Below are 288358 nucleotides of genomic sequence, written 5' to 3'. Positions count from 1 at the left end.
GAGGGACATCACAGAGTTATTTCATATAATTTTGACTTGCCCCTTCTTTTCTTTAAAAAAAAGCTAAAATCTGGGTTACAGTGCAGCACTAACAATGGAAGTAAATGGGGTTGAGGGATTGATCTTAACTTTATATAATATTTCTTTAACACTTTCAACTCGGATTGGCCCGCAAGAAAAATATTATCATAAAAATATGAATAAATACAGTCTTGTCCAACACAAAATATGTAACGTAAAGCTTAGAAAACCTATGTTACAATGAATGATGACCAAAACTGAAGTGTTCCGTTTTAATAATTTATAAAAATAAATTACACTGTACATATTATTGTAATCAGAAAAACATCAAACTGATCAATTAGCCATGTGTCATATGTTGGTGGAAAGCTCCCAAAGAGTAGAATATAACCAGCCTATTTTACTCTAAAATCTAAATCTAGCTAGTAGTAGCTAAGTATAGATCTTTGAAAATTATGTTAGTGCCACATTTTCACTTATAACTTCACATAAAATAAACAGAACATTAAATATCACATACATTAGAGGAGGTGATTATCTTTCAAACGAGGCCACACACAAAGCAATCGGATGCTCAGATCATTAGATAACCAACACGAAGCTCAATGGAGGAGATGGCGCCAAGTAAATAACACAAACTCAATTATGCAGACTCATTGAGTCAAAAGGCTCTCATTCTGTGAAATCTCATTACTAAAATCATGTCTCCATGCTATGCAAACCTTTAGTCATTGTTGTGTTTGCATGTGTAATTAGTTCTTATATACTATATATTTTTTAATTATTATGTTATATTTCTTTGGAGAGGCTTTTGGACGGTTGGTGACATTTTTGGACACTATGATCAATAATTTTTGTAATGTATAACTTTTGTTGGCTTTGTCGTATAAACACACTGGGTTTCGGCACCAGTGTAACTGGTAAAGATGGAAAAGCAGGAGCCGGTAATCGGCAGAACAGTCAACATAACATTAATGACATAAAAGAACTGAACATAGACGCATGGTTAATGTAGGTTGTGTTGAGGAATTAATTCTTGGGACCAAATTCTATGGGGCCACTACTGTTACACATTTAATATGCTCACGAGTCACTAAAGCGCTTAGTGTGTATACTAGTGTGTTGGGAGGAGGGTGTTTATTATGAGTTACAAAACTGATTAAAGAACAGTCCAGAATTCCATTTTAATTAAAGCGGTTTTGCTCGCCTGCTTCCAAAAACAGCACATCTACACATTCCTGTCGCGAGCTTCATCCTCGAAATCAAAGTGCCACCGCCAACCATGTGGCCTATTAGCATATGCTCTGAAATCAACCACTCACCTGCTTAACCACCCAAAATGAGGCCGTATTCATCCACCAGACTCTAGAGCACTTGTGGCGAGTGTATTCACCTATATAGAGATTGAGTGTTTGCCAAAAGCCCTCATTTTCTTTGAGCACTTTATTAATAGCTACATAAATTATTAGTTAAGGCACAACAATAAAGAGCTTCAAGCGCATATTTGTCCAAAGTTAAACTTGTGATGTTTAAGTAGGATCAGAACACATGGCACGTGTTTTGCTGGGGAGATTTTAGCTTTTACAAAACCTAGTGAACTGCCTACAAAGGCTGCATTTTAAGGCATCGTATAGGCGTGTTTCTGTTTCTGTTAGGATGCTGCCTTTGAAGGCAGCTACCTATAGACAGCTCATTAGGTTTGAGAGCAGCCATTTGTCTTGTTTCAAGCAGCTGTTGACCATGTGTCCTTGTGAACTGTTTGGTCCTGGGATCAAAGGTCACTGTGACCCTGAGAGAGGGAATGCAGTGACGGATGACTAGGCATGTGCTTTATACCCGCTCCACTGCTTTCTCCCAGAGAACATACACAGGTCATTGACCAGTCAGTAATGAGGACCCAATTCAAAACGAACTACTTATTGACCTCTATTAAACATTGTTGTGATTATGAATGGCATTAATTGAGGGGAACTCAAAGCTGAGTGCTTGTATTTTGAGACTACATTACAGCAGGCGTTTTGCTGTTTTTGCTAGTTGTAGCATTCTAGAACCGACTGGTCTTGCCAGAAATGTTTGGACCATCAGTGAGCCCTTTCAGAGGCCAGAGAGCACATTTTTGGGTCAAATGAAATCTAGTGTACCACAATTTTCAAGTCAAGCCCTGGTCTCTACGCAACAGTTAAACTTAACAGATTCAGTACGATGCCACAATGTGGTTCATGGTGTGAAACTTAAGCGAAGTTTGTCTTTAAGTAGCCAGACTTTTGAGGATTGGCCCGGTTTACAGCATATTATGGCCAAGAACCACCCATTTTGACATGTCTGACTGACATTAAAAGTTACCAATCTTAGTTGGTTTTGTTTTTATGTACCGTTTAGGGGCAGGTTTATTTGAAATAGTAGATACAATAATAAACTGTCGATTTTAAGCCATTTTTGTGTGCAATATGCGTCAGACAGTCAGTGGGCACCTGCAGGATTTCATCTGAGATACTGAGATTTCTGTGATATGCACAGAAATCTGACCAGCTAGCTTTATTTGTGGGGGATCAGAGGGCATGCTTCCCCAGGAGATTTTTTTGCTTTGAGAGAAGCATTTATGAATGTTGTGTTTCACTAGCTAAAGCTTTAAACACATTAACCATTCAAAACAAAAGCATGATGCAGTGCAAAAACCAGAGCAGAACAGAGGTGTCACAAGACGCATTTTTAACAATTGAAATACTTTTTTTTTATTTTCTCCCCAATTCACAACGTGCTCTAAGTCCTCATTGTGGCATAGTGACTCTGTGTCTGAGACCTTAAATCCACCCATCTTATCATGTGGCTTGTTGAGCGCATTACCACGGAGACATAACGCATGTTGGTTTACCGCGGCATCCACGCACAACTCCCCACGCGCCCCACCAAGAGTGAGAACCACATTATAACGACCACAAGGAGGTTACTCCATGTGACTCCACCCTCCCCAGCAACAGAGCCAATTTGGTTGCTTAGGTGACCTGGATGGAGTCACTCTGCATGCCCTGGATACAAACTCGTGACTCCAGGGGTGGTAGGCAGCATCTTTACTGGATGAGCTACCCAGGTCCCCTACAGTTGAAGTTCTTTTTAAATTGGCATGCGTCAAAACAACGCTCCTGTGAGAGATGCTAAAAACATATTAAACATAGTAAAAGTGACGTAGCGGTCAAAATCATCCATCTAACGAATGTCTATGGAAAACGATTGAAAAACAAGTCGAGTGGATGCCAAAACAAAACTCATTTGGTGTGAACAGCCTGTTATTCTCATGACACAGCACTAGCTTAAGTTTTTCAATGGGTCTGTCTGTGTCCTGCAAGACTACTACAAGACACGCCCACTACAAGGCACGCCCACTACACATTACGCGCCCAAGTTGGATGCCACATTCATACATTTTTGTGTTTATTTGGAGTGCCGCAGCAACCATACACCTTCATCTACCTATAACTCTAAACCTAACCATAACCACTAAGATTTTAAAAATCTTGAACATTTTGTACCACAAATTAAAAGTTATTTTGTATTCAATCTTACCACCGTATCACTAGGTGGCAACAGTGAGGTGAAATTTTATGAACGTGAAGAGGAGAAGAAACTAGCAGTATGCTAAGTTAATAAGCTAACCGATTAGCTTGTAAGCTACCTGGAGAAAACAGAATTGATAAATGTTTATCTTACCGTTTTTTATTATTGAACTAGCAGAAATTGTACAAACCCCTTCAAGAATTTACTAAGAATTTACCCCTACTATTTATATCATCCGTTTAATAATATGATATGTGACATATAATTTAAAAGTTATTCTTTGTCATATTTAAGGAATTAAGAGAAAAGGAATCCAAAAGGACCACTTGAATATCCAAGGGGGTGGGGTGTTATGTGTAGTGGGAGTGTCTTACTGGATGCTGACAGATACACTTTATAGAGTTTATTGAAGTTAAAAATAAACTTTTTCCAGCGCTGTTTGTTCTGTGTTCGCAAATATGCCGAAACTGTTTTGCTGAGTGAGAAACTGTTCCAAATTTTTCAGTGAGAGGGCAGTCAGAACAAATTGTACTGAATCACAAATCAATTCAGACTGTTTTACAAGCCCATTTGGCCAATTCACTGAGAAGAACCGACTCAAAAGAATGATTCATTCATGAACCGTGCATTGCTAGTTAAAACATAATACGGGATACACTTCACAATTGCTGAAATATTCTCAGTTAAATTGTTTCTCAGGTCAGCCGGAGTGCTCATGGTACGCACAGTGCATGCGGTCATACAGCCGCAGGCACCACTGAGTGGGTGTGCTGTTCGAAACTAGTCTTACTTTTTTACTGCTGTCAAGCCCATGGTATTGAGAAGGAGGGTTTTGTGGTATGTGGAATCTAGGTTAGATTAGGGTTAGGGTTAGAGCACTACAAGTCCATCTTTTTTTTTAATGGATGCTATTAAAATGTTCATAGTGTGTTTCACAATGGGTCAAGGCATATTTTGAAGCATATAGATCCACAGCAAGGCATGTTAATAGATCCTTATTAAGTCAACATGAAATGGCATTCATAACACATTCTACTTGCGTAATGTGATGCATTTCCGTGTGAAACCGAATGTCCGGCGGAAAAAAAAAGTAGAGCGAGACTTGAATTGATCAACCTGGTCTCATAGAATCACGTAACTTTACCTACATCTTTGCAAAATCATTTTTCTTTGATCTACCGGTCAATTTTTGTTCCTACCCTCACCTATGGTCATGAAGGCTGGGTCATGACCGAAAGAACTAGGTCGCGAGTTCAAGCGGCTGAAATGGGCTTCCTCAGAAGGGTGGTGGGCTTCTCCCTTAGAGATAGGGTGAGGAGCTCAGTCATCCGTGAGGAGCTCGGAATAGAGCCGCTGCTCCTTTGCGTCGAAAGGAGTCAGTTGAGGTGGTTTGGGCATCTGGTAAGGATGCCTCCTGGCCGACTCCCTAGGGAGGTGTTTCAGGCACATCCTGCTGGGAGGAGGCCTCTGGGAAGACCCAGGATTAGGTGGAGAGATTACATCTCCAAACTGGCCTGGGAACGCCTCGGGGTCCCACAGTCAGAGCTGGTTAATGTGGCTCGGGATAGGGAAGTTTGGGGCCCCCTGCTGGAGCAGCTGCCCCCGCGACCCGACTTCGGATAAGCGGTTGAAGATGGATGGATGGATCTTATCACCGCATTTTCCTGGTAAAATGAACACTTGAGGCGCTACAGCAGAGACTTTTATTCACTTTCACACAAATCCCCGCCCCCCTCCGCTCCACAATTGGACATTGAAAAGTGATATCAACCAAAGTCAGAGCATTTTTGCAAAGCTTCTGAAGACTTTTTTGGGTGGAATAACGTGCACCAATCAATTCTACACAATAAGACTAGGAATTTGTATTAAGAAAGTAATAGAGGGTACATTTTATTTTACGTCGACTCTAAGCCCGCCTTAAATGTGCTCAGAAATGAATCTCCTGTCTTGTCATGGACGACAGGGACTGGAAATCGTTTTTTTTTAGCTGATTGGCAGATCTTTAGACCAAGGGATGGCCATGATGTCTGACCCTGCATGTACTTCCTCTTTCAATTGAACATTAAACAAGCATGACTATTGGATTAACAGCGTACTCACATCGCTAATCTTATATGTATTTTAAATAACTTATGTAAGTGTTCAGGTGGATCGTAAAAATCCTTGAGTCGGCCTGCGTGAGGTGACAGTATCCTGCAATTCCTTAGCGCATCCAAGCGGGCCCCGAGGACAACTCTGCATAAAGAACAGTCTCCATTCTGTTTGTAACCGCAGGAGTGTGCCTGGAGAACAGCGTGGAGCGAGCAGGGGTGGAGGTGAAATTATGCATATATACTCCTCTTCTTGTGCCAATCTGGTGTTTATGCGAAAGCTGATCTACTAGAAGGGGAAAACTGAATCTTCTCCCATATTTAATCCTCAGTCACTTCACCTATAATGCATTTTGCGAGGGCGGGGTTATATTTTTAGATTTCTTGATGACAAGCCGTGTACCCAGTCCGTCTGATCATTTCTTACTAGACAGGTGAAATGTTTCAGACAGGCAATGCAAAGTTTTTAAATGCTTTGAGAGTTTCGGTGTAAACACTTCAATGTTGGGTCAATAGCTGCATACAATTATTCTCTGCTCTTGTATAACTTTTGCTTGAATGTTTCTGTGTCTCTCTCTGATGGAACTAAATGTACAAGAGCTGCAAATAGCCTTTATTATTATTATTATTAATAATAATGCATTATCAGAAATCAGTCTGGATTCATTATGAAGGTGAGTACAAAACCTTAAGATGTTTACAGGGACACAAATGTTAAATATTTGATCATAGTATATTTGATCATAGGATGGAAAGAGTAGTGCCCTTTAGTGGCTGACCTGAGAATAGCATTTTGGACACCATTTAGAGTGGGCACACTTTGGCACAGCATACGTACTGACATATTCACACACTACAAACTGAGAATACTTTGAGGTATGCAGATTAAACGATGTGTTCTTTTATGATTGCGGTCTCTTAAGCTATTGTATAGATTCAGAAGACGCACAAGTCATGTGGACTAGTTTTATGGTGTTATTTTGTCCATTTTGGAGCTTTACAGACGTTGTCTGGAAAAGAGCTGCGTCAAGATGCTTCAAAATTTCTCCTTTTCTGTTGTTTAATACAAGTTCAGTTTAATCGACAGCATTTGAGGCATAATGTTGATTACCACAAAAATTAGATTCCACTTTCTTTACAAAAAGGCAAAAATATGGATAACAGTGAAGCATTTACAATGGAAGTGAATGGAGCCAATCCGTAAGCGTTAAAATACTCTCTGTTTCAAAAGTTCATTTAAACATCTTTACATCTCAAATACACAGGATTTTAACAAGAACTATTGTAAGTGCTTTTATAAAATTATAAGCTTCACATTTCTGCCTTTAAACCGCTCCAAAAATGGGTCCCATTCACTTCCATTGTGAGTGCATCACTGTTTTTTCTTTTGAGGGCCGAGTTGAATTTATTACTTTCGGTTATGAACATAATGCCAGAAATGCTGTTGATTGAGCTTAACTTGAATTAAACCCGGAATATTCCTTTAATGCTAACAGAAATGTCATATTTGGGTGAACTATTCCTTTAAGACCACTTAAGCTCCTTTAGCCATATATAAAATCCATAATGCCATAATACTTTTCCATTCTGACACTTATTGCATTAACCTATACTGACCTAACATAATAATACAGGATTTAGGCATTTATTTTGACAGGGGTGTTTTCTGCGGTTCCTCCCTGAAGTTTTATGTTCCCCCGCCTGCTCCCTTATGCACAGAAACGGTTCTGCTGTGTTCCCTCATTCCGCTTAAGGACAAATTTATCCTTATCTTTATTTTGCTGGTTGGAGGCCGTGATGCAAGGATTTAATATTAGTTGGCCCTCGGCTGACCCAGGAACCGAGACCGGAAGAGACCGCTGCCCCTGCAGCTTTCCAAACAAGCACTCCCACATTCCCTGTAGCTGCTCCGAGCCAGGGGAGAGACAGGAGTCATGGGATATGGACACAGTGATGGACATCCATCAGACTGTTGATATGCCTCGACTGCCAGTAGCAGTGCAGCCAGATATGCCAATTCTGCCTGCACTGCTGTGTGGCTTTATGAATGGTAACCAGGTAGTGACCGACAACATAAATAGGATTTTTGTTTGATCTTAATCATGCAACTACAAGGAATCGTGTTTACCAGCGAATGCTAACTAACTATAAAATATTACAGTTAGAGGAAATCAGTCAGCAATAACTAATCGCAGAGAAAATAAGAAAACCAAACAGGGACTTTGAATGCCCATATGACTTGTGTTTGATCTTAATCATGCCAGTGAATGTTAACAAATGATACAATTTTACAAGGAAACTCAGTCAGCAGAAACAAACACCCAAGAAAATGTGAAGATGGAATCAAATAAACAAATACAATTTATATTTGAAGCAATAGTTCTCATATTTTGGAGTAATAGATGACATTTTACAAAGGGATGGAGTAATAGGCTAACAAAGTCTCAATTCAATATTCTAAAATATTACATTTGAAAGAAACAACAATCAGCGAGAACTAATATCCAAACGGTGACATTTATGGGACATGTGTTTGATCTCATGTTTACCAGCGAATGTTAACAAACTATTACATTTTACTATAAAAGGAAAGTCAGTCGGCAAGAACAAATATTAAGCTACACAGTAAAAAAAAATTATTATGTTTTAGTCATTACCCTTAATTAATTGAATGGAAGAAATATTTTAAAATAAATTAAATATCTTTAATTCTGATTAAGGTGGTTTTATTGAGCCAACATAATTGAGGTCAAACTCATCTATTATTGTAGCTTTAACTCAATTGAATTAGGTTCATCAAACTCATTTTAACAGGTTTATTTAATGCATTTTCTTATGTTGGTTCAACATAATTTATTTTATTTTTAATCATTAGTATATGCCCAATCAGCAAGTGTAAGGACAGTGAAACTGTTGCATTATTAATTTAACAGAAACTGCTTATAGAGGAAAGCAGTACTCGAAATCAAGAATCACTTGAAAATGAAAGTCCATCCTCAAACTAAGCACAAGCACCAATCTTCACCACAATGGCAACCCCCAAAACTCTTTTTAAATACCAATATAACAGAACATTAACCATTAACAAATCTGCTCATATTCCCATAAATGCTTAAAATAACTTCATTTCAACCTTTGTTCTTTCTATCCAGTCCTAGTAAAGCAAATTCCCTTGCCCAGTTTCATTAATGCTACATTAACACCGCTAAAAGTATTCATGTTGTCCCAACTCAAATGGATTAAGTAAACTTCCATTTTACAAATTTAAATGGATAAACAGAATAAAATCATATTGTGACAAGATGTTCTAGAATTGTGTTGCTTTAATTTAATTAAGTAACTTGAACAAGCAGCAACAATTCTTTTTTTCTTTCTTTTTTGCTGTTGTTGTTGTTTTTGAGTGTAACCTAAAATAAAGGACGTGTTTTATGTAATTATATCTCAAATGAACTGGTCTTATTCAAGTCAAAAATATTATTTCATATGAATGCATCAACCTAACTACATGTTACATAAATGAAAGTCAGATTAATTAGAGAAATTGGCAGATACACACATGCAACTAAAATGACATTTCATAAATGTGGGTTACTAACTTTAAAATGTTACCAAATCAGGCTGAAATAAATAGCACTGCAACCTGTATTACGCGTCTGGATGACGTAGATGTTGGTGAGTTGTAAAAATGAAATATTCAAGAAAACACATGGACACGCTGACATCAGCAGAGCTTTGTGCTGTGAATGGGGCAACACTGCTCGAGGCTCCGCATCTGAAACCAGTGATCAATAAATGAGATTGATCAATGCATTGAATTGAGTCCGATCACGATCAGTCACCATATTTGACCGTTAATATGCTTATAGACCGCAGCTCGCGCTGAGTGTGTGTGAGCATGAGTGTGTGTTGTGTTACGGACCGCCTCGACACCAACGGGACATTGCCCAGTATGATCCAGTGTGAGTAAACCCACGGAAATATTCCACCTGGGAGATTTTCCACGCGTCAAAACGATCCAAGAGTGAATGGAGATCGGGAAAGAAGGGAAATCCAGAGGTTTGCGCGAGAAACCCGGATAGTAACAAAGAAAGAAAGCTACAGGGAGGGAGGAAGGGTTGCTTATGATGATGATGATGATGATGATGACGAAGATGGCCTAGAAACATCAGGAGTTATCCTTCCTTCTGCTTGACTGGATCATGAGTTGATGGGGTATTTTACGCATGGAAAACAAAAGGCGTTTGCGCACACTTTTGTTTTTGCGCAAGGATGTTTTTGGTGAAAATAACACACTCGCTACTGTCTAACATTCATTCTGCTGGTCTTAAGTCACACAGATGAGAGGGAATAGCTATTCTGCGCTTTACTTATGTGTGTGCGCGCGCGTGTTCCCCCTTGACTGATGGCAGTGGAATCCGAGCGCAACGGTTATGTGCGCACATGTGTCTCTCCCGTGGAGCAGGACCCCTGTCACTCCTGGCTGGCACTGATATGGAGCGCGTGGAGCTCTAGGAGTCTCGTGTGCGTCGGCTCGCTCTCTGTGTTCCTCGCGCTACTCGTTCAATCCGCGGACTGGGATGCGGAGCGCACGCACGCACACTCGGGTTCTCCCGCGCTGTATGTGGTGACGCTCGTGGAACTCGTGTGGCAGCTGCTCTCGCCCGCGCTCACCCTCGTGTGTGCCTTCTTCTGGGTGGGTGTGTATCTGCTCCGCTGCGGGGTACTCGTCCGGACGGCTGTGTTCTTTCTCACTGTGTGCCACCTGGGCGAAGCAGCGGCGCAGTCGCTGTTGGATGCACAGCAGCTCTACTCGTTCGCGGCCACCGCGCTGGTGCTGCTCGCCTGCCTGGCCAGCGGGGCGCTCATGGTGGTGCGGCTGGGTCAAGGCGTCTCCGTGCTCATCTTCATCAGCATCGTTAGGACCGTGTCGCTGGTCTCGCTGCAGAAGGTGCGCGCCAGCTGGAGACCCTACCTGGCGTACCTACTCGGGGTGCTGGGGGTCCTGCTGGCGAGGTATGCGGACAGACTGCTGCCGGACCAGGGGGCATCACACCGCGAGGGATCGAGCGCGGATATTCCGGTATTTAAGAGGCGCAGGAGGTCCAGCTCTGTAGTTTCGTCGGACATGGCACAGCACGGACAGTCCAGGGGCAAATCCCACCGGAGAACATCACTGCCCTGCCTGCCGAGAGAGCAGGTACAATAAACAACTGCACTATTAGACGAAAAGTATTTGATCATGCTGCTACTATTGAGCAAAACAATAATAGTAATGCAGTTTAAAATAACAGTTCATTATCACTGACACACATTACAGTGGTACTAATGAAGTATATGCACTAATTATGTCTTCATGTGTGGAGCTGTTTGGGAATTAGGGCATTAAGAGATTATCATTTCAACCACATTGGATTCAGATTGCTTTTATTGCTGTTTCTGCTGCAGCTACTATTGATTACAAGACATTTGAATAACAATCATGATTTGTGAGATAATATGAACTACATGCAATTAATGAGTGATTATTTTGCAAAGCTGCATGATAATTATGGCATTTAAGAGATTATCATTTATTATGGCTGCTGCTGTTGCTGCTACTGTTGATGATAATACTGTAGCTTATAATCATAATACATTAATGGTCAAATTTTACAGTGTTTAGTTTACTTTGTATTTACATAAGTATCCTATTATGAAATGTAACACTAAAGAACAACATGTACTTAATGTGTAATCATGGTGTGAAGTTGCTTTTACTAGACAAACATTAAGTACTTACAAGTACAGCTTTACATCTAATAATGTAATATTTGTGTTACCTACTGTATTGTCATGATTAGACATATTATTTTTATTCTTATGTAAACATGAAGAAAAAATGCTTTTTTTTCTTCATGATTCCGAAAAGATTCCGCCTTTTCATTTTGTGAGGAATATTGCATTTGGCTGTCCTTTTCCAGTTGGGGTTTGTGTTTGTTCAGGCGTAGTGTGCTTGCCATTAGATACCTTGTATTTAGATACTTGGAATGGACTCACTCAAGCATGCATTCTTAGTTTTCAAGTGTGACATAATTTCTGCCCTACCTAGTACAGGAAAAGCTCATGGCTAAGGTAGTGAACTTTGACCTCTTGTACTATATAGGTGTGGTGTTGTGATTTTTTTCTTGTCGGTTTATAGCTGTTTTGACGAGCATTGCACTTTATTTTACCAGACACATTTGACGCTGGCGGAAATATGAAATGCACATGGAGAGATTTCTGTGTTCTGCAAAACCACTCGGAGTATGTTCAAATGAAAAAAAGTTTCAGTTAACTTAAGTTAAGATGTGGTTAAGAGGAATATGCATTTATGCCTGTGTTTTTTGTGCATATATGTGATATTTTGTGCTACAAACACACTGGTAGAGTAGAACTTGAATTTGTTTGCACATAAAGCATTGTTTTAAAGAAATGTTTTGGCCTACTGAATCTCAGCTATGCTTATCATATTTATAATAACAAAATAGTTTTAAAATTATTATGTGTTGTGTTTTCATGTGATTGCATATCGGCTTTATCATCTTTCCCCTCTTTTATTTAGTGTACTGCACTGTTAGAACAAAGCCTACTAGTAATATTTTCAGACAGATTGTGAACTGCACTTAAAGTGCTGCTAAATTCTGAAAGAATATGCAGTTATTTCTCTAACAATAACAATGCAATTTAAAAGTCAAAATGAATAGCTAATGTTATTGATGGTGTCGAACTAAAATGTATTTTTAATGAGGGAATTAATGCATGCTGTATGACGCATCAGAATTGCTGTAAATATGGCAGTTCCACTTGAATGTCTATGTGTCATGTTTACAGATTTCGACATGTGTATTTATGCAGAAACACGTAATATGATAATATTCCATTTAAAGGTTTGCCTTAAATTTTCTTGTTCATGTAAATGAAGTGTGATGCATTTGCAGCACTGAAAAACACTTTAGCCGATGACTTATGAATTTTGCATGAATTTCATCTTCATGCTGTGCAATTTTATGGTCCTCTCTAGCCATCCAGAATTTAACTTAGAATTTGGCATTTATTTGCTGCCTTTGTGAGCCAGTATTTATTTTGCGCCCTCTAGTGACTGCATTATTAATGTTGTAATCTGGTATGGAAACTGTAAAAGGATATACCAAACTTGTTATCGAATCTATATGTTGTCAGTGGTTTTGCATGTTTGCTTTGACTATAGAATGGAAAAGGAATGCAGAGCCCTTGGAGTTCTGTCTATACATGCATACACACCTGGAGCACATATGTGATGTCTGGAATGATATTAGTTCCTATAGCGATTTATGTGTAGTTGTTTTATCTGTGTGGTCTGGCTGTATAAACATACCACCATGTGACCTCTGAACTGTTTTATCCTTCCTGGCTGTCTGCTACTACAATAACCTGTGTGTTAATGGGCTGAACAGAAAACAAGCTCACATATATGTAGATATCGCCTGGAGATAACAGACTGAATGGGTTCTTAAGTGCGTTTTCACACTAGAGCTTCGTTGAGGACCCAAGTTTGACGTCACAGTTTGGTTCATTGTGGTTGGTGTGAAAACAGTTTTCCCAACCACACAGTTAACAGGTTTGGAACAATACAAGGATAAATAAACAGTGACTGTGCCAAGCGGTCACACCAAGCCTTAGTAAAAGTTTACCTTTTGTGCAGTTCATAAATTCTGCTGCCCAGTGCAGTGAACAGGATGTGATCTAAGAGTTGCTGTGGACATTATCTGTCAGCCACTTTGCAAGGCTCAAGCCCTGGGCACTTTCAGTGACGGACATAAAATCATTCACATTATGAACATGGCTGCATGAAGTGAGTTACGTAACATTCTACAAATGGACCTTGCGAATGTGAATGGGCCGAAAAAGCAGGAGTCTCACTGGCTCTCTCTTTCTCCTTCTGCGAAGGCCTGTGAATATCTTGCATTGTTCTCCCTTTAGCATGGCCTTATGTAGAGTTGAGCCTTCAATAAACATGTAGAAGTTATGACATGAGCCCGAGCTCCTTACACAGTTGAAGAGAGACTTGACATGCCAGAAACAGTTTTGGACTCAAGGCCGGCCATACAGGATGTTCAAGACATTAGTTCATAAGCTAACTAGTGTCCTAGACTGAAACCCATAATAAGTTGACTCTACTCAATTGATTGAGTAAACTCATTCCCTCAATTGAATTAAGTAATGGCTCCAAAACTTGTGTAATTAAGTTCACTTAACTTGGTGTTCACAGAGAATAAACTATTTAAGTTAAGGTAACTAGATGCAAGTAGACCTTACTCAGATTTGTGATTGAAATAATAATTTAAGTTAAATGGACTCAAATTTAGGTCATACAATAACACAGTTTAAATAAAGAAGATTATTACTTCTAAGTCAATCATGGAATAAACATATATTGCCACAGAAATGCAGACACATGTACTTTTGCACATGTGCAAGGAGAACTGAGATAGTGTTAACATGATCCAAAGGGGACTCCGATCACTCGAATGATGACATCACAGGAAACCACTATTTACGACAAAATAACATAATACTACAAAAGAGCTACAACCTCGTTTGCCCTAATATGTTCCCTTTGATCATAGAAACACAATTTAATAAATCAGCCACAATGTATTGTGGGTATTCCCCATAGCATACATTTTGTACTCAATAGTTTGAGTCTCTGGATTTTTAAGAAACTTAGAAATTAAAGACTAATTGATTTTTCCAGTAATGACAACATTAGGGTTTACAGTGTAGATTACTTGCTTGAATATTCATGATAAATTCACAAAGAGTTTGATGTTGATATAAAATTAAGCAACGTTGTGAATATCACAATGACTTTGATGTGCTAAAAATAAAAATGAGCAGCACTGCATTATTATATAATGTAATAATGTTTATTAATGTTCATATGTTTTATCTATGGTTTACAGTGAAGATATATATGTAGGTTCTTTCTGAACTATCGACAAAACCAGTTTTAACTAACAATAGGCAGGTATGATTTTGTTGGAAATGTGTCAGGATGATTAATTCATATCCTTGCATGTTTCACACATTTTTAAAGCATAAAAGTAATGAAAAATAGCACGCAGACAGGCAATAAACATCTTTAGCGCTTTAATTATTGGTCAACATACAGTACATAATAGGGGTTGCATGACAACTGATTTTTAGCTGAGTCTAGTTGAGTTGGATTCGACTAGTCACGTCATCACCCACTAGCATGTGATGGGGTACATTCCATCATGTCAGCATCAAGGGGTGAGGCCAGACATCTCCAAATGAGTGGATCTTGGTGAAATCTTTACAACAATTTTTTACAGTCAGATGGTTCACTTTTAATTGACTATATCACAATTCCAGTGGGTCAGAAGTTTACATACACTAAGCTAACTGTGCATTTAAGCAGCTCGGAAAATTTCAGAAAATTTTGTCAAGCCTTTAGACAATTAGCTTCTGATTGGAGGTGTACTGAATTGGAGGATGTATTTTAAGGCCTACCTTCAAACTCAGTGCCTCTTTGCTAGACATCATGGGAAAATCTAAATAAATCAGCCAAGACCTCAGAAAAAAGAATTGTGGACCTCCACAAGTCTGGTTCATCCTTGGGAGCAACTTCCAAAGACCTGAAGGTACCACGTTCATTATTCACTATGTACAAACAATAGTACACAAGTATAAACACCATGGGACCACACAGCCATCAGGACGGAGACACATTCTGTATCCAAGAGATGAATGTAGTTTGGTGCAAAAAGTGTAAATCAATTCCAGAACAACAGCAAAGGACCTTGTGAAGATACTGGAGGAAACAGGTAGACAAGTATCTATATCCACAGTGAAACAAATCATTTATCGACATAACCTGAAAGGCTGTTCAGCAAGGAAGAAGCCGCTGCTCCAAAACCGCCATAAAAAAGCCAGACTACAGTTTGCAAGTGCACATGGGGACAGAGATCTTACTTTCTGGAGAATTTTCCTCTGGTCTGATGAAACAAAAATGTAACTTTTTGACCATAATGTCCATCGTTATGTTTGGAGGAAAAAGGATGAGGTTTGCAAGCCGAAGAACACCATCCCAACTGTGAAGCATGGGGGTGGCAGTATCATGTTGTGGGGGTGCTTTACTGCAGGAGGGACTGGTGCACTTCACAAAATAGATGACATCATGAGGAAGGAAATTGTTGTGGGTATATTGAAGCAACATCTCAAGACATCAGACATGAAGTTAAAGCTCGGTCACAAATGGGTCTTCCAAATGGACAATGACCCCAAGCATAACTCCAAAGTTGTGGCAAAATGGCTTAAGGACAACAAAGTCAAGTATTGGAGTGGCCATCACAAAGCCCTGAACTCAATCTGATTCATGGGCAGAACTGAAAAGCGTGTGTGAGCAAGGAGGTCTACAAACCTGACTCAGTTACACCAGTTCTGTCTGGAGCAATGGGACAAAATTCCAGCAACTTATTGTGAGAAGCTTGTGGAAGACAGCCCAAAATGTTTGACCCAAGTTAAACAATTCAAAGGCAATGCTACCAAATACTAACAAAGTGTATGTAAATTTCTGACCCACTGGGAATGTGATGAAAGAAATAAAAGCTGAAATAAATAATTCTCTCAACTATTATTCTGACATTTCACATTCTTAAAATAAAGTAGTGATCCAAACTGACCAAAGACAGGGAATGTTTTCTACAATTAAATGGCAGGAATGGTCATATATGTCCTGGTGGTCATATTGCAATAAACATTATTATTAGACACTTTTCAGTCCTCCTGCTTTTCACAGATGTTGGCTGGGTTTCCCAAAGCACTAAGAAGAATGTTAGTAGCACTTAAGTAGTACTTAATCTCTGCGGTGCATTTCCCAAAAGCTTCGTTATCAAAGTAAAAATGTTTGTAAATTAACGAGAGCTTTGAACCACTCTAAGTCCGTTAAGTGCAACTTAAATGCATCTTTCACAGTTATCACAGTCACAAAGGGACATTGAATAAATTATAAATAGGAAAAAAAAAATCCTGTGTTTGTCCTGTTTCACCAATTCTTATAGAAATGGAAATGTCCAAGTTTTTAGTAATCTTTCCAAAGCGAACAGCACAAACCACACTTTTTTTTTAGCTTAATTTGTATGAAGCGCCCATTGAAAGCAATTCTTTTAGGTGCCAGAATAACAAGGAAGTGCCGGAGCCATGCATTTGTTTGCAAACATTAACTAATCTATTCAGTTGGTCATTATGTTTCTTTAAAGACCATGTCATAATACTGGTATTGTGATACTTCCTTGTTTCACGGTTCACAAATCTGAGAACGTACCAAGATAGTTTAATTCAAGACTGAACTCCGACAAAAGGCAAAAAAATACAAATAAATAAAGATACAGAAATATTTAAATATATACTAAAATACTTAATATTGCCCAGTCCTAACGTGCACCCAATTAAAGAGAGGCTGTGTGGGGTAAACTTAACTATAGTTAATTTGATATATTTCTGCATTTAAGCACTGGTCTCCAGAGAATGGTATTCACAGAAAACCCCTGTTTAATGACATGAGTCGTCGTTTCATGTCAAACCCCTCACTGCATGGAGCCTTTAGTAGCCTTTAGCGGGTCAGTTAATCGAGGTTAGCCCAGGGCTGCCTGGAAAAGCTATTCGTCATGAGCTAAAGCCTCTGAGCAGAACAGGCAAATGTATTTAAATCATTCCTTAAAGGTAAAGTGTGTCATTTTTTTCTACGTTAAAAAAAAACTTTATTCTGTCCCAGTTTAATGTGCAGAAATGACTATTAGTAATGACAAAGCAAACTCGTTTTCATTGTATGAAAAGAAAAGTGCGCCACATTCTTCAGAATTCCCGTTGTGTTGCACTGAAGAAAGACTTCCATGTCACATCTATTCACCAAATGATTAAATGGGGGGCCCTCCCTTGTTGTCGATCGTCCCTAGAATTAGAAAAACAGTGGCATTTTAATGGCCTGAGAATTTAGGAGATTTCTGTTTCTTTTGTGATGGAGGGAAGGAAAATGTATTTGATTTGTGAAGGAGAGAAAAGGGTGTGCAAGAAGCTATTTAAGAGGTGACGCCACTGGAGATCCAAAGAGACCAGGAGTACACACACACTTTTTTAAGGGCCCCTTTTCCCAGCCTGCTGGAGATACCAGGTTAGTTGGTGGGCCTTTTACTGCCAGGGTTGATAATAAACCACTTAAAGCAAGCCAGCTCTATGAGATTTGAAAATAAAGAAAAACACCTTCACTTATAGCAGACGATGTTCCCAAGGTAATGGTTTCCTGTCTGAAGTGGACAGCGTATTCCATTCCTCACGGTACCTGCAGTAGCTTTACGCTCAGGGCCGCTTGTTTTTCATCTACACCAGAGCACTCGACATGCTGAGGGTTGTTTTCCTTCCCGCTTCCTTGTGTCTACGGTTCTTTGCTCCCTCGCACTCTCCTTGGTCTTGTCTGTAACACTGCTGCGGCAGACAGAGAGATTCTTTGATGTCGGTCGGGGCCAGAACACTGTATTTTGGTTGTAAGAGGCCTCGCGTCAAGCCCGACCGTGCCAGGCCTGGAATGTATAGCCTCAGCTGTTTTGCCAGAGAGGCGACTGCCAAAAACCTCATCTATTTTCAAAATGCTAGCAGTTCGACTTTTTCCAAACAACCAAGAAGGAACGGCAAGCACAGGCCTGCTCACAGAGAGGGCCTGATTCTTTGTGAACCAGGTGCACAGCTGGTGCAAACAGATGCAACGAAAAAAACAAAATGACATTAACTGCTCTACATATGTCAATCCAAACAAACCACAGCCTGGGCTCACGTGAAAACTAAAGTTGCTGTAAAAGCATGTCTTGAGAATAACGGCTGTTCAAAAGCGCCTGGAAATGAACTGTTTTTGCAAAATATAGTCTCTCTAGAAGATACCCAAAAGCAACGTCACTACAAAAAGTGATCGTTCAACATCACTTGTGTTGGTATGCGTATTTGCGATGGTTTTGCAAGTGCATATGACAATGATTTTTATGTACTTTAAATCTTGCTAATAATTTGACTTAAGACTGTGTCAGTGAACACATTTACATACACCGCAATATGCTGATAACTAACAAAAAAATTAGCTTATTAAAAAACAGACAAAGCTAGAAAACATGTTTGCATGCTGCTTGAAATTATCGGGTTACTTTCCGATGTTGACATCAAAACATAAACATTTGTGGGCATTAGATAAGCTGGCAAGAATGCCGGTAAATGTATTTCCACCAGTGGTTGACCGAGATATTGCAGAGGTCGATAAATCGGACGATATTCTGGATTTTATTATTATCGGCATCGGCCCATAAATGTTCCCGTTTGGCCGAATGGTTTCTCAAGCAGATACCGGACCATATGAACTGAAAGATTTCAGGAGATTGCTGCTCTCGCTGTATCTGCACGAGTGTGCGAGAGCAACTTCAATGTAAAAGCGCTTCACGTGCGCTATAAGTGAGAGTCATATTCACTGTGCACTGTACGTATGGTTAGTTAGTTTGATTCAGACTTTTGAGAGAAAATGCTATGTGTGCACTGATGTTCTTTCCTTCTTCTTAATACATAAAAAATGTCAATTGCTAAAAATGAATGACTAATTAGAAACCAGAAGAAACAGCCTATTCCAAATCTACTGTTTAATTCATTTATGTGTGTAATATGAGCCAGTTGGTGACGTAAAGTGAATCCGTTAGTCATTGTTTACGTAGAACAGCGCGCCATGATCGCTCGTATTACCACTACATTACTTAAGCTAGGACATTGTTTTAAACGGCTTTAAATGAACAATTTCAGGATTAAGGCTCATGAGAGAAACAACAGACTGTTTGATTACAGAACTCGAGGTGCTTACTGAGTTTCCACATTAGATACACACTGTTTAAAATGGCAGAGGACATCGCTGTTTCTATAGTGATCGACTCTTGCATGGCTACCATGAAATAGGGAGAAATACCCCCGCTTGAATGCTATTTTTCCACTGAGAAAGCTGACCTTCAGAAAGCTGACAGCATCTCTGATTTGGTGTGGCACCAGGTGATCGCACATGCTCAGTCTCTCTCTCTCTCTCTCTCTCTCTCCTTGTTTATCAAATAACTTGTTAGAAACAAGCCTTGATACTATTTCTGAATTACTAACGGAGGCTTGAACACATCATTTGTTTTGAACCAGCAATGGCAGATTCTGATCCATTGCGTAATAAAGTTGTTCCATGCACAAATGCCTTTTTATGTCCGTACTCGGTTTTTCCTATTTTTTTTGTTATTTACTTGTTAATTGAACTGTTGTATATAAGCAATATCACACTCACAATTGGGCTATATGGCCCTACATCAGCACTGCTGTAATTACCAACGGCACTCATCCTGCGGCCAAATAACAGCAGTGCTGATGTAGGGCCATATCGCACTCTTGCTCATGTGATATTACTTATATATATATATAAATTAGCAATTTGATGTATATGTTATTTACTATTTTAAATTGTGTGAAACACATTTACCGGCTTATTCAATGTGCGCAAGTGCACACACCTGTCTACGTTTTGAAGTCAAAAGCAGAGAATAATCAGATGATTTTAAATCACATGCCAAGTTTGGGTTTCTCACATAGTCGTTTTCTTGAATAAGCTTGTTTGTTGCAGCTATCAGTGTATTGCTGTGCATGTATATGTGCTCATTGTGAAAAAAATGCAGCAATTATTTTTAACTGTAATAAGTTTTAGTTATTACATTTAAAGCTTTAAATCAACTTGACATCACTGGCTTTTTGAAAATAAATCACTTTTTACACCATTATCGTAGCATAAATATCAAAATCATCAACAGGCTGAAATGTTTTTCAATTATTTTGCCGTATAGCCCAACCCTAGTGCACACTCACTTATGTTCTCTGTTGGTGTGTGTTTGCCACATGTATTTCAGCTCCACTGCTGAGAGGGTTCTTGTTATTTTAACCTGGGCTGGCTGCGACCCAGCGCACCTCTCTGAGAGGAGCTCCCCCACTAGTGCCCATATGAGCGGCCGGCCTCAGACAAGGCCTGTCTTGTTAACTCGCTCAATGGCGTGTTTTAGTTTCGAAAATATGGATGGCATATGGAGTAGCGATGGGGGAAGGTTTAGAGTCAAGTCAATGTCAAAAACGACATCTGTCTGTTTGTCAGAGCGCCTCTCTCACTCGTTTTTGCGTTGATGTTAAAAAAGGGTTTACGAACTTGAGGGAAAGTTTGCTTTTTCCAAATATGTTTGTATTAGTGGGAAGCAAAGTCGCTCTGGGCAGCTAAGAGAACATTTGCTCACAAAAACAATATGTGAACAAACAAGGTGCAAAGAAATTGATCCTAAATTTCGATTGCACTAATCATCCTAAGACTTTTCAATTCATTTTAAATATAACTTATTAATTAAATTCATGAAACACATGCAGAATGAAACCAAATTTGAAACATTTGATTAAAAAAACGTAAACTGTTAATTCAATTCAATCCTTTAATTAAAAAATGGTTTTACGAATGTTTACACTAAGGCCACGTCCACACTATCAGTTTGTATGAAAGCTTTGTTTTCAGTTTCCTACCGCCATCGTTTTCCAAGTATGCCGTTAGAGAGAGCCTTTTCGTAGGTGTCCGTTTGTATTGTGAAAGCGCCGTTCCAGTGTGAATGAAAGGCATAATGTAGAAAAATCTAAAGGCTCTTAAATATCGCACACTTTGGAATACAATGACATTAGGAAACTGAAAATGGAAAAGTGTGGATGTGGCATTAAGATTGTTCTGCTCGTTTTTCTTGAAAATGTGCATTTGCACAAAAATGGATTAGAATGATTGTGGCCAAAAATTTTCTTTTTAATTGATGACGTTAGGAAACTGAAACTGAACCTAAAAGGTTTTGAGGACACAACATAATATTTGTCGCACTTGTTTTTCATGAATACATGCATTGGGCATTATTCATTCAAACATAAGAAGAACAAAGTAAAAAAAAATCAAGTAAATTCTCACATTGAATTGAATGTAATCATTTAAGTAAGAATGCTTTTATGGACAGGTTACACTAAGGCCATGTCTACACTAATCCGTTTAAGTTTTCAAACGCATAGATTTTGCTATGCTTGTGCCTCTTATCCACACTAGGGCGTCATTTTCCACCACCAAAAATGGGGCGTTTCGAAAATTCTCTCCATTAATGTTGCAGAAAATGCTCTTTTAAAAACAATGACGTTAGGAAACTGAAACTGGAGTAGTGAGAACATGGCATAACATTTGTTCGCTTGTTTTTTCATGAATACGTGCATTTGCCGTAAAAGTCGTTTGTTTTTTCCCCAATTTGGAATGCCCAGTTCCCACTACTTAGTAGGTCCTCGTGGTGACACGGTTACTCACCTCAATCCGGGTAGCGGAGGACAAGTTTCAGTTGCCTCCGCTTCCGAGATGTCAATCCACGCATCTTATCACGTGACACCGTGGAGACTCACAGCATGTGGAGGCTCATGCTACTCTCCGCAATCCACACACAACTCACCGCATGCCCCATAGAGGGCAAGAACCACTAATCACGACCACGAGGAGGTTACACCATGTGACTCTACCCTCCCTAGCAACCGGGCCAATTTGGTTGCTTAGGAGACCTGGCTAGAGTCACTCAGCACACCCTGGATTCAAACTAATGCACTACATGCATTAGGCCTTATTCTTGAAACATGAGCTGAACGAATTTCTGTGTAAATCATTTGTTAAAAAATTATACATTTTTCAATGTAGTTGAAGTTTTATGTTTTTAAGAATGATTTACATTACAATTCGTTCTGCTGGTTTTTAAAGAAAGAGGCCCATTGTTTGTAGCTCTACTGAATTCTAGTAAAGACACTTATACAGTATATCAGTGTGAATTTACCTCATTAACTATGCCTAACATTGCCACAGGTCCCATGTTAATGCTGATCTGATCAATTTGATCAAGCCGGCCTTGTGACAACGATGCAGTTTTGTGCTTTGGAGAATCAGCCTAGAAACATAGAGTGTTTGTTTGTGACTCACGTACATTATCAGTAAGGGAAAGGAGAACCCAGGGTGGCAATCACAATTCTTCAGTTCCCTGTTATCCACATTAGAACATCCCTCATGTATCCTGAAGGGACTAATGATGCAAAGCCTTTTGTAAAGCTTTGATAACAGCTGGTGCTGCGTTTTACAACCAGCGCTTCTCAGAGGAAACAATGAAACTGCTGGAAGATTTTAACATCAGCCAAGAAACACATGAAGTTGCTTAGTTGACGTTTTCTGCAGAATGCACCTCAGCTGCCAGTGCACAGCTCCTAATCTTGATGGCTCTGTCTGTGTGCGTGTTTTGCCTATCAGATAATTTGCATGTAATCGCGGGCATTGCAGCTGGAAGTGTTTTTTGGCCGCTTGTTAGCCGAAAAGCTTGCGTTAAATTCGTAACTCAACTAATCACGCGAAGCCGCGCATATCCCTGAATCAATGTGCTGGTTTGGCGGAGCTTGCGTGATAATTTTTTCCCTACTTTGTCTCAGAAGCTGACAGGAACTGTGAGAACCACAGCTGTGTTATGCCCACTGTCTGCTAGATACCATTGACTGGTAAAAGACAACACTGTATGGTGATCTGTTGAATACCAGTGTTGAGAAAGCTACTTTATAACTTTCCTAGCTTCAAGCAACTCATAATTTAAAAACACAATGAAATCAGAATTGAAGTTTTGTGGCTATGACTGTTAGCTTTGAGGTTATGTATATGTTAATGTGCTAAAAACGTATCTTTTGGCCAACCTTGTCTCACAGGATGTAAACATCCTATTCATTTTCTTCATATGTGAAATTGCGAATTGATTTTCAACAATAAGTTATGCACCTTTAAAGACAGACTTACAGTGAGTTTTGAGGTTGCTAATCGATGGTATATGCTTCTGTTGCAACCATAAAGTCTGTGTTATTTCAACTTCATTCATAAAAGAAAACAGTAACGTGTAATAGCAGAATTTGTGGTGAAGAACTACACTACCCATGATCCTGCAAAGAAAGATCAACCAATCAGAGAATCGCGGCAAACAAACCAGAGCAAACGAGTCCTGCAGCAACCGCGACTCCCATGATGCACCGTGAAGGATACAATTGAGTCGGTCTCACTACACTTTCAAACTACTTATATATTTGTATGGAGTGACTAATTGGACTAGGTGTAAATACAGTGGGTAAGCAACCAGATTGTGCCTTAGTACCTTGGGGAGTACCGCCTTCTCACATGTGAGACACGTTCGCAAAATCACTGCCAGGAGGCGCAAAGGGACACTTTTTGTCACAGTGTGAAGAAAGTGAGAGTTATTATGATTAAATTGATAATATTATTATTTGTATTATATTTTTTACATTTTGATGTGTAGAAGGTGATCTAACAATGCTAAATGAATGTCAGCATTAAAGTAATAGCTTAGTTAGCTCATGAATTGATAAACAGAAAAAATGCTCATATGTGTGTGCTTATTTTGTTGTTTTTAAGTCAAATTATTTAAAGTTAGAGTAGTTAAAAACTTAAGTTCTTTGTAAGTCTAATGGGAGCCAGCTGATGTATAGCTGTTGTGCAGTGTTTATTAGGGATGCACCGATACCACTTTTTCTCTTCCGATCCGATTCCGATATCGGAAATCTCAGTATCGGCCGATACCGATCCGAATCCGATACCAGCGTTGGTTCTTTTCCATAATCAGTTTAGAATATCTTTACATTATTGTGTGGAACTAATTGGGAGTACTCATTAATATGTAAAGAAACACAAACCTCTAACTACATATTATTTCATATAAATGTATAGCTCATATAAATGTATAGCTTACTAATTATTATTAACTAGTATACTGGATAATGTAGCAGCTAAATTTTTGGAAAAACTTCAGATCTCTTTTTTGTTCAAGATATCGGTCCACTTTTCATTCACACATTTATTTTTTGGAACCCATTCAACTTAAATATTATTATCATTTGTAAACAAATAATAATATATTATAATAGTAATATATAGTAATATATCTCAATCGTGCACCTTTACCTTTTAAACCCTCATGCTTTTATTTTGAAATTCTGAACTCTCCAGGAGGTCCTGTAAGTGTCTGTTTGTAGGCAAGTTCACAGTCGCTTCTTATTCAAATTCTGGTCAAATGCTCCTCCGGCGCCGTTCTAAATGCATATTATAAGTGAACTGAACTATTGAGCATCCACATATGAGATGTTGTTCGTGAGTAGAGCTCTAATATTGCACACCGCGTGAAGGCTAAAAATAGCCGTGTGTGTGTGTGAACAGAGCAGCGGCATTCACTGAAACACTGGAGCTGCGCGTGCATTTTATATATTTATTTATTAAACAGTCTTTTGTGATTCACAGAGATATCGCATGTCTTCAAGTGGATTTGAATAAAATGCACGAGTCATATGAACTGCTTTAATTGTGTTTTTATGGTTCTTTTATATCATTTGTTTTAGCTTGACAGTAACGAACATGACTAACACATAGTATCGGGTTTGGATCGGGTTGGTTGGTCCGATACCCGATCCGTTTAAAAACTTCAATATCGGAGATGATACTGATCCAGGTATCGGATCGGTGCATCCCCAATGTGTATAAACCTCGCTCTCCTCAAGAGGTGCACTAGCAACTGACTCTAGAGGCTGTATCCTTTAGCCTACTTGTTAGCGCACCGGCTTCCCATGCCGGAGACGCCGGTCCGAGTCCCGTATGGAGTGGGTAGAACAGGAGCGTCACAATGGTGCTGTGGCCATTTTGTCATCTGATACTGTCTTTTCCTGCATATCGTGGGTTCGAGACCAGGTTTACTTATCTTATTGTCTGTTTGGATCACCTGCCACACAGCACAGCTATTTGCACTCCACAACTTGAAGACAAACTGCGCCCCCCAGTGTCGCTGAAGTGGCAAGGGGTGCATTAACGGTGTGGATGTGCTTTTTCGGTGTGGATGACCCGGGTTCGATTTTGCCTTTTGTCCCACTTTTTCCCATCCTGTTTGCTGTCTCCACTCTTAATATTAACTTTAATTCTAAAAATGAATAGAAACGTTGATTTCTTCTCAGTTTTTTGGTCACAGTGAAGGTCAGGAAGGCTTGATCCAGGTCCATTTTTTGGCGGAAGCATTTTCATTTTAATGCAATTAACCACAGTGTTAGTACAGTTATGTTGTGTTAATATACTGTTGTAACCTTGTTTAACTGTGTAGTTATTGTGATTTTACCACAAAATACCATGGTGATACTATGGTTAAATACCATGGTGATATATGGTTAATGTAGTAAATCCATGGTTAATGCTTGTAAGGGAAGCTTTGGGTTAGGCTTAGGGGTAGGGGTTGGTTTAAGGTGTCTGTGGGACTCTAAATGTACAATAAACAAGCTGGGATCTATTTATGGGATTGTAGTTCATTCCCTCATTGAAGATGGTTTTTATGAAATCCTTATGGAAAAAATGTATGGGATAAATATGGTTGCTCTGTATTTTTTCATAATGTTTATGTATTTTCTGTGGCAGATCGCCACAGCATCATACAAATTATTCTGTTTGTTTAATGTTATTCCTAACGTTCCTCTCTATTTGACATTTACCAGACACTAAAGACACTTCTACTAAACACTAAAGACATTTTAGTAGAAACAAAGACAATTGTTTTAATTTGAATAAGAGCCATGCTTATCAGATTTATAGCACACTCAACTAATAGGCTGTTGTTGTGTGTGTTGCAGATATGCTCTGTTGCAATGCACTGCATTATTTCACAGACTCACATGGATGAAGCCGTTTATGTGTTTGCTTAGTTTGCTGTCTTGCTGCTATAACAGTTTCATTGGAAGCAATTAAATCAATTATAGGGATTTTTATGCCACATCTCCTCCTGTTCTTCTCACAGGGAGTGAAAAAAGAAAATAACAGGAGAGAGAGAGAGAGAGAGAGAGAGAGAGAGAGAGTGAGTGAGTGATCAATAGTGTCCTTTGGATTACAGGAAGGCAAAGTTCTGTTGTCTGTTCCCAGAAGAGGTAAAAATGGGGTTCTTTTGGGTTCTTTCTTTGTTAGTGGATTGAATGGTTTTTGTGTGTATATACTGTACATTTGTTGAAGTTTTTATATGTAATGATGGTCTCAGGTGGTGTATGTCTGGAGAGCTTGTCCAGACCCTAAAACAGACCGGAGGTGTGCACTAGTTTGTGTGTCTGTGCTTTCAAGGACTGTGACAAATGATGCTATTGTTTAATCTGAGTCTAGTGTCATCTGGACCTGAGCTGGTTACTAAAAGTTTGTAGGTTTAGACCTTCAAGCATCGAACACCACCTTCATGTCTTGGTAATATCTGTATTGTAAGACACGTTGGGAAAAAAATTGATTGCCAAATGATTACATTTGTTACCAGATTTTTACAGGACATTGCTCATTCTCATTTGCTATGAGTGGTGCTTGACTGTGGAAAAGTTGCCAGCACTAGAGTGTTTTGAAAGATTGTTAGTCCATTGTTATGTGTTTGCAAGGGTATTCTGGGTGGTTGCTAGTCAAACAAGCCCACCTCCAAGTCTCTATAATATTCTGGGGCCGTTTGCACCAGCCATACGTAACTTAGACTAGTTAAAGCGTAAATGGGCACTTAGTTACATTTAAGGCATTACTAAATATTTGAGTGGTGCACCATTAAACGTTTTTTTAAATATATATAAACATTAAAAAATAGAATAAAAAGCAAATTAACGCTTAAAAAAATATAAAGGATATTAAAATAAATGTGCATTTTTCCAGTCTGTTGTATTTGTGTTTATTATTGCCCCCTATTAATTTTAGAGACAGTTCCTAAATATTATTATTCATATATTTAATTACGCAATTTATTCTGTTGATTTCTATGTATCGTATTTCAATTAATTTATTCAAAAATACATACAAAATGCAATTTACACAAAACAATTATTTGAATACACCTCTTATTTGAAAAATGTCATGTGGTATAACTGTCCACAGATAGTAAAAAAAAAAATTTGTATGAAAAAAAAATATTTCTTTTTTTTTGGGATGAGTAGCGCAGAACAATCTTTTATTAAAAAAGCAGTAAAACATAATTTCTTTTTTGTTTTTATTATTTTATCCTATTTTTCTCTCAATTTGGAATGCCCAATTCCCACTAATTACTAGGTCCTCATGGTGGCGTGGTTACTCACTTCAATTCGAGTGATGGAGGACAAGTCCCAGTTGTCTCCGCTTTTAAAACCTTCAATCTGCGCATTTTATCACGTGGCTCATTGTACACTGACACCATTGGGACTCCTTGCATGTGGAGGCTCATGCTACTCTCCGCGATCCACGCACAACTCACCACACGCCCCTTGAGAGCGAGAACCACTAATCGTGACCATGAGGAGGTTACCCCATGTGACTCAACCGGGCCAATTTTGGTAGCTTAGGAGACCTGGCTGGAGTCACTCAGCACACCCTGGATTCAAAATCACGACTCCAGGGGTGGTAGTCAGCATCTGTACTCACTGAGCTAAGCAGACCCCCAGTAAAAAAAAAAAATATTTTACAAATATTCTTAATATTTTAAAGAAAGTTTGTCCATCAAATCAAAGTCATGTGGTGTAACCAAGATATAGCCTACATTTGTTGTTTATGGTGACAAAAACCATAAAACAGAGAGGACCCCTTTAGACCCTTTAGAGTGTGTGAAGTTTAAAACAAGTTAGGTATTTTGACATTTTTACAAAGGCACATTTTGTTTTGGTCATGTGGTGTAACCCTGTGGTGAAAACGTCTTGAAATTCTTGACTCTTGAAATTTGTAAAAAAACAATTACCCTAAAAAGTGTGTTCAAAAACATATTTGAAATGAAAGATTAGCCAAATTGGACACAAAGATTACATTTCTGCAAACATGAAACGTGTGTTTTAAACTAGACTTTTAAAAGATGTATCATTTTTATCACCTCGGACAACCTTATTTGTCCATGACCCAGTTATGTGAAACAAAAAAGGCTTGAACATTAACCGTAAAACTGAAATGAAGCCTATTCAACACTTATGAATCACACATTTAAAGGCTGCTTATTGGATTAATAAAGGGTAAATGTCAGATTATGTGACTGCACATTGTTTTATAGAGAGCTTATGACCTACTAGCTATTGCATTAAAAACTGTTGTTATTATGAAATAAAGCTTTGACTTAGTTACAAACTATCAAGTAGTTTCTAGCTAGTGCAACCCTACCATGGCCTCTAGATACAAGTACATCTTTGGGATTTTTTTGCATCTGTTTTATTGTTTGCAAAATGAAAATTACTTTGAGGTGCATTTAACGCAGATGGTGGGGAACAGGTTAGCCTTAGCAAACATCACTAATTATTAGTAATTCAGCCTTTCATCCTCTTGTTTGATTCGATCATGAGCCCCTCATGACTCATGTAGCCTACCAGACAGGGACCCAGTTCGTTTGCTGTTACGTGATGGTAAAAACAGACCAGATGAGGAGACCTGAATGAGTTTTATCCCGATCGCGATGCCCGCTTGGCGCTCATGTGGCAGCTGGCACCTCGACTGGCAGCAGTAAAAGTGACCTCAGCTGGCGTTCCGGTCTTATGTCTTGCCGTTACGTAATAGGCGAGTCTGACTCAATTCTAAAGTTTGTATCTAACAAACAGACCTCGTGTGTCCTGGATGAAATGACCTGTGCACTTTAATCATGCGTATTCAAATAACGTTCGCCATATCATTAATTTCTTTCTCTGATGACATTTGAGATCTTGGGTTGATTGTATCAAGAATGGTTTTATAAATGTATGATCCGTCTCAATCCAATCCCAAAACAAATGATGCAAAGCTAGCTGGATCCGTGTTCATTTAATTTGGTCACAGTGACCCCGTTTTTGTTTTAAATGGAAATAAAAGGAAGCTTTATTATGCTACAAAATACTGCCCTGCAATGCCAGAATGCAGTAACTACGTCAACATGCTCAAACGGAAACATCTTGAACATTGTTGTGAATTCTGCTGATTTGATTGTATCACCATGGGAACGATATCTAGCTGATTAATATAGATTGACTTTATAGTCTTGGAAGCATCCTGTAAATCAGTAACGTTTTGCATCATATGCCATTATTTTCCTGCAAAAGTGTATGTATGGATTCATTGTTCATTCATTGCTTTTATAAAGAAAACCTAACATTAAATTAGGAATATTTTAATATTTTTTCTAATGCATATTTGTGCAAAAAATAAAATGCGGCGTTGTTGTGGGGCCAGTGAAGATGTTCCAGGGCAAGTAAAAATCTGAACTTAATCCTGCCAAAAACATAAATGTGCAACACCACACAAGTACAACATAATGATTGCGAGTGTGATGTATACATAAGAATTAACTGACATTTTAGAAACAATATGGTGATTTATTTTGTTGGTTCTTGCTCCATCAAATATAAAAAATAAGTTTCAAAAGAAGCCTCAGGACTGTCTCACACTCAGTCACCAATCTATTAGTTTTTGGCATCTCAGAGGGTTAAACCCATATGTCTTCCCTCACCACCCCCCCTTAACCATGAAACAGCACATCTGACATTTTAAACAAACCAGGCAGCCCGTACGCAGACTGCTTTTTCAAATAAACAGAGCAGAGCCTGCTCACGCTGGTTCATGTCAGTGTCTGGAAGGTTCTCTCAGGTTCTGGGCTGTTGATTAGTACATGTGTCCAGGTGTTCGCCGCTAATGGCTGTCATAGGACTTTGTGCAACGATTGTCCCTGTTCACAAGGGCTAATGGACTGTTCTCTGGTGTGTGCCAGGAAATGATGTGTATACTTGCATGTGGCTTTGCTCTATTGCACAAATGACCATTGCTTTTACGTGGCGTTATAGGGTCTTTTCAGGTAGCATACTATTATTATTATTATTACCACATTATATAGTATTTATACTCTGCATAGTTTGCAAATTTTCACTATGCATAAAAGTGCTGTAAGTGACTTTTTCATGGAAAGGTATGCAAAAAATTGTCCTACTCCCTGAGAGATATTACTGAAATAAGTCTTGTAAGATATGTTGCATTTTCAATACAAGTTAAGCTCAATCGACAGTATTTGTGGCAAAAAATATTTTGACGTGTCCCTCCTTTTCTTAAAAAAAAAAAGCCTTTAAAGCCATTTCAGCCTTTAAACTCTCCATAAATTGGCCCTATTCAATTCCATTGTAAGTGCCTCACCGTAGCCCAGAGTTTAGCTTTTTTTTAAAGAAAAGGAGGAACAAGTCTAATTTTTTTTTTGTGGTAATCAACATTATGCCACAAATGCTGTGGATTGTGGGACCTGGTAGCTCAGCCAGTATTGACGCTAACTATCACACCTGGAGTCGCAAGTTTGAATCCAGTGCGTGCTGAATGACTCCAGCCAGGTCTCCTAAGCAACCAAATTGGCCCGGTTGCTAGGGAGGGTAGAGTCACATGGGGTACCCTCCTCGTGGTCACTATAATGTGGTTCTTGCTCTCGGTGCGGTGCGTGGTGAGTTGTGCGTGGATGCCGCGGAGAATAGCATGAAGCATCCACACGCGCTATGTCTCCACAGTAATGCGCTCATCAAGCCACGTGATAATATGCACGGATTGACGGTCTCAGACGAGCAGGCAACTGAGATTCGTCCTCCGCCACCCGGATTGAGGTGAGTCTCTACGCCACCACGAGGACTGAAGAGTGCACTGGGAATTGGGCATTCCAAATTGGGGAGAAAAACAGGAGAAAACAACAACAAAAAACAAAAAAACAAATGCTGTTGGTTGTGCTCAACTTGTATTGAACCCAGAATATTCCTTCAACATTCTGAGATGATCAGATGCAACTCGCTGAACTCAACATGCAAGGTAGTGAGGTCATGTCATAATAGTTTAGCAAACGGTTCAAAATATATATCATTGCATACTAATAATCCATACTATTTGCTATTTTTAAATATCTCGAAATATCAGAATCAACGGGTCAGGTGTGTCTGATTATCATGGTCCAGTTCGTCTCCGCTGGTAGATGCCGTAACTACACCGTTTGTTTCCAAAAGACATCTTTCTCCATCGGTGGCCGTTAAACATTAGTTCTGAACTCGGACAAAATACACTTGAAAGGTTTTCCATGGTCATAGAAAACCTGGAAGTATAATGTTTGTGATTTCCAGGCCTGGAAATTGCTAAAATCTCAGAAGTCATGGAGTAGTCATGGAAATTTCTGTAGTGAATGCACAATTTTTGTAATTTTCAAACATCTCATAGGCTAGATATTGCTCTTGTGTAGAGCACAGCGAATTATTTGTGAGCCAGTTGTTCTTTTGCGTCAATGAATAGGTCAGAATGGTTCACAAATCCTTTGCTAATTGGTCTGAAGCAAAATAATATTTAAAAATCTGTAACCAGCAAACACAAATGACTGGAAATGTCATGGAATTTCATTGGTCAAAAAGGGTGGGAACTCTAATTTTAGCTAATGAAGGGATTTGGACTGTGTGCGTACTTGTGGTGTCATCAGCCAAACAGCTGGTGATGCTATTTTCCTTCAGCTTTATAGTGATTGATCACATTGCCTTGGTTCCCATAGAGTATAATAAAGTCCTCCCACTTTTTCAGCTGTTTGGATATATTTTTCCCATTTCATTTTTTTTTTCCCAGTAGGGATATTATAAAATCCTTTATAAAAAAGTTCAAATCCATGAACCAAACTATCCAGATTGGAGGTGAATCACAACATTACAAACTTTGATTTGAGGCAAAAAGTATTTGAAAATGTGTATAAGACTGTGTATTCAATTCGAAATTGAAAAAAAAAAACAAAATGATTTGATTGCATCATTCACAGTGTGTCGTTGGAGTGGACGATCGCTGTAGAGCTCGTTAGGCACGATTTGTTCACCGCAGTTCACGATTGGTGGATCGTTTCCCTTCAGGATCATGGATAGTGTCGTTTTTCACCAGAAATGGCGCTATTAAACCCACCATTTCTCATGCCATAAATCATCTTTTAAAAATGCATGAAATATGTTAGGTTGATGCCTTCAACAGAAGCTAAAACCATCGATTAACAACCTCAGAGCTCACAGTATGTCTGTCTTCACTGGTTTGTAAGTAATCGTAAAAAATCAGTTCTCTTATGGAAGAAATAAATGGGATTTTTACTTTCAGAACCAAACTGTTATTTAAGTTAACCGATTTCAAATGGTCTTTTTTTCCTCTTTCTTCCTTTCAATGTTTGTTAGTTCCGACACTTTAATAGGGTAATTGTGTATAAACGTATACATTGGAAAATGGATTTCTGTGGAAGTGCTCATCTGTGTCTCAAATAAGGGGGTGCAGAGTGTGTGTGATGCTGGTTGAGGCTAGATATCGTAGGGTATCGTAATTTCCACACTGTTATATAACCGATATTACCGCTGGTTGATGCTAGGTGAATCTGTGGAGTCATTTTCATTAAGCAATAGCCTACACAATAACGCAAGGCAGCTTGATTTCAAACTTTGAACTTTATTTTTTATTTACTTTAACTTCTAATTCAAATGAAAATGAAAAAAATGAAGTGCAATTAAAATGTGTGTTGTGCAACTTTTTGAAAGATGGCTTTACGACAGTTGCGAAGGACAACATCTCTTTGGCAATGAACCAACTTCATCTGTGCATTTTGTTCATCATGGGCCACCGGTATGGTATTTCGTTGCCCAGGCGAATACATCACTTATTGTGGATTTAATGTTGGTGTTTTACTAACTTTCATCCCAGGATAAAAGTTTAGCTGCTTCAGAAGAGTAATGACTTTGAATGTGTTAATACATTTGTTTTGTTCCCTCCTAGGGCTGGGCAATGTGCAATAAATATGTTCACAATATTTTTATTCAAGAAAATATATATATCACAATTTGCAATTACATCCTCAACCCCCCCGGCTGAGGGATTGGTGAAAATACTTGCTTTAGTGATTTTGCATTGAAAATATAATTAATGTATTTAAAAAATTAAAAACTTTAATCAAACACATTTCTAAATTAAAATTGCACTTCAAACAAAATGAGATTTGTGGTAAATATAATATATTAACATATATGACCAACTTTCCATTTACCATCAGGCAAGTATCCGTCTATGACAACGGGGGAAAATTACTAATACATATTAAGATCTAAAAACAATTCTAAATGTAAACAATAATTATAATAGTGATAATAATCACTGAAATATAATTCATCGTTCTTTTTTTATATCATTTTATGATTTAATCCCAGATTTATAGCTATGTATAAAGTGACCCTGCAGAGTTGCGTTCACAATGAACTGCTCTGTGAAAATAAATTGAACTCAACTCAAAGCATCTCCTGAGCTGAGATATCTGAGGTCATTTACAGCATTCTTATAGATGAAAATTCCAGAAGACTGAAACGAAGAAAGAGTGAGAACATTTTACATGCACATGTTCCACGAGACTGCACGCCTCCGCACAAACAGCGCGTCAGACATGCACATAGACGGCTTTTCTGTCATCTGTTCTTAATAATATAATAAAGTGTGTTACTTCAAGCACGTATCTGTGTGTCTATCAGCATTTCGTGTGTCATTCAGAATCCGAGACATCTTACAGTTGCCCACCTTGCGCATTATATTCGCTACCGACAATTAAACGTCTTCAGTCAATGTGCATACTTTGCTGCCTGTGTCATTTGATACATTGGTAAAAACATCTGGCTTTCAATGCGTTATTTAGGTTCATTTTTCATGGGTCACATACCCTTCATTAGGCAACTATTCTTTATTTAATGCTATTCTATTCGTTAGGCTATTGATATTGGAAGTTCCATTCATAATGTTACCACCGGTATATCATTTCACATCGGTGTTTTCCCTTATACAGTGTAAAACCGGTAACACCGTACACCATGGCAACCCTATTTGGGGCCATTATAGCGAGGTAAACACACCACACACACACACACACACACACACACACACACACACACACACACACACACACACACACACACAAACACATACCTCTCTGAGAGCCCAAGTGGTTGTATTGGCAGGACTGGGATTGTTTCATTAACCGGGCACTCAGGGTACATAAGGGCCTATTTTAATGTCACAATGGGCCGCTGGGCACGATATCCCCATTCACTCTCACCACTGTCCACTCAGCACTAAGCACATACACATCTCTCTCTCTCTCTCATCCCCACAAAGTCTTCTCTTATTGGATTAAGTTGTTGTGGTGAGTAACACTGGGTGTGTATTGACGTTTCCCTTCGCTCAAGGAATTTTCCTGTTTTCTTTTTTTTTTTTTAAACCGCTTTATTTTTGAAAGCAGCTTACACCATTCAGGGACAGTGTGCATGGCATACTTTTGCCATATTTACAGTGTTTGCAAGCCAGCATTGTATTGAATTTCCCTGAAATATTCTGGTTAGGGTTTATTCGAAACCCCAAGCCTTAAGTGTTAAACTGCAGTTAATTTAGCTTAAGCATACACTTCTTTCAATTTGTAAAAGTGTTGTAGATATTTTAAGATTAATGAATGACAATAACAAAATGTCTTTGTACGTAATTGGTTTTGCACAAATTCCTCCAAATATAATGGTGATCTTTTTTTTTTTTTTTTTTTATCAAAACATGACATTTTCTGATTCATATGGATTTATGTGATTGTCTTAGGCTGGATACTCATGTTCAAAACTGGGGCCAAAAGAAATATGACCCCTGGCGATAAATCTGCATTTTGTACCCATTTGTTTTCTCCCGTACAAGCACATGCGGAGTACAGATGTATGTACATTGTCAGAGTGATGACTACAAGAGCGCTAGTCACTCAGAACAAGCCTCACGTGGACTGCGCTGCAGTTACGTTGCCTGTTTTTCCCATGAGAGCCGCACAGAAGCTGCAATCAGGGGTTGTCTTCTGTACCAGACAGAGAATACGCCACTCGCAGCAACTCCAGCGCCCAAAACAACACACAACCTCCATTAACCTCCATCAGGTCCATCCGACTCGTGGTCTGTGGTTATGCCTGCCTTGGTTCCTGGAAAGCTGCCTGTTTGCTAGCATCCGTACGATTTCGCCAGGTTTGACCGAGGATTAGTTCATTTGTTCGTGTTGCCATGGCAGAGCCGCGCTATGTCCGGGCCAAGAAGCTCTGCTCTGTCCGATTCTAAGTACATGCTAATGCTAAATGCACGCTGTGCTAAAAACATATGGTAATGTAAGAGGTAGATTGGTCATGCCAATTGTTGGGGCAACCCCAAAGCTGTGGTCAGAGACTGGCTGCCTTGACCAAATGAAAACATTGACGTTAACCTTGAGGTCACAATATGAAACTAAACTGGTAATTAATCCAATGAAATCCAATCCTGAGCTGGATCTCTGCTGGGAAACTATCTTAAACAAGTCTAAATTGGTTTCCTGGTCTTAACTGGTCTCCCAAACTGACAATGCTGGTGTGTTGGCGGGTTTTAAAGAGGGTTTTGTAAGGCTGTGATGGAAGACCATCTAAGACCAGAAAACCATTGGATGAAATTGAGAAACATTTATGATGTCACACTTTATTGCTGATTTGATACAGTATATCGTATTAAAACGTAATCTTGACAAATAGCCTTTATTTTTGTCTTTGTCCGTTCAAGTAGACAGGAGCTGTACTTGTAAGCCTATTGGCTACATAGGAAATAGCAGCCTAGGTCTGTGAAAAAGATGGCCGTCTAGTGAACTGACTTTGCTGAGGGGCTCACAGCTGGCTGTCATCATTACCACATCTCTGTGCTTGCGTCACAGCTCACTAACTTCACGAGGCTTTAAGTGAACAAGCTACTCCTTGGATATCATCTGGAACTGAACTTTAGTTAAATAGTAAAGGCCTTCCGATGTTCCATTGTGACCTATCGTGCCTCCAGTGAAATTCTTGTACAAATACCATGTTTGGGTTTTAATAATGACTGCTTATTTGACAAAACAACTGTCAAATAAGCAGAATGGAAATCCAGACAGCTCAGAATGTATGTCCATAAAAGAATGTGTAGTGTTGGAAAGGATGACCGTTTAAACCAGTGCAACACAAATAGAGAGCTGGGCATGGCTCAAGCAAGTTGAGACAAGGAAACACTTGTTATTAAGGAGTTAAACAATGCAAAAGAGGATGAGATTTTAATTAAAATACAATATAAAGACGTTTGCTTTCAACATCATGTGAATTTATATTAGGACTGGTAAAATGAATGCGTTCATTTCTGCTATAAATGTATTAAATTAATGCATGTGTGTTTTTTTTAATGCATGTGCAATTTTTCACTTCCTAAAACTTCCCACAATTCCTGTGGCTAAAATTGGCAAATATAAAGTCCTGGGCATAATAAACACAGGAGCAGATTTATTGTACGGAGAATGGAGACTTCACCCGCAAGTGGTGAGCCAGGTGTGGGAGAGATACGGGCAAGCTGCGTCTCTCTTCGCATCATTTGAAAACACTCACTCGCTTTCATCTGAACCAGGGTCTAAAATAAAACCCAGCATGTACACGGCAGAAAGAGAAAAATAGTTTTGAGATTTTAAACTTTTTCAAATTAAACTTCAGCATTCAATTTCGTTTGTATCTGTATGTATAGTATCTAATAATGCATTAGCAATGTACCCTGTAGTTTATTTTGCCAATGAAAGTTTGATATGAAATGAATCTGCCCATTTGATCCTATTATTAGGGATTTTTGCCAAAATTGTCCTCTAATTTTATGGCTTGTATACCTATACAGTACTAGTACTTTATCAAATATTTATGTCTGTAAAAGTGTGTCTAAAAACCGAACATTTAAACATGAATATATTTAAATAGTTAAAATAAATGATGATATTTGCAAGTTCTTTGAGACAAAGTATAAAGTAAATATAGTTATGATTATATTTATATATAATTCATATTTAACAGCCTTTATATATATATATATATATATATTCAGTGCAATCAGAAAGTATTTCAGTTTTTTCTTTTTTCATTTTTCAAAGTTATCATAAATCAGTTTTTTGCTTTATCATTATGGGATATGGAGTTTTGATTTATGTGGAAAAAAATAATAATTTAAAGCATTTTAGCATAAGGCTGCAACATAATAAAATGTGAAAAAAATGAAGGGGTCTGAATACTTTCTGAATGCACTGTATGTACTACAGTGAAGATTTGTGCCACTCTTGAATTGTTTTATTTATTTCATATAAAATGTCTTTTTAAGTACTTTAATAACAGCATTTGTGGCATAATGTTGATTTCCACAATGAATTATTTCAACTCGTCCCTCATTTATTCAAAAAAAAGAAGCAAAAATTGCTGTTTAAGTGATGCACTTACAATGGAAGTGAATGGGGCCAATTCATAATCACATACTAACCATTTCTGTGTAAAGTTATATCAAATATCACGACTCTGTTGCCATGACAATGCAACCCTATAATCCTATTGGATATAACTTGACAAAGATAAGGTTAGTAAGCAATTTTGTCACACTAAAATCATATTAAAATGTATAATGTTTACATCATGTGGCGATACTTTTGAAACATGTATTTTAACGTTCATGGACCGGCCAAAGTCACTTCCATTGTGTGCCTCACAGTAACCACTTTTTTTTTTTGTTGTTTTTTTTTATAAACATGGGACAAGTCGAAATATTTGTTTTTGTGGTAATATACACTATGCAACAAATACTGTTGATTGAGCTTAAAGTATTCACAATGTAAATAAGAACAGTAAAACTGTGGAATATAAATGGTGAAAACTGTAGCTTTGTATTCATCTTTTTCCACAACACAGATGAAGAATGCTTCTCTCAGTCACAATTATAAATCATTCATGTGTCCCAGATGTATGACCGCAAGGCTGCAGATTAGAATGCTTAGATGCATCGCACGCATGTTTAATAATCGATATCACCTCGTGAAATTCACTTCCTGTGTCTTGATACCAGTTTGCCATAGTCGGTCGCTCTCTGCGGTGTCGGCACGCACGCTCACTTCAATCACAGGGCTGAACGTGTCTGCTCATACAGGGTGTGTACACGCGGACGACGTGATTCAATATGACATTAATGGAAGCGAGAGCCATGTGTGTAACTTAGCAGCATACTGTTAGTGCGGTGAAACACTCCACTTATCACATTGGCCTAGAAGAGAAAGCAAGAGAGAAAGAGAGAGGCCGCAGGAATGCTCGCTCAATGCGGCCTGTGCAAAAACCACACTATTCTGGTTTCGGCTCATCACGCTGACCCGAGACATGTGAAATGAAAGGGATAGTTCACCCATAAATTAAAATGATGTCATCATATACTTACCCTCATGCCTTCCTAAACTCATCTAAACACTACATTTTTAAATAATTTCCTGGTTGCTGTTTTTGCATCTATTGAAAGTGAAGAGGCTGTCGATTTTAAAATGACCAAAAAGCACCATGACAGCTTCATATAAATAATACAGACACACTATATTCCTAATCTTCTGAAGTCATACAACAGCTTTGTGTAAGAAACAGACTGAAATGGAAGTGTTCTCATTTGGAACTTCCTGCGTTGTGATTGGTCACATGACGAGCAATAGTCAATGATGATTGGTCACATTGCATTGACATTATTGACATCACTGACCTCAAATTTGACATGTTACAAAGGTGCCATATTGAAAATGGACACGGACAAGATTTCCAGCGAATAACAACTTCTATTTGAGTCTGGTCCTCATAATAAGCTATTGTATTACTTCAGACGACTTGGAAAATAGCCCATGAGTCATACAGACTACTTTTATGATGCTTTATTAGTCCTTTTAAAGCTTGACAGTCCAAGCCTCCATCCGCTTTCATCAAATGAATAAGATTGCCTTGTATATTCTTCAAAACTTCACCTTTTATTGTAAATGGAATGAAATAAGTCACACAGGTCTAGAATGACACAAGGGTGAGGACATGATGACGAAGTTTCAATTTTGGGTAAATTATTCCTTTCAGTCCGACTAAATTACTGAGTCACACCGCTCAGAAAACTATGGAAGTTTGCTTCTCATCTTCTCCAGAAGTTCTTGAAGATCTAAAAGGGTGAGAAAGTGATTGAAAGATCCACCCTGTCCCAGTTTCCCCAATTATCTCTTGTCTCGTGGCAGATACTGTATGAGGCATAAAAGCAGCGCATCTTCGTTATGCTCTTAATGGTTCCGTCTGTTTGATGGAGTCTCATTTTTAAGTGTTAGGACAGAGCGGAGCAGTCTGCCTCAGGCGTCAAGTGCGCTGCTATACAAGAGGGATTCCTGGTCACATGGAATTGGGCTTCAGGAAAAGGACAATTATGAGAGGAAAAAATGAACAGAATTTAGAGAGCAGTTTTAAAAGAAATATCAAAAACATTGAGTGAGGATGGAGGGTAGCAGGCATGTTGTCTGTTTTACCTAAATAAGAGCCCTATTTACTGTATTGGAATGTTTGCGGCATACTGTTTCACATTTGTTTTTCATTATTTTTTGTTCTTTTGGTTGTTGTTGTTTCTGGGCAATATGCTGTGATGTGATATTCCTAAATGCTCTGGATGACTTTTTTATCCATGTTTTAATTTGCTTTATTTTTTCATTATTAATGCACTCTTAGAATGTAACTAAATAGTTTCTATTTCTATTTGGACATGCACAGACATTAACCTTTAAGCTCGGATTGAAAATAATTGCAAATAAGACAGCTGAGAAAAAAATGATGATCAAAATATGAATAACTTCAGTCTTGATCAACACAAAATAGGTATAGTTTTAATGCTGAGAAGCACTTTGAAATTAGCAGACAAAGCAGAAGAGTTCCGTTTTGATAATTTATTAATAATTTTTTAACTGCACATATTAGTATAATTGGTAAAAACATCAAACAGATCAAATAGCCATGTGTCATATGTCGTTGGAAAGCTCTCAAAGAGGAGAATATAACCAGCATATTTGTTTTACTTACAGTCAAAAATATATCAAGTAATAGCTAAGTATATGTCTTTGTCATACATGTTACATTTAAATAGGTGCAGAATAGGCTTATAAATTCACAAAAAATAAACAGAACATAAAATATCACATACCATTATTTAGAAGATGGAATTCCTCTTAAAACAATTGCCCACACAAATATCGGATCGGATGCATAGATCATTCGATAAACCACACGAAATATAATGTGCACACAGCACAGAATGTGCTATCTTGCTAAAACAAGATGACATCATCAGGAGCGATGTAATATGTTGTCCAGCTTCATGTAACGCTAAACCAATCATATTAGGATTTAGATCGCTACAACCAGAGGTGGAAGTCATCCAAATATGGGCAGAGAGGATTGTTCACTCTAATTACATATGGCCACAAGGAGATGATACAGACTCAATGATGACTCAAATGACACTCATTTTTAGGGTGGGTTGCACCAATAAGGATTAAATTAAGGAGAGATTAGAGCTAATCCAGGGTTTGCTTATCCAAATAAATTTTAATTTGAGTTGCACCACTTAATTTTAAATACTGTTTTACAAATCAGCGATGAAAATTTTAACCTCTGATTAAAACCTTCACCTGAAATAAATTTTGTCTGCCATGATGGATTCTGAATCTAGCGGTAGATCGTTGGTGCACAGTTGATCAGGTAGGTTGAGAAAATGTCTCAGCAGTGTGTACAGTATCACAAGCCTTAAAATATGGCTGCATATTTTAAGAAAATAGGACAGATAATATGAAACAAGACACAAGTGTCACGGGTCTCGGATTGACCTCCTCCCCTCGTGTCAGCACCACTATTGTGGCCAGAAATTAAGAGCCCAGTCTGCCTACTGTAGAGGGCATGAGAAAGAGAGGAGGGGAACAAAAATGGTCACCTGTTGCTTGTAACCGCTCTCGATAATGCCGAATGAATGCTCTCCTCTCGCTTCTCTTTGAGAGAGCTGTCTCTGTCCCGTGTCACCACACAGAGAAGCGGTTAATTGAGCCGCCACCGAGATATCAGTCATTGTACTTGCACCCAGGATTTGAAAGCATGCATCACGGCTGATGGCACAAGATTTCAGACCAAATGATAAACATCTCGTATATATAATGCATAATAATTATTTGTTTGAGATATCAAATTTCTGTCAATTAAACATACCAAGTGATGAGGTCATCATGCAACAATGTAGCATATTGAGGTTTGAAATGTTTACGGCATACTGTTTGTAAACAGTATACCATGTGCCATTCAGAAGTGTTGCTCCTTAAGCTGCATAAGTTGCTTAAACACGGCCAAAACATTATAACATTACGCATCTGCTTGAACAGTTGAGATGGGATATTTGCCATATCTCAAAGACACCTGCAAATGGACTTTGCCCTGTGAGTTCTCTGGATGGTGTCTGTTCAGTCATGCACGGCTCGATTGAGCACCATTCTCTCTCTGATTCATTAAACATCAGCTTCAGCGATATGCTCCTGGAAACTTCTGAGAAATTCACCGGCCATAAATACAACATGGCGATCCCTTCAGCAGACATTGAAGCTTGTGTCCTAAGTAATTCTTGGAAAAGAGACTTTGTGGTGTCATGTTAGCTATTTTAAAAGGCACCAAAAAGGTGTTTGTGTTTCCAAAGACAAGGTTTGGAAATTGGGATGGTGGTTTTCATGGTGATTTAAGGTCTTTTATAGCACAATGATAGTTCTGCAATGAAAATTTTTATGATGTCTCCTTAATCTAACACACCTGATTTAAGTTATCAGCTTGTTAGAAGAGGCTCCATGACCTGAATTGGGTGCATCAAATAAGGAAGACATCCAAAATCTGCAGTTATGTGAATACTTCAGGATTAAGCTTGGGAAACAGTGCTTTAAAACAAAGGTAATTATTGATTTTCTGGGAAGAATTAAACTCTGTGGGCCAATATCTTTTAAATGTATAGGTCTTTCAGTTTTACAGCACTAAAACACAGTAAAACAATCATATCCTTAATGAGTGTCTTGTTTTCTAGTAAAAAATAAATAAAAAATTAAACATCCTAAACATCCTTAATGCAAGATATATTTACCTAAGAAACAAAACTGGATAAGGTATCTTGGAGTATAAATATATTTAATATAATTATATTCAAAATAGATTTTTAGAGGCAAGTCTTACAATATTACACACACAATCTAAATTGTTAATAAGAAACATCAAAGACTCGCAGACTTGAGTGAAATTTAAGATGACATTTATTTACATTTATGCGTTTGGCAGACGCTTTTATCCAAAGCGACTTACAGTGCAATTATTACAGGGACAACCCCCAACCCCCCCCGGAGCAACCTGGAGTTAAGTGTCTTGCTCAAGGGCACAATGGTTGTGGCCAAGGGGTTCGAACCAGCAACCTTCTGATTAACAGCCCTGTGCTTTAGCCACTACGCCACCACCACCACTCCTGCTGGAGATATGAGGCAGGGGTGAGGAGCCTACCCCCGTGCAGGACGGAGCTCAACTGGTGGTGGTGGGGTGGTGGAGGTTGACATGTTAGCACACTGAAACAGCACTGTGATAGATTGTGAGCAGACTTATAAAGCAACGGCTTACATGTGATTGGCTGGGAGTTACTTAGCTAATGGTGCGATGATGTACAGCTGCTAGTGTTCCCGTTAGAACTACGCTGCGCTTACATTTAAATGAACTGAAATTAAATCATATCGAATCAAAAGCTTGTGAATCTGAAATAAATAGAATCGAATCGGGTATTGAGAATCATAAAACTGCTTTCTTATGTAAAATGGACATTTATAACAGAAATATACCCAAATAAACTGAAATTGAATCGAATTAATTTTAGAGCTTTTGAATTGGAATCGAATCGTGTATTTATAAAAAAAGTATTTGATGTATGTAAAATTAACATTTATTACTGAAATAAACCCAAATTAATTCAAATCAAATTGAATCTAGGGCTTGTGAATCGGAATCAGATTGAATCAGGTGTTGAGAATTATTCAATTTCTGTTGTATGAAAGCAAAATTGACAATTTAACTGAAATATACCCAAAAAAACTGATATCGAATCGAAAGCTTGTGAATCGGAATCAGATAAAATCGGGAACTGAGAATAATCAAATTGCTTTTGTATGCAAGCAACATGTACATTTGAACTGAAATACTGTATACCCAAATTAACTCAAATCAAATTGAATCTAGAGCTTGTGAATTGGAATCAAATAGAATCAAATCAGGTATTGAGAATTTTAAAATTACTTTCATATGTTATCAAAGTGGCCATTATATCTGAAATATACTTTTTTTACTGAAATCAAATAAAATGTAATAAACCCGAGAGCTTGGGAATCGGAATCAGACTGAATCGGGTATCGTCAAATTACAAATCGCAAAATTGACATTATTACTGAAATATGGTCAAATTAACTGGAATAGAAATCGAATGGAAAGCTTGTTGAACAGAATCAAATAGAGTCGGGTTTCGAGAATCTTAAAATTGCTTTCATATGTAAACAAAATGGACATTATAACTGAAATATACACAAATGATCTGAAATCGAATCAAGAGCTTGTGTATCTGTATCGAATTGTGAAATTAATCTTGTTTTATCAAAGTTTTTTAGATATTTGTACTAAAAAAATGACAAAGACACACGTAAGAATGTGATTTTTAGCAGTGATTTATTTTTTTGGTTTATTATTTTTAATAATCTCACTAACCATAATAAAACAATACTGTATGTAAAACATCTTTTGACTATACACTCCACGTTAGGATTATTTCACTGTGACTAACTTTCAAAGGTTTCAGCCAGGATTATGAAGATATAAAGTAAATTGTGCTCAATTATATCAATTGGATCATATTACAGATGGACAATAGGAGGTTCGTGTGAGTGTGTTGAACACATCTCTCTCGGGTTTCTGGTAGGCTCTATTACTCTGATTTGGGACACCAGACGCATCCTCATTAGTATTATGAATGTAATCAGTAGTGTGGCTGTGTGTGAGGTTAATGCAGTCCCTCTCTAGACCGAGCCATTAGAGCCTGCTAACCCAATCACACCGCGGCCAGAGCCCCCTCGCTGCCCTGCGCTGATGTCACTCGTGCTAAAGTGAGTGGAAACAACAGAACATCACCTTATTGGGAAGCTCAAAAAAGCCTCAAAGGACAGATGAGATGTCAAATTTCCACCTTGATCACAACGCTTTCAAGTTTCATTTGTGCATAATTTGTGCTCTATTTTGCTGTTATCTGTCATTCCCACGAGAGGTCTATAACTACAACAAGCATTGCTCAATTTATGATGGAGTGAGGCATGTGTAATTTAGATGCTATTATTCTAAAAATGCTCCTGAATGTAATGAATTGATACTGTACTGGGTTAAGGAGAGGTAAATCGAGGTAAATTTTAGCCCACATCTTGGCATGAGTGAAAAATGCAAACTTGGCTGTCCCGAAACAACTGTTCCGATCAGAACGGCCCTTTTCAAATGGGCCTGGGTGTGGGTTGGCATTTTGCAGAGTAGTAGTCTGTGTCTTATCTGGTTCGTATTAGACTAATGCGCAATTTGTAATGAAAAGTGCAAATTTCCCATATGGAGTAGAAACAGTCTTGACCAGGTGCCCAGATTTGTATGCTTCGGGGTGGCTTCTGACTTTACGGTGCAAGTGTGGCCCAGTTTTCTGTTTTCACTGTAGTAGACATACTGTATTCCAGCTTGCATTTATGCTAGCTTGGGCCAAACCTGCATTTCTTAATCTTTCTCTGGATTTAATTTTACTGTATTGTAGTGAAAAATATATTTGTACTATGATTTTCTGAATTAAAACCAGCTAAAATGAAAGGCTTTACCAATGGTGTACTACTAATATGTGTAAATATTTAACAAATTAAATAATATACACACTGGTGGCCAAACGTTTGGAATAATGTACAGATTTTGCTGTTTCGGAAGGAAATTGGTACTTTAATTCACCAAAGTGGCCTTCAACTGATCACAAAGTATAGTCAGGACTAGGGATGTCACGATGTGAATTTTGGTAGTACGAATATTGCCTGCTAAAATAAATCACAATTTCACGATATTTATGATTATCTGCAAATTTGCCTATTATGCAACAATAAAAACCTCCACAAACACATCACAACATAAGTTTTATCGCAGCATTCATTAGGACATGCAGTTTACATATATATTCCTACTTCTAACCCTTTAGAATTTGTATACGCTTTCAATAAATACAAATAAAATTAAATAGAAGTTAAAAATAACTAACCAAAAACCAAAAACAACTATAACTTAAACCATATGTTTAACATAAAATGGTGTCAGGCTAGGAGAACCTTCTTTCTTTATTCAGTAATTGAATGACCAGCCGGATAATCACAGCACTTTAATGTGCACTGAAATCTTATTCAAGTAGGAAAAACTATTTGGAAGCATCGCATTCACAATATAAAGCTGAACCCCTCCTCTTTTAAACTTAAATTATACAACTCTTCAGATTTAAAGTTTCAATTCAGTGTTTGACTTTACCAAAAGGTAAGTGGTATACTACATATAATATTTATTGTGTTTGTAAAATCATTACCTTCATTCGGGCATGAATCTCTGGATGGTGATCCCTCAGGTGCTCGAACATATTAGATGTGTTCACCGCTTTTGCTGACACTTTTCGTCTGCACATTTTGCATAACTGAATACCCATCTTCAACAACTCCTATGTCATTTTTTAATGTTAAATCAGCTATTTTTCCCAAATATTCACCTGATACAACTCCGGGAGATCACGTTGTTCCGCCATGTTTTCATTTTGAGAGTTTCACGTGCCCTAATAGTTCACTTTCTGCACGTGCCCCACCTTACCTAGACAATCACCTTGTGAACTCCGTTACCATAGTAACAGCCTCACCAGCCAGGCAGAGGGCAGGACACACATGCAAGTAGTTAAACCCACACCAAAAGACTCCTTTTCAGTAATTAAAAAAAAAAATGAAAACGTGATTGTTTTTTGCGCTTTTTAACCGTAGCTTAATCCAAATTCTTATTTGAATCACGGTTAATTGTGAAATCCCTAGTCAGGACATTACTGATGCAAAAAGGCCCCATTTCCAGCAGCCATCACTCCAACAACTTATCCTTGAGTAATCATGCTAAATTGCTAATTTGGTACTAGAAAATCACTTGCCATTATATCAAACACATTTGAAAGCTATTTGGTTCATTAAATGAAGCTTAACGTTGTCATTGTGTTTGTTTTTGAGTTGCCACAGTATGCAACAGACTGGTATGTCTTAAGGTCCATATTAGGACAAAAATAGCAAAAAAGAAATGTCTTTCTCTAGAAACTCATCAGTCAATCATTGTTTTGAGGAATAAAGGCTAAACAATGCTTCAAAAGATTTCATACAAAGGTGTACACTACAGTTTTCAAAGAGGATAACTGGCTTTAACAAGGACAGAAAGAGATGTGGAAGACCAGATGTACAACTAAACAAGAGGATAAATACATCAGAGTCTCTAGTTTGAGAAATAGACACCTCACATGTCCTCCGCTGACAGCTTCATTGAATTCTACCCGCTCAACACCAGTTTCATGCACAACAGTGAAGAGAAGATTCAGGAGTCCTTATGGGAAGAATTGCAAAGAAAAAGCCACTTTTGAAACAGAAAAACAAAAAGAAAAGGTTTGAGTGGGCAAAGAAACACAGACATTGGACAACAGATAATTGGAAAAGAGTGTTACGGATCTTAACCCCATTGAGCTTTTGTGGGATCAGCTAGACTGTAAGGTGCGTGAGAAGTACCCGACAAGACAGACACATCTATGGCAAGTGCTACAGGAAGTGTGGGGTGAAAGGTCACCTGAGTATCTGGACAAACTGACAGCTAGAATGACAAGGATCTGCAAAGCTGTCATTGCTGCACATGGAGGATTTTTTTAATGAGAACTTTTTTAAGTATTTTAAGAAGTTCTGAAAAAAAAAAAATTATAATTTTAATACTAATTTTTCACGCTTTTGGCCACCAGTGTATGTTTTTTTTGTATGTTGTGGTAATGAAGATATCATAATATCTTTTTTCGCATGACAGTAATGAGAATTGGGGGGTAAAATGTTCGAACTGTCATGAAAATAATGTAACAATTTAAAAAAAATCTTAATGGCCCTAAAAATAGGCTTCATTTTTTATATGCAAAACATAATTTCTTACTTCTTTCTTTTGGTTTTGGAGTAAGCAAATAGCCCCTTGACTTTCTATTGCAAGCAACACTTTCTAAAGCATAATTTCTGGCACCTTCTTCTGGCACTATTCTTCAGAATTCCTATTTTTGTGTTCAAAGGAATAAAAAAGTCAGTTTGTAATGGGTGAGTAATTGATACCAAATTTGTCATTTTTTTGGGGCTAACCATTTCTTTAACCATGTGAGGGTACTCCTGTCAGTGCCCACAATCCGGATGTTCATATTTACAGGAAGTTATGAAGTTAGCCTCATGAATAATTAGATGTGGCCAGTTTACAAGGCAAATCCCTCACTAATGAGCTAAGAGACCTCTCTCTCCTCTCCAGCTGGCCTTGTTTTTTGTTTGTTTCTGTAATAATGAGCCAATTCTCTAATGTTCTTTGCCATGGTCCCCATCACCTGTCCCTCACCAGATCTATGAGTCGCCACTTGTCTGTGGGGGCCGCCGTGACGTAAGAAGTAAATCAAATCAATAAGCAATCAGATACTGAGTGCTGTGCAGATCGACAGGCCTCCTGCCTGGCCGATTTGGGCCTAATTAGCATTGATGAGCATCACTGATGGGATCTGCGGCATTGATGAGTGGCGTGAGTCATCGCTCCCCCATCTGACGAGGCCTTTTGACACAGGCAACAAGACCAACTCTCATCAACCTGATGATAACGGCTTGATGTGTATTAGCTCAGCGGGGGCTTGTCCGGGATGGGAGGGATTCCCCGGATCAGAATGGTCTAAGGGTAGGCGTGGAGATTCACGGCAATATGAGAGGCTAGGCTAGAGATTGAAGAGTGATGTACATTTCCAAGGCAGTGAAAACAAATCTAAGAGGGATTAGCAAACATAAAAAGTGGAATTATTGTGCTATGTGATGTGTGTTGTGGTCAGCATGTGCAAACTAAGACATAGATGGTTGATGCGTGATGACGTAAAGCTGTTTGCTATTCAATATTTACATGCTTTTTAGGGGTGGGAATAAAAAGACACCTATGTGTATTAGCTCAGCAGGGGCTTGTCCAGGATAGGAGAGATTCCCTGAATCAGAGCAGTCTGAGGGTAGGCATGGAGATTCACGCCAATATGAGAGGATGGGCTAGAGGGTGAAGAGTGAAGTACATTTCCAAGGCAGCGAAAACAAATCCGAGAGGGATTAGCAAACATTAAAGGTGGATTTATTGTGCTTTGTGATGTGTGTTGTAGTCAGCATGTGCAAACTAAGACATGGATGGTTGATGCGTGATGACGTGAAGCTGTTTGATATCAATATTTACATGCTTTTTAGAGGTGGGGATAAAAAGGCACCTAGTTAAACGATATTATTCCGATAGTTGGGCCACAATACAGGCTGTTGGTATAAATAGCTAGCTGGCTTTTTTTCTTACTGTAATGTCTGTAACCATCAAACTTAAAACTTTAAATACTTCTTTAAACTTTCTGACAAGGTTTTGGCAACCAACCAAAACACTTCTGTTAGCCCTTTTCCACCAACATGTTTCAAGGGTGGGTTTCTGCATCTATTCCGTGTGTTTCCACCGCACAAAAGGCCGTTCCAGGGCCAAAAATCGGGTTCCGCACTGGCCCCAAAAGCTTGCTGGTCTCTACGTATGTCAGGGGGTGTGATTATGTTTCGTAAACAGGTAAAATTTACCGAACAACAACAACAACAGTAGCTACCGTCTGCAGCAAGGTGTACTTCATCACACTTTAACAAAAATAAAAACCCCACAAAAAAAACCCACATTGAGGAAATGCTGACGAAACAAGCACTCTTGCAAAAAAGTCTTCTCTTCGCAAAGAAAAAAAGAGTCTACGAGGAGAAATTATGCACAGTGTTTAGTGTCCACCATTTTAGCACTTGTTCTACATATCAATGAAAATAGTACAAATAATGCATACAGTAAACAATAAACATGTAACAATATAAATGCAATTTCAACACATCATACAGTATTTATTGATGGAATACATGGAATTTGTAAATTTTCAAAGCTAAAATGTGACCAAAATGATAAAAAAACGAAATATAAAATTTGTAAAATTAATGTTTTCATAATGTACCATGTAAAGCAGTCCCCTGTATAATTGATTATACATTAGCCGAGAGAGAATTTCTTTCATCTGTAAACAAAATCAGATTAAGAGCTTTTGAATTGGAATCTAATCGAATCTGGAGATCAATATCAGTACCCTGCCTTAATGCCAAAGTACATTTTGTCTTGTCAGTTTTTTCTCCAGAAATATTCATGTGAAAATTGTAAATTCTTTGCTTTAGAGTGTTGATACAGTATAGTGATGTAAAATATTGCAATACTTTGAAATATGGATCTCCCCACCCCACACTTTTAGTGCTTTGTGAAAAAAGGAAAAGTTCTAAACACATTTGTTCTTTAGCTCTGTTTGTCGTTCACTAATGCATTTTCCTGGTGCACTTGAAGGGTTCTGTCTTCAGTGCCCTAGCAGAGTCCACTGTAATCTTATCTCATTTTGACGTAAGTACCTCTATATCGCACTTGACATTTAGAGCTGCAGTGACTTGCTGCGTGTCAGCTTTTTATTTGAGCCATGCATGAAGGGAAAAACAGTGTGCTAGCTCCACATGCTCACGAACGCTACCAGTAAGTTCAGCTGGGCTTTGCGAGGAGCTGCCAGTGTCCTCCTCTCCCCCGGGAATACAGAAGGATTCCCTTAGTGGCACGTATTATGCCAGGGCCCCGTTGACAGCGCCAAACCAAATATTTACCCTCCAGTCAAATGAATAGGTATACACACACACACACAGGACCAGATAAGGAGAAACACACACCCTAAAGGGTCGCTCTTTTTCAAATGAGATGTGACTTCTTGGTGTGAATGGCGTGAACCACATTTGTTTGTTGCAAAGCTGTCAGGGTTTGTTGACAGTCTAAACATTTGTGAAACTCCTGCGGCACATTAAACTCAAAGAGCGACTCAAAACAGATGCTTCGATGTGCATCTCCCGTTATGCTAATGAGGTCAGGACCTTCTGAGGCACTGGAGTGGCGCTATCGTGAGCAGAGCGCACCATGCTCGCCGTGTGCCCATGCCACTTAGGAAGCTAGGACTCTTGAGTTCACCGTCTGTTCATCCCAGGCCATTGTGCGACTGGCAGCCTCCTTTCCAGGCGGCTTTTATTCCATACAAGGCCATGCCAGAGGCAACGTTCACACAGCATGAGATCTCTGCCTACGTCACTCTCACTCACTACCCCAAAGCAACCTGGAGAGCAGCAGGCAGTGTTGAGAACGGCAAAGAGGGAGTTTTTTAATTGGCCAGAAGCACTTTGACTGTACAAGATGTTCTCACTGGCTTTCAGAAGGCCTGTTGTCAAGCAAAGAACAGATTTGTCACTTCATTCCCTCGGTCACCTTTTAAACTCTGCCCATAGCTAAAACGTGAAGGTTACATGTGATTCTGTCTTAGATGTTTTAACAGAGAGCAGGTTGGAGAGGAGACTGCGGTTGTTTAGATTAAGGAGCCATACACGAGCACATGTGGAGACGGTGAGAGTCAAGGCGCCGGCCGTTACCTTTTGAAGAGCAGGAGGCCGGTTTGTCACTGACGTCGGATGTCGTATTTATGTGCTGTAACTCACGGTGGTGAGTGTATACAATTCTGGGTGGTCCTGTGTGAGTTTGTTGGAGCAGCATCTTGAGCAGGAATCTTTACGATTATGTGTTTGCTGCACAGTGTGTGTTTTTTGCAAGCGAACGGCCCCTGAATGTGTGTCAATATACGAGACTGGTTCCTCACCTGCAAGTTTTAACCACTGTATTTAATAACTACTGCATTTTTATGTCTAAAGCAGACAGACAATATTGCTTCAATGCAGTTTGCAAGCACTTAAAGAATATTCCGGGTTCAAAACAAGTTAAGCTCAATCAACAACTTGGTAGCATAATGTCGGTTGCATAACGACAGAAATCCACAAACACTAAAATACACATTGTTTCAAAAGTATAACCACAAGACATAAACTTTATACATTTTAACATAGTTTTAGTGTGTACTAAACTTATCTGAGTAAAATTATATCTGATACTGAAATTTCAGGGTTTTGTTGTCATGACAACAAATTGTGGTATTGGATATAACTTTACAAAGATTAGGCTTTGATGTGATTTTATCACACAAAAATCATGTTAATTTATATAATGTTTACATATTGTGGCCATACTTATGAAACAGTGTGTATATTAATGTGCATGGACTGGCCCCATTCACTTCCATTGTAAGTGCCTCACTTACGCTATGACGGAGAGGAAGTTCATCAGTGAATGAATCAAATACAGTTTTTTAATCTCTAGGTGAACTTTGTCTTGGACTTATGGTGCGTACACATACACGAAGACTTGCCGTTCCCCTTCAAATCATTACATAAATAAAAACGAGAAATAATAGAACAATTAAAGCACCTAAACCTTATAAGACAATGGAATCGTAGAACAATAAAAATAGTAATAAAAAACAAATAGATCATGTGCACAGAAATAGAGTAAGCGTGCATCTTAACACTGTCTATATGAACTGATTGCAATGACCAAGAACAGTGTCATTACGCAAACTTTAAATTAAAGTGAAACCAGAGAGCTGTGCGTTCACTCTAAATCCTTGCTTATATTTTTGGAGTTTGGCACAAAAGTTCACATGTTTGAACATTAAAATGTGATTGAAATGTGAAGTGCACATTATCGGAAATAATCACGATCAGGCAATTATGTTGTAATCACAACAGCTCAGGTTAATGCATCAACAATGGCAGCTCTAAAATACTAAATATACTGAAAAATGTAAATGAAACAACTGAAAGGACAAATTGAAAATAAAAATAAAACCTAAATTATATTCAAAACTATAACACCCTGCTACACTGTGTTCTAGAGGGACACGTTGCACTGACCAAATGCAATTTAGTTAACTTGCTGTTGCTAATATATACTCGGCCTGTGAGAGCTGTCAAGAAGAGCCTATTAGCGGTCACTTGCAGTGACCAAATGAAGGACTTTCGTTCATTGACATGTAATTGACTGTATATGGGATGAAATGATCATGAGCAGTACTTTGGTTTAGTTTGCGGTTGCTGCTGACTGCTTGACTGGAAATGTCAAGTTTATAATGGATGAAGTGCAGTGCCAGTTCTAGACAGAGATGCTTGAAATAAGGTTGATGAACCTTTTGTAGTCAAAGACACACACACAGACATGCCCATATAACATCGTAATTCTGCACTCCTAAATGAAATCAATTGTGAGTGACTGTAGATGTGTGCCCGCATGGCATCAACACCCTGGGAAGTAAGCTGGTGTGTGTGTGTGAGTGTGTGTTGAAGAGAGAATATGTGTGTCAACATTATATTAGCATTGGTTAGTGAGGCAGTAGAGGATAACAGGGATTGAAAATTGCTATTCTTCATTTCATTCAAGTGTCATCGCTTTGTTAAATGTCAAACTCTGAGCAGAATGCAAAATCTTGGTATGACACTGAAACAGCTCAATATAAGTAAAAGAAACTGATACGGACTTTTGTTTCATAGTTGCATATTATGGTGTATATATATATATATATATATATATATATATGTATTGTCATTCTATGCATGTGCAATATTTTTAAAACATATTAAAGCATTAAAGAATAATCATATATCCCTATTTTATTATATGAATTCAAGTTAAATATGAATACATTACTTTTTAATGTCTATCCATATACCTGAAGTATGACCATTTGTATGACAATTAATTGTAGCCCTAAAAAACTATTTGGATATTTGGCTGAAAATGTACATTTCATAATCATGACAGCGCTAGTGTAAACTAATATCATTTAAATGTTTAACGCTGTTACATTTCTCAGGGTCATCTAGTGTTGTCGCTATCTAGTGGCATTTTTATGCTTCATGAAGGCAAGTTGTAAAGGTAACAAATTGTAGAATATCCTTCGTATTAACTCAAATATATTTGTGGTCATTCTACTTATTTAAGTAAGTTTTGTAGTTATGAAAATTTATTTTGGTGTAGTTTCAAATGTAGTTTAGATTTTCCAATTTAGTTTTTATTTTCGTTTCAATTATTGGAAATGTTTTTATTTAGTTTTAGTGTTCCTGTTCCGTTAACAATAACACTACAATGTAGTATTCAACCGAAAGCCTCATTGTTCGCTAAAAGGTCCTGAAGCTGCCAAACAAACTTGTGTGTGAACGTGTGTGTTTGTGTGACTGCCGTGTGTTTTTTCCGAGGTTTTATGGCTCAGTGCATGTGGTCCGGTTAGGCCGGGTCATTCCATTGCTCATGCTGTGTAACATGTAATGATATGGTGTTAATGCTGTTGTGGCACTGTGCTGTTCCGAGCTACTAAAATACTGAAAATGGAGTCTCGGGGAGCAATTTGTTCCTCTCCGCCGGTTTGCCTGAAGCACAGAGGGTTACAGTGTGGAGCTGTCCAATGGGTTTAAACGGTGGCTCTTGTGGCACTGAATGATACATTTCAACAGTCAGTCTCCTGGCATCATTAAAAGTTTTACACTGCTGCCTAATCGCACCAGGGTATTTTGTACGAGGCTGCATGCAAACTGTAAATGGATTGGAATGTGCTGACTTTCGCAATGAAGATTTGCAGTAATCTAATCTAATGGACTTCTTCACCAATAGTCTGGTTAAAGAGAACTTTCTAATGGCCATTAGCAGTAGCCTTCAGTGTTAAAAGACTTCAAGCTGATGTTTTCACAAGGACTGGTGTTGCCTTTCAAGAAAAGGGGTTTTCCTCTGTGCTAAGCAGTTGGCAAACTCTTGATGCATATTGACACGAACAGTAAATTTTGCTTTCCTGGAGAGTGACGCAAGTGTGACATGGAGAAATTTGGACAGAGTTGTTGCTTAGTGCAGTCAAATAGCAAATACAGTACTGTGATTTACACGTGGAAATGAATATGACGCTCACTATGATTAACACGGTAAATAATCACCTGAAATGACTTTTATCATGAACTTGAAAGGTTACAAGTTTGATCTATCTATCTATCTGTCTATCTGTCTGTCTGTCTGTCTGTCTTTGTTCTATCTATCTATCTATCTATCTATCTATCTATCTATCTATCTATCTATCTATCTATCTATCTATCTATCTATCTATCTATCTATCTATCTATCTATCTATCTATCTATCTATCTGCCTGCCTGCCTGCCTGCCTGCCTGCCTGCCTGCCTGCCTGCCTGTCTAATGTTCTGTCCATTGTTCTATCTATCCATATTTCTATTGTTCTGTTTATCATTCTATCTATCTTTCTAGTGTTCTATCTTTCTATTGTTCATTCTATTGTTCTATATGTCTATTGTTCTGTTTATCGTTCTATCTTTCTATTGTTCTATCTGTCTATGTTTCGATTTATCGTTCTATCTATCTAAAAGTCAATTTTAATGTGACCTTCATATGAAAAAAAAGGAAAAATTATGTTTGTTTTAATGAAGATCAAGCCCTTAGACATGAACGTGCACAGAGTTAAAGGAACACATCTATATATTGCTTTCCTTACTCTGTGCTCTTTTTCAAAGAGTAATGTTTTTCTCTCTTATGTTCCACAGTACTGTAACTCCTCTCATAGTACAGCTGGTGTACAATCCGCATCCATTCACTGCGCCACCTGCAGGCCATCTGCAGAACTGCACTTGATTCATGAAAAAGAGGATTAGTCAACAAAATCCATTAAACAAGAAGGGCGAGGGAAATAAAGAGTGAGAAAAGGGAAACAAAACAAGCGCTGTTGACAAAAAATCCACCGTAATAAGATTGAGCATGATCTGTACTGAATCTAGCCTCAAAGAGCATCCAAAGTGAGAATGGTTGAAGACTGTTATTCATTTTTCATTGCAAGTACGAGACTTTTCCCTTGACAGTCCCTGCACACAGGCATTTCTTAGTGTGCAAATGCACAAATAAAGACCTTATTTATGGTGTTTACCCTCTTATATTCTTTCTCATCAACAATTGAACAGTTCTTGAAAAATAGCCTGTTTGGATAAATTTAAATTAATAAGAAGTGATTGGGCAAAACCTTGTAAAATCTGTAGAACAACATTATGTTTGCCATAATCAAAGATTTTTCAAACGAAGCAATGCGTAAGTGTGTGTGAAGTATGTAGCGAGCATGTACGTTGCTGGATATGAACGAATGGTTGTGAAATAAGCGTGCAGTAATCTAGTGCAGGACTGCAGCAGGCCTGTGTGATTTCAGCTCACCCACAGTCTCTACATTATTAAAAGCGCATTAGTGGCGTAATGGCTGAGTGCTGCGTCTCAAGCCCATCTTACGGGTGCAACTGCCGCAACTGAGGGGAGATCACATGACTTGCTTTTGCTCTGACACAGGGGACACAGAATAAAAAAGGGGCTGAATGTTTAGAATGGATCACTGGCATACTGAATGATGCACAGAATATAGTATTCTACGCTGTTGTCACATGACCTCACGACATTGTATGTTTAATTTCAGTAAAGTGTTAGTTGATGTATAACATGTCCATGAGCTTTGTTATATCAATTTAAAGATTTCAATTAAACATTTAGATCAATGTATAAGGGAAAGTCCGTTTTTACAGTTTAAAAAAAATGTAATCATATTTTAGCCTGCTCTAGTTCATTTTAAAAAGTCATGTGACATTTTTTTTTTTTGTCTCAATGAGGTCATTCATAAAAGAGTTTTAGATGGAGTAGCAAATCACACCTCAGGACAGGTCTGCTTCCTAATAATATTTCATGTGAACTACCCAAATACAGTTATTTTTGCTATTTAAATCCAAATTGAGTTAAAATGACAAATATTGCAGGTCACCCAGGTATTCCATAGCATGTTATGCACATACTGTATAGTACTGAAGTAGTTCGAGAAGAATAGAGTGTTAGTTTGCATTTCCAAGCATTGCCAGGGAGAGAGATAGAAATAGAGAAAGTGGGGAGACCCGAGTTTTTGCTGTGAGCAAGGCTGCCGGCTGCAGTGGGTTCATGCAATATTAAAGCGATGCTGCATCATGCACCTTATTATGAGGATTGCTTCATCTGTCACTTAGACCTGCGAGGGCTGTGCCGTTCTGTCACGACTAGTATTCCTCCATTCACCCCTTTTGCTCAGAGAGAGCTCAGTTATTAACGACAGATTATTGTTTGTCCTCGCTGTGATGACGTCTGAATAAAGAGCAATCTCATTAATGGCCCATTAAGGGTCCCTTGAGGAAAAGTGTGGCTTTTGGGTTGGGGTTGGTAAATATTTGTGAAGATGCTAGTAAATCAATTTTTCAGTGCCTTGTTGTGTTTGAACATATATTTGTCCCCCCTCCCCCCTTCATTATTGAATCATCTTCATGTTGTTCCAAAACCTTCTGCAGTTTTTTTCTGTGTAACACAAAAGGAGATGTTTTTGAAGAATCTTCACACAGCTTTTTATACACATAAGCCTACAGTGGACATGATCTGGCAAGCTCCAAAAAATAGTAATAAATTACTTTCATTTTGAAATGTATTGGCATATATATTAATTGCACTTTAATTTGGAGCCCCCTAGAGGACAGGGCGGGATTTTAAAAATAAAATAGCTTGCATTCCCTTGCAATAGTTTGTGTTCCCTTGCAATAAGTTTGGCATTCCCTCGCAATAGTTTTTTGTTCCCTCGCAATAGTTTTTTGTTCCCTCGCAATCGTTTTTTTGTTCCCTCGCAATAGTTTTTTGTTCCCTCGCAATCGTTTTTTGTTCCCTCGCAATCGTTTTTTTGTTCCCTCGCAATCGTTTTTTGTTCCCTCGCAATAGTTTTTTGTTCCCTCGCAATCGTTTTTTTGTTCCCTCGCAATCGTTTTTTGTTCCCTCGCAATAGTTTTTGTTCCCTCGCAATAGTTTTTTGTTCCCTCGCAATAGTTTTTTGTTCCCTCGCAATAGTTTTTTTCCCCTCGCAATAGTTTTTTGTTCCCTCACAATAGTTTTGTTCCCTTGCAATCGTTTTGTTTTCCCTCGCAATCGTTTTTTTGTCCCCTCGCAATAGTTTTTTGTTCCCTTGCAATCGTTTTGTTTTCCCTCGCAATAATTTTTTGTTCCCTCGCAATTGTTTTTTTGTTCCCTCGCAATCGTTTTTTGTTCCCTCGCAATAGTTTTTTTGTTCCCTCGCAATAGTTTTGTGTGCCCTCAAAATAAGTTCCCTATCGAGAGGCCTCTCCTATTGCGTAAGTAGCTTACGCTATGGGAAAACTCAGTTTCTCGAGAAATATTGAAGTCTTTATGTAAAACGCATTGCAGCTGCACAGCAGACAGCAATGAGCGAGGCAGCTCGGTCATTGGCTGTGCTGCAGCAACTTGCTCGAACCAATGACGGGGCGACTCTGAACGCGTGACCAATGGGCGCATGCTTCGCGCTCGCGCGCTCAGAGCCCGCCAAGATGGGCGTGGCTTAGGGCTATATATTAGGCGCCCCGTCATGAGAGTTCTTTAGATTTAATCTCCTTCAGCAAAGACCTTCTCTTCGCTGGATTCTCCGGATTGTTGGAGTCTTTCGCCCGCCGTCGAAAAGCCTACAGCAGGACCGCTAAGAGGACGCCGGCATCTTCAGCCGCCTTCGAAGCCTTCTGCTACGCCATCCGGCGCGCAACGCTATATCCTTTACTGCAAGCGCTCGCCCCTGCGACGCTTTTGATTAGTAAAAGAGCAATTTTTTCAAGGCGTTGTTGCAAATGCCTTCAGCCTGCGCCTCGTGCAGAGGCCCTCTTCCTGATGGGGATCGTCACATCATTTGCACTCGCTGCCTGGGACCGGACCACGCAGAAGCTGCTCTCATTCAGGGCGGATGCCCCGAATGTGACTCCCTGGGCTCGAGTTTCGACCCCGCGCCATCGACATCAGCTGGAGTATGTATACGCTGAGCATTATCTCCTCCCTTATAAGGTCTGTCTCTGACCGACTCAGAGGATTTTTTATGCATGCCAGTACATAGAAAAATGCATTCCAACATTCTATCAGCCTGACTGTAGAATGGACTGGAGTATGTATATGCTGAGCATTATCTCCTCCCTTACAAGGTCCGTCTCTGACTGACTTAAAGGATTTTTTATGCATATCAGTACATAAAAAACTCAGTACATAAGATATGTGCTTGTGTTTGTACTATGAGCACCCCACCATGGACCACCTTGGAAGGCGCTCTATACTATCCCATTATGTAGCTCGCTGTTGGCCGGCTCGTGGAATAATCACTTTGCTTTAAGGCTCAGGCATCTGCCTCTGGCTTTATAGAGCGAAGTCAGCACGCACGGCGTTTTGCATGGTGTTCCCATAGCGTAAGCTACTTACGCAATAGGAGAGACCTCTCGATAGGGAACGACTCGGTTACTAACGTAACCTCGGTTCCCTGAGAGGAGGGAACGAGTATTGCGTAAGCTGCCGTGCTAGTGCTTGGTCAGTTCGCTTCAGTCGATTGAACCTAAAGACCTCTCATGACGGGGCGCCTAATATATAGCCCTAAGCCATGCCCATCTTGGCGGGCTCTGAGCGCACGAGCGCGAAGCACGCGCCCATTGGTCGCGCGTTCAGAGTCGCCCCGTCATTGGTTCGAGCAAGTTGCTGCAGCACAGCCAATGACCGAGCTGCCTCGCTCATTACTGTCTGCTGTGCAGCTGCAATGCGTTTTACATAAAGACTTCAATATTTCTCGAGAAACAGAGTTTTCCCATAGCGTAAGCTACTTACGCAATACTCGTTCCCTCCTCTCAGGGAACCGAGGTTACGTTAGTAACCGAGTCGTTTTGTGTGCCCTCTAAAAGAGTTTGCATTCCCTCGCAATAGTATTTGTTCCCTCGTAATAAGTTTTGCATTCCCTTGAAAATAGTTTGCGTTCCCTTGCAATAAGTTTTGCATTCCATCACAAAGGTTTTTTGTTTCCTTGCAATAATATTTGTTCCTTCGCAATATAAAAAAAATAGTTTGCGTTCCCTTGCAATAGTTTTTTTCCCTAACAAAAAGATTTGCGATCCCTCGCAATAGTCTGTTTTTCGCTTACAATAAGTTCTGCATGCCCTCGCAAATGGAACCGGTTCCATTCTTTAAAATATACTGGAATTGTATGATCTTCATGACTTTAGGTTCCGTTAATGGTCCTCCTGCGTGCAATTTTCTGCATGTAGTTTTTCATGTTCTCGCAATAAGTTTTGCATGCCCTTGCAATACGTTTACCATGGCTTTACTACAGTAACCATATTTTAACCATGTTATTTGTTGTGAAACCATTGTGATAAAAAAGGAAAATTAAACTAAAAGAAAAATAATAATTTTGCATTCCCTCACAATACGTTTTGCATGCCTTCACAAATAGTTTGCGTTCCTAAATTTTTAGTTTTTGTTTTGCTCTATTATTACTATGGTTTTACTATGAATATAAAAATTTAAATATGGTTACTGTAGTAAAACCATGGTAAATGTATTGCGAGAAAACCCCTCAAAGGGGCTCCATACTATTAAGTCTTCTGAAGCCATACAATAACTTTGAGCTTGACAAATATGTTCAGTATGAATTGTTATTATGCGACAAGAGCTGCATAAAGATTCTTCCTCTTTAAAAATATTTGTGACATGGAAAAAACAGCATGTGGGTTTGTAATGAAATCAGGATGAGCAAATAATGACAGAATATAATTTTTATCTATTCCTTTAAAATGTCCCTAGACCAGGTAAAATAATGCTACTAAAGTGTGATTTGATTGATTGACTGACATCGTTGGCTTTGGTGTTCAGGAAATACTTTTGAACTACCTTGAAAAATCTCTCCAGTGCTCATTCTCCTGTGTTTTATGAAGATTTTAATGATTTTAACAGTGCGGTGGATGAGGGTGGATCTACGTCAGGCCGTGTTATTAATATAGCAGCTAAATGTCACACTGCCTTTTCAGTGAAATAAACCCCCGCCCGGAATGCCTGGCAGGGTTGGTAAAACCTGGAGGCCTTGTCTGTGAGATGTAGACTCTCCTGAAGTCAGCTGAAAATGTGTTTTGTTCTAGTGGAACCTTTTTCCTGGTAAAGATGTATTGTTGTGACAGGGGAAATCTTTGATTGTGGACAGCACAGTCTTATGACAACTTGTACGAAAAGGTACAGCTTATTCCTATTTTACATCAGTACAGTACAGGCATTCATTTTAGCTAGCCTCCCATCTAACACTATATTTTAAGAACGGAAATGTCTGTGAACAAATACTGTTACTCATTCCATATTTATTTGTGCAATACAAATGATTGATGTCAGTTAACTGCAATACGATTCCCTCATCTCAGTCCTAACACAAATGTATTTTTCTTCCGTCGTACACAAGTTATTTTTACTTTAGATTTATGGTTACGTTTAGTTTTGAAGTTCAGGTATAAACTTTGGGAAAATCATAAGAAAGCTTGTTCCTTCTGTGGTACATAACAGTGATTTAAAAAAAAAAAAATCACAATTGCATCGTTCATTGGTTCATTTTGTACGCGTATAAATAGTTTTTACAATTTCATCATCTCGTGCAGTTATTATTACATCTTGTCGTGAGACTGGCTTGTTCCTGGACCTGAGTGATGCTCTTTTAGTGTTTCTTATGTAAAAGCAATTCAGTGCTAGCTAAAGAAAAATGGTTTGTTATAATATATATATTTCTTTCAGGAAGACTTGAGTGTAATTGAAGATGACATTTATTTGATGAATATAAAACCGAAAAGTAATGTCTCTCTTTGGCATAGGCCCTGTCTGGCGGTCCAAAGTTGTAGTACTCGGAACCGTCATATCCTGCCAGAGATAGGAGGCAGGGGCGAGGAGCCTACCCCCATGCAGGACGGGACTCAACAGGTGGTGGTGGGGTGGTGGAGGTTGCCACGTTAGCGCACTGAAACAGCAATGTGATAGATTGTGAGCAGACTTATAAAGCAATGGCTTACACGTGATTGGCTGGGAATTACCCAGCTAATGATGTGATGATGTACAGATGCTAGTCTTCCCGCTAGAAGTACGCTGCACTTACATATATATATATTATATAATTTTGTTATCTTAACTATGCGTGCAGCTGCATAGTAGAGCTGCACGATTATGACAAAAAATCCTAACTGTTGATTATTTCCTTTTGATTTTGTCATTTTGGTTATAAATTTTGATTTATAGAATTTACATTATAACACAAATTTTGTAACAATTTTGTGTGGGGTTGTTAGTTTTTTTCATTATTATTGTTTTTTGCATGAAAACAAAACAGTTAATCAATTTGTAATTAAATTATACATGGAAAGTGACTATTAAAACCATAATAACCAAAAATAATTATTTTTAATAACAGTTTTAAATTTTCTGTAATATTATTATGGATTTACTATGAATATCAAGGTTAAAATATAGTTACTTAGTAAAGTCCTTCATGCATTCATGCACACAATGGGCCACAAAATATGTAAACAGAAAATTTGTAAAATGTTCTTATTTACACTTTTCTCGATTAGTTAATTGTGGCAGCTGTAATTGTAATCTCGATAATTGTGTAATGTTTTTTTAAGTGTGCACGGTTAAACTGTTTATGCAAGAATTAATTTATGAGATTCACTTTAGGGACTTGGTTTGTTCGCAGGATTCGCTTGGATGAACTGGTTAAAAAAATGTATTCATCGCTCACCGTTAGTGTTTCCAGAAGCACTTGTGTGACATTTTTTGACTTTTTTATTACAAAATAAATTCTTAAATAGTCACTTTTTTAAAAGATATACAAATTGTGTCGGATCATCAGAAAATAACTGGCTCAAAGAACAATTATTGAAAAGACATCACTGAATGACCATTGTGGTTTAGGTGATTGAATGAATAACTAATAGCAGAGTACTGAATGATTGGCATTGGTTGTGGTTTCCTAAAGGCTCATTTGGAGACGTAGTCTGACCTGCGGCCAAAGAGCCTTTACTTAACATTACGTAACTCAACCAGAGAGTTCTCTGATGCCAACTCAGCGACCATGTTATTGATTTTTAGAAAGAACAAAAAAACCTTAAAAATAAGTACTTTGGACGTACCAGTAATGGTAGGAAAATACAATGCCTTAAATGATTACTGTATCTTACATGGTATTTATAAGGTACTTCAAAGAATACCGTAATACTTCCACTGTACTTTACTACATTACATTACTATGATGTTGTGTTCAAAACCGAGTGGACCAAAGTATTACTGTGGTATTTTCTGGCACTGAAAGCACCAACATTTGGAAAGATATGTTGGAAAGAACTGAATGATTGCCATATTTATGTACCATGGCACTACCATTAAGCAATGTTAAAAAAAAACATGGTATTTCCATAGAATAATGTCTCCAAAAACATGAAATTACCATGGTACTTTATGGAGCCTTTTTCATAGAGAAAGAAAGACTTCTTGCTAGATATAATTTTTTTTCCTCCGCTGGTCTGTTGACAGATTATTCATGTTTCAAATCAACGACTGTAAACAATTTTTTTTCGTCTTTTTCCATGACTGTTCCCCACGACCTGGGAAAATATATTTATGGTTAATAAGACAAGCTCCACATGTGAATAATCTAATGTTGTGCAGTGTCCCGTGAGTACCACTTCTTACAGTGGCATTTGGACATGGTGTTTACATGTAGTGCCAGTTCACATAGTGTACCAGCGAGTTGACAGGTGGACGGCTGATGTGGAAGCAAGCGCCCTGATTTACTGCCTGTCCCGCTGTAAACAATAAACTCAGCCAGAATGCTATTTGTTTGACTTCCTCTCCCTTCAAACCAAATAAAATATTAATCTAGCTGCATATGATTAGCATTTTGTTCTTTATAAATATCCAGTTTCCCAGGCTTGAGTCTTGATGCTGTTTCAGAGGGGTTGAAAGGGCGAAACCGTCTTTTGTCCTCTTGGTGTTTTTTGGACAAGGCGCTATTCAAGTATATGCAACATGTTTTTATCTCTGTATGTTGGATATATTTTGTATATTCCATTTTCTAGTCCTATCTAGTGTCTGGTTTAGTGTTTCTGCAGATACTGTAATGACCTGCAGCTGCCAGATATCTGTATTCACTGCATCAAAGGCAATTGTTGTTGAATGTGGTGCTAATATGAATCTTTAAGAAATAATTCAACAAAAATCATCTCTTGAACACTAGATTTGAAGAAAACATTCCCAAAAGCATAAACAAATCTTAATATGGTGGTTTTCAACTGATTTAATTTAGTGGCGACCCACCACAGATATTTGCTTTTTTTTTTTTTTTTTTTTTACATATTTTTTTTATGATGCTCCCCTTCCTGGGAACAATAATAATAAAAAACAACAAAAAAAAAGACTATGTTTGCAATCTTATGATGAATAGAATAAGAAAGATGGTTGTTGTCTTAATTCTGGGTCTGTTCACACCATCTCCCTCCGAGTAGTCTTATTTTATTCCACTAGACTGCAGAAAAAAATATTTTTCCTCTATCAACTTCCGTCACAAAATGCCGATCTAAAATGTAGGTGGCACTCTAATGCATTTTAGCCTAGGCAGATGTGCTCTTCCATAGACATTCAGTCTAATTTTCAGTTCATGCACCACCCCCAATGTTTCATAGAATATCTTGGCCTCTGAGTGGACTACAAGCTCAATCTAGGTGTCATTAGAAAGTGGAGATCCTCTTCTTTGCGATGATGTATAACGTTTGATCATTTATAGTCGGTAACATATATTTCTGATGATTTGTTTAGCATGCTTTTCCTGCAGGACTGCCGATTTTGTTCTGCAGCTTACAACAGCAGTTATCGGAGCATAAGTGAGATGTTTGTATTTGATTACAAATATCATATTTCACTTTAATTATTTTGAAAATCTTTTAAACTGTTATTAGTGAAACACCGTTCAGTTAGCTTTCATTTGATTTATGATTTGTCTATTTAAGTGCTATTTTAAAGACTTTTGTGTTCATATTAATATTTATATCACATAACCACTAGGTGTCACTTAATTGCAATGCAGATATTTTTAGGCCTTATTTTCTTTTTTACGTAAAGCAAAATAGTTACGTAAATGCAGTAGTGATGGTTATCTTTGAAAAGTTCAGATTCCAAGCTTTCCAATGATACCACACATGCTTGACCTATGTATACATGGACTTGAGAATTTTAAGTGTAAACCTTTTTTGCGATTTAGCACCCACTTTGGTCCCACCAGCAGATCCACAGAGTTGAAGAGGTTACTATGAAATGGTAATAATGTCAAATACAGTAAAATACACATGTTAAACATCTAATATTATAGAAAAATTATTTCAATAATTAAATTGAAATAATGATTTATTATTATTATTTTGCAGGCTGCAGCATCATATGAAAAATAATGCAAATGAATAACATTATACACATAGGCTCAATAGAACAAATTCTATTTGGGCTTAATAATGTATTAGTATTGGCCATATTACCAAGTGACAGATGAGTTTGATTGGTTGCATGACCTTTGACATCAACAACAAAATATAGGTGAAGCTTTCTCTCCCTTATGAAAGTTGATAAGCCTATTTATTTTGCTATCCTAACTATGCACGATTATATGGTTGGTTGCATTTTATTATTTGTATTTATCATGGTTTTGTCCCAGCTGTCTGCGACCTTATCAGAAAAGACAAAACCCATTTTGGGTCACGACCCACCAATTGAAGACCACTGATCTAAGGGACCAGCCAATTATTTAGAATTCCTAAATTGAAGTATTTGACATAAACAACCAAAATGCCCCTGAAAATCAATTCCAAGGGTTAAATATTAAATAAAAATTGTGACACTACACTTGAGCCAAGAAGGCCTGCATTTCGCCGCCTGCAGGCACCTCCTACTGTCTGTTAATTAGAGCGCGTAAAGTTTACAGCCTTTGCGAAGCCGTTAAGCGGCGAGGAGCATTGAGTAAAGGCCGCCTGACTGTGAAATTGAATTATGAGCGTGTGTCACTGAACAAAATGGCAAGTGTGCGAGAGGGAGAAGGGAAAACCTGCATCCCTGAATCAACAATGCTTTCTCTCTCTCTCTCTCTCTCTCTCTCTGTGTCTCTCTCTGTGCTGTGTTTTTAGAGAGTGAGGTAGAGCGTGTTGGCTCATTAGATGTTTTATAGTGAATAGAGTGTGTGATGAAGTGTTCTGTGTGTGAAACATGATCCTGTGTGTCTCTGTTTACAGATGCTCCCACAGCAAGAATGGGACCACAAGAGAGGCACCCGGGGATCTCAGGTGATTTTAAGTGTGTGTGTGTGTGTGTGTGTGTGTTTGTGTGTGTATGTTTAGAAAGTTATTCAGAAGAGCTAGTGAATCAGAGTTTGTTTTGGTGTTAGGCTGAATCTACATTTCTGTCAAGAAAAGGTCATAATTTATCCCAAAATCAAAAGAAAGAAATAAGATACTATATTTTTCTTAAAGAAAATGAAGCCTATTTTAGGACCAATAAGATTTATTGCAATTAAGCATATTAAGCATTTATTCGAATAGCACACAGAATGGAAAAATCTGTTAATTTACATGTTTGTAGACATCAAGTCTTTGGAGGGTGGGGTTTGTGAGAAAGGGCGTGTCATTGAAGTTAGCAAGGTGGCTTAAGTTAGCAAAACTTAGAAAAAAAAAAGCTAGAAATTGCATACAGCACCTTCAGGCACATTTATTCCCAATTCACATTATACTGTAATGCACAAAAAGCATTATTTGTGAATAATACTTTCTATAATTTATGCTGATTTAATAATAAAAAAACACATTGTATTACATCTTTGTTTTTTTTTATGTTATAAACACTATTGAGAATAATGAGAATTACAGAAAACACACAAAACGCATTACGGTAATGAGAATTAGGGGGATATTTGTCATGAAAATAATTACACAAAAATTTTTTTGTGGGCTAAAAATATGCTTTTTTTATGCAAATTATAAATAATAATTTTTATAACATTTTTATGATACTTTTTTATTTTTTCATTTGATTTTGGGGTGGAATTTTGTCATTTTTTGCATAACTTTTTGCCTCGTGAATACGGGACGCCTGAGCATTTTGAACGCTTAATGGGCTAAAAGAGGAGACAGTATGTGTCCCGTATGGGATGTCTTCATTTGTACCAAAATACAGGACGTCCCTGCTAATATAGCACAATTGGCAACCCTATGTTTTTGTGATATTCCACCCTGCCTTGTTTGTTTTGCTGGTAGTAGGTCATTTCATTAATCATTACAACTAGTGTATATGTGTATGTGAATTAGTGTCCCGTATCAGACCCTGTGGATGTAACCGGGATTTGAGCTTGTCTGATCTTTTTTTAAACATCCTAACAGTGGTGTAGTAGTGACTGTAGTGGTGTGCATACAGTAAAACAGGCTTTATACTTGCTCTAATTTATAAACTAATACATACATAACCTTATACATAATAAACTGTTGAACAGGTATGAGTATAGTAATGTTCACATTAACACGTTATCTTATACTATGATATACAGTACATAAGAGTTAATGATCGGGCTATTTGTTTTATTTGTGTATAAAAATGTACTTTTCTGTGTATATTGAAATAGCTTTCCTATTAAGAAATATAAATTAAGATGATTTGATATCACGAGGAAAAAAAGGCACCACTGGCAGCAGTAAAAGACATTAAATGTCATTTGATAGAATTACGGGTCAATTTGTCATCTGCGAAGAGCATAAAAAAACAAGCTCGGCTGCAACAACACTCATATTTTCCCAAAGTTTTTATTTAAATGCATTCATATTTTCACTTTTAACCACAATGTAAATATACAGAGCAAATAATTATGGTGACTCCAGCGCAAATGTCAAAATGACAAATGTCCCGACCCTTACTGAAACAGAAAATATGATTGGTTAGAAAATATCCAAAACGAACATCTAAAACGAATGTTCTGATTGGTACCTCAGCTAAGTCGAACTGTCTTATTACACCTGTGCCTTCAGTTGCGGTCCCGCCTCCAGCTGTCTGTGAAGAGAATCTCTGTACACTAATAAATAAAAAGTAATCACAATTCACTCAAAGGTGCTGCAGCATCACCTCAGTATAATTAAAAGTTATGGGTCAAAAGCCCCCTCACTGTCCTGGCGGCCATACACATCATAACTCATTTTAGGTGGGCGTACGCAAAATCCTTTGAAAGATAGGTGTTGGTTTGCATCATTAAAAGTGTGAATTTAATATTTTCATTTAATATTTTATTGTGCATGAAAAGACACTAAATAAGTATTTTAATGTGTGTTGAGGGTAGATGGACTGTGAGTATTTGTGCCCTAACTTTTTTATTCTGGAAGTCCCTCGTGTGTGAATGTGTGTTCGCACATTTTATCTAGTTCTCTCTCCATGGCTGTGTGAGAACAGGAATTAGCTGTGATGTCTTTACTGATGAGTTTCTCGTTTGTCCCTCGCTGTTTCATTCATTCCCAGCAGTCTTACCTCTACCTATTTAATGCATGAACACTGAGGGAATACGCTAAGAATGAACCGTGCCCCTGAGAGCATGGTTTATTTGCACCTGATTCACTGAAGGAATGATCTTAATAAGGTAAATCGTGTAGGTACAAATATGCCAAAAAATATAAGGCTGAATGCAATTTGCATGGCACAATTCCTGATCTTGTGGATTGCGTTTGAGTTAAACCGCCTGGTTAAACCGTATTTGGGTTGCTTTGTGAAAAATTTAGTTTGTCTCTTTGCTTTTGCTTCCAATAGAAAAGAAACTCTTAAATCTTTCTGTTTTGCCCTCTTTATTGTGCCAAAGACTTTGGCATCATGGCCTTGTGGCACAGCCCATCATTTGGCAATGAAGGATGGAGATTTCATTCATAGAGGAAGGGTTGCGTGTTAACGGCCGGCCACCGCTGCAGGAGATTTGTATCAAAAGCCGCCAGGGCAAACCGAGACAGCCGGTGGTGAGTTAAGGCTTTTACAACACTGATAGAGACATCATTTAAAGCGGAATACACATCAGGGCTTACACGAGCAAACCCCACATGGGTGAACGTGACTTTAGAAAACAGCTGTCAGTCACCGTGTCTTACAATAGAGCTGTAAGAGCGTGCCAGACCAGCAAGGGCATGTTTCATAATGCATTGGGCCTTAGGAGAACCAGGAGGCCATAAGCTGATAACAGGAACAATTTCACTCGAGGAAACAAAGTTGGGGTGTGTGTATCTCTGAGGGAGAGAGAGTAAGGCAATACTGCACAGTCTTGTTGTATATACTCTGTGCTAGTATGTGAATGGAAATGTCTCTTGCATTTTAAAATGTATTAGAAAGTAATTCATAACACAATATATATATTCTATACTATATGTCCACCCAATTTTTAAACCATCTTGGTTACGGAAGTATTTTTCCCATACATTTTTTCCAAAGGAATTTGATAAAATCCTTCATAATAGCGTTCTGAGTGATGAACCAAACCATTAAGGTGAATAACTATATTAGAACCTTTGATTTGAAGCAAAAAATTATTTAACGAAATAATAGTACTTAAAAAGGACAAAAAGTACTTAACGTCTTTAATGAGGGAAAGAACTACAATACCATGAAGCATTGTGAATTACATAATCAAATTAAAAACCATGGAAAAAATATGAAACTATTGATGTAAAGTTGTTGATTATAAGTATGGACACAATATATTTAAAATGTTATTGTAAAATATTTGTATATATGCAATTATATATAAGTAGTTTATGAGTTTAGAGAGATGCTTTGCTGGATCATGGGTAGTGTAGTTCTTCACCAGAAATTGCACTATTAAACATGATTGTTAAAAATTGAAATAATGTGTACTGATGGTTTCAACAGAAGCATATACCTTTGATTAACTACCTCATAATTCACGGTAGGTCTGTCTTTAAAGGTTTATAAGTTAGGGTGAAAATGTATTTGACCATGGAGAAAATTATGACATTTTTAAGTCTGGAACTAGACCGTTGTGCTTTATAGAGGATGTTATATAAATACGACTTCGGTCAATTACCATTGTGCTTGCTGTTTTTAACGCAAGAGTTCCTATTAGTTGGTACCATTGTGCCATTAAACCAGATCAGTCAGGTAGCTAGTTATAAAGATGTCGACAGTTTAAGTAACTTTAAAGGGGTCATGACATGAGAAACCAAATTTGCCTTGATCTTTTGGTATATAAGAGGTCTTTGTATCATTAAAACGTCCTGCAAGTTTAATATTTTAAGACGTCCTCCCCATTCTAAACGAATCATTTATTTAATCAAGCTCAAAATACAGCTCGTTCTGGATTCATGGTTAGAAGTGACGTACCAGCGTTTGCATATGACCGCCTCCAGCACAAGATAACTACGCTTTAAGCGCAAGACAACTACGCTCATTTCAGTATCGCCGTCGCCTCACAAGTGTTCAGTCGATGGACAGCGAGCTCTGACAGAGACTACTTGTGCACAGAAAAATTACGATGCCACACAGATGTGCTGTTCCTGGCTGTGGTCAAACAAAACCTCTGAATAAGCTGCCGAAAGATCCAGGCGTCAGGGAAAAATGGATGCAGTTTATTTTTTGCGGACGTCCCAGTCACGGCAGTGTTAACTTAAGCGTTTGTTCTGTACATTTTAAGGATGACTGTTTTGAGAACAAATCTCAATATGATGCTGGCTTTGCCAGAAAACTGTTGCTGAAAGATAAGTCCGTGCCGACTATTCTGGGAACAACGACGACGCAAACTGTAAGTAATCTATTTTAAACTTTAAACTACTTTTTAAAGCACAATTTCATTCATTATGAATAATCACAGTGTTTTTACTTAGTTTACTTGCATATTGTTCTGGCTGGAGGCGTCAATAATTGATACATAGGCACTGACGTTAGCCAATCATAACAGTGGGCGTTAACACTGAAGTCTTAAATGGAAAACGCCCCCAAAACAGACTGTTTGAATCAGAGGATGAGAAACAGGGTGGGAAAAGGTCATAAATCACTAGATTTTAAAAGTTTTTCTTAAAAAAAAAATATATTAATACTATAATTGCACCTAAGGGAACATAATAATACAATAAAAAAACCCATGTCATGACCCCTTTAACTAACTTGCTCAGCAAGACTATCGGTGTGTTTAAGTCCTCCTGGGATATTCATATGTTCAAGGTCGGAAATCGTAAATACGGTGATGTGATGTGCGTTCAAGTGATTATTGTTGGAAAGATCAGACCCTGTTTTCAAATACACATTTCTTCCTCTATTTTTTACATACTAATGATGGCAGGAAGCCTTTTGAAGCTTCCTGCCAACAAAATGAAGAGCAAAGCCACGCATTAGGTGTGTAATAAATGCTTTATCTATATGTTGTATCATTCTGGTGTTGCCACAAATGATGATGGGAAATTTATTTTTGTTGCAAACGCTTGTCACTGCGTAAACCAGCTAAATTAAGTCAAGTCAAATCATTTTATTTGTATAGCGCCTTTCACAACACACATCGTTTCAAAGCAGCTTTACAGAAAATCTTGCATTAACAGAAGATAAAACTGTAATATCTATAATGTCTTAGAATCAGCATTGTGAAGTTTGATTACATATGATTGTAAACTGTGTATAAAAATAAATAATTAAATAACACTTGTATCAATAACCCCAGTGAGCAAGCTGAAAGCGACTGTGGCAAGGAACACAAAACTCATAAATATGTTGGTTAATGGAGAAAAATAATCTTGGGAGAAACCAGACTCACTGTGGGGGCCAGTTCCCCTCTGGCTAACATCATGAATATAATGCCAACATTAATTATTTATGTGCAGTGCAAGTCATGGTTTGAAATGATTAAACTAAGTAAGTGTTAAGGGTCAGTGTTTAAACAAAGATTTTGTATGAAATGCAAGATTAATGACTAATTTTTTTAAGGTTCAGCCTGGATTTACTGCAGAAGTTCACATAGATGCAATTGTCCTTTGTTAGCTGGCTGATGAAGGCTTTTGTTGGCAATTCATTTATAGTCTATGTATTCCATTATAAGAGTGTAGTCCACCATTAGACCAAGGTGATGCAGGCAGAGTTCAGTGATGTGCATCACAGTTCAACCGGTAGGTCATTTCGATGAAGTCTGTCCTAAATCCAAGGTTCAGGCAATGTTATATGAATTATACCATGTCTAATGGTTGGAGTTTGCCATCAGTTCATCCTCTGAAGTCCATCGTAATAGACTGAAGTTATGTCTGGCTGGCACCAGTTGCAATTAGTCACAATCACTCAGAGACTCTTTACAGTGGAGTCCAACACAAAGCAGGAATGGAGCTGGATCTGGCCGACTTTGGTAACCTCAGGATATGAATCCTGAGATTGAGACAGTGAAACAAATAGAATAATATTAGCGAAGATGCCATTACATTTTTAGGAGTTACAGATCATGATAAATGTTTCAAGTTCCAACAGACCCAACTAAAGCAGCCTAATTGTGAATTGATGGATAAAATGGGTGTATGCCCTGCTAAATAGATGAGTCTTTAGTCTAGACTTAGACTGAGTGAGTGTGTCGGCATCCTGAACAGTGCGAGGAGTTAATAATATTAAAAAGAGGTTCTGAGATTACAGAGAATACCTCTTTTAAGAGCTTAGTTGGTATTGGATCTAACATACATGTTGTGGCTTTTGATATCTCTATGTTTTGTAGCTCTTCATGACCTATGACAGTGAAGGATTGGTGTTGCTCGTGAGGAAAATTATGACACTGTTTTCTGAGGTACTGTTAAAGATGATTGCATAATTCCAATTTTATTTCTGATTATTTACATTTTATCAGAAAATAAATTAATGAAGTCATTACTATTGTGCTGCGACGGAATATCTGATTCAGTTCAGGAATTTAGTTAGGAATACATTTATTGTTGTGGTTATTTTCTATGAGTTTGCTAAAATATGCTGACCTGGCAGCTTTTAGTGCCTGTCTGTAGCTACAGACACTATCCTTCCATGCACCACAAAATATACTTCTAATTTTGTATTATTTCACTTGCACTTAATTTTCCATGCTGCTTTCTTGAGAGCATGAGAGTGATCAGTGTACCATGGTGTGGGGCTTTTTCTTTAATTTTCTTTAATTGAAGGGTGCGACACTATCAAGAGTGTTAGAGAAGACTATTTACATTTTCTATTATTACATCAAGTTATTCTAGAATTTTTGGCTTACTGAGTATATGAGATAAATCTGGAAGATTAAGCTATCTTTTGTGGTCAAAAGAATAGTTCTACTTGAACTATAGTGTGGTATGGATTGAGTCGCATTAGCTTATCACAGCATACAAGAGACGAGATAATGATCTGAGATGTCATCGCTCTGTGGCAGAATTTCTATTGTATCAAGGGCAAAAGACGACAAATATTTTTTTATTTGTATCTGACAGTGTCACATTAAGCATTATCAATTCAAAAGAATTAATCTTTGGGGGGCCTGGGTAGCTCAGCAAGTATTGATGCTGACTACCACCCCTGGAGTTGTGAGTTCAAATCCAGGGTGTGCTGAGTGACTCCAGCCAGGTCTCCTAAGCAACCAAATTGGCTCGGTTGCTAGGGAGGGTAGTCAAATGGGGTAACCTCCTCGTCTTCATGATTAGTGGTTCTCAGTCTCAATGGAGTGCATGGTAAGTTGTGTGTGGATCATGGTGAGTAGCATGAGCCCCCACATAATGGGAGACTCCGCGGTGTCATGCACAACAAGCCATGTGACAAGATGCATGGATTGACTGTCTCAGAAATGGAGGCAACTGAGTCTTGGTGAGATGAGTAACCTTGCCACCACGAGGACCTACTAAGTAGTGGGAATTGGGCATTCCAAATAGGGGAGAAAATATATATATTTTTTTAAAGTAAAAGACTTAAACTTATATCCTTCTCTCTGAGTAACACCAAAAACTTCACTGTAAATTACAGCAACACCTCCTCCCCGATCCTTACATCCATCTCTCTTTAGCAGGTCAGGTCTACCCCAAAAACTCTTCCAATTGTCTATAAATCCAATGCTGTTCTCTGGACACCACTCAGACATCCAGCCATTCAGTGACACTAATCTACTATAAACCTGGCCACCACAATGAGAAGGGAGAGGGCCAGAGCCTATTAAAGTGTCTGATATCATTTCTGAAAGCTCACACACCTCTTTAACATTATCTCTAGTGATCTCCGACAAGCGAAGTTGGACATCGTTAGTGCTGACATGAATAACAATTTTAGTAAATCTACGTTTAGCATTAGCCAGAACTTGTAAATTTGATCTGATGTCAGACGCCCGAGCCCCCATAATTCATTTAACAATTGTGGCTGGAGTCTCTATTTCCAAGTTCCTTACAATAGAATCTCCTGTAACAAGGGCTCTTTCAACATTCTCAGGGTGCAACAATGAGTGTGGAGAATCGATTGGAAACCCTAACAGGAACGGGAGAGTGGTATCACTTTGCTAAGTGAGTATGCCTCAGAGACGTCACTCAATTGCCCTGCTGTGGTGGCTTTATTAGTCTTTTTTTGGTCTTATTTTCTGTCAAGTTTTAGCGTTATTCTTCATTAAGAGTATAAAAACTCATACAAACATAACTGTTCAGTCAAAATCCTCAAGTAAAACTGAATTATTACCAATAACTATTTGTATCCACCATGATTCTTAAATCGACACACCCCCAGCTCTGAAAGTCAAGGACTCAAAGAAAATCCAGTTTCCACTCGTAATTACGACTTTGCAGTGGTGTTCATGTGCGCTTTACTTGTAAATACGATCATTCCGACATGACTTGAATGCACCATGTCTTCAAAATGTTGATTTGTCGTGACAGTAGTCAACCTGAAAGACAAAACTGACCATAGAAGAAGACTTTTACACTAAAGTTCACTATAGTACCCCCTGTGGCAAGGCTGAGAATGCAACACAGATTTGCGTTATGAATGGTACTTTGACACATTTGGAACATAACAACACATGAATGTTTCATAGTGTCTGTTATAGGCCTTAGTGTAAAATAAACCGAGGGAGACATTTTGAAGAGATCTAGTGTGTGTGTGTGTGTGTGTGTGTGTGTGTGTGTGTGTGTCTAAACCCCCTTATCAGAAGGATATCCTCCTTGAGGATCAATGGTGTTCTTCTGGTTCAAAGTCATATTGAGACACACAAGACATTCAGTCATATTTGTGTGTGCACTAGCGACGCTACAGCTAACAGAGCAAACTGTTTTCTAATTACTTAGAAAGTTGTTTTATAATTTGTTAATTAAAGAACGTGTTTTTTTCTCATCTGTGTCGTATCTGCTGCATGAAAAGCTGATTAACACTTCAAAGTCCCTCTTCACTACTCGATTTCAAATGTCAGCCATTAGGCTGTACCGAGCGTGATTTTTTTATTGATTGGTGGAAAATAACCATCTCCAGGTTTCTATACCTGATAAAGGTGTGTAGTACAAACATGACTGACATTTGAACCTGAGACTTTCAGAGAGGGGAGAGAAAATGAGGGTCAGTGTTTGTGTGAACTGTGAGGCCCCAGGAGACCTTCCCATTCCTCATACCCCTAGGGTGCACTGGGACTACAGAATGTTTTGCATGTGTTAAAAAGTTTTCTTGACCAATCAGTCAGAACAATAATGCGATAAAGTAACAAGCCAGCTCTTCCATGTAAATCTGACTTTCTTTCCAAACCAGACACAACATTGGCTGCAGGCAAATATGCATACCTCCATAATACTGTATAGTTTGCCAAAAACAGTGTGGAGTAGGGTGTCCGAATCCTTAGTACTCATAAGACAGTAGGTTAAAAATACCAGGATGACCTACTACATTTGGTGAGATTATGAAGTGTACATCCACTAGACATTTTACTATCTCATAACCCCTCTGGAGCTGAAGATACATCAAATTCAAAAAGCTGAAGTTGACAGTACGTGCAGCCTTTTTCACACCAGAGTTGAAGCAATGGTGCAAAATGAATTGCAGACGAATGACTCTTTCACATTAAAAGCGATGTGAATGTTTGCTGTTAACACATTCATGCCTTTAAAATATGTGGCTCTAATTGACAAGCAATTTGATCCTGGTACAATGGACAATATGGACAATTTGACAGTCCATATGATCATTTATTTTTTCTTCAGTTTTTCAGGCATTTGATGCAAATGATAAACACTTCCTCACTCCTGGTTCAGGATTTCTTGCTTGAGTTACTTCAGCATTCAAAGGAATATTTAACCCAAAAATGTAAATTCTCTAATCATTCACTAACCCTGATGCCATCCCAGATGTGGATGACTGTCTTTCTTCAGTAAACACAAATGTAGAGTTTTAGAAGAAGTTACAGCTCTGTCAGGTCCTTATAATGGATGTACATGGGTGTCAGCACTTTGACGGTCTAAAACTAAAATTTAGGCATCATAAAAGTAATCCATGTGACTTCAGTCGATCAGTGAATGTTTTCTGTGAATTTATGTAAGAAACAAGTCGATAATTAAAACATTTTTTAACTTTACATCAGCACTTCCATTCCATTCCATTCTGTTGTCAATAATTGCCGCTTCCAAATTCTCACATGAACTTGCCGACCTGACTTCTTCTAAAAATCTTGTATTTCCGTCAAAGTGCTGGCACCTGTGTACTTCCAGTATAAGGACCTGGCAGAACTCTATCTTCTTCTAAAATCTTCATTTGTGTTCTGCTGAAGAAAGACAGTCATGCACATCTGGGATGGCATCAGGGTAAGTGAATAATGAGAGAATTTACATTTTTGGGTGAACTATTCCTTTAACGTTGGTGGACAAAACAGCTTTCTGCACTTTATCTCCACCAGATACTCTAGTTTTGGTAACTGCAGCGGCTCCTAACACATGATCCAAAGCTCATATTTTATTGGTCAGGGCATTTCATTCGTGGGCAAAGAAAAAATATCAACACACTTTGTGTGAATTGGCTTCATAGTAATCCTCAAAAATTGCATTAGGTGTGCAAAGGCATTTGCGTTGTAATTTTTTACCGTTTAGATTGGCTGTGATTGTGTCACGTATGGCAGTTTCACGTTCAGTGTGAATAGACAAATTGTTGGTCACCTTGAAACTTGTTGCATTGCGCCTGGTTAGGAGTGAAAACTCTCTCAGTGTCATAAAGTTTGAAGGAGGGGGAGGCATTTTTGTTGAGACCAATTTAGCCCAAACAACTATTTATTGTGTGGGCCTTGAGGTAACGCTCTTTACCCTACTGTCACTTAGCAACAGGCTATTTTCAATATAAATGCTTCCTGCACTGTGTGGAGCACCTATGTGCCTCACGTTTACCGGCCTGGAGGGGGGCAGTGGCTCAGTTGATGGTTGTTTTGCATGAGGTGCAGGCTTTGCACATAGATTATCCAGTAAAGAAACTAGAAAGGACCCATCGGGACTGTTCTTGGATTTTGCCCAATTCTGCATGATGAGGAACAGGCGTGGCACCACCGAGCACTGTCTGCTTTGCCATTATCCTGGGCAGCAGGTGGGAGATACACTGTATTTCTTTTTTTAATTGTTCCTTGAATATTTATGTATTGAATACATTATCAGTCAAATATTTTGACATACTTGACTGAATTTATGTTTCCAGTGATCTTAAAAAACGAATCTAAAGGTGTATGCTTAAATGCTTGAAACGATTTCAGTAGACAATTTGTGCCAGCGTATTCTTTTCTTTACTTTTTAAAATGGATGAGTTGCCAGCAATTGTTCAGCATACATGGGAATGCCTTCAATACTTTTAAAAAAGCATCTCAAGTTGGTTGAGAGTGTGGTGACTTTGAAGAATCTCAAAATAAGTTTTTATTTAACCTTTTTGTTCACTGCATAATTCCCAGATTTCCATTTGTGTTATTTCATAGTTTGTATTATTTTTAATGAACTATTATTCTAAAATGTGGGGAATGGTACTGCTAAAGAATGAGTAGGGGTGTCCAAACCTTTCATTCCTTTCTTTGCATTTGTAGTGAATCACTTTTAGAGAACTCTTGCATTTCCCCAATTCTTTAAAACAATTTAACAATTAAAACCAAGAGATTTGAAATTTGTGCTTCAAACTTTTATAGTCTTAGAATGTGCGTTTAACATTTGAACTTTTGGTTTTTGGATCTGGAAATCGTTGCGTAGATGTTTTTAAGTCTTATTGTTCATAGCAGGAACCATTGTAGAGATTTGTGATATGTTTGAGAATTTCATGGGTTGTATTAATCAGTAGTCCCCTTTCCCAGCTAGTTTGACCTCACACAATGACGATTACAATGACAGAAGTGATGTTTTTAAAGACCCCATGACATGGCATCTATATACTGCAGAAATATTATGAGTAGTATGGTAGTATGCTATTCCAAACATAACCATTTTTCATGTAGAGCTCAACAGTGTACGCCTACTTTTTCAGCCGTCTTGGTTCCGGAAGTATTTTTTTCCATTGGCTTTCAATAAAATCCTTCATAAAAAAACAAAACAGCCAGCTCCGAGGAGAATCACAACATTACAAACTTTGATTTGAAGCAAAAAAGGCAAAAAAAAACGGACCAAAATACATTGGCACAAGACTGTGTGCATACCGTCTTTAATGGGGGAATGAACTACAATCCCATGAAGCATTGCGACGGATGTAATAGAATTATCGAATATAAAAATGTAAAACTATCTATTTAAAGTTGTTTGTTATAAGTATAGAAAAAATATACAAATTTAGTTTCAAAATATTCAGATATTTAAGTAGTTTGAGACTGTAGGAAGGCTAATTCGATTGTGTTTTGTTCGCCGTGATTCTGTGAATGGTTGAGCGTTTCTTCTTTGGATTATGGTTAGTGAAGTTTTTACCAGGGATTCTGGTATTAAACATGATTTCTTAAAAGTAAGCTTGAAATATGGAGGATTGACAGCTTTAATAGAAGCATATACCATTGATTAACAACCTCTGAGCTCACAGTCGGTCTTAAAGCTTTATAAGTTATTGTTAATAATTTGATCCCCTGTGGAAAAAAATGAATGCATTGATCTGCTAAAGGTGCATGTAGTCAACGTTTAGGAGTATGCTAGAGTATAGATAGCCTCAGGGCTAACACACTTGGATTAAAAGTCACAAACCTCTAATTGTGATTTCATGGGGTCCGTTTCAAGTTCTAAACAGAGAAAAATTAAAAAGTGGAACAAAATCAACCACAATATTTTAGTTTAATACTGGAAACTCATCCTCATTCAACATCCAATTACCTTCAGTTGAGGTCAGAAATAAAGACGTCTCCAACATCACCACAACCAAACGTGAGAGAACGGGAGTTGAGCTCTTGGAATTTCTGGAATACCGCACTGAGAACCTCAAATAGCCCCCCATAGAAAAACCACCTTGTTTTTCAACAGCACACAATATTAATGGAGGCTGTTAGTCCAGTTAGGCTAGTCTACACACTAAGCAGACACTATAGAAGTTTAAAAACACTTGGATTTTGACAGAAACGGGTCTCTTGGACCATGATTTGTCCTTTGACAGATGGGGCTAACTCAACCATGCTCCGATTCAGAGAAAAAAAAAAGAGTAGTAACTACAAAATCCACATTAAAACCAAGCAACGTTGTAGCCATTTTTATCAACTTCTGTTTCCTTTTTTGCCTTTGTATGGTTGAATGTGTCAAAATGATATGTGGCATAAACAAATTACTGAATCCTTCTGTCCACTTCAGTATTATGGAAGAAGGCAAGAGGCACTGCTTCTGAGAGCTTTCCACAAACAGCGATTAACATTCTTGTGTTTTAAAGACCTCTGCAGCTCAGTTCATTCACACTCTAAAGTTGTGCTGTAATGTTTATTGTGCCTTTGTGACCCACTGGCTGTTAAACTGCCACCATAGCGCATACAGCAAAGGCAATGCAATATCAGTGGAGTGCTGAAGTGCATTGTCAGGTTTTTTTTTAATGCTTGTTTTGAGTGGTTCTTATATTAAAACATCTCTTTATTTGCAAAACACAAGTTTGGCTTGTATGGTTTCCATCACAGTGTTGTTGGCCACAACTGCATTGTTAGTGGTGCCAAGGGTTGGTTAAAGTGGTTAAATATCTGCGCTGGTAACTGAAAGGTTGCGGGTTCAAACATACAAGGGATTATCCATGAACTATTACTAATTAACCTTTGGCTATTCAAGTAGGACTGTTGTTATAAATCACTTTTAGTGATGTCAATGTTCAGGAATCATCATAGATGGTAACATTACAACTAATTGACAAATTAACCCATTAATTATTAACATTAACAATGGACTCCAAATGTGCATAGAGGTTGTTTTTTTTTTCAGTACTATTTAAATTACATAACTTAAAGGAATAGTTCACCCAAAAAGGAAAATTCTCTCATTATTCACTAACCCTGATGCCATCCCTGATGTGCATGACTGTCTTTCTTCATCAAACACAAATGAAGAGTTTTAAAAGAAGAGCTCTGTCAGGTCCTTATAAGTGGATTACTTTTATGCTGCATAAATATGACTTTTGGACCGTCAAAGTGCTCCGCCCCTCTCATGACCTGGGAGGGAGACAAGGGGAGAGGGAAACAGCGAGGTGGAGTGATGGATGAGAGAAAGAGAGGAGATACATTGCTTGTCGGTTACCAGCCATGACGTTGCCTGGTCCTTGACCACTCCTCCACCTTCTGGCGGACAACAGCCGCACTTCCCCAGGCGGAGAGCAGCGAGTCCTCCGACCCTTGGCGGATGGAACGCCCCTCCACGTTCTGGCGGCCGGTAGCGAGCACCTCCACCCCTGGCAGCAGCTCCATCCCTCCAGGTGGCCGGCAGTGAGCCCCCCCCCGCTGATGGCGGCCATTCCTCCGCATTCAGGTGGCCGGCAGTGAATACTCGGTCAATGAATTGCACTAATAATGATCATTTATTTGTTTTTAATACTTTGATACATTTATTTAAAGTATTTTCAGTTACACTGGCTAGTCACTGTTTTAGGTAAACAGATCTAGTTAGTGTCTGATTTGAACATTTTAATAAACAACAGAAAAGGACGACTTTAACTGTGGGGTCAGTATTCGGACGGGACAGCCGTGGTGTGGCATGTACTGTAAGTCAGTGAAGAGTAAAGGAAACATCTCAGCTGGTGCAGCGTGCAGGGTTCTTCCTCTCTCATGCCTGGCTGCACTTGTTATGCCCGTGGATGTAGAGTACCATCTGCACAGCTGCCCTCCGGTTCCACGTGATGTGGTCTTGTGTGCGTGTTCCTCTGAAGAGCTGAGCAGAGTACTAAAACAAGTGCCTGCGCAGCGGATCAGCTAAAAATGAATGCTGTGTTTCTGAATCAAAGCTCTTGATCTCTTTTATGCTAAAGCACATTCACATCCCATTGGGCACTGTGTTTTGAATGCATACGCACTTAGATAACATGACTCAGCACTATCTGTGTTAGTGTTCTTGTCTAGGATATAAGCACTAGCCCGCTGCAATCAATGACATGCTATTAGCCGGCTTTTCCCTTTCGGTGCTCCTGTATGTGTGTACTGTTGTTTACAATGGCCCTGATCGGCCCGGACAGATCAATACTGTTTCTACCAGCAACCTCCGTTTTGTTCCCTGGATATGTTGTTGATATCACCTAAAGCCAATATGCACACACACATATACACATACACTCCCAATGCACACACACAGACACAATGACACTAATTCAAGGACATTAGCCATTGAGAGAGTTCATTTCAGTCAGGTAATGGTTGAATTTCTCTATCACAGGATGTCATAAAGGGTGCACTGGAGAGGAGGATAATGTGTTGTTTTAAGGCAGGGCTCCATGGTTTCCATCCAGGGTGGGAAATTCACTTTTTTGCCTTTCAGCCATAGTGGCTTGTGACTGCTCACGTTTATCAGCCACTTTGATTTTTCCAATTCAAATATATAAAACGTCACTATATATAAGAAACTGAACAAGTGCACAAAAAGCTCTTTAAGTGAACCACAAAAGAACCCAGTTCACTTTGCATTTACTCTGTCTCAGGCCTTAAATAAATGATTCACCATTAGATTTAGCATTGGTGAGTCCAGTTCATTTGAGTAAATCAGATTGTTCAGTTTAAAGAAACGATTCATTCAATTAAAATCACTTGAGCCTGCACTGCACTCCCCAACACTGTCTCTGTAAAAAAAAAAAAAAACATTATTTATGGTTTTGGGGAGTAGTAAACTAAACATTGTGAAACTTGTTACTTGACTAAATTTTTAGTAGCATGAAAGTAGCTCAGCTGTTTTACAATACCTAGCTTACTCAGTAAAGGACTACATTTTCCAATGAGTAGCGCTGTAGTCACAAAACGCTACATTTGTCACATTGTATTGTGGACGCAGCAATAGAGCCGAGGGAGAAACACGCTCAACTAAACATTTAGCACTGGGGAAACCAAACCATTTAACCTTTGTGTTGTGTTCGTTTGTGCTAACACCTTTTGTGATCCTGGTCAAAATTGACCGGCCGACTAAGATTGTAAATCTCTTATTTTGCATATATTATTCCAAGATATTGCATTAGATCTTTTTTGTCAACTTCTCTGTTTTTTAGTAATTATGACAGGCTTTGAACATCTTTTTTGAACATATTTTAAAACAATTCTTCTTGTACAGTATGCATGAGAATTAACATGAATGATAATTCTTTCTAAAGAACTGTGAATATTTAAATGTAAGCAAGCTAGCCTCCAATGCGTGGGTATTCAGTGCTGTTGTGGCATTGTTTACGTACAACTTTGAGGTGTTTAGCTTTCGCCTATTGAAATTCTATGGTTATAGTGCCACTTAGCGGTTTATAAATGCCAATGCATGGGGTCCTCGGTAGCTCAGTGAGTATTGACGCTGACTATCACTTCTGGAGTAGCGAGTTTGAATCCAGGGTGTGCTGAGTGACTCCAGCCAGGTCTTTTAAGCAACCAATTTGGCCCAGTTGCTAGGGAGGGTAGAGTCACATGGGGTAACCTCCTCACGATATAGTGATTCTCGCTCTCAGTGGGACGTGTGGTAAGTTGTGTGTGGATCGCGGAGAGTAGCATGAGCCTCCACATGCTGTGAGTCTCAGCGGTGTCATGCACAACGAGCCACGTGATAAGATGCATGGATTAACGGCCTCTGAAGCGGAGGAAACTGAGACTTGTCCTCCGCCACCTGGATTGAGGTGAGTAACTGCGCCACCATGAGGACCTACTAACTGCTCCACCACGAGGACTTACTAAGTAGTGGTAATTGGGCATTCCAAACTGGGAGAAAGGGGAATACATTTTTAAATGCAAATCCATAATTGCTGTGGTGTATTTGTATTTCTTTTAGGTATTTATGAAAATACCTAAATCAATCAAATGTGCATCCAAGCAACAACATTTCTTGTCAAATGTCAAAATGACCCGCCACTGTGCAAAAAGTAAGCAAAATGCGGGTGTTAATGTCACCCCTGCTTCCATCAGAAAGAGCTGGCAACTGTAGAAACAACACCAAAAAAAACAACAACTTTCCCTTAAACTTCTCTCCTGTTTTAGTTAGTGATAAAACACAAACCCACATGTGCTAAAGTTTGACTGAGCCAAAGTTTGATTTTAAGACACTGTTCCATCATTGTTTGGACAGAACATCTTGTCAGAGAACACTTGTTTGACAAACTTGTCTGTGACTCATATCTCATGATGGTCATTATAGCGGACACTGTTTTGATAATGGATCGAGAGAGGAGGAGTGGGAGAGAGAGATGGCAATGCTAGGAGTAGTCTTGTCTCAGTCCTCTTAACCTTTCTTTCCGCGAGTTCTATATTTACTCATCTTGTTGCGCTTCACAGCAGTCTGTGTGAGTCCCTAGTGGCTGGTCATGGTAACACATGGTAGAAAAAAGATTCAATTTCTGCAGAGCTGTAAGAAGTGGTTTCAGTCTGCAAACATAAACACACATACATGAATCTCCTGAAACCTGTCAAGAACATTTTCCAGGTCACATTTAACCCCAATATTCAAAACAAAGAAATAATACTTTACAATAAAGTTAATATTAATACATGTTAACATTATGCATTATGCTTATTGGACAATAATGTTATCTAGCATTTATTAATATTGGTTAATGTTAAGTTATATGAACAAATAATATTGTTCTTTGTTAGTTCATGCTAGTTCATAACACATTAACTAATGAACATTCTAGAACTTTCCAGTAATATAAATTGTAGTATAAATACAGGGGCCTTAAGCCCATCAGTTCAGTTTAGTTCCAGCTGCCATATCTGAATTTTCTGAGATGGCATCAAGAGGCTGCAATCATCCGGCAGACGTATTTTGCCATGTCTGCGGCCAATTTATCAAGACAAGATTGGAAAAATAGACCGTGGAAGCATATGCTAAGATGTGTGAGGCCTACAAGGCATATTTCGGCATGCCTGTCGGGGATCAAGGCAATACCTGGGCACCTCATCTCACCTGTGAGCACTGCAAAAAAAACACTGGAAGGTAAAATGGCCAATTGTTGCTCAGAATTTTATGTTATAAAATGTGTTAATTTTTTAAATGGTAGACATTCAAAATTTTAAAAATATTTTTGGGAAGCCTTTGGAACAGCAGGGACACCAAGGTGCACTACCACAGGCAGGACTGGTCCTAGCGGACCGAGTTCACTGTGGGGAGGAACAACGTCAAGTGTGAGCCACTGTTGGACCCCCGGAAGGTGCTGATGCCACCACTGGACATCAAATTGGGCCTTATGAAAGAATTTGTCAGAGCTCTAGATAAGGAGTCGGCAGCCTTCACGTACCTTCGAGACTTCTACCCTAAGCTGTCTGAGCCAAAGATGAAAGCCGGTGTCTTTGTCGGACCACAGATAAAGAAGATCCTGGAGTGCAATGAATTCCCTGAGAAGCTCACTAGTAAGGAGAAAGCGGCTTGGAACAGCTTTATCGGAGTGGTTCGGAGCTTCCTGGGCAATCACAAGGCTGAAAACTACGTAGAGCTGGTTGAGACTCTTGTGAAGAACAATGGCACAATGGGGTGTAGGATGTCCCTCAATGTCCATATCCTTGATGCTCATCTTGATAAATTAAAGGAGAACATGGGAGCGCATTCAGTGGAGCAAGGCAAGCATTTCCATCAGGATATACTGGACTCTGAACGCCGTTACCAAGGACAGTATAATGAGAACATGATGGGAGACTACATTTGGGGTTCAGTGTCTTGCCAAAGTTCAGTGTCTTGCCCAAGGACACTTGGCATGTGGAGTCATCCCGGCCCACACGACTCCACATGCCAAAGTGTCATTGGGCAAGACACTGAACCCCAAGTTGCTCCCAATGTCAGGCTAGCACCTTGCATGTCAGCTCATACACCAATGGCATCTGAAACTGAAAACTACTGATTTTAAATGATGCTGCATCCAATGTGTCAGTGTAAGTCCAAGATGGCACGAAGATAAAAGTTACCGAGTGGACCTTTAAAGCCGAAGTATGTAATTTCTACACCACTAGCGCCACCAAACAGAATTGCAAAAACATTGTTTCAAACCACTTTCTGAATACACACTTCATCTGTCATCGGTCAAACTAACAAATAGTCAAGCCCCAAACTCACGCATTGAGCCAGTGTTGTTGTGTCATGTTGATTGTGCTGCAGTGTTTACATTTTCGGGGAAATCAACCTATGAATGGGTTCATTCTTTGACAAATTTGAGACATTCTGCTGTTTCTCTGTTTCCACATGAGGTCACCTGCATGTCCCCCGCTGTTGGTCAAGAGGTCACGACCTGCCATTGCAGGAGGAGAAGGAGAGATTACAGGTCATGGGGTCGCTATACTCTCCATTTCATCACCTTCAGCAGTTGTTAATAGTTCACCACGTCGTATTCATAACTTTTAACCTGTGCTAACATTTCACGGCCGACGAACCAATAAGCTATTCTGTGTTTGACTGTTAAAACTAAATCCAACAACTCATTCCCCATATCATCACATTGGCGGACAGTTGCTGTGCTTACATAGTTTTACAACTGACGTAACGCAATTTTGCTCCCTTAAATACTGGACGATTCCGTATACGGGATGGTTGGCAACCCTACTCAGAGCACGTTGACGGATATCAACAGAATCCTGGACTGCTTTTTCTGCCACACTTGAACTCCCCATGTGTGTGCTTGAATTTGTCATTCCAGGCGTGCTCTCACTTTGCCCCGAGCACCACGGCTAATTACCGCAGCTCACTCCAGGGCGGGTTAGTCAGAGGGAAAGTGAGCTATGCTGCGTTGAATCACTGCTGCACTGTGATATGAACTTACATTAGTGATGAATTGACCTCAAATGCTTTGCCTCTTGCTGATCACTGCGTGTATCTTTAAGATGAGATGCTTACAGTTGTTTTAGATAAGACCATTGACAAGCCCTTTATTATATTATATGGCAGTGAAATGTTTTTGTGTTTTGTGTGTTTAAAGAATTATCAAAATAATAACTAGATTTTAACATTTTCAGGAGAGCATGTGGGTGGTACCAGGGCTGGACTGGGAAGAGAAATTCCTGGGATTGTACATAGCAACTGGCCCAAAAGTTGTTGAGCGCGGGGGGTCGCTGTCCTTTATTCAGGCCGCCATTTGGTGGTCTGTTCTGCATACATTTACATTTACATTTATGCATTTGGCAGACGCTTTTATGCAAAGCGACTTACAAATGGGACACTTACTACAGGGAAAATCCCCCGGAGCAACCTGGAGTAAAGTGCCTTGCTCAAGGACACAATAGTGTGTGGCTGTGGGGATCGAACCAACAACCTTCTGCTTAGCAGTGCAGTGCTTTAGCCCACTACGCCACCACAACTCCGCATAACGCAGCTGTTCATTTTTCCTATTCGTGGCCACCAGGCCGCTCGGTTCGTCTGATGGCCAGTCCGCCCCTGATCGGCCCACTGGGAAAATGCCCAGTATGCCAGATTACCAGTCCAGCCCTGGGTGTTACATATATATATATATATATATATATATATATATGTGTGTGTAATAGTTTGTGAAATAGTACACAGTATGCAAGGATAAATGTTTCAAACGGTAGTATACTACATGGTTGTCACAACCTCCCTTTGTTACTTGTTAATTTTATCGTGAGTGTCAGTGATGTATTGCTAATTAAAAAAAATTTCCAGATCTATTTAAATATTCAAAAAAAAACACTTAATAATGCAATTCATTCAACACAATTACTTCTAATCTACTGTGATAAAAATGTTTTCAATTTCTGTGTTCAAAGTCACTTTGATATTTTTTTCTGGGGGTTAAAGTAAAAAAGGTCTAAGTGGTGCAACCATCTGGAGAAAGTCTACATGTAAACATGCAGGCTACCTATTTGTTGTCATGTGACAACACAAAACATAAAACAGAGAAAATACCTATTTAGACCCTTTCGAAGTAAAGAAAAAAAAAAAGAAAAGAAGTAAAAAAATATATATATATACATATACTGTTTAAAAAGCATCCCAGGGTGATACCTCAAGAAGTTGCTTGAAAAAATGTCAAGAGTATATGTCTGCAAATTCTAGGCAAAGGGTGACTACTTTGAAGATGCTAAAATATCACACAGATTTTATTTTTATTACAACATAATTCCCATATTTCCATTTCTATTATTCCATAGTTGTGATGACTTTACTCTTATTCTAAAATATGAAAAAACTTACAAAATAAATAAAGAATGATTAAATGACCCTAAACTTTTGAACGGTAGTGTGTGTGTGTGTATATATATATATATATATATATATATATAAATATAAATATATATATATAAATATAAATATAAATATATATACATATAAATTAGATATTTTGACATTTTCACGAAAAGGCACATTTTGTTCAGATCAAATGAGTAACCATAAGAAAACTTCACGATATTTGTGATTCAAAAATTCAATGTGTACACTCTCGTGGATTCAAGGTCCAAATAAAGTATTTTAAGTGAGGGATAATTTACAGTCAGCCAGTTGTTATTGCAAAATAAACCCTGACAGGACCACAACACGAAGCGGAGGGGTCATGTATCACCCTGAAGGGGTTTATTTTGTGATAACAGCCGGCTGACTGTACATAATCCCACTTATTACATGACTACTAACAAAATATATAAGTAAATGGAAATAAAATATTGATTTGCGCTGAAATTGTGTAATTATGCGAGAAGAAATAAATCGCTGGACAGCTGAAATCCACGTCCAGTTTGCATTGTAGTTCTGGTGTTTTTTGTGTGAAAATGACCGTCTGACTGCTCATTATCCAGATTATTACAAGATTACTTGCCAAATAAATATATAAATGGACATGAAACATTGATTTGAGTTGAAATTATTTTATTAGCTCACTTGTAGAGATTGCATAGTGATCCCTTGATGTGCGGTTGTTACTCAGAAATATCAGACCACTAGATGGCGCCATTGACCAGTGAGAATTAAGTATTCCAGAGACTCATGTAATAATGTGATGCTTACACCACTTGACATAAATTAATTTAATGCTATATTTTTCACAAATGTATGAAACTGAAAGGAACACAAATATTACATTTCTACAAAATTCATGCTTACGTTTTAAACTAGATTTTTAAAATATTTATTTTATGATTTTTATGATAACATTATTTGTCAACATCCCATGTGCGGCCATTTCAGAAATCGTCTCGAACATAAATGCAGTTGCTCTATTTTGCATTTTGTTTTATCCCATTTTATTTAAACATGCTTTATCTTTTGCAGTATGATCAAATTATAAGTCAAGATAAGTGTCATGGTTGATATTACTTCTGGTTTATTAGTTAAACTGGAATGGGAGGTCAAGTCAACTGCATTGCATTGTGGCATCCAGTACCCAGCGCAGTGTACATACTAAACACTGCAGAAATTGTCCCAGTAGGATGGTAATATCTCATTCTAAACATACCCAATGTGTCAAAATCAAACTATTAGAGAAAGTAAGACTGATTGATAGTGTGATTGTTAGATTTGACCACGATAGACTTGAATCAAAATGTAATATGCTTTATTTTGCCAAAGCCCACATGAGTTTAATAATTCAAACCTGGATGAAAGATTAGAATACGAGAATACTTCGGCTATTTGTATTCATTTTCCCCAGCATGACAGCAGTAATTTTCTTTTTTGGAGTGCAGGTTTGAATTATTACTCATCTAGCCCCCATGTCCCATTTCTTCAGGCAGCTCCCTTCCAATATTTCTTTTATGTAACTCAAGTGAGTGATTTTGCATTATTAACTGAGGGTAGTTTCCTGTGTGAATTGTCAATGCAGGGGTCTGTGACCTCACTTGGAAGAGTGAAATAGTTCTAGCGGGAAGACTAGCAGCTGTACATCATCGCAACATTAGCTGAGTAACTCCTTGACAATCACATTTAAGCCATTGCTTTATAAGTCTGCTCACAATCTATCACATTGCTGATTCAGTGTGCTAACACGGCACCCTCCACCACCCCATCACCACCTGTTGAGTCCCGTCATGCACGGGGGTAGGCTCCTCGCCCCTGCCTTCTATCTTTGGCAGGACATGACGTTTCCGAGTACAACTTCTTCGCCAATGAGAGATATTACTTTTCTGTTTTATATTCATCAAATAATTGTCATCTTAAGTTTCACTCAAGTCTGCGAGTCTTCCTGATTGAACATCAGACAGAGTAAGATAAGACCAAGCAGTTAATATACAATTGTTTTGTACTTTAGCACAGACAATGTGCAAACCTGACCCTTTGATGCCAACTAGTTATAGTAACTACTTATCCATAAACCTCATGTACACGGTGCTGTCAATGGCACATGGACTTGCAGAATGATTGAATGATTCAGGTGAGATTTAGGTGAGGAAAGCAGTTTCGTTGTTGCCCACAACAGTCAATATTTGAGTAGTTTTTGTACTAGTCGGATATTTTAAGCTGAATGAGTACTTGATTAATTGATTACTCGTGCACATCCCTAATATAAATTACTTGGACTAAGTTGCGCTCGATAGAGACTCAGGAGGCTGCGTGGGAGACAATTTTTGCTCACTGCTCGTTTTTTGCTGGAGGAAGACACATCTTTTCGGCATACTGGTGTGTACCAGCCGGCCCGTTTTGATCGAAAACTGGAAAGAACCACCACTTAAAATATTCCACTAGTTAAAAAAAATGTTTACAACATTGAAAATGACTTCATTTGGAGAGTTGTGTGTTTATAAGTTGTGTATGTTCATGTTATTAGTTATGATTTCAAGTTCTAAAATAGCAGAATGTTTTTTTTTTTAGGAGAAATCGTTTAATATCACATTAATGTGTGTCATCGATGGATGTTTTATTTATTCTTCATCCTCAAAGTCTTTTTGCCACAAATAACAGCATGATGCACAGCGCAAATCAGATTAATACCTGTTTCAGTTCAGTTTCTGAAATGACTTTCAGACTTTGCGGGTGTAATTTGTGTAATTTATTTCATATATTTAGTGCATTTGGAGGCACATCTCTAAACTGCATATTTATATTGAGGAAACACAAAAATTGCCAAGAAGTGCTATTTTGGGCATTTGAAAAACGCAATCTATTACGTTTGTTTTTACACATGCAAACCTTTGGTAAATCAGGGCCGTAGTGCACTATATAGGGAAAAATGAGCGATATCAGACACTTGTGTGTGGGAAACAGAGAGTGACAGAGAGTAAGATGAAACTGTGAACGCTTCATTCTATTCTCATCTCCTCTTTCTGTCTATGGGCTTGTTTCTCCTGTACTTCTAGTGACCTCCTTCTCTCTTGCCCTCAAAATCTCTCTCTGTCTCTCGTTCCCTTGTGTAGCAGTGCCGCGTCACTCTTTGCGTCAGTGTGCCGTTACGTCAGTGCTGCATCGCATCACCGTTGAGGTGCAGATGAGCTAACGTTGCTTTTTTTCTCTCTCCCTCTCTTTTGTCTTTCTCTCTCTTTCTTTCTTTCTTTCTTTCTTTCTTTCTTTCTTTCTTTCTTTCTTTCTCTCTTTCTTTCTTTCTCTCTTTCTCTCTCTCTCTTCTCAGTCTTCTGGCACCAGTGTGAATGTGGACATTGCTGTGATGGGTGAGGCCCACGGTCTGATCTCAGACCTGCTAGCAGACCCTCCCTCCCACCCAACACCTGCAGCACGTTGCGGGCCGTCAGTAACCTGCTCAGCACACAGCTCACCTTCCAACCGCTGCACCACCGGCCGCGCCTGAGCCCCCTGCTGGCCTTCAGCGACGGACACACTTGCTCCGACTCAGAGGAGGTGCCGGAAAAGGGAGAGAGGCTGGCCATCCCCAAGGTAAGGTGACACCCTCGCTCAGGTACCAGGATGAGGAATGACTGCCATGTTTTTGGAACAACAGTTGTGTGTTTGTGGCTGTATCGACCACCATAACTGTTGCCAAGCTCAACAGTGACTTCCCGTTTCTCAATGCATTGGTTCTGGAATAGTTTTTCCAATTTATTTTCTTCATAGGGATTTCAGGTAATTATTCAGTCAAGTTCTAAGCCATGATCCAAATCACCCAGATGATTCACAGCATTACAACTTTTTTTTTTTAATTGGGGAAAAGAGGTACATGTACTGTGAGTGTATAAACTACTCATCCCATGAAGTATTGCAAATTACATAATCAAACAATTTAATGAAAACCTAGTCTCAAAGAATCATGTCACTATACCTACATTTTTGCAAGATGATTTTTACATGGCTCGATGTACGTAACATGGCAGTTTCCTGGTGGAATGAACACTAGGGGCGCTTTTATTCACTTTAACACAAATCACGAGTAAAACGGTGGATTATCAGTTTATAAACACGTACTCTTCACTCTGTTTCTCACACAATACTAACGTATAACTTATGACATCTAAACACTTTTACTATAGTGCATGATGATACATTTTAACATTCGCTTGGTCGGACCAGGGTACGAGTCCTGAAGAGCATACGAGTCGACACGTGAGCCAAAGTTTAACAGAAGCACTATAACACTATCAGTTAGGTTTAAGGTTTAGTGTAGGGAGGGATGCTTTGTTGATTTAAAACTAGATAGAACATTAACTTAAAACAAATGAATCTGTTTGGAGAATATTTAATTAGCTTTTAGCAGCACACAATGGACATTTCACCTTGAAACTGCTTGGCCATGAACAAATACAAACGCGTTCGAAGCATGCCCACTACAACTGCTTTGTGATCAGGGCTTAACAAAACTTTTGGCTCACTGGCCACTGTGGCTTGGGGTGTTCCAAAGTCACTAGCCCCTCAGCATTTTAACTAGCCAAAATCCCCACCCCACAAAAAGTAATAAAACAAACTGAGCTCTAACTATGAAAAATGATTTTAACAAGAATGTATGAGTTCAGCAGGACACAAGCCTAATGATATATGTTACCTTTAGAATATCTGAAGGTAAACACAACCAGTTAGAACAGGACTAGTATAGAACAGGTAGAAATGTTGTCAATAATTTGTCCATTTGTCCATTCAAGTCCAGATTTTAACACCTTTTAACGCCTGTAACCATTATAAAATGTATTTGCCTATATGAAAGTTTACAATTGTTTTATTTTTTTAAAGTGGTATTTGTAATGATAAGGCAATAAGCACAGGTCAGACCATGGATGGCTTTGGTTAGGTCAATGAAGATTTGTAATGAAAAACGATTATTAAGCAACTTTCACAGTTAATACTTCCATTCCTTGGAGTACAAAAGGAGATGGTTAAACTCAGTCACCATTTACTTTCATTGCACCTTTTTCCATGAAATGGAAACATTTATTAATCTTTTTTACAATCACGGAAGAGAGAAAGTCTTTGGGTTTGGATCAAGATAAAGATGAGTGAATGATGACCTAATAAAGGCCCTGATATATCTCCAGAGTATATACCTTCTGCATTCTTCCTTCAGGGGTAAAAAGAAGTTCGAAAGAGCCAAGCAACGGTATACTGTTTGCAAACATTCAGACACCCGCCACACCACTGTGGGAGGCATTTAGAGGTACATTTAATTATGAGGACGCTCAAGGCGTTAATGTGAAAACAAAATGTGTGGACAATGACTTTATGCCTCATTCTATGAGAAGATTTCCCATGAGGTTATTAAAAGAAGCTGATTTAACCACTCGATGATGATTCAAAGAAATATACTGTATATATACATCAGATCATTTTTCATTTGACTTGTTTACATTCTGAATTCATGACGCTAATGCGCTAACATGCTATATGTGCCGATTACACATGATTATACTGCAAAAATGGGTGTATAAAAGAGTGTTAATGGGCAAAATACAGGCAACAAAACAATTATAAGAGGCATATCTTACTTTGGGCAGATGTGTGAATGGCTTTCGCTGCAGATGGCATGAGTGAATGGGCACTTGAATAGATTTGATTCCTTTTGTAGACCAATTAAACAAAAACTTTAAAAAAATTGCATGACATGGTCTTGGGATATGTCTCTATGTGAACAATCGTACAGATATAGGTATCAGCTCCAGCTCAATGCTAACAGCGTTAATCTCTAAACAACGACAACAGAATTATCTGTCAGCCTCAAGGTAGGTGGAGCTGCAGGTGACACCTACCAATTACATTGACCAATGGCAGTGAGAAGGTGTTTAGTTCCCAGTAAGCTGTTTCAAACCACCGAAACGAATGCCAAAACGCCTTCCTTTTGGCTATATTTTGTTCTAAATTACATCAAACCCATTTGTTCTTCGATTTTGTATGAAGCATATCGGGGCCTTAATTACTAAGTCTTATAGATACGCCTAAATTGAATTAATATGCATCTATACCAGTTACTAGTTAGTGCTACTTCAGTAAAAATTATTTAGTTTGGATGATGAGATGTATTTTAAAAACATTGTTATCGATGTTGATGTGTGGCATACTGTTGTCTCTTTACCTCGATATTTTGAGAGGTTCGGCTTCCTCAATATAGCATGTTAAAGTAGAATATTCTCAGGAGAATTGAAAGGGTCACATAAGTTTTGTGGTCTCCGCTGGCCACGCAATATCAAGTGAAGCCCAACTGAGAAAACTCATGCAAGTGAGGCTGCGCCGACTGTGCCGGTGGAGAGAGTCAGCAGCTTCAAGTTCCTCGTTGTCCACATCACAGAGGAACTCACATGGTCCGTCCACACTGAGGCCGTTGTGAAGAAGGCTCACCAGCGCCTCTTCTTCCTGAGACGACTGAGGAAGTTTGGAATGAGCCACCACATCCTCACACGGTTCAACACAAGCACTGTAGAGAGCATCCTGACTGGCTGCATCGCTGCCTGGTACGGCAATAGCACCGCCCACAACTGCAAAACCCTGCAAAGGGTGGTGCGAACTGCCAGACACATCAATGGAGGTGAGCTTCCCTCACTCCAGGACATCCAGGATGGAGGATCATTAGAGACTCCAGCCACCCGAGCCGAGCTGGTCTCACTACTACAATCAGGCAGGCGGTATCGCAGCATCAGGACCCGCAACAGCCGACTACAGGACAGCTTCTTCCCCCAAGCAATCAGACTTTTGAACACTTGATCTCTCACGATCAATATACACCAGCACTGCACTTTATTAATCTTACACTGGACTGTCATAAATTATATTCTCTCTTAACAACACACTGCCAACTGACTATCAACTGACAGCCTGAATGTCAATACAACACAATACAACCTACTGTATATTTTATATATACATTGGCATCGCTTCTGCATTGATTCTGATTCGCAAGCACTGCCATTTAAAATAATGTTCTCAAAAAGGTTCCCCTACGATTTAAACTACTAATGTCTTACACATATAGTGTTCTCTTTAACTGGTAACGAGAAAGTACTTTAACATTGGGGGTAAAAAGACAAATCACTTTTAAAAGTAAAACGGCAAATTTCACACTTCACTCCAGCCCACAAAGAATTAATATCCATTCAAATTTGACCATTTAATCTGCACATTTGACTGAAAATCACCCTGTTTGCGCAAATCTCCAATTCGTTCCAATTGGACGTTTCCGTTTGTGAAAATGAATTGTTTTCCTCAGCTATGGTGTTTTTACATAATTGTCTTCTTTATTTCCTAAATGGCTCATGTTATCTTGGTGGAACCAGTCAAGACTTTGAGACAAAGGAAAAGGACTCAATTGTGTTTAATGGTTTACTGCCATGGCCAATGTTCTCCATCTCTCATCACAACACACACACACACACACACACACACACACACACACACACACACACGTTCCTGCCTCATTCACGCCAGCATGGCTGGTCTCTAATGTAGCGGACAATGACGCACATTCTCACAGAAGCCTTTTAATGTTTAACTAGCACTGCAGTTAAAAATGCATGCCAGCACTTAAGGATTAGGTGAGGCAAAAGTCACTATCGGTACCGACATCATCCCTGCACAACTCCTTTCCCATGCTGCAGTGCTTAGCAAACAGCATTAAGAGATGTTTATTAAACCCCATTCATTACGGCTAGCCCATATGTAGGTCACATAAAGCTGCGCTATGAGTTCTGCCAGCCATCCGGACGCCATTTTATTCTGCAGCATATATAATGTGATATTTTGGCAGTCGGCATGAAGAAAAACATAAGCAAGGCTGGTTCTTTGCACTCTGTTTTATCTGTCAGTCTTGCAGCTGTGTCAACAGTGAAAATACTGGAATACAAACGGCATGAAACGCAAGCAACGATTCGGGTTACAGGGATGGTGACATGATTCGTAGAAGGTCACGGCGAGCGGCAGCTCTCTTTTCCCTCTCAGAGGAAATACTTGTGGCCTGTCTGGGTGTCCAATTTGGCAGTGGTGCATTAGCTTTGCCCTTGACAGGAAAGAGGGCTTTTTCACATAAATCCCAAATCACTTTTCCTGGATATTTTAGTTCAGAAAAATAAAAACACTTTTCCAAAAGGTGTAACATTCCTGGTTACCTAGATATTGCGGTACAGGTGATTGTGTTTCCATTTCTGTTCGGTGCTCTTAGAGCTGGTTAAAAAGTTGAACATTTTTAACCTTTATTTATTTTTTATGCATGAACATCCCATTTAGGAAGTACTGTTAAGTCTTAAAGACTGATTCCTCCAGTATTTTCCTACTTTAGGGTGCACAGCGAGTGCATACATTTGTCGAAGAAGGTTAAATGTTAATGGAGTCCTAATTGGAAAGTTTCTGTATTGAGTGGCTCACTGCACTCTCCGGGGCTGGAATATTCATATGCCCTGTTGCTTTTGGTTTAACATTAAATTTTGTACTAGTGTTGGACAATATAGCTAAAAAACCTCATTATATATTTTTCAGTCTTTCAATTATATTACATATATTGATACATAGCTGGGATAGGCTCCAGCCCCCCGCGACCCTGTACACAGGATAAGCGGTTGACGATGGATGGATGGATGGATGGATATTGATACATATCATGCAGTATATATATATATATATATATATATATATATATATATATAAAACAAATTGCCACAAAATTAAAACCACCTGCCTGATTTTGTGCAATCCCCCTTGTGCCGCCAAAACAGCGCCAACCCGCATCTCAGAATAGTATTCAGAGATGATATTCTTCTCACCACAATTGTACAGAGCGGTTATCTGAGTTACCGTGTCAGTTCTAATCAATCTTGCCATTCTCTGTTGACCTTTCTCATCAACAAGGCATTTCATCCACAGAACAGCTACTCATTGGATGTATTTTTTTTGTTTCGGCACCATTCGGAGTAAATGCTAGAGACGGTTGTGTGTGAAAATCCCAGAAATACTCAAATCAGCCCGTCTGGCACCAACAATCATCCATGTGATTATCTAATCATCCAATCACGTGGCAGCAGTGCATAAAATCATGCAGATACAGGTCATGAGCTTCAGTTTATGTTCACATCAAACATCAGAATGGGAAAAAGTTTGATCTCAGTCATTTGGAGCGTGGCATGATTGTTGGTGCCAGACAGGCTGGTTTGAGTATTTCTGGGATTTTCACACACAACAGTCTCTAGAATTTACTCCGAATGGTGCCAAAAACATCCAGTGAGCGGCAGTTCTGTGGATGGAAATGTCATGTTGATGAGAGAGGTCAACAGAGAATGATCAGACTGGTTCAAACTGACAAAGTCTACAGTAACTCAGATAACCGCTCTGTACAATTATGGTGAGAAGAATATAATCTCAGTATGCTGTTCTGAGACGCGGGTTGGTGCTATTTTGGCGGCATGAGGGGGACCTACAAAATATTAGGCAGGTGGTTTTAATGTTGTGGATGATCGGCGTATATATGTGTATTTTCTCTGAAATGGCTTAATAGAGTAATTTTTAATTCTTTTAAAAAAATATTATCAGGGGAACTATGATTCTACCCAAACAGCCATTGTTGCCAAATAGACCAAAAAATGTTCACTAAACACATTCAAAGTAAAAAATCTAAGCAAACATATTTTCCTCATGTTTTCCACTAAATAAGCACAAGGAAGAATTATAGTTACATTTATAAAACAGTAATATAGCATAATGGAATTTATTATATGAAAAAAAAAAAAAAGCCACAAGGGGACTCGTGTAAAGATTATTTAGTGATGACGAACAGCAAATCGAGCAAAATAGAATACTGAGTGTAGAATTCAATGAAATGAGTTCAGGGAATTAATAGAACTTGTTAACCATGGCAACATGCTGAAGTTTAAATCAGATGCACTGTATTAATATTTCTGTCTTAGTGCTGTGAGACTTACAAGTCGTGAGACAAGGAGGGATTTCAAAATCAGTATGATACACGCTTTAGGGAAACTAATAATTAATTAATTCAAATTATTGTGTATTAAAATCATTGCTACAAACATCACAGTGTTGCTTAATTGTATATTGGTAGTAAAATCTTTGTGATGATATCAAAAATCAGCTCAGCCTTTGTTTGTGCCATTGGTGCAGTGCACAGCTGCTTTGCCAGTGAGTTATTAACCATATCTTTAAAACCGTATTTAATGTTTCAATTCATAAAATTAGGCAATATGGTTATTCTTTTGCATAAGATCAACAATGACATCAACATAAAGTTGCATTCGAAGTCTAGGACAAGAATGTATTTGATGTAAAGCATAGTTCCTTGGAAGTTGTTGTTTTTGAATGTACAAAAAACAAATGCTATTAACATTACTGGAGCAATTTCACATCTCTTGAGATTTTTATATACCTGTAATCACTGTTATTTTGCTTTAAAATGACAAAATTATTACCATTGATAACTTTCATGCTATTGCCCATACTTGAGGGTGTGTTGTTAGCTCCCTGTATGAGGCTTGTTTAGACAAAAATGCCTTCTTAAATTGTGGCTGGAAAATTTGACGTGCACATCCTCATTCAATGTTTTTTATTTTGGCTTTTGCTCACTGCTATCCATATGAAATCAGAAAGTGACCACATGGCATTTTAAGAAGCGTGTACAGTTCTTTAGGTAATACTTGATTAGTAATTATAGTTCAGCAGGTAATAATTAAACAAATATATCATCTTTTATTATGCATCAGTAAAGAAGATATGTTTTTTTGTGTTACATTAATGATAAATAAAATCACAATAATGATAATAATTAATATGAATTTTATTGAATTCATCCATCTGCTCAAAAGCAAGGTTTAATAGCAGACCTCAGAAAACTATTTACAAAACCAACAACATTACTAGCTTTCTTCAAAGCTATACAAAAAGCATATGCAACACTTTATCTGTTGAGCTATCGTGCAATTTGATCACACTTAAAGAAGCTTGTAAATGTAGTTTATGTGATGCAAATGTTAAAATGAGTCATGCGCTATAGTAAAAGTGTTTAGATGTCATAAGATAGCATTGTGCGAGGAACAGGACAAAAAATAAGTGTTCATGAACTGATAATCTGCCATTTACTAATCAATTAAGTGAAAGGGGATTAAAGTCATTGTTGTTTTAGTGTCTCTTGTGTTCATCCACCTGTAGTAAATGGAGTTATTGTAACATGATTCTATGACCAGGTTTCAAATGCCACTGGGTGAGAAATATGACAGAGACAGTAAAAAGGTGTCTTAACAAACCAATCGAATTCTCACACTATCTCTTCTCTTCATTTCATTCTAGCTAGGAAAAAATTATTTTATTAATACTTGAGTACAATTTAATTCGAATACTTTTTACTCTCACTCAAGTATGTTTTTTTGGCTAGACTTTTTACACCCCTGTTCATAATATTATGCAACATTTTTATTATTTTGTATAAGATAATCTATAACATCAACATGGGGTTGTATTTTTTTGAAGTCTAGGGCAAGAATAATTAGAAAAATATATCATAATTTATTATTGCATTACTGTAATTAGAAGGTTTTTGTTTGCGTTGCCTAATGAGCAAAATTACATATTTGTCATGCAAAATAATATTATAAAGCATTTTCCCCACTAAAAATAGCCTAATTTTCTTTAAGAAATATATTTAAATATATTATTATTTATTTTTATTGTTTTTATTATTATTTAGGAGTGAAATATGTCCTTCCTTAGGTACTTTGGTGAATAATAGTAATAATAATAATAATAATAATAATAATTGTCCATTAGGTAATAATAAAAAAATCTAAATTTGTTATGCATTAGATTAATGAGAATAAGTTTTATTTCACAGTGTGTTCATGAGGATAATGCTCTTAATTGTCATGACAATAAGCACAATAAATCAATACATTTGATTATATATAAATAATCATAAATAATCTCAATGCAAACAAAATTGTCCGAAATAGCCAAATTTTCTTTGAGCCAACAGCCTAATATTTTTACAACAGTATTTCATGTTTTATGTCATAAAATTACCCAATGAGATCAACATGGGCTTGTATTTTTTAAGTCTAGGACAAAATTATGCATTAAAGTAATTAGAGGTTTTTTTCTCATTATGTTAAAGAGAAAAATGTACTTAATTGGCATGCAAAATATTACAAAGCAATATCTATCCTAAAAATAATACAGTGAATACGGTGAAATACAGTAACTTACAACCGTTTTAGGCATTTGTGGAGAATATTCTTTATTGAGAATGTTTTAGAAATGAATGTACAGTTAATACAAAAACAAAAATACGAAATCAGCATTTGGTGTAATCACTCTGTGCCTTTAAAACAGCTCCAGTTCTCCTACAGTAGGTATAGTTGCGCACAGTTTTTCAAGGTTGTTGGCAGGTGGGTTGTTCCAAGCATCTTGGAGAATTCACCACAGTTCTGTGTATTTAGTCTCAATTGCTTCTGTTTCTTCATGTAATCCCAAACTGTCTCAATGATGTTGAGATACGGGCTATTTTGGGGTCATGCCATCTGACTCTGTTCTTCTTGTGTTCTTCTGCTTTAGTGTGTTCTATTGGCACACTAAAGCAGAAGCTATTAAATAGCCATCTTAAGACAAATGTTTTTTTGTGAAGCATCTAATATGCCAAACATGTTAATGGGTTTCGTGAGATTCAGCATACAGTAGGTTAACGCAGAATGTAGGAATGTTTTGCCTATGATGGGAAACAAAACTCCAAGCTGTCACACCAGAAAAGAGAATGGTTCTATCAGACAGTGCAGAACCCTGATCGGACCTGACTCGGCTCACAGCAGACTGAGCCTTGAACCGCTCTTGCACTGACAGTCTGTCTGAATGAGAGAACGAAAGACAGAGAAAGCGCACTACAGCAAGAGAGAGCAGACTCACGTCCCGAGCACCTTTCCAGACATGTGGCCCTGTTATATCCACTCAAACGTGTTCCTTCCAACATCTGCTGACAGCCATTCTGGCTGAATTAATATCAGAAGCCTGTATCCGATGATGTTATGGGAAGAGATTGATGAATGGGAATTTCCGGGAACTGAAAATTGAATCTATCTTTCCCCTTTGACCCCAGTGGTCACCCCATCTGTCTCCGTTAATGTGATGGTGGGGGTGCCGTTGTCACAGAACTCCCGGGGCATGTACTGATGAGAGCGCAGCACTGGCGGTGGCAGGGAGATTGGGTGGGGGGCATGCGGATTTGCCTTCTGGTTCTCAATGTGGGCCGAAGCCCTGCAAAGTGTCTGAAATATTCATGGGCTGTCAAGAGCGTTTCTTCGCTGGCTTGACTCTCAGGGTAATGCATTTTTGAAACTTATCATACACCGTGGTGCAATTATCTAAGGCCAAAAATGTACTTAACGCATGTATGCAACTGCATGCCAAGGTTTTTGATTTTGATTGGTTTACAGCTTGTGATGTAAGTAGGGAGAGCAGAGACACATTTCTCCAGGGTCTTCCATATGTTCTCTTCCCAGCTTCCACTGTGGGATGTCTCAATATTCCCAGATGGACCGCCATCGTCTGCCGTCCTCAGATGTTTGGCTTAACGCACAGACTCACTCTCTAAATATAAACTCGCAGCACATTTTTAAATGCTTTACATCATTTACATAACAGGATGTCCTAATTTAATGTAAACTACCACTTTGTTTAACAAATGCAATGCCAAAAAGTGTTCATTCTGGTTTGTTATACACTCCTGGTCTTATTCTGTCTGGGTCGGTGTTGGATTATAACTGGTGAATTGACTTTTGACAAGTTTCAAAACTGACCTTAGAAGAGAATTTGTGACTCAAACTGTTAGGCTACACTGTCATCACTGTTTTACACTAAAGTTGACATATGGTTCTCTTTGAATAACAGCGTTTAAGGAGGAGTTTGCCTCCAGGGCTTTTGAGACGAATCTCTTCCACGTGGACCACCACCACTTCAGCCACAGGCCTACCGACCCTCGAACCCGGGCCGGTCAGACGAGACCGCGGTGCCAGCATCAAAGCACCTCACGATGGCCCTTCCAGCAGGTAACACAATCCCTCGACAGCATATTGTTGATCAATACAAAAAATTATTTCAACTCCTCCTTCGTTTATTGAAGCAAAACCCGTTGTTACAGTAAAGCATTTAAATATGTGAACAGCGAGACTACATTGTGAAATTTTAAATAACTTTTAGCTATATATATATATATATATATATATATATATATATATATATATATATATATATATAAAGCTATATAAATTATTTTTTTTTACATAAAATTTTTATGTTTTCAGGAGTGTTGGTTATTCATGTTTTTGAGACATTACAGCTGGTTTTCTATAAAGCTGAATAAATTATTCTGATTCAAAGTAATGTCCCGCATCATCCAATCACTGCCAACCATGCTAAAATAAAATGTAGCATTATACAATTCTGAATCTATGTATTGATTGTCATTGTCTCATGTCTGCCAAACATGTTGAGTGATCCAAACATCATCTGCAGCCTGAAACGAAACCTTTGGATGGATTTTTGGATTGAATGCACTTGACTGCATAGAAAGCTATATGATGCTCCCTTGCTCCTTAATAAGTGAATAACTTAACCTCCAATGCACTGTGTGTCTGCACTGGTGCACTGGAACAGTTTGAAATGCACCTTTTTGTCATCCTAGCACCGTATAAAGCCTCTGAAAGCAACATATTTCAGCTTTTGGATGAACCCATTTATTCTCAATGTGAAATTGCGCTATAAATATACATAGGATTAACTAATGTTAATGAATAGAATCATATTGCACAGTGATAACAAAATTAAACTTAACAAAATGTATATTAAAATGAAGCGAAATGACCCACAGATGTGTTAGAGTTGAAAGTTATTCAAAATAACATGTTTTTTTACTTTTGAGGAAATGCGGTGCTAGTGTCCACGTATGTGGACATCATGTTTATCAGGGCGCTGACGTGCGAAAAATGAACAGATTTTTTAAAGAGGCATATCAAACGAAACTAAAGACTCTACTCTTTACAATCAAACAGGCTTCAATGATAAAACATAAAGAGATTTCTTACCAGAGGCACTTTTGTTACCGCTGCATCCGTAGGAGCTCTTCAAGGAAATCAACGGCATGCTGTTGTCATGTGACTCGTTGCGGCAAAAGTTAAACCCTTTAAATGACAGTCTAGAGTCTTGTGAACATTATTCAGTTGGTTTTTATTCATTTAAGTTATGCGTTCCATAAAGAGAAGCCAAAATACAACATCCACACATGTGGACGCGGCATCGCACAAGGTTAAAATGATTTTAGTGTGATAAAATCAGGGATTTACCTGATTTAATAGATTGCAGGATTTTCCAGTGCTACGTCATTATGATATGAAGTTGTAATATTGGATATAACGGTTTTATCACACTAAAATCGTGTAAAAGCATGTAAAATGTACGCGTCTCTTTAAATAATGTGTATTTTTAGCGTTTATGAACTGGCACGATTTATTTCCATTGTAAATTCCTTACAGTAACCGCAATGTGTTTTTATTTATTTTTTACATAAACAAGGAAAGAGGATTATGTTGTGATGCCACAAGCGCTGTCATTTGAGCGTAACTTGTATTGAACCTGGAATATTCCTTTAATCTCATATTACTCCATAAGGATTAAAATAAACATAAAATCAAAATTGACCCCATTTATTTTCTGAATGCATGTTCATGATCGTTCATCGGTGCACGTTATTCCAAAGCAAAAAAATAGTTTGGCTTTCATCCAAATGTAATAACTTACTCAGTCTCTCAAATTAATTTCCCTCTCAACTGACCATTGTGGATCCATTGTGGTATGTAGCATGCACTATTTTTCAAAATCCAAAGATAAAATCAGTGTGAATAAAATGTGTTGCGAATGCTATTTCATGCTGACTTTTGGTGGTGACAAAATATATGATTTTTTTATCATGTAAAATATATGATAATTTCACAATATAAATAAGCAAAACTGAGTTGCTCAGAATTCATGTGTTACCACTTTTATCCGTTTGCCCTCGGTTTTATTTTTTTTTGTCATCATTGTCTTGTGTTTTATAGTGTTGCCTGTGAGAACAGCTGTTGTATGTCTTATTTGAGCACTTGAACTTTCAAGAGTCTTACTCACTACGTCTCAATGTTTGATAAAAATTTTAGAATGTCCATCTTTGGGCATTTCTCCACCTCTATATCTCTTATTTCAGTTTGAGTTATAGAGCACAACTAAAGTTCAGCCCATTAATACCGATGTCCAGATAGCCATCTGCACTGTGTAGACAGCGAGTTTAAGGAGACACTAGAGCCTTGTGTTTAGATTCGGGGCCTGTTGAAATAGAGGGTCACATGGTGGAGGAGTTTGACTGCATGACCATGTTGAGACTGGTTTGTAAAGTGGAAGTTTTCCTGCGCTGCGTCCTAATGGATATTGGTGGAGTGTTCCCACAGCAGGGGTCCTGCCTTGCCATGTTCGTTATAGTTGATAGGAAATAATTTAAGTTTGAACGCTTCTCCCAAAATAAGCCTCTTGGACTTTTTTATATGCGCGGAAAGTGCATTGTGTCCCCTAGGGCAGAAAGGGGTAGGAAATGCTATGTTACGTAAGTGAAGGTGTATTCAGGCTAAAAAAGTGTCTTAGCATGCACGGTCTAGACTAGTAAGGACTGTCTTAAATAACTGGCTATGCATTTGCTAAAAATACGTTGGTGCTTTAAATGGAAAGTATCAAAATATTGATACTTGTCAATTTTTCTTGCAAATTTTGTTAAGGATCTCCTGGTGGAAGGGGGTAGGATCTGCCATATTGTGTCAGTTAAGTGGAAGTGTTTTCCTCATGGACACAGTTACAGTGGTAAAAGTTGTAGAAATATATCAAATATATCAATATATTCAAAATGTAAAAAAATAAAAAAATTGCAGTTACAATAAGGCACTTACAATGGAAGTGAATGGGGCCAGACCATAAACTCTAAAATATCAGCATTACATTGGATATAACTTTACACCAATAAGGTTAGTAACCAATTTTATCGCATAAAAATTATCTTAACGTGTATAATGTTTACATCTTGTATCTATACTTTTGAAATAGTGAGTATGTGAGCATTTATGGACTGGCCCCATTCACTTCCATTGTAAGTGCCTCACTGTAACTGTTAATCGCCATTATTCCACAAATGCTGTTAATTGAGCTTCACTTGTATTAAACCCATGACATTCCTTAAAGTGGCCTAGTTGATGTCAACAAGTTAATACATTTTGTTCTTAGACATTTTAGACATACACAGATCAGCCAAAACATTATGCAGACCCATTATGCTGTTAGTCCTTCGGTTGCCACCAAAACAGCACTGACCCGCCGAGGCATGGACTCGTCAAGACCCCTTAAAGCAGGGGTGGGGAACCTTTTTTCCATTATGGGCTATTTGAGTATTTACAAAATTATTTGTGGGCCATACAATTGCTTGCAATTTCTGATTGTAGGTTGAAATTAATGTATGCATTCCGTTATGTGCTCGCACACCAAAAACACAAAAGGTCTGTCTATTATACAATATTTTGTGTCATTTAAAATTATTTTAAAACATTGTTTAAAAGGATTTTTTTTTTTCGGGTTAATTGAATCAAGGCCAATTTATGCTTTTCAAATAATTTCTCAAATGGCCTCACGGGCCGGGTATAATAGTCTCACGGGCCTTATACGGCCCTGAGGCCTGACGTTCCCCACCCCTGCCTTAAAGTGCCCTGTGGTATCTGGCACCAAGACATTAGCAGCAGATCCTTCAAGTCCTGTAAGTTGCGAGGTGGAGCCGTCGTGGATCAGACTTGTTGGTCCAGCACATCCCACAGATCCTCAATCGGATTGAGAGCTTGGGAATTTCGAGGCCAGGGCAACATCGTGTTCCTCAAATCATTCCCGAACAATGTGTGCAGTGTGGCAGGACGCATTATCCTGCTCAAAGAGACCGTTGCCATGAAGGGGTGTACCTGGTCTGCAGTGATGTTTAGGTAGGTGGCACGTGTCAAATTGACGTCCACATGAATGGCCGGACCCAGGGTTTCCCAGCAGTCGGTTCAGGCCAGACGGGATAGTCTTCATTGCCCTCACACATCGATGAGCCTTGGGTGGCCAACACACAGTTGCTGGTTTGTGGTTTGTCCCTCCTTGGACCACTGTCGATAGGTACTCACCGCTGCTGACCGGGAGCACCCCACAAGCCTTGCCATTTCAGAGATGCTCTGACACAGTCGTCTGGCCACAAAAATGTGGTCTTTGTCAAAGTCACTCAGGTCTTTACTCCTGCCCATTTATCCTGCATTCAACTCTTGACTACGAGAACTGATTGTTTGCTTACCATCTAATCTTCCCAGACCTTGAAATGTGGCCTTTTGGGAGATGAGCAATGTTATTCACCTCACCTATGTCATAACGTCTTGGCTCATCAGTGTATATTTTTATTTAGAACTGATCAGTTGTGCACAATAAGACCAGGAATGTGTATTAAGAACGTAAATAGGGTCAATTTTGATTTCATGTTGACATTAACCACATGCTTCTTCATGTTTTTCAGTTTGGGGAACAATGATTCATGGAACAACACCGTGATGCTCACAATTTCCAAGAGCAGGTCCATGTCTGCTTCATACGCTGCCTCAGCCACCAACCATATCTATAGTAAGAGCAGAAGAGGTAAAGTACCTTGTTTGTGTGTGTTAAGTGAAAGAAGATCAATTGTCTTTGGAAGTGCCTATGTGATTCATCTGCTTTCTGACAGGTTACCCTTCCAACATCTCACCTCTCGCCTCACCTTGCCACTCCCCCCCAGTCCAGGGAACACCGTTGAACAGCCCCACCACCAAAACCCCTTTAGTGGAGCTGCTTGACCCAGAACTTCCGCAGGGGGACGGACCCCCACCAAGGAGCCCCCACAAAGCCTTAACGCACAGTCAGAGCGCGCCCAGCCCCGGTACGACACAATGGGCGCCAGCTCCCCTCTGTAGCAGGTAGGAAGAGTTCAGTTCAGTACAATTGCTCAGACTTTGGGCTAAGGATTTGAACAGGCCCCTAAACTTAAGGATTAAACTTTGGCATATGACTCATTCCACATTGTTTATGCTACAAACATGAATAACACCTCAACTTGTGCAGCTTATTGAGGAGAGATGTGCTTTTACATTTCCAAATCATATTTGTATGGCAAACTATTAAATGGAAAGAAATTTATTTTTTTTTTGAATTTTGTGAATGATGACCATTCAAATTTTTGCATAGCTGCAGAGCTATTTTGCAGAATTTTGCCTACTAAGGAGTATTTTTAAGAGTTAATATTCATTTGATGCACAGTTCCTTAAAGCTAAACCCACATGTTTGCTGTTTCCAAAAGCTGTTCTACAACAGCAGCCTGAAGCTTCAGGCCATTACGTGGTTACTGAACAACCACTGATCATTAACTGTAAAAAATCACCTGCATTGTGTCTAAATATTAACAGATCGACGTGCATGCCCACATCCCTATCTGTCCTCCCTCACTCGGTCGATGTCTCTTTGTTTTACTCGCTGTGATCAGTAATGCCCAGCCGCTGAGACAAGGTCACGTCCCCTTTGCCTGTAATAAATGCTGGGCATAAAGGATCGGCATGATTAGGTTCTGTCTGCCCTGCTAATTCACACAGCTAAACTAAACAACAGTGACAATGCCTGCTCCAGAGCTCAAGCAAACACACACACAAGATATGATCAGGGGCTAATCACCCGGAGAGGACATCTCTCAAATTCAATGCAAACTATTAAAATATGCATTAGATTAATACATATGCATCAGCTGATTCTTTGCCATTCTTTGTGAAACTCATAAGGTGTAATGATTGTTTACAGTTATACTGTAGATGTGTCTTTTTATTCTTAAAGGAATGTTTTGGGTTAACATCAACACAAAAGTACGCTTTTAATGTGCCATTTTTGAGTGAAGAATATTCAACGAGGAAAGTGGTTGGAGGGAACTTGATGTCGTTGTTTCGGAAGCTGAGAAAGTTATTACATTTAGCAAGTTTATGGGGCAATTATTGTAAGATTTCCATTTCGGCGCAGTTTGTATTATTTATTTCATTTTTATTTCATTATTATTTAAATGCAGTCTTTGGTTCTCAAGAGTTAGTGTTTTTATTTTCATTATTTATTTTATAAATTTTATTTAATTGATTATTATTATTTAAATGCACTCTGGTTATCATGAGTCAGCGTTTGTTTTTATTTTTTTATATTTTATTAATTTGATTTAATTGATTATTATTATTTAAATGCACTCTGGTTGTCAAGAGTCAGAGTGTTTTTTCTCATGTTATTTATTGTAGATTTTTTATTTTGTTTATTATTATTATTATTATTATTATTATTTAATATTACTAAGGATTATTACGTATTATTATTATTAATATTTAAATGTACTTTTTGGTTGTCAAAAGTCAAAGCATTTTTTTAATGATTTATTTTAGAGTTTATTTTATTTATTTTTTTTATCATTATTATTATATTATGCACTTTTTGTTTGTCAAGCGTCAGATTGTTTTTTATTATTATTGTTGAATTATTATTTGTATTCTTTTTTATTATTATTTATTTTTTGTATAGCACATATTGGTGAAAACTATTTTGAAATACAATTTTTATTTCATTATTATATATATATATATATATATATATATATATATATATATATATATATATATATATATATATATTAGTAGTAGAAGTCATTTTTTTTAAATGCGCTATTTGGTTGTCATGTATGGAGGGCCAAATTACTAAAAATTAAATCATTAAATAATAATATAAATATTTAAATAAATCATTAGATACATAATGAAATTGTTCAAAATATAAGTAATACTATGACATTAATATAATAATAAAATGAAATATAAGGGACATTTATTGATTCATTTAAAATGTTATCGTTTTGTAATGATTGTATTATGCATTGAAATATTTATTTTAATATTTAAGTCATTTTACTTCCATAGTAAAGACTGATTCATTAAAAGTATAACAAATCACATCATGAAAACGCACCATGGTATACAGATGAGAAAATGCACATAATAACAGGCAACAATGACAAACAAATCATCACGCTGAAATCCAAGAATATGAATTGTGTTTCCTTCATGTGTTTGTTCCAGCTGTGGTCGGCCTTACAGTAAACTGAGACATGGCGATGGATCTATAGACACGGGGGACAGAACCCAACAGTCAGGTACAGCTGCCCTCATGTCACGTCTGAGCACGGACATCGCTGAATTGGCATTTAGATGCATTTTATTATTATCCATTTTGCCGTTCAGATCTATGATATTACTGCTCAATTCTGCATTGAATGTATAAATTAATACGTAATTGGTGTCTATATGATATGCAGAGTCAAAGATACACAATCACAATCACATTTATTTGCAATGTTTTTTCCTCAGAGGAGCCGGTTATAGTGTCGACAGACTATGACAGTACCTGTGAGACCAACCACAGGGACAGCAGCGACTTTGCACAGAACGAGGAGGACGGGGAGGGTCACAGAAAACTCTTCAACACCACGGGCCCCTGCAGGACTTACCAGCCTCAGGCACTAGCACTGGCCACACTTATACCACCAGAGGTAAACAACAGTTCTGTCAGACAGATTGGTTTATTTAACTGTAAAACAACAAATTGTCATCAAAACAATCATTTTTTTGTCAACATTTGCTAGTTTGATGTTGCAATTAACATGTTAAAACACTGAAAATGAAACTAGCAGTTTAATTTTTCCCATTTGATTCTTCAGTAAGTGATTCAACACTTTAAAGTGCATAGTTCTTGATCAGTAATCTCTATGTCTGCAGGATAAGCCCATCCTGGCCCCGGAGCCGCTGGTAATGGAGGGACTCGAGCCTCTCATGAGTCAAATCAACAACTGGAACTTCCCTATCTTCAGTCTGATGGAGAAAACCAACGGCAGATGTGGCTGCATTCTCAGTCAGGTGAGACGCTGACATCTAGTGGAGAGGAAGAGTATAGACAGGGGACTGACTGAACTGTACTGAAAGAGAAAAGCAAGGAAGGTGTGGGGGGGAGGGGGTACAGTATGATTAATTTACATGTTTCCATTGATCATGGTATGAATATTGGAGGGGTTGTACTTGTGTGTTTTGATTTTTGGGGTGGGTTACCTCCCCCTACCCCATCCCCCTTGGAATCTACGCCCCTGGATTTGACACTTGGTGATGCATGGTAAATCAGCCAGGCCGATGAATCTACAGATATTTGGCACTTTTTAGAGATTATCTGCATTGATTTATAACTGTACCCCACTGGCTGTTTAACAGAAGAGGTCTTTCCATCAAGTGTCATTTAAAATATCTGCTGCCTTGTCTGTGGATAATGCACATTTCCTTTATTATTTACACTTTCTTTTTGAATTTTAAATAAATACATGTTTAAAATGTGTGTTTGTTTAAAAACAGCAAATTTGTGTAAAACTTATTTTCTGTCATTATATTGTGTTATACACAGAGAGAGAGAGAGAAAGAGTATATTAGTATTATATCGGCCACTCTGCTCTAAATCAGTATTGTCATTGACCATTTAAAGAGTGACAAATCTGCAAGTATAAATGCAAATGTTTCTTTTTGAAAAATCATTAGAGCTCTTTAGAATGGTGCGTTCTTTTGTCTGGTTTAATCTGGAGAATGTTAGATCTTTAAGGACCTTTTCTCTGTGTTTCAGGTGTCCCACCAGCTGTTTGTTGATACAGGACTTTTTGAGACATTCAAGATTCCGGTGAGGGAGTTCATGAATTATTTCCATGCTCTGGAGAATGGATACAGAGACATACCATGTGAGTGAGGCGACAAACAAAAAGAGAAATTGTTTGTAATTTTTCTATTTTCTCTTCTCAAAGTTACAAGTACATGTAAAGGGATTTCGATGGGCAAGGAGGAAGTCGAAAACCGGCTTGACAATATAATTAATAGTTTAATGAGAAATGTAAACAAAAGACACAAACACACACATGACGGACATGTCCGTAAACTATCTCTCTCTCCACAATCCTCCGCAGTCAGCCTTTATCCCTCTCGGAGGCTTGATTAGCCTGATTAGGGACCGGGTGTGTAGAATCACAACCTCCGCCCTCCGCCCTGTCACAGTACGGTAACATGTTACCATAATCCGTGTATCCTCCGTTCACTCCATATCTGTTTTGAAATAAAAAAATGGAAAATGAAATAAAACTTTTGTTTTCATTTAGCAGTTATTTGCGTTGGTGAATTATTAGCTAAAACAGGGTTTTTAATATATTCATTTTGTGATCAGAATATGATGATTTAGAAAAATACAGATTTTGTAACTTAGAATTTCCAATTATTAGTAACTCATCTGTGTTATTTCCTGAAAGGTCCCCAAAAGTTCTCATGAAGCAGGATTCGTTTTATAGACAGGACATACAGCATGTTTGTAAAGTACATTTTCTGTCATTTTTACCCCGATTCAAGCGGGATAAACGAACCTTGAAGGTGTGTGCATGTAATAATATTTAGTAATAATATTTTAAAATATCTAATATTTAGATTTCAAGCATTTCTCTCAATATGAAAGCTTTGAGGAATAGGTAAGACAATGGAGGCGCTGTGTATGATGCTGCTAAATGCAAGCATTCGTTTAATATTACGAGGTTCACCGTGTTATTACGCAGTGCAAAATAAGGAGACGTTTAGAAGATGTGCATTAGGGACATTCACCAATAAAGCGGAGGTCTGCTCTTTACTCTTTACATTTGGGTGTCAGATAGGAAGCGGAGACAAGGATGATGAGTCAAAACATACAGACGATTTTCATGCAGTTATTTGCATTTTTCTTATCTCTCTGATTTTAAATGATACAGTTGTCTACATCAATCAATCTGTAGCTCAAGACCGGTTGCCCACTGAAGCTAAGCAGGGTTGAGCCTGGTCAGTACCTGAATGGGAAACCTCCTGGGGAAAACTAAGGTTGCTGCCAGAAGAGGTATTAGGGAGGCCAACAGGGGGTGTTCACCCTGGGCTCTGTGTGGGTCCTGGGGACACTATGCTGTAAAAAAGGCACTGTCTTTCGGATGAGATGTTAAACCGAGGTTCTGACTCTCTGTGGTCATTAAACATCCTATAGCACTTCTCGTAAAGAGTAGGGGTGTAACTCTGCTGTCCTGGCCAAATTCCCCCCATTGGCATTTCTCAATCATGACTTCTAATAATCCCCATCCATTAATTGGCTCTATTACTCTAGTTAAACTCTCTCCTCTCCACCAATAGCTGGTGTGTGGTGAGTGTACTGGGACACTATGGCTGCCGTTGCATCATTCAGGTGGATGCTGCACACTGATGGTGGATGAGGAGAGTCCCGTTCACTGTGTAAAGCGCTTTGAGTGTAGTGTCAGAAAAAGTGCTATATAAATGTAACATTCATTCATCATGCCACCTCTTTGTTGTTACCATCTAGTCCACACAAATAACTTAATTTGTTTACTAATTAATCTATTCATCTGTATGCATGTCATTATTATTATTATTATTATTAGACTCATCTTTTAAAATTAAAATAAATAAAACATATCCTGATATACAATTTTTAGCATAAAGTGTAGATATTGAAAGTGTAGCGATGGGTGTTTCAATTTCATCAGGTGTAATTTAGCATTTGTCCTGCAGGTGTCTGCATAAGTTGATAAAATGTTGGTCAGTGAGAAGAAACCAAAAGCTGTTGTTTAACCATGACAAAGAAACATGCATGTTTTCTCTTAGCTATGAAAATTATAAAAGTACACAAACACGTCATATATATATATATTAAATAAGTGTGTCGTCAATTACTTGTCTTGATAGATCGGTTCTATTTATGAGCAACATGAATCTAAATGAACTGAAATAATAACAATAATAATAATAATAATTATTATTATTATTATTATTGATATATTAGCTACATATCTCTATGGTTAAGCCATGCAGTGGGTCACAAGAATCCTGAAATTTTATTCCATTTCTGTTCTGAAATTATGAGATTTTAACATACCAAGAACATTGACGGTGAAAGATAATGAACAAATAAAATGTCAAACGATGAATTATGTTCAATTAATTAAGTGAAATGATAATAGAGAACAGTAAGTTCTATTGATCCCCATGGAAGAGAGAACTTCATGTAACAGTGTAACTGTGTAAAATGTTAATAAAATATACAATGTACACTTTCCACACATAGAGAAAATTCCAATAACTTACCAAAAAATAAATACTAATATCATAGCAAATACTTCCTTTCCTTCGTATTTACTCCCCCTGCTGGTGACTTTAAGTGTTGATGAGACGAGTTACGCAAATAAAAAATATTTAGTTTTTTCTTTTCTTTTAGATTTTCATTGTTTTCTCTCCAGTTTTAGTTTTGAGAAGGGAGAACGGGAAACCAAAAATAGAAAAAAGCTGAGAATTCTATTTTTTAAAAAAAGGAATCCATTTGTTTTTTATTTTTAATGCAAAATTAAAAAGACCTGTTTTTTTTTTTTTTTTTTTCCAAAATGGATACGGAATGAACGGAAGATACACAGATTTACCATAAAGAAATAAACCATGTATGTGGTACAAAAATATTATGTGCACAGTCAACATATGCTGTTTTACCTCCAGGAAAATAAATTGGTTTATTTTTTGAAGTATTCTTAACTATACCCAGTCGTATCCTGCCATGTAATACATCTCCCCCTAGTGGTTGTTTACAGTAATAAACATTATCATCTTTTCTAGATCACAATCGAATTCATGCAACAGATGTCCTCCATGCGGTTTGGTACCTCACCACTCAACCTGTGCCTGGTTTACCTACACTAGCCCATGTCAAGGGATCACTCAGTGACTCGGGTAAGAATTACACCAAATAATTTGGATGTTTTTCTTGCTCTTCTGAAATAAAAGAGGTTTATGTACTGTGTAAACGTACTATAATGTTAACAAAAAAAATTATCTATCTATCTGTCTGTCTGTCTTTAGACTTTGATAGTGGGCTAGCTTATGGGCGCACAAAGCACCTGATATCGAGGATGTATCCTGAAGAAGAGGAGGGTTACGGCTGTTTGTCCGGTCTCATTCCTGCTCTAGAGCTGATGGCTCTTTACGTAGCAGCTGCAATGCATGATTATGATCATCCTGGCAGAACCAATGCGTTCCTGGTGGCCACCAGCGCTCCACAGGTAACACAATCACACAAACTCGAGAAACAAGGGTTAAGCTTGTTTCCTATTCCTTAAAAGTGTTAACAGATGTATTTGTGTAACACTAATTTCCTTGTATTTTAATGTGAAGCACACTTTGCTCTATGTAAGAAATCAAAGTGGCTAATTATACTAATACAAAGGAAGAAGAAATAAAGGTGGTGTAAGCGATTTTAGCCATTCTGGAACTTCAACAAGACTAAGCCATTGAATTAGACACGCCTCCTCTTTCCAAAACCAACATACTGTTGTACCATTGAGACCGTCATCAAGCAGAAGAGTAGCAATGTGTCTTCTTTCAGTTGTCAAACACAAAAGTAGCAAAATAGCGCACTCAACTGATAACTGTTATCAATCTCACTATGGCGTTAAACCTGAATGAACTATGAAAACGTGCAAGATGATTGACAGGCAGAAAGAACATCAAAGTCTTCTGATTGGCTGATAAAACAATGTGCACCATTAATAATAACAGTTCCAAATATATGATTAAACCAGATCAAAATCTGGACAACATTTCTATTTATCTCATATTTTAAAAGATCAGCATGGCAGTTAAGGTGGAGTTTGAGCAGGTCTATATAAGTTTGCATGCTACTATATATATATATATATATATATATATATATATATATATATATGTGTTCATTATTGATGTTTGCTAAGGCATGCATCACTGTTATTATTACTGCTCATCCTTAAAGGAATAGTTCACCCAAAAATGTTAATTCTCTCATTATTTACTCACCCTAATGCCATCCCAGATGTGTATGACTTTCATTCTTCTGCAGAGCACACACAAAGCTTTTTAGAAGAATATTTCAGCTCTGTTGGTCCATACAATGCAAGTGAATGATGGCCAGAACTTTGAAGGTCCAAAAAGCACATAAAGGCAGCATAACATTTATCCATATGACTCCAGTGGTTAAATCAAAGTCTTCAGAAGTGATATGATAAGTGTAGATGAGAAACAGATAAATATTTGAGTCCTTTTTTTTTTTTTTTACATAAATCTTCACTTTCACTTTCAGATGTGAAATTGAAACCAAACAGTCACCACATGAAAGTGGAAGGGGAGATTTAGGGTAAAAAAGGACTTGGATATGGATTTATCCACTGGAGACATATGGATTACTTTTAAGTTGTCCTTGTGATTTTTGGAACTACAAAGGTCTGATCACCATTCACTTGCATTTTAAGGACCTACAGAGCTGAAATATTCTTCTATAGCTCAAAACACTCTGCGACCATTGTATTCAGAATTCCGAACAAATGACTCTAATGGGCCAGTTCTTTTGAATCTATAGTGCGAAATGCACAGTGTGACCAGTGCAATCTGATTCCTGAACATTTGACTCTTATGAGCTGGTTCTTTTGAATCTATAGCTCAAAACACACCGCAACCAGTGTAGTCAGAATTCCGGACAAATGACTCTTATGAACCGGTCTTTTTGAATCTACAGCGTGAGACACAACAAACCAGTGTAGTCCGAAATCCGAACAAATGACTCTAATGAGCCAGTTGTTTTGAATCTATAGCACGAAACGCACAGCGCAAACAGTGTATTCAGATTCCCAAACGTATGACTCTTATGAGCCAGTTCTTTTGAATCTATAACACGAAAAACAGCGCAAACAGTGTATTCCGATTCCTGAAGAAATGACTCTAATGGGCCAGTTCTTTTAAATCTATAGCGTGAAACACACAGTGCGACCAGTGCAATCTGATTCCTGAACATTTGACTCTTATTAACTACTATGTACTATTATTAAATACATGTTGTTCTGCAAAATTCTTACAAGATTCACATTTGCTGCTACTTGGGTTGAGGGACGGGTCAGTTAAGGAGTAGGGGTAAGGTTTGGGTTTGGATTTAGGGTAAGGGTTAGGGGTAAGGTTAACAGTGTAACTACAGATGTAATTAAATGCAGATACTTTAAATGTAATTACAATTCAATAACACATATGCATATAATATGTACATTGTAGCAAATAATTAATTGCATAGTAATTAACAACACCTAATAAAAAGTGGGTTTGTATTCATTATATTATAAGTAGTAATATTTGTACTGAATGGTTGGATTGAATAAAAGCATCTGATTTAATAACAATGCTCCTGGGCCTAAAAGCTCCATTAAAGTATAACCATTTGTTTGTCTTTCAAGGCCGTGCTTTATAATGACCGCTCAGTGTTAGAGAACCATCATGCAGCATCCGCGTGGAACCTCTTCATGTCGCGGCCCGAGTACAACTTCCTGGCCAGCCTGGACCACATGGACTTCAAACGCTTTCGCTTCCTGGTCATTGAGGCAATTCTCGCCACTGACCTTAAGAAACACTTTGACTTCCTGACTGAATTTAACACCAAGGTGAGGACATCTTATATAAGATACATCACAGGGTTGGAGGTGGAAATTACTGGTTAAACCACAATTGGACAATATTTTATGTACCACAATTGTGCTCTTAATAAAGAGGCAGTTCACACAGGACACATTCTTGCATTCTGAAACAATATGAACGGAATAGAACAGAATACAGGGGTCTCAAGACACGTTTTTCGAAGCTGCTTTTAATTTTATAACTAACACAGCATCTTAAAAATGTAGCAAGGTGCAACACAATAGTCAAAGATCACCTATATGTTCCAAAAATATATATAGACCAAAAATTAAACAATAGCACAGACAGAATGAAGGAATATTCTGTGTGAACAAAAGACACTTAAAAGCTAAATATCAGCTAAATCAGTGGTTCTCAACTGCTGAGATGTGTCAGAAAAATAGGTCGCAGGTCTATTCAGATATATTAAATACATGCTATATTAATATAGGTTGCAAGATAAACATGGTTTGTGCCAACCACAATGCGTTTAGTGCTGTCTATTGTCGAAATTCAGTTGTCCTTTAGAAACCATACACTCAAATCTTAAACCTGCTGTTTAGTCCATTTACAAAAATTGTCAGTGCCATGTGTTTAAGGACATTTTTCTTTATTTTTGTATGATAAATTGATTCTTTAGATTTTTATTTTTTATTTTGAAATACTGTTTGATTTTCATGACTTGTGACTTGTAGCTGTTCTTCAATGTGAATGTTTCTGCAGATGCAAACAGAACACCTTACTAAAATACTCTTGACAGTGTTTTCTGCAGCGGCATTCTGCTGCAACGCGGCCCCTTACTGAATCTTATGAGCCGGTTCTTTTGAATCTGTAGCTTGAAACACAGAATGCAACCAGTGTTGTCCGATTCCCGAACAAATGACTCTAATGAGCCAGTTCTTTTGAAATTTGTGGCACGAAACTCCGTGTGACCAGTGTAGTCTGATTCCCAAACAAATTACTCTAATGAGCCAGTTCTTTTGAAATTTGTGGCACGAAACTCAGTGCGGCCAGTGTAGTCCGATTCCCGAACAAATTACTCTAATAAGCCAGTTCTTTTGAATCTGTGGCACGTAACACAGTGTGACCAGTGTAGTCTGATTCCCGAACAAAGGACTCTTATGAGCCAGTTCTTTTGAATGTTTAGCACGAGACACAGCACAAACCAGTGTAGTCTGATTCCCAAATGAATAACACTTATGAGCCGGTTCTTTTGATTGTAAAGCACAAAACAAAGTGTGATCAGTGTAGTCCGATTCCCAAACGAAAGACTCTTATGAGCTGATTTTATTTTATTTTTTGTATCTATAACACAATACACAGTGTGAACAGTGTAGTCTGATTCGAGAACGATTTACTTTATGAGCTGGTTCTTTTAAATCTATAGCACAAAACACACCGCAATCAGTGTAGTCCGATTCCTGAACAAAAGACTCTTATGGTCCGGTTCTTTTGAATCTATAGCGTGAAAAACAGCACAAACCAGTGTATTCCGATTCCCGAACAAATGGCTCTAATGGGCCAGTTCTTTTGAATCTATAGCGCAAAATGCACAGTGCGACAAGTGCATTGTGATTCCTGAACCTTTGACTCTAATGAGCCTGTTCTTTTGATACTATAGCTCAAAACACACAGTGCGACCAGTGCATTCTGATTCCCAAACGTATTACTCTTATGAGCCAGTTCTTTTGAATCTATAGCATGAAAAACAGCTTAAACAGTGTATTCCGATTCCTGAACTTATGAATCTTATGAGCCGGTTCTTTGGAATCTATAGCTCGAAAAACAGCGCAAACCAGTGTATTCCGATTCCCAAACAAATGACTCTTATGAGCCAGTTCTTTTGAATCTACAGCACAAAACACAGCATGACCAGTGTAGTCCAATGATGGAACTGCTAAGGATTCTGATTAATTAAGAGGAATCAGAGCAGGAGATGGAATCATTAAATTCCTTACAATTCCTATCCCAATTAAATTAACAACTTTGGCACTGTATTGTGTTGCTATTTGGTGTCTAATCTAAAAGCTGGGCACTAAAGCAAAAGTAGTGGAAAAACACTGAGCTAAATTACAAATTAGTGTCACATCTATTGCAAAATCCAAATGTTAAGAGTGCATTACATTGTAGTCTTTTTGTTGGTTTGGCAGGTGGGGGATGATGGTTGCTCGGGCATTGATTGGACAAATGAAAACGACCGACTACTGGTGTGTCAGATGTGTATTAAATTAGCGGACATTAATGGGCCCTTGAAAAGCAAAGAACTTCATTTGCAGTGGACAGAAGGCATCGTCAATGAGTTCTATGAGCAGGTCAGTCCATAGATGAGCATCTGCTTTTATCTGTTTACATTGATGTTTGCTTTTGAAGCCTGTCAGAGTTCATTTCAACAAGATCATTTACATCGTTACTGCCTGAGACAACCAGGAAGCTTTTATCGAGAGCAACTTCACCTTCAGAATGCAGTAAGAGGCTCTGTGATAGCCCTGACAATATGGATAAGGAACCTTGTAGCAACTACCTGGCATCTCAGTATCATTCACGTTGAGTGGCTGGATGGTGGCAGGGATGCGCTGTTGCCTAGCAACCATCTACATCTTCCTCGAGCTGTGCTAATGTAACACGCTCACAGCTGTTTTGGGAATGTAGGGCAGTAACCAGTCAAAACATTGTCCTGCTAGAAGTCGTGGAAATTTTAACCAAATGTTTAATGTCAGTCAGTCGTACTGGAAATAATTTGTTAAAATGTAATGTGCAGGGAATATTTTCCTGGATGAATAGCAGGTATAGTGATTAATAAACCAATATTTGGCTATTTAATTTTTTCAAAATAAACATGAAGTCTAAATTGACCTTATTTATGTTCTTGTACAGTACATGAATGCACATTATTCCAAATAAAAAATATCTTTGTAATCTTTCATTAAACTTGCTCCGCCTCTGAAATGACTTTACTTTTGGTCTCACAAAGCCCTCTGTGATTACTAATACTTTCAAACCCTGCCTTACAACCACCTGGCTCAGTTCTGGTACTGTTTTTAACCACAGTTTTTCTTAATCCCATCAATTCATGATTGATAAAAGTCTCGCTGTGTATTATATATCATTATCCTGTTCATATCCTGTTATACTCAAAAATATGTTTGATTACTGAAGGAAAATAAATGAAAAGGTTGCAATTGTGAACAGCTTTTGACATTAACTTTGAATTGTTTTTTATTGCTTTAAAGGGGTTTTAAAGGGACATTTCATTAAAAAGAAAATAAAAATTCCCTCATGATTTACTCACCCTCATGACATCCCAGATGTGTATGACTTCTGCTGAACACAAACAAAGATTTTTAGAAGAATATCTCAGCTCTGTAGATCCATACAATGAAAGTGAATGGTGACCAGACCTTCAAAGGTCCAAAAAGCACATAAAGGCATCAAAAAAATCATTAATATGACTCCAGTGGTTAAATCCATGTCTGCAGAATGATATGATATGTGCAGGTGAGAAACAGATCAATATTCATGTCCTTTTTTACTATAAATTCTCCTCCATGCACAGTAAATGCGATATGCACGAAGAATGTGAATTGTCAAAAACAAAAAATTAAGAATGTGGACGTGAAAGTGGAGATATAGTGTAAAAAAAGGACTTAAATATTGATATTTTTCTCCCCCACACCTATCCTTTCACTTCTGAAGACATGGATTAAACCACTGGAGTCTTATTCATTCGTTTTATGCTGCCTTTCTATGCTTTTTGGACCTTCAAAGTTCTGTCCACCATTCACTTGCATTGTATGGATCTACAGAGCTGAAATATTCCTCTAAAAATCTTCGTTTGTGTTTTGATGAAGGAAGAAAGTCATACACATCTGGGATGGCATGAGGGTGAGTAAATAATGAGATAATTTTCATTTTGGGGTGAATTATCCTTTTAATCACTAGGTTCCAAAATCTGCTTGTCAATGTATAATGCATATTTTTTTGTAAATATTGTGTCAGTTTTGTGTATGTCTCATTTGTCATCATTAAGTTTTATTGCAAATCAGCCTAAATCAGTGAGCCACTCCAGTGATTGTTCACAGTACATTGTGTGCATGTTCAATCTGTCAGGATTTCATGTCATTCTGGTAGCCTCTCTTAGAGGGTTAAGGGCTTGTTTTGGATGCCAGCGATGAGTAATAAAACAGTGTGTCTATTATTGTGAGGAACACAGAGTGAGGGTGACCCAGTTGTGTCAGGACCCTGTCACAGTGCTACAAAACGTCATATGACCACCCTTGGCCATATTCAGAGCATTTCTAAAGAGACCAGAAATGATATGCTTCAAAGGAGCCTGTTTCCCCCCCTCTGCCGGTTTCGTTTCTTGAATGATTCATTTCACCTGCACTTCTGAGAAGCACCTGACAGCACACATACATTACTGCCCTCTGATGACAGAATGGTTGCCATGGCAACGTGAGACCTTGCCTATTGTTATTCCACTATCATTGTTTATTTCCAAGCACTTCGAAACATATGTTTCTTGAAGCCTTATAAGATGGTCGTACAATTACTGATTAATTCTGAATTTAGGATTGTAATCTGAAATACTGTAATAAAAAAACAGGCCTTGTGTGGCTGGTCCGGAGGAAGGTTGACCTAGTTTTATTGCGGTAGAATGTCTGTGAAGTATGTTTCTCTCCTGAACTGGAAAAATCCAATTAAGTGTGTGACTATGCTTCAGTGATGATAGCATATTTATTTAAAGTCAAAATGAGATCAAAATTGACCCAATTTATTTGCGTTATGCAATTTTCAGGTCTTGGTATGAAAGTTTTGTTGGTGCACATTATTCCAATGACAAAAATAGTTTCTCTTTGTAATCTTTAATCTAAGTGTGATATCAAAACGACTTTGCTTTTCCACTGATGTCACTCAGGCCACACGGGCTCGGATAATGTTAAAGGGATAGTTCACCCAAAAATGTCAGTTAAATCATTGTTTACTCACCCCTGTGTTGTTATAACACTATATGATATTCTTTCTTTTTCTTAACACAGAGAACTTGTGGGAAAATGTTGTGCTCAGTGATGTCATACAATAGTAGTGTATGGTGACCACCTCTTCAAGCTTCAAAAGGACACAAAAGTATAATTCAGAAGTGTAATAAATTATTCCATGAGATTCATGATTGTTATAAAAGCATACGATAAGGTTCGGTGAGAAACAAACTGAAATCTAATGTATCATGAAGTGAAAATATTCACTGACCGTTGATCTCCTGTGCCCATTCATGATAGCGACATTTTACGCAGCGCCCTCGCGGCATTGGGGCGTTCAAGGGAAGACACGTTTATCTAAAAACAGGTCCTCCACAGCGATAGTGACAACAGGATACAAAACAACTGCACACAAAACAGAAAACTTAATAAACATGTCTGAAGAATTTGTAGTCGAAGAATTTATGCATTTCTATGCCCAGCCTTGGACAGATGCCAGTTCTCGGCGGACAGTTAACCGTGCGATGCCGAAAAAAGAAAACAAGCCATTGATAGAATGTACCATAGCTCGTCACTGTTGGTTAGGACAATCACTCTCATTACCATTGAAAATATACCTTTATCGAGTGTCATTTGCCATCAGGTTTAGGACTATGTGTGACTGCGGCTGCCTGTGGCCTCCTCTAGGGTTCTGTTTGATTTTCCGAAATAAGGCTGGATATAGAAATGCATCAATTCTTCGACTACAAACTCTTCAGACATGTTTAGTAAGTTTTCTGTTTTGTGTGCAGTTGTTTTGTATCCTGTTGTCACTATCGCTGTGGAGGACCTGTTTTTAGATAAACAAAACAAGTTTTTTGCTTGAACACCCCAATGTCGCGAGGTCGCTTCGTGAACTGTTGCTCTTGTGCCCTATCATGAATACACACAGGTGATCAACTGTCAGTGATCATTTTCACTAAATAATACATTTGATTTCAGTTTGTTTCTCACCGAAACTTATCGTATATATCATTAAAATCATGGAATAATTTATTACACTCCTGAATGATACTTTTGTGTCCTTTTGAAGCTTGAAGAGCTGGTCACCATAAACTGGTATTCTATGACATCACTGAGAACAAATATATTTATTATTTTAACAAAATTTCTTCCATTGTGTTAAGAAAATGAAAGAAAGTCATATAGGGTTATAACAACACAGGAGTGAGTTAACAATGACAGAATTAATATATTTGAGTGAACTGAAAAAACATGCACTTTTCACCATCAAATCAATTCCTGATGGTTAAAATCAAATGCTACCCTACATTTTTCCACCCTACTCTAAGTAGATAGGGATGAGTATGAAATGCATCTGGCCAGAATTTTTAAATTTTTTTTAAATGTCTAAAGAAAATGCTTTAGATTGTTGGGGCAATTCAACAAATTGAATTGTGGCACTCGTGGGAGTCACGGGTTCGAGATCCCATCCCCTGAAGTGTCATACTTCATCTACTGTGCATTTAATTGTGGAAATGTCAGTACTATTTTGAGATTTTCAATGTCAAAATGACATCATATCAGACATTTAAAATCCCCTGTATTCACTGCATGTTTTTCAGCATGGGTTTTAGAGATGTGTTAGCTTTTAAATTGTGAAATGTCAACACTGCTCATGTTGACTAAGTGACTATTTTCTTATGCAGCTTTTGTATGCTTTCTAATAAGAGGTGTAGATTACAGACTTGTAAACACTGACATGTGACATTTTCTGTGAAACAAAAGATACAATTTTGAAGGATTTTAGGCTGCTGTTTGCCATTCAGTAAAAGAATACAGAGACCAGGGACTGTCTAGCAAAACTTTCATATGACTAAAAAAATTTAATTTACAATGTTGACATTAAACACTGCACTGCAAAGTGTTTTAATGTCAATAAAATTGTGTTTCAGGGTGATGAAGAGTCGAGTCTGGGCCTTCCAATCAGCCCCTTCATGGACCGCTCGGCACCGCAGCTGGCCAAACTACAAGAGTCCTTCATCACACACATCGTAGGGCCTCTCTGCAGCTCATATGACTCTGCCGCCCTTATGCCTGGGTACTGGGTCGACCCTCTGCCCAAAGAGGGTGAGGATGGTGAGGAAGAGACAGACGAAGAGGATGAGGAAGACACGCCCGAGGAAGACGCCTCCACGAGCTCAGAACTGTCCCGTGAGTTACACTTTTTTCACTCAAACAATGTGCTTTCCAAATGAAGTACTATGTCTAATCCAAATAATGTCTAGCACTGCATTAGACTATTCAGGGCCATACTAGCAATGGCTACATGATAGATTGTAATGATTAGATGTGCTAAAGCTATATTTAAGCAATTAGGAATGAGAGGATGTTCAATATTGTGAATGTATTTGCAATGAAAAGCATTTAGGCAACAACACAGTCTAACTGTTTTAAAGGAATAGTCTGGATTCAATACAAGTTAAGCTCAATAGTCTGCACTTGTGGCATAATCTTGATTTAAAAAAAACATTTTCAACTTCACCTTTTCTTTAAATAAAAAAAAGGTAAAATCTTGATTGTAGTGTGGCACTTACAATGGAAGTGAATGGAGCCAATCTGTAAAAAAAGTATAGCCAATAGACATAAATGATATGTGTGTTAACATGATTTTAGTGCAAAAAAAAAAAAACTTACTGACATTTTACCTTTTCTGTGTAAAGCTATATCCAATTTACAACTTCGTTTCCATGATGATGACATAGCGTTGCAAACACTAAAATGTACATCTTAACTAATACAGTAAATAATACAGAAGAATTCATGTAAGTGCATTTATAAAATGTCTTCAAACGCTCCAAAAATCGGCCCCATTCACTGTAAGTGCCTCACTGGAACCTTGATTTTTGCTTTTTGTAAAGAAAAGGAGGGATGAATCGAAAATATTTTTATGGTAAACAACATTGACACAAATGCTGTCACTTAAGCTTTACTTGTATCCCGAAATATTCTTTTTAGCACAGTTAATACATGATAATTTTTAAGCACACAAGTGTTATCAAAAGAATAGCTCATTCAAATGTGAAAAATGCTGTTATCAATTATGTTTAACAAACGTGTATGACATTTTTTCTTACATAGAACACAAAAATATTTTTTTAGGAACAAAGTTAGCCTCAGTCACCATTAACTTTCAATGTGTAGAAAACACGAAATGCAAGTAAATGTGTCTGAGGCCTTCATTCTACCATGCATCTAATATGTCATTATAACAACATGTGGGTCAATAGAATGATGACCACTGCTGATCTAACCTTAACCATTTTATCTTCATTAACTGGGTTTATTACAGAGAAACCAGCGCCCAAGAAACGACGGAAAGTTTTCTGCCAGATCACCCACCACCTGCTCGAGAACCACGAGATGTGGAAAAAGGTCATTGCAGAAGAGACTCAAAACCAAACAGAAGGGGACGAGTTCACATGCCTCAGTAACTCCCCCGAGCCAATCCTGGCCATCGATGAAGAAGAGGAGGAGCTGGGGAGTAAGGAGGAACCAATAGAAGACCAGGAGGAGGAGGTGGAGAGTCCTCTACCTGAACAGACAGAGGAAACAGATGTTGAGATAGTTGAGGAAGTAGAGGAGACTGTGTATCGAGACACAGCAACTGTAGAAGAAGACGTGGAGCAAACAGGAAAAGGCGAGGAAACGGAAGACAAAGAGAGAAAGGAGGATCCAAAATGAATGACTTGCCATTTTTAGACGAGAACATTTTCTGAATGCTTTTTATTGGCAAGCAAGACTCTTAAAATATGGTTGCCAGCACATCACTTAGACACAACACTGTAGATGCTTGGGGAACATGTGCCTAATGGAAACAGAGTGGGGTGGGTCGGATTGGAGGGTTGCGAGTAACAATGAGCAGGGATTTTTTGTTGGCGCCAATGGGATCATAGACACCTCCAAAAGAATGGGGTTTGATGTTGCTGGGACATAAAGTTCTGGTGGGTCAGGTTTCCTATATTTTCTAGACGTTACGTTGGTCAGTTTTGGTTTCCGAATGCAAGTCCTTCTGGCGACGCCTTCAGCTGCACCTTAACAAAGACTGCCAACCCCCAAAGTATAACAGGGGTCCCAGTGACCTGCAACTACACAAGCTTTGCAGGCTTGTTCGATCTTATAGTGTCAAAGTCAGGAACGAGAAATCCAATCCATCGTGACTCTGGCGAAGTGTCTCCTTAAAGGCATTTCGCCTCACTCACGTACTCCATAATCCGCAATGCACGAAAGCAAACGTTCAAGAAATAGCATGCATTTGTGGTTTAGAGATTCCAAATGTGTAACAACGTTGCCATGTCTTGTTCATGTCTTGTTCTTTTCCTTTCAAAAGGCCCATTGCACACCTTCACAAGCTCACGGGCCACACATTATCACTATAGCAAACACTTGCGCAATGTCCTGAAGGCGTCAAGCCAAATACCCGTCGTTCTCATCCCTCACCAGAACGTTTGTCTTTCCTCCGACGGCATTCCAGTAATCCATGGACTGAGATTTGTCTCTCAGGATCAGACTGTTTTCTGACAACTGTACTTGGGGGTCATTGGTTTTTATGGACTTTCTTGCAACTTTATAATCTTTTGAACCTTAATTTGTGACATAACAAAAAAGGAAATCTTTAGTTGTTTTCTAACGTGTGATTTCTTTAAAACATCAAAGACCGTTTTTAACCAAGTAGCCCAATCATTGTTTTACAAGGTAATTTGATATATATTTATGTAAACGTATATACCGTACCCAGCTCTGTTTTAATGAGGCATGCAATAGTACATCATTTTATCCCTCTTGACATATTCTCATATCAGACGCCAGCATTTTCCTGTACCGTCCAAAACTCAATAGAGCTTCTTAAGACAGCTCTTGCATGGGCCCTCTCTCTTGGTCTGTTCCTACATTTAATTTTAAGCTTCTTAGTAAACTGTTACGGCGAGTTTTGTTAGTTGAGTAAACTGCTCTGGCAAGTTTCAATGATCAAAGGCACAGACTGGAGCGCGTGGCCGAGGGGGGCTGCCGCATTCCCGGCAACTGCATGTTCTCCCTCTAAACAAGGCCCTAGTTATGCTTCCCTGCTGTGTCGCAGAGCCGCTGCAGGCATGCAGGCAGGTGTGTGAGTGACTGCAAGCAAGCTCCTCATACCCTGAGCCCAAGGGAGGAGACGCAAAGCGGCACCCCTCTCATATGAGCGGACCCAAAGACCATGTGCCGCGCAGATACGAGCACCGGCCGACACGGCTGTCCACGCTCTCCTTTGATGTGCTGAAAGAGGCAGATTGTTTACGACAGCCATTCAAGACCAGATGAAACAACCTATGCGGGCTTAATCACCTCGAGTCAGATTTGTAATCAGCCTGAGTTCGATGTCTTCGGTCTCTGTAGCATCACTTTGAAGGAAAGCCAGTTAAAATAGCCTAGGTAGGAGGTGACGGTCATGTGGTTCAAACCTGTTCAGCATTCATCTTCTGAAACTTTCCCCTCCAATCACAATGCGGTCTAAGCCTTAATAGTATCAGGCAATGTGGTGCAATGTAGTTCAGCGAATTTAAGCAATACCAACCCTATCTGTAGATTGGTAGCGTTTTCCAGTTGCACTTTCTTTGTTTTGGTGCTGTGTATTCTCACACAGCTCAAGTGTGTGTGCCAAAAATAACTTTAAAATTATTCTTGATCTTTCCCTAAAGTACAGACATGACCTCGCTGTAGCCGGTGAGCAGGTTTTCACAGTGGCTGGATAAGCATGTAAAAGTCAATTGTGTTTGGGAGTGTGAATGCTGTATGAATGCTTTATTTAGTATATATATATATATATATATATATATATATATTATATTCCTGCATAAGGCCAGAGATATGTATCCATAGTTCTGAGATATTTTTTAACTGTTAATACATGAATTGTTATACCACAAAGGGAAGTTTTTTGTGAAATTCTGAATATACAGCTCTGGAAACAAATTAAGAGACCACTGAAAAATTATCAGTTTTTCTGGATAAACTATTTTCAGGTATGTGTTTGAGTACAATTAACATTTTTGTTTTATTCTGACAACATTTCTCCCAAATTCCAAATAAAAATATTGTCATTTAGAGCATTTATTTGCAGAAAATGAAAACTGGTCAAAATAACAAAAAAGATGGCGTGTTTTCAGACCTCGAATAATGCAAAGACAACAAATTATTATTCATTTATTAAACAACACAATAATAATCTTTTAATTTAGGAAGAGTTCAGAAATCAATATTTGGTGGAATAATCCTGATTTTCAATCACAGCTTTCATGAGTCTTGGCATGTTCTCTACCAGTCTTTCACATTGCTGCTTTCACACAGCTTGATTGACCTGGTTGTGTGGCATGGATCAATGTCCTGCTGGAACAACCAATCCAACAGTTGGGGAACATTGTCAGAGCAGAAGGATGCAAGTTTTCCTCCAGAATAACATTATATGTGGCTTGATTCATGCCTCCTTCACAAAGACGAATCTGCCCAACTCCAGCCTTGCTGAATCACCCCCAGATCATCACCAATCCTCCACCTGGTCGTCTAATGGTTAGACAGAGACCTGGAGAGGCCTACAAGCCACAGTGTCTAGCACCAATCGTGAAATTTGGTGGAGGATCAGTGATGATCTGGGGGTGCTTCAGTATGAATCAAGCCACGTACAAGGTTATCCTGGAAGAAAACTTGCTTCCTTCTGCTTTGACAATGTTTGACGACAACAATTTTGAGGATTGTTTTTTCAGCAGGACAATGCTCCATTCCACACAGCTGTTCAATCAAGTTGTGGATGGAGAACCACCGGATCAAGACCCTGTAATGGCCAGCCCAATCTCGAGACCTGAAACCCATTGAAAACCTCTGAAATGTGATCAGGAGGATGTCAAGCTGCTTGAATGTTTGCTCCAGCAGTGGCATAAAGTCACCCAACAGCAATGTGAAAGACTGGTAGAGAACATGCCAAGAACATGAAAGCTGTGATTGAAAATCAGGATTATTCCAGCAAATATTGATTTCTGAACTTAAGTTAAAACATTAGTATTGTGTTGTTTAAAAATGAATATGAACTTGTTCTCTTTGCATTATTTGAGGTCTGAAAACACGCCATCTTTTTTGTTATTTTGACCAGTTGTTATTTTCTGCAAATAAATGCTCTAAATGACAATGATAATTTTGCAGTGGTCTCTTAATTTTTTCCAGATCTGTATATATACATATAGATCTGGAAAAAATTAAGAGACCATACACACACATATATAGATATACACACAAATACACACAAACATTGTACCGTCCAAAACTCAACAGAGAACGTGCTACTTAAGGAAGCACTTGCATGGACCCTCTCTCTCTCTCTCTCTCTCTCTCTCTCTCTCTCTCTCTTTCTGTTCCTACATGTACTTTATATACAGTATATATATATATATATATACACGCACACAGTGCTATGCAAAAGTCTTGGGCACATAAGATGTTTCACAAAAATATTTGTCTTAAGATGGTTATTTATATCTTCAGCTTTAGTGTGTCACTAGTAAATATAAATGTTAGACTCCCAAACATTACTTCTGCAAATAGAAAAGATTAGAAAAGAAGAACAGAGATCCCTGCAACAGGTGGCATTGCCCCCACAGTGCCCCCCACTGAACATCGTGTCAGTCTGAGATTACATGAAGAGACAATTGAGACAGCCGAAATAGATAGACAGAACATCCTATCTGACAACAACCAAGAAAAACTGTGTCCAGGTGTATCTAGGAGAATTGGTGCTGTTTTGAAGGCAAAGTTGGTCACGCCAAATATTGATGTAGCTTTTTATGTTTACTGGACTTTGGATGATGTTAATTGAAAAATGAAAATTAATAATGGCACTACTTTTGAAGAAATCCTCACTATGCAACATTTTTCACAAGTGCCTAAAACTTTTGCACAGTACTGTGTGTGTGTGTGTGTGTGTGTGTGTGTGTGTGTGTGTGTGTGTGTGTGTGTGTGTGTGTGTGTGTGTGTGTGTGTGTGTGTTACTGTGTATATACTGTATATGTATCCATACTCTCCTTAAAAAATAAATAATATAATTAATTAATTGAATTAAATATATTAATATAATATTATAATTGTATATATATATATATATTTTTTTTTTTCATGTAAAGAGGACAGTCAATAATTATTATGGGTTACGTTATGCAACAAATAGTTGAATAAACTATACACTATGTCTACGTTCAAATTCCCCAAAATAATATAATATTGTGAATGTTGTATTGTTGTTGTTTGGCAACAGTTGTTAGATCAGCATTTAGTGTCTATTGGCCCTGCCCACTTTCATCTTACAGCACCATATTACTTCCTACAGTAGCTCTGAAATGTGTCGGTACTTCCTGATTAGCATATGGGCAGTGGAGACATGTGTGGATGAGGTCTGGGAATTACTGTACCTTACTTTGAGTCTTTGACCATCAAAGGTCATTGACCTGTGATGTCTTGAAGTTCAGTTCTGTAGCCCTTTTGATTTGTACATCAAACCCCAGACTCAGCAAAGACATCCAAACTCACCTTTATCTCCTTAACAGAGGCGCTGTATTTCAGGATTACTTACTTCTAGACTTTTTATCCAAATATTTCACCTAGCGTATTGAAGTATTCATAAAAACTGTAGAATTATGCCCCGTTCACACACTGTAGGTCACTGTCCGAAAAGGGTCTGTCTGCGTTCTGCAAGACTATTACATGGCACACACACACTACAAGTTAAGCCCCTTTCAAATAAACGGTGAAATGCTGAAGTTTTACTAAAGTTGGATGTCACATTCATACATTTACACTGTGTTTGTTAAATAATGAAATGTTTGTAAAATTATTAAATATACAACAACTTAAAAGTTATATTGAATACCGCCATAACACCGTATCACTAGGTGGCGACAGTGAGGAGAAGGTGCTGTACCTCTATAGTAAGCAGGCTAATCGGCTAGCGATATACTAAGCTATTTAGCTTACTGGTTAGCTTGTGAGCTTACTGGAGAAAACAGAAGAGATCAATTTCTTTGGTTTAATAGTGTTATATGTGACATGTCATTTAAAAAGTTATTCTTTGTTATATTTATAGTTCAATAGTAGATAAGTTCACCCAAAAATGAAAATTCAGTCATTGTTTACTCACCCTTGTGTTGTTATAACACTATATGACTTTCTTTCTTTTTCGTAACACAAAGGGAGAAATTGTGAAAAAAAACTCTCAGTGATGTCATACAATGGCAGTGTATGGTGACCACATCTTCAAATTTCAAAAGAATGCAAAAGTATAATTCAGAAGTCTAATACATTATTCCTTGATACTCATGATTGTTATGAAAGCATACGATAAGTATAAGATAGCCTACTGTTATGTAGATCGTTTTTGGACCATTGCCAGTTTTCAGCAGCTGGAGTTACCCGGCACGATTCCGAAAATAAAAAACAAACGATCAAAAGAATGTACCGTCACTCGTCGCTACTGGTTAGAACAGAAACTCAGATTAACATAGGATACCTTTATTCGCATGTCATTTTTCATCAGGTTAGGACATAGTGTGACTGTGGCTGCCTGTGGCCTCCTCTATGTTTCTGTTTGATTTCTGAGTACTCTGTTAAAACAAAACAAGGCTGGGCATAGAAATGCATAAATTCTTCGACTACAAACTCTTCAGACATGTTTAGTAAGTTCTGTTCTCTGATTTGTGTTCAGCTGTGCTGTGTTCTGTTGTCACTCTCGCTGTGAAGGACCTGTTTTTAGATAAACAAAACGAGTTTTCGCTTGAATGCCCCAATGTCGCGAGGTCGCTGCTTGAACTGTTGCTCTCATCCAACTGTAAGTGTACACATTTCGGTTTGTTTCTCACCGAACCTTATCATACATTTAATTAAAATAATGGAATAATTTATTAGACATCTGAATTATATTTTGCATCCTTTTGAAGCTTGAAGAGGTGGTCACCATACACTGCCATTGTATGACATCACTGAGCACACATTTTTTTCACAATTTCTCCCTTTGTATTAAAAAATAAAGTCATACATATTTAAAGTCATATAGGGTTCTGACAACACAGGGGTGATGAACAATGACTGAATTAAAATTTTTGGGTGAACTATCCCTTTGAGACGATATGAATCATACAGAGATTGCATAGGATTTTAAAAGCTTTTTTTAGCCAATAGAATTGCTTTGTGATCCAAGGGGGGTGTTACTTGGAGTGGGTGTTTCATGTCATCTTCCAGGATGCAGACAGATAATCTCAGACTGCCCTGTTGGTCACTAGTAGGTGTTTCTAACTAATGGTCACTCACTTTTGAAAATCTCATCACAAATATGTTATATTGCGGGTAATAATTAGATGATCTAATTAGACAATAAATCTTGCTGGTAACATTAACATTCTGGAGATTTACGCTTTCACTCATGTCGCTGGACATCTGCAGCTCTCATTGGAAATAAATGAGTTCTAGTCACATTGTCTCGGCAAGTTGCTGTGAGTGTGAACGCAACTTTAGCCAGCTATTCTTCATTTTATAGGCTGATTATAGAGCAGTATATGTTTTACTTCTGGTTTAACATGACTATATTGTGTGCTTGTGTTTGTGGGTGTGTGTGTATGTATGTTGGCATGGCAGCATGCTTCTCTGTCCTCCACTGTGCCTATCATCGGTTGGTCTTTGACTCTGTTTGCGTTTGCTTTTTATCAGCTTCTGTACATAATGGCTAAATCTTCTATCAGAATGAGCAACAGAAACCTGTGGAACCATTCTGGACATGTTCAAGAGGAACGTATTTTCGCAGAGTCATTATTATTTCTAAAACCATCTTCTTTTCACTACATCTGTATGTTCCTTACACATCAGATGCCCATGGAGGTCAAATAGATTACAGTCTGTACATTACAACTGAAGGTTTTTTGGAAATGCACCATGACTTATGTGGTCATGTGCAAAGTTCAATTCATCCCCTCACAAATGCCAGTTTGACTGTTTTGTCAATTTCATGGGAGTGTGGAGAATTCAAACATAAGGTTGTTAAGAAGCTGATCATTTTTTATATTGCTTTGAATTTCCTGTTCAAACCAATTTTTTTTCTTTTCATCTTAGACCATACGCATCTGATAACTGTATTCACTGGGCACACGTTTTATTAAGCTTTAAACCTCTCTGATGAAGAGAAATGAGACTTGTATGTTTTTATATAGTCCGCACTTAACTGACAAAATAATTATTTTTCTTCTCACTTATATCTTGCACTTAACACCTGTAGCAATACCTATAGGAAGGGGAACTGTGTAAATCACCAGTATTCGTGAAGTTAAATATTCATATTATTGCTGATTGTTGTTCCAATTTGTACAAAAACTATATTGTGTACAGGTTAAAAACTGAAACAAAACAAAAACAAAGCCAAAAAAAGGGATGAAATAGATGAGAATGACAACCGAAGTCTTTTAGATAAACAAACATTATTTATTTTTACTGTTTTGTAATTTAGACACTATACTGTAGCTCCTCTATTGCCAGACTTACTGGAAGTGCCTCTTGGTATAATGTAACATACAGAAAATATATATTGAGATTATTAGAACCTGTCACAAGCTGAACATTGTGTATGTTGTAATGTGAATACAGTTTAATAATACAAGTGAAATACTGTGGTATTGAATGTGTCTGTGGTTTTCATTTATTATTTATTTCTTGCCTCATCTATTGTGATGCATTTGATTTCTTTTCTTTTTTTACCTCTAATTAAAATCAAGAGTAAAGAATGTGAAGGTTTTTCCAACTAAACAATTCAAGACAAAGCATTATTGGGATATAAAATGGCATTTTTCATACCATTTGCAGCATTATAAAATTGTACATATTTTTGTCTTGATTACAGATGACGTCTCATCGAAAGTTAAGGTAAGATCCCCACGCCATCTTTATGACAAATTCCTCTTATATCAAGCAGATATATGAACAGACTTTATGAGAAAAAACTTAAAAGCTCATTTAAATAAATACCTTCAAAACTTGGCTTCAGTTTTGTGATCTACAAGCCTGGACATCGTGTATTATACTGTGTTTAGGGTCAACTAGCGCTATAAAGAATAGAGTGAAACATCTTTTTGTTTGTGTTCCCAAAAATAATGTGGCTACTTGGCACGTTGTTTGGTTATATTCTACAAGAACGCAGAAAAGGGACACTTACATAAGTGGATTATGAGCACGGCTTATGGGACGTGTTGCTTTGAACTCATTAGTAGAGGATTTGTCTAAAACCATATATTTTAATACTGACAGCCACAGTGTTCTGAATCAGCCTTCTAAACATCAGCTTTTTAGATGTAGAATGAGATTAGTGCTGTCCCTGGCATCCGCGTGCATTTCCTAAAGCTTGTGGTATGTGTAATTCATACTTGCTGCATATCGCAGAAGCAGAGGACCAAAAGTCAAAAAGGGTCAAAAGTCTTGACATTGCCCTGCCACTGCTTTATTCTGTGTACACTTGTCACAGTTTTCCTTTGTGATCTGTGGAAAATCTATCTTGTAGCAGCAATGAACAGTGGATTCTTAGTGGCTTATGTAATGGTAGCCAGCTGGTAGGTAGCTGTGCATTGTGTAAACCTCACTCTCCTGGCATTAAGAGGCGCACTAGCGACTGACACTAGAGGCTGTAGCCTTTAGCCTCCTTGTTAGAGCGTCCACCTCCCTCGCCAGTTCAAAACCCTCTCGGAGTGGGTCAAGTTCGACCGGTTGCAGTGGTGCCGTGACCTGGATGGGAGTGAGGTTTAGGGGGATGAGTGTAATGGTAGTCAGCTGGTAGGTAGCTGTGCAGTTTCACTCCCCTGGCCTTAAGAGGCACACTAACGATTGGCACTAGATGCTGTATCCTTTAGCCTCCTCATGAGAGCGGCCGCCTCACATGGTTCAAAGTAGAAGGACCGGTTGGCCCTTTTATCCAAAGCAACTTACAGTGCACTTATTACAGGGACAATCCCCCCAGAGCAACCTGGAGTTAAGGGCCTTGCTCAAGGAGGTGGTGGCTGTTGGGACCGGCCACCTTCTGCTTACCAGTTCTGTGCTTTAGCCCACTATGCCACCATAACTACATTTTTTAATTAAGTTATGACTATTCACATGTTCTGCTCTGATGAAAGTGTGGTGCGACCCCGTTGCCAAATCTCAATCATGTTCGCATGCACTCGAAATGTAAAAATGAAAAAAAAATGGTTCCATCTCCACAATGTGCATCGTCACGTTTTTGAACCATGATGTATCATGCCACAATAAACCGTTTCTTCCCTAATAGTGAGTGACGTTCACACTGACAGTGTCATTCCTCATACAAAATCGTTTAATTGTCTTTTTTCCATACAAAAGTTGTTCGACTTTTCTTCAGCTACAATCAGTCTGTGCTTACCGAAATGCGAAACACTGCCTCAACTGGCCAAAGCTGTAAGTGTTGTTGCACGTATGGGCACATGTGAGCTCCCTTTTCCGAGTGAAATGTCCACAGAGGGGCGCCAAAAGCGAGTTTTTTTTCAGCTGTACTGGTTGTAATACAGTGAAGAGTAATGCATATTTTAAAAATGTAAGGTTAGAGGTGAAAATGCAACCTCTGAATCACGCTCGTCACTGATTATGCAAATGCAATTACTTTATGGTTTCAACAATGGATCAGAACCCGGGTCTTCCACACTGCTGACACAATGTGCTTCTGGTTGCACTACGAGGAAAGGTAAACATATTGCAGCCGATACAAAAATATCTGATCAAAGTTTTCAAACAAATACGGATTTGTGTAGATGTGGCCTTAATTTTGCAAACAGGGCATCACAATAGAAAGATTCATAGAATTCAAAATGAGCAACTGAGACGTACTATTCAAGTCCAGAATAACTGGATGCAAGATGACAAGCCATCCTTGCTCACTTTTCCCTAACTTTTCCTGATCAAGTTTTAAGCATTTCTGATCCTCGGATCCTAACTGAAAGTCTTGGAGGTTAATTGGAGTGGGAGCTGAGCTGAGCATGTCTGGTCGGGAGCACCTACCACATCCTCTGACCAGTGTAAGATGTCTTAAGCACTTTAATCAATAAAGGAGTCAATCCACATCATAAAGCATGTAGCAGTGACAGTGTTCATCATTAATTAGCATCACAACTGTGGGAACAACCCTAGATGACTTTAGTGCATGTTCAATTTTTAGTCATGTGCTATTGCATACGTCAGTTTAGGGGTTTGAACAAACCCTGGCATATAATTCATCACGCACTGTTTGGGTTACAGACATGAGCGATACATCAACTCATGTGGCTTGTATAGGAGAGATGTTTTATTACTTTTGTAAGTGATCAGACGTTCAGATTTCCCCTTGTGGGATAAAAAAAAAGGTGGAAAAAATCCCATAGACTTACATAGAAGGAGGGACCCGAGCTATATCTAGGAACAGAATATTAAAGAGACTTAGCGTGGCCAGTTATTCCAGAATCTTGGTCAAAAACATTTTTAAACATAAGATTTTCTTTTTTACATTTCAAATGATTAATTAATTACATGTAAATACATTTATAAGAACCTGAAACCTTTCTGCATTTCTGCATCAATAGCCCCTAAAACGGATTTATACCACACACAAAAAAAGAAGAATATTTAGCAAACCACAAACATTTGACCGAACTTTATCTTTACAAATTAAAGGATAAGCTGTCAAGGTCAAAGGTGAAACTTATTCTAGAATGGGCATATCTGGAGTCAGTTTGTTGTTGGAGATGTTGGAGCTCCAGTAATCGAAACTGGAAAAGTAATCTAAAAGGATTCGCTAAACCCGTAGGCTTTTATTAGACCATAGTCAGTCAGATTTACAAATGACAGAAATTCTGCACCGTAGCTGCTCTCTTTAGATTGTAGGAGCATGCAGTCCAATTTTTGCTTTAAACGGTAGTGTTCTTGAATTGGTTATGTAATTGTTTGGAGATTAAAAAAGATTTTACATTCATAACATCAGTATTTTGGTTCTATATTGGTTCTATTGTACTTTACAAAAGTGTAGATTTATGTGCACTAAGAAGTACTTGGGAGAATCCAGAGTGGCACGTGGCCAAGAGTCCAGTCAAAGACATAACTCAGTTCAAATAATTAAATAAAAACAACAATGATACTTTAATCAGAGACGAGATAAATGTAAGCATGATTAGCATGCAAACTGATTGTCTTTAAGTAAGGTCAACTATGATGTACAGCAACAGTTGATCAGTAACAGTTTTAAGGTGAGTCTTAGCAAAAGGTCGGTTTAGGACCTCACATCCTTCATAATAACATTTGTGTATGATGTCACGCATTAGTACAATTCAAAAAGCAGATTTGATTAAGAATAAACATTATATCACACACTGGATCTTCCAATCTCTTGTCAGGGAGAGAGAGAAGAGCTTGTGCTTATTACAAATAAAGAGTCATGGCCTTATCGCGGTACACCCTCTCCATCAAGGTCATTAAGGGCGGAGCTGATGCATAAAACATTCCCTTGAGTATATAATGCAGGTAACCCAAGAGGAGACGTTTACATATAGAGTGGAAAGACCACAGTACAACTCTTCCTCCGTGGACACATTAACCACAGACAAAGACAAAACGAGGAGGGGGGAACATGAAAAGATTGTGCTGGGACTTCCAGGATTTTGGGACAATCTGTGTTTATGTATACAGCCGCATCAGACAAGTGGCGGATGTTGAGATTAAACTAGCACACAAAGAGACTTCCAGCATGTCTGGTTATGACGTTGTATGTGGCTGTCAAGTGCAAATATTAGTAGAGTGTGTCTCGGTAGTTTGAGGAACATAATCAGTACAAGGACTTTTTGAATGAAGACAAGACTAGAGCGTGTATTATTTATCTCCTCTGAGCTTTTTTGTTGTTGTTGTTGTTGTTCAGATTACACATACATGCCTTCAGATTGCACTGTCATGGTAACCTTGCATTTATACCTCAAAAGAGCCCATTCATTTTCCTCTGATGTAAGAGTTAAACCCGTAGTCACAATAATTAGCACATTGTCCATTTATACAGCTGTAATTATTATTCTAATGTCACAGATTATCCTGTACTTGTTTCATCATGTAGAATTGATTCTGTAAATGGGTTAACCTAGTTATAACGGACCATGACAAGAATATAGAGTTGAAGTAGTCGTTTATTCGCCAGACTAGTGCAAGGAGCAGTAATGGATTAGCAAAATCCTATTACAAATAGCAGGCCACAAATTCTGCCATATACTCTCAAAACACAAACAGCACATGATTACTAATGCTGGAAACTAATTTGGAGCATAGTGTCTACTTAAAAATCAAAAACCGTGTGGAAAACTGCTAAAACATTTCCTGTCACCAGTTTGTATTCGAGGAGAATACAGAATTGGGCGTTGACGTGATTTGTGTGATTTTTAGCCCATTCGCTAGACATCTATATTAAACAGTGCATACATCCATTACACCATATGAGTCACCATATTCCAAGATTGCTTACGAATGCTGGATGCTTATTTGTTTATAAATTGTTATAAGCATCCAGAATGGGCTCAGAAGTGATCTGAGGATTTATTTTGCCAAAATGTAATTATGCAATACATTTAAATTTTCTGTTTGCAGCAAAGTGATCAATTATATATTTTAAGCAGGAAGGGTGGTACAACTAATTGCATACTGCTTCATGCGAATGCATTCAGCTTGGTCTCTAATCTTAAATCAGAAATATAGGCCATTTTATGCATTAACAGCTTTATCCTTTGGGTACCTTTCAAGTCTACATGGACAAAGCCACATGTCCGTAAGAATAGGATGTGTATAATCCACAGTCAGAAGGTTATTACAACTGTCATATTATGGCTTGGTCATTTCCATGGAAACTAGGGAAAGTGCATTGTCTCTCCTCTTGTCACCCTTCCCTGAAACATGTTATATGAGGACTCCATATTGGCTCTTAGACTGAATAAATAACATCCTATTAAAATGACTATATTTTTAAACATCTAAGAAATATAGTTGTAAATATTATGTAGCTGAAACAAAACCATCCGTTGTTGGATGAATATGATCCTTTTGAGTGCATGTTTTTATGTAAAGGCCACCCATTTCTTCAAAAATGTTTATCTTTGGAAGTCAAGAGTCTGTATAATGTAGCTTGTGCTGTGGACAGTAGGATGGACACAGGGGTAGATACATGCAGGACTTCAAGAAGGACTTTGCACCAATAGTTTGACATTTGTCTTACACGCTAACGTCAGCTTTGATTTGCAGTCACAGTTTTCCTTTCAGGCGCTTGGAAACTCAAGTAAGTTCTTCTGTCTGTAAACAAATGATGCTTTAATGGTGATTATGTCCATTTTTTTTTTCATTTATCTTTTTCCAACAGAGACTGACCTTGCAAACAAGAATTATAATTAGTGGTAACACAGTGTCAATATATAGACACTAATAGGAATTATTGTAGCCATTTGATATAGTGGGGCATGTTGACACCAGTGCCAGAAAATAACTTTTAAATCAAGGGGCAAAATTTCCCCTTGTAAATTATTTTCTACCTTGATGAGGGCATATGTTTACTAAACAATTAAATGCTTTATCTGAGTAATTACACCATGTGTTTTATGCAATAACCTGTATATACATCTGTACAAGAGATAACCCTTGTGACAACTTGCCCCGGTCACTTCTTTCTGAACTAATGATCTGTAACGAATTATCTAATGTTTGTTAGACACATTACAGAAAGTTGTAATAAAGTGTTACCGTATCATTAAAATTACAGAGCCTAAAATGACCAGCGCGCGTATTTACGCAAGATCGGATCACTAGCGGCTCCATCCAGGGACCCTTCAGCTCGGCGTGCTCATCACGTGCTTCAGCTCAATCCATCCAACAGCTTCAAGCAGAAGAAACTGTTTTCCACAGTTCAGGAAAAGGCTTGTGAAAAACCGACAATATTGACGTAAAAAAAAAGAAAAAAAAAAAAAATTTAACTACTCGGAAACATCGAGCCGAAAGCGCAAAAGATCGGATGTGAGTGGCGGTGTTGGCAAAACCTCCAGGACCAAGTGCCTTTCCGCGTCTCTAGCAAGCCGTGGGAAGTTTCTTTCCCCCTGAAAACCATCTGACACACATGATCTGCTTCATACACACTGAAACTGGACCACTAGGGATACTTATCCATAGATTGTATAACAGCCAAGAGAAGACGAGGCAAGGAAGTGGATCGTGTATAAACTGAAGGGTTTGGTGAGTATATCACAGCTGTTCTTCTATGACAACACACAGACAGGCATTAGACATTTTGACCTAATTCATCTCGTGCTTACATATTATGGATATGCATTGCGTGCGCACAAGACATGATTTAATTTGATCTGACGGAGCGCGAAGCTCTATATAGAAGACGAACAAAAATCAACATCTTCTCGTTAAAAGTAGGTCTGCATGAGATGTGCGGTGTGTTAGTGCTGTTTACTGGATTAGTTGTGATGATTGTGACTTATTGCGCGTCATAATTATAATCATAATCATAATTTTATTATGCATGCTCAACCAGAGCTTTGATGCGTTTTAATGGTGTGATACAGAGGAGTTACAAATGCGATAGTCTCAGTCTTTTTTTCTTTGGATTTGTCACTCGTGGTTTCGGTGTGGATTCATATATGCGCTGCTGGTTAATTAGACGCACTTGCGCATGAGCTCTGGTTGTCATGACCACTAATCCACATCTATTCACCAAACCGTAGACTGTTTGCCTTAATGTCAACGGTGTAGTATAGGTGAGAGTGTACTAGTTGTGATTAAAGCAATGCATTCATTCGAAATAAGGTTATGAGTTTGGTATAGTCCTGTGGTGCAGTGGTTAAGGATCTAGGCTGGTAGTTAAAAGGTTGTGGGTTCAACCCCTAGAAGGGATGATGCGCATCACATTTGTGTCATTGAGCAATACACTAAACCTCAAGTTATTCCAGAGGAAGCTAATCTGTAATATAGTGACTTTGTATCAAATGCATCTGCTTAATGACTAATTAGTACATGATGTAGATGCAAGCTGTGATGAAGACTGCAATATTTCAAAATAAACTTGCATGCTTGATGTAGCGGTGTCCAGAAGTCTTTTTGCATTTAAACCTGGAATTTAAATGAGAAAGAAATATTTAAGATTCTCCACTATTGTTGTGACCACGTTAACCCCCTTGTTCAAAAGGTCAGATGCTCTTTGGCCCACTCTCAGATCTGATGAATAACATGTATGCAATTAGAAAAAAGTTTTTTAGTGGTCTGAGACTTTAGGACGCTACTGATGTCCAATGACTGATGAATTTGTGGCAGGCTCTAAGATTTATAGTTCGGTTGATGTGTCAGGCACTGCTCAAGGACTCATCGCAGCGGTGGTGGTGTAGTGGGCTAAAGCACATAACTGTAAATCAGAAGGTCGCTGGTTCGATCTCCACAGCCACCACCATTGTGTCCTTGAGCAAGGCACTTAACTCCAGGTTGTTCCGGGGTGATTGTCCCTGTAATAAGTGCACTGTAAGTCACTTTGGATAAAAGTGTCTGCCAAATGCATAAATGAGAATGTAAGTTCAATCAGACTGTACAATCAGAGCTGGAATAGCGAAATTAACAGCCTATAAAGGTCAAGAGAACTTGGAGTCTCTAATAGATGTCGCTTATAGAAGTTTCTTACATATGCAAGGTGTTGCATATGTGTATAAAGCAGCTGTTCTTAACTGATGGGCTGGGGGGAGGGGGGAGTAAAATGCAAATAAAATGTATCTCCTCAGTAAGGCACATGACCTAAGATAGCACAAATGGTCCAGGACAAATTATGTGATCAAGTTTTATACTTGGCAGTAGGGGTTTGTTCAAATCCCCAAGTATGAGCTATGGTAATAGTGATGTAATATAGTAATTAATAGTTTGGTGAAAATGATACTAATGGTTCAGTGAGTGGCAAAGTACAGGCAAAATTCTTATTAGTTAAATGACAACAGCTATTTTAAATCTGGAAAACTACATTTCTTTTAAACCGCAAATGTATTGCTTTTGGTATTGCTCTTTAATCGCAAAGTGGTTGTTGAGATTAAATTGGCCTAAAGCAATGTACATGCTAGTGTACAGAAGCACTGAGTGAATGCTTGTACTATTAGATATGATGAGGATAGGGCATGCCATTATTTACACAGTAGCAAAGAACATTTTGCACATTTCTTCAAATTAATGCCACAATTGTTTGCCTTTATTTCATTCTTTGTGTTCGGTTTTTAGAAAGAAAATGGTATCACTGTAAAATCTAATTAGTTGACCATACTTAGCTTTTTTAAGGCATTCAGTTTGCATGCTTTTTTTTAAGTAAACACTTATTTGGCTCAAGTAAACAAAACAGAATTTGTTAAGTAGCATAAACTACTTATAAGTAAATTTAACTCATCAACTGTGGTTAAAGTTTCATTGTGTTTATTTAACTATTTAAATTGAGTTATATCTTATACAGTATAATTATGACTGGAATCTCGGTTAGACATGTGGCACACTAGATTCTCCTCAGTACTTCTTAGTGCACATAAATCTGCACTTTCGTAATGCACAGTAGAATTTATTCAAGGGCTTATCGGTATTCCACACGGCCGCAATTGTGTTCTTGATCATTTTGAGTTAGTAATACTCGAAGCCAAAGTTTAATGAATGTAAATATTTGAGTTATGATTCCACAATGTGACATTTCAAGTACTGTTTAATTAGGACCACTTATATGTTTTTATTAATGACAGCTTTAGGGTTTAGAGAGTAACTTCATTAAAATGAGTAAGACTAGTAAAAATTAAGATAAGTTGAGTAAACAATTTTTTTATAATTTGAGATAACTATTAGTATTTACAGTGCTTTCACCGCACAGTATGGCTGGGATTTCTTATTCACAACCGGTTCCATTTTTATTACTAGAACTGCTACATTTACTGGAAATGAAAGATTTGTATGACGTGTCTGTTAACGGGTCTTGAACATCTTTGTTTATTGACAATGCTGACGAAACACTAAATCGGCTCACAAACGAGTGACTCTTATAAGTCGGTTCTTTTTATAAATCAGTCAAAAAGACTCACGTGAGTTATTGATTTGAATCGTTTACATTGAACTGGTACATGAGGTTCTTCCCTCAACCGTTAGACATTACTTACATTAAGAACCGAGAATTGTTTGTTTGTTGTTTTTTAAGACTATTGAAGGGGGGAATGCTTCCTCAAAAGTACTATAAATATATATTTTTATTAGAATCGTTAAGTGGAAGTGATTCAAAACCAGAATCATTACAGTCACACACAATCAGGTTTCATTCCTAGTTTTTATTTTAATGGACCAGATCAATTATTCAAACGGCAACAATTTTGGAATCATTTTATTTTTGTGAGACATTGAGCCCGTTTACATGCAAAGTCAGAGTAATGGGCAAAAATCAACCCGTGTCGATCGAAGCCATTTATTTCCGTTACGGCGATAAAGGAACACGGTTTATTACGTTTACATGACTGCACACGTTGTCGGCTTATTAAGCATAATCGGTGTCAGAAAAGTGCATGTAAATGCTCTCATTGTTTTTCCAAGATTTATACAATTCAAACATGTGATTCCTACTTTTGAATCTTGTTCTTAGAATGTTATATATGAGATGAGGAAATGCTTTGCACAGACCGTTGCATGTTTCTCCTGGGAGAGAATCTTTCTGCTGCTATTTTTTTAGTGTTGTCGCTTCACCTAGTCTATGAGAATTAATTTTTTTCCAATGTTATATTTAGACAGTGTCAAATGTATGTTCTTGTTGAAAACACATTATGGAAAGAGAAATGAATTGTCTTTCTTGCAGGGGTGCATGCATAAATGCCAAGAAATTGCATTAGAGAGACGTCACCCAAGGAAAACAAAATTAGTTTATGGAGGATGGACCTGCCAAACAAGGAGATACGGTCACCGGAGATTGGCCCAAACTCGGCAAGGGGCTGTTGCTCAAGCCTAAAGGTACTTTTTTTTTTTTTACTCTAACACCTATTGGACCTTTATTCTCTGGTGGTTTCAACTGTCATATTATAAATGCCACCAACAGCCTGTCGATTCCTGAAGAGGAACTGGTGTGTTCGGGAGCTCCCAGGACCGTTGGTTAATGGGTAACAGGCGCTGTGACGTCATTAGGTCAAAACAAGATTTAGCTTCAGTTTGTGGTGGAATCTTCTTCTAAAGAGCCGAGTGCAGGGAACAGAGAGGGGTTTGAGTCGCTACTTCTGATGAGATGATTATGGCTAACGATGTAAATAATGAGAGAGACATGCTTAGCAGTCCTTTTGTCATGAACACAACTTTTGTTTTATGACAGCGACCACAGAAGATCCATTCAGCTATGTAAACTCTCTTTATAACACACACAGTCATGTGCATCATTGAAGGCATTATGAGGTTAAAATTTAAAGGATTACTCAAGCAAAATCTGAAAACACAAAGCGCTAATCACACACGCTAAGAGTTAACAAATGAATTGTAAACAGACTAATGGGGGTATTTAGTTATTTATTTGTATACATCTTTCCTGGCATTATGTTGCATAAAAGACTTTTAGATGGACATCTAAATGTTCCCTGTAGACTTACCTTATTTTTTGTTATTTATTTTTTGTTATTTAAAACCCCATAAAATGGTTAGACAAACACTTGCTTGATAAGGACAAAAAACACTCTTAAAAAAAAAACTAAAACATAAACAAATCTAAGAATGTTAAAATCCCTTAAATCCCACAGATTTAAGATCAAGTCACACTAGGCTTTGAGCATGCAATATTATTTCGGACATCAAAATGGACCAGGATATGATGTCACCTGTGAGGGCTTCTGGTTTTAATAAATACAAAATCACAAATAATTAGGGCTGTCAATCGATATTTTTTTTTAAATCGAATTAATTACATGGTGTCCCGATTAATTAATCGCAATTAATCACATTGAATCACATTTACAAAGCCCCTCATATAACAATAATTCAATATATAATGATGAAATAATTATACATAGTTATCTTTAAATATAAATATCTATATATCTATATCTATATCTATATATCAATAAATAAGTAAAAATATTCAGATAATTAAAATGCATTACATTCTTGTAGCAGAAGAGTTCATCATTGATAAGACAATATAAATTGGCTTTAGAATACAATGTATTGTTTAATACCATATTATTGATCATAAGTCAATCATTGATCAACAGTTCACAGCAATCCATTACACAAGTGAATTTGTCAATCAGTTGGAGATTTATTATGAGGGCTTGTTTAAGGACCCGTCAATCTACACCTGCATCAGACATGCTTGTGTAGCGTCTCGGGTGCGTTGCGTCATAAACATAAAACTTTTAGGTCACCATGTCAAGTTAAATATAGTTTAATACTTAGAACACATCTTGAGATCCCTTAGTTCAAATTTGCGCTCTATCAAGTGTTTTAAACGCAATGTGCTGAGATGTGCTGTCTGCTGGAGGTTGTATTGTTCACTGATTAAACTGCGTGTTGCTCACACAGCTGAAGTTTCACTTACTGCCCTCTGGAGTAAACAGGTTGTACTACAAGCTTGCATTTCTCAGGAATCTTTCTTATTACGGTCCGGGGCATTGCGATTAATTGCATACCTTCTTTTAACCCGTTATTTTTAATAAAATGAATCACACTGAATTAACGTGTTAAATCGAAAGCCCTACAAATAATATATATTCAAAATGTTCGAATATATAGTCTACTCACTCAGCTACAATAAAAACAAGTGGAAATATGTATTTTTTGAACTGAGTCGACAGGTCGGTGTATGACGTTTCATTCTTCTATTGGTCACACGTCTTCTTGTCATCCATATTCGCAGTTCAGAGTTCACCAAACTTGAACTTCCCTCTGCCGTGTAGTGTGATATTTGGATTTCATGGGATCTTAAAGAATATGGAGCTAACTAAAAGAAGCTAAAACATAGCTAAATCAGGACAGTTGTTTGGATTATAGTTGTTTGCACTAGCTACAGGATGGATATTTGGTTTTACTTTAATTACTTACACAAACAACATGCAGCAAAATACAAGCATCAGACAATAGGCACCGCAAGGACAAGGATCTTTATATAGTCCTATACATTAAACCAAAAGAGCATGCACACAGTCACAGAGAGGGGTTAGGATGGGGTTTCACTCATTCTATTCCCCCATTAGAGCAACTAGGGGTTAAATGCCTTTTTAAAGAGCATAACAGCAATAGCAGAAGACGTTATCAGCTGACTTGTGCTTGAAATCAAACTGCCGACCCTCCGGGCTCTATAGTGTGAAGGACTAGAGAGTGTTCGGACGGGTGTTTTGAGTTCTCAGACTAGCCGTATAAAAGTCTTCTAAAGACTCTGCACTTAATTAGTGACATAAAATTTATTTCTACACAGATTTGGCACAAGAGATCTGAATTAAAAGCTTGTTTTTGCTTGGGATTAAATTTGCATGAGACAACAGTGCAAAAGCCTCTTAGAAAAATATTATTTTGTTCAGCAAGCAAAGGGGAAACGGAGCACAATGAAAGGGCCATTTCTAAGAAAAGAGACAATGCAGGCGTGCTGTAAATTACTCTTAGATGTATCATGATCATAATTCTCCAATACATTTTATTAGAGGAATAAATTATTTTCAAATTCTTTGCTTTTGCCTGAAGTTTGATCTTTGAAATGATCTGCATGCTTCAGGAACACAGAACAATCTGATGAAAGAAGGTATTGTAATTGCACGCATACAAACCCTTATAGCAAAACCAAAGCCGATTAGAATGGTTTCCAACGGTGTGCTAGCTGTTCAGGATACCCCCCCACACACACACACACACACTGTATCATGGTACCCTCATTGTACCATGATTCTGCCGCATTACTGCTGTAAAGTCCTAAATATATCACAGCAATTGTAAAATAACATTAATATGAAAGGAAATGAAGAAAAAGTACTATAAGGAGTGTCAGTTCTATCAGGAAGACTCGCAGACTTTAAGATTACATTTATTTGCTGAATATAAAACAGAAAAGTAATGTCTCTCTTTGGCGTAGGCCCCGTCCGAAGAAGTTGTACTCGGAACCGTCATATCCTGCCAGAGATTGGAGGCAGGGGCGAGGAGCTTATCCCCATGCAGGATGGGACTCAACTGGTGGTGGTGGGGTGGTGGAGGTTGACATGTTATCACACTGAAACAGCAATTTGATAGATTGTGGACTTATAAAGCAATGGCTTACATGTGATTGGCTAGGAATCACCCAGCTAATGGTGCGATGATGTACAGCTGCTAGTCTTCCCGCTAGAACTACGCTGCACTTACATTTCTATAGAGGGGATGATGAGGTCAGAGAGAAAGCAGCAGAGATGACTGGATGAAGCAGGGGCGGACTGGGCACTGTCCTTTTCTGCATATCGTGGTGCCATTTTGCTGCCCTCTTCATCAGTAGTGGCACGTTTGGCATAATGCGGCAGCCCGTTTCAGCCCTGTTTCGTGGCCGGCCCACCGGGAAAAGTCCCGGTTCTTCATATGGCCAGTCCGCCCCTTGATATGAATTCAAGAATTCATATTATTTTAAAGGAACATTGGAGGTATGTACTAATTTGTACTGCCAGAAGGAAATCTAAAAATATACCTCTTTTATAATGTTTCACAGCTGTGTTCCTAATTTTTGTCAACACTTTTGAATATTTATTGAAATCAGGTACAATTTGCCAACTCTTGTCGCTCAGGTTGTAAAGAAATTGAGTGATAAGCAAGGAAAAACACACATTTTGTTTGCACTCCAACATTGTAGAATACCTCCAAACATGTATAACAGATTAATTCAAAGTAATTCCTTGATGCATAAACGTTTGTTTTTATTTTTTGCAGCCTGTTTCTCCCTTGTAATTCATATTCTTCTGACAGATTTGACAGGAAACACCAATTTATTTGTATTTTTTGTATAAATAATAGCATCAATTGGCAACATACTGTATGCTCTTTAGAAATACAATCTCCTATAGCCTGATGTTGTCAAACTACAAAGTCAGTTTCTCTTCTATCACAAAGCTAAGGCATAAACTAAATACACTGCTTCAGTGCTGATGGGCAGTCGGCCGCATGCTTGGGAAATCCATGAGGGCGTGAAGAGACCTTGAATCTCTGGAAGCCAAAAATTAGCCCTGAGGCCATCGCAAGCACGTGTTGCTGTTGGCAGCTGCTCAGATTACTGTGCCCACGTGTAATGCAATCTAAGTTGTGGATGTACCACTACACTGACAGTGCAGACATACATTTATGAAGATTTTAAGTTGGTGACCCAACACTCCCCCTTCATGATGGAGAGATTTGTTTGTGTAGTTGCTGATACCTTCAAACCCTCATTTACTCAGTAATTTGTGGTTATATTCTGTGCTTGTCTTATCATGGGAGAACTCTTCTGGCATGCCAAAATTACCTGGTGGCATGAGTGTGCTTAAGATTAATTTATACACACTCTTTAACACTCTTTGTCTCATGCTTTTACTTTTCCTGTATTGGAATGTGACTACTACATAGTATTGAGCTGTCATCTGTTTACATTTTCTAAAATAATTCCCTAATGAATGCCGCTCAGCATAAGATATGTCCCACGCACGCTTTGCTGTATCCCCCGTGGCCAACAATGGCCATAAATCTTTCAGAAATACGAGTGCTCCCGTCCCAGCCCAAAAACACAATCCATTATGACTGGCCATGACGCAGGGTTTGCTAGACCCAGAATAGAGTTGCCTGGTTGTGTGATAACTTGATTAAGAGAGCGGTATAGATGGTAGACTTAATACCATGAAGAAACATTAATGAAGAAAACATCCTGAGCTAATTGACTGATTGATTTAGGGGTTGGAAAAGACATCTTTAGATCTTTGATAGTGCTGTCTGCTGCACATGGACAATACTAGACATGTAAATTTGCTGATAAATTGTGATTGTCTGGGTTTGTTGTTTATGGAGGTGAATTCTGTTCCATACCATTCAAATGATGTGCTCATTTGGTATGCTGGAAAGCCAGTAATAAAACCAGATCAAAAAGAGCTTGATTAGATAAAACAAGTGGTTTCAGAGGTCAATATATTGTTTATATCATGCCCATATCATTAAACATAAGTCTACAGTCAACAGCAATCCATTTGAGACTTACTGAAAGTCTCTAAAGAACAAAAATGGGCATTTTAAAACCATTGAGATTCCCTTCTTTCATTGGATAGTTTAGAAATGCCAATTTTCTTTGGTTTGAAATGACCACAGACTTGAAAACACCAATTGTTGTTCTGAAGAGACCTATACTTGATCCATTTTGGAGAATTTGTCAGTCTTGTCAATCAGCATGCGTTTTTGCGTTCAGTCTGCGCTATATTTAATTGTCATCTATGTGTGTCAGAAATGTAAGCACAGTGTAATAAAAGAGATTTCATGAAGGATTTTATGAAATCTCTATGGAGACAATTTACTTCCGGAACCAAGACGCTGAATAATTGGATGGGCACTGTTGCACTATTTAAAATAATAACAGTTTTAAAAGGGCTTTTATGTTGCCAAGGGATACCACAGAGTGGCCATTCACTTTTTTATTTTTTTATTTTTGTATCAGATGCTTTATTCAGATGCTTATAAAGAAAGTGATTCAGCTGTGATTCAGTCTTTGTGCTGGAAAAATTCACACAGTGTATTGAAAGACGACTGTATATCTAGAGATCAAATCATCTTCTCTTCTCTCATTTTCCTTGCTGTTCCACCCTCCTCTCCTCTCCTCTAGCTTTCCGTTGATAATTAATGCGGATGCAGTGGGTGAGGATGTGTGAGTGGGAAACCCCACAAGAGTTCAGATCCACCGTGGTGCTGAAGAAAAAGCACTACGAATGCTGATGATTTTGGACTGGAAACCTCAGCAACAGCAACAAAACGATAAAATTGTCACTAGTATTTCATCATCAAAACCAACAACAACCTATTTGTCCTGTTGTCCTGATCAAATGGAGGCTTAAGTCAGTGTGGTTGCACGCAGCAGCAGCAGCATCACTCAAGAGCGTAACATAAGCTCCCCTAATCCGCTTTTTGTCCCTACTACCCATAATGCAATGCAGTTTGAGAAATGCAGCCACCCCCCACCTAACCCTCCATCTCTCATCAACTATGATTTAAATGCATATTTATGAAGACATGCTTCCATAGCCAAAAATAGGTTAATGAGGGAGAGAGTGCAAGTTGTGCATGCTGTATCTGACAAAGTGCTGGTGAATAAAATCTTTCTCTGTGTCTCTCTCATTACAGATGTTCCTCGTGGCCTTGTCCTTTACCTATTTTGCTAAGTCATTATCCGGGAGTTATATGAAAAGCACAATAACCCAGCTGGAAAGACGCTTCGACATCCCCAGTTACTTAATAGGTGTCATTGATGGCAGCTTTGAAATAGGTAAGAACCGGATCTTCATGCGTCAACAAACCCTCAGCATCATTTCTCTGTGATTCAGTCCCGTCACCTCAGCCAACCAGTTGCTAAGGCTCTCGTCTAATAGAGACGGCATAATACTGTGTGCTGCAATTTACTGCTGTCTTCTTCTACGCAGAGTAGTAGTCCAACAGACTGTGTAATACAGCGGGAAAATGAAGCACAAACTTGTTTTAACAGGAAAAGCAGAACTGCAATGTGACTTCACAACAAATATGAATCCATTTTTTATTTTTATTTTTTCTGTACAATAGCGGTCCTGTGCTCTGTGCTAAAGTAGTGTGTATAGTTGTTTGTAAATGTTTTTCGTATTATTTTTAACATATAATATATAATATCTATTTCTTTAAAATAATGTTTTAATATTATTCAAATGGTAATTTATTCTTATTAATTTATTATTAATAATTGTAATATTTTATTTGTATTATTATTATATGTTATTGTTTAATACTTATTTTCTATTCATATTTATTACATTATTTAATATTAATATTTATTTTAGAGTTTTATTTTATATGTTTGTTTAAAATGGTTTTTATTTATACGAAAGTACTTTAAAACAAAATACCATGTTAATACCATCATGGTAGTGTCCAAATCAATTCATGGCCAGGTACAGAAAAGGTTAAAGATCACTATTATTATCTAGAGTAGTGGAAGCAGGGCTAAACCCTTGTTAACGCTGCTGCAGCCACCTTTCACGGGGCCCTAGCAACCAGTGTATCCATAGGAGCGTTGCCATGGGAATGGGACGTGGAGCGCAGCCGAAACGTTTAGCAGCCTCACAGAGATCATGTGTCAGTGTTAGCATCTTGCTCTCTGCTGTCTTCTGTCCCTGTTATCAACAAGTGCTCAAAAACTTCTGTCTCAGACTGCTGGAACAAAAGCTACTCTGTGTGTTTGCAAACGGTGTGTAAAAGTTTGGTCGACTTGCTTCTCTTTGGTTAGTCTGAGCTCCTCATGTGCTAACCCTGGACTAAACTTCAGAGAATTCCTCTCTCATTAAATCTATGAAATGTCCTCTTTTCTGTGTGGAGAATTTAATGTTCAGAGCTTTGATATAATCATCCACACAAAGATCTCTCTATATAGACTGGTGAAGCTCAGATTAGGCTCAGAAACCACCAAATTGTGCCAATAACTGTTCCTCAAATGACAAAGGAGTCAATCACGTATACATTAGTTGCTTGTTGGGAAACACAGTGTTTAGGAAGTTGGTGGATCGGATACTTGCATTTAAGGGTGAATTTAAGTGTTGGCTGTAATCTGATTACAAAGTAATTAGTTGATGTAATCTCATTACATTTTAAGTAAAAAAGTATCGTAATGCATTGCATTTAAAAAAAAAATTGTAATCAGATTATATTTACTGATTTCCGTAAGAGTAAAATTAAATTCTTTGAATTTGTTAAACGGACAAATAAAACGTTTCAGTGAAATTTGTTTACTTTTAATATAAAATTGAAGCTATTAGTAGTGCTATCAGTCGATTAAAATTTGTATTCAATTTAATTACATGGTAATTAATCGAATTAATCGCATGCAAAAATATTTGCTGAGAAAGCCCCTTAAATAACAATAATTAAATATACTTTATATGATTTAATAATTATAAAGTTATTTTTAAATAATTCTAATTAAATTATATATATATATATATATATATATATATATATATATATATATATATATATATATATAAAAATAATAATAAAAGAGAAAATGTAAATGCATTACATTATTTTGGCACACAAATGAAGCATTAAAAAAGACAATACAAAAAGTGGCTTTAGAATCCCGTATAATGTTTGTTTCCATATTATTGAACATAAACCAACAATTGTCCTGCGGTTCACAGCAATCCATTTTGTAATTGTAATCGTCAATCAGTCTAAGATTTATTATAAGGGCTTATATGGACATGTCTAAGGACACGTCAATGTTCACCTGTGTCAGACAGATGCTTTTGGAGCATCTCGATTGCATCATAAACATACCGTTTCTAGGTTGCTGTGTCAAGTTAAATTAAGTTTGAAACGTAGAAAAACACGTCTTGAAATCCTGTGTTCGGATTTGCGCTCAAGCTGTGTTTGTATGCAAGAACGTGTTCTCATCTTGTGTTGTCTGCTCTTGGAGTGTGGTTCGTGTAAGATGCACGTTGCCTATACAGTGAGTTACGCTTACTGCCCCCTGGAGAAAACAGGTGGGACTCCATGCTTGAATAGCTCAGATGGAAGGAATATTCCTTATAACGGTCCGAGGACTTGATTAATTGCATTGAATTAAGGCGTTAAATCGACAGCCCTAGTTATTAGTAATGCGATTACTTTTTCGATTAAGTATTCAGTAAAGCAATCTGATTGCTATTTTAGAAAAGTAAAAAGTTATTTGTAGTTGATTACTTTTTTGAGTAATCGCAAACTGTCAACTATTGCCAATACAAGTTCAAGAGATCAGGGTGTCCGATAGTTGATATAATTCCTATATGTAATGTATGTCTTAAATGTATCATTTTTAATTGAAATGTTTTTAATTAAAAATGTCATCCTATGTTTTAACCTCTAAAGAAATGATTGATATACCCGAATGACTTTCTTCTGTGTCACACCTAAAAGAAGATTTTAGGTAGAATGTTAGCATCTCCTTTTGTGTTCTACAGAAGAAAGTAAGTCATACAGGTTTGGGACAACACAAGGGTAACTAAATTATGCCAGAATATTCCTGTTTATGTGAACTATCCCTTTAAGAAGAGTGGACGCTCTTAAATAATTTCTCTTAAATAGCCAAAACAGACCTAAAAAATATTTCTGCATTGAAGTTAAAACCTGAAAAGTGTCGTCCTCTTAGTAACCTAATAATCCACGCATTCTTGCAGTGAAGTCAGTTCCTTACTTTAGTTCATGCATATTGTTTGTATTTTCTATGACCACAGTTTTCCACTTAAAATGTTTATCTTAACGGTTCCTCCCTGTCTCTGCTCATAGGTAACTTGTTGGTGATCGCCTTTGTGAGTTACTTTGGTGCCAAACTTCACCGTCCGAAGATCATCGCCATTGGCTGCCTGCTGATGTCATTAGGGACTTTTCTAATTGCCTTGCCTCATTTTATAATCGGACGGTAAGCTGAAAGTTTCAGCAGTTACAGAGATAGAGCGAGTCCTTGAAAATCAGAGAAACAGCATTGCCTCAAACTGTTGTTCTGTTAACAGGCTGAGCTGTTTTGAGGGTCACATGGATTCAGTTTGATCTTGTTAGAGCCCCTGACCAGAAATGTCATTCAGTCATATTTAGTGGGCAAATGACACAGTGGCATAGTACCATTGCACTCTAACTCTTTCTACTATTAATAGGCTTTTTTAAAGGAATGTAAAGGTCATTTTCGACAGACAACCTGTTAAGCTGTTAAAGTTTGTTTCGCACAAAGCAAATGGTCAATTGCCGCCACTAGCACAAGTAGCTAAACATTGACATCTAAAAGAATGTTTAAACAAAATACTGCAGTTTTTATTGATATATTACAATACATTTGTATCATTAGTGAACAAACTTTTTACTTTGTTACTAAATAACAGATTCAGTTGTAGGTCACCTAGATTACCTCAAATGGTCAGTGCAGCAACATTTGTAGGTTCATTTGTAACATGCTTTATGAACACGAAGTGCTGAAATCGCAAAAATATCCAGAGGCATTGTAATTTTTATCCTGATGTTGCAATATAAGTACAACTGAAGTCAACTGGTGATAGACAGGTTGCCACCCTTTTTGACCAATGATTTTACATAACTTTCCAATCATTTCTGATTTTTGGAGAAAAAACTAATAATTAAAGTAAAATAGCTTTGAGTCAGACAGATTTGCTAATGAATCATTCAGACCGATTTGTGAACAATTTGACCAATTAAAGGAATAGTTCACCCAAAAATGTAAATTCTCTCATGATTGACCTCACATTTAAGCTGTCCCAGATGTGCATGTCTTATTGTTTTTATACAACAATTAGTTCCGTTCATCGAATCCGGTCTCCCTTCGTGCGTGAGCGCTCGTATTACTACTACATGACTACAGCTAGAAAATAACTTTAAACAAACAACTTCAGCATTATGGCTCATCACAGCTTAGAGACCCAACAGACTGATTAATTACACAACTCAAGGTGCTTACCTCTTACTGGAGTCTCCACATTAGAGAAAAAGTACTGTTCAAAATGGCGGAGGACATTGCGGTTTCTATAGTGAAAGACTCTTGCGACCGGCTACTGTGAAATAGGTAGAATTACCTCCGCTTGGACGGCTATTTTTCCACTCAGAAAGCTGATCTTCAGAAAGCTGACAGCATCTCTGCTTGGGTGTGATCACACATGCTCAATGTCTCTCTCTCTCTCTCTCTCCCTCTCACACACAAACACACACACACACACACACTCGTTTATCCAATAACTTGGTAGAAAAAACACAAGCCGTGATACTATTTCTGAATTAAAATGTTTGAATTACTAACGGATGCTTGAATGCATCATTTGTTTTGAACCAGTAACGGCAGATTCTGATTCGTCGCGTAAGAAAGTAGTTCCATGCACAAATGTGTTTTTATGACCATACTAAATTTTTTAAAATGTACTTGTTCATTGAACTGTTGTATTTAAGCAATACCACACTCACAATTGTGCAATATGGCCCTACATCAGCACTGCTGTGATTACATATGGCACTCGTCCTATGGCCGAATCACAGCAGTGTTGATGTAGGGCCATATCGTGCTCTTGCTCGTGTGGTATTGCTTAAATAAGCACATTTCAGCTCTGTGCATACATGCAAGTGAATAGGAGCCATTGGGCTGCTGGCTGATTGACGGTCCACGAGACATATTTAGGTAGCATAAATGTAATCTACATGAATCCAGTCGATCAATTAATGTCTTCTGAAACAAACCGATTGGTTGGTGTAAGAAATAAATCGATAATTAAAAATTTTTTTAACCTTAAATCCTTGCTTCTGCCCAGCGCTGGACTGCTGTTTGAAATGACCTAACTCTTAGGTGACATTCATTCCTCTCTTGTAAATAAAGCACGGCTTCTCGTTACATTACTAATGTGTCGACAGCAAGTAGGAAGTGAGTTTTTAATGTTATCGACAATTTGATTTTTACACAAGCCTATGGATTTGCTTCAGAATACATTCATTGATCGACTTGAGTCGTGTGGATTACTTTTATGCTGCCTAAATTTGCCTTTTGGACCATCAAACAGCCAGCAGTCTAATGGCACCTGTTTACTTGCATTTATGGACAAATACATTTTATGTGATTATAAAAGTCTTTACTTAATTTCTGCTGAAGAAGGAAAGTCATACACATCTGGAATGGCTTAAAGGTAAGAAACTCATGATAGGATTTTTATTTTTGGGTGATCTAACCCTTTAACTGAAAAGACTAGTTAACTTGTTGAGTCTGAGGTCAGAAGCAGTATATAACACCTCTTTATCAGATGCAAATTTTGGCATCATAAAGCCTCTGCATCAAAGAGATGTTTCTAGTTTAATAATGGAACAAACCGAATTTTAAATGACCTTGCTCATTTGCTCCTTTAAATTTGATGTGTTCCTTGTGGAAAGACTTTTTTGTAAATCAACAAGCACTGTCGACCTTGAAAATTTGCCATTGCATGCTGCTTTTCTGTGTTTTTAAACAGACTCGAGTGCAATCTTGCAGTACCGTGTTTTATACGTTAATGTGCTAGTTCATAAATATACAACAATGACAAGCCGTGTTGTGCTACATATTGTTTTGATGTATGCAATTTCTGGAAAGGGTGCATGCTGATGCCAAACATGCCTTGCATGTCTCACACATCTCATCACTCTGAATACATTTGTTCTATTCTCATTTGATGTTGTCTTCTGTGCTGAATAGTTGCATTGGTCTTTTGTATGCAGCTACAAGTTTGAAACATCGATAAGATCATCAGTGAACTCAACCAGTAACCTCTCTCCGTGTCCAGCGGTGTCTGCTAGCATTCTGTCCACAGGTCCCAGCACCTCTTCGATACCTAGCCTAGGTATGAAACCTACTTCTATAATTAAATGGGAAATAGGAAAATACTGCTTCAGAGGTCAGTCAAGTATATATAGGTAGTCTCACATAGCCAGACTTTTGACTTGCGACGCACAGTCTGGTCCATATTGCAGCTTATTCTGGCCAAGAAACACCCACTTAGACAGGAAGGGTCCATGAACCACAGGTTGGCTTGTTTTATGTGTGGGTTAATCTGAAATAGATGGTCCTAAAATAAAAGATTGTAATAGGATTAATCATAAGACTACAGATAAGACTATATTAAAACAAATAAATGAGTTACTGTAATCTAATTACTTTTTATTAAAAACAAATGTAGTGTAATGCATTACATTTTAAATTTGTTCTTTTTTTTATCCCCCTTTCTCCCAATTTGGAATGCCCAATTCCCACCACTTAGTAGGTCCTCGTGGTGGTGCGGTTACTCGCCTCAATCGGGGTGGTGGAGGACAAGTCTCAGTTGCCTCCACTTCTGAGACCGTCAATCCGTGCATCTTATCACGTGGCTCGTTGTGCATGACACCGCAGAGACTCACAGCATGTGGAGACTCATGCTACTCTCCGCGATCCACGCACAACTTACCACACGCCCCATTGAGAGCGAGAACCACTAATCGCGACCATGAGGAGGTTACCCCATGTGACTCTACCCTCCCTAGCAACCGGGCCAATTTGGTTGCTTAGCAGACCTGGCTGGAGTCACTCAGCACACCCTGGATTCAAACTAGCTACTCCAGGGGTGGTATTCAGCGTCGATACTCGCTGAGATACCCAGGCCTCCCTTACATTTTAAATTCTTGTAATCAGATTACAGTTACAGTACATTATAGTGTTATGCTTATTTCTAATATATTATTTATGTAGAATTCTTGAATTATGGCAATGTAACAAGTCATTGTGAAGGAGAAATGTGAGATGCTGTGTGTTTAACTTGTGTTTAACAGTGAACAAGGAAGAAATAGAATTTGTTGGGTGGAAAAGGGTTTTAGAAAGTAACTTAAAAGTAAAGTCAAATTTGGTATCTGGTATCTTTCTTTGAAATGCCTCTCACCATTTGCAAAAACCTTCTCAGCTTCTCTTCCTACAAACCCCCTTTTCTCAGGTTGCGAACAAGAGTCCAGATTGTCCATGTGGATCTATGTTTTCCTTGGAAATATCTTGCGTGGAATTGGCGAGACCCCGGTGCAACCTCTAGGAATCTCATACATAGATGACCATGCTTTGGAGGAAAATGCTGCATTCTATATTGGTACATCAAAATCTTTGCTTATGTATATGCAAGATGGGTACACAGTGAATAATCTCCCATTAAAGCAAAAAATATTGTAGAATTGTATCATCAGCGTCTAATATGTTTTTTATGTGTTATTTAATTTACTGCTTTATCAATTAGCATAAATTATGTGGAAGAATTTCAGATTGTTCAGTTATTTATAGCCCTTTTTGCAATGATCATTTGTCCAAGATAGCATTTTCTGTCTTGGTAGATGGCCCAGACTAGAGCTGCAACTAATCAATTCATGTATCGTCTGTGTCAGGATGTGTCCAGACAATATCGGTCATTGGTCCCGTGTTTGGGTACCTGCTGGGATCCATCTGTGCCAAGATATACGTGGACATTGGATTTGTCAACATGGGTAAGTGGAGTAAAACAGTGCTGCTGTATGATTAGCGACTTTGCATCATAACACAAGTGGGTGAGGTTGCTCTCTGCTTAAAGAGTCATTCAGTTCATTTGCAACTCAGACTTAAAATATTACACTTCTGGGTATTGCAAATGGTGTGGGGTAGTGGTTATAGTATATTGTAAGTGTACTGTAATTTGCTTTGGATAGAAGCATCTGCTAAATTACTTCTTTCTGCTTCCTGTGGATGGTTTGAGGGTGTTCAAACCATCCAGGGACCTCTAGAAATGTTTTTTCAATAATGTATATTTTTCAATAATGTATATCTCTCAATAATTTTTAACATTTGTCTGCTAACAATGTCCAATGGTTTATGTTCATGCAACACTGGAGATTTTTCACACCACAGGTGGTATGGTAAATTATGCAACAACTGTGGGATAGTTGTAATTCAAAAATAAATATCCTTGTGTGACTCCACGTACACATGCATGGATGTTGTATTTTGGCTTCGCTATGCATCATTTAAATTAACGTAATAATTTAAACCAACTGATCTCAGTTCAGTCAGTCAGTCAATAAAGGGTTCAACTTTCGGCATCCGGAGTCATGTTCAAAACAACATGGCGCCAACCACAGCGGAGGTCGTTGTGGAGAAACGCAAACAAAACTGCATCTGGTACGAAACCTAATTACGTTTTTACTTTGAAACCTGTTTGAGTACAAAAAGAATGAATGAATGTTAGATTTATATAGCGATTTTCTGACACTACACTCAAAGCGCTTTACACAGTGAACGGGACTCTCCTCAGCCACGACCAGTGTGCAGCATCCACCTGGATGATGCAATGGCAGCCATAGTGCGCACACCACACACTGGTGGCGAGATAGAGCCATTAATGGATGCAGATTATTAAGAAGTCATGATTGAGACAGGCCAATGGAGGAATTTGGCCAGGACATCAGGGTTATACCCCTAATCTTTGCGAAAAGTGCCCTAATGACCACAGAGAGTCAGGACCTCGGTTTAACCTCTGATCTGATGGACGCTGCCTTTTTAGAGTATAGTGCCTCCGTCACTATCCTGGGGCATTAGGACCCACACAGACTGCAGTGTGAGCACCCTTTAGCAACCTTAGTTTTCCCCAGGAGGTCTCCCATCCAGGTACTGGCCAGGCTCAATCTTGCTTAGCTTCAGTGGGCAACATGTTTTGAGCTACAGGGTGATATAGCTGTTGGGTTCAGTGCACACGGCATCTTATATTAACACAAATAAGCAGTGTTGGGTAAGTTACTTAAAAAAGATTAGTCTCTAGTTTCATCCGATTTGACATTGTTAAAATGTGAGTGATTTATCACAAAATGCCACAAGGCTAAACATAATGTACACTAATGTGCACTTCCATGCATATTTTCCTTAGACATCCTATATTCACTGTGCATTTTCACATTGAGAATCAATGGGTTCAACCACAAGCTGATAAATGTTGCTTTCAGAGGCTTTAAATGGAGTCAGGATGAAAATAGGTGCATTTAGGACTGTTCTGAGACCAGTGCAGACACGCAGCACACAGGAGGTTAAGTCATTCTCTAAGTAGGGAGAAAGGGAGCATCTTATAGCTCTTTATGCAGTTAAATGTATTCAATCCAAACTTCCTATCTAAAGTTCAGTTTCAGGCTGCAGATGATGTTTGGATCACTCAACATGTTTAGCAGACATGTAGAAAAGACATGTGAAAATTAAAAATTGTTAAAATATGAATAGCTAGGCCTATATGGTAATGCATATGTTTGGATTTTCCAGTGAATTAAATATGCATAGTATATACTGTACCGTCATACCACCAGCCCTGCATACAAGTGTAGTAAAAATATTAGAAAATATCTACATCTGTAAAATTGAACTACACATGACTTCTGCAGCAGTGAAAGTAGTGTTGAGGTGTATTTGAATGTGTAATTTCAATTCTGGGGTGATGACCTGAAATTGAGATGCTAACAGTATGACACAGATGGCACGAACTCTGAACTTGACTTTAGACCGCTGGAATAATGTGGCGTGTACTCTCTCTCTCTTTCTCTTGGCTTGGACAAGAGAGAATAAATAATGTTACCCATCGACTCTATTCTGTATATTTAAATGGGTTCGGACTCATTTGACAAGACTAGTGATTCATAAACTACTAAAAGGTTTTTAAAAATTATTCACTGTGAAATCGAGTGTTCTGAATCTTTTTTTCCCCCTCCAAGAGCTCCGACCTGGAGGAAATCCAGCTTATTCACATTAGTCTTATTTTTTTAGCATTTTACACATAGCTAGATGAAACAAGAAACTTTGATGTTTTTTGTTTGTAAACCATATAGGCTGATGTTGGATGTTATGTTGGAGCTGAGTGTTTTGGGCTTTAGAACACACTTCTATTTTACTAGAGACGATGTAAAGCTTCATGTTAAGTTGTGATTTAGCCAACAGCTTTTTGGATGAGATGTACAGCGGTACTGCCCATGAAATGGGACTGAAAGGTTAAAGAGGACGTTTGCTGATATGTGTCATATCCTTAAATTGCATCACATTAATATTAGATTTGTGTGCATAGATATCTGTTCGGAAAGTTGAGAAATCAACGTTCACTCTCAGATCGGTACATTATGATGTGTTAAATTGATTCATTCTGGAAATGTTTTGGCATTGGTGAATGTGTATGTGTAATAACAGAGCCAATTCCTGTATAGATAATATAGTGTTATGTTACACCCCAAAGTCAAAACATTTGGCAGTACTCCATATTTTACAGCACAAAAGGAATAATGGCATGAATTATACATATACAGGATATATTCAGCCAATAAAAACTAGATCACTTACCTCAATACATCATGATAAAATTAAATGTTTCAACATGAAATATAATTAAATAAGACAATAAGACACGGCATAGTCGAAAATATTTTAGCACACAAATAAATCATTGGAAGTTTGCCAATAAAGATCTAATCTCTCTGTTATATTATACTATATAATACTTTATAAGTATTACATAAACACATGCACTTTTGTTGCTCACTGTATGGCTGTTTTACAGAAGATCTCAGTTTAAATGTAGCGTTTTTATTCTTAGAACATGAATTCTACTTGAAATGTGTGAATTGAGTTTACAATAGCTGTACTATAGAGATTTTTTAAATAGGTTTATGGTTCAAGAAATAGTTAAAAACATTTTTGTCATATTTTACTCACCCTTGTGTCATTCCCACCCTGTATTACTTTCTTTCTTCTGTGAAAACATTAAAGGAAATGTTTAGCAGAATGTTCAAGCTCCTCTTTTCCATACAATGAAAGTGGATAGTGTTTTACACTGTGAGAAATCTCATTTATACTTTGCTTCTATTAAAAAATGATGCCAAATCTTTGATGGCAAACGTCACTGGTTCATGCTCGGGCTGTCAATCGATGCCAATTAATTCATAGAATTAATCCCAATTAATTGCGTGTATAAATATTGGTTTTGAAAGGCCCTCAAATAAAAACAATACTGGATATGATGATGCAATGATTATAAATGTATTTAAATAATTATAAATATAATAATTCAGATCATTCAAATGCATTACATTGTTGTGGCAGACAAGTAAAGCATTGAGAAGACGATAAATAAAGTGACTATTTATTTCTGTGTTATTGAACATACGCCATCATTAGCCTGAAGTCCATGGCAATCGATTTTGCAATTTAATTTGTCAGTCTGTCCAAGATAGATTATAAGTGGTTTTCTAAGGATGGGTCAATATACACCTGCATCAGATGGATGCTTTTGGAGCATCTCACTTTATTTGCATCACGTCATAAACACAGCATTTTTAGGTCACTAAAAAAACACATCTCAAAATCCCTGCATTCATAATTGAGCTCCATCCAGCTGTGGATGAATTAATGCACACTTTTGAAGACACTTTCTCATCTTGTGCTGTTGCTAGTGTCAGGCAAGCCTGAGTTTGGTTTGTTCTCCGTATAAGCTGCGCATTGCCTATAAAGCCGGAGTTTCGCTTACTGCCCCCTGGAGAAAACAGGTGGTATTTCAAGCTTGAATTGCTCTTATGGAAGGAAGGTTATTACAGTCATGGGGCATCATTAATTTCGTAATTTTTTTAACGTGTTATTTTTATATAATTAATTTCGCTGAATTAATATCACGTGACCGATGATGTGGCACATTTAAATATATTTAGAAATTGCCAAATTCGATTTTAGAGCTACGAAACAATGGAAGATTATCAGTGAGCAACAGCTTAAAATTCCAGTCTGTTTCTCATACAAAGCTAATGTATTAGTTCAGAAGACTTGGGATATAAAACATGAGTTAGATGGACTTGTTTTATGTTTATTTATTTATTTTTATGGAGCTTGGCAGTATAAATCACTTTCGTTGTTTTCGAAAACCGACGCTTAGACATAGAGATGTTATTTTTTATTTCACCAAAGAAAGAAAATAAAGTGACAGTCAGAGTGAGCAAATGATGACAAAATGGAATAGTAAAAACATTTTGAGTGAACTATTTATTTTCATCCATGAACATTCATCATGTGAAATGACACAAACATACATTTAAACCATGACGTGAAGGCTGGCCGAGCGTATGTGCTGAGCTGAGAGCATGGATTACATCTGAGAGTGAGAGTAATAGAGACATCTAAGACTGTCTGTGTCTGTTCTCACTGTCTGCCTCGGCTGTCTGCTTGGCCCAAATATTCTGAACATGTGACAAGCTGCAGTGAGCATTGTTACATCTGCATTCTTGCTGTTGACATGTGTGTGTGTTCTCACAGAGAGCATTAGCATCACCCCAGGAGATGCTCGCTGGGTCGGCGCCTGGTGGCTGGGGTACCTCATTGCAGGGCTCATAACCCTTCTGTCTGCTGTGCCATTCTGGTTTTTGCCCAAGTCTTTGCCGCTGCCAGATAGACGGCTTGCCAAGTATTCTCCTGAGCGAACCAGCTTCATCAAAGACTCGCCCCTCCTGGAGCACAAGTACCAAGCAGATGAGCCAACAAACTTCGTAGAAATGGCCAAAGGTAAACTTGGATCAACTAGAATTCACAGAAATACCATAAAGGCTCTACACTGTAAGATTAAAAAGCTTCTTAAACCATGTCTAGGCTTTCCATGTCACAAAAACACCATGGTAATCACTTGTTTTTAGCACATGTACCATGGTAACACCTTGGGGTGCCTTGTTAATGCCTTTGTATATGAATATGGCAATCATTCGGTGCCATGATTTATAACAGTACAATGGTATGGCAACACCATGTTATTTTGGATATGTTACAATGGTAACACCACCATTTTAAGACATGTACCATGGTAATGGCATGGTTGTCTTTGAGTAAATTGTCTGCCTGTTTTTAGAAGTTTCTAGAAGTTTAGCTTCATTCTCTTAACATTTTGTATTTGTGTTTTTCAGACTTTTTGCCAACACTAAGATCCTTGTTAGGGAATCCAGTCTATATTTTATACTTGTGTGTGACCATCATCCAGTTCAACTCTTTGATTGGAATGGTGACATACAAGCCCAAATACATAGAGCAACATTACGGACAGTCAGCGTCCAAGGCCAACTTCTTAATGGGTATGTCTTCCTCGAAACACATCTGTACATGACTGATATATTACAGTTCAAGTTGCTATGACCTCAGAGTTAAATGCTTTCTTGTGTTTTGTTTTGATTTGGGAGGGGTTTTGATGTGTGGTATGTATTAGTATAGGTTCTGATATCAAATTAGGTTTTTGATATCAAGAAGTAATTGTTCTAGAAGTTTATGTACCTCTGTTAAATCACAGTATGATATAGATCATTAATGCATACGAAAGGGAATGCAATCCAAAAACAATAACCGCATGGCTAGATACGATGTGGGTCGGGGGAGGATAAATTGGCCTGTTCTGTATTCTGTAAACTTTCAACCACAAAAAGAACAGTCTTGAGGAGACCATACCAGACTGAGGGATTGTACAGGTTCGTCTTTGTTTGAATACTGTGACACTGGCTCTTTGATCCAGTTTTCCTAATGCTGTGTGTTTTTTCAGGAGTTATCAACATCCCAGCTGTAGCCTTGGGAATGTTCTCAGGGGGTGTTATCATGAAGAAGTTCAAGCTGAGCATCATGGGAGCAGCCAAGTTTGCACTGGGAACGTCTCTCCTGGGCTACTTTCTGTCGCTTTTCTTCTTCGCAATGGGATGCGAGAATGCCAACGTGGCGGGCATCACCAGGTCTTACGATGGGTAGGATGAAAAAAGAACATCTTTTAACTTTTATTTTTTACTTAATATGTCTGTTAGGTTTATATCGCGAGCAGCTGAACAACGAACTGATTCTGTTCATTTTTGAAGGGCTATCTCAGTTTGTATTTCAATGTTCACAGATTGGCCCATTTCACTTCCATTGTAAGTGCCTTACTGTAACCGCCATTTTTTCTTCTTTCTTTTTATATATATATATATTAATGATGCTGTTAATTGAGCTTAGCTTGTTTTGAACCTGGACCAATTCTTTGAATTCAATGCATGTTCACCAAAAAATGTACATTTCCTTATATCGCTTGGCATTGTGTGAGGACTCAAATTTAGTCGTTAATCACCAAAAATGTTGGTTTTATGCTATAGCAGTCCTATCATGTTCACGTTATGCAAGAACTTCATGGTTTGCATTCAGACAAAAGTCCAGCACATTCAACGCCATATCAAAACAAGAAAAATAATTCTCGTTTGCCAACATAATTTGCATAATTTGCCAACATAATTTGTTCTTACACCAAGTTTGAGCATATGTAAGCATGGGTGTTATTATTTTTTATTGTATCTTGTGCAGGAGAGCTATGAACCATATCTTGAAGCCGATAACATGTATAGAATACACATTCTATTTTAATGGCATTAAGAATAACTGGAGCGTGCAAAATGACTTGGCCTAAAAGTGACTTGACTAATGAGAGTATCACAGCAACTTTAGCAGAATGGATTTTAATTCCATGAAAAAGCCACTCCTGGAGGACGCAAATTTTCCAACACACTTTAAATTGTTAGTGGTGTTTGCCAAGACAAGCATTACTATAATATCGCTCATACTTAAAGTTAGAGATTTTAACAAATACTTTGTAAAACCTGTAACTATATTCTGTTTGTGTTTTTACATGCATCTGATGTGCAGGACGGAGAGTCTTTACAAAGCGGACAGTTCTCTGTTTGCGAGATGTAACGCGGTCTGTGAGTGTCCTGAAGCAAACTGGGACCCTGTGTGCGGTGAGAACGGCCTCACATATGTCTCGCCCTGCTTGGCTGGGTGCCGGGGGTCCCACGGCTCTGGAATGGACACGGTAAGCATGGCCTCTCATCCGAGAGCACCACCGTTTTAAAACAATGGCATGTGTTTGTTGTCCTATATCTTCAAAGAACATGAGCGACAATGTGTTCCATTTCTAGAGCCTTGAACTCTGGTTTTCCCAGCCCTTGCTAAAGGGCGTGCACAACCTGTTTGTTTTCAGCTCAAAGGCCATATTGAATTTTCTTGTCTTCTCTCAAACTTCCTGAAACTTACGTCTTAACATTGTGGCGTTTTCAGTGCACCTAAAAGGCACGGATACTTCCATTTCTGTTCCGTTTCTCAAGCATCTGTTACTTGCAATGTATTTTGTCCATTCCTTTCAAATTGTAGCCAAAACAAAGGATTTGTTTCACCTTTTTGCTTAAATCGTACTGCCATGTGACAAATTCATATTGAAATTCAGTCTCTCACTTAATATGAGGTCTTACAAAACTGTGTTTAATAATTATGGTAATTATGGAAAAATGCAGATTAAAATTAAATGACGTGGTTGCTTCAGCAATTGTGTTTTTCATGTCACATTTGCTTTTTATGACATGGTTAGGTTTCAGGTTTAGGGTAGGGTGGTCATTTATATTTAAAACTGGATAGAGCATTAACCCTAAAACCCCGAATTTGTTTGGGAGAATATTTAACTCGCTTTTAGCGCCACCGTGTGGACATTTCACCTTGGAGCTGCCGAGGTACGTGTAACGAACCAGGAAAATGTCGCCACAGCCACTAATTTTCATGAGATTAGACAACTTTTTTTTTACTTTCCCCAAGCTTTTAAGGAAAGAGGGAAATACTCCATAAAGTATTGGTTATGACATCTTCAAAGCTCTTTGTTCTTCATATCACCTCAAAACCCCATTTTTTATTTTTGGTTGCTTTGTTGATGTGAATTGCTGTAAACACTCCCTAAATGTTGAAGAATCTACTATTCATTCCCATAATAACAATATGCATTTTACATAGTGTCTAAGCAACATTGTGTTGTGTGTGTGTGTTCAGGTGTTTGAGCAGTGCAGTTGTATATCAGCCGGGAATAAAACGGCCAGTGCGGGCCAATGCAACAACAGGGAGAGCTGCCAGCAAGTCTTCCCTTACTTCCTGGCTCTGTCTGTCATCACTTCCTTTATTATCTCACTGGGTGGGACGCCGGGATACATGCTGCTCATCAGGTGAATATCCATGATTTACTGATGGTCAGGACAGTTTTGATTCACTTCAAATTCAGTTCTTCTGATTCATTTTATTTATTCGAATGAACTTTTTGAATAACAGAATTAGACAGCATAACATGTATTTACATCTCAGCACAATATCCCATTTTAAAGACAAAAACAAAATGGACCTTATTTACTTTAGTAGTGCATGTTCCTGGTCTTATTGAGAACAACTCGTCATTGCATGTTATTCCAAAGAAATAAACGTTGGTCCGCCTCTGAAACGGCTGATGTCACCAAGCACTCTTACTTTTTAGCTCCTCCCCCAAACCATTTTTTCATGTCAAGACCACTTTTCTCTATCCATGTCCTGCGCTACAATATTTTCTCATTGAATATCCTGTTTCACAACACATTATGGAGTTTAAATGTGTTGCAAACACCATTTCATGTAGAATTGAACATTAATGTATTTAATATTCAAATAGAATAATCTAAAATCCAGGAAAGAGAACTTCTAGTCTTGTCATGCAAACATTCATTTTGACTGCTGTTTAAATTCTGAACTAACAGCCGTCCAGTCATGAGGTTGTTTTTCTCAGTTCGAGCAGATGAAAACAGGCTGCATGTGCCAGTGTTGTTAATGTGATTTTGCATTATTCTGTGTCTTAGACGTGGGCCAGTCAAAACTATTGCTGGATTGAATACAAAATTAGATGCGACAAGTTTATGGGCACTTTGAAGTTCAGTAATCAGACTTGTGTCTTAAAAGGAAAAGCTTTAGCGCCAGGGACTGTCAGCTTTTTCACAAAGCTCGGTCAGCTGACAGCCTGGAATGCTCGGCCTCCCCCGGGCTAAATTAGGTTAATGGGCTGCATTGCTGTCCTCACTTTGTTTGGTGCAATAAAAATTCCAGTCTGTCTGTAGCTCTTGAGAGTATTGATGTCAGGGCTGGAACCAGGACTGGGATGAAATTGTTGTTCTTTTTTTCACATCGCGGCAAAGTTTTGTGGTCTTTTCTGCAGAACGCGGCGGCTCATTTTAGCTTATCGCAGCCCATTCTGCCTGTTTCGGTTCGGCTTGGTTCTCCTGATGGCCAGTCTGCCCCTGATCGCCCCCAAAGGGAAAATGCCCAGTATGCAAGATTACCAGTCCAGCCCTGATTGACGTGATTACTTTGGATAACATAATAAAGTTGTGTTTCAGCGTCTTTGGTACTTGGACCACTAATGATACATTCAAGAGCTTTGAAGATGCTAATTTCCAAAAACTAGATATAGGTATTGCTCTTACTTAGCCACATGTTTCGCTTAATAATAGTGTATTTTAGGAGTCATGAAAACGGAGATTTTGGCATTATTGTTTTCATTTGTTTAAATAAAAGTATATTTCTAGTTTCAACATTATTTGTACTTCAGGCATTTGTATTGTAGAAAAACTAGCTTCATACCATGTGACCCACATTTGGTTTTCTACCATTGAAAATGGGTTCAATTGTACAATTTACAAATGGAGACAAATTGAGAGCCCCATATTTCTTGGATTTAAAATGAAAATGCAAAAAGCAAAGTTGTTTCTGAACCAGAATCTAACAGGACATTAAGATATTTAACACTTCTGGGGTTATAGGTACTCCAACTTTGGTAAAACAACACAAACATTTTGTTTTCCAATATTTGGACATACACCATTGGCATATAATGCAAGGGGTGCTGAAGTCTGAAACTGACTTTAGTAATAGATACACCTATCTATATGTAAAAATATAATAATGATGATGCCACCTTTCTAAGGTTATTCTTTTGACCTGTAGATCTGCTCCAAAATCATTGACGAAAATTGTCATTATCTGGAATTTGTTTGGTTTGACATGGATTAACCCAAATGCAAAATTCATACTAAATATTAATGAATCTTAAATTATTTTTAATGTAATGATTTATTATCAGTTCATGACTGGATATATATATATATTTTTAAACTCTTCATGTTTCCTGTTACAAATTGAAGTGATTTGCATATGACACAGACTTTAAACATGTTTTCATATATTGCTAAATGGATATTATATAGCTGTTTCCCTTTTTTTCCATACCAGATGCATCAGGCCGCAGCTCAAGTCATTAGCTTTGGGTTTTCACACACTGGCAACACGTACACTAGGTGAGAGAGGCTTTGGTGTTGGTGTTATTGATGTTTTTGCTAAGTCATTCTATAGTCACTATGGTAATGATGATTTGTTTTGAGGCAAGAATGATCAGGTTTGTCGAATCACATTTTTGACGTTTATGCTTGTAAATGTCTGCGTTCCACAGCTGGAATTCCAGCTCCTATATACTTTGGAGCAATCATAGACACCACCTGTCTGAAATGGGGTCACAAGAAATGTGGTGGGAGAGGGGCCTGTCGAATCTACAACACCACTGCCTACAGGTAAACACTATGTCATAGAATGACTTATCCTTTACCACCAACAATCCTCAATTTACTTGATTGCAGCTCAGTGTTGAGGCTAACTAAAAGCAGCGATGCTACTAACTTCACACTTTTCAGTAGTGTGACAATAGCTCAGTTGTTTTCAAAATGGCGCCCGATTAAGAGCTCAAATGGCCCACAAAATCTGTGCTGAACACAATTTCAATTCAGTTTACCACCTGCTTTCCTTGGGCGGTAATAGTGTTATGTTAATTGCAGTGGGCAAATACCACAGAGTTTATGAATGAAGAGCAATCTATAATGAGATTGTACAGCAAGTAATGACAATGACTTAATTGAAATACTATCAGCACAGATTGCGCTTTTTTAAACTAGATTGTGGGTAGTTAGCAGGGGTGAAAATTTCATCAAGATGTTGGGGGGGACAATAAACATAACAATTCTCAAGAGCAATTTTTGAAGGGGACACCAAGGGGTTTTTTGTTGTTGCCCCATTTGCGTTTGTATTATTTTATTTCTTAAACAATTATTTTAAGAATATATAATTATATTATTTACAATACACATATTTTAATGATATTTTAGGTGGGGGACAACCCTCAGATGGGGGTGACAGCGGCATGGCATGTTTACTAACCACCATAGGCGGAAATCCCTGAACCCCCCTCCCCCCCCCCGCGATTTCCACCTATGGTGGTTAGTAAACAAGATGCAGGTTTTTGCTGTGAAATACCTGGCAAAATGTGGTGCAAATGTTTAGTGAATTTGCCCCATATTGTGTAAATTACATTTTCATGTAATTTAAGCAGTTTTCTGCTCACTATATATGCATTCAATTTTATTTATTTTTTTAAACTTGAGGGTCGACCAATATTTTACATTTTTATTATTTTGAGTTTTTTGGTAAATTTACGTTCAGGTTTGATGCTGTCACCATAACTGAGCTCCTCATTGACTTTTTGCTAGATAAATGTTGCACATGGGGGCTGCCATCAGTAGTGTAGTCTGGCGCATACACCGTATGCCCACCTATCTTTCTTAGGATTTTCTTTATGCCCACCTAAAATAAGTGATGATACGTATGGCCACCAGAACAAGGAGTAGGCTTTTGACCCAGAACTTTTTCAGTCTACTAATGCCATGCCGCAGCACCGTTGCGTGAATTGTGTGTAGGGATTTTTTGAAAAGTATAGAGATATTTTCTCCAAACGTGCACGGAGCAGCGGGAGCACAGCTGAAGGCATGGGCAATACAGACAGCCCGACTAAGCCGATCCACCATCAGAACGTTAATTTCAGACGCGATTGGGTATTTGCTAACCAATCATATTTTCCCTTTCAGTAAGGGGTGGGACAATTCCAGTGTCTAATGCTGATGCACAAGCAACCCTGGAGTAACCATTATTTGCACTGACTGTAATTTTATTTCCCTGCTAATCTTTACTGTACTACTACATTTCTACAATGGCATCTGAAACTGAAAACTATTGATTTTAAATTATGCATCATCCAAGCCACTAGGTGTCAATGTAAGTCCAAGATGACACAAAGACAAAAGTTACTGAATGCACCTTTAATATAGTTAAACATAGCTATGTTTTGTTAATGAATTATTAGCTCATAGCGTGGTTTCAAATTAGCTTCCAAACCCTGTTGCAATCCTGGTTTGTTTTACTAGCTCAAATCTTTATGATCTCTCCAAGCCTTTATTTTGCAATACAAGCCAAACATCCCATTTTAGTTATGATGACAGCTCTGTCTAAACAATGTTTGTCTGCATGGGTTTGGCATCAGTTTGTAACCAATTAAGGCAAACAACTACAAGTAATATTTAAACACGATCTTAAGATGAATGTTATTCTCACATAGGATTGTTTTGATAACTTCATATGTTATACAGGTTTTAAGTCATTCTATCTAATTAATTAAAAACATGAATCTCTTTTATGTGAAATTATATAGATATTGTGATAATGTCCAGATGTTTAAGTATAGTCAGGTGTATAGTATATATTTTGCTCCTCGTCTCTCAGGATAGCATATCTGGGCCTGACACTGGGGTTACGGACAGCTTCCTTCTTCCTGTGCGTGCTTGGGCTGGTGGTGTTACGACAGCACGTTAAAAAGCAAGAGCGCAGCACACTCGCCAATGGAGTCACGGGGACCGCAGCCAGTGAACTGCAGGCCCTTAGGAAGGAAGAAAGCAATGGGTCTAGCTCAGACCAATGCCCACGAAACTCAGATTATGACCCAGAGCGAGAGACGCGTCTGTGACACACATACTGTACACACACAGCAAACACACACAGGCCCGCGCAGGGAGCAACAGGGCTGTGATCCAGCATATTTTATTTGTTATTTCTATTTTATCTTTCTACTTGACCCATGTAAATGATGTGACAAGAAAAAGAAATTGTTGTTTTGATATAGTCAAATTATTTCTTGAATGTAAATGCTGTTTTTCAAAAAGAAAACAAAAAAAATGAAAGAAATAAGAATGTCTTAAAAACTACCTAAACTGCAATTACCTGCAATTTGTATAACTGAAGTCTGAGGGGACATAAAGACATCTATATGGGTCTAATCTCTTAAAGAGAAATAGTCCAATCTCTCAAAGTAGTCGTCAAATGAAGTATAATTTAGGTTAAGTCCTCTCAAAAGTGTAAATAATGTGGTTTTTGTGAGCATCCAACCAGCCCAACAAAGCAACCAATGGCGTGCATCAGCCAATGGCAAACAGGAGGAGTATTTGGGAAACCTGTTTGAAGTAATTATTTCTGCAATTCCACTTGGTGCCACTAGGGGTACAGAAATTGCACAATTCACCTTTGAATGGACGTTATTTACATTAGTGCAATCTTCCATTTTTGACGGGGATGACCACCAGGCTGTGTGGAATATATTTGCAATCTGCAATCCAAATAAATCAGTAGACGAAAATCTCTATAAAACAGGAGTTGTGGAAAAGGACGAGATATATTCAGCACATGACATTGAAGAGACTGCAAGTCTATTCCTCAGCCAGCCTCGTTTTAATTCACGTCAAAAATCAAATATGGCGCTACTGTGAAAAAGGTCGCCATCCAAATAGAGATTGGATTTCCTCTCATTAAAGCCATTGTAGTGCACAAGAACAAGATTATACCTTTTGGGTACATAATCATGTCCAATCGTAACTTTCTATTATGCCATACACACAGATAGATGCCTGTAACAGTTGACCATGACACTGTGTACTTAATATAGGTAGGCCTTGGAATATGGCTACAGGAGGTTGACTATTTTGAGGATATCCATGAAGATCTCAAACTGCTTCTCATTTGTTTTTTAACACATGAAGCGTCAGGAAGGGAGTGTGCCAAGTGTCACACTAACGAAACGCTCACTATTGTGCTTTTCTGTGTCATCTGGTAGCAGTTCCTCCCATTTAAGAAAAGCATGAGTAACGGTCCAGTACCATAGGCTAGCGAACAGGTGTATGATGGTATAGGTATGTAAGTAATCATCTTCATGGTTGATGTTGTATAAAGTGTGTATCTCAGTGTGAGAGATGCTATGTGTGTGTGTGTGTGTGTGTGTGTGTGTGTGTGTGTGTGTGTGTGTGTGTGTGTGTGTGTGTTACGTGTGAACGGGTGCATTCCTGTGCCAAAAATAGACAAACAAAAAAAAGTGTGAGAAAGAAAAGTCAACATGGTCTATTCTCAGGTTGTTCAATCAGTTGTTCCTTAAAATTTGCAAATAATTCTTTTATATACATGCTCCTTTGTTCTTGGCACTACAGGTCGGCTCCTGAAATATTTTGTTCATTTTGGGCAATTGATGTTTACCAGAAACAACCAAGGAAATTATTTTTATTTCTGACGTGTAACGCGAATAAAACGAGTGGCATTTATTACTTGCTTTTACGTTAGGCAGTACATTATTTTATATGCTGATGTTTTTTGTTTTTTTTGTATGTTTAAAAGTGCATATCCTGATGTGTAAAAATGCATTTATGTGAAAGATTAGATACATTCTTTTAAAATAAAATGATTTACTACAAATACAACTACTATTTCAAGAAAGAGCCACAATCGGTAAAATGTTTCGCTTTAATCGTGAAAACAACGTAATGAAAATGGCAAATACAATCACAGCAAAACGTAAACAACTTGTCTGAGGCACTTTTTTTGAGGCACGCCCATTTGAATATTATAAGATGATAATTAAAATAACTATTTATTCTTTGATGACAAAAAAAGGCATAAACAATCCCTCTTAAGACGTTTCAGAGCATATCAAAGCATCCATTTCCTACCCTTATAAGCTATAATTCAGGAATTCTCCAATCATACAATCTATAAAACATTTCTAAAAGTTGCATAGATATGATAACTAAGAATTTATGAATTCTCGTAATTTTCCCCTCTCTCTGAAGTGCTGCTCAGAATTAAGATTAGATAGGTCACTATCAGACAGACAGTTTTCCATGATGTATGATAGACAGACTAGGGAGAGGAAGTGGGCTCAGAAGCCTTGTGAATCATGAGAAGATCAATGTATTGACACTGCAGACAGAAAGGTTTGAAAGAACACCCACATAGTGGATGACTGCTTATTCTTCGGAAATGTTAAATAATCCTACAAAAGACACACAAATCCTTCACAGCACAGGACAATTTCACAGGCTTTTAAGAAGTCTGAATTAAATAGTTATTATCAGATATTGTTTGATTTGTTTTAATGGTTGAAGTCAAATAAGATATCCAGCCCTAACCAGTAACAAAGTGAATCTCACAAAGAACATGTCCAGATCACATTTCACCCCCAAAATCACAAGAAATAGAAATTATATTTTGCCTAAAGAAAAGTCTATTTTAGGACCATTGCGATTTTTGCCCTTTGACATTATTTTAATGGCGATTAAGCACATTTTCAGTTGCATTACAGTCACTAGAATGAGATCTGTTTTTAACCACATTACATTAATGAGAATTGGAGAAGAAATGTGCTTGATTGTCATAAAAATAAATGCTTCCTTTTAATTTTGTGGGGATTTTTGCCCCTGATCTTGACAGGTTTTGTGTGATTCACCTAATTGTTCTCTGGTAGACGCTTAAGGGTCAATAGCACAGAAACAGAGCTACCTCAAATGGACTTCAAAAACATTGTCTCTTCTCATGTTTTATCACTTTACTGGTCTGCTTTACTCAACTTGAGTGCAAAATCGTCAGGTCTGGTGTCAGCATTTATCTAACTAATGGTATTTGAACTCAGGTGTAATTTACCTACCTCTGTAGTTGTGAGAACAAACACACTTAACGGCTGACTTTCACACTGTTTAACAACCAGAAAAAAAGTCTCATTGTGATGGGTTTACGTATTACCTGTTGTTTTATGTGTATACGGTTTTACTCTTCTTAATTAAAGTTCCTCAAAATTACTAATGTAGCCTGTAATGTATGTGATCTTAAATACAGTTCCTTACGCAACCTGATGGATTACGTCAATTGACATTAACTCGTGTATATTGCAGTCTGCCATTTTTATGTCAATATTTGAATGGAGACATGGTTGAAAACATGTTTTGCAATTGTACAGCTACTATATATACTTGGACTCGTGTTTGCATGTTAAGTTTCTGAATGATGTTTGGTTTTAATGCACTTTAAAACCAAACACGGCACAAAAGTGTTCAAAAGAGAGGGAAAATTACAAAAGGTACTTCAACGCAACACACAACCTCTAAACACATTGATAGCGCTACTGTGCTCTTCCAATCATACTTTGTAGCTAATGTATTTTCAGACAGTCGATTGGTGTTATTTAACAAGTTTGACTCATCACCAAGCAATTATTTAAAATAAAGCACTGCATCGCTTTAACCAGAACATCATAACGATAGACAAGAAAAAATATTGATTTGTTGCCATGAAATTGTGCAAATTGCTACTTCAAATGTGTTGTGACCAGGTGACCGAACAGGATGTCAGGAGTGGTTCAGACTTAAGAACTCATGCCATAACCTGGGTTTTTATTTCATGCGAATGCTACCAGGTGAGTCCAAGTAGGAGGAAGTGGCTATATTGGATTTTCGTACAGCTTTCCGATGTTCGATGTGTCAGTTTGGCTAGTTATCTTTTTTGTCTCCGCTGTCCAACTGATTCTAGTACAGAAAGAAAAAAAATGGGTCAAAAAATAGAAATTATTTATACGAGGATACGGTATTGGTCACATCGTTCTCCATTTATATGTCATGTGATTTTATACGGGTGTATTACCTGAAGCTGCTGGTGCTCTTGAAGCAGATGATCATATTCTTTGGTTAGTCCCTCAGTTTGCTTTTTCATTCCATCTAAATCTGACTTAGACTTTTTCAGGGCTACATGGAAACAACAGATGTAACTTACACAGCTGTAGTGCTCTAGATCATAAGCAACTATGATGCTGTCTCAGATTTTAGAGTAATACTGATAGAGTACTTTCTTTTATAGAATGCACGAGTGTTTTTCAGCCTTGTGCTCACCATCTGTGCTGCTCTTCAGTTCTTCTGACAGTCGCTGCACCTCTTTCTGCAGTCGTTTAGTCTCTTCAGAGTCGTCTTTCTTTCCTCCATCTCCTTTAGCTTCTGTAAGAGCCTGTGGTGATAAAGATTTGTCCCTGTATTGCTCAACATAATGCTTCTCAAATGCTTTCTGAAGACCCAAACAACACGTTCACTAGATCACGTATACCTCTTATGCTGTAAGACAGGTTATAACTTGGAATATTCTTAAGTTGTGACTAAATCTTAGAAACTGCCTTGAAAAAGACACATTTTTAGCATCAAAGAGGTTTTTGGTGAATCTCAAAGAAATGTCCAAGTCTTTTGTAATTTCCATAATTCTTAATGGTGATTCTTTCACTTTATTACAGTCAGCCATGATGTATTAATAATTTAAAATTTAAATAACAAATCCAATTAATTGCAATTAATCGCATATATCAATATTTCCTGATATATGCTTATATATATAAAATTAAAGGGGTTATTTTTTCCTTAAAGGGAATCACATTTCCCTTTATATGTACTTTGACATATGTCATTGTACTTTAAAATCATACCGTAAGTTTCAGAACTCAAAACTTCCTCTCAAGACCAAAAAAAGCATTTACAGTTTCTACACTGCAAAGACGACTAGTTTTAAAATGGGATGCATTGTGATGTCACAGTAGGGTTGCCTATTTTCTAGCATTCCACTCTAAATAAAGGACATTTTCTTTCAGAGGGGCTCCTGCACAAGACACTGCACAGAATTTAAAGAGGTCCACCTAGAGATTGTTTACATCGGAAAACAACTGAAAAACAGTGCGGACAGACGCAAAAACGTGTTAGGTGTAAACAGCCCCTAATACGCTTAAAATGAAAACCGCTTAAACCTCTTAAACTCTGGGGCTTTTTTGGGCTTTCGTCTGCAATTTTTTACACTCAAATTTCTAAGCTCACAATTTACACATACAGTAAACTTATTGCCAAAGATATGTCACATTTTTTCCCCCACGGTTTCATAGAATATCTCGGCCTCTGTGTGGACTAGAAGCTAAAACTCACATTTATCATCAATAGTCGCTAACCTATATTTCCGATTATTTGTTGCATATGCTTTTCCTGCTGGGCCGCATATTTTGTTCTGGACATCTAAGATAGATATAACATTAGATTAGTCTCACACGCAAGCTCGAATATATACAGTTTTTAGCTGTTTGGGGCTTACAGCAGCAGTGATTGGTGTATTAGAGACATTTGCATTTGATGTCTTACAGATGTCATATTTCACGTTGTGATTTTTGTGAAACTATAGTACTAGGGCAACAAAATAAACTGTACAGTTGCATTCCTAAGAATGAGAGCTTTTATTTTATATATGATTTGTCTATTTAAGAGCTATTTGGCTATTCATATTAATATTTCTACCACGTGACCTCTAGGTGGGCTGATTTCAGATGCTAATGTTTTCAGGCCTTTTTTTGTTATTATATTAGGCTTGGGATCGATGCCTTTTTTACACATTGATAATCGGAAGGTTTTCCCGATGATTATCGATATATATATCAGGATTTTTTTTTTCAGATATAAATAGGGCTACTCTTTGCACAATAGTCTTTGTCTCTTCAGACTTCAGATTACTCAACACAACTTTGGTAGTAGGGAAGTGTGAGTGGCAGGGAAAATTAAATGGGGGCGCACACCGGACATGTCTGGCGGCCGACATGGCGCATTCAAAATTCTAAATGATTTATTTTCTACAAAAGGTACGCACACACCGGCAACGCTCAGTGTCATCATTCTGCAGAGCCACAGAGCGCAACTTGCAGTTTTCCATCAAATTTGACCCCAGTCATTATCAAACGACAACGATTATTTACTGATATATTTTGAACGCATCTTTCATAGAGCCTGTACAATGTATTTTCAGTTACAAGTATGTCCTTTTATGGTTTGACAGCTTGAATGAAAGACCTATTCAAGGCTATTCTTCATTCTTGAACCTTGATGTACAAAAACATTTGAAACTTTGGACTGCCATCTGCACCGCTTCAGCTCGTCCTGTGTCCTTCAGTAAAAGGTAAATCGACCTCTTGTGGTCTCTCAATGCTATTACACCAGACTGTTAAACAGAGGCCAACTGCGTGGACACAATTTGGTCTTCTAATTTAAATGTCGGCAACTTTTAAATATAGATGCCTCAAAATATATTGATAAAATAATGTGCTGATCAATAATCAATATATTGATATTTTAAGAAATCCCTATATTATATGTAACATAAATTCAGAAGAGTTCAGAAGTTCAGATTCTAAGATTTAAAACGATGCCCCTTATGCCTGACTTATATATTCGGAGACTTGAACAATTTAAGCTTAAACATTATTCAAGACATAACGCCCCAATTGGACACACTGGCAAACAACACTACTTAAATAACACTACTTTTTTGCCAAAAGAAGCTGCAATTAATGGAGAAGGACAACATTTTTCTGTCAAGCATTTTCTTCTACATAAATAAGCATTTTTAAAGCTCAATAAACCGGCTTTCCATTTAAAATTGGGGTCAAAAGTAGGTAGACAGTAAATGACTAATCGTGTTAAAAATAGTATATAAGGCTTCTAACTTGTTTAAGTAGCTCATTCTCCTCCATGTATTTCTTGGCAGCTTGGTTTGCACTTTCAGCTTGAGTCTGCAGGGTGGTGCTGGTGCCGATGGCCACGGCCAACTGGTTAATCAGAGTGATAACTCTCCTCATCACACTGTGTGTAGAAGATCCAAAGTCATATCTTTTACAGGAAGCTTTTGCAAAATTTACAGTTTTAACATGAATTTATAATGGTTTCTGTAATTTAGGGCTTACAGCCACAGAAAAAGTGTGAAGCCAGAGATGTAGAGGTTCCTCTGGGCTCGAAAGAGCTTCATGTGCATGTGATCAAATATGTTTGGGTTCAGTTTGGCATCTTTGTTATGGTCAACACTAGAATACTTCCTCACCTCCCGAAGGGCATCTGAAATGGGTTACCAAACAGTAATGTTAGGTCAGGATATTTAAAGCCATTTTATGATATGGAAAAACACTACTTGAAGGGTTAGTTTACCCAAAAATAAACTTTCAGTCATCATTTACTAATTTTTTTTCATCCGTAAAAATACAAAAGGAGATGTTACACAGTTAATGTCAGAAGTTTACATACACTTAGGTTAAAGTCATTAAAACTCATTTTTAACCAATCCACAGATTTAATGTAATGTATAGTAAAAACATGTAGTTTGACATCTACTTTGTGCATGTCACAAGTAATTTTTCCAACAATTGTTTACAGGCAGATTGTTTCACTTTTAATTGACTATATCACAATTCCAGTGGGTCAGAAGTTTACATACACTAATTTAACTGTGCCTTTCAGCAGCTTGGAAAATTCCAGAAAATTGTGTTAAGCCTTTAGACAATTAGCTTCTGATAGGAGGTGCACTGAATTGGAGGTGTACCTGTGGATGTATTTTAAAGCCTACCTTCAAACTCGGTGCCTCTTTGCTTGACATCATGGGAAAATACAATAGTAAACAAGTATAAACACCTTGGGACCATCATACCGCTCAGGAAGGAGACTCATTCTGTCTCCTAGAGATTAATGTAGTTTGGTGTGAAAAGTGCAAGTCAATCCCAGAACAACAGCAAAGGACCTTGTGAAGATGCTGGAGGAAACCGGTAGACAAGTATCTATATCCACAGTAAAACAAGTCATATATCGACATAACCTGAAAGGCTGCTCAGCCAGCAAGAAGCCAATGCTTCCAAACTGCTATAAAAAGCCAGACTACAGTATGCAAGTGCACATGGGTACAAAGATCTTACTTTTTTGAGAAATCTCCTCTGGTCTGATGAAACAAAAATTTCACTATTTGGCCATAATGACCATCGTTAGGTTTGGTGGAAAAATGGTGAGGCTTGCAAGCCGAAGATCACCATCCCAACAGTGAAGCATGGGGGGTGGCAGCATCATGTTGTGGAGGCGCTCTGCTGCAGGAGGGACTGGTGCACTTCACAATAGAGATGGCATCATGAGGAAGGAAAATTGTGTGGATATATTGAAGTAACATCTCAAGACATCAGCCACAAAGTTAAAGCTCTGTCAAAAATGAGCCTTCTAAATGGACAATGCATACCAAGCATACCTCCAAAGTTGTGGCAAAATGGCTTAGGACAACATAGTCAAGGTATTGGAGTGGCCATCACAAAGCCCTGAACTCAATCCGATAGAAAATGTGTGGGCAGAACTGAAAAAGCATGTGCGATTAAGGAGGCCGACAAACCTGACTCAGTTACACCAGTTCTGTCTGGAGCAATAAGCAAAATTCCAGCAACTTATTGTGAGAAGCTTGTGGAAGGCTAAACAAAATGTTTGACCCAAGTTAAACCATTTAAAGGCAATGCTACCAAATACTAACAAAATGTAAACTTTTGACCCACTGGGAATGTAATGAAAGAAATAATAACTATTATTATGACATTTCACATTCTTAAAATAAAGTGGTGATCCTAACTGACCAATGACAGGGAATGTTTTCTACAATAAAATGTCAGGAATTGTCAAAAACTGAGTTTAGATGTATTTGGCTGAGGTGTATGTAAACTTCTGACTTCAACTGTAGGTTTGGAACAACATGTTGCAAATTTGGTGTAAATGACAACCAGATTTTCAATTTGGGTTAACTATCTCTTTAAGGGCACAACTATAAACAATATCAAATGGCATACCAAGAAAAAGAACAATGAGGATTATTATCATGGTGAGAAATCCTTTGTTCCAGAACTGGGAAAGACGGTTCCAGATGCTCCATTTGAAAATTCCCTGCCATCTGCACACATGGAAGCAGGTAACACCATGGACCAAGAACAAGAGGACAATGTGTACACATTGCTGTTCAGGATATTTATGGTTGAAAACATTTACCTTTGAGCCGAGATGAAAGGTAGACAGAAGATGACAAGAATGCCTATCTCCACATACAGGAAAGAAGCAACAGCAGTCCACTGCAAAGTCATCTTCTCCCAGCTGCAAACAAACAAAGGCATTTAAAGCAACAGTCCACCCAAAAATACCATCATCATTTACTCACCCTCATGTGTTCTAAACCACCATGACGTATTCTCTTCCATCAAACATAAGAGAAGAAATTTGTATGAATGTTCCCACTGTTTTTTTTGTGAGACATGAAGCTGTCAGGCACATTCTGCTAATCATCTCCTTTTGTGTTCAATGGAGGAAAGGAAGTCATTCAGGTTTGGAACAACAAGTGGGTGAGTAAGTAATTAACTTTTTTAATTTCTGGGGGACTATCATTTTATCAAACCATAATAATGCATAAGTCTATAAGTTTAGTGAATATTTTCAAAATACAGGGGGGAAAAAAAAGCATAATTCCTTACTAATCAGGCAGTTATTAGTCACAGATAATCTACTTAAGGCATTCTACTCGGATCAAATCTTGTTCAATTAATTCCCCCTCATGCCTCCTTCAGTTATTCACTTTGAGACATGCTCTCTGTAAGTAAACAGGTACTATTTCCCTCATTTTATTTAAACTTTTATCATTATAATAGTTAAAGCTATGCTACATAATATATAGCCTAATAATATCCAATGATATGCATGAATAATGTGAAACTGTATGATAATGTTATTGATAAAAACAATTTAATTTGGTGTATTATCCTTCTGGTGTATTCATTTTTATTAAGTTAAAAAAAGCATACATTGCTATAAAGGTTAAATATTAAAAAAAAATAAAAAGAAGAGAAAATAAGATCTGATCAAACAGGAAATGAACATTCAGCAATTCAAGAAGACAAACTCTTGCAGATAAACAGGAAACGTTTCAAGTGTTGCACAGTGACACCATACGCATTGATAAAAAAAAAGAAATATGCAATTTAATTCAAAACAGCAGCCGGTTTAAATCTCACTTACGTCTGAAGAAAATCTGCAGTGTATATTCGGACGATCGACCCAGAAGTAGAACCTTTACACTAAAATAATGATGCGCGCTCACTAATGACATCATTAATGCGCGTCCTTTCCATCGCGCATTCTCTGCATGTAATATTTAAACGGACAAAAAGGAAGATATAACTAACAGAAAAATATGTTTTACAACAACAACAATATTAATAATAATGCATCAATGTGATTATTAGCACTGATGTTAAAAGTATTATTATAAAATTAATCTGTCAAACCAAAACTCATCTCGGCTAATTGTAATATTTAATATTAAAATATACAGTAATATTTCAAAACCTGAATTGTTCATTGTTTCTTCTGAGTATTTTGTTTTGAGCTTAAGAGCTGCTTTGACATCTAAATCTGAAAACCAAGGATGTTAAGTATAATAAATATATAGCCTACATTTATGTGTAGGCCTACTATATAAAAAAACTATGAAAACAGTACTTATTAACTCTTATGCGACCTTCGGGACATTTGTCTTTTCCATTTAGTTTTTTTCGATCATTTTGGCTGTGATTTAGCCAAAGTTGTTAATTTTGTGGTGAATTTTGATATTTCAACCTCAGTTCCTATAATACACTGTGTACACAAAATAGTTACACTCAGGACCTTCAGAGCAAAAAAATGTCCCCATTGAAACCCTTTAAATCTGCAATATTTGATCCCAGTGCCATTAAAGCATAAAATCATGAGTTCTATGATATTATACTTTCATCCCGGACAAATTAGGCATTAATATTTTCCTCCAGATGGCACCATTTATCTCATATTTCTCCTATATTTGCTGGAATAACTCAGATTTTCAATCACAGCTTTTCATGTCAAGACGCATGAAAGCTGTGATTGAAAATCTGAGTTATTCCAGCAAATATTGATTTCTGAACTCTTCCTAAATTAAAAGATTATTATTGTGTTGTTTAATGTATATGAACTTGTTTTCTTTGCATTATTCGAGGTCTGAAAACACGCCATCTTTTTGTTATTTTGACCAGTTGTTATTTTCTGCATATAAATGCTCTAAATGACAATATTTTTATTTGGAATTAGGGAAAAATGTTGTCAGAACTTCAAAGAATGAAACAAACATTTTCATTTTACTCAAACACACTACCTATAAATAGTAAATCCAGAAAAACTAGTAATTCTGCAGTACAGAGCTGTTTGTATATATATATATATATATATATATATATATATATATATATATATATATATATATATATATATATATATATATATATATATATATATATATATATGTTGGGCATGGACAGAGTAATCAATAAGTTATAAATAAATAGACCACCCATTTAAGTTAATCTAAATAGAATTTCTTTATAAATGTATATATTTTAATAAAATAGGGTACAGAACACAAACATTCATGGGGGGGGGGTTAAAACAATCAATACAAATATATATATATGATATCATATAATAATATTTAAAATTAAATTAAAGCAAAGTAAAATAATGTAACTTAATTTAATTTAACTTAACTCGAGCTGCAGATATGGAAAAGGTTGCAGTGGTGTAGTTTATACAAATCACCACAAGAGGGAGATCAGTTACTAGCCACTTATCTGAATCATTTTTTTTTTATTTGATTGAAAACAATTTAAATGGTACAAACAAGAGTACATATAACGATTTAAAAAAACATTGTTAGAAAACAAAAATGTCAGGAGTATGTTGATTTGAATGTCTTTACATTCTGTGCACACACACACACACACACACACACACAAACATACATACATAAATAATATTAACAAAAAATGAGAAAAAGACAAACACAACATTTTCAGGGGGAGTGAAACAGTAACTACAAAGAATTAATTTATTAATTAATTAAATAATCATATTAAAAGCGTATACTTATATTAATAACGTTATATGTAATAGGCAATGTGATAAAATAATAACTAAAAAAATTAAATAACTTTAAATCTATGTAAAATAACTGAATAAAATATTTTCCCATTAAATTTCCTCTGATCTAAATTTCTTTCCATATAATTGTATTTATTTTAACAAATAAGAAGAGTGTTCATGCAACTACTATCAAACTACAGTTACAATATCTGCTGTTACCAGGTGCACTCAAATAAACAAAAATAATTAGCCGATTTTGAAGAATAAATAAAGAATAATATGTTAATTTCAAATTGATGGTATTTAATTTAATTTGTTTGATAAAGGCTGGTCGTGGAAAAGCTCCATAGTTTTCAACAGGTTGCATGCACATAGTTAAGATAAACAGTAACTAACATAACATGCTGCAGGCTAATTTTTCTTCTGTATTTGACTGAGCAAATACTTTAACAAGCACTTCAGTGTTTGAACAACAAGCCCACTCATGCAGAGGCCTTGGTGAGGTATGCCAACCTGATTACACAGTGGTGTATATCATTTATGTACCACTAGGGCGCATCACACCTCACATATTTGTGAATATTTGTAAACTTTTGATGTTTCAGATGCATAACAGATCATTGAACATGAGCAGTAACTTGCTAGTCCTGATTATGATCCAGATGTTTCAAGTGCAAGTTCACACTTCCTATTAACCATTTAATATACATTGCCACCCAGGCAACAGTAAAGGTGGAGCGAAGATCAAATAAATACTGTGATGTGCAGTGCTGAATGTTTTTCCAGTGCTGATGCTGTTAGATCTGCAGGATGCAGTTTTGCTGCCAAAGCCTCCTGCCACGCTATACTGATTTGTAGGACGTGACATCAGTATTTGCACTGGTGGTATTAAAATCATGTTTACCACACCCTGCTGTGTTTGAGCTTCTGAAATATGATGCTAGACTTCCTTACTGACGGGGCAAATCCTCTGTGCAGAGATGAGAAAATGATGGAGGTCATCTTTTGTCTAGAGTTTGGAAATAAATCAGTCAATCCTTTCATTTTCGTTCTTCCCAACAGAAAGTTGCATTGTTTAGAGATTGCTCTTTCAAAGCTAATGAGACTTAATTGTGTTCACATGTTTCATTTTAGTATCAACGTTATTTCAGATGTTTCTCCTAGAATTCTTTAGGTGAAGTAAAAACAGACTCAAAAATCAACTGTTGACGTACAGTGAGAGTCGATGGGATGAATTTGATCAAGAAATGATCAAGTTCAATTAAAAACCTCTAACTGTCTTTATTGTGCACTATGTGGCCCTACATAGGGCATAGTGAACAAGTGAGTGATTTAATCTCTTTAGTACCCAGGAGAAACAACTGAGATTTTAAAGATATTCAGGATTTTACTCTCAAATTTATGTCTCTCAATCTTTTTCTCTTACCTGATAAAATATTTTTTCTTATATAATCAATTATTTTTGTTGTCTGGTCATGCAGCGATTTCTGTAGATGCACTATTTCATCATCGCTTGAATACATGCAGTATCATTTCATACAGTACAAACCAACTGGCTGTGTGTGTATATGTGCATGTTTATGTGGGTTACGAGGACATTTTTTAGGTTACAAACTGGTAATTACAAGGGTATTATGCTATAAATGTGGTTTATGAGGACATTTCTAGTGTCCCCATAATTTAGTAATTCACTAAACAATGTTTTTTTTAAATGTGAGTGTTAGGTTTAGGGGTAGGGTCAGGGGATATAATATATAGTTCATACAATATAAAAATCATTATGTCTATGGAGAGTCCTCATAAGGATAGCCTCACCAGTGTGTGTGTGTGTGTGTGTGTGTGTGTGTGTGTGTGTGTGTGTGTGTGTGTGTGTGTGTGTGTGTGTGTGTGTGTGTGTGCATTTTATACTAGATTGTGGTGACCAAATGTCCCTACAGTGATAGTAAATCCTGAGATCACCTACACTGTGAGGCCCAGCCAGCTGTCCCCACAAGGGAAATGGCTTATTAAACATACTAAACAATGTTTTTTTGAAAATGTAAAAATGCAAAAAGGTTTCTGTAAGGGTTAGGTTTATGGGTTAGGGGATAGAAATGATTGTTAGATCTGTATAAAACCCATAAAATGCATGCAAGTCTATGAAGAGTCCCCACAATGATATAAAAACAAGTGTGTGTGTGTGTGTGTGTGTGTGTGTGTGTGTGTGTGTGTGTGTGTGTGTGTGTGTGTGTGTGTGTGTGTGTGTGTGTGTGTGTGTGTGTGTGAGTGCGTGCGTGTGTGCATGCGAGCAGTCTGGGGCCAGTGTTTCACACATCTGCTTTCTAACTTACGTGCTTCTTCAGACACGAGTCTTGTGTTTTTGTCTTTCTTATATTGTGATACAACCTAAAAACCTTGTCTATAGCTTCTGGAAAAGCATATAGGCAAGTATAGGCTATAATCAGAGGATCTGTGAGGACCATAAATCACTTTTCCAAAGGTCTACCTGCCTTACCTAGCAAATCAAGTTCAATTATAACATGCTATTTTGCTTTTCCCCTGCAATGCAATGCCTTGTTTTAGTTCTAACGTAATATTTAAGACATATATACTGATTAGGGACTAAAAACGGTTCAAGGAACGAAAACCAAAAACGAACAACTTTTTTGCAGAGTAGGAGAAACATAACGAAAATGGGTCCCTTTCAATTCTTCCAGAGAAAACATTATTTTTAAATGCTGGTTTATTAATAACTGGTTCATTTTGTTCTGATGATGTTTGTTAATGAAACCAAAGACCAAAGGGTTTATCACAGTAAACTTTCAGAATTACACCACTTCTTGTTGCCCGAATAAAACAAACCACAAGACTTAAACAATATGTGTGTTAAGATGATTTTAGTGTAATAAAATCACTTTTTAACCCCTTCTGTTTGAAGTTATATCCAATTTCAAAACTTCATTGCCATGACGATGCAATGTCAACAAACCCTAAAACACTAAAATGACATAAAAATCACTATTTAAACAAATTTAGAGCTTAAATAATAAGTTTCAACAGAAGAATTAATGTAAGTGCTTTTATAAAATTATAAACTTCATATTTCTGCCTTTAAACCTTCAAAAATTGGCCCCATTCACTTCCATTGTGTCTCACTGTAATTTCAATTTTTATTGCTATTTTTTAAATATCTCAGTTGTTTCTCCAAGACAGCAATGCAATTAAAAGAAGAGCAAATGAAGACTTTTGCCCTCCTTTCAAACTGTTTTCTAACCAAAGTCTTCAATCAAAAGTGATGAACATTATTTTCTAAACAAACTCAAACACTTCCAAGCAAATTCTTTTAAAACCAAATTATCTGAGCTAATATGCCCATTAACTTTATAGAAACAGTATATACTCTTACTGTATCTTAACAATTGTCTCATTTATGCATTATTTTAATTTATTTTAAAGTTGATACATACTGTAAATAAAAACTCCATAATGTCTCCTGAGCAATTAAATGTTTCTCATGGGATCTTGGTTGCCATAACAGAACACAGGCCATGTACTGTACATGTGTGGCTTACCATAGCAATAAAAACACACATTACTGAACTGTTGCTGATTTTCACAGGGGTGCTGCTTAGGGAGCCATGAAGGAAAACAAGCCGTTTTAACCTTACAGGATCGGTTTAAATAAAGAGACCACGATCAATACACCCATTACATATTTTGATGCTGTCCCAAAAGTGATCTCATGATAAATATGTGATAATGAACTATTAAAATCAGCACGATACACTAATGTATTTCACATTGGTTTAATGAGTTAATGGGCCTGGAAAGTTTTTGGTAAACTGTGGGAGTCAATCACATACTTTCTGCTGTATGTTTAGTGTATAATACTTAAACAATGACGTAAGAATGTGGATTGCACATCTAGTGTAAATTCCCTCAGCGTTTTCATACATATTTTGCAATAAAGACGGCAACCTATGAATAAAATTTCTAGTTAAGAACCTCTTAGCTGGTAAAAATCACCAGTGTTGGGTGTAATGCATTACTAAGTAATTAATTATTTACTGTAATTCAATTACTTATTCCTTGAAAAAGTAAAGTAAGGGATTACTCTTAATTTTCAGTACTTTAATTACTGTTACACATGATGTAATTGCATTAAATACTGTAAAGAAAAAACTTTAATATCGAAATATAACTTCGGATATTAAAATATCTGTTTTTTTTATTTAACGCTTGCCAGTTCAAGAATCAATAATGTGATTTTATATGATTTATTTGAAAGAATTAAAAGAACAGTTTCTTGTCTATTGTCCATCTGGTCAAGGTTGATATGGGTTTTCAAAAGTAATTAGTAATAAATAATGCAGCAATTACTATTCAATCAGAGTAATTCATACAGTAATCTAATTACACTGTAGAAGATGTAATTATTAGTTAATAATTAATTGCTTTTTTTAGAGTAACGCAACACTGAAAATCACCCTTCTAAAAAAAGAAATTATATTTTGCAATAAGATATGAAACCTAATTTTATTGCCATGCATACTCACTGACCCCAAATTTACACTCATGTAACATGTCTCTGTTCATTTACAGCAACTTTCAAATCTGGTTTGAACTAAATCGCCACTTTCAACTGGCACGAACGCTCTAATTTTGACACACTGTTTATGTGTTTGATGTCTGTGTGTGTTTTCACTGGACAGTAGACTGCGTGTGAATGGAACAGCTGGTCTTTATAAGCATATTTGCTGCATAATCTAATACTGGTGAAGTTTAGATGAGCAAACTCTGCTGTGCTTTCTCTGGCCAAGACAGCTGGCCGTCAGCATAAAACTATAAAGCAAATAATATGTGAGTCCAAATTAGCCCTCACTTGGGCAAAGGTGAAACCAAAGAGATAAAAATAGTTGTAAGATGAGAAAAATCATCTTTATTTAAATGAACAATAAGGAAAGAAAAAGTATATATAAAAGAACAGAATTTGAAACGTATAAATGTAGTACATGGGCAATGTGTGGATGTGTAATTTGAAATGAAGAAAATCTGATTTCATTTTATCTTCTCTCTCTCTCTCTTTTTTGTATAAATACGTCTTTTTCATACCTTTCTCTGGCATGTTCATTTCTGTCCATTACAAGCCCATTCTCCCTCTCATCTGACTGGTATTTCAGGTTCTCTTGTCTATTTACCTCACAGTTCAACCATGTTTGGGAGTGGCTAACTTCAAGCCGGGACTGGAAATACTCAGCAGTAAATATTTTCACCATATTTAATAACGTATGCAAACATATTTCCCTCTGAGAAATGTCTGAAGCATAGCTCAAACAACATAGCTGATAAACTAATCAGTTCACTCATCAAATATCCCACTGATGTCAAGATACCACCTAGCACTAAAATTAACTACTATTAGCCCATATTTGAGTTATAAATGTATGTGGAGAAAATTGTTCAGTCTTGTTTTGTTCTCAAGCTAGGCCATGCATAGTGACTAGTCCACTTTGGAACTATTTATTTATTTAATTGTTTTTAATGTGGTCCAAATAAGAATCAGAATGAACTTTATTGCCAAATGTGCTCATGTACATAAGGACTTTGTTTTGGTGATAGGAGAATGCACACAGAACACTGAGACACAGAATATAATACATGGTAAGAGTATAAATATACAAATAATAGAACATTTAACATAGAATGGCATCTGTACATGTGCAAGAAATGGGAATGTACAGTGAGTGGATTTAAATGGTCTATATAGCGCTTTTTTCTAACCTCAGAGGTTACCAAAGCACTGTGTCCCAATCACCCATTCACACACACATTCATTCACCAATGGCGGCAGAGCTGCCATGCAAGGCACTAGCCCATCATTGGGAGCAACTTGGGGTTCAGTGTCTTGCCTAAGGACACTTCGGCATGTGGAGTCGTGTGGGCCGGGATTCGAACTGCCAACCCTGCGATTGGCAGCCAACCCACTCTACCACCTGAGCCACAGCCGCCCTCAATTGTTCATGTGGAAAATGGCCTGGTTGTCCTTGTGCTCTGTAGAGCCAGCCAGAGGAGAACAGTTCAAAGGGGGAGTGGTCAGGGTGTTGGGGGTCCAGAGTGAATCTACCTGCACGTTTCCTCACTCTGGAGACATACAGGTCTCGGAGAGTGAGCAGGGGGGCACCAATAATCCTCTCAGCAGTCCTGACTGTCTGTTGTAGTTTCCTTCAGTCTGGTTTGGTGGCTGAACCAAACCAGACAGTTATAGATGTACACAGGACAGACTCAATGACGAGGTCAGAGGCCATGTTCAGCTTTTGTTGTACTGTGACATGTTAAAAGTGGAATAAAGTGCATTTGGCTATTAATAATAAAGAGCAATTTTAATTTTGAACGTTCATCTCGTGCATTCCTGCTTTAATTAACATAACATCCAATGGCCATGGCGTCAGAACTCCGCCCACACTGCGTTCATTTTTTTAAAACTACAACTAGTAGACAGGACATTTTCTCTTTCTTTCTCTTTTTAAGGGTCCCACAGTTTAAAGACCCATTATTATTTTCAAACCAAGCGTCTCTAAATACTGAAAGCAGATTTATCTAAATTATACGTATGCTGTCTCCTACTATGGCGAAATTGTAGCTCATGATTATGAATTACTTGTGCTGACGTTGCCTGGTAACCTTCCTAGAGTGTTATCTACATAATAAATGTAATATAAGTTAGACACGCCCACTCTATCGTTGATTCGCCAGGTGACTAGCGCCCACTTTCAACGTCCGCCTCTCAGCCAATCATTCAAACCCATTGGGCGAACGTCACATGGCGTCATTAATATACATGAGATTGGCCTTCCTCGTAGTAGGACTTGTAAATTCTCATGTTTCCCTGTCATGCGCAACGCTGGCAGTGCCATGTTGGATCGAAACCTCGGTGGTTTTGGAGTTCAGATGAAAGTTTAGAGTCAAGGCGACACTGGTCAACCATACCTACCGGGATCGCGTTTTATTTCCGAGATCCAGGACTTTGCAGAGACATTACGCCTTCTCAACCCATCCCCGGCACAAACACGCACTGGTCTGGAGATATGAGAGGGTTCGGATACAGGCTGCGATGATCGGAGATCAATGAACACATATTTTCTCAATCACACTTCCTGATTAAGTTCACACCATCGGATTGCCAAAAATGAGCGGTCCACCTCCAAACAGGAGGCCTGTGAGCAACATTGGCTCCTTGTTGCTTACCCAGCAAGAAAACGACGTGCTCTTCCATTATCTGGGCAGGAAATGCACCGTAAGTTCACAAGCATTTGCTTGACTTCTTTGCCAGGTCTCTATTAGTTGTGTTCAATCCATGATTACAGTGTTGTCTAATGGTACCGACCCGATACAATGTATCACTAAAGATTCCATTGGAATGGAAAACTTTGATTACCCATCAGCTGGATACAATGTTGCGATATATTTGATCAGTAATAAAACATCAAAGTGCAATAGGCAGATCCGTTTGCCAGAATGTGTTTGCTGCAGTGGTCATCCACAGACATTTGTGCTGTTCTTGTTTCTATATATTCTATAAATAAGACAAGTTATTTAAGTTTAAGGTGAGCTCCTAGGCCTTGGGCTGTTCTAAAAGATACACGTGATTTAGATGACACCTTATCATTAAGCATGCATTATTTAATGGAGAATGTGAATTTAATCCAAGATGAAAATGTTTGAATCAGTGTTTTATAGATGATTAATGGTGTGATATGCACTATGTAGGCCTGATATAACTGTTTCTTTGTGCTGTTAATGAAAGTTAATAGAAGTGAGTCTAATGTTAAAGCTCTCTAGTTCACAATAGTTACACCCAAGTTAATAATGGTGGTCAAAGATGTCATATAACTGCTCTATATCAAACCTCCTAATAAAAAGTGCTGTTGTGGTTGGCAAATTGGCACACTCCTGTATATAGATTTCCTCTCACAGCTTGATTAAATGGCCTGCATTTGTGGATGTCACCTGACGACACATCATAAAACTTCCTCCTACTCAGGGCGACTGTTTCATATTCACAATAAAGGTAGACCGATATATCGGTTTTACCGATTAATCTGTGCAGATTGTTGCTTTTTGGAACTATCAGTTATTGGCAAAAATCGATGGAGATATTTTTTTTGGTATTCCTCCATGTTAATTTGATAATTACATTTTTAAAAGTTAAGCAAGGGCATGCAAAGAAAAATGTGACTTTGACGAGGGTAAACTTTCCCTTTGATGTGGGGAAACCTCCCTCTTCAGCAGTATAATCCAATATGTTGTGAATAATAATATATACAGTTGGCCATAAAAAGCTTAATTTGGTTAATATTAAAAATAGTGCATTGTGACTCACGTCTACATAATTTCAAAATAAGAGTCCCCAGTGTGTATTTCAGGCTTGTTTAGTGTTACAAGTCTCATGTTTTGTACCCAATCTTCTTTTTTTTTCTGATTTATTATTGGTTGAAAAATAAACTCCATCTGGGATTTAATAAATTTTTTACTCTGGCCTTTTTGTCTGTGCCGACTAAGAAAATGTTGTGAAATTCTGTGAATCGATTTTAAAAACTATCGGGCGATTAATCGGTTATCAGCCTTTTCCACCACCTTGGTTATCGATATCGGCTAAATCCACTCAGTCGACCTCTAAACAGTCCTGATCTCTAAAATAAGACCTTCGACTCTACATTTCTAACTTTTAATATCTCTTCCCATAATAACAAGCTTGTGAACGTCCACACAGGCCTTCTGAAGTATGTTTCATACAAGGAAACTCTTTTGTCTTGTATTTATCTTTCATTGTAATTTTGGCCTGTCATGTGTTCAACATGTCCAATCCATGTTCAATGTAAATAATTTATTGTTAGAAAATCACTGTTTTACCTCTTTATACTTTAAATAAAGAAGAGGTCTAATTCCTAAGCAAAACAGCGATCTGATGACAAACTGAGTAGGTGGTAAAAGGTATCGGTCTACATTTTTCTTTTTTAAGATCTGTGTTAGCCAAAAGTTTTCATATCTGTGCATTCCTTTTAGAAATGTTGTCATTATGACATTAGTATTCCTTGTTTAACTAGCAAGGATAAACCCACATTTTCAAGAATGAAAATTGGTCAACCCCATATAAATTACCCACAATTTTGAATATTGGAGGGATGTGGCCCTATTAATGTCTTTGGCTATGGCCCGTCTTGATTATTGTTGACAAATATGTTTTTTTCTTATTATTTCCAATGCAGATAACTAGATAGAACAGTGTCCAATGTAATGATAGCAAATAAGATGTACAATAACTTTTGTGTACATCTTCTTGAATATTTCACGTATTTTCAAAAATAAATACTCAAAACATAAAATGATAGTCTGTCTGTAGATATTTGAACTAACATGTAGTTATCGACTGATAATCTGGCCAAATATTTGCAAATTAATCTGAAATTTATCTGATGATATTTCTGTCTGTTATTAATGTTGACAAACACAAGTTGCACCTTATATAATTGTCTACATAAGAAATGAAATAAGCCATAATCTGCTGAATACAAGCTTTGATATTCCATAGAATGTTACAGGCACATTTCCTTGTTTTATTAGAAGCATAATAAGATTTCCTCTCAGCCAGGATCCTATGTATTAGAACGCATTGATACTCAAGTTAGCCTCCAAAAGGATTGTAGTTTAAGTCCGATGCTGCGTTGGATTGTTTGTTCATTGTTGTAAACTGCTGTTGGCATGCTGTATGTGACAGAGCTGTTTCCTCATTCCAATACGTTACCTGTTCTGTTCCTGCAAGAATAAACTCCTCCTGTTGTTCAGAAAGCGGAAATGAGGGTTGCTCTTCAAATGAGGCCAAACAAGTTTCCAAAGGGTCATATTCCTCTAACCGTGGTGTTTGTGTTTAGAATGGGAAATTGCCCTGTATCCATGCGGTCTCTCTCGCAAGGCTTAAGACCTTGAATGCTTCACATACTTGGTGGTTTTGGATGATGACTGCTTTGCTTATCATATATGCAATATCAAGGTGCAGTTGATGTTAAATACTTTTGGGAAGTTGACATCATATTCTTTTAAATCTATTGTGCACCTTTTGCCATTTATTAGTTTACATTTTATTATTTTTCGCTCTCAAATGGCGTGTTGTGGCATGATTGAAGTGGGTGTGCTCCCTGATGGATCAGTTGATGTTCTGAACACTGCATGAATCACAGAACTATGAGGCACAACTACAAGCTGTTAATTTTCCGTATGCAGTCTGCCAGCATTATTGTCAGTGAAAAAGCTGCCTCCGTTCAAACACTGACTGAAAGAGCAGGGAGTTTTGAACCGGGATTGCAGGATCAGCCCACCCTGAGGAAGTGGTGTGGTGGACCTCAGTGGTTCTGGCAGATTGTGTTTCGCCTCTAGCTTATAAATGTGGGAGGATGGAGAACCAGTCCACTCAGGTAGTTCCTGCGGGCCAACTTTGCCCATAGGCCATTTTTATCTCTTTGAACTGGGTGGGGGCAGTTTAAAATCTCATGATTATTTTTATTTATTATTTATTTATTTTTTTGGGTGTAGTTGAGTTACTACAAATCTAATGTATAGATTGGAATCATAAGGAACGCTTTTACATTTCCAGTTCCTGTTAACGATCCCGGTTCCAACACACCTTCGCTGATTCAAACGAGTTGCCTATATCCTATGAAATCGTACAGGTTGGGTCGATTTGGAACTTTTGCAAAAGCCAATCAGACGACTCTCCCTAGACTCCTAAATGTGACAATTACTCTGTTGCGTCATACAAAACGGACTCTTTCCACTTGAAATCATCCTTACAGACTCTCTATCGTTAGGTTTAGATATGATGTTTGGGTTGGGGCATAAAATATATACCCTTATGAAAATCAAGAGTACATAGCAAATTTGCCACTGATAATTTTCAAATGCGAAGGAGCTTTGCTGCAAATTGTCCATTGTATTGGACAAATCTTAACAGGATTGCCGGAGGTTTACCACTACCGGCGACGAGCTGCAAACCTCTGGCAAACATTTGCAGTCTATCAAAAGCTAATTTGCAGCTAGTTTAGATTACATAATGTCTGACATGCAGAACTTTTGCATACTTTTTACTTCTACCCTAGAAACATATATTTGCCAGAAGTAAAAGTAACATAAATATACTTACAATTGAGAGAGACTGAATCATAAATTCTAATTTAATACAAGAAGGCAGTGTTACTATTGCTTTTTTTATCGGGCCATTATTACCAGGTTTGTGGAAATTGTCACACCTAAAAACAAAATGCTCTTAACCAACTGTGTGTCAAATAAGAAACTGCAAATTACTATTATCGGTCTTGTAAACCATACTGCATTTTCATGAAAGCAGCATTAATAGCAAATAATGTCTCACTGCTTTGATGTATCAAGAGTTCTTCCAGAGGACATTTCGGCTAATTGCAGCTAATATTGAGTGATAAACTGAGATGATGTGGCCCTCGCTCTCACACACTTGTTCGGATGAATGCTTTGAAGTTTGAGAAATGACTTTAATGAGTGACAGCTTTATTCAGCCATCGAGAATGCAGAAGGTCACTAGTGTGTCCTGTTAAAAATGTGTTTGACTATCTACCACACAGGCCTGTGGTTCTGCGGGTTCTTCAGACGTGTGGTGTGGCAACATTCTTGACCGTGCTCCTTGCAGGGACGCATGGCTCTCCACTTTTGTAAATCGTCTGGCTCGTCCTGAGAATGGATTCTGATCATTAATTCCTTAAAATGGGACTTTTTTCACACATATTGCAGCTATTTTCTTAACAGTGCTTGAAAGTTAACAAAGGTAACTTCTAGTCCCAGTTTTTTTTTTTTCCGTAGTTCCTTCACTGTCCTGTATGGCTTTTCACCAGCAGTATTAGCTGAGAAATTTAGTGGCTATTTTGTTGCAGCTGACTGGTGCATCTCAGGACAAATAGTTAATGAGTGTAAACAGAAGTTTAAGTAGATGCATGCAGTGGTCCTGTTTCAAATAGGGCTGGGTAAATATATTGATTTTCCGATTATTCGTGTTCTTCATTTGAATTCCCGATATTCTTAAAATCCATTCGATGGATTCTTAAAATCCCTAGATCATTATTTTGCTTTTAATTTAAGCTTTGCTTCAGTTTTTGATTGTTGATTATTGTATCTATTAAGCAGGGTTGTTAGATTTTGTGTTTTTGTGTTCGACTCTGATTCCCGACTCAGTGGTAAAGATGCTGGCTACCACCCCTGGAGTTCGCTAGTTCGAATCCAGGGCATGTGGAGTGATTCCAGCCAGGGTAGCGTCACATGGGGTAACCTCCTTGTGGTCACTATAATGTGGTTCGTTCTTGCTGAGGCGCGTGGTGAGTTGGGCGTGGATGCCGCGGTAAATGGTGTGAAGCCTCAACACGTGCTGTCACCGTGGAAAAGTGCTCAATAAGCCACGTGATAAGGTGCATGGGTTGATGGTCTCGTACGTGGAGGTAACTGGGATTTGTCCTCTGCCACTCGGATTGAATATGCGGCCACGAGGACTTAAAAAAGCACATTGAGAATTGGGATTCCCAATCTAAATGGCTAAATTGGGAGAAAAAGGGAAAAAAATTCCCCATCACTACTGTTAAGTAAATAACATTTGAACTGCATAATTTGGGCTCTGTTTATTAAAAAGTAAAATCTAAATTTGGAATTTATTTCAGTTTTAATTTAAATATATGCAATAAATACAGAATTGAATCAAATCATATTTAAATTTGAACCGAATGAAGAGCTTGTGAGTCGAATTGAATCAAATTGGTAAATCTGTATCGATACTTAGCCCCAGTTTCAAACTCGGCTGCTCACTTGTTTTTCCTTTAAGGGGACATATTGATAACCAGAATTTACTTGCTCATTCATAAAGTTTTATATTCTAAAATGTGCTTGAATTTTACAAAAACATGTCCAGGTTGACCCCAAAATCAAAAGAAGAAAATAAGTAATTACAGGTTGCCTAAAGTAAATGAAGCTGGTTTTGGGACCATGCATATTTATTTATTTGCATTTTCACATTATTTTCTTGACCAAAAAATAAGCACATTTGCCCTTTAAATCCATTTCACTAAAACAATGGAGTATTAAATGTAAATATAAGGCAGAACAAAAAATTGTATTGGGCTACTGCATTAAAGCAGCACATTAGTCATTGTCATCATTATTAATCTGAGAGTGTCTTCATTCACTGACATTGTGACTGGCAGCTTCGTGAGGAGACTGTCAATGCGCTGGGCCGTTTCTCTGTGAGTCCTGCGCTTTTGGCACGGGTCTGTCAAATTCACTCAAATCCATCATGAGGTGTTTGCCTTGTGTCGGGCAGTTGAATGATACTGCGGTACGATCCCATCCACTGCAGTAAACCAGTTTACTGTATTAAGTGTTTCTTTTCTATCTAGAGTTTGAGTTCAGCAGTGGTGCAGGTCTATGGAGCAGACAGAAGCTCATCCTGGGTGAAGAAATGCTGTGGGGTGGCCTGTCTGGTGAAAGACAACCCCATGAGATCTTACTTTATCAGGGTTTGTGATGTCAAAGTAAGTCAACACGTCAGCATGTGGGTCAGATGTCTTTTTAATACCTAACAGCACTTTTTCCAAGTTTCATTGTGATTCTTTTTCTGTCCAACAGGAGGGGAAAACCTTGTTTGAGCAAGAGCTTTACAATAACTTCACAATAAACAGCTCTAGGCCATACTTTATCACATTTGCTGGAGATGTAAGTACTCTTGTATCTGCATGCCCTCTGCATACATCCGCCCATGTGTTTTGATTTTTACACATTTAATTTTAAGAATCATTTAGCGGGTGGAAAATGGAAAATTAGACTTGAGGGAGAAAAAGTATGTTATGACTCCTAAGATACTTTAGCAGTGCACTTTGAGAAAAACCAATGGGACTTTCCTAATTGTACTGTAATAGTGTGCCATTTTGAATGTTTTGTTCATTGTTTAGTGTGTGATTGGTGTTTCTCCAAAACATCCTAATGTGTGTTCCATTTCAGTCATGCCAGATCGGCCTCAATTTTGCCAATGAAGAGGAAGCCAAGCGCTTTAGATCAGCGACCAGCGATCTTTTGGGCAAAAGACTGAGAAAAAATGGTAATTGGAGCATTGTTGTGTAACCTGTGTCTGTGTTAAAGAATATCTTGGCTGTTCTTTTTCATAAAATGGAAGTGAATGGGGCTGTAAAGCTTTAAAAAGATTCAAAAATACCATAAAAGAACTGTAAAAGTAGGCTTCTGAGACAGAAATGTAATCTTCCGCTGCTCTGTAGGTCTTCCATCAAATATGGTGGCAATAACATTTGTTGTCAATCTCACAGGTGTCACTGAAAATTTGAAAGGGGCCAGATTGAATAGCCCTCCCATATGCTATTGGTTCTTACGCATCTCGCGACCAAATGTTAATGCCTTGTCTTGGGGGCTGTTCACCGAATGCGTTGTCTGTTCATGCTTTTTTTTTTCAATTGTTTTCCTACGTAAACTTGCGCTAGACGGACATCACATCACATCTCGATGTTTTTACAGCGTCTCGTGCAGTAGCACCTTGTTTTTTAGACTCTTTCCAGAGGTTGCGCTACGAATGTTCATTATCCATCATTTTGACAGAATAGGAAGATTAAAAAACTAAAATCATGGACGACTGATAAGTGAGAGTTTGGAGAAACCACAAAGTTCTGTTCATTAGTTTGGTCAAGAAATCATTTGGTTTGATAAGTCTTAAGTTTATATAATTGCATATATAACAAACTTAGATTTGGGAAATGTCTGATGTAACACCAATGAAAAAGGTGCATGGAGGGAGCAATGTGTTTGCATATACATGTAGAATAAACTTCACTGTTATTGTTTAATAATTTTTTTTTTTAATCATTTCGATTACTCTGTTATGGACCAATTTTGAAAGTACTTTTTAGGGGGGGGTTTTCCTGCTGGAAAATTTTTCTCATGATAAAAATATTTTATTTATATAGTAAACAAATGATACCTGATGATGTTAACCATAAATATTCTTGACTGTCATGCCCCAAAGATATTTTCCATCTGGCAAACTTGTCAATGAAGTTGAATAGCCCTGGCATATGTCTTTAAATGCCATACATGTACCTTTTTTGTTGTACTAACGACTTGTAGTCCAGTTCCGAGCTTCAACAAATGGGACGATTATCACTGAATAATTAAATGGTTTATCGGGAAGAGCACACAAGTTTTATGGACTACTTTTATGGCACCAGATTGGAGCTTGAGAAACCCAGCCCACATTCACTTTCTTTACATGAGTGTGTAAATTATTACATAATTACATTTTTGGTTTAATCATGTATTTAACTGTATCTCTTCCTTTTTGAATTTTTCCTTCCTAACAAAGGCTGCTACTTTTCCACCCTCAGCATGTCCTCATGCCTGTAATTCGTGTGTAGTTACTCTTTGATGTGTGTGGGACCGACGGGGGTCTGCTCGTGTTGGTCTGCTTCTGATTAGCTTTGCTCTTTTAACCACTTCCTCTCTCTCTGTCGACTGACTCAGCAAGTTCTGCTGGGACAAGGAGAGGATTGTATTGTGGTCCGTTTTTCTGTGCACCGCCTGAAGAACTAACATAAAACGCTCAGGCTCTTTGACCTTTTGCACACCACTGATTGACCTCAAATCTAACTTTCCCGCTCTTTCATTAATGACCAGCACATTTCAAATAATTGTCAGTATAATAATAATAATGGATATCTTAATTTTGTCTTGCAGAAAAAAGACGAGATCCTCCAAATGGTAGGTTGTTTACCGACAAATTAAATCTACTCAAGTTAATTCTGTCTAGACTAAACTTTAAACATGAGTGACAAATTATACCAGTTAAAATGTGGAAATTTGAAGATGACCTAGAGTTTATTAATACAGAATAAATATAGAATCATTAGTGAATCTCTTGTATAGAAAAATATAAGATATTATATTAGACTCGTCCCTCCTCCTTAAAAAGAAAAATGCAAAAATGTAAGTTACGGTGAGACACTTACAATGGAAGAGAATGGGGCCAATTTTTGGAGGGTTTAAAGACAGTAATATGAAGCTTATAATTTTATAAATGCACTTCCATTAATTCTTCTGTTAAAACTCATGTGTTATTTGAGCTGTAAAGTTAGAGGTTTTAGGGTTAGTTGACATTACATCGTCATGGCAATGAAGTTTTAAAATTGGCTATAACTTTAGACAAAGTTAGTAAGCAATTTTTATCACACTAAAATCACGTTAACATGTATAGTGTTTACGTCTTGTGGCTATACTTTTGAAATGTTTGAGTTTAATGTTTACCGGTTGGCCCGATACACTTCCATTATAAGTGCCTTACTGTGTAACCCAGATTTGGGATTTTTTGTTTTCTTTAAAGAAAAAGAGGGACTAGTTGAAATACATTTGTGTGGAAATGAACATTATGCCACAAATTTAAGTTTTAATGCAACAAAAAAAAAATAATAATAAAATTAATTAATTATTAATTAATTAATTTAATAATTAATTATTAAAATTAAAATTAATTTTTTATCAAATGATAAAAATATATATATATATATATATATATATATATATATATATATATATATATATATATATATATATATATATTTTTTATTATTATTATTTATTTTTTTTTTATCATTTTGAGGTGAAATATGTAGGGCTTGGTAAAATAATTCCTTTTACCCAATTAACGCGATCTTCATTTGAACAATCCCGATATTAATTCTTAAAATGCTAGGATCCGTTTTTTACTTTTACTTTAAATTTAACTTTTAGTTTTGGTTTCAATGAGTATTATATTTGTTAAATAAATAGCAATTGAACTGCATAGTTTGGGCCCTGTTCATTTTTTTTATATATATATATATATTTGTTTTTTTCTTAAAATATTTTCGTTATGTGGCAAGTTGGAAGGTTCCCTGCATAATTTACAGCATTAGCTGAGAGAGGGAGAGTTTCTTTCATAAGCAAAAATGGACATTATAACTTGAATAAAAACAAATGAATCACAATGGAATTGAGAACTTGTGAATCAGGAAATCTGTGTCTATATCCAGCACCAGAAATATGACCAGCAAATACAGTGCAGCACATACATTTCACACACATGCACTCCATATGATGTGTTCTTGGTTAAAGCGTGATCCTTCAGTGGATGTGGTCTTTAATATTTGTAGCCTAATGGCATTACTGTCAACTACCCCTCCAAACCTCCCGCCTAAGTCAACGTGTATGTTAGCAGTTAGTTTCTTCATTATGCCGTGAACCCTAAGGGAAATGCTGTTTCATCCAGAAGAAATGTGGTTATACTGGAAGGTCTGGCACCTGTGTCACTTCCATCCTATATATTGAGCAACGTTGCAGTTGTGAAATTGGCATTCACAAAATCTTCCAGCTAAAGGTAAATGGATGACTCGATGTTGAATTTGATGCTCCAAAAGTGACGAAATGGGTCTATTTAGGGTGCAGTTGACACCCAGAGTTCCCAAAGTGAGTCATCAGGTGACTATTTAGGTCTTAGTTCACTTGTGAAGACACCTCTGTTTTGCATCCAGGTTTAAATTGGATCTTGAATCCCAGTATTTTAATGTGGCACTGTATGTGTGTGTTAGCAGTAATCTCACCCTTCTGTGATGTATCGGTTTATGACTGTTGTCTGTTGCAGAGCATCATAGGCTCTTTTGCAACTACAAATATCAGACCTTTAGTTAATCTGTTTCAGGGGATTTACTCAGCTGGTAACATGAGCACCCCCCAACCCAACCTGCTGTTTGATATTGGTGTTTTGACTCCAGAATAATAGCGTATTTGCTAAAGGATTGCCTCATACTGTTATTTTTTCTGTAGAACACAAAAGGAGATAATTGAACGCAGCTTTTTCCTTAAAACAAGTTCATGGTGCCCAAAGTTGTATCCCTCTTCCATGTCTATAGTAAGCAGATATTATTGATCATGTCTGTTTATTTATGTAAACCTGCACTCTCTTTATGAATGGAGGTTGAGATGTGCCATGTCCTAACTGTGCCCCCTCATCATGCTTAGAAGAAACCAGGAGATTTGCAACGGCTTACTGCTGGCTTTAACGGTTATGTAAAATCCAGCACTGGCGTATCATTTGCTCAGATTAAAAAGGGGTTGGACTTTATGGCCAGACAGATGTGTTCAAATGCTGGCAGAGCATTTTCACTTGATGCTGCATTGGGAGTGGATTGAACATGCCTGCATCTTTGATGTCTACATGTCAGTGTCTCAGCCTTTGGTAGCGCAGGTTGTAGACCATAGACTTCAGAGATGATGTTCTGCACCACCTTCCTGTCAGCCCCATCTGATGAGATACTGGACGGGGCTTCGGGTATGGGAGGTTGCCTGGCTCCCCTGCAGTGCCTTGTGCTCCCAGAGGATGAGCTCTACGCTCCGTTCTCTGACCCTGCGACGAATCTGCGACACAGTGAGCGTGGTTGTGTTGTGATGGGTAAACTCCTCCTGGACATGAGTTTAGGTGGTGGAAAAGTTAGTGGCCGTTGTAGCCCTTCTGTTGTACCCTCTCCTGCTCACGGTTATCTAAAGCGTGCGGTTGCAGGTAGGTTCTGATTGGTTTAATTGACTTAAGAAGAGGATGTTTCATGAGGTTTCTCAAGGTTTTTGGGGTAAAGAGATGATTAAGACTTTATTGGCAGTTTATTGATGATTGTTTGCAATCAGTGCGTTTAAAGGGATGGTTCTTCCAAAACGAAATGTTTGCCATTATTTACTCACCCTCATGATGTCTCAAACCTGTATGCTGTTATTTTTTTACATGGAACACAAATGGATGATGTTAAGGAATCTTTACGCAGCTCTTTTCCATACAACAGTTCATTGTTATCATGTTTGTCAGGCTTCAAAATGTACCATGATTGCTGTCGCAAGGGGAAAAAAATTCTTAAAAAAACAATTATGTTGTGTTACATAGAAAAAAATAAAAGCACACAGGTTTTGGTTAACATGAGGGTAAGTTAATAATGAAATAATTTTTATATTTTGTGTGAACAAGTCCAGTAAATCCAAAAAGTGCTGGATTTTACCAATGAATAAATTAAATTATTGTGACTATTTCAGGGCCATCAGGACCTACAGGACCTGCGCTGCCGATGGCGACAGTTGACATAAAGAACCCAGAGATCAGCAATCAGCGTTCTCACAATAACGCTCAAATGAATAACATCCACAGCAACTTCAGCAAGAAAGACAAAGCCAAAGGGAAAAACAAGAAGAAAAAAATATCCAAGGCTGAAATTGGCACTCCTAGCAATTTTCGGTGAGTTCGCTTCAGTGTTCAAAACAAGTGCTGTTATAGAGATGCTTGTTTGGACTGAAATTGCATTTACTTCAATGTTATTGATTCTTCAGGATCTTAAGGGCTCTTACGGCAGCCATTGTAGGTTGATTTCCCTCCATAAAGTGTAACGGTGGGGCTCTGTGGCGCTTTCACAGCAGCGCTCTGTTTGTTCGAGCTGCCCGACATGGCAACATTGGCTCAACCAATGGAGTGAAATTATTTTTGCAATTCCCTTTGACTCTATTGTCAACTTTAAAGTACCAATGGATTGGAACTGTATTACGTCTCAATTTATTTAAATTACTGATATGAATTTTCCCTTACAGTAGGTTCCTGGAGATTTGTTTACACTGTTGTGGTGGGAAGTGTAATCGGATGGACACTTCCTTTTATGTAATATTTTGCTCAACATGAGCCCCTAGTGTGGATAATCCGGATGTTGTACTCCAGGAATCTGGATAAAGTGGTGTCATTGGTAGTGGGCAGAAACCATTCCTTTACATAGACCGTTTTTATATCCAGATTTGACCTTAATCTCCATTTTATCTTTATTTGCTTTATACATTTTCAATTTCTAAAGTTTCTGAGTCTTTTAGTGTTTGTGTGTTTTTATGTACAGTATTTTAAAGCAAATTTCTTAACAAATCCTTTTTTTCCCAGGCACGTTGGGCATGTTGGCTGGGATCCAAACACTGGGTTTGATGTAAGTATTTCCACCTTTGTGTTTTTGCATTGAATGCAAAACACCGTAAAGCCACGATGTTCCGTGTCGTATGCGTTACAGCTTAAGGCGCAGATGTTTACATGTCTTCATCATGACATTTTTCCTATGTCAGAGGTCACTGCAGGACATGATTCCTAAACGCAACCGTCATCTCTTACACAATGAGATTTGTGTGCGTGGGTGGGAGGGTGGTTGTGCATCTTTATAATCCAAAACAATAATTTTTCCAAAAATGAAGGATCAGTTTTTGCTTACTGAGTTACTAAGAACAGTTTGTGTGCATTAGTTCACCTTTACATTTTTTCTATCCTGAATGAGATTGGATTTATTTGGGGTTATAGTGTGAATCTGGTGGCGTAGGGCAATTTTTTTCAGTCACAGGGAAGAATCATTAACTTTAAGTCTCATGAAGCACATTCACCTTGAGTGACTGCAGAAAATATGTAACTGTATAAAGCCACTGTAATTGAGTTTTATTAGTGTGTTAATTAAGTAATTTCCTAACATCAATTTCTCTAGTATTAGTGCCTTCACTGGTTGTGGCCTGTAACCCTTTAATATATTTAGCCTATAATCTTATTTCTAAAAGATAGATATTGTATCTATGCTCCATTATGATCTCGAAGAAATCCATTGCTAAGGGAAGGTTTGTGTGAAAGCGGTTGAAATATTTTCCTGGATTACATAATTTTGTCACTTTCAGATGTGTTAAGATGTCTTGAGACAAAACATTTGCATTTATTCATTTAGCGGATGCTTATCCAAAGCTGTGTACAAGTGAGGAACGCTACAACACAAGGAGATGCTTTCATTCTTTTTATTAGTTTTTTTTGACAATATGTTGATTCCTTGTCTTTTCTCAGTTAAATAATCTGGACCCAGAGCTGAAGAACCTCTTTGATGTGTGTGGCATTTCTGAGGCCGAGCTCAAAGACAAAGAAACGTCTAAGGTCATCTACGATTTTATCGAGAAGAAAGGAGGAGTAGAGGCTGTAAAAAATGAACTTCGACGACAAGGTGAGGTCTAGTTGACTGTTAAAACAGTGTTTGTTGTGGTAGAAGTCATGCTTTTTATCTAAGCAAACATGTTCATAATTTGTACTATTAAAGAGTAATGATTGAATAATCTGTCCTTCAGGACCCCCGAGGTGGTGTGGTATGTTACTCTTCCCCTCTGCATGGGTCTGCAGTGCAAATGATAACCAATCAGATTAATGCCTCATAAAACTGGCAGAAGATTGGACGAGATTGTTGTGGACTGTTGTGCCTATTTTTGTAGATGACTCCTTGAGTCGTGTTGATTTCAGTGCCTAGTCAGAACGTTTGAAAAAAAATTGACTTTTGGCTAAATTGCTTATCACCGATGAGAGCGTTCCCTGTCAAAGGCTTACTTTTCAAAGTCAGCTTTTTTAAATTAGCATTGACTTGCAGCATCAATTTTGGGGGAATAAGTTCAGCTGTGAGCAGCAGCCAGAATTAACACTGCATCCTCTGTGAATAATGTTCCCCTTTGCTTTCTCCCTACATTCTGTGATAGATTTAAGGACCCTGGAGTATTTTTTTTATTTTTCACAGCAGGTTTGCCTTTGAAGTGATTTGTCTGCGTTAGCATGTCATTGGACAGTTATATCAGATGTTTGACAATATTGTAAGGGTAGCCAAAAGTTTGACCATGATTTGTATGATGGTATGAGTAATTTTATATCACAGTAATGGTATAAATCATTGGTTATATAAAATGGTTATCTATTTAATAATCATGTGATAATGCCCATTTCTGGATAATCCAGTGAATTAAATACTTTATAAAAGAAAGATTAATCTCATATGCGTTTTCTTATTTAGATCTTGCTGGACTCAATGATAACAAACGAATAAGTCTCACATTATATAACACCTGAGTTAAAATCTCAATCACAATATTTACAGGTCGTTCCAACTTTAATTTGTATTGAGTTTGTCACATTCAAAGCTGTTGTACTGAAATACACTGACCCATGAGTTGAATTCCACATTAATGAGACAAGTTGCGCCAGTTGCTCTGCAACCGAAAGAAATTGTAATCTGCATTAAAATAAACAATTGCAATTGCATTGTGTAAAATTGCATAACATACCTTTTAAAGGAATGTTCTGGCTTCAATGCAAGTTAAGCATTACCAAAAATATATAGATATGTAGCAAGATCTCTACTGGTTAACACATTACTACCAGGGGCCAGGACGAGAGGTGTAAATGTAGCAAAGTTAATGCTTTTTTAAACGAAAATGTATTGATGTGGCCTAAAAACACCCCGCTTCTGTGCTAGACACGGTGCAATGGTCAAAGACATCCTTCTAGCGCATGTTTACACAAACACAATTTTTAAAAAAAAAACTGATTGAATGCAAGAATGTGTTTGGTGCACTGGTACAGCTCTCCATAACTGCATACTTTGATATATATATATATATTTTTTTTTTTTTTCAGTTTTCTAACCTAATAGTTTTCCAAACAAAACTTGATATTTGTTAATGTGTCCTTTTTGGAGATGCCGTGTCGGGTTAAAAAGAATATCAACTTTCAAAGGAACATCTAGGGGCATTTGCATTCGGTTACATTCGTTGCGCCTCATCTAGTTTTAAGTGTGACAACGCATTTGTTCTGAATGACCATTAACATGCTGTTTCATTATCTGTCTACAGCTCCTCCACCTCCACCTTCAAGAGGAGGACCACCACCTCCTCCACCTCCCCACAGCTCCGGGCCTCCTCCCCCACCTCCTTCCCGTGGCCAAGGAGCACCACCCCCACCACCTCCATCAAGAGCACCCAACACGGCTCCGCCGCCTCCACCTCCCTCCCGACCAGGTATGGGAGCACCACCTCCTCCACCCAGTAGAGGGCCCATGCCAGCTCCCCCTCCACCTGCACCACCCCAACCTGCCTCCTGTCCACCGCCTCCACCTCCTCAAACTTCAATGGGTGGAGCACCACCACCACCACCGCCACCTCCACCCCCAGGACCCCCACCTCCTGCACCTCCTCCCCTATCGTATGTGGATTCAGGGGAGTCACTGGGGGGTAAATCTGCACTCCTGAATCAAATTCGTGAAGGGACTCCGCTGAAGATGGTGGACCATAACAACAAGGCTCCAGTGTCCAGCGGTGGTCGTGGCGCACTCTTAGACCAAATACGAGGGGGCATTCAGCTTAAAAACGTGAGTAGATTAGTAAACTGATCTGTAAACTTGAAAACAATGTGGGCATTCTTACTGCTGTATGCTTTAACGTTATTGGTGGGATGCACATTCTTGGCATAAAAATTCTGGAGGGGAAAGCATTTATATAAAAATTGCTTTGGTGCATAATTAATCATAGGCTGTGTAGATAATTGAATAAATAATTGATATTACAATTACAGCTTTTACAATTAGCTAATTAAGAAACGTTTTTTCATTTAATGCCTGTATGTGTGCAAAATGCATGTGTGTTCCCTAGCATTTGCAGTTGCTGCTTTGTCTGTGCTCATTTGCATTAATTTGAACGTTTCTTAACTTTCTCAAGCCATCAGACACACAGATATTAGTGTGTATTAGGGCTGCGCGATTTGGGAAAACACTTAAGCAGGATGTAACATGTAGTTTGTATAAACTCTTTTGAAAAGGAAACTGGATATAAAAGTGTGGTTCACTCAATCAAACCACTAAAACTGTTGTTGCGTATGTATATGTGTATAATATATATATATATATATATATATATTTATATACACATTTTATTGTTGTTGTAATTTGAAGGTTTTTTTTCACATAAGATTGATCTTATAATGATCTCTTCAATGATGCAACTCGTTGCGAGCTGCAGACAGCGGGGGTGAGGGACGAGTGTCTCGTGTTAGAGGGCTCAACAGCCGGCAGAACTTTATCTCTCCCGGTCTCCACTCCCGCTCAGATTGGGTCTCTTCCACGACTGGTTGAAGCAGCTTCGACCCGACCAGAGAATTACAGTTTTGGCGTTTGCAGGCTCGCGTATTATATTAACTAGAATTATTGATGAAAAAAAGATATATCGCCAAGCTGTGATCTGTGTTTCTGTGTTATTTTTTCAATGTCGGACTGCTCTGCGTCCATCTTCACCTGGTTTCCACACTGAACTCCGGAAACTCACATGACCACACCTGCCACTCCCTAAACTGAGACTGACTGGTCATCTTTCTAATAGCGGTGTAGAAAATGGGCAAACAGCTCTCAGAGAGAATGGGCTGTCACGTCCACACATGCACTTATTTATTTAATAAAATCGCAGCATTTGCCGTCATATAATCGCACAGGCTGACATCGCGATTGCGATATGATTAATCGTGCAGCACTACTGTGTGTCAAATGTCTAATCACTTGTGGGTGAGGGAAGGAAAACCTCACCAACATCTCCTGAACATTTCCCCCGTTGTGTGCAAATCAGTGCAATTATCGGTGTGAGCTCGTGTTTCATGTTGTTTGTTGGCTTCTTATCACAAATAAACTCTCCCGTTGCTACATGCTTGGTTTTGTGAAAGAATGTCGGGATTGTAGTTTCATTCGGGCACAAATGGTCATGGGTTTGATAAAGCTGGTCTGCAAACAGTCGTGTTTGTGCACTTGACTCAGGTCCTTTTTTTTTTTTTTTTTTTGTCTTTGCCGTGATTTAAACTGAACTCAGAATCGATTCTGATTCTTTTGAGAATCGATTCAGAATCATTTGAGTATGAATCGCGATGCATTGCTGAAACTATTTTTTCCAACTGCTCTAGATATTACACATGTAGCATTACCAGCAGTTGCTCTTGTCAGTGGAAATCACTGACTCTTGAACTTTTGAATTTATCTTTTGCTCAGACAGACCAGAGCAACATCAGAAAAGTGTGGCCACATGTACGTGCATGTTGGAGAAAGACAACTTTCTAATCATGTTATGTTTTCAGGTATCAGATATTCCAGACTCGACCCCACCCACTCCCGCCTCTTCAGCTGGCATTGTGGGGGCGTTGATGGAGGTAATGCAGAAGAGGAGCAAAGCAATCCACTCTTCAGGTGTGTGGCCACTGTTGTGCATCACTTTAGCATAATTTACTACAATAGAAATGAATCCCAGGAAATGAGTATGGAGACTTTTGACAGATCTTAAACAAATGCTCCATACCACCTTCAGGCCTCAAACCAACCATAATCTCCTACATCATCAACAACTGACAGACTGAATGGGATCAGTGCACAAAAAAACAAACTACATGAAATTTAAACTTTTACATTTTACGCATTTGGCAGATGCTTTTATCCAAAGCGATTTACAGTGCACATATTACAGGGACAATCCCCCCAGAGCAACCTGGAGTTAAGTGCCTTGCTCAAGGACACAATGGTGGTGGCTGTGGGGATCGAACCAGCAACCTTCTGATTACAATTTCTGTGCTTTAGCCCACTACGCCGCCACCACTCCACCTGTATAAACCTGTTGTGGGGAAAAGACAGATCTGTTACTTGAGCAATATCTGGGAACAGATCATTTACACCCGTTACAGAATAGAACATTCCAGACTCACGTTTTTAATGTCCGATGAAGATCCACCATTATGCACCTCATGGCAAAGCCTACTGTCTCTGAAGCATATTTTATCTGATTGTGCTGGTTTTATTTCTTTCAGCAAACACTTTTGAAGAGTTTATTTTTTAACTAAATCAACCCTGATTTTAATATTGTACCCAGAAATGTATTTTAACTTGTTTTTTTGCCATGGAAGCTGGCATGACGTTAAATTACAAATTCACTCAACAATTGCAATCATTGAGCTGGATTAAAAATCATGCAGGATATTCTATGGATTATTGCATGTTTGTACATTTAAAATGTGTTTATATCATATTTAATGTTGTTTTGCAGATGAAGATGATGATGATGATTTAGAAGATTTTGAGGATGAGGACGAGTGGGAAGACTGATGACCAACGCTGCCCAAAAGAATTAAGACACTACATTCCTCGTCTTTCTAAATCTTATAAAATTATAATGTAAATGGATGACCGATTTGCTGTAAATGTTTGTTGCCTTTATGCTTTTTTGTATTAATCTGTGCAATACCTCATTTAATCTGTAAAGGTTTGTCATAATACTTCTGTATAGGTTTTATTTTCTTCTCCTGGAATAACGTGCAATTTTACATCAAGTGTTCTTGATTTGTAGAGTTGAATGTTTTGGGGTCTTTTTGTTTGGTTCGTAGCCAGAAGGGAGGTTTACTCTAAAGAACGAGATCAGCAAGTCTTTAATGTTGATATTGTGACTTGATGCAAGACAACACTATTTTCAAACTTATGTACTTTACCTTTTCTTATTCAGATCCTAGTTTAGCACTATTATTTTCTTAATAAAGAAAAGCATATTTAGCCCCATTGCTAATTTGTAAATTTGCTCAGAGTTTGAGTCGGTTTTATATTTTTGCACGAATCAGAAAAGATTAAAAAAAAGAGTTCATGTGAAAACAAGTTAATACAGCAGTTATGTTTACACATTGTGTGCTAGCTACTATTTCAGGACTCCCCGTAACAAACACTACAGTTATTAGAAGTGGTGCTGTCTTCATGTTTGCATATTACTGCTATAACTTTGAATCTCACTGGCAACGTCCTGTTGTGCAGAACAGATTCTATTCATGTATATGTTGAATGGACATTTTGTGTAGAAACAGTGTGTGTCATTTGTTTTTTAGATTGAACATGCTAGAAGCAGACTGTTCATACACTTTCCATCTTTACTAATAATCCACTGTGATGCTACACTAAATTAAAGAGCCCTGTCGAGGGTTGTTACTCATTTCAAAAGATGACCTGCAGTGGGTCGTATCGGCGAAATAATGAAATGGTTACACTGTTTTTAACGGTTTCGTATAGCTGTTAAAAATTCGGTCATATCTTTTACAGTTTTTTTTTCTTTTTTTTTTGTCCTTGTTTTCATGCAGGGGTTGTATTGAGAAGCAACAAAGACTTGAAACCTTTAAAATTAGATTGAAAACAGAATTATTAAAATTGTACACTCAAATAAATGTTAATATTTACAGAGGCTTTACATTGTTGGGTGTTTTATTTATGCATAATTTTGACTGCATAGAAATTGTTCTGATTAATCCATAAAACCAACTGGAATGCAATGGTTTAAGGAAGTATTATTTCATTTTTGTGCCTGTCTCATAATTGTTTAGCAGCTTTTTTTATTATTATTATTTCCCTGTGGCCTCACGCTCTTTTTCGGAGTGTTGCTACACTGCAAATATCCATTGCAGGTTGTGATACACGGGTAGTTAATATTACGTTGATTATGTCCCTTATAATATTGAATATAATTCTTGTTACAGTATTTTGTGGGAATATCAGTTACATCAGGAATAGCTGTTGTTGCTATTGCTACTAAAAACATTTCGGTGTTCATCGTGAACAGTTGCTGAGTGGATTTAGACCCTGGGAACTTTTCCAGAACATACCGGATTAAGAAACTCTGATATTCATACAATGAATCCTCTCCCATTTAATTTAAATTCGAGTTTTGGTCATGGATGGCTGATCTGTTGACCTCTTACTAAACCACAGACTGTTTTGGTAAGTTCTGTTAAGTAACACACACCAAATTGCAGAAATAATGGAAGAAATAATTCTAAATAAGGCTAGATCATCAATTGACATTTATTGGCATCACATTTTCCAAACCAAGTAGACTATTTACATTTATACAAACATTAACTTATGTTTAAAATAATTTTCAAGTCAAGGTAGAAGTACAAATACAAGATCTAAAGAACTGACATTTTGCTTTAAAAACAATGAAAATGCTTTAAAAACGTATCGGTTACCTAACGTAACCTCGGTTCTCTCTAGATGAGGGAACGAGTATTGCGTAAGCTAGCTTACGCTACGGGAAAGATTAATCTTTTCTGAGATATTGAAGCCAAAAAATTATCCTTAATTTTTGTATCCATTGTCAACGCAGTGCTGCAGCTGCAGACCTTGAGCGGGCAAGCTAGCGAGCTCATAGGCAGTGTTGCCAACTATTTTCAATGGAAAGTAGCTAAATGTCGCCAGATGACGTCATGCGTCATTAGCATATTAATGACGTCATCGCGTCGTATTTGCATTCTGCCTAATTTGTCGGTACTGTAGCCTACTTCAGTTTATAATAACGGTTATCTCCCCTAAACCGTGCTCATACTGTTTTTATATAAGTATATAGCCGAATGTCCAGTAAAACGGTTCTCAATTACATATTTTCTGTTAGACAACGGAACGGAACGGAACTTAGCTAACGTTACATGTTTATGAGTTTGAAGAAGGTTTATTGTTGTGTTTGGATAAGTAAAATGTATAGAGTCTGTAAATATACGATATGAAGTCGGAGAGTTCAGAAACCGAACCGGAATGAACTAAAACTCTGATTAGTAGTGAATTGCGCATGCCAAGAAAAACGGTCAAATTAAATGTTTTGAATTAAAACAAAGGAGAAGGCAGCTGCTATGTGATCACTGATTGGTTCCTGCTAACACAGCGTGCACATGCGCAGCTCATTCATGTCTATGTCCGCTGGCGTGCAGTCAACGGAATGTGCTGCTCGTCTCAGCCGCTCACTGAACAGAGCAGACGCAGCGGGGAAGTAAGACCTCACGCTTGCAGTACTGGCGATATTTGGAATTTGGAAAGTTGCTAAGGTTTGTCCAAAAAGTCGCTAGATTTGTCGCTAGTCGCTTTTTTGAAAAAATGTCGCTAAAGGGGTCTGAAAAGTCGCTAAAAATAGCGACAAAGTCGCTAAGTTGGCAACAATGCTCATAGGTTGCTCTGCGGCAACTGCTGCAGCCTAAAGACGAGCTTGGGCAAACTCGCATCCAATGAGAGGCGTCCGCGCGCTCACTGCATCAAAGCCCGCCAAAATGGGTGTGACTAGAGTGCATATAAGCGTAGTTCGTAGGCTGGAACCCTGGTTTTCATTGACTGAAGCGAAAAGTCGCTCGTGGCGCGAGCACGGCCGGCTACGCAATACTCGTTCCCTCATCTAGAGAGAACCGAGGTTACGTTAAGGTGCGTACACACTGCCAATGACTTTGTCGCTGCAAGTCGCCAGTGGCTGGCGGTGAAGTCGCTAGTGGGTGTTCCCACTACTGGTTGCCTAGTAACGTTTATAAATGACATTCACGGATGTCATTCCATTGCTGTTGACAGCGAATCTCTTTTCTTGCCACTAAATACAAAGATTTTGGAGGGAAAAGACTAAATATAAATGGAATCAGTACATAAAATACTTTATATCAAAGATGAATGAGAAACCAGGCGTGCTGTTTGCCATAGCGGCTGTTTATCTGCGGCGAAAATGCAAATGCCGGTCTGTCTGGGTACATAAAATCCCCGCGATCTCAGATACACCTTTCCACGCAGTATTTTTCTTAAAAATGTCCTTGTACGTGGGAAGAAACATATCATAGAGCACTGGAAAATTTCTAACAGCAAGAATTAGCCTTTCATCCATCTTTCCGTTACTGCAGGAGCTGAGAGAGAGAGAGAGAGTGAGAGAGAAGGATCACGTGAGCTCTCCCGTCGTCTCTCCTATTGGCTGTCGCTTCCGTTAGTCGCTCCAAAGTTGAACTTTTCTCAACTTTGTCGCGTCGCTGGACACGCCCACATCTAGCGCCAACGGTCGCGACAGCTCGTGTCGCCGGAAGTCGCTGTGCTGGCATTGAAAATGAATGGTATTGAGTCGCTATCGCGCGCGATGTCGCCGGCAGTGTGTACGCACCTTTAGGTAACCGATACGTTCTCTTACGAGAGGTTCTCTCGTATTGCGTAAGCTAGCTTACGCTATGGGAACCCATTGTCAACGCTGTGCGCGCCAAGCATCCACTGTATGAGCCCCAGGGAATTAAGGGGGGACCCGGGGGAGCCCTTATGAGTGGGGAAATAATATTTGGCCGGCAAGAATGCAGGTCATTGATTGTGTAATACATAAGCACATAGTGGGAAGGGAACGACAGAGCGGCGGTGCCGGTCTGTGTGGAATGTGTCCCATCAGTGCAGCTCACCAGAGGAGCTGTAGCGTATTAAACCGCTAGTAGGTTTGCCTGCAGAGCGGGCACTTCCATATTGTAAAATCTGACAAAGGTGGAGGGGGAAGTCCATCCCGCTGCCACACATATGTCGTGAATGGAAATCCCGCTGGACCATGCCCACGAGGATGCCATGCCTCTAGTGGAGTGAGCCCTAATGCCCAACGGGCATGGCAGGTCTTTTGACGCGTATGCAGCAGCAATATCGTCCACTATCCATCTAGATAGTGTCTGTTTCGAGGCGGCGAGACCTTTGGTGCGCCCTCCGAACGAAACGAAAAGCTGCTCAGAGCGTCTGAAAGCGGCGGCGCGCGCAGTATACAATCTCAGTGCTCTGTCCGGGCAAAGGAGATTGGCGTCGCGTTCGCTATCGGGTGCTGGCAGCGCCGATAGGGAAATGACCTGTGCTCTGAAAGGAGTACCGATCACCTTGGGAACATAGTCGTGTCTAGGCTTTAAAATGACCTTGGAGTCACTTGGTCCAAACTCAAGACACGCAGCGCTGACAGACAGCGCGTGAAGGTCTCCCACACGTTTGACTGATGACAGGGCAGTCAGAAAAACGGTTTTGAGTGAAAGGTATTTCAAATCCACGGATTGAAGTGGTTCGAAAGGGGGCTTTCATAGTTTCGAGAACTATAGAAAGATCCCAGATAGGAACCGATGGGGGGCGCGGGGGTTCATCCTTCTAGCTCCCCTGAGGAAGCGGATGACCAGCTCGTTTTTACCCCATGACTGGCCGTGCAGGGGTTCAGCGAACGCCGCAACGGCCGCCACATACACTTTGAGCGTGGATGGGGATCTGCCCTTATCCAGCAGCTCTTGTAGAAATACGAGCAGCGACGACACCCCACATGTCCGCGGGTCCAGGTCTCTGTCGGTGCACCATTTTGAGAACACAGACCATTTTGACGCATAGAGTCTTCTCGTGGAAGGGGCTCTAGCGTGTATGATGGTGTTTATTACTCCTTCTGGTAGAGCGACGGGTAGTCGTTGATCACCCACGCATGCAGCGCCCAGCGCTCTGGGTGGGGATGCCAGATTGTGCCGCGAGCTTGAGAGAGGAGATCTGCTCTCACTGGGATGGGCCACGGCGCTGTCAGTGACAGCTGCGTAAGCTCCGGGAACCATGTCTGATTCTCCCAACGCGGGGCTATGAGGAGCACCGAGTGACGCGTTTCCTTGATCCTCTGCATTACCTGTGGCAATAGCGAGACGGGAGGGAAGGCGTAAAGCGGGCGTCTGGGCCAGTCCTGGGCCAGCGCGTCCTCGCTTTCGAGAAAAATATTGGGCAGTGAGAGTTCTCTTTGGACGCAAAGAGGTCTATCTCTGCTCTGCCGAATAGGTGCCATAACGTCTGGACTGTTTGAGCGTGCAGGGACCATTCCCCTGGGGGAATATTGTCTCTGGACAGTCTGTCCGGGCCGTCGTTCAGGTGGCCTGGCACGTGCGTCGCCCTCAGCGAGCGCAGGTGGCACTGGGACCAACTCAGTATGCGTTTCGTCAGATGGAAGAGGTTCCTGGATCTGACACCGCCCTGACGGTTTAGGTAGGATACCACAGATCTGTTGTCCGAACGGACCAGGACGTGGTGACCCTGAATGACCGGGAGAAAGCGCACGAGCGCGTACTCGACCGCTATCATTTCCAGACAATTTATGTGAAGGAGCTTTTCCTGAACTGACCATAGGCCGAAAACCGGAGAGCCCTCGCAGACCGCGCCCCAACCCGTGTTGGACGCGTCTGTCGAGATGACTTTTCGGTGAGATACAGCTCCCATTGTCACTCCCCGCTGATACCATTCGGCCACTGTCCAGGGCTGCAGAGCTGATATACAGGTCTGAGTCACCTTGATGGGCTGGCGGCCTGTGGCCCAAGCCCGGCGAGACGCGCGGGTGTTTAGCCAATGCTGAAGCGGGCGCATGTGCAGTAAACCCAGCTGAAGTACTGCTGCGGCTGAGGCCATGTAACCTAGCACTCTCTGGAATTTCTTCAGAGGCGTGAGGCTGTTCATCTGAAAAGATGCGGCTAGTCGCTGAACACGGCGCGCGCGCTGTGTAGATAAGCGAGCCGTCATTGCCACGGAGTCTAGTTCTATTCCAAGGAAGGAAATTGTCTGACTGGGCTGTAGTTAGCTCTTGGTCCAATTGACTGCAAGACCCAAACTGTTCAGATGGCTGAGGAGAACTGCTCTGTGAGACAGAAGCTCCATATGTGACTGTGCCATAATCAGCCAGTCGTCCAAATAGTTCAAAATTCGCAAACCCTGACTCCGCAGGGGTGCGAACGCCGCATCCATGCACTTCGTGAAAGTACGGGGTGCTAAAGACAGGCCGAACGGGAGGACGGTGTATTGATAAACCTGGCCGTCGAAGGCGAATCTCAAGAATGGCCTGTGACGGGGATTTACCTGAATCTGAAAGTATGCATCTTTCAGATCGAGAGAAATAAACCAGTCCCCCTGGCGCACATGCGCGATGAGTTTCCTGATTGTAAGCATTTTGAATGGTCTTTTTGCAAGCACCTTGTTCAAAACCCTGAGATCTAATATGGGTCTGAGGCCGCCGTCTTTCTTGGGAACAAGAAAATAACGGCTGTAAAGCCCCGACTCGCTCAGAGAGGGTGGCACTTTCTCTATGGCCCTTTTGCACAGAAGGCTTGCTATTTCTGAACGAAGCATGCAGACTGCTTCCGTGTTCACAGTGGTTTCGAGCCGCGCTCTGAAGCGAGGAGGGCGGCGATCGAACTGTAGCAAATAGCCCTGTTGTATTGTGCTTAACACCCACTTGGATATCCCTGGAATAGCTTCCCACGCTTTGAAGCATAACGCTAGAGGGTGAATGGCCAATTCGCTCTGATTGCCGCACACAGAGCGCTGAACAAAATGTGTGAGCGCGTTTAGTGTGTTCATGCATGATTGCTCGCAGACAGCATGAACAGGCTGTTTTGTGAGTGACTTCCCGATTGGAATGAATGGGTAAAGAGTCACATCTGTTACTTGATGCGCAAGCATAGTCATGGACACGGGACTTACACACAGAGGAATGTTTGCTGGCCGTGTAACAGAGCGGGCAGAGAATGGGCGCGCGCACGTATTCGTGGGCGCATTTATTGACTCTAACACTCGAGCGGTTCATAACCGCTTTATGTGAGCGTGCTCTGGTGGGGACACGAGACATGTAGTGCTGGTGTGTAGAGGTGAACACTGGATTGTGGGCACATTTTCTACACATAGGGCTGGTCGTGTGACAGAGCGGCCAGAGAATGGGCACGCGCACGCATTCGTGGGCGCCTTCATTGACTGATGCTCGAGCGGTTCGTAACCGCTTTATGCGAGCATGCTCTGATAGGGGCACGGAATGTGTTATGCTTGTGTGTAGGGGTGAACACTGGGTTGTGGGCACATGTTCTACACATAAGACATGTTTGCTCTTTACAAGATTTATTTGGGTCGCCGTAAAAACGGCGTTTGAGTGCAGGCAAGCGGGCAGTGTCACCGGCTTGTTGGCTGCTAAATTCACCATTGTAGTAGCCTGAGAGAAGGGGACTGACAGGGGGCAAAGCTTTGACGGTGGTCCGGCCGCGGCGGGACTGAACCGTCGTTTGTTCAACAAAGTTAGGAAGACTTCGGTTGCTCTGGTTTCAGCGTTACCTTAAATCGAGGCCCGCGGGGGGGCGGCGGTCTGCGGCGGCTGTCTGAGCGCGATCGAGGGCGGCCGCCCTGTCGACGCTGAGAAGTCTGAGTTTGTTGAGCTGGGCGCTGTGAAGAGGCTCGTGCAGGAGGCTGATCACGTGAGCGGCCTGCAGAGGAGCTAGCGCGACGCGGCAGGAAGAGGTTCATGGCTTGAGTGGCTTTCTGGACTTCTGAGAAGCGGTCAACAATGCCACTCACCGCGGAGCCGAAGAGACCGGTCGGAGAGAGCGGTACGTTGAGGAACGTGGAACGCTCTGCTTCTCCCATGTCGGCTAGCGTTAGCCACAGGTGTCTCTCGGTCACAGTCAGCGAGGCCATGCACTTCCTTAGAGCTTGAGCTGCAGCTTTGGTAGCGCGAAGGGCGAGGTCTGTCGCGCTTCGTAGATCAGTAACAGCCTCTGGGTGCCTGCCTTTCCACCGACGCGAGAGAGGTGGAGACGTGGGAACGGGACCTGGCCGACAAAGGAGCGTTCCACGACATTGCAAGCTCCTTGTGTAGTTCCAGCAGGAAGGGAGCGGCCCGGGCCGCGGGTGTAGACCGGCGATGGCTTTGAAGAAAGCAGCCGTCGAGTCTGTTGGGTGCCTGCTCAGGGGGCGGTGACCACTCGAGCCCGAGGCGGTCGACGGCCTGTGTGAGGAGGCGTGTTAACTCCCCTTCGACTCCGGCGCGGGTCCTGCTGGATTCCTGGGCCGAGGAGGAGGCTTGGGAGCCTGACGACTCCTCGCTGTCCGAAGCCATGATGGAACAGCAGCCCTTATCCTCCGCCTCTTCATCCGAGATGGCAGCAGTGCGGCCGCTCGGCGGCAACTGCGCGTCCCGGGGGGGCGGGGAGGGTGAAAACGATGCTCGAGGGAGAGGCTCCGGCGAGGCAGTCGCTTCAACCACAGTTTCCGGCAGCCTTTGGGAGCGGCGCTTCTTTCTGCGCGGCGGAATGTAAGGCGGCGCGGCGGCTTCTGCTTTGAGCGCTCGAGTCGAGCCCGCAGGGTCGACATCGGTAGCTCCTCGCAGAAATCGCATCCGCCCTCAGTAAGGGCGAGCTGTGCGTGTCCCAGTCCCAGGCAGAGAGCGCAGATGATGTGGCGGTCTCCGGTGCTGAGAAGGGCGCGACATGAGGCGCAAGTGGAACGAGGCATCTTGAAAAAGACGCTCGTGCTCTTTTGTGAATAGTTCGTAAGAACTAGCTTGCTGAATAAAAAGGATACGTCGTCGGATGGCGTAGCTCGCAGGATGGCTGAAGGTGGCTGAGACGGCCGGCTTCTTCTAGCGCTGTCCACGCTTGCTTGATGCCCCTCGAACAGCGACGCGGCTTCCAGGTCAGCGATGCGAAGAGCTTCGCTGAAGAGATGAAAATCAGGGTTCCAGCCTACGAACTACGCTTATATGCACTCTAGTCACGCCCATTTTGGCGGGCTTTGATGCAGGCGCACGGACGCCTCTCATTGGATGCGAGAAGCTCGTCTATAGGCTGCAGCAGTTGCCGCAGAGCAACCTATGAGCTCGCTAGCTAGCCCGCTCAAGGTCTGCAGCTGCCGCACTGCGTTGACAATGGATACAAAAATTAAGGATAATTTTTTGGCTTCAATATCTCAGAAAAGATGAATCTTTCCCGTAGCGTATGCTAGCTTACGCAATACGAGAGAACCTCTCGTAAGAGAACCACTACAACAAAAACCAGCACTATTGAATGTATAGATGGAAAACTAATACAGTGCAACCATCCAGTGCATTCTAAACACTGCTTCTTATTGCACATTTTGTTTATGCTCATTTTAATTTATACAAATTATAATAAGAATAATAATAAAGGTGTTGTGAATTTGTCAGCTGCACAATTGTCTTTAGACATTTAATGCACACCCATCAAAAATATTTTTTCAGATAAATGCATTCATGATGAAAAGTTATTCTATTTAATGTACAGATATTTTAACGTTGTGATGCAGATGCTGCTTTAATCCTGGATACTTTGTCTTGGTTCAAGGTCTTAATGTCTGGTTACCAAAGATGCTGCGGTACCTCCACCTTAAAAGAAATAAAGGTCAGATTCCCTCATTTTAGTCTTGTAGTGTTTACTGATGTGATATTATGTTGTAACACTATTCATTTTAGTCCTCTCTACTCAGTTTGTCCTTCATTCTTCCAGCCCTAGAAGGCATCCGCCTTATCGAGACAGCGGCAAACTGGCATCTATTTATAGAGGCATGAAGTGTGAGGAATTCATGGGGTCAAGTTACTTTGTCTAAGTGTAACACTGAATTTTCAACTACAGCTATGTATTGAAACCCTAGTTGAGTTTTATTACTTATATAATTTGGTCCATTTCAGAGTATTTGTCTCTCTAACACCTATTCTTACTGCAGACTTTGAAGAATGCATCCAATATAGAACAGACTGCATCAAAAGCATGTCATCTGCTATTAGCAGGTGTGGCAACAATGAGAGGTATGTTAGATCACGCCTAAGCAATGCACTGAGCTTCAAGAAAGTATGTAGCTTTTTGTGTGTAAACCTTTTGTAATAGAATAATCATTGAAGACGTGTTGATTATATAGTTTGTATATAAAAACAATTCAGTACTGAAAGTATCTATAAAAAAATCTAAGTAAAAACTGACTATTTTACCGAACTATTTTACCAATATGCTAACGGCAGACTATTGAAATCAATTGTGAGTCGAGACTCTTGTGTGCGTCATATCAGGAGAACTGTTTGTATAAGTTCCAGGCAATGTAAAGTTTTCCAAATGGGTCACATATGAGTTTCCATTTCAGTTGGGATGCTGCCTTAAAGGGCAGCTGCCTATGTAGACAGTAGACCGCAAGGTAGCTCACTAAGTTTTGAAACGGAGCCTAATAGGATGAGTTTTTGTGATACTGACCCTCCTGAGATTTCTGATGCTGCTGCCTCTGATGGCATTCATGAGCACAGCGTTGTGGCGTGGATGGTCTGGAGTTATCCCTGTCATTGATGGGTCTCAAGGCATTCTTAGTATGCTGTTAGTCTGTGCTTGCTTCACTGCCCCTATATCCCTTTTTTTGACATAGATTTGGTGGGACCCTGCTGTTCTTCTCTGCGATCATCCTGGTGGAAGCATTCTCTGAAATGGCTTTAGGTGCAGGAGGTGGAGGCGGAGGAGGAGGTGGTGGAGGAACAAGAGCAGCATTCTTCTTTGCTATATCACTGTACGTGGCACCTTTGGGGATGACCATGGTGAACTCCGGGGGGATCCGTAAGGCGAAGGGGTGGTCACACTTTTCTGAAAGGCAACGGTTCGAGGATTTGTGGGTCTTGCTGTTGAAGCAATTCCTGCATCCTCCTCTGTCTTTGGAGGTCCTGGTTGCGGGTGAGAATAGTCATCATACTTATATGAGGGCCGGGAAGGTCGAACTGGTATCCCAACTTTATCAGTGTGGTATTCTCCCTTAGTAACTTCACAATCCCCATTTTCATTTGACCTCAGCAAATGTGCCTTTGGTTGTGAAATCGGATTTCAGATAGAGTATGGTTTCATGTCAGGGCTTCCACCAGTACCAGGATACTTTTTCCTGTAATAAAATGGGACTCAATGTTAAGATACGTGATGTGGCAGGCAGTTGTCTCTCAGTATCTTGGCAATGGAAAAAGATACCTGGTCGTTGGCATGAGTGTTGACGAGACTAAAGAAGCGGACGTGCATGTTGGAATGCAAGGCCTCTGTAAAGCAGATAAGGGTCTCTTGGGAGATGTTTGTCAATATTTTTGATGTTGCCCTCAGTGTTATCTGGGTCATTGTAGAGGATCTTCTCCAGAACTTCATTCACAACAGTGGGGTTCCTGACAAGCAACTGGGCTCCAGAAACTTTTTTTATTCAACCATTATCGGAGTGTCTCGTCTTACAGGATCTACCATTCTCAGATTGAACTGACCATTGGTAGACCAACACTGCTGAAGCTGATTTGTACAATCCAGTAGAGGTACCATTTTAGTGCTGTCCTCTTCTACAGTACACCTTCATCTTCCTCTTTCACTGGCTTTTCAAGTTTTAATTTTTCTGATACTTCTGTCTTTTTTTTCTCCCACATCATCTTTTCCTCAGAGTCTTTGGTGTCACTCTGTCACACATTCCTCTTCTTCTCTGGTGTCTTCATCTTTCTGGAACCCAAAATGTGATCATTATAAAAACACAAATGGCACCATTGGTCCTGGTGTTATTTTGAGGCCTCACATACAGTCACCGGCCACTTTGTTAGGTACACCTGTGCATCTACTTATTCATGCGAATACCTAATCAGCCAATCATGTGGCAGCAGTGTAATGTATAAAACCATCCATATATGGGTCAGGAGCTTCAATTAATTCTCACATCAACCATCAGAATGGGGAAAAATGTGATCTCAGTGATTTAGACCGTGGCATGAGTGTTGGTGCCAGACGGGCTGGTTTGAGTATTTCTGTAACTGTTGATCTTCTGGGATTTTCACACACAACAGTCTCTAGACTGTAAAGAGAAAAAAAATCCAGCGAGCAGCAGTTCTGTGGGCGAAAAGGGTTTGTTAATGACAGAGGTCAGAGGAGAATGGCCTGACTGGTCCAAGCTGACAGGAAGGTGACAGTAACCCAATAAAGGTGAGTGTATATAGGTGTAATATTTATAATAATTTGAAACTCTAGCAAAGGGAAATTGCTTTTGAGACACTACTTTTTTGTTTGAGACATTTTGTTTATAGTGAACAGAGACATAGCCTTTGGCATATACTCCACCCCAACTTTTTCTGTTTTTATCCCACAACTTTTTAGGGAGATAATCATTACCTCTCAAAGACATATGGCTTATTGTGTCACTCTAGTTTTCAGATCATTCCTTTGCCATTTAAGTGAATGTTAGCCAAACTGGAAAGTCGAATACAGCATCTCAACTCCTTAAGCTTAAGTTGTCATAGTTCTCGAGTTTGTAGATCTCTGACCTGTCTAGGGCTTGTGGATCCCATCCTTTCCTCCTCCAGGAGTTTTCAGGTCTCATATTCCCAGTATTTCATCCGAGCCTCTTGGCTGAAAGTGTCTGATCTTTCTGTCGTAGTCCAATGGGAACATTGTCATCAGGGTCAATATCCACCAACTCCTCCTCCTGCTCCTGGAGCTCTTCAACAGTCGGTGAGGCCAACGGCTCATCTTCATCTAAATCCTCATACTTACTCAGTTCTCGACGGTAGCCAAATGTGCTCATGGCCTCCTGGTAGTCTACTCGGTGTGTAAAAATCCTGGTTTTGTCTAGTTTTGCCACATCAAAGAGTATTCTGTGATCTTTGGAGTGATGTAACCAAGAGTGAGTGCTCATCTATTATGGTGGGCAGCTGGGGGGGGTCTTTAGTGCAGGATCAGAGAGGCAAGGGATAAAGCCACAGCCTATTATGTCCTTGCTTTTTTGGAAGGCAGGAGCTGCAAAAAGAATGTGAGCTCACAACATGTCCATAGCAAGGCCTGTCAGCAAATGGCGATTGCATTGTTCAATTCCAAAAAAAGATAGATTTTAAGGAGATGGTAATTAAGGTTTTAAAATGTGTTTAAATTGTGTACGTTTTTGGGGTTTTTTAACAATTCTTTGTATTTTGGTGTTGAACGCCTAGTTCAAAACTGTTTTAGAATCATTTTAGTAAATTTTTTATGTATATTTTGAGGATCATTTCAAATATCACATTAACTGGGTGACCATATTTTGATTACCAAAAACCAGGACACTCGGCCCGGCAATGAGATACTCAAATGATACTCGAATTTTACTCAAAGATGCCTTGTTAATTTCAATACATTTAAAGTAGGCTATGCCTCTGTATGGATAGAAAATTGTTATTACAAAATACTATCTATCAAAGACACAAAAAAGACGGCCAGGACAGGACGTGAAAACAGGACATGTCCTGGTAAAACAGGACGTTTGGTCACCCTACTGTATATAGCTTGTGGTTAAACAAGTTAGCATAATAATAAAACCACACCAAAAGGTTGAAATGTGTTCATAGGACAAGAGTATTTTTCCGAAATGCAAGGTTGGGGCAGGTTATGCTCAAATGTGCTTTAAAAGTTGTAAGTTTATACAATTCCATAATTAATAATAATCTGTTGGCTAAAATAATGGTTTGATATAAATGTTAGCGTTCAATGTTATGTTCATAATTATTGCTTCATAATTGTTTTACAGTTTGAATTTTGCTGAAGAGCCTACAATAGGCTATTTAATGTCAGGTTCCCGTTGTGACACCCTGTGACACTGTTGGGGCACGTTGTCACAAAAGGTCTGTTTGTGTTATATGAACTGTTTATTCTTGGCAATAACAATTCCTGTTCTCCCAATACTCACTACATCTGGTATGTATAGAAGTCAACTATCCAGAATGCTTTTTAGTGCTTTTAGTTTTTTTCATATGTGCCAAAAATACCACATAGAGCTCATGAACACGTCACAGAGCTAAGAGAGAGGGGCAGATTATCTCAAGAGCTGATATCGGCCTGGCATGAAATATTGTGTGGATTTGAAAAATCCTCTTCCCTCCTTGCCTTTCACTGGTCTCATCTTGCTTTTGATGTCATCGGGATAAAAATGTGCTTTATTACTGCAGTTATCAATGTAGACGTCATACTATTAAATCCTGCATGGAAAGTCGTGAATCTGAATGTAGACTAATGGTTAGATATTTATGGATTTTGAAAGCCATAGTCTCTTAGGTCAGGACAGTGTGTGTAATGCTCAGTTTTGGTCCAAGTGTCAAATGTTAGATAAGCTGTTTGTTGTCCCATTGAATCCAAACAACCACTCAGCCTGGATGGAGCGAGGCTTGATCTGTGTTTATGACAGGAACACAATGTGCACTGTATCGTTGGAGTCGCCGACTGGTGTTGACAGAGCAGGAATGTTGTTGCTTTAATAACAAGGGGCACTAGTAACAAAAGCTTTCATAAGACACGTAAGTGTGTTGTTGGAACAGGGCCAAGACTGATGATCATCCGTATGTCATATTGTTGTGGTTAAAGAAACAGTGTAACATTTATTATCAGAAATGTTTTAGCATGTGATAAATATAAAATGACAGCAAGTGACTTTTCTGTAACAATTGTGTTTTCAAACTGTTTCAGGTCTAAGAGGTTTATTAGATGCAGATTATATATTTGTGCACTAGACTGTATGGGTGAATCTCACGAACACTGTCAATTATCTTTTAAGTCTTGATGGTTTTAAAATAGGCTTTAATATTAAGGCTGAAATGAGACTTGGACATGTTCTTGACAGGTTTTGTGAGATTCACCCATTAACTTATGAAACTGACATAATCATGATATTATTTCAAAACAAACCTTAATCATATATCCACAAAATGTCACTGTTACAACAATTTTTCATCCAAGTAAATTAAATCAAATACATATACAAAACTAAATAATAAGAAGAAAACAATCACTGGAATCTAATGTTCAACAATTTGACCATAAACATCATATTCTTTGTAAATCAGGCAGTTCTTCAGTGCTGGGGGGAAAGGAACAGTGCGCATGAACTCTGGATTGTTCAGTCTTCTGAGTGTCATCTGTGTCCTGATAACCAGCCTGGCCAGGTGTTTCAGGGGCCTTGGGTTTCCTGGCGTCACATGGAGATGTTAAATGGTTACTTAAAGGAATAATTTATCCCAACAAATTAACATGTGTTATTTAAAAAAAATAAAATAACAGAATATTTGTTTTGAACAACATTAGGGTGAGTAAATAATGGCAAAATTGTAATTTTTGGGTGAACTGTCCTTCTATTGGCTATAAAAACTTTTAACTTGTGGCCTCATTGTTTACAGAAGTGTCTTACGGAGGATGTCACAGATGTCGGGCCACTCCTCCTGCTTCTCCAGAATACGTTGGAGGGTGGAGCAAATGTGCACGTGACTCACGTAATCCAGGAGAGTTTGGACCAACCTTCCCGCCAAATGCACCATGGATACCAAGCTAATGAACTCGCAAAACTTATAAAAACAGAACAGAGTGTATAATTAGGCAGCGTGCAAATATATAGGCTTAACCAGCCTCATAGAGTCATGTTAAGTGGCTGGTTGTTCGTACCCCTGCACTTTAATGGTGAAAGTGGAAACACAAGAGGTGCTACAACAACAATGACTTGTATTCCCTTTCACACAAATCATGAGTAAAACAGTAGATTATCAGTTCGGAAACACTTACTTTTACTACAATGCTACCTTATGGTTTCTTTAGGCGATACTTACGGTTGCAATACATAACTGACTACATTTACAACTATTTCAAGTGTGATTAAATTGAGCTGTAACTCAAAGTGTCGCAATAGAGGTGTAAAGGTCTGGGGTACGAGTCCAGAAGAGGAATCACAAATTCATGTCGCATTTTGCTTTTTATGACACTATTGGTTTGGTTTAGATTCAAGCTTTAGAGTAGGGATGCTAGTCTTGTTTATTACAAACCCAATATAACATTAACCTTAAAAACAAAGTGGACCTTTCCCTCTGAGCTGCCGCAATACGTTCAAGGAATCATGTAATATCATTTTGCAACATTGTTTCTACAGTCACGTAATTTTCATGAGATCCGGCTGGACAATCACATATTTGGGGGAATACACTAAGAATTAATTTAGCCCCATGAGAGAATATTAACTTTTATAATTAATAAATGGCCCTTTTGTTCAAGCAGGGTTGAATTCAAATTGAAAGTGATCATCTCTATGCCCTACTCCCTTGAAGGACAGATCTCTTTTTGTGGGCACGCTTAAGGGGGGATGACAGTAATTTATGCATGTACCCTTCACTAATAATCTTGTAAAAGGGCTCTTAGTGAAAAAAAACTTTTTCTTTTGTTTGGAACGAACCTTAAAGTGGCGTTCCCTTTCTGAAATGCTCTACACGGGCACAAAACTGCCATTTGGAAAATGCCCTAGCTGTAGGCCGGAGACCTCCAAATGGGGTGGGATCTCCAAAAGAAGGCGGTATACTCCAGAAGGGGTGTGGTTACTCAAAAAGAGGGATGCATGAACTCCAAAAGGAGGCATCACTTCCACTCAGGGTTAAGGTTAGGGAAGGGGGAAGGGGCTTCCTATATTTTTAATGGTGGTTTGCAGCTCCCTGCAGCTATATCCTTCTAATTACATTTTTTTTGCCAATCCTGTTTGGTAACTATTTCTTGAATTCTCCCCATTGTTTTTAGACTAAAAAAAATTATAATACTTACAGTTACTTTGTTCGGATTACTCTTGATTTCGTATGCCTGGCTATGAAAATCTGCCCATGTGTATGATGCTGCACAGTTGTCATGGTAACACTCGAAACAGCTCTCTGCGTGGTAACCATTGTTAAGGAGCAGACGCAGCATCATTTCATCCTTGAGGCAGTACTGCAGTGCCGTGGGAAATATTGTGTCACTGATGACAGAGAAGATGCAGTTAGCATCCGCCCCGTGGGCGAGAAGCAACCGCACCAACTCGTAACTCCCAGCCCTGACTGCCACCAGGAGAGAGCGCAGAGGGTCCAATTCCGTTTTCGCACCTGCTTTCAGAAGCAGCTCTGTGCAGGTGACATCTCCATTGCAGATGGCAAAGTACAGCGGAGTTTTCCTCATATCACCATAGTTTTCAGAGATATGATAGCCTAGGATGGGGTTGATATCAAAGCCCTTCTCGATCAGCATCTCTAGACAGTCAACGTGACCTCCATCTGCTGCAGAATGAACTGGACTTATCCCAGACAGACGAATGGCTCTTTTAGTGGTAATGGGAATGAAGGTCCTCAGAGCTCTATCAATTTAAAGAAAGACAGATACTGTATTCCAAAACATAGTGAGCTGCCTATGAAGGCAACATTTTAAGGCATCATTGTAAGATATAACATCATGTTAAGTATGCTGCCTCCTAAGGTAACTTCTTTTGAACAATTCTAAGCATCGCATTTATCTTTCACAGAGAAGACAACACATAATGCAGTATCACTAGATGGCGACAGTGAGGAGAAACTTGAAGTAAATATACAGAAGAAGAAGATGCTAAGCTTATAGGATGGTGAAGTCAGAGATGGCTAGTGGAGTTTAGGGTCCAAACTTGTCTGTGTGGGCGCCTCATGTGCCCATGCATGCGCCCACACAGACAAGTGTACCACCCCACCAGATGCCAACCTGGGCACTTGCCCATGCATAAATCCGCCACTGACTCTTGATCTACTTTATATTAGTGTATATCTGAATATTATGGTTTTGGAACAGAGCTAGTATATTTTCATTATGCAAAGCTGTCTGTGAAGTATGGTGACACTGATTTAATATGTTCTTACAGATAGTGCCCTTCATAGGCTGCACGGTGAATGGGAAGTTGAGAGCAAAGGCTGGCTACATTAGGACTAGCACCGTGTTGTAAGAGGAGATCAATGCAGTCCAGGTTTCCAGAGCCTGCTGCATCATATAGCACAGTGTCTCCATTGGAAGCTTGAGCATTAACATCGCCCCCTACAGGAGAGAGACAGAAATCAGTAGGCATTCACAGAAGACTCTTTAAACAAGGATGTGCACCAATGAATCATTCACAACTATGTGAATGTGTATTCTATGGGAATGTGTATTAAGTCAATAAGATCACATTTGATTTCATGTTAACTGTAATAACATTTAACTTTCTACAGAATGTTTTTAGGTATAAGTCTATACATTTCTTCCTTACACTGAGTTGACTCTTGGTCACATGACTTACCGTTTTCGATGAGTATAGCCAGTATATCAGCATGGCCGTACTCTGCAGCGATGCCCATTGGTGTTACCCCGTGCCCGTCCTGACCCGTGACCTTTCCCCCGTGTCTCAGCAACAGCATTAGGATGTCCGCACAACCCACCTTAGCGGCCTCATGGGTGGCCGTCCTCTTCTTTAAACACACCTGCTCCACGAAGGCTCCTCCCATAATGAGCGTTTCAACCATATCATATGAGCCTGTCCTTACAGCTGCAAAGGGAAATGTAGGATTAGATTTAACTACACGGCCTGAAGCCTAGACTGTTTCATTTATGCAATTACATGATGTGATTTTATAATGTTTTGTTGCAATACCCAGAAGAAGTGGAGTCTCATTTTTGCTGTTGGTGTTATGTGGAGAAGCTCCGTGCTGGAGCAGAACCTTCACGTTCTCCAAATGCCCCGCTTGAGAAGCCAGAGTCAGAGCGGTCTCTCCATCACCTGTCACCTCCTCCATACTCAGCTCATAGGACGCTGTCCAGGAAAAACAGCTGTTACTGCTGCTTAGTGTAATAGCATATCAAACTAGAAAGAAAAGTTTGTCGAGACTTGGCTTGACAAAGCTTTGTATAAAACGTTTCAAGTAAGTGAATGGATAGAATTATTAAAGACATAATAAATTGCTAACTTTTAGCCTATATTTGACTCATTTCAGATATTATGTGGAGATTCAAAATTTAACCCAGACACGTTGTGCTCCCCGCTCACCCATAAGGACAGTATCCAGCACACGTGCATCTGGCTGGACTGAAGCTCTGTGCAAAGGTAGCCAACCCCTGCTGTCTCTTTCCTTAAAGGCATTGCTGCACTTATGCAGTTGCTTTAGTGCAAGAACATCACCTGGATAACATTACATTACACATGCAATAACAAGTGATTGAGCAACTTCCACAACCAAAATAGAACTGTTATTTAGATAAAGGGTTATACATATTATGTACCTTGCTTTATTGCAGATAAAATCTTGAGGTTTTCATCGCTGATTGTTTCTAAAGTGCTGCATGAGAGATTTAAATATGTCTTGGAGTAGATTGGTTTTAAATACAGATTATTTTGCTGAACATTGAGTGTGTATGATTTTTGTTCGTACAATACCTTAGTGGGTTATTCAAAATAGAGAAGCCGCAAGCATCTTGGAGGCTCAATTGAATTGCATACTCGATGAGCTGATCTTCATCCGTTTGTTCAATGTACTCCATTACGGTTCAGAGTTTACAAAGACATACACGTGAACAAAACAAAGACTGAACAAGAACTTAAGTCTTGTCGAGGAGTTATAAAACTACTACAACTAGTTTACAGCTACTACAAGTTTTGACTATTTCTATCTGAGAGTTTTGATAACCTATCCGACGCAAAGTCATGCCCCATGCAGCATAGCAAAATACAGACTGAGTTTGTTTTTGCAGGTCCTCGAGTATATATTTAGTCCTGACCTGCTTTCTCTGGACACTTTGAGAATGCAGGTCACTTTGACATGACTGTGACAAGTGAGTTCCCTCGTGTGTATGGGTAAATAAACACACATACTATTTCCATTCTGTGGCCTACATATCAAGTTAATAATTGTATTAATGTAAATACTATGGTTTATAGCTAAACCGAAATATGCAGGTCATTTTGCCAGTAGTGATGATTGAAGTTGTGATTTTATTATTAAAAATAAAATGGACAGGTTTATGCACATTTATGTCTAAGCAAAGTGAAATTATAGAGGAGAAATAAATACATATGTATGTATGTGTGTGTGTGTGTGTATGTATATATATATATATATATATATATATATATATATATATATATACACAAGGAATGCTATTTTTAATAATGAAGCTTTGTAAGGGAGGTTTGTTGTCACTAAATGTAAAATATATAAGGTGTGTCACATACGGCGTAGCAAGGTATTCTGGCCCTCTGTCTGTTTATTGCTCTGGGCCCTTTTCCAATTAAAGGTTTAGAATTAGTACAGTTTAGAATTTGATGTGGGCCCCTAGAATAATTTGTAGATTTGTATTGTAGGATTTTGTATTATGAAGTATTAAATGCACGCTCAGTAACTTTTGTCTTTGTGTCATCTTGGACTTACACTGACACCTAGTGGTTTGGATGCAGCATCATTTAAAATCAACAGTTTTCAGTTTCAGATGCCACTGATGAAATGTAGCATTCACAGTCAGCCATGATTCATTTAATCAATGAGTGAAAGTGTCAAATAACAGGAAGGTTACTGAGATTAAGCGAGTAGTTTTCGGCTGGTCATGTGATTCTAACATGTGCGGACCCTCTCCATGTAGAATAAAACAGCTTTTATAAGGTTACTGATATGACTGGAGTGCTCATGATTTCCTACATATATTGCAAAACGACAATTCATGTCTTCAGGAGTTAAACTTTTTTAATGAGGAACAAATTGACAAATTTAACAAATTTAATGATTTAGGATCCAAAAATGGGATTTTGTTTGGTTGGAGAACTCTTTTGAAGAAGCTTGTCACCTCCTCAGAATAATTCTGAATTATTGAAGACATGAGTCCCTCAAAAACTCTTTGGTAGCTTAGGAAGAATATGGCCTTCTGGTCGGAGAAGTCTGGGTTCAGCCCCATTCATGGCATGCTGGTTATTTTATCTCATCTACGGAATAATGAAAACTTGGGGTCAGACAAAGCCACAGTGAGTGCACATTTGGTTGCTCAGTTTGGAAGAACTTGGCTATTGGACCAGAGAAGTCTGAGTTCAAACCTCATTTAAGACAAAAAACATGCTCATGCATCTCCTCTTCTAAATTATTTTAAAGACCTGGGGCTCACAGATTTCAAGCAGCTGAATGTAGGTGGTAGCTCTGTGTGGAAGTAAATTACCTTCAGGGTTCAACCCCCATTTAAAGCCTAAACTTGTGTTCATCTCAGCTTCAGAATTATTTTAGACACCTCTCAGACCCAGTTCAAATGTGAGCATTTGGTAGATCCGTTTGGAAGAATAATGGCAGAGCATGACCTCTGGGCCAAAGAAGTCTAGGTTTGAACCACAATTATGCTAAATTACTTTAGGACCACAAATACAGAGCTGGTTAGAGCAGTTGGTAGCTCAGTGAGGAAGGAAGTGGCCTTAAGACCAGAAGAGTCTGGGTTCTAATCCTCTTTCAAGCCATAAAATTATGCTTAAGTTTATTTCAGCTCCAGGGCTATTTAAAAAGATTTAGGGACCACAGAACAATGACAAGTGTGAGCAGTTGTTAGCTCAGTGTGGAAGGAGATGGCTTGTTGACCAAAACAGTCTGAGTTCAAGCCCCAGGATGTAAGAGGGGAGTTGGTGTGAAGGAACTGGACAGTTGAGTGGAAATAAGACATGGAATGTTGGGCTGCAAAAATTAGATTATATTATTAACCAGTTATTTTTTAAAGGGTGGTTCTAGCAATAGGTCAGTTTGCACTGTTAAGTCGTTAGGCAAAAGCTTGCTGTCTTGTACATAACCCCTTGTACCCAGTCTCCAGGGATGCGGGGGGAACCACACTCCATCATGCCCCCCCCTTCTTGGTCAGGATACACCCTCCAGCCTTCACACACAGGACTAGTCACCCAGGGTTTGAACCTTGAACCTCCTGGTTCAGTTTCATTGGTCTCACCACTGAGCCACTGGAGCCTGTACACAGTAAATGCTTCTCCTGGGAGTTTCATCCAGTGAAACCATTTCTAGCCTATGAAACAAAGTGAACAAAAAAGCAAAATGCATTTAGTCATCTCACTGTAACCCATTACTTTCAATGAATTGGATTTGAACCCATGTTCTCTGGTATGCTTGTGCTTTGCTTTACCACTTGAGCTATAGGGGCATGCAAATTAACATCTAATTGTTCAGTTATCAGTATTGATAACACTATAGACCAACAAATGATTCAGTCATTTGCCAGACATTGTCAAAATGTGTTTGTGATTTCTAAGGATACATGTTTTGCTCGAGAGAATGATGGTCATAGTTTGCTCATTTTTTTTTTTTTTTTTCTCTCTCAATTCAACTGCCATAAAAGTTCTCCAAAGTTTCTTATTCAGGTGTAAATTGAATAATAATAATAATAATAATAATAGTGATTAATTTACGTAACTTACGTTATCGAACGACGCCCTCCTGTGGTGATCTTTCCACATTACACTGTGATAAATGTTGTTATGTAATAAATGTAGTAAAAACTAAATGTAGTTATTTAGGTTAATTACACCTCTACAACTATTTTGTATAGCTGTTTATACGACCAGATTTGTAAAATGAAGAAAATGAAATGATTAATAAATGGTGTATGGTGAGAGAGGAACTAAAGTGAACGGCGCCCTCCTGTGGTAATGTGAGTGAATTACAGCACTGCAGCTCGAACCAGTCAGTCGAACCTTATGGTTTGTCAGTCAGTGAAATCTTAATTATATATATATATATTGACTTCCCTGAAACCTCTATTGTAGGACAATATATTTAGAAATACGAGTGATTCTTGAGTGAGAAAAAGCTATTGTTGAGAGGGAGCTATTTGATAAAGCTAATAAAGTATATATGTAAACGTAGGAAAATAACATTAATGATAAAATGATTTTATTGTTTTGTTTTATCTATGTATGTGTTCTTTGTGGGGGCTGTATCAGATAATTGTTCATCTGTAATCCTAGTGAAAATGTTTATTAAAGAAGTACATTTACTTCTATAATAATAATAATATTAATAACTATTATTATTGTTATTATTATTATTATAGCTTAGCCTATTTTTAAGTCAGAGAAATTTGCCCTCTTGTGGTAAATTAGTGAATTATTCTGAGGCAACTTATTCTATGTCTGTTTTACATAATCCATATCAGTGGAATATAGGCAAAAATAAATAAATTGCATAAAAATAAAAAAGAGAATTGAAAAAGGCGACAGAGGAAAATGAGCTGAACGGCGACCTCCAGTGGTGATTTGTGTGAATTACTATTTATTTGGCTGTTTGGAACTGTTTTGCATTTATTTAAAATATTGTTGGTTGTTCTTTCTAACGACGTTTTCTAACGACACATATCAGGGGGAAAATACATCTCTTCTTTTAGAAAATGTCATATTAATCAGAAAGAAGTGATTGTCTTTAATACATATATGACAAAGCACTTTTATGTCCATTTTCACAATAATTAATTTAAATCTTTGGTGTCCCAAGAATTTGTCTGTGAAGTTTCAGCTCAAAATACCCAACAGATCATTTATTATACCACGTTGAAAATGAAAATTGTTTTAGTGGGAATAAAAATGAGCCGTTTTGTGTGTGTGTGTGTGTGTGTGTGTCTATATATATATTAAATGCAAATCAGCTGGTACGCCCCGCCCCGTATCCAGAATAGGGCGGAGTTTTGACATCTCCGCTTTGGGAAACTATCATAACCAATATGATTAACAACCAAATTAGTGGCGTTGTTAGTTCAGCCCAATATGTTTGAACCAGAATCAGACACTGATGAGGGAGAGACTCCGTCAGAAGTAACAACTTTGAGAATGAACCAGGATGTTAATTGATTTCTATTATTTCTATTGATCATTTATTTATTTGTTGTAGTTTATCAGCAGTTTTGCAATGATGGATGAGCAACACACACACACACACACAGTTTCAACATTCGCTATGTGCTATAATGAAACAACACACACAAACAAACATGTCCGGCAGTGTCCGTGAACAGTCGTGGGCGGGGCTTTGTACAGAATCTGCGAACGGCTTGTTCAGAGACTTATGATTAATGGGGATTTAAAAATGGACTGGGTGGATTTTTATCATTATAGGGTGGTTGTCTACACAAACTGCCAGCACACATTTATGTTCAAACACCATGTAAAAGTGAACTTTGCATAATGTGTCCCCTTTAAAGGTACTGTAAGAGATTTTAGCGTGAATGAGCCATTGATTTAGCCACGCCTCCTCATTCCAAAACCCCGCCCTCCGATGATAATTTTGAGAGCGAAACCGAGCAAAAGAGCAGCATTGTTTGTTCCTGTGGCTGTCAAAATTCAACAGTGGCAAAATAGTGTCCTCAACTGACCATAGCCTCAATGATCTGCTTCAAATGAGAACGAGCAAAATGACTGAAGTGGATCATTCCAAGTATTCCTGGCCAGGGTCATGGGAAGATGATTTATGCTGGGGGTGTTGTAGTGGGAGGTGCATCTTTGCGTGTGTATGTGGGGTGACAACATGACCATGACAAAAAAATGGGGGAACAAAACAAGAAATAAGCCGCAATAGACTGTCAATTACAAATTTAAATTAAGAAATCAGTTAATTAAATATCTATAATATAAATATTATATTTAACTATGGCTAAAATGATTAGTTTAGATTTGTTTTCATGACATTTTTCAGCAGACGTCTCTTATCGTCAATTTGCACAGGATTATGCAATTTCTAGAAGTGTGCAAACTGCTTTTACATGTTATTGATCTTTGAGGAAACATTTTGCTGAATGGAGAAAATGTTAAACTTGTGCATTATGGGGTTATTAGAAGAAATGTATTGGAATATTTGACAAATTACAACAGATTGCAATGCTAATAAAAAAAAGAACAATACATTCAAGTTATGTAATTTTATTTGTAGCCTACTTCTGGAAATTATATCCCAAAATGCGGGGCTACACTTTTCCTAACCAGTGGCTCGCCTCAATCCGGGTGGCGGAGGACGAATCTCAGTTGCCTCTGCATCCGAGACCGTCAATCCGTGCATTTTATCATGTGGCTTGTTGAGCACATTAACAAGGAGACATAGCGTGTGTGGAGGCTTCACGCCATTCTCCGCGGCATCCACGCACAACTCACCACCTGCCCCACTGAGAGTGAACCACATTATAGTGACCATGAGAAGGTTACCCCATGTGACTCTACCCTCCATAGCAACTGGACCTGGCTGGAGTCACTAAGCACGCCCTGGATTCACGAATCTATAGGTGGTAGTCAGCATCTTAATTCACTTTTGACATTCTCTACTTTCTGATTAACACAACATTTTCTAAAAAGAACAGATGTTTTTTTTCTCAGATATGTGTCATTAGAAAATGTCGTTAGAAAGAACAACCAACGAGTTGTAATTTAAATTAAACAAATGCAAAACTTTTCCAAACAGCCAAAGAAATAGTAATTCGCACAAATCACCACAGGAGGGCGCCGTTCAGCTCATTTCCTCTGTCGCCTTATGGTGAGATGTCTCAGGACACTTATTTCATTAATATATTTAAGGGAGTAGGATTTAATTTGTATTTATTTCATTTATTTATTTACTTATTTATTGCATACTTTACCGTGAAAAAAATTGCTTACAGCACCTTTAAGTGAATAATAAAAAAAAAATCTATGAGTTTGGAAGACTACAAAGACAACTACTTCTAGTAATATGATAGCATGATAATCGAACATATTCGTATCATGTATTATATATTTTATTTATTTATTTATTCATGTGTGGATTGGTTAACTAAACGACGTCCTCTGGTGGTGATTTGTGTGAGTTACACTGTTGCGACCTTATTCACAAAACAGGTTTCCTTTAAAAACATGTCTTTTGTTGTTGTTGTTTTTTAAATATTAAAAATATAGAACTGTTGACACATGACTGTGTCTTTATCTTAATTAATATCTAAATTAGAGAAAAAATAAAATAAAACAATAATAAAAAATAGGCGACGGAAGTGACGTCACTGAATCACAGCGACAGAAATGATAAAAAAGGCACGTGAGTATGTCACGAATCTATTTTTAAATGATTGCTTTAATTCATTCACAAATTATGATTGTCACCAAAATACTGTAGCTTTTCAGTGTCTGACAATTTTTCGCTACGCTTGTATCTCGCGTTTATTTGCATTTAAATGCAGTAATCGTGCTGTTTTGATTGTAATTGTGTTGTAAGGTTGCAATGACTGCTGCATAGAGGTCTAAATGCATCATTGCCCCACTGTAAATGCACTTAAGATTAAATAAATTGTTTAATATCTAGTCGGATCTTTTAGTGTCATAAATGCATACCCTGCATTTGAACAGAATGAAATATGCTGGTGAATTAGTGGTTTAATATCTTTATTGCATACTTTGTTTTTTTTAACGCTTTAATTAGATAATACACCTTGTATGAACGTGCAGATTGTGCTAATCTTTTGTTTCGCTTTTATTTAGACAACAGGTTTGGTGGGACTTGCTGTCTCCCACAATCCACAGTGAGGGTCTATTTTATTTAATATAATTTTATGTATCACTTGTCACAATTCTGTATCAGGATAACCATTTATTTGCAGAAACAAACTTGATCTTATACTAGTTGATTTGTGTCCCCTAAAGCGTCTTCGGATTCTCTACACAAAGATCCTGGGCAGTCTTCAAACAATGCCTCAGGATGCTGCCTACAGAAAATATACTGAACAGATTGTCAATGCGAGATTTAACCACGTCCAAACTGTAAGAAATCTGTCATATATAAGTGTATATAATAAGTGTATTCATTTGTATTAATATCACTTTGTTCTGAATAGGAGCCTGATCTAGGAAAGCTAGAAAAGAAAATCAACGGTGGACAAATAGAGGAGGTCATTGCACAGGTGAGAAAACATTAATCCCAAACTTCTGGAATGTTACTATAATTTATCACAACCAAGGGAGTTAAAAATGAGTTCTCTGAAGTAAACATTTGACCTGTGTGCCGTACCTCAGTCAGGATTCTGGCCGTCATGTGTCTCTACAGGCTGAAGCGGAGCTGTCCTTGTCTAGGAAGATGACAGAATGGAAACCATGGGAACCGCTTTTAGAGGAGGCGCCGGAAAACCAGTGGAAGTGGCCAATCTGAAGTCCTCATGGCGTTCATGTAGATTTGTATTATATTTATATATAGAAAGCAGTAGAGGAAAATGATACCTCCTATGATCTTATAAATGATCATGACATCATTTCAGATGTGAAATATCTGTGTATATGATAATAAAAGGACTTAATATGAGTAAAGCAATGCAAACGTGTTTGACGGAGAAAACTATACAATAGCTCCATTGCCAAATCGAATTCAAGCTGAATACTAGGTATTATGGCATTTCAAACTGTGTCATTTTCAAACAATTGCTTAACCATTTAAAGTCAAGAAATTATATAACATTGTTAAATATGTCCCTTGATAGCACAGAGATGGTGAAATCCAGTTTTGTTTATTTTTATTATTTTCCTGGTGTCTAAGAACGTCCTGTATTAATGGCTGATGAAAGGGCTAAAATAACACACAGTTTAAATAAAAGTTTATAAATTTGAAGATGTAATCACTGAACAGTGGTTATGAATTGATTGAATTGTGATTCATTGGATGCAATGTTTAGAATTCTTGCACCTCAATGAAGCATTATAAACATGAAATATATGACAATTTCAGTTACAACATGTAAAAACTAAATTATACTGTATATATTTATCCTCCTGTGACCCGAGCGTGAATTCTGTGTGCATTTTCAATTTCCTAAAAATGTATGGCAACATATGTGGACAGCGGGAATAAGTTGACAAATTTTCAATGACAAGCTATAAACAGTCAGATTTTTTTTTTAACCAAAATTGTTTATTATGTTTCCAGGAATGTTGACACATTACAGACATTATTTCAGAAATTAGCATAATTAATTCTGATTCAAAAGTAATGTCCAGCATCATCCAATCACTGCCAAAATAAAATGATACATTCTAAATTCTGAATCTATGTGTTGATTATCATTGTCTCGTGTGTGCCAAACGTGTTGAGTGATCCAAACATCTTCTACAGTCTGAAACTGAACTTTTGATGAAAAGTTAGGAGTGAATGCACTTGACTGCATAGACCGATATAGGATGCTCCCTTGCTCCCTATTTAGTGAATGACTTAACTCCAGTGTGCTGTCTGTCTGCACTGGTCTTAGAACAGTTCGAAATGCATTTTATTTTAATCTTAACTCCATATAAAGCCTCTGAAAGCAACATTTTCCAGCTTTTTGATGTATCAATGTATTAATGCACAGGAAATACAGGACATTTTTAGGAAAATGAACCAATAGTCCACATACGTGGTCACTGTGTTTAACAGCATGGCGTTTCGCGATAGATCGATACAATTTTAAAAACGGCATATCGGATGAAACTACAGACTCTAATATTTTGACTCAAACAGATTTTAATGTAAAAACTTAATTAGGTTTCTTACCAGACGTAGTTGTGTTGACATTTCTCCCAAAGCCAAACACAGCTGTGATCGGCACCATGTTGTTTTGTCACATGACTCAGTGTGCTGAAAGCTTGAACCTTTAATGACAGCCTACAGTCTCATGATCTAAGATCAGTCAGTTTAAATGAAATTAAATTATGCACAGCTTATAGCGAAGCCAAAACGTAATGTACACGCATGTGGATGTGGGGTCTCAGGAGGATAAACATTTAATTGCTACAGGAACAAGAAACAAAGTAGTACAAAATCTAGCCATATAAATGTATTTTGGTCTATTGGTGTGTTTTTTTTACATATTAAAAATCACACCTCTTTGTTCTGTGTTGGGGAGTGTACTAAGAGGCTACTTTACATTCATGAATGCATTTGAAATCTAAATTTTTTCTCTCCTACATATACATGTGTATCTAACAGTTATGTTAAATTAATCTAAGACATGACCATCAATACAACAATCACGGTTTTCCAAAAAAGTAGAAATATTGGCATTAGTTACAACAATATTATATGAAAGCATTTTATGTATAAAGGTAACAAAAAGGAACAATAACAACAACAAAAAATATCCTGTACCTTCAAATTCTGTATAAAGACTTATGGAGGGTTTTAAGCCAAATCTATGTCCTCTTGATTCATTGTACAATTACTTCCTCGAAAGGTGACGGTGTTGCTGTGTAGCTACATGAGGGACTCCAAGCTTTCCGAGGCGTTGGCCGGAACGGTGCCATTGCTTTCCAATTCGCGAAGAGCTTTCTCATCCTCCTTGGTACTTACCAAGCTCAGAATCGCTTTGTAAAGGAACTGATACTGTTCCTGGATGCACAGAAGAGGATATTTAACCAAACATAATAAACATGCACAAATCAACAAAACATTTGGTATTTTATCAAATAGTCACTGATATTACAGTCCTCTTACAATATCATTGAAGACTCCAGGCCTCATGAGGTTTATCATTCTTGCTGTCTGATAGACATCCACACAGTTTTCCTCCTCCAGCTGATTAACCAGTGTGGTCAGAGCACAAAGGATACCTGCACTCGCTCCTCCAGACCTGTCCAAACACAGTGTAATGACAATTATTCAGCATAGAAATAATCTGCACTTATTACTTTGTCTATTGTTGTGGTATGAGCTGTTTTAGATTCACTCGTCGCTGGTCACATGTCAATCAGATGGCCTCTTCCAGTCTCAATGAGCAGTTCTTGGCCAGAATAAGTCACTACTGATATGTAGTGTAAATAAAGATAAAGTAAATTAAGACTTGAAATGACAGATTACCCATCATGGATGATGACTGGTCCCTCTCGACGCATGCTTTCTTCTCTGATAACGTTGATGAGCTCAACGCTTTTGCCGATGGGGCTGTCAGGGTTTGGCCAGCGAGGGGTCTGATACTGCCGAACTTCCAGAACATAGTCATCCTGTTACAAACAGCCACAAAGACAATCAGATTTCAGTTGATGAAAATAAAAGCATGTTTCCCCCAAACATACATATGTATATGTATACGTATATGTATATCTATATATTTTTTATATAATATATAAAATATTTTATATATATATATATATATATATATATATATATTTTTTTTTATTATTATTAATTAATTTTTTTCTACATTTAAATCAGGATAAATTAAAGACTGCCATGTTTTATAAATCTTTTAAGTTTTTTTTCATTATTAGAGTTAGAATGAGATACTTTTGCACATTACAGTACTGGACATTTGAGGTAAATTGTGCATAATATAAATTTGTTGCATTACAGATGTGAGGTACAGATAATGAGAAGGTACTGTAAATTGTAAAAAAATAATTCCTTATTTTCACATTATAATAGTCGGAATTAGATTTTTTATTTTTTTTTTGCACATTATAATACTGACAATTGGGGATAAATAGTGCTTAAATAATTTATTATTTTCGCATTATAGCAGATATAAGTATATATATATATAATTCTATCTGCTATAATGCGAAAATAATAAATAAATATATATATAAATAATTTTGCATTAAATTAATGCGAATTGTGAGGTAAATTGTGCCAAGTTAAATAATAATATTAAAAAACAAAATTATAATTGTTTCCACTGTTAGAATGAGATTTGTATTTCTGCATTATATACAGTAATGAGAATTGGGGGTCAATTTTGCTTAATTGTTGTTAAAATAAAGTAACGAAGCACAAAATCTTAACAGATTAATTTAGTATAAAATGTCCTAAAAATAGTTTTTTTTTTCTTTTACATTTTAAAACATTTACTTATTATTAAAATGTTGGGGTTAAATAGGAGTTAAATAGTCTTGACAGATTTTATGAGATTCACCCAGTTCAAATTTGGAAACTAAGTTTTCACTCATTAAGCAAAAGTAAATCCTGAATACATTAAATTTAAATTAAAGCTCTCTCACCTTTAAGGCTTCCAGAATAAAGTCTTGTACCATCAGCGACTCCTCATTGGACAGGCATACTCGGTCCTCCCCCTTGAAGGTCACAGTAAAGGTCTCATAGCTGATTGGCTGGTCTTTCTTTGGCCAATACACACACTCTCCATCTCTGGACTGTGAAGGTCAGGAAATGAGATGCTTAGAGACTGAAATATTACATTTTGTTGCAAGTATGAATGTGTGTGAGTGTGATTACCAGGCTCAGTGTGTCTGGCAGTGAAACAATGATCTGTGCGCTATGATCCCAGATCATTCTCCAGAAGTCCTGTATGGTGTTCGGCAGAGGATTCTGAGTAATGATGAACTCACGGCTCTGATGGTAACCCTGTAAACAACACATCACACGAGACTCGTCTAATCACAACATATCACACGAGAATCCAAACACTACCAACTCAGAGCAATCACACAAGAATCTTACCATTATATAAGAGGCATTAATGTAGTCTGATGATTCACCAGACCCTGTGGAAAGACTGACCTTTGACCTCTCAACTGAAGCACAAACAGGAGCACATGTGAGGATAAATCAATTCATAAATCATTATGAGAAGTCACTTAATTGGCTCACTAATAATGGAGAGCCTTTAATACTCACAAAAACTGAGATGCTGCAGCCTAGATCTTATTTATATTTTGAAAAGTTGGCCACTATGAAATACTCACCAGCCATAAGACAAGACTTTCTGTTCTTTGAGGAGTTGAGCTCCTTTAAAGCGACAGTGTAATCACTTTGTTTTGCACAACTCTGACTCACCAGCTATAGCAACAAAAGGGGCTCAATTAAAATAATATTTCGAGTTAAATACATTTATCGACAGCATGTGAGACATATTGTTATTTACCATGGAAAATCATTTTGACTCGTCCGTAGTTTGTATTTTTTTTCAATTAACTTTGATGGTTTCAAATCAAGAATATGATGCTTATATATTTGTTAATATACAGTACAGAACATTTGGTTAAAAAAAAAAAGTCTCACTTTAAACTGTTTGTCCAGGCTGGTTATGCCTGTCGGTCCAGGTGTGAGCAGATCTGATACATAGGTGTGAATGTGACCTGATGATACCAGTGTCTCTTTACTCCTGATTGCCTCCACTAAAGCATCGTGGATGAAGACATACTGCTCCTAAAACAAAGAAATACGATGTCAGAATATACCAAGGGCTTTGTGCTTTACATTATAGGGTCCCATGTTATGAAAATTAATTACAATAGCAATTTTAGTTTTACATTTGCAGAGGAAAATATGAGTGGTGCTTGCAAGAGCAAAACTGGCCCATGCTATGCTAAGGTGTTTTGAGTGTATTTTGCATGTTGCTAAGTGGTTGCTAGGGCAATTGGTAGGTGTTATGTTTACTAACCAAAGTACAAAAGCCCACCGCAATGTCTCTATGATATTCTGGACTCTGGTTAGTCAGACCGGTCTGAACCAGCCTGAATCGGGCGGGCGAGTTGGCCAGGCCGTGATGGAGCATGGCCGGCACTGAACCAACTGATCAGCGGGAGAGCGAGATAAGCACGTGACCACGCTGCACGTTTGTTTATGTTGGTTTTAAGTTTATCATTAAACTTTAGGTTTACTGTGCAGCAGGTTTACGCCTCCTCCTTGGCCATCTTTATTGTTAAAATGAGCAATAGTAAAAAAGCAAACACATTTTTTTTCTTCACCTTGCAGTTCAGGGCTTCCATACAATAGTGAAGCTTGCTTTAACAAGTACAATTTTAAGGATGATTTGAAGTATGGTAGTATCCCTTACCTCTGTCTGTACCAAGTAGTTCCTCTGAGTACGAATGTGTTTGAGGAACCCCGTGATGTTCACGGTACCTTCTTCCTTTATCTGTTTCAACATGCTGTCAATCACAATATAGGTGCCTGTTCTTCCTACACCAGCACTGTAAATAACAAATGCACACAATCAAATTACTACAGTAAGTTTTGTTGTCTGTCTCAGTTTATAAACTCACACAATGATTAATAATTAACTTCATTAGTTGTGGCATAGAACACCTTCTGGGGCAAACATCATTTGTGATCTGAGGGTGATAATAGTGTCTACCTGCAGTGTACGACCACAGGCCCCATTTCAGCAGTCCTGGCCTGTGAAGAAGCCCGCACGAACGAGAGCACAGGAAGTGTGTGTTCTGGGACGCCCATATCAGGCCATTGAGTGTAATGAAACTGAAGCACTTTCTTCTCCTGACTGCGACCCTTCCACAGTAAAAAAATAAATAAACACACATGAAAACGCATATGTTGAGGAGAGACTATATCTTCAGTGATTTCATGTAACTGGTGTTTGATGTGGCTACCTTCTTAATGCAAATGTTCCTCAATGTGAATGTTCTCTGGGTGTAGTAGGCAAGAGTTTTAGTGCTCTTCAAAGTGACATTAAAGCATCCATAGTCTTCCTGATTCTCCAGAGGCCAATATTGATCACATTTTCTCTGTTGGATATACAAGCATATAGTAGTTATCTCATTTGATCCCTCTATACCATTTCAAAAGTATATGTTCTGGTGATGAAATACGTATGGTATGTCATGGAACAATTTTCATTCTTACCCGACCCTTCTCCTCCAGGTTGGTGATCATGACAATTACACCAACATTCTGTTCCCATATCATCTTCCAGAAGTCTTCCAGACTGGCTTTCAGCGGACCCTGTGCAGCTACATATGCTTTCGGATGATTGAAGCCCTAAAGATAATCATTACCAAACAGTCCATGTTCATTTCGACAATTACTGCCCTCCTAACTCTATTTACCACAGCACAAATTACTGTATTATATTCCACAAAAACTGTCACGGTACGTCACTCTGTCAGTTTGGGTTTTTGTCTGACAGGACCATGGCATTATCGTCCCATGTCTGTCTTGTGTTTTCGGTCGGTCTTGTTTCATGTCTGGAGGATGGTGTCTGGATCCTGACCATTCTGTATGGTTTGGTTTCAGTTTTGGCATCGGGATCCGGTCACTCATGTTCCATGTCTTGTCCTGTATTGGCGTAAGTGCATTGCGCTTGTCATCTTGGTGGCATGCACTTGCGTCAATAATCTATGTCTGTCTCTCACGACTGCGCATTGCGCTCGCTTTGCGCTGCGCATCCAGGTCGTGAGCTGTCTTCATGTTGTGCTGAGGTTTGGTCACTTCGATATAAAGTGTCAGGTGTATGTGTGGTCGAACTCACACAGGTGTCCTGTCTTATTTTTGTTGCCTGTTGCGTACGCTTATGTTTCGTTTAGTGTGAGAACGCATGGCATCACTTTGTTAGCCATTGCTACGCATTCTCTCGTCTTGTTTGTCGGTTGGCATGGGTGTATATTGCCCCATTGTCTTGGCGATGTGTGCTCATGCCATTCGGGTGTTTTGTTGTCTTGTGAGAGGACGTGGCTTTGTTATGTTTCTGTATCGCCGCGTGTCTCTCTGTCTTGCGTCATACCCCGCCTCCTTGTTTGCCCATTATTCGTTTATTAAAATCACACCTGCCCCATCTTGTTAACCTGTTGATTTCTCTCCCTATGTTAGTCTCTTTGTGTTTGCTGTCCAGTGCCAGTTCATCTTGATTCCAGTCTATTTGTTGGTCCTGTTTTGATTCTCTCCACTCGGTCCAGTTTCCCCTACGGGGTTGTTTATGTTTGTTTTTCCCCCTTGTGGGAGTATTGGTTTGATTTTTGCCCTTTTTGTTTATATTAATACATTTTTTATTTTTACTCTGCGTTTGGGTCCTGAGCCTCGCTATTCTTGTCAAAAACATGATGTTGGAGTCAAGTAGCAGAACATAATTTCACCATTCAGGAAACATCAAATTTGTGCAAACTACAAATCTAGCATAAACTTACATCCACGTAGTTGGCATTAATGTAGTCCCCAGTCTTTCCATCTGTGTCAGAGTTTTGCAAGAGTTTGACTCGACTGTGATCATCTGAGAGAACAGAAAAGGAGAGGATTATTTATTAGCCACATTATTAACCATGTTTTTCTTTACATCTGTACCTCTTATATTGGTATACATGAGTGAAATAAAGTCTAGAGCTCATACAAGCCAGGATGTTTATATATCTGTTTTTGCTTTTATTGTCTGGATGGTTGGAGCTGTCAGTTGTGATGCCGATGTCTGTTGTACAGGCTTGAATCTCCTGAAAAAACAAACAGTTAATCCATGTGACTAATAAACACACACCATCCCAAACCACAGCAACTAACAAACTATATCAAATCATGTGATCACATGTGCTAATCGTTTGTTCATATCATGTTGGAATTACCATAATTGCGAATTTCTGAATAGTAAAAAATATTCATGTTTTAGTCAAATTCATAACTAAACTATGGAAACTCAGAACCCATTGTAAGCTACAACTTGACCATTGTGACATCATGCAGTTAAACGGAGTTCAGAGCCTCATACAAACATTTCGGTTTGATATGACATTATATTATGTTACTTGGTGAACTTTTTTATTCTTAAACATTTAACAAGAATATACAGAGGTGAATTATCAGTATGTAATGTATTTTGCTGTCATCTACAACCAAGCCACGCATGGATCCGTTTTGATGTTGAGCATTGCCCTAGAAACAAACAGAATCTCCAGCTCGTAATGACAGCAATTCCGACACAATGTGAATGCAGCATACACATACAAACAGCAACACTTGACTAGTAAGATAAGACAACAACATCTGCGCCAAAGAAAACATAATGGCGATGACACAAATAAAAACAAAGTGAGATGTGTCTTACCTCGTAAGACTCTTTCAAGATCTAATAAGGAAGGGGGTGAGAAAGCAAAAGAGCACAATAATGAAAGTCCAGACAAACAGAGTGTTTACTGTGCAGGTAATGAGGTTTGAATGTGAATTCATGCTAAAGACTATTTATGCTGGTGCCCATGCAGTCAGTCTGTGCTGCATGTGAAACAGTGCACCCTCAAACATATCATCCCTTCGCATGCTGTCGTTATACTCTGCAACACTCAATTATGACATTTATGTAATATTTGGAATGTTTATGTGGCATATTAAGTTCAATCCTTAAAGGAATATTCCGGGTGCAATAGTAGTTAACTCTTTAAGCTCTGAAGGTGTTTTTAAAGATTTCCTGTTTCAGTGGCATATCCAAAATTAAAGGCTTTAACTAAAAAATAAAAATAAAAATAAAAAAATAAAATAAAATAAATTAGGGTCATGTGTTTGGTATCATTGTAATGAAAACCTTTCAATTTTGTAATGATATAGATTATGATAAATTATGACTCTCATAAAAGGTGGCTCTGAAAAACTGCTTTTTTGTTTTGTTTCCAATCATGTCAACTGTCTCTGAGAAAAAATTGTGTTGATACGACAAAGCAATCAAAATGTACAGCATTACAAAAATTATTTATCATAGTGTCCAAAACAGTCTCCAAACAAATAAAACATAATAATTGTACATAAGAACTAATTACACATGCAAACACAACAGTGATAAAGGTTTGCATTGCATGCAGACATGATTTTAGTAATGAGATTTCACAGAATGAGTGCCTTTTGATGAAAAGTGAGTCTGCATCAGAGTCTGTGTCATGTACATGGCGCCATCTCCTGGTGGCCATATGTAACAGTGCTTCGTGTGGATTATATAATGATCTATATGCATCCATGGGCTCATCTGAAAGATAATCACCTCCTCTAAGTAATGGTATGTGATCTGTTATTTATTTTATGTGAAGTTATAAGCGAGAAAGTGGCATATAAGCAACACCAACAGAATTGTCAAAGACATATACTTAGCTATTACTCGCTAGATTTTTATAGCTTTCCAGCAACATAAGACACATGGGTATTTGATGAGTTCGATTTTTTTTTAACTGATTTATACTGAGCATTAAGCTTCATCAACAGCATTCATGGCATAATATTGATTACCACAAAAATGTATTTTGACTTGCCCCCCCTTTTCCTTAAAGCAAAAATCTGGGTTACAGTGAGACACTTACAATGGAAGTGAATGGGGACACTCCGTTAACATTAAAATACTCACGGTTTCAAAATTATAAATCACAATATGCATGTTAACATGATTTAGTGTGATAAAATCGCCTGCTAAACATTTGTGTAAAGTTATAGCCAATTTTACAACATAATTGCCATGACGATGTAATGTCAACAAAGCCTAAAATGACTGTAAAAATTACGATTTAAACGATTTTTTACAGCTCAAATAATACATTACATTTAACAGAAGAATTAATATAAGTGTTTTTGTAAAATTACAAGCTTCACATTTCTGGCTTTAAACCATCCAAAAATTGGCTCCATTCACTGCCATTGTAAGTGCCTCATTATAACCTTGATTGTTGCTTTTTAAAAGAAAAGGAGGGACGAGTTGAAATGAATATTTATGGCAATCAATATTAATGCACAAATGCTGTTGATTGAGCTTAACTTGTATTGAACCCTGAATATTCCTTAAAGTGCACTTAATTAAAATGTATAAAAAGTTCTGCTACTAACTACAAAGTGCTAAAAATCGAAAGTACCTCAAATTCTTTGGAGAATGTGTTATTTGAGTGGAGATCAGCAACATGTTTCACAAATTCCTTTACGGGGAGAGCTTCATTGTCCTCTGCGAAAAAAAAAAAGTAATTGATGAATGAACTAAATAATTAAAATTTATATAATGAACGGATTAGTTCTGGATTTGTCTACCTGTCGTTAGGAGAAGAGGTGTTGGAGCCAAAATTGCTCGGGGGGAAATGTTGTCCTCTACGTAAAAATGTGCTGTTTGAAAGCACCTCCTGTAACAAACAGATACAAACTCATTCAAAATTTGATCATCTACATTTACAAATATGCAAAAGTGATGGGGCGGCTGTGGCTCAGTTGGTAGAGCAGGTCAGCTGCCAATCGCAGGGTTGGTGGTTTGATTCCCGGCCCACACAACTACACATGCCGAAGTGTCTTTGGGCAAGACACTGAACCCCAAGTTGCTCCCAATGGCAGGCTAGCGCCTTACATAGCAGCTCTGCTGCCATTGGTGTATGAGTGTGTGCGTGAATGGGTGATTGGGAAACAGTGTAAAGCGCTTTGATAACCTCTAAGGTAAAAAAAAAGCGCTATATAAGTGCAGACCATTTACCATTTTCATGGGATGTGTGCACGGCCACTTTATCAGTGGTCTTGGTACCGGAAGTATTTTTCCATATTTTCCAAAGGGATTCACATTCACATGCAGATGCATTTATGAATATTATATACCTCCAGTAGATGAGAATTCCCACCAGCACAAGCAAACACAGGATGGTTAGTGTGGACACCACAGCCACAGGAACAACTGTCTTTTTCTCTCTTTCCATCCCTCCAACCATCCCGACAAGAGACTCTGGGCTGCTGTTACTCGCCTCTGATGAAGGAAATAGAAACACCACTTTTTGTTTCCTTTTATGTTCATTTTAAATGGTCCAGCTGTGACAAAATATTTTTAAAAGCACACATATTACCATATTAATTGATCATAGAAGCTTAATGCATACCGGTAATTATAAATTAACAAAATGTTGTTTAAAACTAGCTTGACACACAGCAGGAAATGTCAACCTACAACATTCAGAATCTGCAATCGGATTGAATGGATTCAGACTGACCAAAATCTACACATGTAATTTCATGAGTTTAACTTCAATAAAAACCAAGTGGACTTCAATATTTTCTGAGCTCAAGCTTGCAACTTTATGATTACCATTTTAGTAAGTCAAACTCCTAAATGACAAGTAATTACACAAGTGGAGACATATTTTTCCTTCTCCATATGTTTGACCATATACGCGACAGTTACCTGCATTCTGGTCTTCCTGTGACTCTCTGAGAGTGAGGTCAGGAATTGTGAGCAGTATATGAATATCATCGCTCTGAGGAGTCACTGTCCCTCCTCCTGAGCCAGTGTCCAACTCAGAAGACCAAGTCACCCATGAGAAGAAAGCTGGTTTCTCTGGTTGTTTGGTGGTGGTAGACTCTTTCTCACTCTCAAAGTAGAAGGTTGAGGACAATCCCTCATTGTTATCTTCCTCAGTTTTACCACTGTCGCTTACAAGTGTGTCTTTGGGAGCTGACCGAGTTTGGTCAAGCTCCCATTCTCGGTCTAGCTCCTCCAGAAAGATAGCGGACCCTGATCCACTGAGCTCTCCCTGCCCATCTGAAGAGACCAAATGAGCAGAGCCCTCTTCTGAAATGATGATTGGGTACCGTGTGGAGGATACATAGTGTTTTGGGGCGTCGCGAGTCGTCGATACTCTTTGATTATTGAGTAATGTGGCTGTAACAGACACATCTAGAGAGTTAGACTCAAACTTCCCACTAAAGAACTGCTTGGGGTGGAGAAGAGCAGCAATTGGAAGGCAGGTAGCAGCTAAACGAACCGAGTCAGAGTCATTAAAGTGGTAGTTCACCCAATGATGGTGGAAAGGTCATTATTTACTAGGGATGAGAATCTTTAGAAATGTAATTATTCCAATTCCTCTTAACAATTCCAATTCTTTAACGGTTCTATGAATAATTATTTTAGTAGATTTGAGGAAAAATCATTTGGAGATAATACATTGAATTCTAATTGGATTTACTGCCCTAAGCAGTCTGTTGCCAAACAATGAAATAATTAAATATTTTAAGGTTCATGCAAAAGGTTTTTACAGAGATATTTTAATAAAGATATTTTATTCAATCAACAACCATCCATTAAGTCTCACAAGCCATGAGTAAAATAACATTTCTTAATAAATTTCAAGTCCGACAGAATGAAATTCACTTGTGGTTCAGCAAGATTTTCATTCACTAAAAAGAACATGCTGATTAGAATAATTTATTTGCATTTATACTGGCTGTGCTGCAGGTTTTGCATTTTAGAACAAACAAAAAAAATGCTCATAAGAGTCATTCATTCGGGAATTAGACTACACTGGTCGCATTGCTTTTAAGAATGATTCGTTCATGATTCAGACAACACTGGTCGTGCTATACATTATGCACTACAGATTCAAAAGAACCGGCTCATAAGAACCATTAGTTCGGGAATCAAACAACACTGGTCGTGCTGTATATTTTGCACTGCAGATTCAAAATAACCAGCTCAAAAGAATCATTCGTTCGGGAATCAAACAACACTGGTCGTGCTATACATTATGCACTACAGATTCAAAAGAACCGGCTCATAAGAATCATTCGTTCGGGAATCAAACATCACTGGTCGTGCTGTATATTATGCACTACAGATTCAAAAGAACCGGCTCATAAGAATCATTCGTTCGGGAATCAAACATCACTGGTCGTGCTGTATATTATGCACTACAGATTCAAAAGAACCGGCTCATAAGAATCATTCGTTCGGGAATCAAACATCACTGGTCGTGCTGTATATTATGCACTACAGATTCAAAAGAACCGGCTCATAAGAATCATTCGTTCGGGAATCAAACATCACTGGTCGTGCTATACATTATGCACTACAGATTCAAAAGAACCGGCTCATAAGAATCATTCATTCGGGAATCGGACTACACTGTCCATGCTGTATTTTTTCAATAGTAATTTTGCAGTGTCTCTGAGTGTGAACGGTAATGCCATTTATTTTAGTATGGGGTTGAATTGTATTGGTGGAAGAATGCTGGTCTGACAACCATTAACGGAAGCGATAGTCATGAAAATAATTCGGTTCCAGTTTTTATTTATTGATTAAAGAACCGGTTGTCAGTTTGCAACTCTATTTTTTACTCACTCTCATGCTGTTCCAATGTATTTTGTCCACTGAACACAAAAGGAGAATTCTGTAGCAGCTCTTTTCAATACAACGACTAACTGAAAATTTTATTTGAGGGCTGCTCTCGAGCTGCAACGGAGGGGAAGATTTGTCAAGATCAGTCTGTTCCCCACACAAAGTTATTATATTACCAAGACCTGGACAATTTTAAAGGTGCCTTTTTGCCATTTCTTGGGGGGCTTTTTAAACTGAAAAATAGTTGTTTGAAGATACAGCAAAATTCTCCTTTTGTGCTCCACATAATAAAATAATAGACAGGTTTGGAACAACCTGAGAGTGAATTAATAAAACTAAATGAGAGAAATTTTCATTTTTGGGTGAACTATTACTTTTATGATCTATATTGATCTCGCATTACCTAAAGCAACCTCCAGGTGGGCACTCTCACCATTCTCAAAAGAAAGAAGGAGAAGCGTAAATACACAGCTGGAGCAAGAGGAACCACCACCATCCTGTTTCACATCTCAAGAGTCAACCAGCCAGCCAGGAAGAAAGAGTCCAGTAGGTGCATTAAAAACATGGATGCATGAAAAGTTGAATATTGAATATTCAGAGAGTTTGCAGCACTTGGATTGCAAGACAGCAAGCAGCAATGAGGACTAGTCCACCACCATCAGCTTGTATGTCTAACAGTGTGTCTAAGGAAGCTTGATTAAATAAAATGATGGAATTACCAAACTACCACTTAACAAAAAGCATTGCACTAACCCAACACCAAAGCTGACAGTGTTAAGATGGTGTCAAGTCTTACCATTAAACAGAGGTTGAGTGGTTTGAGAAATGATCTTCATTGAAACAGAAATAGGTGATCCTGTGGTTGCATTAGTTCTGGAAATTTCAGTTACTGATGGTGTGGAGGTGCTGGAATTTGTTGGACGTTCTGGTGCAGAAGTTAAAGATACTGAGATTTTAGCAGTGGTCTTCTCATTAATCTGAGGATCAAGGTCAGGGTTTATGGTTGTGGTCTTCTCCTGGTCCAGTGCATTAACACCTGGCAGTGTTCTGAGATTGGTAAGATCTTGGGCTGGTGTGGCATTTGTGGTTCTGGTGTTGAGAACATCCTCATAGTAAATATCTGTGACCACCATGTTGCTGTGAGGAAGGTGGTCACCCTCCTCTGGAATAAGTATGTTACGTGGGCGTTTGGTACCATTTCCTGCCTTGTTTTGGTCAGGTGACCATGACAAAGAAGACTCCTCTGTAATTTTTCGTCTGACAGCAGCAGCAGTGGTTGTTTTGACAACAGGGAACAGGAAGCCTGGTTGGTCCGTCGCTGTAGTGACAGAGATGGAACTCCCAGAGGAGGAGAAACCATGGATGAAGGTTCGACCCGGTGGAGATTTTGGAGTCTTTGTTACTTTGCTCTTAGGAAATGTAGGTTCCGATGTCACCTGAAAAGAGATTATATACATTTAAGGTCAACGCATTAACGTAAATATTCAAGATTGTTTATGATTCCATAGTTTACGAATAGTTTTTAAATTTACAATTACAAAAGTCACCTCAATGTATTCCTCTGATTCTGCTGAATCACCAAAAGGATCAGGCTCATTTGCTGCAGGGTCAAAAGAAAAATCAGTGTATGACTTTAAAGATAAATATTAATTCCATAATAAGGTGAATCTCATGAAGACATGTCCAGATCAAGTTTTACCCCAAAATGAAAAGAATAAATAAATAAAATTGTAAAATTACATGACACAAATACATAGTATATATATGTATGTAATGTATTTTTTTTATTTATATAAAATACATATTTATTGTAAAATTTACATTGAAGTCTATTTTTAGGATCATTAAAGGGATAGTTCACCCAAAAATTAAGTGTAGAGCAGAGGAGGGCGGGACTGGGCTGGAACAATGCACAATCAGCCTGATGGGGGCGCGGGAGGGATAAAGGCGGCCAGTGACAACGGTTCGAGAGAGAAAATTACAGGCAGCTGCTCTGTGTGTATATGTTTGTGTGTGTTTTGTTCAGTTTGTTATTAAAACTATTATTTATGTTGTCAAGCCGGTTCTCGCCTCCTTTCCCTTAATCCCCTTTACATTGGTGCCGAAACCCGGGAAGGAGGAGGGATGCCCGTCGCGGAGTCCTCGACGAGGCCGTCCACCCAGGGGAGTGCTGCTGCTGCCATCCGCCGAGGGACGGAGTACCCTGACCAAAGGGAATGGCCGCCGTTTGCGAGGCGAGTGGGGACTGGACTCCCCGACCACCTGGAGTGATGGTGCCACTGCCAGGGGCGGAGGAGTGCCCTGCTGTCCCACAGAAATGCAGAGGGGTCAAAAGAAGGCACCGTCCGCGAAGGGAGAAGTGAATCCCCGACTGCCTGGAGTGGTAGGGCCGCTGCCAGGGGCGGAAGAGTGTCCCCACGAGTCGCCGGGAACACGGAGGGGCATTCTGTCTGCCGGGGTTCAAAGGTCTCCCGCACGGGGAGGAGCGGCTGCTGTCCGCCTGAGAGGGTGGAGGAGTGATCGAGGACCATGCACGCCCGGTCCCCAATCAGCCTGATGGGGGCACGAGAGGGATAAAGGCAGCCGGAGACGACGGTTCGAGAGAGAGAGAATTACAGGCAGCTGCTCTGTGTGTTTATGTTTGTCGTTCAGTTTGTTATTAAAACGATTATTTATATTGTCAACGCGGTTCTCACCTCCGCCTTTCCCTTAACCCCCTTTACATTAAAATTCTCTCATCATTTACTCACCCTCATGCCATCCCAGGTATTTATGACATCCTTTCTTCAGCAGAACACATTTGAAGAAAAATATCTTAGCTCAGTATGTCCTTAAAATGTAAGTGGATGGTGATACAACCTTTGATGCTCTAAAAAGAACAGACAGTCAGCATAAATGTCATCCATACAACTCCACTGGTTAAATCAGTGGTTCTCAAAGTGTGGGGTGCGCCCCAAAGGGGGGGCTTTAAAGTATTGGAAGGGGGGCATGGACTGACCCGTCCTCAAACCTCCTTCACTTTCACATATTCAACAAAAATAGTGAAAATACACATGAGAAACGTTGTGCGCAATTTCTTTTCTTCTGCCTTGTTTAAACTTTCACCTGGTACTGCAGCACATACTGCACATGCAGGTCTTGACAGCCCAAAGTGTCGATGTCAGGTGCGCTCACGTAAACAAGGTCATTCTTGTGTGCACACCAGTTTCAAATGAGTGACGAGGTGAAGTAACACAACACTATCATATGGCTTCGGAAGTATTGAAATCCAAGGCATGAGCGTTACAGACAATGTTAATGGCGCATTTATGTGTGCTTTCGGAGCTTGCACAGCCACAAAAACTATCCTCTCGTCCCTCAATTTTGTGTTTCATGGATGAAAAAGGTAATACTGATTTGGAACAATGAGGGTGAGTAAATGATGGTGGAAAGGTCAGGTTTTATTAAAGTTTCAGTATCATTAATCAGGTGCAAATTATTGTCCAGAGGTCCTGACTGCTTCCGCTCATAGACGGAGCCGTTATGTGATATGTTACTTTTTGCAGTGCTGGCTAGCATGTCAAATGAAGATGAAAGAAAATGTAGTTTAACACAAAGGTTTGACGTAATGTGACGTAATCACGTTGGCATGTTCACGTGAGAACAGACGCGAGTGCGACACACCCATAAGAGCAGCGCTGTCATGAAAAATAATGCAACATGATCTTAAATATGTTCTTAATGCCATATATCGTTTTCTATTGTTTGCTTTTGATTTTGGGATGAAATATGACACAGACATGTCTTCAAAGTTTCCATGAGATTTACCCAGTAAGCCTACATCTGTCTGTAAAACATGTTTTGAGATGAATCAGTATTACCAGGGTCTTCAAGAGGCATGTCTACTATAACTTGGTCGCTCATTTTCCCAGTCAAGCCATTGGTGCATAACGCCACCACCTGGACAACATAGCTACTGTTCGCCAGTAATTTGTGGATAATGGCCCCCTGGAAAAATAAAGACAAAACAATACCATAACACCTGTTTTTCCCAACCAAACAAGTGTAACCTTAAACTATCAGCAACTTGACTGAAAAAAAGAACACATGGTAACATCCTTTTACTGTGCTGACTGAAATATCCCCATTTCAATCAACAACATAGTATTAATTATGGCTGAACTGGATAGTCAAAACAAACTGCTCACCACATCCTGGTCTCCATCCGTTAGGTACTGTTGTTTGGGTGAGTCTTTGCCCTGGAGTCTTTGGTAGGTGACAGAGTATCTCTCAATGGTGGTTTCAAAGACAACCCTCGGCCTCTCCCATGTCACCACAATGCCAGTGTAGTTCTGAGAGTCTGCCTGCACATTCTGCGGTTCTGAGCTGCACACTAAACACAGCAGAGTTTCAACAAAAAGGAGGCTTATAATTAAGAAATAAGGTATGAGAGGCCATGTCATACAAGGAGAGGGCCTCAGAGAATATAATATAATTGGGAAAACATCAAATTTCATGCTTTTATTCAAATAAGGAGCCACCATGTCAGTTAAATAGTAATAACTTATGAAATTGGTTCTAAATTAACTCTGTTTGAAGTGCATTTGCTGCATTATTTTTCCTGGAAAAACTCCAAAGTGGGGTTACCTAGCGACACACACTTACGGACTTATGCACACGGTCACAAGATGAGCAAACATTGAAAAAAGACCTTTCACTCATTTCTTTATGATCTCTATTATTTTGTATATAATGGGGTCGTCCTTGTTTCTGAGTGTCTTTGTTAGGCTGCTGAATGTGTCTGTGTGTAGTATGCATACTAGGAGCAGGGACTTCTTCTGTGCCCGTGTATGAAGAAAAGACTTGTCCTATGAACCGCTGCTGCTGTTCTCTGTAGTTATTCTGCAGGTAATCGGTCAACATCACATAGCCGGCTTGCTGTATGGTCATCACCTCACAGAACACCTCCAGCTACACACACACACACACACACACACACACACACACACACAAACAAATGATGAGACAGACAATCAAAATGAATGCTTATAGTGTCTTTACATTAACAGAAAATTATATGATACAATGCTCACTATACAATACCATATGTATCATACAATACAAACACATTATAGTGTAATTATAACCAAGCAATTCAATACTGAGAACTGCGGAACAGTCTCCTCCCAAGTGAGACGGCACTGAGCATTCACAGGAAAACAGAGCAACAAACTTACAGTACATAGGCGGGAAGATCGATGACAAACGTCAAATTTGCCCAACAATGGTGTCATGTCCTGGTGCTACAGTACATCAAACATGTCGTTTTATTTACAATGACATCATGCAAATCGGTGGATTTGTGAGGTAGAAAGAGCAGCAGTAAGTTTAACTGCTGACTCTCCCAGCCGATACTGAGAGTGACATGCACAGCAAGATGCTCAAAAAGTTAAAGAGGCATGGAACTACTTTATTACGCGACCGATCAAAAACTGCCATTGCTGGTTCAAAACAAATGATGCGTCCGAGCATTCTTAAGTAATTAAAAAATGTCACTTCATAAATAGTGTCACGGCTTGTGAGTTATAGGATAAACAAGGATGGATGGACGGATGGGTGTGTGTGTGTGAGTGTGTGAGTGGAGCGTGTGCAATCACCTGTTGGCACACCCAAGCAGAGATGCTGTCAGCTATCTGCAATGTCCTCCGCTATTTTAAACAGTGTGCCCACTCCAATGTGGAAAGTCTGGTAAGAGGTAAGCGCCTTCAGTTTTGTAATTAATCAGTCTGCTTTGTCTCTCATCTGTGATGAGACCTAATTCTGAAGTTGTTCATTTAAAGCCGTTTAAAGATATTTCCTAGCTTTAGAAGTAATATGAGTGATCACGGAGTGCTGTATGTAAACAATGGATGACTGAAATTCAATTCACGTCACCTAACTGGCTCATATTACACATAAAAATTATCTTTTGCTACCACCTGCTGGCTAACATATGTAATGTCAAAAACAAAATACATGTAAAAAAGACGAACCATAGCTCTTAACAGATCTGCACTGCTCTTACACTTTAGTTTAGAACGGCACAAACACAAGTGTAGTGATACACACATACATATATGTGTATATATATATACACACATATATACATACACACACACACACACACAATGTATAATTAATACAATTATTATATAATAAAACAAATAAATATTTTTTATTTTTTAAATGTCATAATATAAAATATAATATATTAAATTTTTTTTAAAGAAAATATAATGTATATAAAAACATAATTTATAAACAAAGTAATTCTAAGAAAATGTCAAACATAAAGATGATAATTATATAAGGGATAATGGGCAGTCAGCCGGTCAATATGGCAAAATAAAAAACAAATTATAATGGCAGCTGACTGTACATTATCCATAATGTCTACATTATCTTATTACACAGCTAATAACCAAATAAATTAATGGACATGAAACACTGATTTGTGTTGACATTATTATGTGAAAAGAAAAACAGTAATAAGAGAGACATAAAACTAGCACAGCTATCCAGGAATTCAGCTGTCTGGGACAACGGTCATTTATACAAACATGCTGTATGTGACCGCAGAATGCTGCAATTGTATTTCAGAGAGCCATCTAATACAAGATATGAAATAAGAGCAAACATCTGAAGTAGCAAACATTATTACTAACAATAGAATTTTAGAACAAGCTTTGTTCTGTATGCATGAGTGAATTTATGCTAATTTCAATCAGTAACAAGATCAGATGAGACACTGAACCAGCACTAAAGATTCATCAGATTTACTTCAGTGTGCCTTGATTCCTCCACATAAATTTTTCATGGTTAAGAAACAGTCTGGGCTTAAAGTGGATCAGGCAACAACTACACGGCAGCCTAAAAAATGAACAGAAAACCTCCTTGCATCTTAAAAGTGAACTTTAAAGTGCAGCTAGATAAAGGGGCAAAGTTGTGTCCCGGGCACTGAGGGCTTATCTCTGATCCACACGTCAGGCTGTGGCCAGCTGAAATATTCATGCACGCTCGTGTTTGCTGGAGAACTGCTTAAAGCAGCTGTCAGGGCTGTATTCAACACACTCCATTTTTAGGAGAGGGTTTTCTTGCTCTCTCTCTCTCTCTCTCTCTCTCTCTCTCTCTCTCTCTCACTCACTACACACACACTCACTCACACTGAGAGAGCTGAGCAGCCCCGCTCAACTATAAGGATATTTTCTGTTGTCATGGTCGGTTTAGATTTGTACTTGCCCAGCCAATATTTTTTACTGGCCACATCAAATAATTTTTGCATTTTTTTTATATGTCTCCAAAAAATATATATTTATCATTAAAGATGTGTAATTTGTGCTCCATTAGAAGAGACGTTGAGCATGTTCTGACCTGGGTTTCTGAGATGGCCACTGTGTTTTTAAACACAATCCACTCCACATTCTCAGAGCAGGGCGGTGCGGTCAGTGAGCCGTTGTACATGAAGTATTTTTCCCTGGATTTTGGAAGCAGACCCAGAAGAGAGAACGGTTCCAGCGGGCTACTTTTACCTTCACGTTAAATGGGAGGCACATTCATGTGTTATTGCAAATATAACAGAGATGAATTTGAAATACAAATAAAGCTTTGTGGATGACATTTGGATAAAGATTTACCAAATCGGCTCACGCTGTTGACTCCTTCAATAATGGCCACATAGTCCTGGTTGTCTTCAATGCTGGCCTAAAGAACAGACCAACGTACGAGAAGTAAAATGGGCTGCAAATGTCGTTTCACATCGACTTGTTCTGGGTTCAATACAAGTTAAGCAAAAATGGTGGTTACAGCAAGAGATTTACAATGGAAGTGAAAGGGGCCAGTTCCTAAATGTTAAAATACTCACCGTTTTAAAAGTATAGCCACAAGACGTAAACATATTTTAACAATTATAGACTGGCCCGTGATGAGGAGGAGTGCGTGGCCAGGCACTGGATCAGCGGGAGAGCGGGATAAAGGGGAGCCGGAGGCGCCAGTTTGAGAAAGAGAGAGAGACACACATCCAGCACAGCCGTGTGAGTCTCTCTCTCGCTCTCTTTCTCGAACTGGCGCCTCCGGCTCCCCTTTATCTCGCTTCCCGCCGATCAGCCAATTCATTGCCGGCCTTGTACCATCACAGCCTGGCCACGCCCTCCTCCTCGTCACAGCCCCATTCACTTGCTTTGTAAGTGCATTACTGAACACTTTATTTTTTTAAATAATAAGTCGCAATTATTCTTTTGTGGTAATCAACATTATTCCACAAATGCTGTCGATTGAGCTTAACTTGTATTGAACCCCAAATTCCTTTGAGGACATTATGATAAAAGGGTTGCTGATATGCACCATGCATGTTGGGTTGATGGTGACTTGAATGTTTTGATATACAGGTGTGTTTGTGTGTTCATGTTATTTGCCGAATGCAGGATGAAAACCTTACCTCAATGAGAACAGCTAAAGCAGTAATCTTTCCTCCATGACTTATGGCCTCATCTATGGATTCAAACTCATCTTCCTCAAAACAATAGATCTGCATCTGTGAGAAACGATCTTTTTACAGTTTTTATAATTGCCACAATTTGCCTTGAAACCAACAAATTCAAAATTGACCATATTTACTTTTGTAATAAATGGCTCTTGCTAATTGTGATTCATCTTTGCACTTTATTTCAAAGAGAGAAAAAAAGGCCTGCCTATTTGTTTTCATATTTCATCAAAATTGACTTTCTCCATATCTGAATCGACTTTTCCTTTGTAGGTGTGTAGTGTTATAACTCTACCTCCAGGGGGAACCTGTTGCCATTTAGACTGTGTTCAGAGCCGTCTGAAGTGGCATTACATTGGCCCCAATGGAACGTGATCCTGCCCACTTTAAACCTGGATCGGAGCCCTCCTTCACTTATGTAGTAAAGACCGTTCAGACTGATTACCACTGAGAAACATGATACAAACACACAAGCATTCAAAAGGCTGCACGGCATATGTTACTATTCAAGCAAAGTGTAATTGTGTATTTCATTCAGGAAGCCTAATTGCTCATATTTCAGCTTTCATCTTCACTCACCTTGATAGAATATTTATTTTAAGCTCTGCCTTTTTTGTGCCCTCATTGTTAAATCGAAACAAAAGGTACAGTGAAAGAGCTTTCTTTGTACTCCTATAAATGAACAGGTATTTAAAGAGGACAACTCACAGTTATGAAAAAGAACAATTATTGTCATTTCAGTACATTTTATTCTTCAGCAGGTCCATTAGTCTGAAAGCCCAGACAGAGCGATTAATCTCAGGTCATAATTGCTTTCATCTGGGGACATGCTCTGAGGAGTTGATTAATATCTCAGTAAAATGTCACTTTATCCTAAAAAAAAGGAGTGAAAACTCTCTGTTTAAGACACTCTTTTATCCCTATTTCACAAATCCAGACAATATTTGTTATTGTCTTGTAGACTTCTGTCTTATAAACACTACAAACCTGTTTTCCCATCATTCATGATGGTTGTGGAATCTGTGGTGGGCTTGTCCCAGTTCTCCAGCTTTAGGTTCTGGTTCTGCATCCGGACCTGAGTGAAGTCCTCATTGATGTCAATGGGTGACTGTTTGGCATTGCCACAGACTGGATATTTCTTTGTCCAGTCCTTTTGGTTCAGGGCCCCTGTAAAGAGCAGAGGATTAGATACATATTTGAGTATTGGAAAAAACAAATCGATGCCAATGCATGAACTCTACAAGACTCCTGAAGGTGTCCTGTGGTATCTGGCACCAAGACATTAGCAGCTGCTCCTTCAAGTCCTGTAAGTTGCGAGGTGAAGCTGACGTAGAATGGACTTATTTGTTCAGCACATCCCACAGATGCTCAATCGGATGGAGATCTGTGGAAATCTTCATCAAGTTCCTCAAACCATTCCTGAACAATGTGTGCAGTGTGGCAGGATGCATTATCCAGCTGAAAGAGGCCAGTGCTATTAGGGAATACCATTGCCTTGAAGGGGTGTACCTGGTCTGCAACAATGTTTAGGTAGATGGCACGTGTTAAATTGACATCCACATGAATGTCCGGACCCAGGGTTTCCCAGCAAAACATTGCCCAGTACATCACACTCCCTCCCCCGGCTTGTCATCTTCCCATAGTGCATCCTGGTGCCATCACTTCCCTAGGTAAACAGCCCACACATACACAGCCATCCATGTGATGTAAAAGAAAACGGGACACATCCAACCATTTTCCACTGCTCCAAGGTAATTTGTTGCCCTTGTGCATCGATGAGCCTTGGGCGTCCATTTAAGATATATAAGATAGAAGAAGAAACAGGCATGAAACTAGCAAAGCTATTTCTGGGACTATGGTCAATTATACAATTTAGCGGTCATTATGCAAAAATATTTTACTACAGAATTGAGCAATTGGCCAATTAAGAATCAGAGAGCCATATAACATACAGTATATTGCTATAATTTAAATTATTTGTAATTCAAATCCAGCTTGCATCATTTTCCAGCTCTTTTTCCCCTGTCTATAATTTCCTGTTCATTATATACTATACTACAAAAAAAAAAGACCAAAAATAAAATTTGAAGCATATGGCAGCATATTATAGCACATGGTGAGCCAGTGCTGATGAGAGCAGAATAATACCACTCACAGTGGTGTTGTATACATATACAGATTGTTATGATATGTGACAGTGACTGCACCAGATGATAAACTCACGAGCAGATGGCAACGGGTTACACATCACTGAACAGGCACATCAAACAAACTCAACCAATAAACCAAACACACACAAACAAACATCACTGATTAAAACTATCCCAAAGGAGGCCTCTTTAAACAGACTATGAAACGTTAGATCTGAATTAACAGCTCTAATGTGCCCAGTCAGGAGAATTAGTTGTATATTTTCATAATGATTTCCTTTTCTCCTCCCTTGCTGGGCTGTAATTCATCACACTCTTAAAGGAATAGTCCACCCAAAATTGTAATTCAGTCATCATTTGCTCACCCTCAAGATGCTCCAAACCCATATGGTGTTATTTTTTCTATTTAACCCAAAAGGTCCATTTTAAATATCCCTTTAAGCTATGACAACTAATGTGTCTCAAAAATGCTATAAAGGATTACATCTACCATGTGAGCAGAACTGCATACTTGAGTGCTTTATATAGACATGTAAGACAAATATCTGCCATTAGACTGATTGATAGTGTCCACAGAAAACAGTGTCCCCTGGCACTGCAGTGACAGCAAGGTGAACTATGAGTCTGTCAGTGTACAGCGGTGCCACATCTGCCCTGGCAAACACACATACACACACGCCAGCATGGACACGCTGTAATCAAAGACAACCGCTGCTGCTATGGTAACCAGTAGTCCGAGAGATTTCAGCAGATGTGGCGTACATGTGATGCCTGAAGTAATTTAAAGGATACTCAGACCTCTGGGCAGCTGTGACATTTTCCATCTTTGTGTTTTTCTAAGTGCATGTCAGATCAGTCCATGTTAAGATTGCACATGATTGAAAGTCACAATAACAGGTGTGCTTTGGCCACTGAAGCAATCTAGAGATTTAGGATTCATGAGAATGAATGAAAAAAATAAATAAATTACAGACTGCAACTGTTATCATCACATCCCTCCCCCTCCATAATGACACCCTGATCTGTACCGACATTTAGTCTGATTACAGCAGACAATAATCCAGAGTAAACGTCTCTCAATCTTCACTATTTAAGGTATATATAGGAGAGGAGTAGAATGCACAATTGTTGTGCACTCACTATGAATACAAAAAGGCACAGCTGTCCACAAAACAGGACTATAGTTGGGAATCAAGAACTGGTTCATATTCAGTACTACTGTAGTGCCATTTTCTTTTACATTTCATGTCATTTAGATCCGTAAACATTTCTTGAACGTTTGCGTTCTTATGCGATTTGGACAGAACACTGTACATAATTACACTGAATCTACAGTGCCTCACTGGTTACATTAAGCAACAAACATAGAGCATAAATTTGACTTAAAATCTGGTTTGATCATCTAAGATACAATAATGAACAAACACAATCTGTTTCAACTAGTGACACAAACTATTGTGTTGTTTTTGTACATATTAAATACATCATTCAAATATTCACAGTGTAGGCTGGAAAAAGTATGTGAACCCCTAGGCTAATAACGTTGACAAAAGCTAGTTAGAGTCAGGAGATGGCATCCAAACCTGGCATCCAATTAATGAAATGAGATTGAAGGTGTGGGTTAGAGCTACTTTGACTTATAAAAATCACTCCAAAATTTTGAGTTTGACGTGGATCATGCCTTGCAAAAAAGTGATCTCAGAAGACCTACGATCAAAAATTGTTGCTTGGGGGCCTGGGTATCTCAGCAAGCTGACTACCACCCCTGAAACAACAAGTTCAAATCCAGGGCATGCGGAGTGACTCCAGCCAGGTTTCCAAAGCAACCAATTGGCCCGGTTGCTAGGGTGGGTAGAGTTACTTTTGTTATCTTCCTCGTGGTCACTATAAGGTGGTTCTCACTCTTGGTCTGGCACGTGGCGAGTTATGCGTGGATGCCGCGGTGAATAGCATGAGCCTCCACACGCGCTAGGTCTCCGCGGTAACGAGCTCAGCAAGCCATACGACAAGATGCGCGGACTGACTGTCCCAGAAGTGGAGAGATTCGTCCTCCGCCACCCAGATCGTGGCGAGTCTCTGAGAAGCCACGAGGAATTCGAGTGCATTGGGAATTGGGCATGCCAAATTGGGGAGAAAAGGGGATCAAAAGAATTGATAAAAAGAAAAGAAAAAATATTGTAAATGTTCAAAAAAAAATGCAGGTAGAGGAAAGGAGGACATGGGAAACTTGGGCTCCAACTCAAAAGGTATAACATCAATAAACAAACTCAGGGGGCTTTTCGGCATAACACTCTTTAGCTTAAACTCAGCACAGTCACTTTTAGATGGGTAGCTCTCTCTCCATTGTCTCTTGCATGGTCCATTATTATCACTCTCCAAGTGCTTACTGCAATCAGAACCAGGTGTTTAGACATAATAGCGCTCAGGTGAAACCTTACCGCTTTCTCCGGACAAACGCTCTACCAAGCCACACAGAGATCCTAAGAATATGGGTGATCTGAAGTTGTTTTTTTTTATAAAGAATGGTCCAAAATTCCTTCTGAACGTTTTGCAGGTCTAATCCACAACTGCCGGAAACAATTGGTTGAGGTTGCTGCCAAAGGACGATTGACCAGTCATTAAATCCAAGGGTTCACTTACTTTTTACGCAACACAGTGCATGTTTAAAGGAATGTGTTCAATAACGACATGAAAGATTGTAATTCTTTGTGTGTTGTTAGCTTAAGCACATTTTGTTTGTCTATACTTGTGACTTTGAAGAAGATGAGATCACATTTTATGATCAATAAAACAAGCTAATTCCAAAGGGTTCACATACTTTTTCTTGCCACTGTATATGCTTTTGCCAAAGCCATCAGTCCACGATATTTCTATAACATTTTAGAAATTTTGTTTAAAAGGGGAAATCCTTGTAAAGAACTACACTACCCATGATCCTGAAGAAACCCACTCCACCAATTACAGAGTTGCGGCCAGCAAAGCGCGCCAAACAAGCGCTGAACCGACCGCCCTCTGACATGATGCACTGTGAATGACACAAACAAGTCAGTCTTCCTACACTAAAACTACTTAAGTCTTCCTAAACTACTTTTATATTTGCATAGCTCTAAATATTTGCAATAAAATACATGTTTCTATATGTAAAATCAACAAATTTAAATCAATAGTTTAACATTTTTCTATTGTGTTTAATTGTTTAGTAGTTTGATTACATCATTCGCAATGCTTAATGGGATTGTAGTTCAGGCGTAAATCACAGCCCACCACTGAGGGTCTGGAAAACAGGGCTGACGGGGGACTGACTTGATATGATGTCCAGGGCTGGACATCGCTGGTATTTTCCCGGTGGGCCGACGCACTTTGGGCTGAGCAGGCCGGTGTGTCGGACACGAAACAGGCCGAATGGGCCATGATAAGCTAAAAAGAGCTGCCGCGTTATGAAGAACTGACCCCAAAATGGCACCGCGATATGCATATAAGGACAGCGAACACCCCATCCCCCCGCTCAACATTTGGGCCAGTTGCTGTTAAATCCCGGGCCGATTTCACTTCCCAATCCAGCCCAGACAATGTCCATGATCATGTAAGCAGATACCAGATTATCCAGGAGGTACTACAATAATTAAAACTATTCCAGCAGCCAGTTACAATTTGGCACGCAATTACATTTTTGGGTAATTTCATTTCAGATCTAGTGCAGTTTTTTTCGACATTCAGAAGAATTTACGATTTCTGTCTTCAGAGCTCTGGTGCAGCAGTTAGGTTCAAGTCTGAGCCGAATGGCTTCTCTACCCAATAATTTCCTGTCATTCTCCTTTGTGTCTGTCTAATAAAGATACAAAAGCCCAAAATAAAATGTATTTAAAAAAAAAAAAAAAGACTTTTCACACACAGGAGGAAATTTGAAGCATTATAGAGTCACTGTTTGACTGTCAGTCCAAGTTCCAGGGGTCTATGAACAAATTAGCATTGAAGCTTGACAGCCTTTGTTTGAGGACAGAGAGGTTTTCTGTGAAACAATGAGTTAAAGCAGAGGAACGTGTCTTTCTCCGCAGGTCTGTGCTGGGCCTCACACTAAAATGTGTTCTTTCACATGTTAATTCATTTAGTTTCAAATCAGTGAACACACACCATCGGTATCCTACTTTACTTCTGATAAAGAAGTTTTGGCCACTTACAAACACTCTACTTTTTTTTAACTATTAATAGTAATTAATGCTTAAACATGAACAAAAATGTTCATAAAGAAATATGGCACTTTAAAGGTAAATACAGCAATTACGCACAATATCTACTCCAATCAGCTATGGAAGACTAAAGTCCCCATAAAAAGTATATATTAATTGTCACTTAGTGAAAAACTGTTTTCCCCTCGTTGACATTGATGTGTCAATCAGTGTACCGATTGAACAAATAGTTTTACTACAGTCAACTTAAGTTTTTACAAATAAATATGTCACATACTTGGTCTGGAGACTGCTTAGATGTTTCAGTTTGGGTTTCCTTTGAGGTTAAGTTACAATAATTTGTCTCATCACCCAAAGGCAGCATCTGGGCTTGTGACATCGAGTTTCCCACTGCTTAATGACTCATGGTTCTGAGTCAAATTCATGATTGTTACAGAAACCCATATTCAAAGATGGTGTTTGAACCCATAGGCAGGTATTTATTGAAAACACAAATAGAGAAAAAGGGGAGTATCAAACAAAGTATTGAGCTGGTGTGATGAACAGAAACCCGATGACAGTTCGTATTGATGTAGGGAGTGATTATCCTTGAAGAGCCACACACACAATTAGGAGACATTGGAGAGGAAACTTGGAGAATGTCATTGGAGTAGAACTTGGCAAGTCACAGGCAAGTCACAGGCAAGTCACAGGCAAGTCACAGGCAAGTCACAGGCAAGTCACAGGCAAGTCACAGGCAAGTGAGTCTGTATTCCATGGGAGACCAGACATTGATTGAGGAGTGAGTGGGACTTATATCGTGGTGCTGATTGGGATGTTGATGGAAGGCAGGTGCAGGTGATTAGCATTCGGGAGAGAGGGAAGGTTGTGTGTGGGGCCGGAGAGCCAGGTGAATCCGTGACAATGATACATTCTAAAGAATACAATTCTTCTTAACTACTATTTTCTTCTTATTTTCTAACTAATCAATATTATGTATTCCTCGAAAAGACTTAGTAAGAATTTTCTTATAAATGTGTTTCATGAATTACACTTAGGGACATTCTTACAAACTTCTTATAAGAACTTTTTTTTAATTATAATTATTATTAAGACGTTTTTTGGTGAATCTGGCACCCGTTTCTGATTCTGATTCCACTTCATGATGCTGGTTCCGTAACGATTCCATTCACGATTCTTTTAGTTCTTTTGAGGAAGCACCTTAACCCCCAATAATTAGTCGAGAGTGAATTCTAAACAAAAATAGTACAATATGCAACCAAAATGGTAACGTTTTCTTGTTTAAAATACCAATTATGAAAACAAAACTTTGTTCTAAATATGTAAGTAAAGAACTGCTCAGACCGAATCAGCAAGTGAGTCGTTAGGTCGATTAAAACAGATAACTCATGGATTTGAGAATAGTCCTTTTTGTAGTTTAATACAGTGTTCCAACCATATCAGTGAACAAATGTCATGTAAATCCTTCAGTTCGAGTATTTTGTTTTCAATTAACCAGTCCTAAAGAACTGCTTCACAATTCCCAACACCAAACCTTAAATCCCAAAGTCTAAGCAGACTGAATTAATAGAAGGCAAACTCATATTTTATTAGCCCACATTTTCCATAGCTTCCACCAGCCTGATTTAAAAGCCACAAGTAAAAGCAATCAAACAATCATGAATGTCACTCACTCTTTTAAAAGACTTCGGTGAAGTTAATGTGTCTAAGCATTTCAGCTAATCTCCCTGCACAGGCCGGTCAGTGGCAGTGTGTGCTGGTCCCTCTCATTCAACAAGGTCGGGTCACTGGCGTCTTTTCTAATGGAGAACGGACACTGATATGGCATTATTCACTTCCATCAAGTGCTACCTTATCCCATCTCTCATTCAAAGGAGAAAAGGGTTTTAAGACTGCTGGGTTGAAGCCAGTGGCATGCCACACTGCAGGCTGGTAAAAAGCAGACAATAAGGGCGTTTGTTCTTGGTGTACCCACCTGTGTAAGACCAGTCAACGTCCTCTGTGTATTTGTGCTGGCCCCTTATGTACGGCATGGCCAGATCTGGAATGGGAAAGATGAGGAGAGGAGTCAATGCATCAGTAATTTAGTGGTGCACAAATGCATGAGGCATAGTCTCCTGTACACTTCCAGACATCATATTACAAGTTACAATCATTATACAAGTACATTTTAAACATTCCTTGTACAGTATGTAAACTGAAATGACTTTAATGATTTAAATAATGGTTCAAATAACAATTCTTTTAGTACTTTTGAGGAGGATATATTAGGAAACATGAATTGCAATTTTCTTACTGGAATGACTGCTTTTAGCAGTCTGTTACCAAATGATGAGATGATTTAATGTTTTAATGGAACAGATTCTTGCAAATGGTGTTTACAAATACTTTAAAATTAATACCAGACAAACTGCAATGAAACTCATAATGTGTATCTTTAACTACCCATTGTCACAGCAAGAATTACTCTTATTTAATTGAATAGTCCTGGTCAACCAACAGCATTTGTGGCATAATATTGATTACCACAATAAATAATTTCGACTTGTACCTCCTTTTCTTAAAAAACAAAAACAAAAGCAACAATAAGGTTACAGTGAGGCACTTAAAATTAAAGTGGCCATATTTCTGGAGGGTTTAAGACAAATATATTATTAATAATAATTTTATTTATGCACACATTTTTCTTTTAAATCTTGTGTAACCAAGTTGTTTAAATCTACATTTTTACAGTTTCATGAAAATCATTTGGTTCTAGTATTTAAAAAAATAAAAATAAAAAAATGGTTCCCAACCCTATGAATATGGGAACATTGTGCTTTGATTTGGTTTAGTAAAGCAATACGTCTTAACCTCAATAGGGCTTATTGCTTATCGTCACCTTCCTAAAATAATGTCCTAAGTCAATTTTTGACCAAATCGTTTTTTTGCATAAATCATCTCCTCATGACGCTGCCACCGCTGATAAAATTTCTGAAAAACCTGAAAAAATTACTTATGACTATTTTAGGAAGGTGACGATATATAAAACCACAGCTATCATACTATGATAAAAGACACCAATGTTAAATAAATAGTTATTGAAGGGGGCCTGGGTAGCTCAGTGAGTATTGACGTTGACTACCACCACTGGAGTTACGAGTTTGAATCCAGGGTGTGCTGAGTGACTCCAGCCAGGTCTCCTAAGCAACCAAATTGGCCCGGTTGCTAGGGGGGGTAGAGTCACATGGGCTAACCTCTTCGTGGTCACGATTAGTGTTTCTCACTCGTGTGGGGTGTGTGGTAAATTGTGCATAGACTGCAGAGAGTAGCATGAGCCTCCACATGCCGTGAGTCTCCGTGGTGTCATGCACAACAAGCCATGCGATAAAATGTGCGGATTGACTGTCTCAGAAGCGGAGGCAACTGAAACTTGTCCTCCGCCACCCAGATTGAGGTGAGTAACTGCGCCACCACGATGACCTAGTAATTAGTGGGAATTAGGCATTCCAAATTGGGGAGAAAAATAATAGTATTAGTAATACAATACTAATCTACTTCTTTATCCGAAGAGCATTTAAATGCCAGATGAACGTTGTAGGATCGAGACAGAGTAATTGATACTGATTGCTTTGTATGCTCTAGTAGTGTGCAGGATTTTTATAATAGCTGTCATTATACAAAAATATTTGACCAAAGAATAATGCTGCAATTGGCCAATCAAAATCAAGTATTACAGAGAGTGGTTTAATAAGTTATAGAAACGTATGTCACATTATAATTACTTACACCTGAATAAAGCAAGTTGAGGCTTTTAAAATGATGTCATCATATTCATCAAGAGGTCTTTCATATTTCATTCTCTCTCATCACTCTCTCCAGTGTCTGTGGTGTAAATATCACTCTAAATGAAGGTGTGATGAGGGAAAGGTCATTATCATCACATGACAGACAGTGAACAGTCGTTGTGTGTCTGAAGTGCATTGTGATGTAATGTACCATGTGCGTGTGCATGTCTGTGTTTGCTATAACATATGTGAGTTCATACACACACACACACACACACACACACACACACACACACACACGTTGTGTTTCCATGTTTTATGGGGACTTTCCATAGACATAATGGTTTTTATACTGTACAAACTTTATATTCTATCCCCTAAACCTAACCCTACCCCTAAACCTAACCCTCACAGAAAACTTTCTGCATTTTTACATTTTCAAAAAACATAATTTAGTATGATTTATAAGCTGTTTTCCTCATGGGGACCGACAAAATGTCCCCACAAGGTCAAAAATTTCAGGTTTTACTATCCTTATGGGGACATTTGGTCCCCACAAAGTGATAAATACACGCCACACACACACACACACACACACACACACACACACACACACAGATAAAGAAACACCTGACTGGACAGATCAAAAGACATATGTCACTCTTGTAAAGGGAAAGTCGAGATAAAAAGACACATGACCACATACAGACACACAGTTGTTTCTCTGGCCCCATGTTTGTAGCCTTAATGGGATAGTTCCAGCATGCCAAATTGAAAACTGGCTATGCTGGACAAAGTCCAAGCGTCAGTGTGAAGATCAAATATAAGATGTTCTTCCAGGGGATTTAAGACACTAAGATGGCAAAAACCGATGAACCATATAAAAGTCATTTAAAGAGCATTTTAGCAGTCTAACCCCTTGACCTGAAAGCACTAACCCACCCACAGCCACCCCTGCCACAGCTATCCCTGCCTCACAGAGCCCATTACTCACTGAATGGTGACTGAGAACAACCACAATAGATCCTTTGATGACTTTTCCCACAGAACAGACCATTATTAGAAAGAATAAGAGTCAGATACAAGTTGTTCTCTAAAAGCTTCCACAAACACAAACACATCAGCGGGTGAGGGTCATCAAAATATATGTTTACAGGAAAGGAAAGTACCAACCCGGTGACTTTCAAAACGTTTTGGGGTTTGAATATCAGTACAAAATGTCTAATAACAGCCTCAGCTTGCAGATATCACTGAACCATACTGCATTATTTACAGTCAGTTTTCTTGTTCTTTTTTCTATTATTCTTTCTTTTGTATGCTATATACTGTATTGTATTATAATATCATAAATCTATTAATATACTAAACATCTCTTAAAGCTGTGTGGTCCAGAATAATGATGTCACTCCTACAAATGTGATGTCAGAAAGATAAATGCATTATTTGTGAAGGTGGAAATGTTACAGATTCCAGGACTGAATAGAAAGCTCTCAAAAATGCATTAAGGTTTTTAGGGGGGGACGGGACAATATAGATATATATTTTAATTTCAGTACAAGCAAAATGTAGTAAAGTTTAATTTTATATTCTATAAATAGGGCTGTCATTATTATGAAATTTGACTGATTATTAATTGCCACAATTCATATAATTCATCATATAATAATATAGGGAGTTTCTTTCAGGGCTTTAAAACCTTGGAATATATTGCACAGGGGTAGAATAAAATGAAAAATAATATTTTAAATACAAAAATATGTCTAATCTTTTGGGGTTAAATTTGGTCTTGGTTGACTTTACACTGTTGTTTTTGGCACCCAGCCAAAAATATAACATAATAAAATATAGTAATGGCTGTGAATTGATAAAAACATTTTAACTAAATAATCACACAGTTTTCTGTGATTAACCATGAATAATTATGGTACATTGTACATTAAAACAAACATTAAAATATAATCATAAATATATTTACTTTATATGTGGTCTACTAGAACTTGCAAGAAATTGGTAATAAGTGTGCACTGCTCAACACAATCAGTATCTGTGCTAGGATGTACAGTCAAGTCTGGTGGGTGCCTCCTTGAAATGTATATATGATAATTTTAGCCACAGGAAGTCTGGAAAAACATTAATGACGTTTCAGGAAGTGAAAAAAGTATACTCCATTAATTGCATTAATTAACATTAATGTTTTGAACAGTCAAATATGATGTAATATTACAATAACCCATTTAATTTCACAGCCCTAAATATAATATAATATAATACTATAATATAAGAATCCTGGCAAGATCAAATCATTGTGATCAGGTGATCATGTAATAATAGCGACAGGCTATAAATCATTAAAATGCAATGTGATGAATCGGGATATGCAAACTGCCTGATATTCCAATTTGTTTATTTTTTAAAGAAAACTACACTTTTTCAAAATACATCATTTGGATTACACACTAAACAGAGGTCATTGGATTCCAGTTCTGTCAGCCAAGAAAAGAAAGTTGAGGCTGCATGAGTACAGGCTCACCAAAACTGGACAGTTAAAGACTGGAAAAACATATCCTGAAAATAAAGGTTCTTTGGGGTTCTATATAGAACCCTAGAATTCTTTACTCAGTTCTATTTATAAAAGGCCTTATTGCACAAAAGGGTTCTTTTGGTTGACGAGTTCTTAATGTATGTATGTATGTATGTATGTACAGTATACACTATATAATTGAAAGTTTTGTTAATAAATACAGTTTGAACACCGCACTACTTTTGCATTTGCATTTCATACTGGAGAAAAAAAATTTGACTTTTACAATGTTCTTCTTCAGCTTTGAGAAGCATTTACAAAAATGATAAATGACACAAGATCAGATCCAATGTCCTTTCTCTTTTAGATGACAGATTTATCTTAGTATTAATATACAGTCTATTGTATGGTCTATTCTTGATTCATAATTCAACAAAAGATGCAAAAAATTGTGTTCATCATTAACAGCAAAAAACTTGAGCTTGAAGCGCTGGATATTTTTTGTCCTATCTACATTTAAACGGTCACAGAAAGTTGGTTGAGTTGAAAATTTGAGGGCGACATTAGCCTGGTTAGTAAGAGAAATAAATAAACTTGTTGACTTGTAGAAAATTCTTAGTGATATACTATATGAACTATTCAATTCACTTATCCATTAAATGTTATTCTGGTAATAAGATAAAAAAAAGACTTAAAAAGATTTAAAAACGAAACAAAAACAAATATTACGGTTGCAATTTGGGAACCCTAAAAGGTTCTATTGAACCTTTTCTCCTGGCTCAAAGAAACCTTTAGGGTTCTTTTGATGTAACCCTTAAAAAGGGTTCTATACAGAACCATATAGGGGTTCCAAATATGAAGCGAGCGATAGAATCTTTTCTTCTAAGAGTGTGGTCTGATAAATCTCAATATCTGCTGAGGTACACAGATGGTTGGCTGACAGAAGTGGAACTCGATGTAGTCCTCTGCTGTTGTAGCCCATCTGCCTTAAGTTAATTACAATTGTACTCATGGTTATCGGCGTTATCATAAACTTTGTCAGCTCGAACCAGTCTGGCCATTCTCCATTGACCTCTCTCATCAACAAGGCATGTCCAACTGCAAAACTGGCACTCACTGGATGTTTGTTTTTTTGGCAACATTCTGAGAAAATTCAAGAGACTGTTGTGGGCAAAAATACCACAAGATCATCAGCAGTTACAGAAATACTCATAAAAGCCCGCCTGGCACCAACAATCGTGACGGTCGAAAGCACTGAGATCATTTTTTCCCCATTCTGATGGCTGCTGTGAACATTGATTGAAGCTCATGACCCAAATCTGCATGATTTTATGCATTGCACTGCTGCCACACTATTGGCTGATTAGATAATCACATGAATAAGTAGGTCTACAGGTGTACCTAATAAAGTGCTCAGCGAGTGTAAATATGCTATATTTTAATGTATGCAAAGCTTTATATTTAAAAACATGGTACATCACCCATTTGTTCAAGACATTGCTTTTGTAAAAATAGGCTTTATGCTTGACAGTTTTGTGGATTAAATCCAAGTTGGCAGGGCGATTTCCCTGCAAATGAAAAATGCTCTTTTGCTCAGCTCGTCAAACAAAATCCTGCCCGTTTTCACAGAAGCACAGAATCATACTCTGAGGAAGAGCAGCGGCAACATTCTGAGCTTCTCTGGCTTGGGTCCATTTCACAGGCAGTGAAGGAAAAGCCTGCAGCAAATTAGATTAAAATTGCTCACAGTGTGATGTTAATGAGTCTATCGCCAATATAACAAGGCCTTGACTGTACGCCTCTTTCTAAAATTTCAAATCCTGTGTTCCCACCACTCTCTAAAGGATTATAAACAGATTGATAGATGGATAGAAATAGATGGATTTTTCATCCATTTCCCAGATAAATGAAACTATATGATTTTTCGATATTTAGACATTTAAATATATCAAAGCAAGGAGCCTTATTTAGAACAAATTTCATCAGTGCATTATATTTCAAAGAAAAAGTCTCTCAATAATATTACTATATAAAATAATCAAAATAAAGAACTTGTTCTGTCTCTGAAGTTACATTCCTTTTTAGTTGAGGTCACCTTCTCCACAACTACAACTTGCACTTTTCATGAATTTAATATTTTATGCACAGAAACTTTCCTTTGCATAAAATAAAACATTCTACAAAACCTTCTTTTACTTCTTGTAAACCTTGTTGTTTGACTAAGTAACCAAGTAAACTTGGTTGCAAACTTTGTTTATGTAGTAAGGTTTCTTAAATAAATTTACAGAGTGCAGAAAGAACTCTAAATAAGAACTCTAAATGTTGCAAAAATGTTGGCATACAAGTTGTTTACTACAACATTTCTGCAGTCACACGGACGAAGCAGAGTGGCTCGGAGGGTGGCTTTGACTAGGAAAGTCTGTTAGCATGCAGACTAACATGTGGTAACCATGTGTCCAGAGAGGAACCGTACAACGTAGGAAATGGATGGGGGAGGGCTCGTACCCGTCCTCTGCACTCTGTAAACGTCTCGAGTAATTCAAATAAATAAGAGGATTAGAAAAGTCTTGAAGAAGCCGGCCAGCACACCATATATATATACTAAAGAACGAAACACAAGACCTTAAATCCAAGCCCCCCTCTTTGGCGTGTCACTAAATAACTTCCGACACAGAGTTCCCTCCCCTCGTCTTGATGAAACGCAGGCTGTGAATTGGCCTGTAACCTGTTTTGTGAGTAAGTGGTAGAGGTGTTTGTTGATGGTCTCATATGGTGGAGAACACCTGTTGGACATTGAGAGGGAACTCAGGGGATCGAAGAGTCATGCAGTAAATTCACAGGCAGGAGTTGTTCAAACTGACAGCTAATTGAATCATGACATATGCTCCCAAGGGCACGGATTATATTTGGATCCCCAGAGTTAAGGGGTGGAAAACAGCCAGTTGGGTCATAATTGAAGACAGAGTAAAGTTTAAAGCTCCATTATAAAGGGACGGAGTTATAGAGTAGGTCTAGGAATAGGGGAAATACCAAGTAATTTTTCAAAGGCCCAAAATTATAGATGCATTATGTTGATAGGAGAGATACTGCAAATAATAAGGCATATTGGTTTTAACTATATCTAACTTATCCTTGCCTAGACAACAGAAAAAGTGGCACACCTTACCCTGGGTTGAGAAGTATTTTAAGAATAGGGCTCCTCAATTGTTCTTTACAGCACTTTAGGTTTGTCAAAGAAGCCTATTCTTATTAAGAACCATTTTTTGCTGTACAGGGTCAGAGACAATTTAGCAGAGTTGGGCCACTTCTATTAAAATTAATGGGAAAATTGGAACATCCAACGGTCAATGGATGTAGAGAGGAAGTCCTGCCTTACAGGTGAAAGAGCCAATCACCTTTTAGATACAGACATAGCCTGTCAATCAATTCAAGAATTCTCTTGTATGCTTGTTAGATTTACAAGTCAGGATTTCTTTAGGTAAGGTAAAGAAGGTAGGTTCAGGAGGTAAAGAAGCATAATTTATGATTCCAGCGTTGCTGATTTGAAATATGTTCTTTGATCGTAATGTTGCTCAACCATTTTGGAGTAGTCGGTCTTGTTCCCCATTACAGTAGATAGGAGCTGCACCATCATGAATGGAAATAGCTTCCCAGAAGTGTTCCAAAGATGGCCGTCAGTGAACTATCTTGCTAGAAAGACTTTGATAGGTCCTTGAATTCTTGTTCAACATATGGGCATGTGTGAGCTCCAGTTTCGGGGGAAATGTCCACAGAGTGATGCAAAAAGCTAATTGTATTTTTAATTGTAAAGGATGTATTACAGCAATGCATATTTTGATGGTACACTAACTCCAAATCCCAACCCTAAACCTAACCGTTAGTGGAGTAAAAATTTAATCGTGGAGTGAAAAATACAACATCAGAATCACGGTCATTGTTTATGTGAACATGCTTACTTCCTGGTTTCAACGGGACCATAAACCATGTCTCAGAGTAGCGCTAAAGGAAAATCTCTTCACGCTTGAACTGACGCAAAAATGTCTGTTAGGTGATGGCACTTATGTAGTTCGGCTGAATGGGGTTTTAGGGTACATAGACTGGGGAAGGAACATGTTGATGGGAAGGAACGTGTTGATTTCCTGTGAGACCATGTCGCACACTTATTTTGGTTAAAAATGTTATTCTTACATGGAACACAAAGCTTTGTTTCACACAAAAAGCTATTGTATGACTTCAGAAGACTTTTAATGTTCTATTTGGAAGGTCTTTTTTATGATTATAGATTAACGTTGTTTGGTATAAATGCCCATGTGGTACATTTGCCCTTGTGTGAATGACATAGAAACAGACGGAGAGAGAATTCTCATATACGAAACTCCATATACAATGTATGTCTTCGTGCATGTGTTTGTACCAGGCAGTCTTTTCAGCTGTTGTTTCAGAGGTCAGAGGGAAAGTGACGTGGTCCGCGTGAGAATGTGGTGACTGTGGCTGAAGGTAGTAATGCCAGTGAACAGCTGGGGGTTTATACCTTCTCTGAGACCATGGCCCAGTTCTCATATACTGCCCTGGTTCCAAAAGTTCCCATAAACTCTGAAACTTACTTATCCAACTCTTTAAGTCTTAAAAATGTTCTTTTATCACAGCATATGTCTCAGTGGAGGCTCTGAGACTGGACTGATCAAGGTCAAGTTGTTAGGGGAGGTGGGGAATTATAATAATATAAACTTTTTTTAATTTAATTGTTTTACTCAATATTTTTTTATGTGTGAAAAAACAGCAGCACAATACTAGGTTGTCATTGGTGGTTGTCATGCCATTGCTATGCTTTTGCTGAGGTGTTCTAAATGGTTGTTGCCATGTTGCTATGCGGTTAATAGGGTGTCGTCGGTGGCTGTTATGGCATTGCTATGCTGTCTCTAAAGGTGTTCTGATTAGTTGTTGGCATGTTGAAATGCGGTTGTTAGGGTGTTGTAGGTGGTTGTCATGCCGTTTCAATGCTGTTGTTGAGGTGATTTGTGTGGTTGTTGCTGTGTTCCTATGCTGTTCCTAGGGTGTTGTGGGTGGTTCTATACACTTGTCACTTCCTGTTTCTGTTGCTGCTGGCACCTAGCTCAAGTCTAGCTTTTTTTTATAGCATTGTTTATCTTTCCGTTTCAGTGTTTAATCTTTAATCTGCTATTTTTCAGCATGCATCTTTTTTTTCTCACATTAATCTCTTATTGTGATTCAAATATGTGCATCTTTCCACAAGGATCCGTTTTCTATTTTATTGCTATTAAACTGTGTGCATTTATGTTACACAGATTGTTGTATCGATCTCAAAGCGCCGCTTATCAAGCACAACCATAACAACAAACAATTGCATGAAAGATTCACATCAATCTCAAACCCACTCTGCACAAGAACCACCACAACAACAGCAAACAATTGTGTGAGGAATTCACATTGATCTCAAACACTCTCTAATCCAGAACAATCAAACAACAACAGCAATTGTGGTAAGACATGGCATCCGCTCATATTATTGCTTCCTACATTACATGCCACATGTTTACTACAGCTTCTTCCATCAGCAGAGAGGGATTTACAGGTGATAAATATAAGGAATTAGTCAGGATTAAGACATCATTAAAGTCTATTTCGATGGATTGCAGAGGATGAACTGATACCAACTCCAACTATAAGACATGGAATACTTCATATGACATTGCCTGAACCATGGCCTCACCAAAATGACCTGCCGGTTGAACCGTGACGCACCTCACTGATCTCTGCCTGCATCACCTTGCTCTAATGATGGACTACACTCTTATAATGGAATACATAGACTATCAATTAATTGCCAACAAAAGGCTTCATCAGCCAACTAACAAAGGACAATTGCATCTATGTGAACATCTGCAGTTAATCCAAGATGAACTTCAAAGACATTAGTCATTAATCTTGCAGATCATACAAAATCTTTGGCTCTTAACACTTACTTAGTTTACTAATTTCAAACCATGACTTGCACTGCAGATAAATAACTAATATTGGCATTATATTCATGATGTTATCCAGAGGGGAATTGGCCCCCACAATGAGTCCCAAGGTTATTTTTTTCTCCATTAACCAACATCTTTGAGTTTTGTGATCCTTGCCACAGTCGCCTTCAGCTTGCTCACTGGTGTTCTAAATACAATCATTATTTAATTATTTATTTTTATACCCAATTTACAATCATATTTAATAAACGACACAATGTCAACTCTAAGACTTTATAGATATGTAAACGCTATACAAATAAAAATTATTTGATTGTCATGACGTTGCTATGTGGTTGCTGTGGTGTTCTGAGTGGTTGCTGTCTTGTTGATTTGCAGTTGATAGTGTTTTGCTACAGTTGCAATCAAAATAATTCAACCCCCCCCAAGCATTAAGTATTTATGATAAGCTTTTCTGATGACCCAGAATTTTTAAACATTACATCTATATCAGTTGAGCGGTACATTCAAAGTCATAGTATAAATATATAACCTAATATTTCTAAATAGCAGGATTTTTTTTTAAATACAGCCATAATTATTCAACCTGACTATGTGACTGACGCCATGGATTCTTTAAGGTCTGGCCATTTTGGCAAAAATGTGATGCCTTCAATGTGTAAATTGAAGCTCGATGATCACTGGACTTTCCAGCTAGACAATAACACCAAGGATACATCCAAGATTGCATTAAAAATCTTTGTTGGGATTTCAAGGAAGCAGTGGCAGCACAGAAACCAAATAATGTCAATGAGCTGGAAGCTTTTGCTCATGAGAAATGTGTAAAAATTCCAATAGAGAGGTGTCCGAAGCATCTGAACACTTATCTGAATATTTGTTTTGATGTTATTAAGGGTAAAGAGAGAAATAAATATTTTTTATTTAAAAATTTGGGCCAAATGAACTCTACTCAAAATCATTCAAATGTGTATTCAAAACTTACTTTGACTATTTACTGCGGTTTTAGTTGATGTGCTTTAATTCTCATCACCGGAACGTATTGCTGGTCAGGGGGGGTTGAATAATTTTGATTGCAACTGTAGGTAGTTGCTTACTGGCCCAAATCAAAGAGCTCAAGTCATTATGATATTATAACTGAAATAATTTCCCAGGTACAACCCAGTAAATATATTTGACAGCAAAAAAAGATGAATTTTACAATCATACACGAATGACAACAATAACCACTGTGTCTGACAATATATAATATCAGCAGAGCTGCTTATGTTAATTCACAATGCTTTTATCTGGGCTGGTAGCAGCATATCCGAGCAGGAGACACTCTCCATTCCCTGTTAGGACAAGCCAAAGGAAACTCCTTGACAACAGACAAAACCTCCGGTGGCGTTCAGACATTGTAACTTCCTCCTCAGCCTCCCTTATTGCCACGCACACCAACACAGATCCGACTCGTGCTCAGTTCAAAAAGGGATCCAAATTCACCAAATTAAAAACTTTTCTAGATCCTTCCTCACCTCACTGCCTTGGAACAAGCCACTGCCAGAATGTTGCCTTTTATGACTGTATCATACTGTCTGCAGATTAATAGAGCTCCAGTCCCACATCATGAGGTCAAGAGGAAGAGATATTTACTTTTTCCTTCCGCTTATACAGCCTTTAGCCCTATTACACCAGTTCTATTGTCTCATCTCTTAACATTTACTTCAAGGATAAGGACAAGTTCTGTAGAATGGCAGCAAATGCTTACAGAATTAATCACGAAATGGGATTTTTAAAATTATTCTCTTGCATTCAAGTCTGTTTTAAAAGTATAGCCACAAAATTGCACAATTTTTCATCGTATACCAGATTACAGAGTTTACCGACGTTACATCGACAATGAAGTTGTAATGTTGGATATAACTTTACACAGATGATGTAATTAAGCATTTTTTCACACTAAAGTCATATTAACATGTATATTTCTTACCTTTTGTGGCTATACTTTTGAAACCGTGTGTATTTTAACGTTTATGGACTGGCCTCACTTCCATTGTAACTTTAATCTAATCGCACACATGGTAAGCAGTATGACCACTGAAAAAAGTGCAAAGGAAATTGAATGAAATGAAGACGGCTGGCCATCTTGGTGCTTGCCCAGATTTGTTCTGTATGAGGGCTCCTGTTTAAAGGAGATTGTATTTCTTCAACAGTAAATGGCTTTTCTCTGGGGAACTAAAATGAACAGGCAGCACATTGTTTTAATGCAGGTTTAATGAGATACATTATTGTTGATGTTCTGTATTGATATGAGTACATCGATAGTTCAGGAATGTGCTTAAAATACTTGTGGTACCTTGGCAACAGGTATACTCATATCATGAATTTATATACATTTTATAAAGCACTTTTAAAGTCAACATAAAAAGGTGTTCATTTTACGTACGTATTGTTATGCATTTTCAAGTAAACAGGGTATTCAAGTGGAGGTCTACCGAAAGTGGATTTAGCCGATACCGATAACTAAGGTGGTGGAAAAGGCAGATAATCAAATAATCAAGAAATGTTTTTGAAGAATGTTAAATAATTGGGGCCTGGATAGCTCAGTGGTAAAGAAACTTGCTACCACCCCTGGAGACATGAGTTTGAATCCTAGGGCATGCTGAATGACTCCAGCCAGGTCTCCCAAGCAACCAAATTGGCCCGGTTGCTAGGAAAGGTAGAGTCACATGGGGTAACCTCCTTGTGGTTGTTAAAATTTGGTTCGCTCTCGGTGGGGCACGTGGCGAGTTGTGCGTAGATTGCCGCGGGCCTTCAAACACGCTATATCTCCGTGGTAACACGCTCAACGAGCCACATGATAAGATGCTCGGGTTGACGGTCTCAGATGCGGAGGCAGCTGAGATTCATCCTTCACCTTGCTACTCTCTCCAAATTTGACTGGCTTATGTACAAGGCTAGATGAACTGATTTATTTGTGGATCCACTCAGCTACGCTGTATGTTCACGGTTCATATGATATAAAAAAAATGTTTGTTTTACTTATATTAATACATATTGCAGACCAGTTTTGAATTGAAATGAAATTTGATACACAAACATATGTTCATATGGTTCATACAATATTAAAAAAATGTTTGTTTTATTGTTAAATATCAAATAAATCAATAAAATTTGAATATTACCTTCCAGCATTTAAGAGTGGTTAAATATTTCCTGCCATATGAGTGATCAGTACTCACCAATAAGTAGGATAATACATGGCTTGCATTGACACATGGCAACATTATCATATGGTGTGACACTATATCATTTGGTGTGACATTCCAAATTGTGAAAATAACATACCTTTATTAATGATAAAACCTGAAAATATTCATGGAATATATAGAAAATAGTATCAGCAAGAGTCACAAATATTTTTATAATTTTCTAGCAAGTTTTGTCACAATAAATAGAAAATATGTTGAAAGACCGACGGCATAGGTCTCACATTGAGCAATGTTTTAGAAAATAATACACAAATTTAATTAATTTTCACAAAACTATAATGGATCACAGTTTAGTTATGATAAATGACTTTGATAAAGTGAGTAACTTAAGAAAGGTATAATCCATTTTCAGTTTATATACAATTATTTTCATGTCACACCATATGACGATTGTACGCACTAATACAACAAATTGTCACATAAATTCTGATTCCAATTGAAAATTTTGAAACAACATATGTTTCTATAAAGATGAGAGTTAGTAGAACAAAAGTCAACCATTTTTATGCCTGTTATTTGAAATTTTTGAAAAAACACTTTTTTATGGTATATATATGTCACTGACCCACATATCACCAGATGTGGTTAAATGAGGAATAAGGTTTATTATTAGTTGGAGAAGTTGGAGCATGTACTAATTGGGAATGTTTCCATATAGCATTTTTCATCGCATGCCCTTGCTTCAAGTAAGATTAATTAATTATCTAATCAAAATAGCACTGTCCACAGAGAAACACTGAGGAATAATTTTAAATAAAACTATCGACAACTATCAGCATAGATTTGTCCATAACCGCTCGTTCCAAAAAGCAACTATCGGCACAAATTAATCTGTATAACCGATCAGTCTACCTCTATATTCACGCACGCAAAATAAATGTAGGTCGGGAATACATTTTATCCATTGGGAATTTCTTGGATTTTTGGAGGTATTAGAATAATATCATCAATTACATATAAATTGGAAAGGCACATACTCTGACCATAAATAAGGTTCCCTCAAGGCAAAAGACATCAAGTTCTACTTAAACTTTTGAGGTTGATTAAATCATATAATATCACCTTTCTAGTCCACTTAATATTTAGACCAGCTCTATTTATTATGCAAGTCTCAGTATGTAGGATGACATAACAGTCAAAACCAATATTGCCTGAGGCTGCATTAGACATAATCAGACTCTCTAAATGAACTGTAACAGCTAATTGCTTTCATTCTGCACAGCAGAGTTGCAGACACCCACAGTGGTAACACTCATTTTCTGGGTGGAAAAGAGACAGGGATCTGTAAAGAGATGCACATTTGTGTTTCATAAGCGTATAGGCAGATTTAATTGTAGTGAATGTAGTGTAATTACAGTAGAAATCAGAAAGCCACAATTTAAAATAACAAACTCCCAACACGGCCTCATCATAATTTGTACAAGATGCCAAAATCGTAAGATATTGTACAATATTTATGCCCACAAAGACAAAATCAACAAACAAAATTTAAAATTGATAAAATACAGGCATAACTTTTCAGATAGCCTCCTATATCAACACTTTATTTAATGAAAGGAAACATCACTTAACAAATTTGGTGACACATTCCATATGCATTTATGCAATACAAATGACTAATGTATGTCTATAACCTGTAATAAGCTTTCGTTTAATAATAAGGTTACGTTTACAGTAAGGATGTGCAAAACTACCAATTTTCATAATAAACTAGTCTATGGGTTGTCTGAACTACTAGTCGACAAGTCGGTTTTAAGGAACCCATGTATAATTAGGCTCCTTTATGTTCACGTGACCCCGATCAGAAGCCTTTCAGAGGGATATAAGGATGCCACGTGCAGAACTGTTAAGCACAGCAAGCCATCATCATGCAAAAATGCTCTCTGAGAAGTGGCATCTCTCAAATCATTTGAGAATTGTGTCTCCTATTTAAACAACCAAAACTAAAAATATAAAAATGAACATTCCAGGTTCGATACAAGTTAAGCTCAGTCAAAAAATTTATTTTGACTTGTCCCTACTTTTCTTTAAAAAAAAAAAAAAAAAAAAAAAAGCACAAATCTGGATTACTGTGAGGCACTTACAGTGGAAGTGAACTGGGCCAATTCGACAAAGGTATAGCCACAAGACATAAACTAGATGCGTGTTAACATGATTTTAGTGTGAGAAAATCGGTTACTAACATTTCTGTGTAAAGTTATAGCCAATTTTACAACTTTGTTGCCATTACGAAGTAATGTAAACCCTAAAACAACTGTAAAAATGACATATAAACAAATTTACTGTTCAAATAATACATGAGTTTTAACAGAGGAATTAATGCAAGTACTTGTATAAAATTATAAGCTCACATTTCTGCCTTTAAACCCTCCAAAAGTTGGCTCCATTCACTTCCACCTGAAAGACTTGGAACAGCATAGCATAAAGGGAATAAAAATGCATTGATGGACAACAAAATAATAAAGTTAAGTCTCTTTGGCATAAGCCCCAGTTTGACAGTCTGGGCAAATTTAAGTGAACCGTCAAATCCTGCCGGGAAGACGGCAGGGGCGAGGAGCCTATAGTACACCCATCGGAAGAAGACTTGCTGGTGGTGGTGGTGGTGGTGGGAGGGGTGGTTGCCACGTTGACACCTGCCGGCAGCAGAGTGGTTGGTCTCCCTGGCAGAACTACCGCTTATGCTTCCATTTCCATTGTAAGTGTCTTGCAGTAACTTTGATATTTGCTTTTTTTTTTTTTTAAAGAAAAGTAAGGACAAGTCGAAATTCATTTTTGTGGTAATCAACATGCTGTTGATTGAGCTTAACTAGTAATGAACCGGGAATATTCCTTTAATGTCAGAAGTCAACCCCACTAATCGGTTGTTGGATGATTAGTTGACCACCCTGGCACACACCTAGTTTAAAGTTTGGGTAAGGGGATACACTTTATGTATAGGTTTGGGTCTGGGGTTAAACATACAAAAAAATCAAATAAGAAAACTCATTCAAAACCCAATGTTTTTTTTTCATGGTACACAACAGTGATTTTCCTATGAAAATCATGGTTAGGTCTAGATTTGAGTTATGGGTTAAATTGAGGAAAAATATAATAATAACATAGTTTGTTGGTTTACTTATTTTCTATATGGGAGTAAATGTTTTTATACTAGCCAAGTCGTACTTTTTTTACCATCTTACTATCATTACGACTTGTTTTGAGACCGGATTGTAGGGGGGACGTTCTCAAATCACTTCACACACATTCAACAAAATTAGTGACAATACACGAACCAATGTTCGCAATTTCTTCTCCTCTACCTTTACACTTGCCTTGTTTAACCTTTCGCAGGCACAGCAGCACTTCCTGAATGCAGCTTTCCACAGCCCAAACTGTTTAGTCAGCGTCAGGTGTGCTCACAGCTGCACTAATGTAAACAAAGATGTCTCGCGCGCACCAGTTTCAAATGGAATTTCAAATTTAGTACAGAAATTTCGGTCTGTTCCTCACCCAACACTATCAAATGGCTTAATAAGAATTTAAATATAGGCACGAGTGATAAGAATGACTTTTTTGAGATGAGTGTGTGAGTGCGTGAGAAGCAATTGTCTGGCAGAGAGATGTGCAGGAGCGGGCGATCGTATGGCGGAGAGAGTGTTCCGCGACCGCTATCGGCCCTTCAATAAAATATAACTTGTGGAGAAATGCAGTTGGTGGACATTCTGATGTGGGCTTAGGCACGTACATATTAATCAAGGGGTACATTATTGTCCAGAGCTCCGCTTCCGAAACAACGCAAAGATAGTAAAGTCACGTGGTACCTGTTACTTTTCTCAGCGCTGGCCAGGATGGGCCAATCACAGTAAATTATTATTATTGGAAGTTTACTGGAGATTAAAAATGCTTGTATAGATACTGCTGAAACGGATTTCCATTCACAGAAATTAATTCTTGCTATTCGTTTTTATTAAAAGGATCTATTCAGTGTAAAATATATCCAATTTTGCAATTTGTTCATGCCCAGGGGTTTGTCCTGCAGCAGTATCAATTTTCATTATGTTTTTATATGTATTTAAAGTATCTAGGTAAGTAAAATGTTTAATATATTTATGTAACACAAAGCATGCATAAAATAACAATTCTAATTGTGACAAATGTTTATTCATTCACATCTTTTTACAATGAAGTGTACATTTTAATTTAGTTTTCACAGTGTTTTTAAACTTTTTTTGTGAAATAACATGCAGTCAATGCAGTTTATCTTGTATATTTAAATCAAGTTTTTTCTTGTGTCAAAGGGGGTATGAGAACCACTGAGTTAACCAAAGTCCATGGAAATCTGAACAGTTATATGGTCGCAAAAACATATTAATAATCTAATTTAAGTGATAATTAATGGGAGCAGAACTTAAAATGTTTAATAGCATATTTCTGCAGTCCAAATTTGAGTTAATGTTATGTGTCACAGGGTGTGACAATTTGACTTTAATGCCCGTCACTGTCAGATAATCTGTGATAATGAATTGCTTTTGGATTGTGTGGGTAAATCAATCAAATCAAATCGAATCAATCAATCTTTCACTGCCACTCACTCGATAAACAGAGATTAAACTGTATTTCCAGATCACCACCTCCCATGCTATAGCTATTTTGTTGAGGTACATGAGAGGGTCACCCTGGTGTGAAGCGATCAATCAACTGTTTGGTGGGTAGAACCAATACCTCTTCCCGGCACGTCACCCTGCGGGCTCTCAGTCTCTCTATCTTCCTGCTGCTAGTACTAACGGATGAATGGGCGTCACAGAGACAAAAGCAGCACACAACAGGCTTCCCCTGCCCTCACATCCAACAACAGGGTGTAACATGTGCCAGCGCACTCGTGTCACACACGGACATAAACCTGATGGCACAGCTGCCCTTTTAAATCCTGTACAGGGAATCACTAGGAGTGATACAAAATTTTAGACTGATTTGTGCAAATGTAGAAAGGACAATGGTCTATTGTTGCAGGACAGAGATCAAATTTGAGGGAAGGAGACTTTTAAATCACATTTAAGGGTGAGCACAGGGCATCAGAGGTGCAGATGGCTTACACATCCAGTAAAACTATCAGATGGCCCAGTAAAACACACTGCTCGATATTTCCCCACCATGTCAATTTACATTTAATTCGGCAGGATGAACAGAGACAGAAAGATTAAAAGACCACCATAGTGGTGATCAGGTGCCTAAATGCAAAGAGCCAAAATCTGTCCAACTGAAAAAAAGTCCTTGAGTAATTGTAAACTAAATATCTTGCAAAGCATGAAAAAAATAATTTACTGTAACACCAAGGTAGTTAAATAAACATTAAGGCAATTCTTTCCAAATAAGTTGACTGCATAATGAACCAACAATGCACTTGACATTTATTCACAGATTTATTTTTGAACAACAGACATCTACAAAAACTTGATTTTGGATTGCTGTCCTTTACACTCACGGAGCACATTATTATGAACACTATGGTCCTAATAAAGTGCCCGAAGTGGTCTTCTGCTGTTGTTGCCATCTGCCTCAAGGTTTGATGTGTTGTGTGTTCTGAGATGCTATTCTGCTCACTACAAATGTACTCGGTGGTTATCTGAGTTAATGTAGCCTTTCTGTCAGCTCGAACCAGTCTGGCCATTCTCTGTTGACTTCTCTCATCAACAAGGCGTTTCCATCCGCAGAACTGACGTTCACTGGATGTTTTGTTTTTGGCACCGTTCTGAGTAAATTCTAGAGTCTGTTGTGTGTGAAAATCCCAGAAATACTCAAACCAGCCCATCTGGCACCAATAATCATGTCATGGTCCAAATCAGTGAGATCCCATTCTGATGGTTGATGTGAACATTAACTGATGCTCCAAACCAGTATCTGCACGATTTTATGCACTGCACTGCTGTCACACCATTGGCTGATTATATAACCACATGAATAAGTAGGTGTCCAGGTGTTCCTAATAAAGTAGTGTATAACAGAAAATAAACACAATATCTTAAACATGAAATATCCTATATAAATCCTTAAATAACCAAACATGTAACTATATCAGTGGTTTTCATCTGAACAAAAATGGGTCATAGGTCTGTTCTGATCATAGTCAAGGACAGCAGGGAAAACAATCCAAATGCAAATAAGAAAATGCAATAGACCATTTAATCATGCTAATCAAAAGCTTTTAAAACGGAGGAGAAAACACATATTTCTGTGGTTATGTTAGGTTATGTGACATCATCTTCATCTTTTCATAAACCAAAATATTTATACATTTAAATGTTTAATTTTAAGGACATTTTGTTTACTTATGTACAATAAACAATTTTTGTACTACGTTGCATCATCCCTTGCTGCTCATAATACAAATCTGGGCCCTGAAGCAAATCTGTTGAGAACCACTGACCTATACAACCAAATATTTAATATATAACATTTTGCAATTTGATCATTTAATTTTATAACGCAGCACCTAACTTAACAAGTACTTATAAAACCTCTGATTCAGACACTCAACAGACATTCAAATGTCTTCAAAACCCTGAGATTGCAATGCTTTTTGTCTTAAAAGACTGAAATGAAACATAATACCCTAAAATTCTACTAAAAATACCAAACATCTCCAACAGAATGATGCATATGATGTATAGTACAGTATAATGCAGCAATATACTTATCATTTATTCATAAACCTGTGTATTCACTTAACAAAACACTATCATCTTTTGAAAAGCTGATATAGGACTAATATGAAGCATAATGATTTGAACTTTTACCAAAAATATAAATCATCTGCAAAAGATTGATTTAAAAAATAATAAATGCATGCATGCACAACCTGTAGAAGCAAAGCTCTTCAAACTACTTTAGGCATCGTGCACTCGTGCCGAAAACGCAACATATTTATACATATCAATCACTCTGATGTCTTTCACACTCATTACTGTATTTACTTCTTACCTATTTGACAGATGAGCCACAGTTGAGCGATGAGCAGATGCGATCTGTCTCTGATCACACGCATCTTCAGGTTGCACGCGCTCAAGTTCAGCGCAGAGAGAACGAGCATCTATTGATAACGCAATTGCACAACTATTGCACTGTTACCGTGGATCCATGACAGTGTTTCATATAACCGCTTCTTTCCCACGCCAGAGCTTCATTCACAATGATCACAGAGCGCGCGCGAGGAGAGACGCTGCGTTCACGCGCCACCCACTGTCCACTCGCTCGTGCGTAGTCAATCTCCGGATTACAGTCCGCGGTGCTTTACAAACACATGGTGTTTGAAGTGCAAAATTTCATCAATCATAATATGATGATGAGGGCTTTACCGACATGCTATTTGCGTGTTTGGTGATTTATGTGTACACTGTGTGCATGCATTTCGATCATGCAGTATAATTGATTGGAAAGGAACTGCATGTTGAAAGCTGCCTGTTGCTCCATGTTACACATGATGAATTGTTTTTATCAGTGTCCATATATATGGGCCACACACACATATACATATAAATATGTGTATATATATATATATATATATATATATATATATATATATATATATATATATATATATATATATATATATATATGATCGCCAATTAATTCATTTGGAATGCACTTAAGAAACATTACTATGGATTTAATCAAGAAACGTCACCAGCAATGTATCTAGGGATTTTTTTTCAGTCAGCTACTGTGATATATGGCATTAATAAGCATGGTTAAGCTCCACCTCACCAAAATTGTAACACCTTTGAAATGGCTTCTACTCGGCATGTATGGTAACATCCTTGTTTCAGAACCAAAGCTCAC

At 38.2% G+C, this 288358-nt stretch overlaps 7 protein-coding genes and 1 pseudogene across 12 annotated transcripts; 4 read left to right on the top strand and 4 right to left on the bottom strand.

Moving 5' to 3' along the window:
• The first annotated feature begins 8060 nt into the window (after nt 1-8060).
• Nucleotides 8061-127620, top strand: pde3a (phosphodiesterase 3A, cGMP-inhibited). The gene is given in 17 exon segments (XM_052118966.1): nt 8061-10860; nt 66189-66239; nt 91036-91114; nt 91117-91298; nt 101703-101860; nt 106414-106532; nt 106618-106846; nt 109022-109095; nt 109310-109491; nt 109718-109855; nt 110601-110712; nt 113651-113764; nt 113894-114093; nt 116284-116487; nt 118651-118812; nt 123411-123669; nt 124808-127620. Coding segments are annotated over 17 exon segments (3450 nt in total). The 5' UTR covers nt 8061-10065; the 3' UTR covers nt 125200-127620.
• An 11068-nt stretch (nt 127621-138688) lies between these two features.
• On the top strand, nt 138689-172615 carry slco1c1 (solute carrier organic anion transporter family, member 1C1). The gene is made up of 16 exons (XM_052118576.1): nt 138689-138844; nt 139322-139788; nt 143408-143559; nt 149890-150031; nt 153055-153187; nt 156001-156122; nt 157242-157388; nt 157678-157776; nt 162590-162835; nt 163228-163392; nt 163851-164046; nt 164972-165137; nt 166139-166308; nt 168392-168456; nt 168609-168726; nt 170762-172615. Exons 3-16 carry the CDS (start codon nt 143422-143424, stop codon nt 171000-171002), a joined length of 2148 nt encoding a protein of 715 aa, XP_051974536.1. The 5' UTR covers nt 138689-138844; nt 139322-139788; nt 143408-143421; the 3' UTR covers nt 171003-172615.
• A 188-nt stretch (nt 172616-172803) lies between these two features.
• Nucleotides 172804-181293, bottom strand: LOC127637484 (B-cell receptor-associated protein 29-like). The gene is made up of 8 exons (XM_052118577.1): nt 181210-181293; nt 180193-180294; nt 179997-180097; nt 178098-178245; nt 177861-177996; nt 175234-175345; nt 174989-175089; nt 172804-174873 (listed from the first exon to the last, which is right to left on the bottom strand). The coding sequence occupies exons 2-8, from the start codon at nt 180282-180284 to the stop codon at nt 174838-174840; spliced, it is 726 nt and encodes a 241-aa protein (XP_051974537.1). The 5' UTR covers nt 180285-180294; nt 181210-181293; the 3' UTR covers nt 172804-174837.
• Nucleotides 181294-190003: 8710 nt separating this feature from the next.
• waslb (WASP like actin nucleation promoting factor b) lies at nt 190004-210285 on the top strand. Of its 3 annotated transcripts, XM_052118732.1 has the most exons (11): nt 190004-190396; nt 196563-196697; nt 196792-196878; nt 197164-197260; nt 198901-198924; nt 202273-202471; nt 203153-203195; nt 204080-204233; nt 205900-206414; nt 208157-208265; nt 209113-210285. In XM_052118732.1, exons 1-11 carry the CDS (start codon nt 190289-190291, stop codon nt 209169-209171), a joined length of 1530 nt encoding a protein of 509 aa, XP_051974692.1. In that variant the 5' UTR covers nt 190004-190288; the 3' UTR covers nt 209172-210285. The 3 variants fall into 3 exon arrangements, with proteins under 3 accessions (XP_051974692.1, XP_051974693.1, XP_051974694.1); XM_052118733.1 differs by lacking the exon at nt 198901-198924; XM_052118734.1 differs by lacking the exons at nt 190004-190396; nt 196563-196697; nt 196792-196878; nt 197164-197260; nt 198901-198924 and adding an exon at nt 200969-201754.
• Nucleotides 210286-218533: 8248 nt separating this feature from the next.
• LOC127637696 (leiomodin-2-like) lies at nt 218534-222327 on the bottom strand (annotated as a pseudogene).
• A 1646-nt stretch (nt 222328-223973) lies between these two features.
• Nucleotides 223974-229154, bottom strand: asb15b (ankyrin repeat and SOCS box containing 15b). Its single transcript, XM_052118772.1, has 9 exons — nt 228849-229154; nt 228695-228750; nt 228462-228593; nt 228069-228227; nt 227718-227963; nt 227305-227476; nt 226214-226775; nt 224826-224979; nt 223974-224606 (listed from the first exon to the last, which is right to left on the bottom strand). The coding sequence occupies exons 1-9, from the start codon at nt 228950-228952 to the stop codon at nt 224437-224439; spliced, it is 1755 nt and encodes a 584-aa protein (XP_051974732.1). The 5' UTR covers nt 228953-229154; the 3' UTR covers nt 223974-224436.
• A 6310-nt stretch (nt 229155-235464) lies between these two features.
• Nucleotides 235465-238593, top strand: LOC127637706 (NADH dehydrogenase [ubiquinone] 1 alpha subcomplex subunit 5-like). Of its 3 annotated transcripts, none has more exons than XM_052118925.1 (5): nt 235465-235485; nt 235926-235966; nt 236088-236204; nt 236279-236344; nt 236488-238593. In XM_052118925.1, the coding sequence occupies exons 1-5, from the start codon at nt 235470-235472 to the stop codon at nt 236587-236589; spliced, it is 342 nt and encodes a 113-aa protein (XP_051974885.1). In that variant the 5' UTR covers nt 235465-235469; the 3' UTR covers nt 236590-238593. The 3 variants fall into 3 exon arrangements, with proteins under 3 accessions (XP_051974885.1, XP_051974886.1, XP_051974884.1); XM_052118926.1 differs by lacking the exon at nt 235465-235485 and adding an exon at nt 235557-235807 and having other exon boundaries at nt 236457-236596; XM_052118924.1 differs by lacking the exon at nt 235465-235485 and adding an exon at nt 235578-235807.
• A 50-nt stretch (nt 238594-238643) lies between these two features.
• Nucleotides 238644-287682, bottom strand: LOC127637705 (receptor-type tyrosine-protein phosphatase zeta-like). Of its 2 annotated transcripts, XM_052118922.1 has the most exons (31): nt 287501-287682; nt 266993-267058; nt 259668-259847; nt 258976-259127; nt 258636-258731; nt 257836-257902; nt 257573-257730; nt 254983-255133; nt 254371-254555; nt 254044-254170; nt 251731-251783; nt 250980-251619; nt 248255-248731; nt 247678-247822; nt 247129-247217; nt 246960-247045; nt 245183-245203; nt 244478-244574; nt 244278-244360; nt 243001-243135; nt 242748-242882; nt 242495-242646; nt 242195-242330; nt 241417-241563; nt 241101-241194; nt 240856-240929; nt 240631-240759; nt 240399-240548; nt 239260-239402; nt 238897-239032; nt 238644-238791 (listed from the first exon to the last, which is right to left on the bottom strand). In XM_052118922.1, exons 1-31 carry the CDS (start codon nt 287607-287609, stop codon nt 238657-238659), a joined length of 4548 nt encoding a protein of 1515 aa, XP_051974882.1. In that variant the 5' UTR covers nt 287610-287682; the 3' UTR covers nt 238644-238656. The 2 variants fall into 2 exon arrangements, with proteins under 2 accessions (XP_051974882.1, XP_051974883.1); XM_052118923.1 differs by lacking the exon at nt 248255-248731.
• Between the last annotated feature and the right edge of the window lie 676 nt (nt 287683-288358).

This window comes from Xyrauchen texanus, chromosome 45 (genome assembly GCF_025860055.1).
Source record: "Xyrauchen texanus isolate HMW12.3.18 chromosome 45, RBS_HiC_50CHRs, whole genome shotgun sequence".
Classification (NCBI taxonomy): Eukaryota; Metazoa; Chordata; class Actinopteri; order Cypriniformes; family Catostomidae; genus Xyrauchen; species Xyrauchen texanus.
Note: the sequence above shows the minus strand (reverse complement) of the source record. Positions and strands in the feature narration are given on the sequence as shown.

What these genes read in the sequence shown, in the direction of transcription:
- waslb (XM_052118732.1), top strand. Translation starts at nt 190,289, where the DNA reads ATGAGCGGTCCACCTCCAAACAGGAGGCCTGTGAGCAACATTGGCTCC. An exon ending in TCAGGGTTTGTGATGTCAAA is followed by an intron (nt 196,698 to 196,791) that starts GTAAGTCAACAC and finishes TCTGTCCAACAG; the next exon opens with GAGGGGAAAACCTTGTTTGA. An exon ending in ATCCAAACACTGGGTTTGAT is followed by an intron (nt 203,196 to 204,079) that starts GTAAGTATTTCC and finishes GTCTTTTCTCAG; the next exon opens with TTAAATAATCTGGACCCAGA.
- asb15b (XM_052118772.1), bottom strand. Translation starts at nt 228,952, where the DNA reads ATGGAGTACATTGAACAAACGGATGAAGATCAGCTCATCGAGTATGCA. An exon ending in GGCTATACTCATCGAAAACG is followed by an intron (nt 227,477 to 227,717) that starts GTAAGTCATGTG and finishes TCTCTCCTGTAG; the next exon opens with GGGGCGATGTTAATGCTCAA. An exon ending in CGACATCTGTGACATCCTCC is followed by an intron (nt 224,607 to 224,825) that starts GTAAGACACTTC and finishes ATGTGACGCCAG; the next exon opens with GAAACCCAAGGCCCCTGAAA.
- LOC127637484 (XM_052118577.1), bottom strand. Translation starts at nt 180,284, where the DNA reads ATGACTTTGCAGTGGACTGCTGTTGCTTCTTTCCTGTATGTGGAGATA. An exon ending in AGAATGAGCTACTTAAACAA is followed by an intron (nt 175,346 to 177,860) that starts GTTAGAAGCCTT and finishes TTATCACCACAG; the next exon opens with GCTCTTACAGAAGCTAAAGG. An exon ending in AAGAGCACCAGCAGCTTCAG is followed by an intron (nt 174,874 to 174,988) that starts GTAATACACCCG and finishes TTTCTGTACTAG; the next exon opens with AATCAGTTGGACAGCGGAGA.
- LOC127637706 (XM_052118924.1), top strand. Translation starts at nt 235,771, where the DNA reads ATGCATACCCTGCATTTGAACAGAATGAAATATGCTG. An exon ending in GCTGTCTCCCACAATCCACA is followed by an intron (nt 235,967 to 236,087) that starts GTGAGGGTCTAT and finishes TGTCCCCTAAAG; the next exon opens with CGTCTTCGGATTCTCTACAC. An exon ending in TAGAGGAGGTCATTGCACAG is followed by an intron (nt 236,345 to 236,487) that starts GTGAGAAAACAT and finishes GTGTCTCTACAG; the next exon opens with GCTGAAGCGGAGCTGTCCTT.
- slco1c1 (XM_052118576.1), top strand. Translation starts at nt 143,422, where the DNA reads ATGCCAAGAAATTGCATTAGAGAGACGTCACCCAAGGAAAACAAAATT. An exon ending in TGATGGCAGCTTTGAAATAG is followed by an intron (nt 150,032 to 153,054) that starts GTAAGAACCGGA and finishes CTCTGCTCATAG; the next exon opens with GTAACTTGTTGGTGATCGCC. An exon ending in ACTGGCAACACGTACACTAG is followed by an intron (nt 168,457 to 168,608) that starts GTGAGAGAGGCT and finishes TGCGTTCCACAG; the next exon opens with CTGGAATTCCAGCTCCTATA.
- LOC127637705 (XM_052118922.1), bottom strand. Translation starts at nt 287,609, where the DNA reads ATGCTCGTTCTCTCTGCGCTGAACTTGAGCGCGTGCAACCTGAAGATG. An exon ending in TCTTGAAAGAGTCTTACGAG is followed by an intron (nt 244,575 to 245,182) that starts GTAAGACACATC and finishes TTGTTTTTTCAG; the next exon opens with GAGATTCAAGCCTGTACAAC. An exon ending in TGCCAGACACACTGAGCCTG is followed by an intron (nt 240,549 to 240,630) that starts GTAATCACACTC and finishes TGACCTTCACAG; the next exon opens with TCCAGAGATGGAGAGTGTGT.